Source organism: Erythranthe guttata, chromosome 9 (assembly GCF_056151865.1).
Source record: "Erythranthe guttata isolate IM_541 chromosome 9, IM_541, whole genome shotgun sequence".
Lineage (NCBI taxonomy): Eukaryota > Viridiplantae > Streptophyta > Magnoliopsida > Lamiales > Phrymaceae > Erythranthe > Erythranthe guttata.
This window is the reverse complement of record NC_142541.1, coordinates 13,617,390-13,868,574: the sequence shown is the minus strand read 5'-3', so window position 1 is coordinate 13,868,574 and position 251,185 is coordinate 13,617,390. Positions and strand designations below refer to the sequence as shown.

General features: G+C 34.6%; 34 protein-coding genes, 1 long non-coding RNA gene and 2 other non-coding genes across 55 annotated transcripts; 17 read left to right on the top strand and 20 right to left on the bottom strand.

Annotated features, from left to right (window-relative positions):
• Nucleotides 1-9,466: 9,466 nt before the first annotated feature.
• Nucleotides 9,467-10,003, bottom strand: LOC105975515 (uncharacterized). Its single transcript, XM_013000711.2, has one exon. It carries the CDS (start codon nt 10,001-10,003, stop codon nt 9,467-9,469), a length of 537 nt encoding a protein of 178 aa, XP_012856165.2.
• Nucleotides 10,004-11,492: 1,489 nt separating this feature from the next.
• Nucleotides 11,493-14,507, top strand: LOC105975901 (ubiquitin receptor RAD23b-like). The gene is made up of 9 exons (XM_088822793.1): nt 11,493-12,225; nt 12,723-12,764; nt 12,854-12,918; nt 13,020-13,170; nt 13,212-13,271; nt 13,435-13,482; nt 13,569-13,678; nt 14,072-14,156; nt 14,243-14,507. Exons 1-9 carry the CDS (start codon nt 12,100-12,102, stop codon nt 14,357-14,359), a joined length of 804 nt encoding a protein of 267 aa, XP_088678919.1. The 5' UTR covers nt 11,493-12,099; the 3' UTR covers nt 14,360-14,507.
• A 61-nt stretch (nt 14,508-14,568) lies between these two features.
• LOC105975900 (putative late blight resistance protein homolog R1A-3) lies at nt 14,569-17,558 on the bottom strand. The gene has a single exon (XM_088822977.1). The coding sequence runs from the start codon at nt 17,556-17,558 to the stop codon at nt 14,847-14,849; it is 2,712 nt and encodes a 903-aa protein (XP_088679103.1). The 3' UTR covers nt 14,569-14,846.
• Nucleotides 17,559-27,018: 9,460 nt separating this feature from the next.
• On the bottom strand, nt 27,019-28,344 carry LOC105975610 (uncharacterized). Of its 2 annotated transcripts, XR_001174377.2 has the most exons (3): nt 27,963-28,344; nt 27,662-27,836; nt 27,019-27,505 (listed from the first exon to the last, which is right to left on the bottom strand). It is a non-coding gene; the product is annotated as an uncharacterized LOC105975610 (long non-coding RNA). The 2 variants fall into 2 exon arrangements; XR_016033655.1 differs by having other exon boundaries at nt 27,019-27,836.
• Nucleotides 28,345-37,905: 9,561 nt separating this feature from the next.
• Nucleotides 37,906-42,073, bottom strand: LOC105975854 (Serinc-domain containing serine and sphingolipid biosynthesis protein). 2 transcript variants are annotated; one of them, XM_013001091.2, is made up of 7 exons: nt 41,711-42,073; nt 41,242-41,494; nt 40,226-40,465; nt 39,424-39,535; nt 39,128-39,302; nt 38,762-39,002; nt 37,906-38,237 (listed from the first exon to the last, which is right to left on the bottom strand). In XM_013001091.2, exons 2-7 carry the CDS (start codon nt 41,423-41,425, stop codon nt 37,939-37,941), a joined length of 1,251 nt encoding a protein of 416 aa, XP_012856545.2. In that variant the 5' UTR covers nt 41,426-41,494; nt 41,711-42,073; the 3' UTR covers nt 37,906-37,938. The 2 variants fall into 2 exon arrangements, with proteins under 2 accessions (XP_012856545.2, XP_012856546.2); XM_013001092.2 differs by having other exon boundaries at nt 37,906-38,231; nt 41,711-41,846.
• A 3,378-nt stretch (nt 42,074-45,451) lies between these two features.
• LOC105976028 (ephrin-A3 protein) lies at nt 45,452-46,079 on the top strand. The gene has a single exon (XM_088822976.1). It carries the CDS (start codon nt 45,559-45,561, stop codon nt 45,874-45,876), a length of 318 nt encoding a protein of 105 aa, XP_088679102.1. The 5' UTR covers nt 45,452-45,558; the 3' UTR covers nt 45,877-46,079.
• Nucleotides 45,990-48,827, bottom strand: KOM (Rhomboid-related intramembrane serine protease family protein). The gene is made up of 6 exons (XM_013001307.2): nt 48,363-48,827; nt 47,328-47,491; nt 47,082-47,245; nt 46,730-46,995; nt 46,514-46,640; nt 45,990-46,387 (listed from the first exon to the last, which is right to left on the bottom strand). Exons 1-6 carry the CDS (start codon nt 48,686-48,688, stop codon nt 46,265-46,267), a joined length of 1,170 nt encoding a protein of 389 aa, XP_012856761.1. The 5' UTR covers nt 48,689-48,827; the 3' UTR covers nt 45,990-46,264.
• Nucleotides 48,828-51,057: 2,230 nt separating this feature from the next.
• Nucleotides 51,058-54,485, top strand: LOC105976008 (putative polygalacturonase). Its single transcript, XM_013001283.2, has 5 exons — nt 51,058-51,672; nt 52,522-52,642; nt 52,748-52,996; nt 53,135-53,288; nt 53,664-54,485. Exons 1-5 carry the CDS (start codon nt 51,247-51,249, stop codon nt 54,196-54,198), a joined length of 1,485 nt encoding a protein of 494 aa, XP_012856737.2. The 5' UTR covers nt 51,058-51,246; the 3' UTR covers nt 54,199-54,485.
• Nucleotides 54,486-55,396: 911 nt separating this feature from the next.
• Nucleotides 55,397-58,157, top strand: TLP8 (tubby like protein 8). The gene is made up of 8 exons (XM_013001389.2): nt 55,397-56,024; nt 56,129-56,243; nt 56,907-57,139; nt 57,233-57,329; nt 57,418-57,507; nt 57,619-57,711; nt 57,792-57,859; nt 57,966-58,157. Exons 1-8 carry the CDS (start codon nt 55,531-55,533, stop codon nt 58,039-58,041), a joined length of 1,266 nt encoding a protein of 421 aa, XP_012856843.2. The 5' UTR covers nt 55,397-55,530; the 3' UTR covers nt 58,042-58,157.
• Nucleotides 58,158-58,948: 791 nt separating this feature from the next.
• Nucleotides 58,949-63,065, bottom strand: LOC105976097 (AP2-like ethylene-responsive transcription factor At1g16060). Of its 2 annotated transcripts, XM_088822974.1 has the most exons (7): nt 62,752-63,065; nt 62,539-62,621; nt 61,938-62,026; nt 61,761-61,834; nt 61,608-61,658; nt 60,714-60,790; nt 59,153-59,802 (listed from the first exon to the last, which is right to left on the bottom strand). In XM_088822974.1, exons 1-7 carry the CDS (start codon nt 62,919-62,921, stop codon nt 59,276-59,278), a joined length of 1,071 nt encoding a protein of 356 aa, XP_088679100.1. In that variant the 5' UTR covers nt 62,922-63,065; the 3' UTR covers nt 59,153-59,275. The 2 variants fall into 2 exon arrangements, with proteins under 2 accessions (XP_088679099.1, XP_088679100.1); XM_088822973.1 differs by lacking the exons at nt 62,539-62,621; nt 62,752-63,065 and adding an exon at nt 62,366-62,466 and having other exon boundaries at nt 58,949-59,802.
• A 4,063-nt stretch (nt 63,066-67,128) lies between these two features.
• On the top strand, nt 67,129-74,843 carry LOC105975780 (uncharacterized). 2 transcript variants are annotated; one of them, XM_088822971.1, is made up of 7 exons: nt 67,129-67,980; nt 68,271-68,531; nt 68,633-68,806; nt 68,945-69,051; nt 70,201-70,511; nt 71,069-71,930; nt 74,681-74,843. In XM_088822971.1, exons 1-6 carry the CDS (start codon nt 67,855-67,857, stop codon nt 71,629-71,631), a joined length of 1,542 nt encoding a protein of 513 aa, XP_088679097.1. In that variant the 5' UTR covers nt 67,129-67,854; the 3' UTR covers nt 71,632-71,930; nt 74,681-74,843. The 2 variants fall into 2 exon arrangements, with proteins under 2 accessions (XP_088679097.1, XP_088679098.1); XM_088822972.1 differs by having other exon boundaries at nt 67,667-67,980; nt 68,274-68,531.
• Nucleotides 74,844-75,631: 788 nt separating this feature from the next.
• On the bottom strand, nt 75,632-82,273 carry LOC105975781 (Snf1 kinase interactor-like protein). The gene is made up of 4 exons (XM_088822975.1): nt 81,934-82,273; nt 80,665-81,032; nt 80,325-80,572; nt 75,632-75,804 (listed from the first exon to the last, which is right to left on the bottom strand). The coding sequence occupies exons 1-3, from the start codon at nt 82,025-82,027 to the stop codon at nt 80,363-80,365; spliced, it is 672 nt and encodes a 223-aa protein (XP_088679101.1). The 5' UTR covers nt 82,028-82,273; the 3' UTR covers nt 75,632-75,804; nt 80,325-80,362.
• Nucleotides 82,274-83,765: 1,492 nt separating this feature from the next.
• On the top strand, nt 83,766-86,854 carry LOC105976106 (DNA-directed RNA polymerases II and V subunit 8A). The gene is made up of 5 exons (XM_013001397.2): nt 83,766-83,898; nt 84,795-84,889; nt 85,769-85,926; nt 86,333-86,427; nt 86,522-86,854. The coding sequence occupies exons 2-5, from the start codon at nt 84,817-84,819 to the stop codon at nt 86,631-86,633; spliced, it is 438 nt and encodes a 145-aa protein (XP_012856851.1). The 5' UTR covers nt 83,766-83,898; nt 84,795-84,816; the 3' UTR covers nt 86,634-86,854.
• A 436-nt stretch (nt 86,855-87,290) lies between these two features.
• Nucleotides 87,291-91,915, top strand: LOC105976004 (E3 ubiquitin-protein ligase ORTHRUS 2). The gene is made up of 9 exons (XM_013001276.2): nt 87,291-87,872; nt 88,821-89,353; nt 90,035-90,160; nt 90,277-90,376; nt 90,473-90,534; nt 90,618-90,720; nt 90,897-91,041; nt 91,143-91,360; nt 91,466-91,915. Exons 1-9 carry the CDS (start codon nt 87,411-87,413, stop codon nt 91,742-91,744), a joined length of 2,028 nt encoding a protein of 675 aa, XP_012856730.2. The 5' UTR covers nt 87,291-87,410; the 3' UTR covers nt 91,745-91,915.
• A 925-nt stretch (nt 91,916-92,840) lies between these two features.
• LOC105975585 (mitochondrial import inner membrane translocase subunit PAM16 like 2) lies at nt 92,841-95,521 on the top strand. Of its 2 annotated transcripts, none has more exons than XM_013000783.2 (5): nt 92,841-93,036; nt 93,497-93,572; nt 94,224-94,311; nt 94,934-95,064; nt 95,176-95,521. In XM_013000783.2, exons 2-5 carry the CDS (start codon nt 93,570-93,572, stop codon nt 95,284-95,286), a joined length of 333 nt encoding a protein of 110 aa, XP_012856237.1. In that variant the 5' UTR covers nt 92,841-93,036; nt 93,497-93,569; the 3' UTR covers nt 95,287-95,521. The 2 variants fall into 2 exon arrangements, with proteins under 2 accessions (XP_012856237.1, XP_088679096.1); XM_088822970.1 differs by having other exon boundaries at nt 92,998-93,020.
• A 4,045-nt stretch (nt 95,522-99,566) lies between these two features.
• LOC105975895 (Integrase-type DNA-binding superfamily protein) lies at nt 99,567-100,985 on the bottom strand. Its single transcript, XM_013001135.2, has 2 exons — nt 100,729-100,985; nt 99,567-100,532 (listed from the first exon to the last, which is right to left on the bottom strand). The coding sequence occupies exons 1-2, from the start codon at nt 100,961-100,963 to the stop codon at nt 99,850-99,852; spliced, it is 918 nt and encodes a 305-aa protein (XP_012856589.2). The 5' UTR covers nt 100,964-100,985; the 3' UTR covers nt 99,567-99,849.
• A 2,473-nt stretch (nt 100,986-103,458) lies between these two features.
• On the top strand, nt 103,459-106,336 carry LOC105975896 (N-acetylglucosaminylphosphatidylinositol de-N-acetylase family protein). Of its 2 annotated transcripts, XM_013001136.2 has the most exons (10): nt 103,459-103,806; nt 103,915-103,975; nt 104,565-104,635; nt 104,785-104,849; nt 104,955-104,999; nt 105,099-105,179; nt 105,295-105,362; nt 105,669-105,717; nt 105,822-105,982; nt 106,140-106,336. In XM_013001136.2, the coding sequence occupies exons 1-10, from the start codon at nt 103,698-103,700 to the stop codon at nt 106,204-106,206; spliced, it is 777 nt and encodes a 258-aa protein (XP_012856590.2). In that variant the 5' UTR covers nt 103,459-103,697; the 3' UTR covers nt 106,207-106,336. The 2 variants fall into 2 exon arrangements, with proteins under 2 accessions (XP_012856590.2, XP_088679094.1); XM_088822968.1 differs by lacking the exon at nt 103,459-103,806 and having other exon boundaries at nt 103,920-103,980.
• A 98-nt stretch (nt 106,337-106,434) lies between these two features.
• On the bottom strand, nt 106,435-109,099 carry LOC105975897 (transcription factor IIIB). The gene is made up of 3 exons (XM_013001139.2): nt 108,723-109,099; nt 107,690-107,800; nt 106,435-106,955 (listed from the first exon to the last, which is right to left on the bottom strand). Exons 1-3 carry the CDS (start codon nt 108,837-108,839, stop codon nt 106,716-106,718), a joined length of 468 nt encoding a protein of 155 aa, XP_012856593.1. The 5' UTR covers nt 108,840-109,099; the 3' UTR covers nt 106,435-106,715.
• Nucleotides 109,100-110,617: 1,518 nt separating this feature from the next.
• Nucleotides 110,618-115,561, bottom strand: LOC105976034 (uncharacterized). 4 transcript variants are annotated; one of them, XM_013001313.2, is made up of 5 exons: nt 115,452-115,561; nt 113,195-113,641; nt 112,374-112,487; nt 111,842-112,251; nt 110,618-111,424 (listed from the first exon to the last, which is right to left on the bottom strand). In XM_013001313.2, exons 2-5 carry the CDS (start codon nt 113,630-113,632, stop codon nt 110,848-110,850), a joined length of 1,539 nt encoding a protein of 512 aa, XP_012856767.2. In that variant the 5' UTR covers nt 113,633-113,641; nt 115,452-115,561; the 3' UTR covers nt 110,618-110,847. The 4 variants fall into 4 exon arrangements, with proteins under 4 accessions (XP_012856767.2, XP_088679092.1, XP_012856768.2 ...); XM_088822966.1 differs by having other exon boundaries at nt 110,618-111,418; XM_013001314.2 differs by having other exon boundaries at nt 115,386-115,510.
• A 1,395-nt stretch (nt 115,562-116,956) lies between these two features.
• On the bottom strand, nt 116,957-121,759 carry LOC105975984 (transducin family protein / WD-40 repeat family protein). Its single transcript, XM_013001252.2, has 7 exons — nt 121,327-121,759; nt 119,532-120,006; nt 119,271-119,427; nt 119,022-119,066; nt 118,744-118,909; nt 118,171-118,541; nt 116,957-117,576 (listed from the first exon to the last, which is right to left on the bottom strand). The coding sequence occupies exons 1-7, from the start codon at nt 121,549-121,551 to the stop codon at nt 117,258-117,260; spliced, it is 1,758 nt and encodes a 585-aa protein (XP_012856706.2). The 5' UTR covers nt 121,552-121,759; the 3' UTR covers nt 116,957-117,257.
• Nucleotides 121,760-123,029: 1,270 nt separating this feature from the next.
• On the bottom strand, nt 123,030-124,580 carry LOC148768167 (uncharacterized). The gene has a single exon (XM_088822792.1). The coding sequence runs from the start codon at nt 124,578-124,580 to the stop codon at nt 123,030-123,032; it is 1,551 nt and encodes a 516-aa protein (XP_088678918.1).
• Nucleotides 124,581-126,241: 1,661 nt separating this feature from the next.
• Nucleotides 126,242-133,021, bottom strand: LOC105975870 (signal recognition particle-related / SRP-like protein). Its single transcript, XM_013001110.2, has 13 exons — nt 132,667-133,021; nt 132,518-132,584; nt 132,163-132,273; nt 131,271-131,466; nt 130,354-130,439; nt 129,953-130,148; nt 129,695-129,806; nt 128,470-128,597; nt 128,091-128,297; nt 127,836-127,945; nt 127,193-127,322; nt 126,763-126,912; nt 126,242-126,663 (listed from the first exon to the last, which is right to left on the bottom strand). The coding sequence occupies exons 1-13, from the start codon at nt 132,758-132,760 to the stop codon at nt 126,442-126,444; spliced, it is 1,809 nt and encodes a 602-aa protein (XP_012856564.2). The 5' UTR covers nt 132,761-133,021; the 3' UTR covers nt 126,242-126,441.
• Nucleotides 133,022-135,711: 2,690 nt separating this feature from the next.
• On the top strand, nt 135,712-144,042 carry LOC105975915 (ADP-ribosylation factor GTPase-activating protein AGD1). The gene is made up of 19 exons (XM_013001160.2): nt 135,712-136,167; nt 137,197-137,273; nt 137,885-137,985; nt 138,208-138,278; nt 138,780-138,842; nt 139,071-139,115; nt 139,472-139,537; nt 139,660-139,707; nt 139,827-139,922; nt 140,002-140,043; nt 140,417-140,632; nt 140,725-140,856; nt 140,964-141,197; nt 141,295-141,381; nt 141,475-141,786; nt 141,991-142,136; nt 142,222-142,312; nt 142,547-143,025; nt 143,588-144,042. Exons 1-19 carry the CDS (start codon nt 136,105-136,107, stop codon nt 143,700-143,702), a joined length of 2,484 nt encoding a protein of 827 aa, XP_012856614.1. The 5' UTR covers nt 135,712-136,104; the 3' UTR covers nt 143,703-144,042.
• On the bottom strand, nt 144,034-146,025 carry LOC105975518 (vinorine hydroxylase). The gene is made up of 2 exons (XM_088822964.1): nt 144,956-146,025; nt 144,034-144,766 (listed from the first exon to the last, which is right to left on the bottom strand). Exons 1-2 carry the CDS (start codon nt 145,913-145,915, stop codon nt 144,164-144,166), a joined length of 1,563 nt encoding a protein of 520 aa, XP_088679090.1. The 5' UTR covers nt 145,916-146,025; the 3' UTR covers nt 144,034-144,163.
• Nucleotides 146,026-147,215: 1,190 nt separating this feature from the next.
• On the bottom strand, nt 147,216-151,126 carry LOC105975584 (Pentatricopeptide repeat (PPR) superfamily protein). Its single transcript, XM_088822963.1, has 3 exons — nt 147,803-151,126; nt 147,618-147,704; nt 147,216-147,428 (listed from the first exon to the last, which is right to left on the bottom strand). Exon 1 carries the CDS (start codon nt 151,000-151,002, stop codon nt 147,913-147,915), a length of 3,090 nt encoding a protein of 1,029 aa, XP_088679089.1. The 5' UTR covers nt 151,003-151,126; the 3' UTR covers nt 147,216-147,428; nt 147,618-147,704; nt 147,803-147,912.
• Nucleotides 151,127-169,703: 18,577 nt separating this feature from the next.
• On the top strand, nt 169,704-175,024 carry ARF2 (auxin response factor 2). The gene is made up of 15 exons (XM_013001033.2): nt 169,704-170,359; nt 170,471-170,586; nt 170,936-171,031; nt 171,156-171,212; nt 171,305-171,460; nt 171,557-171,641; nt 171,957-172,047; nt 172,137-172,301; nt 172,436-172,555; nt 172,646-172,721; nt 172,811-172,982; nt 173,101-174,002; nt 174,086-174,276; nt 174,357-174,557; nt 174,657-175,024. Exons 1-14 carry the CDS (start codon nt 170,269-170,271, stop codon nt 174,535-174,537), a joined length of 2,499 nt encoding a protein of 832 aa, XP_012856487.2. The 5' UTR covers nt 169,704-170,268; the 3' UTR covers nt 174,538-174,557; nt 174,657-175,024.
• Nucleotides 175,025-177,930: 2,906 nt separating this feature from the next.
• Nucleotides 177,931-181,664, bottom strand: LOC105975520 (transcription factor ICE1). Its single transcript, XM_088822962.1, has 4 exons — nt 180,086-181,664; nt 179,004-179,243; nt 178,740-178,910; nt 177,931-178,208 (listed from the first exon to the last, which is right to left on the bottom strand). Exons 1-4 carry the CDS (start codon nt 181,289-181,291, stop codon nt 178,125-178,127), a joined length of 1,701 nt encoding a protein of 566 aa, XP_088679088.1. The 5' UTR covers nt 181,292-181,664; the 3' UTR covers nt 177,931-178,124.
• Nucleotides 181,665-185,708: 4,044 nt separating this feature from the next.
• LOC105975662 (ATP-dependent Clp protease ATP-binding subunit ClpA homolog CD4B, chloroplastic) lies at nt 185,709-190,867 on the top strand. Of its 2 annotated transcripts, none has more exons than XM_088822960.1 (10): nt 185,709-185,870; nt 186,255-186,842; nt 186,973-187,088; nt 187,180-187,299; nt 187,380-187,565; nt 187,886-188,101; nt 188,703-188,920; nt 189,006-189,081; nt 189,228-189,317; nt 189,428-190,867. In XM_088822960.1, the coding sequence occupies exons 2-10, from the start codon at nt 186,272-186,274 to the stop codon at nt 190,610-190,612; spliced, it is 2,778 nt and encodes a 925-aa protein (XP_088679086.1). In that variant the 5' UTR covers nt 185,709-185,870; nt 186,255-186,271; the 3' UTR covers nt 190,613-190,867. The 2 variants fall into 2 exon arrangements, with proteins under 2 accessions (XP_088679086.1, XP_012856314.2); XM_013000860.2 differs by having other exon boundaries at nt 185,809-186,076.
• A 101-nt stretch (nt 190,868-190,968) lies between these two features.
• Nucleotides 190,969-196,773, bottom strand: LOC105975663 (dual specificity protein phosphatase family protein). 2 transcript variants are annotated; one of them, XM_013000862.2, is made up of 11 exons: nt 196,280-196,773; nt 195,838-195,915; nt 195,590-195,732; nt 195,205-195,406; nt 194,934-195,110; nt 194,670-194,830; nt 193,264-194,302; nt 192,887-193,033; nt 192,550-192,777; nt 192,261-192,418; nt 190,969-191,553 (listed from the first exon to the last, which is right to left on the bottom strand). In XM_013000862.2, exons 1-11 carry the CDS (start codon nt 196,340-196,342, stop codon nt 191,193-191,195), a joined length of 2,757 nt encoding a protein of 918 aa, XP_012856316.2. In that variant the 5' UTR covers nt 196,343-196,773; the 3' UTR covers nt 190,969-191,192. The 2 variants fall into 2 exon arrangements, with proteins under 2 accessions (XP_012856316.2, XP_088679087.1); XM_088822961.1 differs by having other exon boundaries at nt 192,261-192,421; nt 196,280-196,732.
• A 4,310-nt stretch (nt 196,774-201,083) lies between these two features.
• LOC105975560 (serine carboxypeptidase-like 45) lies at nt 201,084-204,733 on the bottom strand. The gene is made up of 10 exons (XM_013000761.2): nt 204,300-204,733; nt 203,974-204,075; nt 203,767-203,862; nt 203,580-203,672; nt 203,379-203,458; nt 202,994-203,275; nt 202,773-202,897; nt 202,214-202,306; nt 201,958-202,075; nt 201,084-201,852 (listed from the first exon to the last, which is right to left on the bottom strand). The coding sequence occupies exons 1-10, from the start codon at nt 204,538-204,540 to the stop codon at nt 201,703-201,705; spliced, it is 1,380 nt and encodes a 459-aa protein (XP_012856215.2). The 5' UTR covers nt 204,541-204,733; the 3' UTR covers nt 201,084-201,702.
• Nucleotides 204,734-209,147: 4,414 nt separating this feature from the next.
• LOC105975911 (coiled-coil domain-containing protein SCD2) lies at nt 209,148-217,208 on the bottom strand. Of its 2 annotated transcripts, none has more exons than XM_088822959.1 (17): nt 216,476-217,208; nt 215,696-215,867; nt 213,608-213,680; nt 213,394-213,435; nt 213,197-213,259; nt 212,819-212,868; nt 212,722-212,749; nt 212,480-212,554; nt 212,276-212,386; nt 212,115-212,175; nt 211,715-211,828; nt 211,485-211,603; nt 211,254-211,323; nt 210,842-210,883; nt 210,650-210,690; nt 209,771-209,897; nt 209,148-209,573 (listed from the first exon to the last, which is right to left on the bottom strand). In XM_088822959.1, the coding sequence occupies exons 2-17, from the start codon at nt 215,854-215,856 to the stop codon at nt 209,449-209,451; spliced, it is 1,302 nt and encodes a 433-aa protein (XP_088679085.1). In that variant the 5' UTR covers nt 215,857-215,867; nt 216,476-217,208; the 3' UTR covers nt 209,148-209,448. The 2 variants fall into 2 exon arrangements, with proteins under 2 accessions (XP_088679085.1, XP_012856609.1); XM_013001155.2 differs by having other exon boundaries at nt 215,696-215,871; nt 216,476-217,060.
• TRNAD-GUC (transfer RNA aspartic acid (anticodon GUC)) lies at nt 217,119-217,190 on the top strand. The gene has a single exon. It is a non-coding gene; the product is annotated as a tRNA-Asp (tRNA).
• Nucleotides 217,209-218,412: 1,204 nt separating the features above from the next.
• Nucleotides 218,413-219,778, bottom strand: LOC105976029 (acyl carrier protein 4, chloroplastic). The gene is made up of 4 exons (XM_013001309.2): nt 219,515-219,778; nt 219,065-219,157; nt 218,846-218,968; nt 218,413-218,751 (listed from the first exon to the last, which is right to left on the bottom strand). Exons 1-4 carry the CDS (start codon nt 219,584-219,586, stop codon nt 218,626-218,628), a joined length of 414 nt encoding a protein of 137 aa, XP_012856763.1. The 5' UTR covers nt 219,587-219,778; the 3' UTR covers nt 218,413-218,625.
• Nucleotides 219,779-222,569: 2,791 nt separating this feature from the next.
• LOC105975948 (sister chromatid cohesion protein PDS5 homolog D) lies at nt 222,570-231,906 on the top strand. Of its 6 annotated transcripts, XM_013001210.2 has the most exons (17): nt 222,597-222,890; nt 222,976-223,012; nt 223,109-223,197; nt 224,870-225,036; nt 225,237-225,440; nt 226,004-226,185; nt 226,561-226,696; nt 226,796-226,966; nt 227,868-228,125; nt 228,234-228,338; nt 229,350-229,435; nt 229,508-229,559; nt 229,773-229,859; nt 229,949-229,989; nt 230,814-230,865; nt 231,479-231,559; nt 231,655-231,906. In XM_013001210.2, the coding sequence occupies exons 4-16, from the start codon at nt 224,884-224,886 to the stop codon at nt 231,503-231,505; spliced, it is 1,554 nt and encodes a 517-aa protein (XP_012856664.1). In that variant the 5' UTR covers nt 222,597-222,890; nt 222,976-223,012; nt 223,109-223,197; nt 224,870-224,883; the 3' UTR covers nt 231,506-231,559; nt 231,655-231,906. The 6 variants fall into 6 exon arrangements, with proteins under 6 accessions (XP_088679084.1, XP_012856663.1, XP_088679082.1 ...); XM_088822958.1 differs by having other exon boundaries at nt 222,570-223,012; nt 229,955-229,989; XM_013001209.2 differs by having other exon boundaries at nt 222,570-223,012.
• Nucleotides 224,225-224,296, top strand: TRNAH-GUG (transfer RNA histidin (anticodon GUG)). Its single transcript has one exon. It is a non-coding gene; the product is annotated as a tRNA-His (tRNA).
• Nucleotides 231,907-238,612: 6,706 nt separating the features above from the next.
• Nucleotides 238,613-242,587, top strand: LOC105975688 (putative late blight resistance protein homolog R1A-3). Of its 2 annotated transcripts, none has more exons than XM_013000897.2 (2): nt 238,613-241,929; nt 242,189-242,587. In XM_013000897.2, exon 1 carries the CDS (start codon nt 239,137-239,139, stop codon nt 241,897-241,899), a length of 2,763 nt encoding a protein of 920 aa, XP_012856351.1. In that variant the 5' UTR covers nt 238,613-239,136; the 3' UTR covers nt 241,900-241,929; nt 242,189-242,587. The 2 variants fall into 2 exon arrangements, with proteins under 2 accessions (XP_012856351.1, XP_012856350.1); XM_013000896.2 differs by having other exon boundaries at nt 238,863-241,929; nt 242,169-242,587.
• Nucleotides 242,588-246,483: 3,896 nt separating this feature from the next.
• On the top strand, nt 246,484-250,270 carry LOC148768164 (putative late blight resistance protein homolog R1A-3). Its single transcript, XM_088822791.1, has 2 exons — nt 246,484-249,160; nt 249,761-250,270. Exons 1-2 carry the CDS (start codon nt 246,566-246,568, stop codon nt 250,268-250,270), a joined length of 3,105 nt encoding a protein of 1,034 aa, XP_088678917.1. The 5' UTR covers nt 246,484-246,565.
• The last annotated feature ends 915 nt before the right edge of the window (nt 250,271-251,185 follow it).

The following is a 251,185-nucleotide window of genomic DNA, read 5'->3' as shown; positions in this document are numbered from 1 at the left end:
CACTAATTAATACATACAAAAATATGCACATTTATATTGGTATAAATGGACGTAATTATTTACAGGTAATACCACTATGTATAGTACTATATGTTTCCTTTGAAAACACTACTAACTTTAATTTGGTGAGCACACGAGGATTTCACTTTAAACACGAAATCTGAATAAATCAATTATAATTTATAGTCAATGATTCAACTTTGCAACTTACGTCTTCAATTGGAAATAAAAAAAGAATTGGTAAGAATTAATGAGTAATTTACACATATTAGTTACACTAAGCACATTTAAGTGTTGTCTTATGTATAATATCTAAGACAACCACCTTAAAAGTTGTCCCGCAAGGGATGACCTAGCGGTTGGAGTAAGTGAACATGTGTCAATTGATCTCGGTTCGAATCACCTTACCAACGGTCGTTAGGTCGAGTTTGTCACGCATAGTGTGGTTTACGTCTCTAGTATGATTTGTAAACTATTATACGAAAATGTAGGTTTATCCAGTGCATCTATATAGTTAGTTCTAGGTTCATTCGTTACCAGAAAACGAAGACCACCTTAAGAGTTAATAATTCATAGTTGCTTTCATTTTAATATTCATGATTGTCATGGAAACTAGCGGAGTCAGAATTTTGAGTACGGATGACCGAATGTATTAAAAAAACTTTTGTATACAATTTTCTTTTAAAATTCTATATAAAATAATAGCGATTTGAGAAATGTTGAAAGGGCAATGACCACTCTACCCCTATGCTCGGCCCATCGGTATGGTTGGGGAAGCATTTGCATTGGGCCCCCAAATTTGTTGGATCAGCCCTGACGTAATTGATAAAGTAGGAGAGTGCAATATTTGAAAATTCGAATTCGAATTACTTTGCGATTTAAATTGATTGATTGCTTAAATTAAACTTTAGTGCTTCATCGTAATTATTATGTCACTATGGATCACAAAGTGGAAATATTTTTTATGTCCACACAATTACCGAAAAAGTACAAAAAATAAAAGTGCATCACTTTGTACAAAAATAAATTATCATGGTACCATACTATAATAAAAAATAATCAGCTATGATGGCTAGAACAAAAACAAATATTAAATATTGGCAAGATATATGACATTTACTTTTTTAAGATGGAAAAATACATTTTTCGTCCAAGAAAAAAAAATATATATTTGTAGAATGGTAAGATATGTAGCACGAAAACTTTAACTTATTAACGTTTCTGTTTTTCGAACACGTTTTGCGGCGGACACCCGTCGGACCTTTAAATGGGCCATTTTGTTATTTCTGAAAAAATTAGATACTTGAATATCAAATTTGCAAATATTTTTGTTATTTTCCTAATTATTTACACAATTTAATGATAAAAAAATTGATAGTTGATATTAAAATTTATTTTGAATATGTTCTATGAAAATATATAAAGATAATTTATATATAAACTTTTTTTTTTACCTACAGCTAGGACCGGCAATTGAGCCGGGCCTAACTGAAGCCCGATGGCTCGACCCGATTATATTTTAGTTGAGCCGGTCCGAGTTTGAGCCATTTTACTAAACCCAACTAATTTATGAGCTGTGTTTGAGCCTACTATGGTTTAACCCGGATAAGGCCCGACCAATAAATTGCATTTAACCCCCTTGTGGTTTCACAGTTTGGCACTTCACCTCCCTCTGATATCGATTTAGGCACTTAACCCCCCTGTGGTTGTCAGATTGTAGCGGCCGTGTAATAAACTAACAGAAAACGTAAAATATCGAAAATGCCCTTCCATAATTTAATTATAAATAGCCCAAATTGAGAGGACTAAACTACAATTTCCATAACTTCTTAAATCCCTAATTTTCTTCTTCTTTTCCTTCACCTTCAAATTCGCCCCAACTATTCCAATCCCTTAAAAACAAATCCGTCTGAGACGACAAAAGAAAATCATCGGAACAACAAATGCGTCTCAAAATCCATTATTCGCGCTTTTTTGTCTTCTTCGAGGACATCTATGCAACTTAAGGTTCTCCTTGGTCATGGTTCTGTCTCCTTATCGTCATTCCTGTGGTTGAAGGTTTTTTCGATTCTGAAAATTGAAACTAAAAGAGGTACACAATCGAAAAAGAGGTCATGGTGATGGTCGGCGGCGGATTGATATTATGGTCATGACCCACGACGACAACGGTGGCGAAGACGATGACGACGGCGGCGCCGGCAGCGGACTGAACATAGAACTGGAAATCTGCTTTGGCTCCAAAGATCGTAGCTTTGTAATTGAAGTAAGGAAAATAAAAAACGGATGTTCAGAACGGCAACAATTTGGAGAAATTGAATGGATTGACCGATGATTGAAGAACAATTTCTTATTTCTATTTCTCTCTGTTCTCCTGGGTGTTGTATTATTCACGCCTCATTATATTTTTCTTTCAGATTTTGTAATTTATTTTTTATTATTATTATATATATATATATATATATATATATATATATATATATATATATATATATATATATATATATATATATATATATATATATATATATATATATATATATATATATATATATATATATATATATATATATATATATATATATATATATATTGCTTAAAAATAAGAAGGCTGAAGTTCAACTAATCAAACATAAATTTATTTGAAAAATATAAAATAAATTACAAAAGAATTCATATATGTAATTTAAAAAATAATTAATATAAAGGTTTAAATTATGTAATACGGAACTAAAAAAAATGTTTAGAAATTTCTATTTTTGTTTTTTTAATTAAAATAAAAATGAGAGATTGGTCTAGGGTTTTTATTGAAGGCAAAAGGACAACATGGTCATTATCAAAAAATTCAGCTGGAGAAACATTCAACCACTTCAATTTTGGGTGAGTGAGATACACTCACGGTTAACTTTAACGGATTATTAGACGGCCGCTACAATCTGACAACCACAGGGGGGTTAAGTGCCTAAATCGATATCAGAGGGGGGTGAAGTGCCAAACGGTGAAACCACAAGGGGGTTAAATGCAATTTACCCTAAAATATATAATATATTAATTATTTTAAAGCTATGACAGCATACAAGTTACGACCGTATAAGACTATTTTATTTTGCAAAATAAAATAAATTAAGTGGTGGCGGTGACAATAAATAAAATAGGAATCAAATGCAAAATAACCTCGAAATCTTATTGCTGAAATTTATCACCGAGATTTGAGAATATAAAATGTTTACAATTATAAGAGTTACTTATCCTTTTTTTACTTCTTTCGGTCTTGTTTTTAAGTTTTTCTAATAACTTGCAAAAATCGTTTACGGTTTTTTTGGATTGAATTCAATGGAGGTAAATCTTGTTTATCACTTGTTTTTATAAATTTAGGTTACTCATTACAGTTATATATTAGTGGAGCCCGATATAAACCCAAAACCCGAAAAAATACATGAGCTTGAGCCTATTCTAAATGAGGTCCGATGGTACGTGAGCTTGAGCCTATAGTAACCAGGCCCGATGGTATGTGAGCTTGAGCTGACCCAAGCTCGGCTCACATGGCCCGATTTCCACCCCTACCTACAGCATGTTTATAGAGTATATTTATAAATATATCCTTAAAATTTGAAGAGTAAAAATTAATTTGCCCCATAAACTAATGTCCGTTTTGCACTTTGCCCCCCAAACCAGGGCCGGTCCCAGGCCTTTGGAGGCCCGAGGCGAAATTGAAAACCGAGGCCCCCAGCAGCTAATATTTTTTTTGCCTCGACTATGGGTGCAAGTTGGAACGAAATTTCCAATTTCCGCCGATTCCGACCCGAAAAGTTCCAATTTTGGAACAACTTTTTTCATTACGACTTTCAAAATTTCGATTTCCGAATTTTTCCGATTTTTTTGGATTGGAATTGGAATTATATAAAATAAATTTAGAATTTTCGATTTCCGATCCGATTTAATTCCGAAATTAATTCCGAAAAATACACCTATAAATAATATATATTATATAATACTTACTTTCCGAAAAATACACCTATAAGTTTTGTTTTAGGATTTTGACATAATGAATTGTTGTTAGAAGTTTTATTGGATATTATGTTGTGTTTATTTTTATTTATTTTTTTGAACTGAAATTTAGTAGTTATTAGTTTTACTTTTATCGACGTGGATGTTCTTATTTTTGATTATGAACATTTTAGAAAATTTCGGCTAGGTTTCGAAATTTTAAAGCTTATGTGATTTCCGATTTTTTTCTGAAATTCCGAAATTTCCGGGCTTTTTGGAAATAGAATGAATTTTTAGATTCCGAAAATTTTGAAATTGGAATTGGAATTGATTTTATACTTCCGATTTTTTTTGAAAATTTTCCGAAAAGGTTAATTCCGATTCGATCCATCCGACTTTCACCCCTAGCCTCGACTCAAACTTTTCTATGACTCATTGTGTCCGAGGGATACCAAACCAATTAAATTACAAAATAAGCAATATAATACAAAGGAGTCAAATAATTAAATTCAAAATATAAAGACAATCAAGAAAAAGAAAACATGGCATTGAAAAAATTAAAAAAATATATATAGATTATGAGAGACATACATAATTAATTCTCGAGGTTTAAAAAATATAGAAATTATATTTTTTCTTTTGTTGGGTTACCACTTTTTGAAAAAAATATGAAATCCTTTTTTTAATTTTATTATCTTTTTTGGATTTGTTTATCGTCTCATTTTCTTATTTATTATGTTTTGAACTTTTTGGGCTGGCCTTTCAACAAAAATGAAATTAAAAAAAAAAACTTTTTTATCTTGACTCTTAAATTTTAATGATTTTTTTTTTTTTTTAAAAGAAACAACAAAGAAAAATACGAAGAACTCAGACCATGGAAGAAAAAAGACAGAAAAAACCCGAACAAAATACCAAAAAGAGTCCCAAATAGCAATTTTGTCCACTTGGGGGGGTCGAACCCATGACCAACTTACCAGTTAAGTAAACTTGTGGATATCCTTTACCAACTAGGCTAAAGGCAGTTTCGAAAAATTAAAATTACATATATATATATATCAAAATATAGTAAAATCGGAGGCCCTAAAAATTGGGATTTTTCGGATGCCCAAGGCGACGGCCTTGCTCGCCTTGGGCTTGGGCCGGCCCTGCCCCAAACAAATACATTTTGCACGTTCTTACTTGAACTCCGTTTTTTTTGTTGCACGGTGCCTCATATTTGAAATTTTCAGGCCATTTTGACCGGAATCCGGAATCATACGCACATGCTTTTCACGCAAGTTTTACAGGGACAAAATAGTCTATTCGCTTACATTCTCCATAAATTAAAAAATAAACAAGAATGAAAGAAAACAAGGGCTGCTGATCCGCCATTTTGGAAGCAGCTTCTTCTTCATCTATATCAACCACGGTGGTGCCGACGAGACACCCTCTCCACTCGTAATCGATTTCGTCTCCTGTTCGTCGATTCTCTCTCTTCAGGACACCATCGGAGTTGGGTGGCATGGCGTCGATGCTTCCGCTGCACAGTACGGGTGGGCAATAAGAGGATGACATCATGTCTGAGCTCATCATCTCGGAATTGCCGCTCTGCTGCACTTCTCCAGATTTTCCCACCTTGTTCTTCTTTTTCCTTTTTATTTATTTTTTTTATTTTTTGAAGAATGTAAAGAAATAGACGTTTTAGCCCCCCTAAAACTCACAAGAAAAGCACGTGTGTAAGATTCCGGTCAAAATGACATGAAAATTCCTATTTTTGAGACACCCTGCAACAAAAAACAGAGTTCAGGGAAGAACGTGCAAAATGTTTTTGTTTGGGGGGCAAAGCTCAAAACCGCATTAGTTTAGGGGGCACTCTATGTTTTACTCTAATTTTAATATTTACATGTTTCCCCTAAACTTCTGTATCCTTATTTTCGGGATATGCTGTTTTCGTATCCGTGCTAGACGGTACGGAAAAATGAAGAATCAGGGCTAAAATTAGGGCACAAGTTCACTTCATACTTCAAATAATCAATTAAATATTCCCTCCTTAAAAGAATCCCAACATTTGCTTACACAAATTTGTCACTCGCCCCAAACATTTTTAGTATAAATCTCACATTTTTCCACATAAAAAAACCATCGACCCATAGTCTCTTTTCGCAAATGCCGAATTCGCATTTTTGAATATAACTCATCGAACAATAATTCATACCCGACCACGCAAATTTTATAGAGATTTTTTAACATCTCCATTTTTCTTTTGTGTGGGACACTGGTAAGATTTTTTGTATATAAAAGGTACACAGTACACTTACAAAAATGTATATACTCAACAGCAAAATCCATGTAAAACAAAAAAGATGGAGGACCTTATTTTAAATATGGAAAGATATAGAGATCCTACAGTATCAATAATTTGGTGGCATTTTTAACCTATCGATAAGATTAACTGTATGAACTACAATCTGTTTTCAAAAGCTTTCAACGTAGATACGTATAACCATGATATATAATATTTGGGTAATTTGCATCAAACTCCCCTGAACTTTAGTATTTTGCCAAACATACCCCAACGTTTAGCCTTTTGGCATATAACACCTTTTTCATCCATTTTTACCTGAGTGGTCCGTTAGTTTATAGTGGAAAATACGCGTTTACCATAACTTCGAACATAATATAGTAATTTGCATTTACCTCCTCTAACTTTGATATATTTCAGCAACCACAACTTAAATAATAATAATAATTATTATTATTATTTTTTATTTTATTCTTTTGGAATATGCAGCTCTTTCATCTAATTTAATTTTTGGTTAACATATTTTTCACGTACACAATTCAAATTTTATATTCCAATTTATCAGTATTATATATTTTTTTTAATCGATTAATATTACATTAACATATATGGCATGACATTTTTTTTATTAATGCAATAACAAGAAAAACAATTATATTACTAGCAACTGTGAACCTATATTATGAAAAAAAAAACCATTAAGCAGAAGTTCTTTCCATCCACGTGTGGCCTCGTTGCCCTCACCTCTTAATACTTTTTAAGATTCATATATATTTTTCATAAGTATTGAAAAGTATTGAAAAATAATGTCCCAGAAGTTTGAGAAAACGTAAGATCGATAAATTAAATAAAAAGCCCTTTTGTAGCCCACATATTAATTTTACAAGGTAAGTTTTTTCTTTATTTAATTATTTATATGTAATTTTCCTACTCTATCGCTAAAACTAACGGATCACTGACAGAAAATGGATGAAGCGGGTGTATATGGCAAAATGTCAAACATTTGGGATGTATTTGTCAAAAGACTAAAGTTCAGAGGAGGTGGATGCAAATCAGTGACGTATCTACCATAGTCCTAGGGTGTGCAGTTGCACACCCTTGGATTAAAAAAAAAAAAAAAAAATATATATATATATATATATATAATATTTTGGAGTTTTTTTTATATTTATAACTAATGAGGGGTTAAATTGAAATTTAGTAAAAATTAATACAGCCTTACCAGAGTCAGAGACGACCCTAATATGTTGTTTTTTTTTTCTTTCTATTTTTTATGTATATAATCCTTTTTTAATTCCAAATCTTCTGTAAATAAATTGGCTTGTAGTTAATTGGTAGAAAGTTTTTAAAAGGAACAAGATTTAATTTTCATTACATACAATATTTCAATTGTTTTCAATTTTTTGAATATGTGGGTATTTTTGAATATTTTATATAATCTAAATTATTCAAAAATTCTTAATGTTATATATATATATATATTATTTCAATTATTTTCTAAATTTACAACTATGTGGGCATTTTTTTTTTTATTTTAAAAATTCAAAATCTGCTAATGAATTACATATTTTGTTACTTGCAACTTTAATATGTTTACCACTCCTTCAATATTTTCACCAATTTTATGTCTAAATATTTCTTAAATTAGTCCAAAATTTGTAAAATAATCCCTTTAAATTTGAAAATATTACATATTTTTATTAATTAATGTTTATAGTATTAAAAAAAAATCGGGGGCGCTGCCCCCGAACCCCCGTAAACTTTTACCTAACCATCATATTTTCTACTATATTTAATCCGAACACCCTTGGCAAAAATTCTGGATTCGCCACTGATGCAAATTACCCTATAATATTTCCATTTTTAGATTTTCCTCTAAAAGGAAAATGATCATATATAAATGAGCTGCAATCGAATATTACTCACCTATAAATCTTTAAACAAAACAAAAAAAAGAAACACACACACGCGCAAAAATCATTCAATATATTTCACTCGATGTAGCATTTCACTGACCGCCTACCAACCCCGACTTTCCCCTCCGTTTACGTTTCCCTCTCTCTCTCTCTCTCTCTCTCTCTCTCTCTCTCTCTCTCTCTCTTTCTCTCTCTTTCTCTCGCTAACTCCCCTTATTTAAAGCTCCAATCTCTCTTCTGTTGAAACAATAGGGCTAGTTTCATCATTTCATTTTTTTTCTTTTTCTGATAAAAAGTCTTTCTATTTTTCTCATTCCCTAATCTTTTTATTTTATTTTAGCACGTGACCTTATTCTGGTTCAATAAGTGTTCATGTTTCTTGATCCTAATTTTTTTTTGTTCTTTTTTTTTTTTTCCATCTACAAAATTTTATTTATATTTTTCAATTTGCAGTTTCAAAACCATCAAAATATAAGAAACCATCATCAAATGAAGTCACTAAATCAGATACAACCACTGCCTAAAATTAATAATGTTTCTTATTACAGAAAACGAATTAATTATATTTGTGGCAGTGGCTGGATCTGATTTTGTGACTCCATTTAATTTGCTGGTTTAATTTTCAATTAATTATCTTATCCTTAATTATGAAAATTAGAGAATCCTCAAATTTCTCAATGAAAAGAGCATTTAACTTTGTACTTACTGAAATTGTTATTTTGTTTAAATATTGAGGCCCTTGAAAACATTTGGAAGGTGGCATATATATATATATATATATATATATATATATATATATATATATATATATATATATATATATATATATATGTATGTATAAAGTTGTAAAATATAGATCAATATTACGATGAATATTGAAATGTTAAATGTCGTTTTAACTAATTAATATTTTCGGTCACCGTTGTTGAAGAAACTACAAACACAATCACTTAAAAGCAGAAAGAAAGAATTAGGTCGGAAGTGGTGAAAGAATCCCCATCGAAAATAAAACTGAAAGAGCACGCGCGTCTTGAGTTCCATCACAACGAGATAAAACAAGCTATGATTAAACCTATCTCCTTAATTTATTCAAAAACTTATAGATAACTTAGAAGAAGATAATTTTATTAATGATTGCCAAACTAGTTATTACATAAAAAATAATTTTTTTTCCCAATAACCGGATGTTTATTAGATACTACACTTATTGAAATACACTTATTCAAATGTGCGTGTGTGTTCATAAATCAATGGTGCAGAATCACCCGATCGACGACTGCAGCATCTACGAACCCTGGATAAGCCTACCACTAATAAGTGACATCCTAACAAGCACTTTGGTATGCAAATTCTTCGCACCCAAGTTGGCCACTTTTGTGCCCATAACAAGTTGACACGAATTCACGAACCTCTCGCACGGTTCGATATCGGAAATCATGAGTTTGTATTCCTCCTCTGCAAAGTGCAAGCTCGCGTTTTCGAAATTACTTATCAACGACAAGTACTGCGTTATGCAAATCCTATAGAGGTTTTTAACATCTTGTCTCTTTTCATCCGACTGCGCCTTCTGTAGGTATATACGTGTATCGGATGCGCTCTCCAATGTTAGGGCAAGAGCTACCTGGGTTAGCCCTTTAGCATCCATTGAGTCGCTGTACAAATCTCCGTAAAAAGATCTTTGACAATCTTTGGAATCGTCCGTCTGTCCGCAAATATTGTTTATCAATGCTTGAGTTGCAGCATCCGGTTCACTCGATGAACGTGTGATCAAAACCAAGATAATTGCCGTTGAAATCAAGAAAGCACAACGAGTAGAACCCATTTTTTTTTTTTCGGTAAAATTGTTTTTTTGTTGTGTTTCTTGCATGTAGGTTGATCATGTATTTATACTTGAAAACTCGAGTGGTGGATTTTATGAATGATTTACTTGAAATATATTTGTTTAGTGAAGATTTGTCAAATTTAGTGTTGTTTCTCTAAATTTTTTGTTGTAATGTTATGTAAATTATATGATCGGTGTAATTAAATTTCAAAGACATGTTCATCATATGGTGTTATATGTTGAGCATTGAATATACATGGTGATGATAATGTTACCAAAAAAAATTGATAAATTTTCATAATTATATTCAAATTATGAAATTATTATGTTGGTCAACATTGATATAGTATTGTCACGTTTGAATTATGTTTGTACTAAATAATAACACAAATCTAGCATTAATTTTCTTGCATTTCTTCAATTTTGACTTGACTACATTTGTAAATATATATCAATTTAACGCATTAAAAAGAAATCAAATTAGGGGAATTTAATTTATAAAAATTCGTGGAAGTTACTAAGTATTATAAAACTCTTAACATTACTTCAAAACAATTTGCAGGTTTCAAGAACAATTAAAATAAGTAAAATAAAATAAAATAATTGTGAAAGAGAACTACTACTAAATTTATTGTATTTAATTGAGAGTTTCAACTTTTATTGCAGACACGAATAATTTGAATTTTGTCGATCGATAAACATATTGCTACTAATTATATCTAGTTAATTAAATTTAACAATGAATTCCTTGTCTCCAAAATACTATATGATATCTTTCTTTGGGTTTAGTTTATGCTTTAGGTTTCCAAAATGTATTTACGAGAGAACCTCGATAAATTTATAACGTTGTTTAAATAATATTTTTTTTCCAGTCTTGACTCGAGGATAACATGCTAAATTATTATTTCGATAAATTAATATTTTGTTATATTAATAGAGTTGACCGGTCCAGCTATATTAATTTATCCAGGTTTAACTGTATTCTCTAAGCCTCAATCATGAACAAAATTAAATGATTATTTAATTGTTAGTGAAATAAATTCATTAGTAACGAGTAGTCCTAAAATACCAATTCCACCCCCTCCATGGGGGTGCAAAGTGCAATGTTTCAAGTTTTAGGAGGTAAATTGAGAGTGTTTATATAGTTGAGGGGTGAAGTATTAATCACGCAAAATAAATCGAAAACCATGCCTTGCAAGATTTACGATTCACACTTTTTTTTCCCTTCTTCGTGCTCTCTTCTCTCGATCCGTATTCAGTAACGTACTTCTAGGGTTTCAAACTTCTTCTAATTTATTAATTAATTGTTAATTAGGTTTGAAATTGGGCAAAAATTCGCCGGAATGAAGCTCCCCGTGAAAACCCTAAAAGGCAGCCACTTTCAAATCAGTGCCCAACCAAACGACACCGTATGCAATCTTCTTTCTCTCTCTCTCTCTCTCTTTTTTTTTTTTTTTTTTTTTTGGTAGACTTCAGTGATTGCGAATTATTTTTTTTTCTGTAATAATTGGATGTTTCAATTTTTTTATTTTATTTTTTAAATTTTTTTATCTGAAGTATTAATATAAATATCCAATTTACATTTTTACTGCAAGCATTTGGGATGAGTTGGTAGTTTGTATATTGATTATGGCATTTCTCAATTGGATGTGGAGTAGGGCTTCTTAGTTGTGGAAAAACTTAAAAAATAATCAAATTTAGTAATTTAATGATAGTGTTACTTGTTAACAGAATTACCTATTGGGACTCGGGAGGGTTTGATGATTTTACGTACCGGGTATTTTTGTTAATTCTAATTAGATTTTACCGTGTTGAGTTCGAAAAAAAGTTATCGTCTTGGTGCACTTCCCTTAAATTATTGACAGATTACAGCAATCTTGCGTATCTTTTAGCAAATTTTTGTGATTGAGAGTAGGTGTTTTTGAAAACCTTACGAAATTTAAGTATAAAGAAGCTTTTATCTTCGGATTTTTTTGGAAGGATAACATGTTCGGCAGAAATCGACTATTTGATAGGTTTTGAGTTTCGAGTGATACCTTCTTATTGTTTCTTTTTGAAGTGGGAATAATTTGTGCAAAAGATTTTCATATTTAATAATGATGATACTAGATTACAGCGGTCAGCAGTTGTTGATTCAAAACGGGAAAGTATTGAAAGACGAAAGCAACTTAGCGGAAAACAAGGTCTCTGAAGATGGGTTTCTTGTCGTCATGCTAACCAAGGTAATTTCTTTGATCGAGGCCCGTTTTCTTGGATCTCGAAAGTTTGTACAGTATGTGTTTGGCTAAGCTTATTTTAAATTGCTGATAAACTCTTATATTTGATAAGATGTTTTAAGAATTGATAAGTTGTTACGTCTTATTTTTATTATTAATTTTTAGAGTGTTTGGATAATGAGCTTATTTCCTATTTTTACTCATTATAAGATCTTAAATAAAAAGGTGGGGTAGATGTACTTTTGTAATAGATCTTATCTTTAAAAAAAATTACCAAACACTTTGGAATAACTTATAAGCTCTAAAACATCTTATAAGCTCCTTTTAACATCTTATAAGCTTAACCAAACACCCTCTAATTCTTGGATTCGGTCTAAATGTGGTACATCATTGCTACTGCTATATTATTGATATCGAAACCTGAAAGCTGATTTAAAGAGATCTTAGTGAATACCTTTTTTTTTGTTTTCTTTTTTTATATGGTGGTTCTTTGTTGATGTTAGAGTAAACCTATGGGCTCGAGTGGGTCGGCATCTTCTTCCCAGGTATCATTGTAGACATGCTCCATATATTCCTTCTCGTAATAATCTTTTGCTTCTTTTGATGTTTATTAATTATTAATCTCTTGCAACAGCCTGCAGCTACTGCTACACCAGCTGGTAATCCTACTTCAACAGCTGCAGCTTCGCCACTGGAGCCGTAAGTTGTAAATATCAGATTTGTTTTATTTATTTATTTTTTTTTTTTATTTTTATAATTCTGATGTCTGAAGTGAAATGAATTCTGCTTTTTTCTTACAGGGTCCATAATAGCAGCGGATCAGCTTCTGACGCTCCGACAAGAAAGTATGGATTCATTATTGATTCCATGATTCCGTATATTGGAATAATTTTATGGCTCTATAGTCTTATTAAAGGATTTTACAAGAATCGTTGTATCATTGTTGTTGCAGTGACCCTTGTTCTTTATAGTTTGTCGGAAAATGTTTGTAGGAGACTGCTAGTCCTGGCTCTGGTCTTGGTTCCCTCGATTTCCTTAGAAACAGGCAACAGGTGAACTCTCTCTCTCTCTCTCTCTCTCTCTCTCTCTCTCTCTCTCTCTCTCTCTCTCTCTCTCTCTCTCTCTCTCTCTCTCACACACACACACACACACACACACACTATGTCAAATCCTGGCAATGAAAATTATTTTAATAAAATATCTGTTCGAGTCCAGTTTCAAGAATTGCGCTCGATGGTTCAAGCAGATCCGGAAATTCCGCAGGTTGCTTTTGTATAATTAATTGTACGTGTTAGTCGGCAATTTTTATCTTTAAATTAAATCTAAAAAAAATGATTATTTTCTTATAGCCCATGCTTCAGGAGCTTGGTAAACAAAATCCATCACTACTGAGTCTGATACAAGAGAACCAACAGGAGTTCCTTCAATTAATTAATGAACCTATTGATGATTTCGAAGGGTGAGCTGTTACACTTATGATAATCAATATCTCGTATATGATTCTTTTGCCGCCAAAAAAGGGAAGAGAAAAAAAATTCGAAATTTTGAATGAAAAAAATTGTTCCAAAAACGAAAATTATTGGATGGGAATTGGTGGAATTAGGAAATTCGGTCCCAATTTCCACCGCTTCATTAATTAATTATGCCGTGTTCATGTCGTAGATAGATCTCTCGTTCTCTCTCTCTCTCCTCATAATCACATGCACGCACACACCAATTCGATGCATTTTATTTTATTTTAAAAGGGATATATGATTATTTAGATCTCGGAAATAAGGGTTTATATGATTTTTTTTGCGGATTAAATTTCTCGACGCGTGGAGTGACGTCAGCAGCTTTTATTTGTTGGTAGGGATATATTTGACGAGGGTGATAGTGACGAAGACATGCCCCATGCTGTTAGTGTCACGCCAGAAGAGGAGGCCTCCATCGAAAGAGTACGTAAAACATCTTATCTATATTTAATTATAATAATAATAATAATACCCTTTATTCAAAAGAGTTACTTTTATTTGATTTATAGATGGAGGCCATGGGTTTCGAAAGGGCTCTTGTTATCGAGGCATTTTTGGCGTGTGATCGCAACGAAGAATTAGCAGTCAATTATCTATTGGAGAATGCTGCTGATTACGAGGATTGAAACGTTTGACTGTATGATAGACTTTCTCGGTACAAATGTTTGAATGAGTTTTTATATATCATTAAAAAAAAAGAAGAATTTTATTCTCTGATCGTGGTCGGACCAAATTGTAATAGCAATCGAATCGATCAAGTAGAGTTCGGTTTTTTACATTTTAGTCTTCCAAAAAAGTCCCTTTTCTCGATAAATCAATTAAAATGAAGCACAAGTTCAAAATCATTTAAGATTTAAATAAAGGTAAAATAGTTACAATACTCGAGTCTCGACTCAATTTGTTTACATATAATAAATAAAACGAACATTTGAAGAAACTTCAAACTCCTCAGGCGGGCTAAATATTAAATTACAGTACAACCCATAAACTTTTGGGTATTTGCGGAAACGGCCCAAAACCTTTTTTTTTTTTTTTTTTTTTTTTTTCGGTTTCTTAAATTTATCTGCACTCCGAAACGCCGAAACTCTTGTCCCTAAAAGTTGAAAGTTGGGACTAGCCAACTTGAAAGTTGGGACTAGCCAGGCTCTCCAAGTGTTGTTTATCCTCTCGGAGAACTCGAACTTGAACTCGAAGGCCTACATTGCCAAGATCCTCTTGTTCATTCAGCATTTCTTTAGCAGAAATGACAGCTGACTTGCTACAATTAATCAACTCAATCGATCCAAGCGTAGGTATTTCTCCAATACATGAAGGGATCTCTTTCAACTTATACAATCCCAAAAGTTCAAGTTGCTCAAGGCGTGGAAAGTGGGTGCTGTCTGTCGTCCACCATTCCAGATCACTGCACCAGTAGATTAGCAAGAATCTAAGGTTGCGAAATTGCCCTTCAACTGTTTCCCACTCCGCTCCCACAAAGGAGTCGAACTTCAGTTTGAGGACTTCAAGATTAGGTAACCAACCTATCTTCGTCTTCATGTCTTCCCATTTGAGATAGGTCCAACTCAAAGTCAACTTCTTGATGGAATTGGGGATGATGAAATTCTGCAGCATATCATTCCGGTTTGGCTTATACAAGCCACCAAAGTAGCAGTCAAAGGATTCGAGTTTCCCTAGACGGCCAAGATTGTTGAGACAGTAGTAACTTGAAAGATATCCCCCAATTTTCTCACCTTCATAACATATTTTTAATTTAGTGATATTGGGGATTCTCTTAACCACCTCTTCTCCACATTTGAAATTTCTTATTACCGAGAGCGTCTGTAGGTTCCCCAAAACAAACTCGCCATCTTGCCCACCAAGAGGAGGATCGGGCATTTCAAGTCCACCAGGGAACAAAACATGCCTAAGTTGAGTCATCTTCCATATTTCAGAGGGCGCAACAACAGTTATACTCTTTACAATTAGAGTCTGTAGATTCCAAAGGAGATACACTGAAGATGGAAACCTGAAGAACTTATCATTCTGAAAATCTTCAACAACAAGGTACCGCGAGTTAACTAGCTGAAAAACATCTTCTAGGGTATACATACAATGTGTGTTCTCTCCAAAAGAATTCAAATCTGTATCAGCTGCACTCAGCACCCTCAACAATCTACAATGATCAAGTGATGGTAGAACTCCTTCAAATTCAAAACACAAAGAACGGGCAAGGGGCACAAATTGCAATGCATGAAGAGCTTCGGGGAGATATTTCTTCCGCGTTGTGCTTTGATGAATACAAATGCGGCGTTGGGTATTTATAATGCCTTGTGGAGTGTTGAGGTCATGCGGTCTTCTGACATAGAGGAACTTCTCTTTCTCGGCTTCCCTTAAGCATAGTTCCCTCACGAGATCATGGATCGTGCAGAACTTTATCCTCCCATTCGTACCCCTTTGATGAACTCTAATGAGATTTCTGTCACAAAGGTCCTCCAAATACTCTCTCGAAACCACTTCCAAGCTCTTGCCCCTAATTGGTTTCAGAAATCCTTCAGAAACCCATAGTTTTACGAGCCTGGAGACATGAATGATACTGTCTTCAGGAAAAACTCCCATATAAAGAAAGCATGGCTTCAGATGTACCGGCAAATGGTGATAACTCAAATGCAATACTTTTAAGCAACGCTCGTTGTCTTCCAAGTTTACAATTGAGTTTAAGTTTTCTGAAATATATTCCCAGTTTTCTCTTGTGGGATTCAACTTCGCTAGAAGTCCTCCAATCACAACGATTGACAAAGGAAGCCCCTTGCATTTTTTGGCAATCTTCTTTCCTATTTCCTCCAATTCAACAGGGCAATCTTCTTCTTTTCCAAATATATTCCGGCACAGTAGATCCCAACTTTTATCATCATCTAAGAGATCCATCACGAGGCCATGAGAGCCAATCGAAGCAACGTCTGATAGCCTAGTGGTTATCATTACTCTACTTCCTTGGCCATTGTCCGGAAAGAATAGTTGCACTTCATCCCACACATCAACACTCCAAATATCATCCAATACAATCAAATATCTCCTTCCATATAAACTCTTGTGTACTCTCTCACCTAATTCACCTTCACTCTTCCCACTCAAGATTTCCCTGCTCTCATCTTTGCTTGCACAAAGAAGAATTTCTACAAGAATTTCTCGCACATTGTAAGTTTGAGATATTGTAACCCAAGCCCGGATATCGAATTGTTCCGTGATAAGTGGATTCGTGTATGCATTTATAGCAAGAGTAGTCTTACCGATGCCGCCCATGCCAACAATCGGGATTATGCGGAGATTAGATTGTTGTCCGGTGAGCTTATCCATTACTTCAATTAATTGATCATCAAGACCAACCACGGCGGTCTGCTTCGTTGTTAAAGGAGAGCTTGATGAATCACCAAGCATCGACGAATTTATGTGCAGACGATCTTCGATTATACCAATATTCTTCTCCTTAATCTCCATCACATCTTTCTTGATAAAACCCATCTCTTGGATCACCTTCTCTAGATCTTGATAAAAGTCAACGGAATTGATTCTTCCGCCACAGCGAATTTGATCCACAACTCGGGCTTCGATTAGATCTTCTACCGCATGAGCTGCATCTGCAATGCGTCTTTCCAAGACATCTGCTGCTTCCCTGTTGCTGCTGCCGCCGCCGCCGCATGAATAAACTTCAAGAAACTCTTGCAGGAAATTGAGGCTTTTGGTGAGAGAATCAACCTGATTTTGATCAAGAGAAATTGGAGGGCGAGGATGAAGCTGAATCTGTTCGATGGTATACTTGAGAGAAAGTACAGCTGCATAGGCCGCCATCTCTAACTTGCACTCTCTCTCTGGAAATCAAATTCGTTTTCAGAACAAATGCTTCTGGTGGAGGTTCAAGAATACTTTTTTATTCCCAAAAAAGAATTAAAAAAATGGTCAAATTACCAAAACCCCCCTGAGGTAAGTCTGAATAACGGAAATTCCCCCCACGTTCTCGTAATTACGAAAACCCCCCTGAGGTATGCAGACATCTTACAAATCGCTCTAACGGTGTTAAACTCGATAGAATCTTTTTTATTCTCCCGAATATTCCTCCGATAATACCAATTTTGCCCTTGTACACGTGGAACGTTCTGATAGTTCTATTTACAGACGAAATTACCCTTAGAGGGGTAATTTTAAGCATTTTATTTAATAAGGGGTCATATTGTTCATAGTTTGTACTTACTGAAATATAACCGTTGCATTTTACCTGTTACTATCTGAGGGGGTTAACTGTAAGTTTTGAGTTATTTGTTGGAATATGACTATGACCGTTTTTTGCATCCCTATAAATAAGGTGGAATTTTCTCTTCTCTTTCACCTCTCTCTCCACTTCTCTCTATTGCTTCCATGGATTCTTCTAGCACATCATCTCAAATCAGTGGGTTAAAATACAAAAAGGAGAATGCAAGAGTTGTGGAAAGAAAACAGCAATTATGATATCGGAGACAAGAAAAAATCCGGGAAGGCTCTTTTATTGTTGCCCCGAACACGGCTTCTCACATTGGTGTGAGCCATTTGGTTATAGTTGCTCACATGGTGATACAATAGCTACTCCAAAATATGATGACAGTGAGGTGAAAAGTGCATCGACAAATCAAGTTCAATCGAAGAAGAATGCCAAAATTGAAGATGGATTAGTTCGTAGTTTGGTAGTGCTAAACCTAGCAATCCTAGCATTATACATGATATGTAAAATAATTGTACTATTATTTCTGCAATAAAATATTGTACCTTACATATGATACGCGTAAAACCTACGTATGAATAACCGCAAGTGTACAGTATCGCGTTTTGTAGAATAGTGAATTCCAGATATCGATCCACAGGGAATTAAGTTCCTAAATCTACCAAGTACCGTAATTATACTATCCTAAACTTTATCTAGACGGGAAAAAAAGATGGGAGATGACATGAAGCCAAAAGGAAACAAAAATAATAAAAACAACGGTCCGCCAGTATACGCGAGGAATTCCGACGTGTGATGGCTTCTAGGGTAAAATCCACCAGTGTACTATCGATAAAGATCTACAAATCGAAATCTATTGTCAATTCTATGTTCGCTAACCCAGACACTAAAGTACCCTAACCCCCGTCTCCAGTGTAGTTAGAGTCTACCCACAGGTCCGACGTCTCCGTTCAGAACCTGATATTAAGAGAGCATTTAGGTCAAGTCCTTAAGGGCTACCCGAGGTGCATCACGTCTCCGTTTCCACAACCCGAGCTATGTTTTCCTAAAATCAAACGAGAAATCCTCTCTCGAGTTCATTCCCATTTACAATCAATTCAACTGTTGGCCAAACAATCGAAAGCATTTAATACAGGAAAACATAAACAGAATCAAAGAACGACAAATAGATCACAGATCTGGAAATCAAAATCAATATATACAAGGTTTCATTTCCCTAAAAGAAAATGCTTAGTTCATTACAAACATAGCATCAAAATGAAGAACACGAGAAATCATAAACTAAACGTAAAGAAAAGCTTATGAAAAACCCGAGTCGAAACCCTCGTCGAAGCTTCCCGCGAAGAACTGCCGAGAACCGAAGAAAAACCGAAGAAGAAGTCGAGAAGATAATCGAGATATTGTCGAGATATTATCGAGAGATCGAAAAATGAAAAGGAGACCTTCTATTTATAGTGAGATATCAAAGAAAAATATCTAGTCTCGATTTCTGTGCCCAGATCGCGATCTGGGATTCTTGGATCGCGATCTGGCAACCTCGAAAACTGCCCACCGCCTTCCCAGATCGCGATCCAGGAAGTGCGGATCGCGATCTGCCCCAACTTTTCGCTGCTACTGGAATTTGCCACCAGATCGCGATCCGGTGATGCTGGATCGCGATCTGGCCTCTGCATCAACTTCAAACACTGTTTTGACCCTTTTTCAGCCCGAATTCGACAATTGTGCATTTCACAAAAGTTGTAGCCCTTGAAGTTAGCTTTCTAAATCCACTTGAATCAGCTCAATCGGAGGTCGCATGAGAAAGTTATGCTTTAAATACCAAACACTGCCACAATCCGCGAGAATGCACTTTTGCACGTGTTTGGTTTGGTTCTCGGCTTCGCTTCCAAAATCGTCTCGAATCGGCAAAAATAGCTTATCTTTACCTAAAAATATAAATAAAACAAAAACAACATAATATATACAAATAAAGCCGAAAACTCGGACGAATGAAGACCAAAACACGAAGATTAGATAAGTAAAAGTTGTGCAAAACGAACACTTATCACACCCTCAAACTTAGATCTTTACTCGTCCCGAGTAAATCAAAACAAAACAACAACAACCCAAAAACAAAAACGACGAAAGCAAAAAAACTAAACCTAGGCCACTAACGTAGGGAAACACGATTGCATTTAGCGTATGCAACAAGCCGTTGAACCCCTGGGTACCCCCAAAGGACGAGTTGTGTCTCGTGAGGGTTTTCAGACAACACACCCACAAAGTTGCCGGATTGGTCAAAGCATTGCAATTAATTTCAAAGATGAAACGAGCTAGATAACCTAAAATCTTAGAATGGCATACGGCTTAAGGTATTCGACTTTCTTACCGACGCAATTAGTTGTTTCTACACCAAAATGAAAGATAGACTCAAGAATCCGTAATTTAAACAATAAACACAATTATCGAGGGTTTTGAGTAGAAATGTGGGTGAAAAGTAAGTTTTGATTCAGAAATTCAAAAACTCGAGTTGGGCATAAGTAGGTCTATTTATTCGAATAAAAGAAATGACAACTACAATATTTTTGGTGATTTTCATCACAACTTTTTCCTTTTTTCATTTTTTTTGAAACGGGCATAATCGTGACTCGTGCAAGGCCCGACACCACTGTGTTATCTCCCTGACCCATTTATCGAACTTTAGTCCAAGAAACCCCCAAGCTCGACAGCTCGAGAGACTTAGGCGACGAGGTGCACCCAACGGGTTAAGCTCGAGTCAGAAAGGCGGGGAAATCAGAGCGTGAATCACAACAATACCACAAATTAAATTTTTATTTATTTTTTTTTTTTTTAACATCGAACATAAAATAAAAACGTAAAGACCATTGATAGAACTTTTAGCCAACAACTGGAAATCGTGAACACATAATTCAATTCTAACTCGCCCCCCAAACCTCAGGCTATTATACCCCTCAGAAAAGTGCGCTCAAGCTTAATCGGAAAGGATTCGAAAGGCTATCCACACAAGTTGCAAAAACGCAGTCGGAAGATACATCTATAATTAGCCGGTTATCCATAATTTCAATTTTAAAATCAACTAGCCCATCTACTAATTCATTAATTGCTTTGCTTCAATAGAATCCGGAAATGCAACTTACACTCGATCCTAAATGAGATGCATGTGACAAACATAACACAATTACGGAAATCGAAATACATAAACGAGACTAAATTATATGATATGCATGCAAAAGACCAAATCAAAATAAGCTAAACTCCCCCCAAACTTAAATCATGCATTGCCCTCAATGCGAAAATAAAAGAAAGGAGAAAGAAATACGCCCTGAACAGTCGTGCCGCAGATTGATCAGTGTTCTACGGTTGCGAAAGTGTTCTTTGGTTGCATGGGGTGCCGTCAATTTTGGCACCGAGGGCGAATTGCCGGAATTGCCTAGACTTCCCGACTTCTTACTCTTCTTTCCTTGGGGACGAGATACCGGCAAAAATCAAGAAAAATGGGTGAAATCTATCTTTAAATAAAAAAAAATGCAAAATAAAAGAAAAATAACAAAATAAATGACGAAAAATAAATAATGGGTTGCCTCCCATTCAGCGCCTGTTTTACAGTCGACGGCTCGACACAATTTGGACGGATTATGTCCAATCCAAAGCCTTGTAGATTGCGCATCCATCCGTCAGTCTTGATACATACTTTGCAATCATATCGTGGACTAGATTGCAATCTTGTAATGACCATCCCAACCCATGGTACTTTTCGTTTGCTTTGGAAATCAGTCGGTAGGAGACTAGGATGGGTTGCTTGCCTACCGATCTCTCAAACTCGTACACAAGATATTCGAGCTTTGGAGTAAGCTCTACCTCAAATCTGAAACTCGTCTCCTCGCTCACACTCAAATCCGGAGTAGCAATGTGGATAGGATTTCGTTCTTCAAGTTCCTCTACCATCATCTTCATCCCACTCTCATCACACACAAAAGTATCTACAGAACTGGGATGAATAATTCCCTCAAGGTGCTCAACCTCATCGTTCATACGAAAATCTGTAAATACCTTGTTGTCTTCATAAAGGATGGTCGGATGTGGTTTATGAATGTGACATCTCTGAAAATTTTCGAAAATATTTGCCAAAAAGTGGAGTTCTTCTTGTAGATAGCAGAAGTGCTCATTTGTTTGTGCAATTCCATTTTCTGGGTTCAACCTTCGATGTCTTTCAATATCCTCCAACTCATGTTGAATGTAATCAGCTCTGGATTGAATCTTGCAAAGAGAGAGATCATAAATCGAGGCCATCGATGTATACAAATCTGCTATAAAAAAATCAAAAGAAGAAAAAATGTCTAAAGTAAAGTAAGGATAGTTGGTAACGATATTAGTAAATTCAAGATTAACTAATTCCCCGGCAACGGCGCCAAAAACTTGGTACGCGTAAAACCTACGTATGAATAACCGCAAGTGTACAGTATCGCGTTTTGTAGAATAGTGAATTCCAGATATCGATCCACAGGGAATTAAGTTCCTAAATCTACCAAGTACCGTAATTATACTATCCTAAACTTTATCTAGACGGGAAAAAAAGATGGGAGATGACATGAAGCCAAAAGGAAACAAAAATAATAAAAACAACGGTCCGCCAGTATACGCGAGGAATTCCGACGTGTGATGGCTTCTAGGGTAAAATCCACCAGTGTACTATCGATAAAGATCTACAAATCGAAATCTATTGTCAATTCTATGTTCGCTAACCCAGACACTAAAGTACCCTAACCCCCGTCTCCAGTGTAGTTAGAGTCTACCCACAGGTCCGACGTCTCCGTTCAGAACCTGATATTAAGAGAGCATTTAGGTCAAGTCCTTAAGGGCTACCCGAGGTGCATCACGTCTCCGTTTCCACAACCCGAGCTATGTTTTCCTAAAATCAAACGAGAAATCCTCTCTCGAGTTCATTCCCATTTACAATCAATTCAACTGTTGGCCAAACAATCGAAAGCATTTAATACAGGAAAACATAAACAGAATCAAAGAACGACAAATAGATCACAGATCTGGAAATCAAAATCAATATATACAAGGTTTCATTTCCCTAAAAGAAAATGCTTAGTTCATTACAAACATAGCATCAAAATGAAGAACACGAGAAATCATAAACTAAACGTAAAGAAAAGCTTATGAAAAACCCGAGTCGAAACCCTCGTCGAAGCTTCCCGCGAAGAACTGCCGAGAACCGAAGAAAAACCGAAGAAGAAGTCGAGAAGATAATCGAGATATTGTCGAGATATTATCGAGAGATCGAAAAATGAAAAGGAGACCTTCTATTTATAGTGAGATATCAAAGAAAAATATCTAGTCTCGATTTATGTGCCCAGATCGCGATCTGGGATTCTTGGATCGCGATCTGGCAACCTCGAAAACTGCCCACCGCCTTCCCAGATCGCGATCCAGGAAGTGCGGATCGCGATCTGCCCCAACTTTTCGCTGCTACTGGAATTTGCCACCAGATCGCGATCCGGTGATGCTGGATCGCGATCTGGCCTCTGCATCAACTTCAAACACTGTTTTGACCCTTTTTCAGCCCGAATTCGACAATTGTGCATTTCACAAAAGTTGTAGCCCTTGAAGTTAGCTTTCTAAATCCACTTGAATCAGCTCAATCGGAGGTCGCATGAGAAAGTTATGCTTTAAATACCAAACACTGCCACAATCCGCGAGAATGCACTTTTGCACGTGTTTGGTTTGGTTCTCGGCTTCGCTTCCAAAATCGTCTCGAATCGGCAAAAATAGCTTATCTTTACCTAAAAATATAAATAAAACAAAAACAACATAATATATACAAATAAAGCCGAAAACTCGGACGAATGAAGACCAAAACACGAAGATTAGATAAGTAAAAGTTGTGCAAAACGAACACTTATCAACATAATATGGTAGTTTTTCAAACAATTTTGCATGACTTCCTTGTATCTGATCTAGTGCAATACTTTTAGCCCTGTAAAACTGCAAGTATTGTGGTCTGACCCCATATTTTTTCACCTCATGCCTCATTGCCTTCAGGTTTGCATCAGGGTCTGATCTTATTAGATCCATCAGCTTTGAGGCTAACCACTTGGCACTGACCTCATTATCAACAGCCCCTCTGGTACATGTGTGCTCACACGGACAAACCTTAATCACATATGTTACATTATCAGGTAAAGTGGAGGCATGAAGTCTCCAAGCACAGTTTTCACCCCCATAATTAGGGGTGGGCATTCGGGTCGGGTTATTCGGGTATAACCCGACCCGGTCGGATATTACCCGACCGGATCGGGTAATTTTTTACGTAACCGAGTTTTTCCCGGGTTCGGGTACCCGGTGATCCCAAACCGGGTCGGGTCCGGGTAATAGAAATTCTACCCGGGTACCCGATCGGGTACCCGGTTTAAAAAAAAAAAATTTTTTTTTTTTTATATATATAAAGATATATATATATATATATATATATATATATATATATATATATATATATATATATATGTCTGTAATACAGACTGTGTATATATATATGTCTATGTTTGTATGTATATATATGTATATGTCTGTGTATATACATATATATATATATGTATATCAGTATATGTATATGTATATGTCTATATATATATATATATAATATATATATGTATATCAGTATATGTATATGTCTATATATATATTAATATATATAATATATATGTATATCAGTATATGTATATGTATATTTCTATATATATATGTCTGTATATATATGTATATCTTAAGTAAATTTAGTTACTATTTATTTTTCAAAAAAAAAAAAAAAAAAAAAAGGAAAATAGCAAAACCCGAACCCGACCCGAACCCGACCCGAAATAACCGGGTACCCGGTTGCCGGGTACCCGGTTATCTCGGGTCGGGTTCGGGTAATTTTTTTTTTGCAAAAAACCCGAATAACCCGACCCGACCCGAATGCCCACCCCTACCCACAATGTACTCTAACCCTCTGCTTTTCATTCTTATCTCTCACACAGTGAAAGCCTTCTTGAATGATGTAATCTTTCAACACTTGTCTAAATTGATACACATCAGTAAACACTTGACCTTTCTTTAACTTGATATTTTCCCCAGGTTCAGGAGTGAATATAGTATCCCCAAAATCCATGCCTCCTTGTAATGGATCATTATCCAGCTCCTCATCAGACCAATTTGTATGCTCGCAATGATTATCTGACTCATATCCACTCAGTTCATCATCATCATCATTAGCTTCATCACTTGGCACTTCACTTCTGTTATCATCTTCATCAATGTTGGCTTGGAAATCAGAATCAGAGTCATCATCAACTCTCTGATCTTTATCCTCAACTAACACATGGAAGCAATTATCCACACATAAGGCAAACATCGTTTTTACATCGAAGTTACAGTCCATGCTCAACCCTTTAAACCCTTCAATATCCTCATTAATATATGTCATCTTTAACCCTTCAATACCCCCACTAATACTAGGAAATGATCTCCTAATGGCTAGACATAAGTCCTCATAACTATACTTGTCAGGATCAATATTATCAAATTTAACTTCACTTAATCTGTAGTGTAGAATAACATAGCACAAATCTACCATCTGCAGTTCAAATACAAACACAAAAAACATATCAGATTCAAATAGAAACATAAATCCAAACTTTTAGAAAATCCAAAAAAGAAACTAGACACCATTTGCAATAATCCCCAAAATCATAAATTAATTCTTTGGAATCAGAAATTATAAACCAAAAATAAAAAAAAATAAGACCAAAAAATAAAAAAAAAATTAGAAATCCTAATCAGAATACCCTAATTTCCCTAACTTCTGTAATTTATCCTTCCCCTCACGATAAGCAAAATACCCTAATTTCTCTAATTTCCTTAATTCCCCTTCACCAAACTAATCAGAATACCCTAATTTCCCCTTCACGAATCAGATATAGTACCTTCTGAAACTCGAAAAAAATAGAAAACAATGAACCCAAAGATCAGAAAGTAGAAACAAGAAAAAAAAGAAATTTGAAACCAAAAATAAAAAACCCTAATTTTTTACCGAAACTTAAAACCCTAAAAAACTTGAACAAAATATCCATACAAATCTTCCTTTGATTCTGGACGTAAACTTCGCGATTCGAGCAATGATAGGTGATGATAACAATTTCTATCGTGATTACGGCTTGTTCAGCCCTAATCTTCTCTAATCTCTATGCGGTTTCCAAGTGAAGAGGGGAGTGAGGTAAATCGTGACAGATGAAAAAGATGAATGTGAGAAATAAAAGTGAAAAACGTGATTAAAGTGAAAAGATCAGATATTGAAAACGTTGTTATTGTTAGGAACAAAAAGAAACGTGTTTTAACAATGTTAACACGATTTAACAGAGGGTACAATAGACTATACACATTTTCAGCTTTTTTCTTTTATTTTTTACATATTTAACAGAAGGATATAATAGACATTTCACGTTTTCGGTTAAAAAAATTCGGTCAACCGTTAGTCAAGGGGGTTTTCGTAATTACGAGAACGTGGGGGGAATTTTCGTTATTTAGGCTTACCTCATGGGGGTTTTGGTAATTTGCCCTCAAAAAATTTATATAATGGCAAGAAGGTTTGATTTTGGTCCACTCATTTTGGAAAGGGGCTATACAAGGAGATGGTATTTTTTGGGAGAATTACGAAAAAAACCCCGACTAAAAATTATAATATCAAAAAAGTCGGGTTTTTTGCAAAAAACACCCTTGTGTAATTTTGAATTATTGAAAAAGACATTGTGTTAAAACAATTAGCAAATACCCGGCACTAAGGCCCTTGAGAGCTGACCGTGCACTTCACTCGCCATGAATGCGAGTGGGGGTTCGTTTTTTGACACAAAAATACCAAAATGCAACCAGAAATTTCATAAGTACCAAAATGAAGTTTTTAAGATTTTCAATTGAGTGCTTTATATGTTCAATTAAGCCCTTCTATTCAATCTCGAGAGCAGCCCTTTGCTTTTTCACCATTATTTTTTCCAGCAAAAACCATCAGCAAAACCCAGATTTGAGCATGAAGTTCATTTCTATTCCAAATCCAAGAAAATAATAGGGAAGAAAAACGGCGCCTCACATTTTTTCGGCACATCCCTGCCCAAACAAAAAAAAAAATACAAAAATCCATCAAAGCACTTTCTTCCAATTTCCATAGCATTTTCTTCCAATTTGTGAAACTTAATTCGTATCATGAGGAAGAAGAAGAAAAAGAATGTCAAACTCGAAGAATCATTTGCCGTCACTGCACAGTTACTCCGCCAAACTCAAAGCCGACTCTCCGATTCCACCACACTGCCACCACAGTCTTTGAATGCCACCACCGCTACTATAACTTTTGAACCCACAATTTCCATCCACCGAAAATCGCCGTTGCAGCACTTTTTTCTTTCGATCTGAAAGAAAACACAAAAAAAAAAGAATCCCCGCCCACCATTGTCACCAACCATTCGTCTCCTTTTCCTTTAATAAAATCCCGATTAAGCCCATGTTTGTCTCCCTGCAAAAACTCGTCGAGTTTTCAAGTTTCCCAGGAAAACCAATCAAATCTCATAAATCATCCTCTATATTAGTCTTGTTCCAGAAACACACACAAACAAAAAAAAAATATTAATAATAAATAAACATAGAAGAGGAAAAAAATCAAGATTTGAACCTGCTCGTTTCTAAAATCCTTGAAATCTCTGAATTTCGGTGCAAACTTTGTTGTGATGGTGCTTCATCCTCGACATCAATCTCTCTCTAGTCCTCGTCGACTTCTTTGTTTGTGTGGTGGTCATCGCCGATCCGGTGCTCCGCAAGCCTTCAAGGGCTTTTTTTCGTCTTTTTACCTGAAAATATCATAAGGGGTGAAATTGAAAGTTCCAAAAACTCAATTAAACTTAATTTGAAACTTTCACAAATTCGAATTAATTGAAGCTTTGTGGCTTCATCTTCCATGGAATAAAAATACCCACCGCCGCACGCCTGTTTCAACATGGAGCAAAAAAATATCCAATAAAGAGATGAAGAAGAACAACGACATCAATCTGCTGAAATTCGCCATGGATGAGAGAGACGAAGAACCGAACTCCGGAAGCGATTGAATAGGATTTCCGATTCTCACCAGATAGCTTGTGGTACCTCATGTACCACCGTTGTTCCTCGTCGCCGAGGTACCTTTTCACGACCGGCGAACCAATTTCAACGCTTTCCCACGAATTGTCGGGACCCAAATCGAAGTTTAAACCCCTAGAGAGTGACGAATTTGAAGGAAGTGGTGGAATTGAAGTGGGCGTGGGCGTAGATACTTGAATTGGGAAGTGACCCGCTGCTCCAGTAATTCTCATATGTTGTCTCTTTGTTAGCACTTCTGCTCATCAACAACAAGACGTTTGAGGAATTCTCCAAAAAACTTTTGAGGTGAAATGACCAAAAAAACCCTTTCATTAAGCATGTGCATTGCGCATGCGCTGGAAAATTAGAAGATTCACCGGAATGTTACCCATAGGTGGTTATGTGTGTCAAAAACGGCCAAATGTTATTAACCCTAGTTATATCTCCATCATATATATATATATATAGACACGGCCACGGGCCGGTTCGGGCCGGTTCCGGGCCGGTTCATACCGGTTCACGGTTCACTTTTTCCGGAACCGGAACCGGCCCGTAATATGCACGGTTCGACGAGCCGGGTCGGCCCGCCGGTTCCGGGCCTATCCAGGGCGGTTCCGGGTCGGCCCGGAAAATTTGAATTTTTTTTTTTTTTTTGAAATATTTGATGAATAAGTAAATTATAGGAAAAATTGGGGTGTGAGGGTATTTATAGGAAAAATTGGGAGGGGGGGGAAATTAAAAAAAAAAGCTAATAACGGCCGGTTCACTAGCCGTTATTTGCTTTTTTTTTGAATTTTTTTTTTTTTTTAATCCGGGTGAACCGCCGGGCCGGCCCGGCGGTTCACAGTTCACCATTTCATAGAACCGAGCCCGTCCCGGAGACGACGGGCCGGTTCACCGGTCAACGGGTTGGGCCGGGTCGTCAACGGGCCGGTTTGGGCCCAAAACCGGCCCATTGCCGTGTCTATATATATATATATATATATATATATATATATATATCCTAATAACATAATAAAAGTTTAATAATAATAAGATCATAGTACATAAATATAAAACTCTATATCTATATCTATACTCTATACTCTATACTACTTATAAAAGGAGGAATCCTATGGTGGTTTCTTCCATTTTTTGAAGAGACAAAAATACCCTTTGACAAGTTCAAACTTTGAAGGACAATTGAGTAATATAAACTGACTGTTAATTATTATAAATTGATATTAACTTATGAATTAAATAATTATATTATTAACTATTGTCAAATATAACATGGAAAAGTTTAAACTAATCAGGTCAATTTATATAACAAAAACTCTAGATGCACGTACAATAGAATTAACTAAAAAAATAATACTAAAGTGACATTTTAAAAATAGTTTTAATTATCTTAACATATATCATTATCTAAATTATAATTAAAAAAACTCTTCATTCGATTAGTTAGTATCAAATTTCTTCTGTTGAAGAATTTTTACCACTCTCCAAATTTTGAGTATCCATGTTTACTAATATCTTTGTTTACTAATAAAAAAATGGTTTATAAAATTCATATTTTATCTATGCCAATCCGTAATTACTATAATACATAAGATTAATTGTACGAGTAATATAAATAAATAAATAATTAGTTTAATTTATTAATAAAAAAAATTATAATCTTTCATTGAATAATTTTTCCATAATTCAGGAATACTCAATTATTGATGAGAAAAAAACTATTTGATTCCTAATGATTGTTCAATTAATTTCTAATGTATTTATTAATATTTAATTAATAACAACTTTATTGAGCTGGGAATTTGTATAGTCTCAAGTTTTTAATGTACATTCATAATACCCCAAACATTTTTTGTTAAAATAAAACAGCATAGAAAACAAAATAACATATGTTTTTGTAATATATTTCATGCTCTACACATACAAAAAATAAGGTTACACCATGATCCACCACAGCACCACCGCCTACGACCATAAAACATATGCAGAATTAGACAGGAACCGCCGGTAGCTAAATAACATCTTACATCTATTTTTCAAGAGACAGCTCTTTGCATTTTGCGGTTTTAATAATGGCCAGCAATGCCGATATGTATGTTGATGGGAATGGATTTAATAATTATTAGACAAATTACGAAAAAAACACTGAGATAAGGTCTAAGTACAAAAATCCCCCTCATATTTGCGTAATTAAAAAACCCCCCTGAGGTATGTTGTCGTCTTACACAGTCTCCCTACAGGGTTATTTTTAACGGAATCTTTTTTATTCTATGGAATATTCATCTGAAAAGGTCGTTTTGGCCCTTGTTGGGTAATTTTAAGCATATTAATTACTTAGGGGGAAAAATGTAATATATTTAAAAAAAAAAAACCGTAGTTACTTTTAATTTTAAAACTGTAATGTATTTCTTGAGTTTATAATTATTAAAAATATAAATATTTATAAAAGAATTAAACATATCTCGTAATATTAAAAGTTTTTATTTATTTTTTATTTGTTTTGTTTATAATTTTATAATTATTTGTTCAATAAAATCGATTTCATATATTTTGGAAAGATATTCCCGTATTTCTTATTTTAGGTTAAAATTATTTTCATTATTTCTTAATAAATTTCTACAATATTTCAATTTTAAACAAATAAAATGCAAAAAATATATATTAAATATAAATAAATGATAAAAAATATATTATTTTATTCATCAAAAATAACACCATAGGAGGCATGCGTAAGACGGCAACATACCTTGGGCGGGTTTTCGTAAGCAAATATGGGGAGATTTTATTAATTAGACATTTCCTCAGAGGGTTTCTCGTAATTTATCATTTATTGTTTTTTAAATAACAGAAGGGTAAAACGGACAAGATACATTTTCTATGAATTTAAACAGTTAAATGCTTATCAGAAGGGGATTTTTGTAATCACACAAACATGAGGGGAATTTTTCTTAATTAGGCTTTACCTTAGGGGGTTTTCATAATTTGCCCTAATTATTATAAAGAATACATGTAAAAATTATTTATCAATTATTTGGTATTTTACCATTTTATGTTGCTTCTATTTGTTATATATTCATTTCTTGGGTGATTGATTTAACTTCAAATTTTCTAAATTACGTAAGTATTTGTTGACAACAACAAATATAAAATCATCTAAGACTGGACTCAAATTGTAAATTTGGAGACAAGTTCTCGAGATTTCAATACTTACAATTTTAATCGATAAATTTGATAAGTTTCCGTTATATTGTTTCTTCAATAATTCAAGATTTTTTTGATTAATTTTTGAAGGTTTTGTTCCAGTTTGCACCCACGAGATGTAGCATTTTGGCACTTTGCATCGCCCAAAAAGATATAATATCACATTTACCCCAACATAAGTTTTAAGGTTAATGAATGAAGATAATTGCATGTTTTAGTATATTTATAAATGAAAATTTTCTTTTATGTGATAAATATAATTCAAAAATAGAATTTTGATAAATAAATTACAAATTTATTGGATATGTACCAGTTTTTGGAATTGGTAAAAAAAATTGATGATTTTTTTTGTACGAAACGATATTTTTTATGTAATTTGGTGAAAAAATAGTTGAAGGATGGAAAAGTAAAAAAAAAACTAATACTTTGTTCACAGAAAATAAATACTTTTGCATGGGTATAGTCACCTATGGTATTTTGATATTTGCAATAGTATATATATATTTTTGTTGTGGAAAGTGTCAAGTTAAATTGTTTAGTTGTCCCCACCATTCAACCATTTTCTCACTAAATTACTTGAATTTCCACAAATTATATATATATATATATATATATATATATATATATATATATATATATATATATATATATATATATATATATATATATATATATATATATATATATATATTTATTAAAGATCAACCAAATAAATAATTTACTTAGAGAATTTTGCTAAAACAATTGGGTTGCAATGTGAATGATTAGTTACATTTTGAGAGTGCATAGTGCTATTATTTTTTTCCGGGGGTGCAAAGTGCCGAATGCTATATTTTGATTGCCAATGGGAATAATTATGTCATTTGGGAAAGAGAAAAAATGAAATGAAGTTGTAAAATCTTCAAAAAATTTCAATTATTTTGGCTCACATGTTTACGGTTAACATATACCTCACTGCAAATATTGTTAGTTTACTCATTTTCTTGAGTTACAATTTCAATTTTGTCTTTTTGGGTTATGAATATGATCACATGTGGTAGTAATAGATGTTTCCTTGTGTTACATTATATTAAAAAAAATTGAAGAAAGTTTGTATAAAAATTAATCACGTCAGTGAAAAGTATTAGTACAATGATATAATGACCCAAAAAAAATGTTATTTCGCTCACTCGAAATTTAGCAAAAAAAAAATGAGAAGGAAACAAAGGTTTAGGGAAGTGGATCAGTGAAATTCATGTTCTTGCAAACTTTGATAATTTTTCTTGCTGACTATGTGAATGAGAAGTCTTCTTGACCTATAAATAAGGAAAATCAGTGCATTTGACTATGTTTCTATTCCAACTCCACATTATTTTGGTGGAGCAGTTGAAGAACAGACTTTGTTTCACATGTTTAAAAAAAAATCAACTCAGTCTCCAAATTGTAAGGTTATTATTAAAATAAGGAGATATTTAAATAACTTACACGTTCGCCCTTCAATTGAGATTTTCTTCATCATTTCACCATTCCACAATTTTAAAGGGGTTTCTAGGTATTGGTGCAAAATTATTGTGATGTAATTTTTGGAGGTCACTTCAAGATTTGAAAACAAAAATTAAGATTAGACAAAGTTTGACTAATGAATAATATCAATATACTGCAAATAACTTTGATATTTTAATTTGTATAATTATTTTGATCGAATAATATGCCCCCAAAAAAATAAAACCCGATTAAATTGACACAAGACGTGCAACGCACGTCCACCTTCCTAGTACTTATAAAAGTGGGAATGTTAGGCGAGGTTTCTTCCCTTTTTTGTAATGACCAAAATGCCCCTATCAAAATTAAAATAATTAATATTAATTTAGAATTAATCTTTTAATGTATGTTATGAAAATAATTGATATTTTTTAGAGTTCAATGTATAAAGGCACCGGAAAAGATGAACTCATGTATCTATTAAATATTTAAATGTTAGTTATACAATAAATTCAAACAAACTCAATGGTCTCGATAGTTCAATATGAATTTTAATTTTGCATCTGTTACACTAAAGAAAGAAAAGAAAATGATATTAACTTCCATTTTCAAGTTCTCTTTCATCTTTTCTTTTTCTTCTCTATTTGTTTTTCGTCTTCTTCTTTTTCTTTGCTTTTTTGTTTTCAGTTATATGTGCAATAGTTTGAACCCTAAATTTTGAGAAATTGATAAAGTTTTCTAGATTAATGAGGGAATAAATCCTCTATATCAAGACCGAATTGAGCTTCTGTTAATAAAGTTCGTAAGTTATTTTGCATATTTTTCCCACTTCTATGTACTAAGTTAATTTTTTTTATTCCTTTGAATTAATTGACCGAATGAAACATGTATGGGTTATATGAATGGGGATTATTGATTTACAAGGGGATTATTGATTTAAAATTATTTCTACTCTGGTAATTCAAAACACTTGTCAGTTTCATAAAATCAATGATCTATGCATATGGATTGTTGATTTAACTTTTATCTACTAAATTTACTTGCAATTACATTTTATGTTTCCATTCAATTCTTTATTTATGTATTGCCAGGTGAGATTCATTGTGATATAGTTTGTGACTAAGAATGTTATGCGTGAAGTTTATAAGGACTTTCTATTTCAATTGACTTCTTCTTGTCATCTCAAATTCATGTATCTGCATTATCTGGGACTCATACCAAAAGAAAGAAAATGTATTGATCCTACAGCTGATTTATTTTCTTAATCCAAAGGTGATGTTGCATGACTTGAGTTTAGCCAGTGCAGTGATCCAATCTCATCAAAGTTGTTATTCTTTCTCCAACAAGACTAAGCTATACATTTTCTGAAAACCATAAGTTAATTTTGGTTTTCATTCTGTTTATGAAAATAGGAAGTTGAACTGCCATATTATTAATCTTTGTTAATGTTATGAATTGTGAGTGGCTAAATAGCAAATAATCTATTAAATGGGCTTTATATTGCTATTGGTAGTTTTGCATTAGATGGTTATATTGGATTGTCATGTTTTAGTTACACCAAGACTTCACTTTCGGTGGCTTGACTACCTCTATTGGTTAGTGATATAAATTTTAGGGACAATTCCATTCCCTCTTGTACTTTGGCTCGGTATCACGTTACCCCACTTATATTCTCGATTACATTGATTTTCCCACCCACCCCCCCCCCCCCCCCCCCCCCCCCCCCCCGATATTTGAAAAATTATCTCAAGGTGCGATGTTAGTTGTCAGATATTTGACCTTAACACCGTTTGATGTAAGCTCTGAAATTACAAAACCGCCACCCCTCCCAATTAAATAATTATTTAACATTTAAAAAAAATAAAATAATAAAGAATTCAAGACAACGATAAAACATAGTTCACGACGTCTGCCAAAATTTTTTTTTTTTTAAATAATTATTTAAACTAGGAGGGGTGCTTCTTTTTGTAATTTCCAAACATAGATCAAAAGGTGTTAAGGTCAAAGGTCTGAAAACTAATGGCGATGGCCATATTGAGACAATTGTTCAAGTACATGAGGGCAAATCGATGCAATTGAGAGTATAAGAGGGTAAAGTCATATTCAACCAAAGTACAAGGGGGAAAGTGAAATTTACCCTAAATTTTAATCATTTGACTGATGGTTTTATGTTATCTCATGGTACAGAAATATAACTTGGAATTAAAAGTTATTTCTTATGTAATTTATTTCTATAAACTTGTTTCCGTAATTTTTATTTTGACGGCGAAAATTTTAATGCCCCATGTTTGTTTTATCTTCTATATTATTTGAATTTTTAATAATTTTATTTGTTCATGAATTTCTTATATTTTTCAATTCATATTTTTTCCCTCTAAAGGTTAGGGTCCAATGGCTATAGATAGTTTCCTTTTCAATTTAGTGATTTTTGTGTTTTCTCCAAATTAAAAATCACGAGCTAAGCTTTAGGCTCTGATTGAATCATCCATCTCCTTCATGCAGGCAATACCTCTCGCCTTTGTGTAAAACACTTGTATTCGCTGTCGTGCTCTCATAAGAAATTTTAAAGTTATTAGATATTAAATTCCTTTAACACAAATTTGAACTTGGCAAGCATGATGCTTTCTGCAGTTTCTTCGATCTGGTTCCCATTACTATTCAGGAGAGTTTCAGGGATATATTATTATAGAAAATCTACGAGCCATTCAAGGGGATACTAGAGTGAATTATGCCAGTATACTTTATATGTTTTATCACTGTTATTATTGGAGATATTAGTAACAAATGATACACTTCACTAATAGCTTAAGCTTTTGGTTGAGGTAGTCATTTAACATGGTATCAGAGTCAGACCAAATGAAAGGTCATGAGTTCGAATCCCACCGCCATCCATTTCAAATATTTCAAGTGCAAGGCTTCAAATGTAATTTGCTTGAACTTTAGGGGGTGAATTGGAGATATTAGTATTAAATAATAATAGCTTAAGTTTTTGGTTGAGGTGGTCATTCAACATTTATATTTGGTTTCTTTTTCCCTTTATAGCAAGTCGATGTGATCCGTCAAAACTACAAGATAAGGATGTTGGATGTACATCATATTTCTTAGACATAGCAGGCAGGGGAGGTACAACCGTACAGGTGAAGTCAACAACAAATGGATTATCCGATCCATGGTGTAGTCACATGTTGATGATGAAACTGATAGCTGAAGGACAAAATGAAGTCACCCAAAATGCATAGGCAGAAATTTCAGCTCAATCTTGTATTCTCGAATGGTTTTACTAAATAGTTAGTTTAAGGAAACTAAGTAAAGAAATGGTTGTACATGTAGTCCGTTCTTTGTTTTGATATTTCATGACATACCAATGGCTGAAGACAAACTGTTTTAGTTTCCTTAATATATTTCATTGTTTTATTTAGAATTGTAGCAGGTTTTACTGTATAAAGGTCAAGATTATGCACTTGATACGCTCTTTTAGAATGCATTCAAATAGACAATCAACTTAGTGCTCTAGAAGAAAGAAGGCACATGCATTTTACTACCCTTGAGATACAAGTTCACTTGAGATATATCTTTCAATCTTTGTAACATATCAAATATATCATTGTATGGTTCTTCCATGAATTATTTATTCTTTATAATTAGACATAGTTTCACTTTGTGAAATTATTATGTCATTACTTTGACAGGATGATGGCCTGGTACATAATATGTCAAACTCAAAATACCCTGAGGTATGTTATTAAAATATGCAAGTCTCTTTTTTGTTTATGAGAACCTCTCTTCTTCTATGTTTCGAATTTGTCTAAATTCTCTAATTTTTAAACAATCGAGATCATTATAGAGCTACTCTAGACTTGCGTTCATGTGGAGTGATACTCTTTGTAAAGCTTGCACGAACCTAATCTTCTCTTTACACTACTGTGAAGCATATAGACCAATTAAATTTGTGTAGAGTATGTTTGGAACATAATTTATAAGAGTTGTATTAGTTTTCAATGATTTCACGTAGACATCATTAACTTCAACAACTATCATATTACAATAGCAATACTAAACAAAATCTCGTAATTGGCTGCAAATTTGATCATAAATCTCGAAAAATATGTTTTCCTAGGATTCACCTGAATTTCAATGTATATGCAATACAAAGAAGATAAGAGAGGCATTTTAAGTTTGATTTGATGTAGTTTACATTTCTCCAATATTTACAGAAGTAGCAATATGTTTTAGGCCTAAAACCAATTGACTCGTATTTTATAAAAGGCATCTTACAACCTAATATGGATACAGAAAAATTATTTTCACCATATAATAATATTACGACACGTGCAGCGCACGTGCACCTTGCTAGTATAAATAAAAAGGCATTTTTTTTGAATTTACATTTATTCTTGAACATTCCTAACATACATCATTAGTTCTTTAACAATAACAGTTAAACATAAACTCATATTTTTTTTATTAAAATCCCAACTTTTATTTTGAATTATAAAATAAAACCGATTTTTGACCGATTTTTGCCACCGAGTTTGACTCGCCTTAAAGGTTTGACAGCCTCAAACCGCCTCGGACCGCCTCAGTCCGCCTAAAACCGCCTCACATGCAAAAAACCGATTTTTCAAACATTTACACTAAAATCGTAAAGGGTTGGGACCGCCTCCGCCTCGAAGACCGATTAATCGGCCGACTCGGCCGATTTTTAGAACACTGGTTTTATCACATTCGAAGGCCACATTTTGAAGCAAGAAGACCATTATATGTGTTTTTTGCCTTGTATATATAAGATTATGATGCATCACAAACTGTATTTTCACACAAAACTAGAGCACATTCCCCGAAATCCAGATGATTATGTTGAATTTGACATCATAAGGGTGGAGGTAGGGTGGAGGTGTAAAAAAAAATCATAGTTGAGAGGAAGATGAAATTATCCAAACAAGACGAGTTTTTTCGTAAATTGACCAAACCCCAGGGGTGGTTGTAATTTACCCAAAATATTAAAATGACACATGAAGAAGTTATAGCAAACCAAACTTACATTTTATTTACGAGCAACATAGAAAAGCAAAAGTCGACAGGGAATCCTTCAATAACATTAAGAATTCAGCCAGTTTATTTATACCAAAGTCTATCACAACAGCACACATATTAAAATCTGCACATATGAGAAGATCAGAACTCCCTGTCGGGGAATAGGATGGGGGCAACGAGAGACCATATAAACAAAGCAGCAGTTGCCCAACTCGTAATAATACGAACCCAAACAGAAGCCCATCCAACATCCACCAATTTCCCGCTCTCTCCCACTGAAGTTGACCATCCCGTAAGGAGCATTGCAGAGTACATGCTAGCTAGTGAGAATATTAAGTGGAAGAACGAATACGAATATGTAACTGCCCTCGACTTTGACTTTTCTTCCTCTTCGTGGTGCTCATCAGCCTTGTCCAATGGCAGCAACGGCTTTCCTGAACCTTCACACAAAGAAAACTGATATTCAGATCTAGCGCTGAAAATTGGACGGATCGAATCACAATTAGCACTTTCGGCAAACTTCCTTTTTTTTCCGGAAGTGAAAAACTAATTCAAATTGCGTTCAAGAAATAAATTCGGAAAAATCCAAAATCTAAATTTCGGAAATTGGAACGAGAAAACTTGTTCCAAAGTCACATATAATGAATAATACATAATACATATTAATATCGATATTACAAGTGAAAAATAATTCCGAATCTAATATGTATTCCAACATTCGTCACAACACAATCAAAACTTTCGGAATACGAAATGAAAATATTGTTTCCAAAACGGAAATTTTCGGATGGGAATAGACGGAACGTGGAATTTCCGTTCCAATTTCAACTGTCAGGGATGTCTGTAATATAAGATCTCTTATGTGCATTTTTTAGTGGCTAAATTAATGGATGGATTTGCTAACTTATAAATGATTATATTTCTCGAGCATAATTAAAAGAGAAGGAGGAGAGGGGTTAGTGACCTGCTCGGGGTGAGCTTGGAGGGGAAAGCAAAGTGGTGGAAGAACCAGCACGGACAGCAGAGTATACAACTGATAGCACAGTTGTAAGAAGACCAAGACCAAGACTGCTTGTGGAAACTGCTTTAGAATGCTTGTGAAGACCGTTGCATTCATAGTCCCTCGGTTCACTGGCAAGCCCACTGTAGCAGAGGTACATACAATACAGAGATATAACTGAAGCTGGCAAAAGGCTTCCACTTACCTACATTATTATGACAGTCGGTATTAGGATCGAAATCAGCATACACGTGTTACAATATCCTCAAAACTAATGAATAACAACACAGATTAAATTCCTTAAAAAGAATAGGCAATTTAGATACTCACCGATGGATGCAATGTGATAAGAGCAAAAACGAAAACAAAAATCAGAACCATAGTAATGAAGAACGTGTTAAGCCCACAATCATGTCCTGATGGGGTAAAGAGATAGAAGAGAAGCCCAGAGAATGAAAAGGTCGCCACGTAGCATACAAGTGAAACAACAAGCAAAGCCATGTACCTACAAAATCAAGGGGGGAGAGAGAGAGAGATCAATTTCTCAAGATCACTAAAAATATCTACCATCCATTTAAAAAGACAACCTCAAAATAATTAAACCAAAATACAAAATGAATGCTTACCAAAACTGCTCGTCATATCCAACCCATTTGTCATTCCATCCATGAACAAAATCTAAGAGAAGCACAACTTGAACAAGAAGGAACAGTCCTGAGCCAAACTTTGATGTGGCCTCTGCAATTAGAAACCAAAATAAGCTCAAGTCACAGAAAAGCATAATTCACTGAAGAATGAATATTGTAATATAGGCAACATAAAGGTTAACATGTCAATTCATTCTTGTACGCATCCCCATTCAGGGTGTCAAGTATTCCTACAATTTTACTAACTATATCAGGTGTTAAAGCAGTGACTAGGTAGAGTTCCCGTGTTCACAGGAATTGAAAGAAATCAAATTAACATTGAGTACAATAATTAGAATAATCCTAATCTATTTAGATGATTCATGACCAAATAGAACCTCTTTTTCTTAACCTCTTTCCTTCTCACTCTTTCGTTCAAGTAACATTTCAAGTAATAATAGCTTAAAGAGATCACAGTTAATAACAATCCAATAATCCTTAAACAATTCTTAAATAAGAACAAAATAGATATGCTGGAGATTTCTCATTTGGTCCCTAGATCAGTTTAATTGAAACCATTTAAAAAGACGAGTAATTTTGCCACCGACTCTTTTATATGTGGTGTACATTCAGTTGTCTTTATCTCTATTTATAAATCAAACTACTGAACTAGTGGCATTCTTCACTTGTACTTCGGATGTTTTCCGTTGATGTATAGATTTCAAAAAGAAAACAGCAACTGAAAGATGAAAATGACAATGATATAATCCAAATAGTAATAATCTAGAAACATATCTCTTACCGTAAAAGCTGATGATTCCATTTGGAACAAAGAACATCAATATCACCAAAACGCACCAGCAAATAATTTTCATCATCCAACCTCCATGGTGGACACTATCACGAGGGTCCTTCTGGTTCTTGACACCAATCATGAAAATAGCTAGTATTGTGAAAAAGAGGAAGTTACCCAAGCTCACTCGCAGTACCGCATCTGTTTCAAACCACTCCCTATCCGGTGTTTGATGAAAATGATTGATCCCTTTAAAATATCGATAATAAAAAAAGTGTCATATTAGCTATTCATCCAAGCAACATGTATACCAAAAGATACCCTACACATTCCCCAATCCCCATTTACACAGAATCATGAAAGAAATGTTTCTAGTCAATCATCCCTTATTCCTTCAATTCATAGTATATATATCCAAGTTTTTTAAACTCTAAGACTAAACTATTACGTAGCAAGAAACATATAAATCTCATCTGTGACACTAATCACACAATTTTCAATATCAAGAAATATTAAAATGATTGATCCTTCAAAATCAATAAACAAAGCTGTCGTATCAGCTATCATCCAAGCAACTTGTATACCAATAGGTTCCCTACTCTTTCCCCAATTCCCATTTACTCAGAATCTTGAAAGAAATGTTTCTAGTTAATCATCATTTATTCCTTCAATTCAGAGTATATATATCCAAGTTTCATAAACTCTACGACCAAACTATTACCTAGCAAGAAACATAGAACTCTCAACCGTGACACTAATCACACAATTTTCTTTATCAAGGAATAATTTTTTTTTTGGTGTCACCATGAATGTACAGCTGCAAGTCTGCAAACATATCAAAATTGCAAAAATAAGAAGTTTCTTAAGTAGGCATTGTCCCATGAACTCCATAATCTCAGCATAAACATAGGATCATGTATTCAACATATGAAATAATACAACAGTACAAACAAAACAAGTATTTTTTCTGCATATTCTATTTATAAAATTACAGAAAATAATAGCAAAATTACAGAAAAACTTACAGGGAATCTTCTCCATGAGGGGTGCAGCAACTTCTCGAAGAATCCATGACACAATCAACGAAAGTGCAAAAAGACCACAGTACGCAATACGAGCCGACCGCCTGCTGATCCCCGACACAACCGTACGGCAAGCATCGCATGCGCAGGCAGCGCAGCATGATGCTAGGCACGAAGCTGCCCACATCTTTCTCTTACACAAACCTCACCCGATCGAGGATCAATTTGATTTTCCGATGCGATTCGAACAACAGAGCTGCCGAATTAAATTGACTGATTAACTTATAATATTGAATTGAATAAGAAACGATCAAAAAATAAAACCCTAATTCAGAATTTCCAGACCCCCGATGAAGAACAACAAAAGGGTAATTACTAATCAGGAAACGACAAACATCAAATTCATAACGAAGAACAGATAACTCAAGCGTGCAATTTTCAACACAATCGTGAAAAACACACGCACATATACCTTAACTGCGTGAGAGAGAACGAGAGATGGTCAAAAGCGTGTAATCTGCAGATGAGAATAACAATGGGGGTTGGGGATTGGAATAATACAATACAATTAGGCCCACTTTTTTTTTATTATTTCGCGTAATTGGACTTATGCCCCTTAGTTTTTGTAAACTATCAATAAAACCCCAGACATTAAATTTTCAACTCAAAATTCGAAATTTTTAATATTTTATTGTGACAAATTTATCCATATTATTTTTTTTATTTTTCAGATCAAATTCATCCATTTTACCTTTTTTTTTATCGTGTAAAGTGATCCATATTATTTCATTTAATATTTATCTAATTGCTTTTAGTAATTAATAAGTGTGTGATAAAAGATGTGTGGTGGTAGTAGTTGAAAGATCGTTTTCTATAGTTCTATTTACAATTATTAATAATCTGATACAATGGGCAATATTGTATATTAATTTTGCAATAAAATGGTTTCAAATTTCAATTTCCCTGTTCAATATGTCACTAAGGATAGAGTGGTTTCGTTTGTACCTGCCGAATCGAAGACTCAACTTGCGATTAGTTTGTAATTTTAGATACGCGTATGAGAGGATCAGATCGAAATTAGAATTTTCGGAAGAAGAATAATTTGTAAATAAAAAATCAAAACAATAACAAAAATCAAAATTTCGAAAATTGAAATGAAAAGACCTCTTCTAAAATTGGAATTTTTAACAAGAATCGCCAAAATTCATAAATTTTATTTGATTTTCATTTATAATAATAATAATAATAATAATAATAATAATAATAATAATAATAATAATAATAATAATAATGATGATGCTAAAATATAGCTCACCTAGGGTGGTGTAGAAAACGGATCGGGAGAGCAAAGCAGACCAGTAGCTTGACAACTTGATGATCCTGAGGTACCTGCGAAATGAACACACGTGAACTACGCCGGGGGTTGATCCGGCGGAAACCCCTCCGACGCTCAAGTCAGACGTGCTGATAGTGGAAATAGTCCAGAGAATACAGTTGATAGTATTGCTCGGATAATAGGACGTACCTAGGGGTGGAAATCGGAACGAAATTTCCGATTTCCGCCGATTCCGATCCGAAAAATTCCGATTTTGGAACAAGTTTTTTAATTCCGAATTCCGAAAATCCGATTTCCGAAATTTCCGAAAAAAATCGGATCGGAATCGGAATTTGATATAGAATTGCCGGAATTTCCGAATTCCGATCCGAAATTATTCCGAATTATTCCGAAATTTTCCGGTTTTTTTCCGATTTTCCGATTTTTTTTAATATATTTAAAAATTATTATATGTATCTTCATGCTAAAACCAAGAAATACTTTGGGCTGGTATGTAGAATTATTTGTTTGAAGAATATAAAAAAATGTGATCCATATTATATTGGCCCATTTATAAATTACTAGCCCACTTTTTTCAACCCTAATACCTTTTTTCATTTCTTCTCTTTTGCAGCGCCGCTTTGCTCAACTACCCTAATACCTTTTTTCAACCCATTTTCATCTTCTTTGCCTCTTCACTCTTCCTCACAATAAATTCTACTTTTTTACAGCACTGGTTAGAAATTGAAGATGCTTTGATGGAGTTGGAGGCTTCAGATGAAAGTCGGCGTTAGAAACTAAATTTTGTTCTACAATTTCTTCGTTTATGATTTTTTTCTATATTTTTCTGTGCTTTTGTTGGTTGAAACATAGTTTACGATTTTCTGTTCATCGGTTTTTCTCTGTTTTGGGGTGCAAGTTTGCCTTGCAACTTTCAATTTTTTAACATCTTAATTTTTTCTTGAATTTCTTACAGATTTTCGAAAAAAAACTTCAAAATTTACATTATATCCGATTTTTTCCGAAATTCCGAAATTTCCGATTTTTTCGGAATCGGAACGAGTTTCTAAATTCCGAAATTTTCGGAATCGGAATCGGAAGTCATTTTAGACTTCCGAAAAAAAACGGAATTTTTCCAAAACCCCTAAATCCGATCCGATCCGTCCGATTTCCACCCCTAGACGTACCTTATCGAATGAGTTCAAATGTGTATTTATAGCTTAGTTGAGATTGTCGGGCCCAAACCTTGCTTGAAGGTGACTGGGCCTCGGTGATAGTAGTCTTCGATATTGGCTTCGTGGCCCGGTAGATAAATAATTTGTAGGCCCATTGGGTTGGGCCAATTAGGCATATCAAATAATAATAATAATAATAATAATAATAATAATATTCAAACAAAAATCAGAATTTCTGGAATTATTTTTGAAATTTAAAACTAGATCGAAAATCAGAATCCCATAAATAGTCCAATTTTTTTTCAATGGAAAATTAATAAATAGGAATTCTTGCAATCCATAATGGAATATATTGTTCCAAAATAAAAAATTATCGTATCGAAATCGGCGGAAATTAGCATTACAATTCTTACCCCAACCGCTGGTCCGCTACACTTATCTTATAGTAATTTTGTTAGATCCACTAGATTCGTCTAATAATTTTAGAAAAATATTCACAAAAATACTTATAACGAGCAATATATTTTATAAATCCATAACAATAATTTTTTAAAATTTTAATAGATTAAAACAAACCAAGACTTTGTTCAATAAATTAAATACCATCAGAGAAAGTTTCATTAATTAATTAATTGCATAAAATCGTTGTCTCGTTGACGGGTAAATCTCGACCCTACAACGTTAACAAGGGTCAGACTTTGAACCAATAAATAGGTAGCCCCATCAAACAAATTAAACAATCATTTCCATTTCACCCGACCCGACCCGACCCGACTTTTCCCTTTTCGTTTTCCTCTTTTCGAAAGCTCGTGGCTCGTCCACCAAGAAATAACAGAATTTTTTTCTTTAATTTTTTATTTAGTTACAGTTGATTGGTTGTTGAATTTTTTCTGAGGGAAATTGGAAATTCGGTTGAAGAAATTAGCTTTGAAATTGGATTCGAGAAGGAAATTCAATTCTTACTTTCTGTTGGGCGTCGCGTGATTGTCACGAGCTCCTCCTCTCTTCTCCATTTTTTTTTCTTCAATTCGTAAGTTTCTTTCTTGCAGATCTGTTGCAGGCTCCCTTTTTTTTTTTTAATTGAATAATTTAATGATAATGAATTTTGGTTTTTTGAGCTAGGTTTTTGGTCTGGGATAATTTATCCTGTCTGGTTTATATTACTGCTGCATCATTAATTGCATTTGGGGTTTTTTTTTTTAACGGCTAGGATTTAGCAATTAGAAATGGATGAATGTGTTTGTTGGTGATGATAGTTTTGCACAATTAATTCTATTATTATTTTTTGGTTGGAGTAAAGATAGATTTTTTTAAAAGTTTTTGTTTGCTTGATCCGACGAAAATAAGTGAAAATACGCGACGGATGGTTTTTCGGGTACTCCATTTGCACGTGTTTTGGATTTTGGATGACCAATTTTATCTAAATTTGTGAATTTAATTGAATTGGATTCATTTGCAAATGTCTATCTGTGCACCACACAAAAGCACCTAATCAGACATCTCGATTCTCAATTAAATGAATTGGCATAATTGACGAAGCTTTCGGTTTATATATAGAAATTATTGTTATTACATGAAATCTAGTTAGATGATTACCACTTTCGGTTATATCTCACGAGCGAGCTCTAATGCAACGGCGCTTAAACTTGCTGTTCATCTTTCAATATTTCAAACGATTTTTAGTTTCAAGATTGACTAAGTAACCGACTTGCTCATCCAATATCTCGTTTTCTCTTCGTGTACTTTCTTTAACCACCGCTTATTCGGACAAAAATCTGTTCTTAAAGCTGAATGAAAAAAAACATATGCAGGAATCTCTCTTCGTAAATTATGGCTCTCGACACTGTAATAACATCACCTCATAGGAGGACTCAGTCACAGAGTGTATTTGCTCCCGCAACACTAAAGAGACAGTATTCCACACGAGTTGCCGGCGAATTCGGAAGCTTTTCAACGCTCGTTCAGCGGCATAGGTTCCTTCTGACAGCTCTTTCTCTGCTTTCGTTTCTATGCATAATCTATCTCTACTTTGCTGTCACCCTTGGAGGGAGCGACACCTGTTCCGAATTTACGGGCGTCCAACGAGCATCTTGTCAACTCCAGCTGGCTAAAGCATCCATTGCCAAGGGAAAACTAAAGGTCTTCTAGTAACAATTTGTCGACTTTATAGTTGATTCGTTTCTTTGGGCCTACTTTATGAAATATCTTTAGGTTATATTCTTCTTTAACAAGCTCGATTCGTTATCGGGTCTATGTGGAAGTTTTTTTTTTTTTTTTTTTTTTTAATTTTATATTTTGTTCTCCTTTTGAGCAGAACAGATTTATAGCAGCCATGAAAATGAATTAATCAATCTCAAGTGTAGAATATCAGTATATGTAAGTATGAATTCGAGTTCATATTTCTTCCTCAAAGAAGACTATTCAAGAAATGACCTATATAGTACATTGTCTTCCTATATAGCAGAGCACATGTGTGTTTTTCCAAGTGTGTTTACTGTGTGTGCGTGCGTGTGTGTATAGACAGACCACGAATCTTCTACGAGCATATCAGATCACAGAGGTCGTGGATTCTTCCTTGTGAGATGTTAGTGAAGGGCAACACTCTGAAGTTGCCATTATTCGAGCAAGTCAAAGTCAGCTGCTCCAAATTTATCATTGTCTGCACAATCAAGAAAGAAAAAAAAAAAAAGAGCCAGAATCAACTCTAATTGCGCCACTTCTTTATATTTCTAAGAAATAGTACGATTTTAAGAGGCCACTGCGAGAATGATTTTTCGTTTATTACCTCACAAGTGACAGTTTTATCACTGCAGCTCCACCACTTGATGGGAACACAGTCAATATAACGGCACCAGCTACAGTATCGGTTCACATTTACTCCTTCCACAACCGCCACAACAACTCCAGCAAATCTGCATTAATATATTAATCACGAATCAAGAATCACTCTAATTTCACGCTTAAAAAACCGACAAAATTGGCCAAAGAACACAAAACTCACATAAGAGTGAAGATGACAAGAGAGACACTCCTCAAAACCGGTTTGTCGAACTTTTGCTTCAGTTTGAGGGGACGCTTCACATTGTAATCAAATATACCCCCTTTTGCTGGATACCCTAAGCCAACTTGTGGCTTGAATAGCAGCACAAAACCAGCAAGAAACCCCGATATAAATCCCCCGATATTCGAAAAATTGTTCACATATGGCATCAAACCAAGGATAGCATTCAATGTCAAGATGGTAAGAAGGACCATAATAGCTGCCAACTGAAATAAAACACGAAAAGTAATGTTGAATATAAGTAAAGATACCTAAGGCAAAGAACTATCAAAGTTATAACGAATATAAGTACTTTTTTCGTGTAAAATTTCCAATTCCAGATAAGCCCAGAAATCATTGCCCCAAGCAAGCCAAATAGTGCACCAGAGGAAGCAACTGATGACCTATCTTGAACGAATAGAACAGCCACAGAACTGCCGGTGAAAGCCGAAAGTATGTAGATAACTCCGGTTCTCACTGCAAATTATAAAACAGAAAGGAGCAATTAGATAACGCTTTTTTTCGGAGAGTAATGCGAGTTAAGAAGATGATACTTTACGTGGTCCAAACTCTTGCTCCATGTGAAGTCCGACGAAAACTACGCTAATGATATTGACGAGAAGATGGAAAACCCCTGCATGCAAGCATGGGCTTGTGAAAATACGCCACAGTTGATGATCTTTTACCAAATATCTTAGACGAAGAGCCCCCACTGTATCAAGCCTACACAAAGAAAACAATTTCCTCAATTAATGTAATCTTCCAATAAACGAAAAATCGGAAATTAATCAATATTCTGCTGAAGTTACTATTTAGATAATTCGGGAGCAATTTGGCCCATTAAAGCAACGAAATCAACCGAACTTAAGATTCGAAGTCTTACACACTGATTTTCATGACTAAGCATCAAAATATCTAACTCACCAAGAAGTGTACTTTCGATTGACCATAATACGAGAACAATGAAATACTATTACGTGTACATCACTTTTTGCATCACGTGAGCATTTTCTTACTAGCCAGCAACAAAATAAACTATTAGACTCATTGTTTGTTGAGAAAATTATCTTCTTGTGGATGTGCATAGAACAGCCAAAACATCACGAAAGTCTAATCCAGATTCTACATAACTTCAAATCCCGAGCCCATATAACGGGCGATTACAAATAATTTCAGTGAACAAATCTGATTTTTAAGTGCAAGTAGTATACATGACTTGAAATCCAAATTTTCGAAAAAACCCCGAATCACTCACAAACCCAACTTCTAACTAAGATAGACCGAAACAGGGAATCACCAAGTGAAATATAACACGTGAGCGACGACACATTGTTATAAGAGATTAAAATCAACAGTTCATCATCAAATTGGTACACAGAAAATAAAATATAGCATCAAACAAATATCAGGTGCAAAATCCTCAATTGAATCTACTCAAAACTAAAACATTTATCCGAGAAAGTCGAAACTAATCAGGGAAACACAAAATTGAATCACGCAAAACGAAAATTAACCCAATTGCAACAAAATTTGGATTCTGTAAATTGACCACAAATTACAGATCTCGGAAAAAAAGGAAGAAAAAGAGACTCACGCGGAAGACGAGGGGCCGAGCAATGGATTCTCGGAAAGCGGCTGAAAGGAGAACCTTCCGAGCTGTTTCAACGCGCACTGCGCGTGAGAATTACCCCAGCAATCGTTGACGATCATCGTGGCGGCAAAGGCAATCAAATGGAGGATGACGAACAGAGAGATTACCCAGGTGTTCTCCTTTCTCTGCGACAGCGGCCTGAAAAAGGGGAAGGGGATTCTCTGCTCTCTGAGCAGTTCTTCCGCCGTGAGCTCGGCCGAGAATCGCGGGTGCGGCGGCTGGACATGCTTCATTTCTATGTGCGTCTGGAGTTTCGGGGTTTCCGCCATTGGAGAGCTAGATTCGAAGAGAAGAAAACTGAGTTCTTGGGAAATTGAGAGAGAGGGTTTTTTGATTGAGAAACGGTTTACTTGATTTTGAAGAAGAGAGAGAGAGAGAGCTGATTTCTGGCTGTTGGTTTGGTTGATTGGATACAGCTGGCTGTGGCTTTGGCGGGAAACTGATTTTAAGGGGTGGCTTTGACATTATTTTGAGTTTAAAGGGGTGGCTTTGAAATTACTTTGATTTTATGGGGTGGTTTCGCAAATTACCAAGTTATGAGATTGAGTTGGATTTCTTTCTTTCTTTTAATATGTTTAGGCCTCGTTTGGTTGGCAATATAAGATTAGCCAAGATAAGATTAAATAATCCAATGAGACCCAATTATTTTATTGGAGCTTGAAAGGTGCAACAAAAAAAACTCATTAAAAGGCAAGATAAGCCAAGATAAGCAAGATAAGCCATGATTATATAATTTTGGCGGGTCGACCCGGCAAGTTATTGAGGATACCAAACATCAAATTAAGTCCAACTATTTAATTAATCATGGCTTATCTTGGCAACCAAACGGGGCCTTATAATATAACTCTTAACTTTACCCCTTCAATGCACGGAATTTTTTATATTTTTAAAAGATTATTATTATTATTATTTATTATTAATATTTTTTATTAGTATTAGAAATGGTTACACACTTGCACTTTATAAATAATTAAGTTGTTAAATTTAGGAGTTTCTAGGTAAATAAGATTTGTATCCTTGGAACTAATAATACTCTATTTCTCTAAGGGTGCATTTGGATGGAGGGACTTGGGGGAGTGATTTCAAATCCATAATAACAAATCCCTACTTGTTTGGATTGAGAGATTTGGAGATGGATTTCAAATCCTCACCCCTCCTTTTTAGTTGATTTTGGAGTAATAGTGATGGATTTCAAATGACTCCAAAATTGGAGTCATTTCAAATATATTCCCCAAATCAAATCCCTCCATCCAAATGGACCCTAAAGATGTTCATCCGCTCAGTTAGTTGATCGAACCGTGCCAAATCGAAAATTTGACACATGTTGAACACTGAACTGTTTATTTAGTTCGATATTCGGTGTTTTTAATTCCAAAATTTCAATAATGAGGTCTTACAAAATAATATATTTTATATGTTGTCTTATATATTATTTTATATGTATAATATTAATATTCGAGAAAATGTAATTTTCGTCCTTTAAGTTTGCACTAATTTCACATTTGGTCCTCCATTTTCACAAAATACACATATGGTCCCTCAAGTTTCAAAAATTAACACTTTTAATCATTTCCGTCAATTTTCCGTTGAAACTAACTGAATCAAGCGTTTGCCCATCGCTGCCTTAATTGGCGAACTAATTGTATTAACGGGAATGGCCAAAAGTGTTAAATTATTAAAAAGGGAGGGACCAAATGTGATTTTTGTGAAATATAAGGAACCAAATGTGAAACCGGTGCAAACTTAAGGGATGAAAGCTGTAATTTTCCCATTAATATTCAAACTATAATTTATTGTTTTTATACTAAAAATTATAGAAATAAATAAATATTCGACTTTCAATTAAATTTTAAATATTTATAATAATTTTGTTTGGTAATTCAGTAATTTATCAAACCGAACCATATATTTCAGTAAGATAAGTAGTATAAATTTTTGGTGTACCGAATAACCGATATGAAGTTTCAGTGCAATCTTTTAGAATTTTGTAATGAGTTAAATACAATTTACACCCATAAATATACATTTAGTAACATTTATCTCCCTAAAGTATCATTTATAACACTTATCCTTCAAGCATAATTTAATTTGTATTTTAAATTATAATGTCTTAAAAATTTCTCTTTTATTGAAAGGAAGAACTAAAAGAACAATTAAATTATAGAATTAAAAGTATCTGTTGAAAAATACAATATTTTAAAATTTAAAGATATTATGATGTGATGCGTACATATTTTATAAATAAGATTTAACCAATTAATCGAATATATTCATATCGATAAATTTTATGAAATCAATACATAACTAATATTAATCTTAAGTATTTAAATTTATTTTAGTTCATTGATTTCTTAAAATATATTTTCATTCATTATTATATAATATATATTAACTTTTAATTTTTTTCTCCAATAATTTAATTTTAGTTATGTTTCTACGTTTTATGATCCAATAATTAGATTGTCATGGTTTAAATTTTAATATAAAATAATTGATGTCGAGGGGGAAATGTTATAAATAATACTTGGGAAATGTTACAAATAATACTTTATAAACGATAAATGCTACGTATGTTATACTTCAGGGGTGCAAAGTGTATTTAACTCTTCTATAACCAATATTAGATAATAAAAATAATAAATAAATATTAAAAAAAAAAACGAAAAGCGAAAAACGAATACTGAGTGAAAAAAAGAGTGAAGTGAAATTTCCATTTCCGTTCCCCAAAGAACTCAGAATTCAAGAAATTTCGATTCATCATCAAATCGTTTTTCACCTCAGAATTTTCTCTCTATCTTCTGTTATTTAAATTCAAAGGTGTTTAACAATGGTGGAATCTTCAAGGCTTCTACCTGGCAGCAGCAGTTTCAGAATCAGACCCGAATCAAGGGGTCTGCTCCAATCGATCCCTGCAATTCTCTCATCCCACCGTATCCTACTCGCCGTAATCTGGGCCGTCGGATTCATCCTCATAATCTCCTGGCAGAAGTTAGCCGTCGATAGCTTCTGGGCCCCACCTCCCCGGCCGATTCCCAGGCTCCGGCCGATCGTCTTCAATCTCACCGATTTCGGAGGGGTGGGCGACGGCGTCACTCTGAATACCAAGGCTTTCGAGACGGCGGTTTCCGAGATCCGCCGCCGTGGTGGTGGGCAGCTCAATGTTGAGTCCGGCCGCTGGCTAACGGCGCCGTTTAACCTCACTAGCCACATGACTTTGTTTCTGGCCCAAAACGCCGTCGTTCTCGGAATTGATGTGAGTGACCATTATTACTTAATTTATTGTTTCTTCATAGCATTGGATAATTCATTTGTGTTGCAGAAGCTCGACAAATTAATACTCAATACACTAATAAACTCGTTTAATTAATAATTTCTTTCGGTCCTGACTCGTTAAAACTTGTGAAATTATTAGTTCGATAATATAATATTTCGATAAATTAATAGAATTTTTTTAGTCCAAACTGTATCAATTTATAGAGTTTAATTGTATCTTAGTTATTGTTTATTTTGTTTGCTTGCAAATTAGCTTCCTCGAAGTTGTGCAGAAATTTCGGAAAAAAAAACTTTGCTATATATGAATATTCTAGGGTAAATTACGGCCACCTCAGCTCAAATTATGAAAAAAACTTTTTTTATTTGGATAATTACAACCACCATTAACTATGAATCCTATTAAACTTACCTCACGGGTGTCAAATTTAGTGGAAGCTTCTAGATTATGTGAAATATTGTCCAGCTTGTACCTGTTTTACCCCATTCCAGCTCCACATTTTGAAACACGATGATCATAAGATGTGTCTCTTAGCTTGTACATATCAGATCGTGGTGCATCAGAAACTGCATTTTTGTACAAAATGAGCACAAAATAGAGAACATTCACGAAATCTAGAAGATTATGTTGAATTTGACACCATAAGGGTGGACGTGTAAGAAGATTCATAGTTTAGGGGTGGTTATAATTACCCAAACATGAGGGGTATTTTCGTCATTTGACCTTATCTCAGTGAAGTGGCCGTAATTTACCCATTAAAAAAAAGGTTAGTGAACAATGAGGAGAGACATCTGATATTAGAACCCTTTTTTGTCATATTGCATTCGACAGGATGAAAGGTACTGGCCACTGATGCCTCCTTTACCTTCTTACGGTTACGGAAGAGAACGAGCTGGACCGCGTTACGGAAGTTTGATCCACGGTCAGAATCTGAGAGATGTTGTAATAACAGGTCAGACTATATTTTTCTTGGTGTTGTTCGTCTGGTTGTTTTTTAAATTTCTTTTTTCTTCCTTTTGGTCGTTTAATAATACTCACCGGAGTAGACTTAAAACAGGGCATAACGGTACAATAAACGGACAAGGTCAGACATGGTGGACCAAATATCGAAAGAATCAACTGAACCACACACGGGGCCCACTCGTGCAGCTAATGTGGTCGAGAGATATTCATATATCTGATGTCACTCTTCGCGATTCTCCGTTCTGGACCCTTCATCCTTACGACTGTCAGAATGTTACTATCAGAAACGTCACGATATTGGCTCCACTCTCTGGTGCACCAAATACCGACGGAATTGATCCCGGTAAATTCTTAGGCTCTTAATTGACTTCTCGAATTATATCTCATTATGTGAGCTTCTTTCTTGATGTATTTTTCGCATTTTATATTGGTGATTTTGGGATTGGGATTACATGTCCAAATGTTTGATTCGTTTTTGCAGACTCGTGTGAGAATATGTTGATAGAGGATTGTTACATAAGTGTGGGTGATGATGGAATTGCAATCAAAAGCGGATGGGATCAGTATGGAATCGCTTACGGGCGCCCTTCTTCCAACATTCTCATACGTAATGTCATTGTTCGCTCTATGATAAGGTGTGTATGCTTATGCTAGTCTTTTGTACTCAATTCTTGCATTATTCTTTTATTGTTTATCAATTAAGGCCTCGTTTGGTTTCCAAGATAGGGTAAGCGAAGATAAAGATTAAATAATCTAATGAAAACCCAATTTTGTTATCGGACAATGGGAGGTCCAATAAATTATCTCTAGTAAATCAAGATAGGCTAATGATAAAAATAATATTTTGGGGTCGACCCGGAAAATTATTGGGTTTAAAAAACATCCAACAAAGTCCAACTATTTCATTAATGCAACCAAACAAGGCTAAAATGTGTGTGTGTGTGTGTGTGTGTGTATGTGTGAAGAAATTGCTGTTATTTCTTTGTATTGATGCCTTAAAAATACAACAGTGCAGGAGTATCGATAGGCAGTGAAATGTCAGGTGGAGTCTCGAATATAACAATCGAAAATCTCCTCGTTTGGAACTCGAAAAGGGGCATTAGAATCAAGACGAGCGCAGGTAGGGGCGGATATGTCCGAAAAGTAAATTACCGAAATCTGACACTGGATAATGTGAGGGTGGGTATTGTGATCAAGACCGATTACAACGAGCATCCAGACGAAGGGTTCGATCCAAAAGCCCTCCCAATTATCGAAGACATAAGCTTTGATGGGGTCCGCGGAAACGGGGTTCGAATTCCCGTTCGAATCTACGGAAGCCCGGAAATTCCGGTGAGGAACGTCACTTTCCGAGACGTGTTGATCGGAATTACTTACAAGAAGAAAAGAATATTCCAGTGTTCTTTCGTACAGGGGCGTGTGATTGGTAGGATTTTTCCTGCCCCGTGCGATGATCTTGATTTGTACGATGAAGAAGGGAATCTTGTGAGGCAGTCGAAGGTGACGTCTCGGAATAATGTTACGGAGGTGGATTATGATTCGTGAGGGAGTGGAAGGTTCTAGAAGTTTCCGGAGAAGATTGTTGAATGGCGGATTTGTTTGAGGTTTGGTTCAGTGTGGACCGGGGAAGAAGATGTTAGAACCTCCTCAAAAAGCGTCGTGTTTCTGTCGTAATATCGGACGAGGTGGTACTATGCGACTCTTTGACAGTGTTCAAGAAAGTGGAAAGTTATGAACTTTGTCCAAATTGGAAAGTAAACAATTGAAGATGTGGAGTTTCAGAAATGCTTACAATTGAAAAGAAAAATGTATAGATGTATGTATTTGTGTATTAGTATTAGTATTAGTGTTAGATATTGTTAGTGGTTTGATATGCCAATATGAGGATAGAGTTAATGGAGGAATGATTGATGTGGCGGAGAAAGTGGCGGCGATGGGCCGTGGTTCCGCGGCGGCGGCAGTTATGGAAACTTTAGAAGTAGAAAACTTGACTTAAGAGACTTCAAATTTCTTATGAAAACATAAACCTTTGTTTCATAGATGTGCACTGGCTAACATAAACTTTGTTTAATATATGATGTAAGGTCAAATTAAAAATAAAAATAAAAAATCTTTTTATTTGGGTAATTCAATTCCCACTAATTGTGAATCTTCTTACACGTTCATCTTTATGGTGTCAAATTCATCAAACTTCTAGGTTTTGTGAAGTATTCTTTAGTTTGAACTCACTCGTTTTGTGAAAACTACATTTTTTTATGAACCACAATCTGATATTTACAAGTCAAGAAACATGTTTATATAATCATCTTGTTTCAAAATGTGGAGCCCAAATTGGGTAAAATATGTACAAACTGGATAATATTCCACATAATCTAAAAGATTACACTAAATTTGACACCACATGAGTGGATGTGTAAGAAGATTCATAGTTAATGAGTGATTATAATTACACAAACGAGAGCGAGTTTTCGTAATTTGACATTACTTCAGATGCGACCGTAATTTACCCTTATTTAAGAATATTTATAGGATTCGTATAGTTTTCATAATAGTTTTTCCAAAGTATGTGATACATTTCAAATTTACTGGCTCTTATTTCCACCCAACAACAATATAAAGACAACATAGAAAACACACACAACACACACTCCCCCACTAGTCAAAAGTCCCACCCAAACTCATTTAAAAAGTTACCGTTTAAAGTTTAAACTTTTTAAACACCACCCAAATTCCACAACACACTAATTCAAAATTTTCAAATTCAAATAGCCGTTGCTTGCTTTCCATTAATGGCACCAAGAAAAAACATAAATCTTTTTTTCTTGTTCAACTAAAACAAAATTCTCTTTCTCTCTCCACAAACCCATTACGAAACCCATGGCCGGTGGTTGCAAGAAAACCGCCACCATCTCACGGCAGTCTTCCTGCACCTCCACCCACCGCAACCCCCTCATCCAGCAGAACCACCACCACCACCGCACCTCCAGCGACGGCGGCGGCGGAAATGGTGTTTCTCTTGGATCCCACATACGCCGCAACGATAACAACAATAAAGAGAATATTGCCGCTGCCCCAAATGCCAAGCCCGGAAAATTGCATTACGACGACGACAAGGAAAACACAAACCCTAACGATGATGGGAAGAATCTAATCTTGAAAGATTTCTCCGATTGGAAGTCCCAGATGAAGGAAAATCTATTGAAGCCTTCTTCACTCCAGGTGTGCATAAAAAAGAACGAGCCCGATTCGGTTATCGGGCTGAAGAAATGGGAATCTCTCGATTCGGAGAAACCGAACGCAGCCGCCGATGTGTGGGACTATTCGGATTCGGAAGCTGCACCTGTTTCTTCTTGGTCCACTTTGCCTAATAGGTCTGAAATTTGAATTTATTTTTTTATTGAAAAAATAACAAAAAGTTTTTTTTTTTTTTTTAATTGAAGTTGGAGAAATAAAGATTGAATTTTTGTTTTTGCAGGGCATTGTTGTGCAGGCCGTTGCCGCTGGATGTCGGGAGGTGTTCGTGTATCATAGTGAAGGAATCGTCGCCTGATGGATTCGATGGTGGAACTTTGTACACATTGTATACTAATGTAAGATTTTTTTATTTTTTTTTTCAAGTTTGTTTTGCTATGTTTCTTGAATTTCGTGATTAGTATGTTTCGGCCTCGTTTGGGAATGTTGATAAGATTGAATTGATTATGATTACTAATGTAAGATTTTTTTATTTTTTTTTTCAAGTTTGTTTTGCTATGTTTCTTGAATTTCGTGATTAGTATGTTTCGGCCTCGTTTGGGAATGTTGATAAGATTGAATTGATTATGATTACATTGTTCTATCTTAATGTAATTTGTGATTATCTTGTATTTGGTATTTATGATTATACAAGGATTGTATTAGGTAATGTGTAAGAGACTCAATATCATTCATATTCATATGTATGATTGAATATCGGGCCCGTTTTTAATCACCGCCTTCAAAACTATACTCCCAAACGAGGGCCCCGTTTTTTGATACACCTTGATTATATTGTCTATCTAGTCCTATCCTTTGTTCCCAAACGAGGCGTTTTTTTTTTCAAACTTGATGTTTTTTTTTTCCTATATCGGAAACAAATTCAACTATTCGTGTGTGCATTTTCACCCGCATTTGCTTCTTGTAGACGATTTACGAACTGAAAAATTGATGTCAAACTATGTAATATTCTCTCACGACTTGTGATGATGTAATTCTGATTTTCGATTACGGCACCGTAGGAGGGTAAGGGGAGGCAAAATCGGAAACTAGCGGTGGCTCATCACAGAAGGCGAAGAGGAAGATCGGAATTCACGATCGCTCAAAATACTAAAGGCATCGCGTCTCACTCGGACGATAGTTTAATCGGGACCGTCACTTCCAATATTATCGGATCGAAATATCGTATATGGGATCAGGGCCATTGTCTAAAATCCTCGAGCAAGAAAAACCCGAAGCTATTGGCTTCTGTGAAGTAAGATATTCGTTGCATATATATATTCTTAGATGGTTACGATTTTCGATTTTCGGATATTGATCGTTTTCTTTTGTCGCGTCAAATGAATAGTTTTACGGCTACTGTATCGACGTGGACCGGAAACTATCGAAGTATGAAGGCATGGATACCGAAGCACCAATCCATGCAGCTAAAGAATACAAATCAGGTTTACAAAATAAAATTAATAAAGTTTCTTGATTTTCTTTTTTCTTATTTTTTTTTTTACAATATTTAATTATCTAATTTTATTATAGATACAACATATCAATGGATTACCGACTGAATGGGAGGCGAACAAGGATAAAGTTCATCAGCTATTCTCAAAGATCCCTTCTTACAACAAGGCAAGATTTTTTTCTCGATTAAATCGTAATTTTGGTACTTCTTACAATGAATAATGCCGCCTCTCGAAAATTTAGTCTTGACCGATTTTTTTCTGCGTTGTGTTTCGTTAGTTTACGAAACAGTACGAGTTGGATTTCAGAGATAGAGGAAGGGCAGGTCTTAAAATCCAGAGCTCGGTAAAGAACTTCCAATTAACTTTGGAGGTGAGTTTTTAACTTTTCGAATAATATTTTTTTTTTATTTTAAATATACAATTCTAAATGCTTTATTCGATGATCGATAGAGAAACGGGAAGCAAACGATACTTCAACTCGGGAGGCTGGGGAAGTCTAAATATGTGATGGATTACAGGTAATTTTCGTTTAACTGTTCGCTATTTTTCTTTTTACCGGTTTTTTTCTTTTTTTTTGAAATACGAAGAAACTAATTGCAGCTAAAAAAACAAATTGTAATGCAGATATCCATTGACTGGCTATCAAGCATTCTGCATGTGTTTGGCTTCCATTGATTCAAAACTCTGCTGCTCAGTTTAAGTAAAAAAAAAAGTAAAATGTTTTCACCTTTGTAATTTAGTTTAACTGTGTTGATCAAAATGTATTGATCATATTAGAAGATGTAATTTTGTGGTTGATGGTTTGATGATTCTTCATTGCTTTTTCGAGTTTTCCTTATATATTTAGGCCCCGTTTGGTTGCCAAGATAAGCCATGATTAACTAAATAGTTGGACTTAATTTGATGTTTGGTATCCTCAATAACTTGCCGGGTCGACCCGCCAAAATTATATAATCATGGCTTATCTTGCCTTTTAATGAGTTTTTTTTGTTGGACCTTTCAAGCTCCAATAAAATAATTCGGTCTCATTAGATTATTTAGTCTTATCTTGGCTAATCTTATCTTGTCAACCAAACGGGGCCTTAGAAAATGACTAACATAATACCTTGCCAGCAGAGAGGTGTTTATATTAATATTAGACTAATTGAAAAAAAAAATATTTTATATTTAAAATAGGGTAAATTATGGTCACGCGTAAAATTACGAAAAAACTCCTCATGTTAAGCTAATTACAACCACACACTCAACTATGAATCTTCTTACACATCCACTCTTGCGGTGTCAAATTTAGTAGAATCTTCTTGATTATGTGGAATATTTCTCCAATTTAGTGTTTTACCCCATTCGAGCTCAACATTTTGAAACAAGATGATTATAAGATGCGTCTCTTGGCTTGTAAATATCGTATTGTAGTGCATCAGAAACTGCATTTTTGCACAAAACGAGTACAAACTAGATAAGATTTAGAAGATTCATACTCGAGAGGATGATTGTAATTACCCAAACATGGAAGATTTGTTTTTATAATTTAACATTACTCTAGAGATGGCCGTAATTTACCCTATAAAATAGAATATAAAATATTGTATTAAATACATTAGGGAAAAGGGAAAAAAAGAAAGGACTAGGGGCCAATAAAATTATAATTTATAAGTTTGCTCAAACTTTACACACAAAAATGAAAATTTTGAAAATATTATTGTAACAAAAAGAATACTTTTATTAGAACATCTAAGATCTCAAAATGAATATATAATTATTCATCTTTGTTTATCCATCCTAACTTCTTCCTCCAAGTAAATTTCTAAGTATCATCCAAGAATTGATCTTTTGATCTTTCTAATAAATAATAAATATGAATTTCAAATTCTATATTTTCATTTTTTTTTTTATATTTTCAAATAAATATGAATCATTGCTTAATTTCCGTCGTCCTAAGTGTCAAGCTCACAGTGGAACATTGACGACGCGAATGAATCATAGTCTCCAAAGACAATGTCATGCTCCTCAACGAAGCTGCTCGAATCTTGAATATCGAACGATGTCTGAATATGATCGGGAAAACTGCTCTTGGGTGGGTCCGGCTCCGAGTTGCTAGATGAGTTGCTACATGTTGCGGTTTGCTTCAACATTTCCTTGAACTTGGAAGATTGCAACAAAATCCCTAGGGCTGATGTGGCATTGGCCCCACTAGGGTACGCCGAGATTCCGGTGGTTTCAGTAGGGCTAGGGCTTTCCCGGTGGTGGTCCAGCAAGTCCAACCCTAATTGTTGACCGGGATTCTGCATGGTCGTACTAACTTCAGTGTCACCGTTAGGGGTATTTTCGGAATTGTCAGGATTGTTCTCAAGAGGTCGAAGCCATTTGACGTAACGGCTGAGGTCGAAGTTGGTGACGGCGTTAAGCCCACGATACTCTATCGCTGCCATATCGTACGCAGTCGCCGCTTCTTCCTGAGTGGCTAAAAAAAATGACAAGCCAAAAAGGTTAGAGGGGTAATATGGGAAATTCAAGTAGCTACTACTTACACAATTAAATGCTACATTGAATTATGATTTGCATGAGAAATTTGGTGAGATTTGGGTGAGGAAACATTGTATTGGATGTTGAAAGTACTATATATTATAACAATTGACCACCACTAACTAATTTGAATTTTATTTGTAGGGTAGTTGAATGTTGATGATCTATGCATATAATTTGGCCAACCACATTTTCTTGCTTTAATTCCCACTTACTAACCATTTGCAATTATATGCCTTTGGCCATATGCACATTTACTTTACACCTTAGTGGATCTTAGATGTGGACCTCAAATTTTAATATTGTCATATATATATATATATATATATATATATATATATATATATATATATATATATATATATATATATATATATATATATATATATATATATATATATATATATATATATATATATATATATATATATATAACTAATTTAACTATACATATTTGGTCTTATCAAGAATTACAAATAGTTTGGAAATACTTGTAAATCCATCAAATGACAAGTGGCAAGAACAAGGGTTGCCCTACTTTGTTTATTTGATTGGATTGTGATGTTTATGTTTGGTTGTTAATGTAGGTAACCAATTTTTTTGTTTTATAATTGTAGTCCACATTTTTATTCAAATATTTAAAACTTTATTTTGTCCTAGAGTTACATCTCCACGTTTGAAAGTTTATCCCTATCAATCAAGCATATCACAAATGAGACTATAACATAATATATTAAATCGATAATTTAATATTTCGCTGAACTAATAGAATTTTGCTGACCTCAATTGTATTAATTTATAGAGGTTTAACTGTAAATAAATAAGAATAGAATCTTCAAGTGAACTTACCGTATGTACCAAGGTAGAGATATTTGTTGCCAAAGACTCTCCCAATACGAGCTTCCCATCTTCCATTGTGATGATGTCTGCATTTACAAAATACTATCAATATTTACTATATAAAACTACACCAAAATTAAAAAATGTCCTTGTAATGTCATTTTTTGCCATTTTGAATGCCAAAATTGAATAAAAATATTAAAAATAGACATCAAACTCCATACCTACTACAACTTAAATTCAAAATAATAAGGAGGATTCATTAAATTTTGGGCATTTTTTGGTGTTAGAAGTTAGATGAGAAAAAGTAGCATTACATTCTCACTATAAGTGAGAAGTCAAAAAGAATGGGGCCACTTTGTTATTTATGAAAAGTAGCATTTTAATGTAGTTGGCAAATTGTACACTTTTTTTAGAGCAATTAATCAGTTCCATGCCTAGTAGCTCTCTATGTTAACTTGCCTTTCTTTCTTTATCATTAATTTTTTTTCTTAATTAACTTGATCATCTTTAAAAATTACTTAAAATTCAAGTGTGTACTTAGAAGAAGATATGTGTTTACAGCTTGTTCGGTTACCGCTATAAGGTTCCACTGACTAGATAGTATCAGCTAATAATACGTTCCCTTGGCAAGATTCATATTTTTTCAAACAAGCTACTAAAATCAAAGTTCGCTATCAAATTAGTAGCACCCCTGCGATTAATTTAATATGGAGTGACTAAACAAGTAATAGATTGTTCTATCATTCAAACTTCATGTTAATTAACAGATTTAATACAAGATCGAATCCAACGAACAGAACGTCTTACTAACTAAATAATTAATCAGTCAGTAGAGAATTAATCCAATATAGGTAACCGAACGAGCTCTTAGTATTTTATATGTTGTTTATTAGTACGTACCTTGCCACGCCTCTATATTTCGACACTCCTCGAGAAAATCCACTGCTTTTCCTGGAATTTAGTTTTGCAAAAGAACATTTTGAATATATATATATATATATATATATATATACTATTGAAATTTATAATAACTATATATTATATATAATATACCTTCTTAATGAACCAATGTACTCTTCCTTAGATTGGCCTTCCATTTCCATAATCTCTTTTTGATAGGTTAAGAGCTATATTTTTATACCAAACAATTAATATGATCATAAATTTATGTTAATTAATTAATTAATAAGAAAAATAAATAAAAATTTAAATAAAATAGAAATAATTTACAGGAAAATTAAGGATGGTATCTTGTCCCCAATACTTCAATGCAGCCAAGTCATACGCATGTGCAGCTGCTGCTTCGTCATCGTAGGCCCCTAAATTAAAATTATAAATAAATAAATAATAAATTAAAAATTAAATTAAAAAAAAAAAAAGAAAAAGAAAAAAAAAGGATAAGATCAATTGAACAAAGCCAAAAGTAATCAAATCAAAAAGCCGATCATCACTAAAAAAAAAAAAGTCTGACTTTTATTACTGCTTCTTTTATTTCTTTTTTTTTTTTTTTTTGTTTTCCGGATTTAGATTTTGTGAAGTAAGATTTTGTTTTTTACCTTTTTATTTATTTTATTGTTGATGAAATAATGAGAATAATCAGATAATAAAATAATAATAGTAATAATAATTAATAATAATAATACGGTCAAAGTACGTACCTAAATATACTGCATTCACGTAGGATCCACCATAACCACCATTTATGTACGTAGAGCAAAATCAAGAAAAAGGGCAAAATCGGTAAACCGTATTATTATTACGTATAATTTTTAAATCCAAAAAAAAAAAAAAAAAAAAAAAATTGGAAAATGAGTGATGAGAGAAATGAAACCTTGTCTTCCTTTCTTGTTCTGAGACTCATTCCAGCAATTTTTATCCCACAAATGAGCTTCATACCTCCCCGTCCATCGGTGCCTGTGAAATGACCATTTTGCCCCTCTCAAATATTCATCATACATAAATTAAAAAAAAAATAATAAAAATTAATAGTAATGAATCAACATGTTTGCATGCATAAAAAATATATACGAAGCGAAAAAATTACCGAGTAACGCCCCGGTGAATCGAGCTACGTTGCTGTGGAGACTGTCGGGGGGAGCTTTTTCGTGTTCGTTTAGCTTTGGCAGCGTTCTTGTTATTGTTATTGTTATTGTTCTTGACAGTGATGTCAGCAACGACGTCACTGTTCTTCTTCGGCCTCGAAGATCTCACCATGAAATCTCACTTCTAGAGAGAGAAAATATATCCCCTCAATTCTCAAATATTGCGCACGTGACTTTTATATATAGTTTTGATGAGAAGGTGTGTGTATATATATAATTTGCTAACTGAAAACTATAAGACCAATTCCTCCAATGAGAAAGGAGAGCCCAAATATAAGTGTGTGTGAAGATTTGGGGGTGGGGGTGGGGGTGGGGGTAGGGTGGGGGTGAGGGGGTGGCCGGGTGGGGTAGGGGTAGGGGTGGCAAAACTAGAGAGAGGAGAGCCGGCTGAAAAAAATGGTGGTTTTTTTGTAATTAGTGGCCGTCTTTGAAAGGGCTAAGTAGTGTGTAATGGTGTATATATGTGTGTTGTCCTCACTCGATGATTTATTTAGGGCTCGTTCGGTTACGTACGTCGAATTAATTTGGATTAGGGATTGAATTAATATCTTACTGGTTGATTAATTAATTAGTTAGTTAACAATAATTATATTCTGATTTATATTATTTTCGGTATAAATCGTACTTTTTTTTGTTTTCGGGCTAGGTAGGCTAAATATCACTTATAGTCCCTTATATTATAATTTAGTTTCGTTTTAGTTCATCGTGTTTTTATTGTCTCATTTTCATCTCTTGATGCTACAATACAGTTTATTACAGTCCTCCAGTGTATAATTTGGGTTAACTTAACGAATTTTTTTTATTTCATGGATGGAATATTCCGTTATTGTGATTATATTTAATAAACTATGAATAAAAGAGTAGCAATACAAAAACATAGATAATTTTATTAGTTTTGTAAATATTAACATAGATTAATGGGTAAATTCCAATTTACCCCCTTGTACTCTGCCCAAGAACCACTTTACCCCCTCGTACTCTTAATTTCGTCGATTTACCCCCTTGTACTTGTATAATTTCCCAATACAACCCTCTTCGTCAACTTTTTTCTATTTTGACTCTGACGCCATTTGGTCAAGAGTCAAAATATTGACGTAAATATTGATTTTTTTCGATTTTGACTCTCGAGATTAGAAAAGAGAAAGTTTCACACATTCATATATTGTTTTCTTTGCACTGGGTGGAATCGATCAATTTTTTGGTCTTAATTTTTACTAAGTTAGGGGTTCAATTTGGGGATATCTTGGAAGGGGAAATGGTGGGAGAAGAAGAAATGACAATGTTGACGGAGGAGAAACGACGCGTTATAGGCCGTGGCAATTTTGTAATTTACAGAGTTGACCAAATGGCGTTAGAGTCAAAATTGACAAAAATTGAAGGAAAGGGTTGTATTGGGAAATTAGTACAAGTACAAGGGGGTAAATCGATAAAATTGAGAGTACGAGGGGGTAAAGTGACTCTCAGGCAGAGTACGAGGGGGTAAAGTGGAATTTACCCTAGATTAATCATAAAAAAATAAAATCAATTGAAAAAAAAAATACGTAGATGATATATTGTAATTATATATGTTCCTAGATTCAACTCATATCAACAAAGTGAATCTAAATGATTATTTGTATATTAATGTAAATCAACATGTTGCATAAATTTCTAAGTTATATTTTTTAATACATATTTTTTTTGGTTGCAAATATTATTTTTAAAATTATAAAATTAATTAATTATTATTATTTTCACAATTTATAAAAAAATATTAATAATGGAATATTCCATCCAATCTTAAAAAAATTACGTTAAAATTAACAAATTTATGCACCAATAGATTATAATAAGATGAACTATAAAGATGCATCATGCATGATGAAAAATAGACTATCGAGACATAGGAACTAAAATAAAACTAAATATCAAGATGATGAACCATTAGTGAGATTTAGCTGAACTAGATACTAATTTTATTAAATAGTATTTAATTGCGAATTTCAAATTTATCGCGGACCTGAATTAGTTTGAATTATTACATTTAAATGCGTTAATAGTTGGTTACTTGGCTTGTCTCTTTAATTAGTAGGTCATATAATCTACATGAAAAAATAGTACATGTTGACTATTTCACATTTTCTATCATTTGCTTTTTACTTTACAAAATAAAATAAAATAAAATACATTGCTTTCTTTATTTTATTTACTTTAAAGCAATGGGGTGATGTATGGGAGAAGCACTAGTAGGTATAAACTATAAACACACACAAGAGATGAGGTAAAAACCACCTAAAAGGCCAAAGCCTAATCATGTCAGTCCAATAATAAAGGTTAATTTCAATTTTAATATAATTTAAAACAATTATAATATATAAGAAAAATACAATTTTAATATAATTTAAAACAATTATAATATATAAGAAAAATAAAATTAGAATGATTAGGGTTGGGACTGAGTTGGTTTTAGCCAAGTAATCGTTACCAACCTATATTTTCAGGCTGATACTAACTTTTTAATCGACACATTAGATTGGGTCAAAAGTCGGTTAATCTTACTAAAAATACAATTGTAATTTCTAAATATATGGTGTGGTGGGATGCTCCTAGTTTTTTTTTTTTTTTTTTTTTTTTTTTTTTGTTTTTTTTTTCCCTTTCTATAATGTTGATAGTAAACTAAAGTTTGAATTTTGAACTTGAAATATTTTTTGTTGATTTACTTTTAATTGTGATGAACTTGTGAGTGACGATGGCAATAGAATGTGCATGTTTGGAATTAGTTTGAATTTTGAAATTTTGTTATTTCACGAGTTGATATTTATATTTTTTTTTTATTATTATTATTATTATTAATTCGATTCAGAAATTTGGAATAAATAACTTGTTATGTAAAAAAATAAATCAAGAATCGGATCGTAATTGTCGGAATTCGAAAAATTCTGGTTTTCAGTAACCTAAAATGTAAAATAGATAATAACTTTTATACTATGAGTATAGGAATAAATGAATATCGGAATTTATAGAATTAAAATCAGATCCAAAATCGAAATCTCATGTATATTCCAATTTCAGAAAAAAAAAAAAACGGAATTGAAAATTCCTTCCAAATTACAATCATTGAAGCATCTAGTCCGTTCCATCTGGTCCAAGCCCAATTCCAATATGGCCTTCGGTTTAATCTATATCTGAGTTGGGCCTTAATTTTGTTTCTCGGGCCGGGTTGGCCCACTACGTTTTAGTTTTTGTTTCATTAGAAATAGCTATTACTTTCATAACTAATTAAATATTTTTATTCAACAAAAAATTTATTCAAAGGTACTTGTAGCCCAATTTTTTTAAATATAATTAATTTAATTTAGTAAATCAATTAAACATATTAATGAGATAATTAATAAATAAAGCTAAATACTCAATAATTAACAAAATGCCAACATCGGATACCCAATATTGAGATTTTATTAATATAAAATATTTTCGTAATTTAAATAATTCAAATACCTCGCAAATTACATAAAATAAAAATACATTTAAGATTATATTAATAAAAAAAACTCGTTCTGGTCTCTTACAAAATTACAAGCAAATAAAATTCGTAATACTTTTTTATAAATTTTTATTTCACTAATTGTTGGACAATTATCAATTTTGTGAATTTAATTACCATAATTGAATATTCGACATCACAAGTTGTCAAAATATCTTCTTTTACATGCGCAAGTTGACTACTTGCACAAAAATGCACTGTTTAAAATATTTGGATTTCTTAATTTGGAGATTTTTTAAACTTAGGCCGTGTGCTCGCTCTCCTTTGAATTCGATTAAAAGTCATTTATACGGCAATTTATGAATAACAAATGTCATGGTTATTAAAATTTTACGATTTACAATTTATGTCAGTTCGATCCATTCAATTTTTTGTACAATTATAAAATTTATTACTTGTACATTTACTCAAAATGAAGAACTACTTATTGTAAATTATAACATTAGCATTGATGAAAAATATTAATTTTTTGAATAAATAGTAATATGAAGAAGAAAAATGTAGTGATAAATTGAGTTTTATTTATTTATTAAGTTAATATGAAGAAAATGGTAAAAATGCGCCAGATTCGTCCACGTGTCCGCCCGCCAATCACGACCGTTGACGAGTGACACCAGAGCGGAAGCTTCAAGAAATAGTGGGACCCACACTTTATCCAAAAACAATGGTTCGCACCATGTGACCCAACTAAAAAGCTGACCCAGAATTTTATGGAGTTACTAAATTACCCCTGAAGGGGGTTTCAAGTATATAACCACCACAAATTAATTAGAGGTGGAAATCGGACGTAATTTGCTCGTAATCAGTCATTTCGAAAAAATATATATTAATTTTTTCACGTGAAAAAACAAATTCAATCCCTTTCCAAATATTTGTTTTTGAAGAATTGAAAATTTGGATATCGAAAATTAGAAAGAATAATCTTGTTCCAAAATTAAAATTTTATAGATTGAAATCGGCTGAATGAAAATATATTTTACTAAAATAAAATACATAATAATATTGATATAACAACTTCGTAAATTGTATGTAATTAAAATTGGATCGGGAATGAGAATTTCACATGTATTCCAATTTCGTTAGAATTTCTTTTTCAGGAAATTTAGAAATCCAATTTTTTGAAATTTAGAATAAAAAATATTATTGATGTTCGAAAATTTCGTTCCGACTTCCGATATGGATTAACCAACAAACAACTATATATACAAGATTACAAGCAATATTTCAACAAGTAGGCTAGGCACGTGCGAGGGGCAACGACGTCAGGAATGCGCGTAAAGTTGCCACGTGTGAGTCGCCGTCTCAATAGTACATGTCAAATCTCGTTCTAACTCATTTCCTTGGATCATTCGTCTTCTCTCTCTGAAAGCAAAAGCAAAAGCAAACTCAAACTCAAACTCAAAACTCGCTCGAGTCGACTCGCATCGCAGCGCCGAAGCTAATCTCTCGTTTTCTAGCCCTAGGGTTTTGATCGCAAGCTGCGGAAGCCGGTAAAGTAGAAGAAGCATTTCACAGCCTCCGAATGGTGCAGTTGATGAAAAACGGCAAACCGGAATCGCCGGCCGGAAAGGCGGCCCCCGCCGCCGTGAAGATGGAGCTGGAGGATCCTCTGTACGAGGAACACGGTCCGCTTCAGAAGAGGCCCAAGGTATTTACTCTTCTCTTTCTGTTTTCTGATTTGTTTTTACATGCGTTTATGATTTAGCAGCTGATTTCGAGTTTTTCACCGGTCAATTTTACAATTGGGGATTTTTCCTTGGGTAGCAGCTCTCTGTTTTATTGCAATTGACGTTGTTGCTATTCTAATATCTGCATCGAGCTGGGTGTTTTATTTTTGTGATAATTATGTTCTAATTGTATGAACTGCAGATTTTTAGGGCAATTGATTAGAATTTGGGCGTGTGTGCATTTATTTTAATTTTAAAACCTATATTACAGCAGCAGAGTTTTGGAATGGGAGGTTTTACAGCGCCAGCTTCCGGTTATAACCCTCTGGATGAGCCTAGTCCGTTGGGTTTGCGATTGAGGAAAAGCCCGTCGCTTTTAGATTTAATCCAAATGAAACTTTCCCAATCAAGCACTCCAAAAGACGGAAGTAAAAAACACGGTAAATTGCAGTCGATTGCTTGTGCTTCTCCTGCTGATAAGCTGAAGGCCTCCAATTTTCCTGCTTCAGTTCTTAGAATTGGGACCTGGGAGGTATATATATTTATATATTTATATATATGCGCATGCTTGAAAAAGATTTGTTGCAAATGAAATTTGCTTGAAAATCGCTGAGAGCTTAATTGATTATGCAGTACAAATCGAGGCATGAAGGAGACTTGGTGGCTAAATGTTATTTTGCAAAGCATAAGTTGGTCTGGGAAGTTCTTGATGGTGGTCTTAAGAATAAAATTGAAATTCTGTGGTCTGATATTATGGCTCTGAAGGCAAATTACCCAGATGATGGTCCCGGGACATTAGATATTGTGGTAATATATTTCTTACCATTTTGTTGATGTGTAATACCTAGTTTTCCTTAATTTAAGCGGCAATGTTCTAATGCATGTTAATAACTGTTGCGTTATCTTTAACATATTTTTTAATATTTTTATCGGTTTTGTTTGCAGCTTGCTCGGCAACCTCTGTTCTTTAGGGAGACTAATCCACAACCTCGGAAGCACACCCTCTGGCAGGCAACTTCAGATTTTACTGATGGACAAGCTAGTTTGCACAAGTAAGATAAATATTTATGCAAGCTTGCTTTCATATGTTTACCCTTGTTTTGCTTTTGGCTGGATAAGCGGCCATCCGTAATAAGCTTTCCCAGTTCATTCATGTTCAATTTGTCCATTTATGTGTTTCTGGTTCCTTGCCAAACACATCCCTCGTTTTTAGCTCGCATTTCCTCTCCTGTGTAAGATTAGGAAGTAATATTGTTAGGCCTAGTTTGGTTGCCAAGATAAAATTAGCCAAGATAAGATTAAATAATCTAATGAAACCCAATTGTATTTTTGGGCCTTGAAAGATCCAATAAAAAACATGCCTAATAGGCAAGATAAGGTCTGATAACATAATATTTGCGAGTCGACCCGGCAAGTTATTGGGGATACCTAACATCAAACAAAGTTCCATTATTTAGTTAATCATCCCATTATTTAGTTAATCATGACTAATCTCCCCAACCAAACGAGGCCTTAGTCTACCTAGGATGAGTTCTTTTATTTGAAAATGAAGCTTTGTGGTTTTCTTTTGAGTGATCGATAATGGGTGGTAGAATGTGCTTTGCCTGCATGCAATTTTTCTTTTTATATGCTATAGATTGCCTCTGGTTCTCTTTCTGCATATAGTTTCGTAGTTTCAGGAATTTTCTGAGGAAGGGAGTACCCACAGGCCACAAGATGAAAATTTTATTACTCGTCAGATGCTGTGCCTTTTTTTTCCCTGCAAGAATATTTTAGGATTATATTATTCAAGTAATACTTCTTGTCTAAGTTGGTAAAGCATATTGTGTCGTGTACTCCTTGATCAATAGATTCTTGAGATGATCTGATATGGATACTATTCCGTGTGCTGGATATAAATCATAATCCGGAGTCATCCATTAGGACCTGTTTGAGCATGGTCCCCATCCTCTGGTGGAACTTCTCTAAATTGAAGTGTTGTTTGTTGCTTACTGTGCAGTTCATCTGTGTTTTATGCATATGTTTTGTTATTCGATTACATCACATAATGTATTTTATTTCATACATGTCTGCGTTTGGCTTTCCTCTGTCTGTCATTCAAGTAATTTTTTTTTTATTTTTTTATTTTTTTTTTTATTTTTTTTTTTTGCAACTTATTGTCTTATCTTACATGTGTGAACTGGAGTAAATCTTTGTTGCAGGCGGCATTATCTAGAATGCCCACAGGGCATGTTAGGAAAGCATTTTGAAAGACTTGCTCAATGTGATCCACGCTTGCTTTTCCTTAGTCAACAAGGCGAGATAACATTAGATTCTCCATATTTTGAACCCAGAATCGCTGTGTTTGATGATCAAAATGAAGATCTGAATAGGGAGGGAAGTCCTTCCATTTTTAGCATAAATGATGGGACTTCTCAATCAGGGGCTCAATCTTCTTCCTCAAAGAATGATCAAGATAGTCTGAGTCGATATACAGAATCCCACCGTCATGAAACACCATCACCATGCTCAGGTAAAATATTATCATGAAATTAAATATCATACTTAGTTTTGAAATTTATTCTGGCACTTGAGTATACTGTAATTATACTTAAATGATGCCCTCGGTATTTGTTTTCACGCATACATAATGTTTGTTTACATAGAAAAAAAGCATAAAGTCATCTGAAGTCTATAAATCTGATGATATTGTTTGTTTTCGATTGTGGATGTCTCACAATATCTCCTTTTGAAAACGAATAGCCTTCTTCCCTTTTGTCGTTTTAATGAAATGTCATTATCAGTTATGTATTCGCTTTTCGAAAAATTACATATTGCAAGGGTTACCCAATTGAAACAATAGTTAGTTCCTGATTAGTGATTCTTTTTTTTAATCATCATATTAAATAAATGATAAAGACCTTATGTTAAAGTAGAGATTTAAATTTAAGTAGATAAACGGAAGAATCTAGACTATTAGATTATCGAATGCAATGAATCATCGTCTCCCACAATATCGACATTTTTCCTTACTTAAAGAACGAAACTTAGATGGAATATTGATTTCAGAATTTGTCCCTTTTCTCTCAGGTAGGAACCCGTTGACGGTTGAAGAAATCAAAGGCTGCGAAATCGAGCAACTGAACGCACTTAGCGGGTGGGGTATGATTAAGGTACCTGGACTAAGCTCCTCTATGTCTGTATCTGACTTAGTCAGCCACCTCGAAAATCGAATATCAAAGCACGGATCGTCCGATAATAAGACACCGCTCTCCACTGAAGAATGGCAGAGCTTCCAAGTTTTAGAAGACATTAACCGCTGCTTATTCAGCGATATCCAAAACATGCCAGGCTCGGACGAGAAACTGCTCATGTCTAGGGTCAATTCCCTTTGCTGCCTTTTGCAGAAAGACTCTAAAAATGACAGCTTTGCAAATGCATCTCTTCTTCAAAATGGAGCAAATGAATCGAACAATGCTGGTGCTTCGACTAGTGGAGATAAGTTCGAAGATATCTACGGCTACGATCAATCGACATCATCTATGGCTAGGAATGACTCGGTGGGAGATTTGCTGCTCAACCTTCCCAGGATAGCTTCTCTACCTCAGTTCTTGTTCAATATTTCGGAAGACTTTGGAAACCAAGCTAGATAAAAGAATAAATAACCACTTCTCAACAACCTAGTATTTTAAATTAAAGATTTGTTATTTCTTCGAGTATTGTAATATTGTTATTAGCTCACCCGCCTATAGAAATTAGCCTTTAAGAAAGGCGACTACATTTTAGCCTTGTGTAGTTCATTTCGTCACACACGGGTGCCTACGGATCCAAGTACTGGTTTCGAATTCCGATCGACGCATCAAGTCTGTACAAGTATGAAGAAGCTTTCAGCTAGAGTGGCCGTTTATAAGTAGTAAAAAGTGTCTTTTTGTGTACAAAGTGTATTTAGAGTGTATGATAAGGAACGTCAAATTGGATTCGTGTTGCAAAATAACTATTTAATTCGGAGAAGAGTTATTAATGGACATGGGTGGAAATATCGAAAGAAATTATGGAAAAATAAGGGTTTTCGACGAACTCAAATCGTAGTTGAGTACGAAACGAACTCTATCTCAAGTGAAACGGCGCAAGGAACAAAACTCATGAGCTTTGCTCATGAATCACGTCCAATTTCAGCAATCCAACGTCGTTTAGACTCCCAAAAGTTCGTTTTTGCTATTTTAGGTAAGTTTTAGAAAATTAATATCAAATCATAGAAAATCGGATTAGGATTCCGTAAATTGGGTTGTTCCCAAAATTACGAGATCTACTAGAATCAGACTCTAACTCGTTTTTGCCGTTTTTGGTAATTTTTATTATTTTCTTAGTTTAATTAGGGTTTTCAGTTTTTTAGTATAAATAGGTGCCTTAGGACTTTATTTTAAGGAGAATTTTTCGAATTTTAATAAAATTATTTAGAGTTTTCTCTATTTTTCTGGTGGATTCCAGAGTTTTCGGTGGATTCCGAATGTTATTTTGTTCTATAGGATTAATTCGTAGAAATTAATTCTTTACCGTGCTTCCGTTCTGCGTCAGTTGGCATCAGTAGCGAGGTTTTTCCTGGTTAGATGGCGAAAGGTGCAAGATATGGAGACAAAAACTACGTTGGCGATGACCGCGGGGTTGAGAAACTGCAAAATCTGAGGTTGGTACGCGAGGGATTTGCCCTTGACAACAACAACAGAATAACTGGATCTAGCATGGGTATTGCCGACGGTGTAGCCCGAGGTGCATATGTTAGACACAATTATCATGGATCTGCTCAACTTCAATCAAGGTATGACGATTATTCAAAGGTGAGCGGCAACTCTGATTTTGAAGAAAATCCGCCTATAAAGAGGCAAAAAGATCGTGATAAATATCGGGTAAGAGCTGAAATTCCTTCTTTTAGTGGAAATTTTCTTGAAGTTGAGGATTTTATCGATTGGGTGTCAGAAGTTGAAAATTATTTTGAATTGATGGGTATTTTGCCGAATAAGATGGTAAAATTGGTTAGGTGTGAGTTAAAGGGTTGTGCAGCCGCATGGTGGGATGAAATACAGATGAAGAGAGCTAGACAAGAAAAATTTCCAATCCAATCATGGAGTAGGATGAGAAAAATGTTGATGGATCGTTTTTTACCCCTAGGTTATGAGCAACGTCTATTTCAACTATATCGTAATTGTTCGCAAGGGAGTAGATCTGTTAACAAGTATACTGCTGAGTTTATGAGACTAGCAAACTTAAATAACCTGCAAGAATCCGAAAGTATGGAAATTTCAAGGTACTTGCAAGGATTGAATATTTCAATCCGTCTTAGGATGGGGTGGCGCGCATTCGACTCCCTTGAAGAGGCTGAAGAGTTTGCATGGAGCGAGGAATATTATCAGAAGCGAAATAGTTCTTCTAGAAAAATCAAAGATGTTCCACCCGTTGCCAAAGTTAAGGAGGTACAAGATACTTCATTCGTTATTCAAGCACCCAGTTTGGTGGAGGATCATGGCGTACGAGTTAACGAAGTTGAAGACGAAATTGTTGATGCAAAAGTTAAAATTAGCGTAGCTATGATTAACGATGACATTAACGAAATCAAGGTGAAAGTCGGTGAAGTTGAAGGGAGAGTCAACGAGGTTGAAGAGAGCATCAATAAAGTCGAAGAGAGCGTCAACGGGATAGAAGAGAACTTTAGCAAGGTTGAAGAGAGAGTCGATGAGTTTAAAGAGGGTGTTAAAAACAAATTTGAGGAAGAATTTGAAGTTGTAAAATTTGTTCAAGAGGAGGAAGTTGCACGTGAAGAGAAGGAACAAGTGGATTGCGTTGAGGTATGTGATCTAATTGTAGATAGTGTTTGCTGTGAAGTTCATGTATCGGAGAAATTGGTGGAGCCATTGGGATTTTCGATTAAGAAGCCAATTTTTCCAACGCCTCGTTTGGAGGAAGATTTTGTAAGCGAGATTTCTATGCGGGGAATATTGGTGGAGCACTTGAAGTTGTTTGCAAAGAAATATGCATCGCTATATTTTGATCATAGCTCGAGGTCGAGCTCTTTTGAAGAAGAGGAGATTGATAAGGAACGTCAAATTGGATTCGTGTTGCAAAATAACTATTTAATTCGGAGAAGAGTTATTAATGGACATGGGTGGAAATATCGAAAGAAATTATGGAAAAATAAGGGTTTTCGACGAACTCAAATCGTAGTTGAGTACGAAACGAACTCTATCTCAAGTGAAACGGCGCAAGGAACAAAACTCATGAGCTTTGCTCATGAATCACGTCCAATTTCAGCAATCCAACGTCGTTTAGACTCCCAAAAGTTCGTTTTTGCTATTTTAGGTAAGTTTTAGAAAATTAATATCAAATCATAGAAAATCGGATTAGGATTCCGTAAATTGGGTTGTTCCCAAAATTACGAGATCTACTAGAATCAGACTCTAACTCGTTTTTGCCGTTTTTGGTAATTTTTATTATTTTCTTAGTTTAATTAGGGTTTTCAGTTTTTTAGTATAAATAGGTGCCTTAGGACTTTATTTTAAGGAGAATTTTTCGAATTTTAATAAAATTATTTAGAGTTTTCTCTATTTTTCTGGTGGATTCCAGAGTTTTCGGTGGATTCCGAATGTTATTTTGTTCTATAGGATTAATTCGTAGAAATTAATTCTTTACCGTGCTTCCGTTCTGCGTCAGTGTATATATGTTGTTTGTTTGTGGTTTTACTTGTTATAGATCTTGTTAACAGATGACATAGAGTGGTTCGACATTCTGGGTGTCGTATTTATTTCGTGTTCATGTGGTAATTAAGAGAACTCTCAAGGGCCCTTGTGTAAATGAATGTTTTATCGCTCTCTTCGATTGGTTTCGTATTTTATTCATATTCCTCCGTTTCGATATCTTCTAAAACATCATTTCTTTTGCTTCATTTGTAACATGATCTGGTTTATAAGCAATATTTCGGTTCGATTATTCGCATGCGTGGTATATTAGATAGTAAGAAAATGCTATTTGCGGTCACAAAATTGCTATTCGCGGTTTCTAACAAAACCCCCCAAAACTTTTAAAAATATCAAAAACCCCCCCAAAACTGCAAATAGCAAAAAAAAAGAAAAAAAAAATTCGAAAATTCGAAATCAAGCTTGAAGAAGGGTTGGGCTTCGATTTTTTGATGTAATTTCGACTCTTATATGTGTAATATGCATTGGGTAGGTCGATTACAGGACCAATTTCATGTTAAAAAGCCCTACAAATCGATTTGTAGGGCTTTTTTTTTTCGCAAAAAAATGGTCGAACGCCCAAGATGGGCGCCCAAGACGTGTACGAACGCCCGTTCCGGGCGTTCGTACACGCCTTGGGCGCCCATCTTGGGCGTTCGACCATTTAAAAAAAAAAAAAAAAAAATTAATTTTTTTTTTTTGCACTGGACGCCCAACTCGGGCGCCCAAATGCAGCTTGCACGCCCAACTTGGGCGTGCACTGCATAAATGGGCGCCCAAGTTGGGCTTTTACGCGTTTTGGGGGGGTTTTTGGATTGTTTTGGAAAGTTTTGGGGGTTTTAGTGTAATAAAATATTTTTTTGGGGGGTTTTGTTGAAAACCGCAAATAGCAATTTTCAAACCGCAAAAAGCAATTCCCTAGATAGTATTATATACGGACCAAGAAATCAATACTGTTTTAAATATTTAATCACATCATCCAACGGTCAACAAAACACATTACAATTACAACAAAAGAACACCCATACTTTCTATATATTGCTGCACATACAAAAAAGAATAAACCACATAATGAAAAAAATAAAAAAAATACACACACATCTTATATATAAAAAGAAGATATTTTGACCTATAACCCTAAACCTAACTTTGGGGGCAATTTTGTCATTCCAAATTTTGGCAGGTTTTTTTCTTTTCTTTTTTGCCGTTCCACACGATTAAAAAGAAGAAAAGTAAAACAACCCCACGTATTACTATTTTCTTGATTTCAATGACAACGCACGATCCGACGGAAAAACTGTAAAAGATGGTGGTAACTGGCAACCCTAAAATCTCCTTCAAATCCGAATTTCTTATGTCATTCTCTTCATTCTACTTCCATATCACTCAAATATTCAATTACAAACCCAATTTTATCGTGGTTTTTACAGTCGCATCTATTATTGAAGTGACACCTGCAACAACTACTAGCAGGCGCAGCACAAGGTGTGTTTTCATTGGAGACAAGGGAAGTACATATTCCATATTATTTGAGTTAATGCATGAATAAATGTTTCCTGCAAGCTGCATGAGGATAACAGTTTTTATATGTGTTTGCACATGGACTTTTGAGATTATTGACTAAATGAACATTTAAAACATTTAGTTTCCGGTTTTAAAAATTTCCACGTAATTATTTTTGTTTTTGCCCTTTATAAACAAACTCTATGCTATTTTTATGTTCATATTTTACCAAGTATTGGTAATCTTTATTTCGTCCAATGCCAAATCTACAGAAGAATATATGATTCCGGTTTTTGAGATTCGAGGAGTTGACTAAACGGAATACTTTTCAAGGTAATTGCTATATTTTACAAGGTTGCCTTAATCTTAGTAATGCAAGTTCAATTATCGGGCTTGAGAGTAGCACGCTTCACTTTGTTATTGGCTTTGAAATAATCATATGCATTGTCCTGGATTGTGCTTATTTTTATAGTATACATCATTTTCTTTATAATTCTTTTAGAAAAAATATTTTTCTTGATTTTGTGGGTTCTATTGTCCCCATCTTAATTTATAATTTCTGATATCATAACAATGAATACATGTTTTCCCTTTGAAGCACTGACTATGTTGTTTTATTAATATTTTACATCTATCATTGGTTGAATATAAACTTCAGTTTCCAATAGTTGTCATTTTCAGATGAAAGTAGTTTTGAGATCATTGGTAGATTGAATGAAACATAATTTGGTCCCTACGTTGAAAAGCCGCGTAATATACTGGACACGATATGATTTTTGACATTCAAATTTATCCATGTCCATATGCAGGTGAAATATTTGCATATTGCTCTCTTCGTAAATGAAATTCCAGTGAGATAGACGAATGATTATTTGTGCCTTTGGATTTTTGGGCATCCTATGAGCAATTCATTTTCATACCTATGGTCGTTTTATCTCATATTGTTACGTGGTAATTTGAGCAAATAAACATAATTTCAAGAATTAAAAAGAATATTTTGTGAGATATGACTTATGAAAGAACAAAGAGGAGAATTAAGAGAAGACAAAGGGAGATTAATTGATTCTTATCTTAAACTTCATATCATGCACGTAACATTATAATCACGATCTATTTAGAATACTCATAAATAATAACTAAACTACCATCCCACTAACCCCTTAATTACACTATCCCACTAATTTAATTCATACCAACTAATAAAAAACTACACACTAACATATGATTTGACTAATTCTAATTGACTTAAATAATAACACATACCACATGTACATGAAACTCTTATCAAAAGTTAGTTGAGACCGAGCTTTTACATTCTTGATTCCTTGACAGAAATTATTCGTGGAGACTGTGGTCTTGATGAATCCTATGCAATTTACATGCATTGTTTTTTTCATTTCTTTTAATAATTTGTATGATGTGATTTTTGTGGTTTTTTTAGGTGAAATTATTTAGAACAGTTTGCTTTCTTTGTTGATTTACGTAAAGATGTGCTGCCATCTTTCAAGAGAGATAATGATAGAGAATGCCTGCCGTGGTTTTATTTTTGATTGACGAGTAGTTAAGGTTTTGCTGGAATTTTTGTTTAAGTGTTTTTTTATAGGGTTACTTTGCATCCTTGAAAATAGTATATGTAACAATCGCCGCTTAAAGTATTATTTGTAACATTTACCTCTCAACATTAATTATTTAAAATTTTACACATAATATATAATATAACAATCTAATAATTATTGGATCATATAAAATTGAAAAATAACAAAAATTAAATTTTGAACAATAATTAAAGGACTCTTTGATATACCCCTCAATACTTCTTTTGATACGAACATGCCAAAACTATTTTGCAATATTTGAGAAAAACCCACTTCAAATTTCAACCACCATTTTTTTCATTTATGTCTCTCTACCTTACACACTATCTCATGACCCATTTGTCGTGTCTTTCTCTCTTTCTTCTTTTTTATTTTATTTTTTTTATTTTATATTATTATTATTATTATTATTTATTATTATTATTAATTTATTATTATTATTATTATTATTATTATTCATTTAAAAAAAATTAATTTTTAATTTTTTTTTTCATTTTTTAACTTTTTTTCTCTATCAGGTATATTAATCGACTATGAAGCATATTAAATCGACTATGATGAACTATAGTCGATTAAGGAACCGACTACTAAAAATAACAAATCAAAACTACAAAAATGCAAACTCAACTATATTTTACAAAAACAAACAATATAAAAACATTATAATTGATTTATACAATTGGAATCAATAAACAAAAAATCCAGAAACAAATTAAAAATTGGAGTCAATGAAGCATATTAATCGACTATGATGTGAACCGTAGTCGATTAAGAATCTGCCACTAAAAATAACAAATCACAATTGCGAAGAATGCAAAATCAACTATATATTACAAAAACAAAAAATATACAAATATTATAAATAATTTATACAATTGGAATCAATAAACAAAAATTCGAAAAATAAAATAAAAAAATTGGAGTCGATCAACCTTAATCGATTGCCAGAGCATAGTCGATTAGCTTAATCGACTATGAACATGTACATACTCGATTAAGGTTTCAGCATGCGCGAAATTCTCAATACGCGCAGTCCTCCGCCAAATCCAACAAAAACCACAAATCTGCACCCCACCCCCCCACCCCAACCCAATCGTCACCACACCGCCGCCACAACACACCATCACCACATTACTTTGATATTATGATGGTTTTTTTTATTACAAATAAATAAATAAAATCACAACTCGCACCACCAATCAAAGCAGAACCACCACCCATCAAAATCCGATTCCGGCGACAAATCGACAATTTTACCTATTTTTGCCTCCAATGTAGCAATCGTGGCATTCAAACTCAGAATCGCTATCAAAATCATCACCATCTTTATGGATTTTGTTAAGATCTGCAACGACGATGACCCCGACGGCGATGGGGACGACAACGACGACGACGACTTCAACGGAATTGACATCGTTGTTCTGGCGGTGATGTCGGTGGTTGGTTCTTCATCTTTCGATCAAGAGAGAATAACCTAAAGAATTGAGAGAGAAAAATATAATATAGAGAAAAAAAAAAAGCAGAGAAGAGACGGGAGAAGAGAAAATAAGATTCGGGTTTTGAAAGAGTATAGTAGACAATTAAGGGTAATTTTGGAATTATAAAAATATCACTTATGTGGAAGATAGCTAAGGGGGTTTTCTCTAATTATTTTTGGGAGGAGGTGTTTCCTTAACTATATTTCCTAGATGGGGGGTTTTCTCTAATTTTCCCATAATTAAAAGGTGATACAATGAATGAAAATATATTTTAAGAAATTAATGAACTAAAATAAATTAAATACTTAAAATTACTATTAATTATGTATTGATTTGTTAAAATTTACGGATATAAATATATTCGGTTAATTGGTCCAATAAAAATGAGATGTTATTTATTAAATATCTACCCAACACAAGATAATATTTTTAAATTTTAAAATATTGCATTTTTCAACAGATATTTTTAGTTGTATAATTTAATTGTTCTTTTACTTATTCCTTTCAATAAAAAATAACATTTTAAGATATTAGAATATAAAATACAAATTAAATTGTGCGTGAGAGGTATAAGTGTTACAAATAATAGTTTAAGTGCGTAAGTGATACAAAGGATATACTTTAATGGTGCAAATGTATTTAACCCTTTTTATTATAACTGTAATTAATAGTTTACTGTCGGAGTTTTCTTTTATGTTTCATCATTTTGATAGCTTATATTTCTTAATTAATTTGTTCTTTATCAAATGCTTCATACTTTGTAGAACAATTAAAAAATTTCATTCTCACGATATCCATACACAATACTTCACCATCTCAAAATTTGTTAATGCACGTAGTGAAGTCTTTAGGACACTAAACGTTAAAATATCTTGGATTCACTGGATTTGAATTATCAAATATTTAGGAACATTGATGGTAGTGAAATTTAAATTTCACAATTAAATATTTTAATATTTCATCTTACAATTTTATGTGTCATGTAATTAAATATTCTTTTTTTCCTTTTTGGAATGATGTCCGTGCAACGCACGGGCATGGTTACTAGTATATATAGATATAACAACAATAATAAATAGAAGCTTACAACCCTTGATCAGTTCCTTCTTCTTCATCCATCACTTCATTTTCCTGCAACATATCCATAAGCATATTAATCTGGTTTTGCAGCATATTATTCTGCCTCTCCACATCAGCACGTTTGCTCCGTTCTTCGAGTAACTGCAGCTGAATGTGCTCCAAACATCGAGCATCCTCTTCCAACTGCTCGTTCAGCCCATCTATTTCTCTATCCTGCAAAAAAAAAAAAAAACCGTTTATTTCGTGTTCAACACAATGTAAGCAAAAAAAAAAAAAAAAAAACAAGGGAGTCATGATTTCGAAACCTTTCGATTCATTTCTTGAACGGCGATTCTTCGCATGCTCTCGACAACATCCACATTTACGAGCTTCCGTTTTTTTCCGATTAGCCATCCACGCGGATATGTGGCGGACTCGAAATCGGGAGGCGGAAGCAGTGTTTCTGCAGAGGGGCGTTTCCCGTTTATGTTGATCGGTGGTTCGAGGGGTTCGAAAAGAGCCTTTCGTTTTTCGGAGAGAACTGAGGAAGGGTTCGGTTCCTGATTCTTGTTCTCTTCAGAAGGTTCTAGAACTTTCTCTGGGGATTTATCGGTGTCCGAAACTGTTTCAAGTGTGGAAGATTCTTGCGGTTTGTCGTCTGGTACTGTCTTGTCTGGATTCTTCTTCGTGCCTACTGCTCCAAGATTTTTTTATAAATTATAAATTATAGCAGCAGTTTTGAAAGTATATATATATATATATATATATATATATATATATATATTTATTTATTTCAAACTGTCTCCTAATTCTAGAGGTGCAAAGTGGAACATAATTTATGAATTCGGCTCATTCCAATCCGAAAGTTTCCGAATTTGGAACAAAAAAATTTCATTCCCAATTCAGAAAGTTATGATTTCCGATTTTTTTTTCTCGATTTTTTTGGAACCGAATTGGAATACATGTTAGATTCCGATTTCCGATCCAATTTTAATTTCCGAAAACATTTCCATAAAATTCGACTTTCTTTTTCTTTCGAAATGTGTACTCATAATAAGATAACATGAAAAAACTTAAATTCCGATTCGAAAATTTCCAATTGTGGAACAAATATTTTCATTCCAAAATTCGAAATTCCGATTTATGATTTTACCCAAAAAAACTGGATTTTTTTTTTCTTCTGAAAGAGCTAATTCTAAAAACTGGATTTAACTTGAGGATTATAAAAAAATTCGAGAAAGGCTAATATTATAAATATTATAAATCTTCAACTAATTAATGAAAGGGAAGACTAATCGGAACAGTAATTAACTTAAAAAACAAAATTAAATCAACAAGTTGAAAGAAAACGATGGGAAAATTAAAAAAATTAACAGTATCCACAAAGAACTGGTAAACCATTGCTAGATGAAGTAACGTCTCAGCAAAGCCAAAAAAACCCTAGTTTTTGCCAGTTGCCACCCACCCACCCCACCCCACCCCACCCCACCCCACCTTCACCCACCCACCCACATGTGACAGAGAAGGTTCATCAAAACAATAAACACATAGTTAGAATAATTAAAAAAAAAAAAAAAAAAAAAAAAAAAAAAAACCTGATCTTTTTCTGGATTTCCAGAGAACAGGAGAGGAAGAAACAGGAGAGAAGCCATTAATACTGAGAGATCCAAACCTCTTTGCTTCATCCATCGAACAAACGCACTATATCATAATCCAATTAAATATTAATTCTTCGTTTTTTACAGTAATTTTGTTCTTCTTACAAGCAGCTCCACAAACGCTGGAGAGAATATAGAGAGAGAGAGAGAGAGAAGAAGAAGAGAGAAGGAAGAAATGAGGGGAATTTAAGAAAAATGGGGATATATATATATTAATTTATAATTTAATTGGTGACGGAATAATCAAAGGTTTTTTTTTTTTTTTGTTTTTTTAAATTTTTATGGAGGGGTGAGATTTGTCTGTTTTGGTAGTTTGCCTTGTTATGTGTGATTGATTTCTCTGCCTTTTGTTGTGGGTCCCACTCCCAGGTTGTTGTGGTTTCTCATTATTCGCCTCTTGTTTTCTCTCTATTTACCGGATATGCCATGCAGTTGATTCAACACGAGAAATGAATATACGGATATTACTTATTTACAAAACAACACGTTGAAAAGGTTGAGAACAAAGATATTAATTAAGATAATAATTTGCACCATGTAAAACATTAAGGGCAACCTTTTAATGACACTCAAATCTTATTCGGTAAGAGATAACATTGTTCAGCATGTTTGATAAGAAGTTCTTAATGAATCAGTTTCTTGCTTACCGATGGGAATTTTTGACTTATTCATTCAGAGGTACATTAAATGAATATTAGACCAATTTATCTGTATACCAAATTTTGATTATTCCAATTACTCTTTTTTTTTTCTATCATCAAACACAAAAACAAAGGACTGTCTGGTGTGTAATTAATTTTAAAATATAATACAAAGATATATTCTTCTCTTTTGTTTAGATATGTTTATGTGAGAAATAAATTTATGCTAATTTTTTTTATTTTTATATATGTTTATTAAAAAAAATTAGATTATATTTATCTTAGGCAATATTTATTTTTATTAAGAGAATATAATAATCAGGTAATTACATGTGACGATTGTTATTTTTCATTAACTTTTATTGATAATTTAATTAGTAATGAAATTTATTTGTTTATAGTTTTGAGGGTTAATATAGTAAAATTACGTCATTCGGTTATAATAGGATTTGAGTTACCAAACATACTTATGCATTCAGCATTCATTATTCAGACAATGCTCTTAACAATTCAGATGTTTTTTCAGCATTCAGCAATCAACACTTAATTTTATCAAACGTAGCCTAAGATACACTTATTAACTATTGAAAAATCAGTTTGGAATATGTTTGTGAATGATTTGTTGTATTCAGAGAGTGTAATATGTCAAAATTCTGCTTTTAAAAATAGGAAATAATAATTAGAAGAAAAAAATCGTCTGTTTATTTTGTAGTGAATTAGGATTTCATAATTAGCTACGTGTTATCCGATTTGCTATGAAAGTAAAATATAGACCAAAAATTTCATTGCAAAATCATTAAAGTGAAATAACTTGAAATTTTTGATTTTTTTCACGAAATATAATTTAATTTCAAAAAAATTAGTAGGAAAAAAATGAAAAAAATATTTTTTCAAAAATACCATTAGGGTTGCCGGCGTTGCCTAACATATATAAAAATTGCATATAGACCAATCAAAATTTAAGACACAAATTACTAATTTTTCGACATCAATATTCCAAATTATAATATTTGTTTTAATTTTTCGATTTTATATTCACCCTTTGCAATATACACGTGTTGATTCAAATTTTCAATAAAAATAAATAAATAAATAAAAATAGTGCGAGTATCACATTCTAGTTTCCATAATTAACCAGACCGATGTCCGGTCCAACCGGGTCTAGTTGAGAGCATCAAATTCAATTCCAATTTTTATTTGCCCTCTTTGTTCAGTCGCAGTTCTCCTTCTCCGGCAACTGCAGAGCAGAAGCTTGATACAGGTATCTCTCCGACTAACAAATATACTCTCTCTCTCACGCACACGCACACACACACACACACACACACATAGATTTCTTTTTTTTTTTTTTTTTTTAATTTGCTACGATTCTTATTTTGTTTGTGATGTACTTGGGGATTGATTGATCTAGGGTTTTGTTTGGTTTTTCTGTTTCTCTCTCCGCCTTTTTCTGCATTCGCTGCTGTTTTTTACTCATCTACTTTGCTTTCATAATTGACATCTCTCTCTATATATGTGTGTGTGTGTGTGTGTGTGTGTGTGTGTGTGTGTGTGTGTGTGTGTGTGTGTGTGTGTGTGTGTGTGTGTGTGTTGCCAATTTCATCATTGGCTGCGAATTGGACTGAGCCCTGTTTGGAATCGATTAGGTGCAGCTAAATCAGCAAGAGTTTCGTATGAAAAAAGCGGCTTGTGGTTCAAATTCATTAATGCTTGTGCTTGTGATAATTTCCAGTTTCTGTAGGATAATATTTTTGTGTTCCTGAGAAATTAGAAAATCAGGAGGTTGAAGTTAGTTTAGTTATATTATTATTTATCACCGTTTTATACATGTTACAATATGTGTTTAGCCAGTGATACTTAATCCAGCTTTGAAACGAGCCTTGTGGTTTTAACTTTCAATTTTCTGACATCTAATATGCTTCTGTTATCTCCCGAAATATTCTTTTTTCTGGCATGTTAAAAAAATATTTCTAGCATTGTAAAATTCCCATTCAATTTGAGACGATCAGGATGAAATTGTCCATTTTCAGTAGTTAATCAGTACAGATTTGCAATATAATAAACGCAGATAAATACTTAACCGATTTGAAATTCGACACCATCTTAAATGTGTAATTTGATGGGCCAGGACTTATCGTGTTTTGTTTTCGGATTTAGGTTCCGACACAGTGTTGTAACTATGGTGGAAACACTTTTTGAAGATATATTTCGAGTCGACGAGCTAGATCCTGATGGCAAAAAGTTTGATAGGGGTATGATTTCTTGAATTTTATTATTCCCCCCTCATTGCACTTTCTCTTTGTTCGTGGTGTGTATCTTTGTTTCTGGCAGGAATTCTTACAGTCTTTGGATTATTGAATAATGTAGATGCAGAAAATGTATGACAAACCGGATACATAAAAGAGGACATTAAAATATTAAAAATAAAAAATAAGTTAAGATAAGAAGAAGAAAGTGGTCAAACATCATTTTAGACAAGTTTCTCGTAAAGTTGCACAACAATTGTGGGAAAAGCAATGAATTATTATGCTAATTAACTTATATTAATGACTGAAAAGAGGGAATTTTCTGTATATGCGATGTAGAGTATCAATATCCAATGCTTTAATCATTAACGAACATGGCTTTAGACATTTTATAAAATACATCTGTAAACATTTATTATGCTAATTAACTTATATTAATGTTCATTTGTTAGTGTATTTTGGTTTATCTTACTTGATTTGCGTGAATTATTGCCATATGAAAGTGATCTATGAAGATTGAAGAATGTGCTATTTTTTTCCGAGTAACTTTAGACCCGCCGGAAACTTTAATGGAGTTTCAGAGTTTCACTTGGTCAAGACAAATAAATGCACTTGCGGGATTAGGAGCATTACCTAAAATAACCGTGGTGCAATAACTACTAGTGATGGTAATCCCGATATTCAGGGCTGATGTATCAAACGTAATTGAATGAGGCTTTTTAGATATATAAACTTCTAAATATTTCATACCCGTGTCGAAATTCTTGTTGAATCACTATCCAGTGATATGTGTATTCTCATCGTTGGGTTTCTATTGTATCTTTTGCAATTTTCGTGCAGTCTGAAACATTTTCTAACTTCGATTAATTCTTGGTCTTTTTTCAGTGTCTCGAATTTCTGCTAGGAGCGAGCAGTTCGACATGCTCATGTTTCTTGATATCAACACCGAGATATATCCAATGCGTACTGGAGACAAGTTCATGATGGTGTTAGCATCTACGTTGAACTTGGATGGGACACCCGACAGTGGTTATTTCGCACCGGTAAAATATGATCCTATTTTATCTTGAAATCCTGATATTCTGCTATTCGCAATTCAGTTTATGATTATTTTAGGTTTCTTCGTAAATCTTTTAGCCATAGCAATACAAACTTGCCTTACCAATTCGTCGACATAATCTAGCAAATTTTCCAATTCGTCGATTCTCTCATTATTATCATTTAAAGAGTCTACCACTGTCCAGATTTTTATCGTCTTTCTTCTTATTTGTCACTCTTCTTCTTTTTCTCCTTCTATTTCAATTTATGTCGCTCGAAGGTATCCATCACGATCGTTTCGTATATACGATCAACTAGAAGTAACATTACATTATCGTACAATCTCAGCGCTCTGGGAATATATGTGAGATGCTGATGGTTGTCAACTTTTATCGGTAATTCCAATTTCAGGGTAACAAGAAATCACTCGCAGACAAGTTCGACTACGTCATGCAAGGAAAACTGTACAGAATCTCGGAGGAATCCAGAGAGAAACAAGTGAAAGCGTACGTTTTTACGCGCAATATATATATATATATATATATATATTATTTTTTTCTAATTACATCGAGTGTGATCTTTTTTTTCGGTTGGCTGCAGGGACATATTCGTTTCGTTCGGAGGGCTTCTGATGCAGCTTAAGGGGGACCCGTCGATTGCAGCTAGGTTTGAGCTCGACCAGAAGCTGTTCATTCTCATAAGGAAGGTCTGAAGTGCAAATGCTGTCTGTACCGTAACAAAATATATCTATTACCTATGCTTTGCTACTTATATTCGGTAACTTTTTATTACTAAAACGACATCATCTTCACGGTCGAAAACCTAAGAACGAATCGTGTAAATTCTATCTTTGGAGAGCACAATACGATGAAAGTTGTAAGTCGTGTTCGCGGGAGTCGTGATATAAACTTTTTACCAGTTTTTCCGCCTTAAGTTTTGTCTATGTGCTTAATGCTTAGTCACTACAAAGCTTCTTTCAAGAAAATAAATAAATAAACCAAAGATTAAATGCAATATTATTTGGTTTAAATAAAAATATGAGTAAGCCTAAACTGGAATTTCCACGTTTTTTTTACTTATTTAATTAATTTTAAATTACAAAAAAATGATTTTCCCATTATCTTAAAATCACGATTTTTTTTGTTTTGTTTTTCATACAGTAGAATATTATTATAACCAAGTTATTATTATTTTTAATTAATTATTTAATTTTAACCTATTGGATAAACAAAATAGAGATATACTGTAACCATGTCATGACTACTGAAACGTTGCGTGCACCCGGCCGCATCTGATTAAAGCCTGTAATCCCATTCAAAATTCGACGCTTCAAATCCCGCCTAATTTCTCACTAATTTTTTCTCAATAAAAAGCACACACACTCTCATTCAGACACGCACGCTCACATAATCTCACACTCTTTCTCTCTCACACACACACACACTGCCTCTCCCCGAAACCCTTCCCCGAACGAGTGCAATTTCGGACAATGGCGCAAGTTAGCCCTCAGCTCCCCGTCGACGCCGACGGCGTCTGTATGGTGTGCAAGGTCAATCCGCCGGAGGAGGCGACCCTCACCTGCGTATCGTGCGCCACGCCGTGGCACGTCGGCTGCCTCTCCGTCGTCCCCGATTCCATGGCTTCCGCCTTGAAATTCGAGTGCCCCGACTGCTCCGGCGACGGGATCGCCGGAGGCGCGGCGCCGACGGATCCGGCCAGGAGAGATCTCTTCGCGAGGATCCGGGAGATCGAGGCGGATGGTTCGCTGTCGGAGAAGGAGAAGGCGATGAAAAGGCAACAGCTTTTGAGCGGAAAGGTTGAAAGTGATGATGATGGAAAAGGAAAGGGAGTTGCAGGCAAGGAGAAAGACGAATCGAACGATATATTGAGCGTGCTTGGTTCGACTTTTAAATGTTCCTATTGCATGGAGCTTCCGGAAAGGCCCGTTACGGTATGAAATCTTGCGCATCGTTTCTAATTATTAATGTTTTATGTATTTGATAGTTAGTGTTTGTGATCTATATGTATAAATGTCGAACTACTTGTGCTCGATCGAAAGATTCGCACCACGTGGCTATATCCGAGATGTTTGTTTTTGTTTTGAAACTAGTTTTTTCGAGTGCGATGCGCGCGAAATTGAGATCGAAATTCAGTATTATAAAAACATAATCCGACAAAAAATATTGATGATTAATTGATGTAGTACGGTATAAGATATCGAAAATAAATGTCGGATCAGTTTTAATTATTAGTGTTTTATGTATTTGATAGTTAGTGTTTGTGATCTATGTATGTAAATGTCGAACTACTTGCGCCTCAATTGAAAAATTCGCACCACGTGGCTATCTTCGATATGTTTGTTTTTGTTTTAAAACTAGTTTTTTCGCTCGTGCGATGCACGCGGATCCCTTTCGAGATCGAAATTCTGTTTTATAAAAACATAATCCGACAAAAAATATTGATAATTGATAAAGTACGGTATAAGATATCGAAAATAAATGTCGGATCAGTTTTACTTAACGATCGTCTAGATAACGCATACATAAACATGCTTTATATGTCGAACTACTTACGCCCCAATCGAAAGATTCGTATCTGGTGGTTATCTTTGAGATGTTTTTCTTTGTTTTAAAAATAGTTTTTCGCGCGTGCGGTGCACAAGAATCCCTTTCAAGATCCAAATTCAGTATTATAAAAACATGATCCGACATAAAATATCGATAATTGATATAACCAATATAAGATATCGGAAAAAAAAATGTCGGATCAATTGTACTTAACAATCATCTAAATACATGCATAAACGTGCTTTAAATGTCGAACTACTTGCGCCTCAATTGAAGGATTCGTATCATGTGCTATCTTTGAGATGTTTGTTTCGTGTTTTCATATTATTCAGACACCATGTGGGCACAACTTTTGCTTGAAATGCTTCGAGAAGTGGATCAAGCAAGGAAAGCGCACATGTATAAAGTGCCGTGGCGGCATTCCCCACAGAATGGCAGCTCAGCCGCGCATCAACTCCACCCTCGTAGCTGCTATACGTATGGCGAGATTGTCAAGATCAATAATTTCTGGTGGGCCCCCAGCTGTTTATCGCTTCTTGCATAATCAAGACCGTCCAGATAAGGCGTTTATTTCTGAAAGGGCACAGAAAGCTGGAATGGCAAATGCGTCCAGTGGGAGAGTTTTCGTCACTGCCCCTAGGGACCACTTTGGACCAATCGCAGCTGAGAATGATCCGGAAAGGAATCAGGGAGTTTTGGTTGGAGAGAGTTGGGAAAACCGTATGGAAGTTAGACAGTGGGGTGTGCACTACCCACCTCTATCTGGAATTCAAGGGAAGGCGCATTACGGTTCTGTGTCTGTAGTGATTTCAGGAGGTTACGAGGATGACGAAGACCATGGCGAATGGTTTATCTACACTGGATGGTATTACGATGATCTTTTCGTCTTTTTTTTTTTCAGTTTCTTTTCTCATTATTTCGTTTAATGTTTTGACAGGAAATCTTTATTGTGATCTCATACCGAATTATCGACTTAGAATTCTGTTACGTGTCGGATGAGACTGTGCCATACTTTCTTCTTACAATCTACTTTCTTGTTACAAACATGTGCAACATTTGAGTAGATTGTGTTCATAATTGTCGTGATATGATAAGATCCTCGGCGGACTTAAATCCGAACTCCATTAACTACTAGTTCACGTGGATTGTTTCTCATGTGCTTACTCAGTGTCTTTTAAAATTGTTTTATGAATTTTTGTACTCCGTCGCAAAGCATATGGACCGTTATTCTTTTATGGGTATTATTAATCCAAAATTAATTAACCTCTTGTTCACATGGATTGTTCGTGCTTACCTCAGTGTTTTTCCACCTGCTTTATAAATTTCTGTGCTCTGCCGTAGAGTAAGAGAACTTCGATGTTTCTACTGCTTCTTTTTCCCCAGTTCACTATAATGTAACTTTCCCACTGCGCATACATTTTTCCGACATTTGCTTCTATTTTTTTTTCTCTCTGTTGTTTTAGTTATTATCCGTCAGAGTGACCGTATAAGTATATTTGTATGATGAATATAATAATTGTTTTCTTTCCCTTTTCTGATATTGCAGTGGTGGAAGAGATTTAAGCGGAAATAAACGCACCTCCAAGGAACAGTCATTTGATCAGAAGTTTAAGGATCAAAATCAGGCTTTGCGAGTCAGCTGCTACAAAGGCTACCCAGTTCGTGTTGTCAGGTAAGAATGACTTAATGCGTCTATTTATAATTATTTTTAAATGCATATTGATTTGATTTGAAAATTCCATGTCGGAACTACTTGAATGAAAATCCCGTTATTTTTCCGTCGAACAGATCAGAGAAAGACAAGCGTTCTCCATATGCCCCGGAGAAGGGGTACAGGTACGATGGGGTATACAGAGTCGAGCAGTGTTGGATAAAAGACGGTATACAGGTAATTAGTTACATGCTAATGCAGATTTTCTTTCTTAGGATCCCGTTGTTTGCTACTTATGTTATTGGTGTAATTCGACTCCTCTTTGTATCTCAGGGGTTCAAGGTCTGTAGGTTTTTATTCGTACGATGTGACAACGACCCTGCACCCTGGACAAGGTTTGCTTACATACCATTGTCGTAAATTACAAGTTCATTTAACATGCTTATTTGCTTCAACAGTTTTTACCGTTCTGTTTCAGCGACGAGTATGGTGATCGTCCAAGACCTTTGCCGGTCGTTCGCGAGCTTAAAAATGCAATTGAATTTTCTGAAAGGACGGAAAGTCCGTCGTGGGATTACGATGTGAGTTGACCTCGTCCCTTTTATATCTTTGCATATTCAGATTGTAAATACGAACTCTTTTAATTTCTTGCTGGTTAGAATTTGATTCATTAGAGGAATACGCTTTTGTTTGCGACTTGAATGTAGAACTCTGTTTTATCTATTAGCGGTTCTTTAATTGTTTGCGCTACGATTAGGAGGTCGAATGTTGCTGGATATGGAAAAAGCCGCCACCTGCTAGTGAAGAGGATGTAGTTTATGTTAATCCGGAAGACCGGGCGGAAGCAAGGAAGAAGATACGGAAAGCGCAATCCATTTCAGTGAGAGAGAAACTGCTACAAGGTTTGAATCCATAAACCTCGAACCTACCGTTTTCCGGTTCTGTAATTTACCATTTTGCCCCCATGAATTGAAATAAATCGTTAATTCTTTTTAACCTACAGCGTTCTGCTGCCTCATTTGTAAGAAAGTAATGAGTCTGCCCATCACAACACCCTGCGGCCATAACTTTTGCAAGCCATGTCTGGAAAACGCGTTTGACGGTCAAACGTTTCTGAAAGAGAGGGTGTGCTGGAACGGAAGAAAACTTCGTTCGCAGAAGAATGTACTGAAATGCCCTTTTTGCCCAACGGATTTATCAGAGTTCCTCCAAAATCTCCAGGTACATCAGCTTCATATACACACAAGTTCCCATTATTATGCTTGCATGTATATTCGAAAAAAATGGATTCTTGATTTATTTAATATTTTTTTTCCTTTTATTTAGGTGAACCATGAACTGATGGAGGTGATAGAGAAGCTACAAGCGGGACTCGCAGAGGAAAAAAAGGAACTTGGTGAGGAAGGCAGTTCCAGCAAGGAGAACGACGATTCTCTGCCAGGTGGCGATGCAGCCGACTTATCAAACGAAGAAGCAGAAGCTGAAAACGAAAGTACTTTGAAGAGAAAAAGTTGCTCGCCTAGCCTCTCGGACGAGCAGGAGAATATCGAGATTTCTAAGAAGCGAAAAGTCGAGCCAATATGTGAAGAAAATACCAAGTGTTAGGTGCTTATATAAATATAAGTATGCCTGCAACTATTTTACAGATTTTCTTTTTTTTTGGCTCTTTTATTTAGCTTTTAAAGATGACAATGTTCATGTATACATACATACATGTAGAACTACAGTGTTGAATTATATGCACTTCAAAGTTTAAAGACAGTATTTTTGACATTACTTCTGTGTTTTTTTTTTTTTGCTTATATTTGACAAAAATGGATTTGCTATTTGTGCATTATTATTGCATATATTTCGAAGAGAAATTAGTAAATTAGAGTAATTTTTCCTTCAAATTTGATTCTCTTTTGTGTTGAAACCCTAGTTCTTGAAATGCACTACAACTTCGATGTTTTAAATTTCTAATACATAACTGATTTTTTTTTATTTCATCATTGTGTGGAGAGAGAGAAAAGAGCAATTTTGAAATTTTCTTCCAAAAATGTAAAAACTAATCAGTGAGATTGTATATATATTAACGATGAGATATTTTTCTTTACTTGAAAAGGAATAAAGGGTCTTACAAATCAAGAAGTGCTTTAAATTAGTAATTTATGTTGCTAAAATAATTTTATATAAAATAAGAATAGGATTTTTTTTTTTTAAAAAGTATACATATAATTAGGGGTGGAAATATAAATGAAAATTTTGAATTCCGCTGATTCCGATCCAAAATTTTCCGATTTTGGAACACTTTTTGTCAGTCTGAATTCAGAAATTCCGACTTCCGATTTTTCCGACATTATTTGGATCGGAATTGGAATATATATGAGATTTCGATTTCCGATCCGATTTAAATTACGAAAATAATCCCAAAAGTTCCGATTTTTCTTTTCCCTAATGTTACACAAAATACCAAAATTATTATGTATTTTATATTTTAGGTAACAGAAAATTGAAACCCGAAGTCCGTCGATTATGAATCTGAAATTTTCCAATTTAGGAACAAGTTTTTTTCGTTCCAATCTCCGATATTTTTGGAACGCAATTGGATACTAATTTTTCACTTCACATAAAAAAAATCACTTTTTTTCGGAAATTACTAATTTCGATCCAATCCGTTCGATTTACACGAGTACATATACTGTTTTAGTCTTTAGAAGAAGGGTACAACTACAACTACAAAGACTAGACAACATTGTCAGCGTTTCTTGTTTCTCAAGCCAAACGAACTGAAAAAAAAAAAAAAAAAAATAACAACAAATTGTTGTTTTAATAATCATTACCAGTTCTTCTTCACCCTTTCAACAATCTTATATTTATTTTATTGCATATTTCTTCCGAGGTGATAATATCTCACGGTAAGTACCCTTTTCTGTATAACGTTGTTCTTCAGGATTATTGATTCATTCGCTTGTTTCGTACTTTTGTTTTTCCTGCGCTGCTAATTAAAATTGATTAATTGTTGGATTGCTACTTTAATTTTCATTCAAAGAAATTGGGTATAAAGTCTCGATTTTTATCGACGCAGGCGTTTGTTAAACCCTAATTTGAATTCAATTTCAGTTACTTCAATGCAATTTGGGAATCTTTACTCGTTCCTCTTCTTTTTGTTGTGGGTTATTGGGAGTTGGAACTCAATTCGATTTTTATTTAGTTTTAGCATGATATCAATTGACCTAATTTTTGCCCCAATTTCTGTCGCATGACAATTTATGTCAAATTTAAGTTATTAAACCCTAATTTAAGTTCAATTTTCAGTTGCTATAAAAATATATCTACTGAGAATCTTTATTCATTCCTCTTCTTTTTTAATTGCAGGTTCTTTCGGAGTTGGAAGTTACTATACTACCCTGTTTTTTCAGATCTGCAATCGTATTTTCCGACTCCCGCGATGGTATTGTATCGTTACCCTTGAATTGATTATAGCATTAGTTGATTTGATAATAGAATATACGGCGGCACGAGTAATGAAACCTACATATATAAAGTAACACAAATTAATGTAATCGTGAAATGAAGATTTCGTTTCTTGCTTGTAATTCTTGGCGGTACATTATAGCTCATGCCTTCTTATAAGTAGCTTCTTTTTCGAGATCTTCTTCCTCTATTCCTTACGATCGATTGATTATCAATCAAAGCATCGGCAAAGTTTTTCAATGAAAGATTCGAAGATAGAGTTTGAAATAATTGGTTTAATGGAATTTCTTTAAATGAATCGAGTATAAGAACCGAAGTGCATTCCACTAAAATTTCCCGGTTCTTGAACTTTTCGTAGTGGTAGCCTCCTAGCCTTATGAGTACATGCTCGTCTTCCGATACCCGCAAATTTTTAATACCCAAAACGTCCTCCATGTTACTGCGTTATGGATTAATTAAATCTTAAGGTGTTAAAAATGTTGCTGGAAATAATACTAAACTACGTTGAACTCCACGAGAATTTGTGGATAGAATATGTAGAAGAATCGAGATATATGCTTTTTTTTTTTTTTTTTAGCGAGATATATTTCGCGTACAGCTTAATTAACCAAGTCGTGTTTCTTGCTAGGCGTCGAGATTTGTCGCCAACTTGATTCTGATGGGATCTACAGTAGTGGGAAGGGCTCTCGTACAAGCATATCGTCAGGCACTTGCGAGTATGTTTTCTTCTCTCTGCTATATTTTAGAATTTATTTTATTTATTTAATTTTTTTTTCGATTAGTATGTAATTCTGCGTCAATATATATTAGGGTAAATTCCACTTCCCCTTGTACTTTGGCTCGGTATCACTTTACTCCCATCTACTTTCGATTACATCGATTTGCCCCCTTGTACTTGAAAAATTGTCTCAATGTGGCCCTCTCAGACATTTGTCCTTAACACCGAAATTACAAAAACGCCACCTCTCCCAGTTTAAATAATTATTAAAAAAAATAAATAATAATAATAATTAAAGATTCAAGACAACGAGAAAACATAGTCCACGATTTTTTATTTTTATTTTTTAATAATTATTTAAACTGGGAGGGGTGGCTTTTTTGTAATTTTGAGACTTAGATCAAACGGTGTTAAGGTCAAAGATCTTCAAACTAACGGCGAGGGCCACATTGAGAAAAAATTTCAAGCACATGGGGCAAATCGATGCAATCGAGTGTAGAAGCGGGTAAAGTTATATCGAGCCAAAGTACAAGGGGGAAAATGAAATTTACCATATATATATATATATATATATATATATATATATATTTCTGAAACAAATATTCGATGGTATGTATCAGATGCAGCAAAGAACGGAGTTGCTGAAGAAGCAGTAAACAACATCAGAAGAGGTAGTAAAATAATGACCGATGTGGAGGCGAGGCAAATCCTAGGTGTCACAGAGCGTTCTTCATGGGAAGAGATTTTGAAGGTCTCTCTCTCTCTCTCTAGAAAGTTGTTTATCTATCTATTACATTTATATTGTTGCGATAATTGCATTTCGTTGAATTGAGATATCCCTTTTTTTTGTTTTGTTTTGCAGAGGTACGATAACTTGTTCGAAAAGAATGCGAAGAGTGGGAGTTTTTATCTGCAATCGAAGGTTCATAGAGCTAAAGAATGTCTGCAAACATTTCACCAAACGCAAGCATAAAAATCAGTTGTCTAAAGAGAATTAGCAGAGCAAGGATTTTAAGTTCGAGGGGGCCGAATGCATTAAAAAATATCTGGGGGGGGCGTTAATGCTATTGTCACAAATTTTTTATATTTATTATATAAATTAGTAGAAATTTGAGAAATGTTGGGGGCTAAAGAGTGAGAGTCCCTTGTTTGGGGAGTAAATTGTGAAAAAGAAAAAAAACCGGTGCGTTGTTTTGAATTGCGAAAAACTCGCCGTGTTTATTAATATTAGCAAAAATTCCCCAAGATGCAATTTTTTATAACACAACCCTCCCAAACGGTGAGTTTTTTCTTTTTTTTTGCCAAAAAACAGGACAAATAAAATAGTGGGTTGTTTGTGCTAATAAAAATAACACGGTATGGGGGTGTCGAATGCAATAAATTCGTTTGTTTTACTTTTTGTTTTTATTTTTTCTTACAATTTAATCACAAAAAATCGAGCTACCTTCCAGAATATCAGACAATACAATGTTGATCCTAGTTTTAATTAATTTCGATGTTGTATAACTAAATTCATACTCTGAAGTGACAAATCATTCATTTTTTAGAATATTAGCTGTCGTTTTTAGCTTTGCACAAATATTAAAAATGTCAATAAATGTATCTTGATTTTAGTTAAAAACAATATTCAAGTTCTCTAAACCCTCATAGATCTAGGAGTAATATTTTCTTTCAATTATCTGAAATGCAGCCAGAGTTTTATTGAAATTGGCTTATTTTGTAACTTAATATATTTTTCAAATAATGAATAGTTCCTCTCCAAACGATTATTATATTAAAAAGAAAAAAAAAACTTGTCGTTATCAAATTGCTGTGTACATTTTTGTAAGTATTCAAATAAATAAATAAATAAAATAAATATGTCAGAGTAGAAAGAGATTGATCAAATTCCGAAAAGCTTGACCTAAGAATTGGAAGAAACCAAGACCATAATGGCTGCATCTCACCAAGGTTATTTTAGTCATTTTTATATATTTTTTTTCTAAAATCAAGCCGCAAGTATTGAGTTTCTTAATATTTATGCGAAAATGAGAAACGATGTATATTTAGGAATAAATGGAGTCACGTCTTGACGCATTTTTTTTTTACAAGGGATCCCCCAAGCCATAAATGTGCATCTGATCAATTTTGCTCGGGTGCAATAATTTGTAATTAAATATTTGACAAAGTTTGTGCAACAAACTCAACCTAGAAAATGCTGGTAGAAAAATCGAATTCGTATCGTTAGATGTTGCACTCTTCTGCTCCACCCGATAGGTCATTTTTGTGTGCAACAATTTCATTTTACATATACATAGGCAAATGAGAGTCGTTTTTTTTTTTTTTTTTTTTTTTTTTTTTTTTTTTTTTTAATTTAAAAAAAAAGGGTGGAAAAACATAAATTTGACGTAATATATTTTTAATATATTATATGTAAATTAAAGTATACATAATATATTGACTTAAATTGTAATATTCTTTTTCGAACACCCCCAAATTTCTTTTTTTTTTTTGTATTTACCTATCCACAACATATAATAAATCATGTACAGAGTTTGACTTTGATCAAGTGTCCTTATTATAGTAGACTTAGTCAAGTCAAACCCTAAAAAACATCAAAGAAAACAAGAAAACTTTTCACACATCATTTTCAACAAAGAATCGTATTACTGCCCGCATAGATATATCTTAACTAGTTTCGGGATGCTAAGTATCTTTACCAGGTCCGGATCCGTTATCTTAACGGGCCATCTAATCACCATAATTTACAATCCTCCAAATATTTATCGGATCAAGGGATGGGGGGTCCTGAAGACAAGTGATTTCGCCTTTTGTACAAGAAACCGTATTATATATATATATATATATATATATATATATATATATATATATATATATATATATATATATGAGATGAGAAACGTGTTTCACAAAAATAACACAAATTAAAATATTTATAGAATGATATGACAACGACGACTTCAAATATATATATAGAGAATCGTTGTTTGTTCTTTCATTTCGTCTGCAAAAAGTTAAGAATGAACTTATAATTAAGTCGGCCGAATTCGAAGACCATTTAATTTCTTGATTTTCACATTTGGATGTCATCTCTAAATACTTATTTTGCAGACAAATTAAAGCAACCAATTTCTCTCTACTCCGAATCCTCTTTTTTCTTCTTCTTCTTCTTCTTCATCATCATCTCGCTTTCTTATATATATATATATATATATATATATATATATATATATATATATATATATATATATATATATATATCCAGAAAACATCTTTTCAGACTTTTAGTACATTTTCTTTCTTTCTTCCCCTCTTTTCAAACTTTGGAACTGCTGCATGCCGAAAGAGTATCATCTCAGTTACCTTCACAGGGAAGTCTCCTCTCTCTCTCTCTAGAAATCCCTCTCTCTCTCTCTCTCTCTCTCTCTCTCTCTCTCTCTCTCTCTCTCTCTCTCTCTAAATATAGATATATTATATATACATTGCTTCGTGTTAGAGAAACATGGAATAAGTAGGTTTAACTTGACTACATATATTCAAACTTAGGTGGGAAATGGTTTAGAGGGTATATATTTGGTTGGATTTGAAGTGTAGCTATAGCTATCATAATTAATTAAGCTCCTTTACGCCTCGTTTGGTTGGGAGATTAGTCATTATTAACTAAATAATTTAACTTTGTTTAATGTTTGGTACATCCAATAATTTGTCGCGTCGTCGACCTGGAAATATTATGCTATCATGTTTATCTAGTGCATGCAACTTCCCAAGGTCCAATAATATACTTGTGTTTCATTAGATAATTTAATCTTATCTTGGCAACCAAACGAGCTTAGAAATAGAAATTGTTAACTTATTTAAAAAAATACTAGTTAAGCTCACCACCTGTATATATTTTTTTTAATAAAAATTATTCTTTGCCTTTTCCCACACTTTATTATGAACTAATTAATAATAATCAACCCTAATTAATCCTCAAATGTAAACAGAACGTGCACGCTTGCAAGATACTTTTTTTAATAGTTATTAAAGGCTGGTAGGGTATATGTTATATATATATAAAGTGAGCCCTTTAAGTAATTAATTAGGAGGGAATTAATGTTCGAATTAAGTCATATATATGTATTTATATTACTCAAAAGATAGTCATATATCACAGTCTTGTTCACATTGTGAAAAGCCATGATCCTTTGTTTCTAGTTTAAACGAGTCGAGCTCGAATCCATTTTTATAAGCTCGAGCTCTTCGACCATTTTTTCTTTTGGGCTCGAGCTCAAGCCTGAGCCATTTTGTGTGTTTTTATTAATATTATTATAAACTATAATAATAAAAAAATCGAAATAGAAAAAAATGACCTGTGATTTATTTTTTTAATTACGTACTTTGATGAATTTTTTATTTATTTTATATTAATTAAATTTCTAAAAATTAAAATAATAATAAAAAAAAAAACTCGCGAGTCGGCTAGTGAGCTCAGGAACAATTAGAAATGAGCTCGATCTCGAGGTCGAAAAATTCGAGTTCAAATTCGATCTTTTGTCGAGCCGGCTCACCGAGCTCACGAGCCGCCTCAGCTCATTTACATCCCTAGTTTCTACGATGAACCTCTTTCGACATATATACTTTTACTGTGTATTGGATTTCAATCCAAAATTTGTTTGAACTCTCTCTCTCTCTCTCTCTCTCTCTCTCTCTCTCTCTCTCTCTCTCTCTCTCTCTCTCTCTCTCTCTCTCTCTCACACACACACACACACACACACACACACACACACACACACACACACACACACACACACACACACACACACACACACACACACACCACACACACATTCAACAATTAGTTTGGATATTATCTGTTGATAACATTGATATTTTTATTTAAATTTATTTCATGCATACATAAGTTAGTCTCTGTGAGGTGTATTAGTAGGGCAGCTCATCTCAAGAGAGTGAAACTTTGATTAATTGATAAGCCTCAAATAATGTAGCAATTAGTGAATAATGAACTCCAACTTATCAAAACTAATTAATTTCTAAGTAATATAATTAATGAAATGGGATTGATTAATTATGTGAATGTAGGTTATTAAACACACCTAATTAGTAAATGTGACCTCAATAAAGCTTGATTTATTAATTAATAATCGCGGCCTTAATTAATGGAGATCCTAAAAACCACTTGGTTGTATAGGTGTACTGAGTAAACTTACACTCTCGTATATATAATAGCTGGCAAACCATACGAGATACGTAAAATTGAAGAAACCAATGTATATATTAATGTAGTCCATGAATCACAAACAACTCATAGATATGTCATACATTATGGATTATGAAATACATAATCATATATGCATAACCCTTAAAAATCGACTCAAACGCGCGATGACGAAGTACGTTTCGAGTCTTTGAAAAAACTTCGATAAAAAAAGAAAAAAAAAACCTTACAATAAATCGACAAACTTCAAGACAACAAACCTTAATTAATACATGCATAAATGAAATATATAGTTTTACCAAATCTCGATCATATTCCTCAATAGAAATACCTTCTTGTGTTACCATCAAATTGATCTCCCAAATTCTCCATAGAACCGGATCCCGAAGAAGAACCTCCGTAATTACCCGACTGAAACCTCTGATCATACTCTTGTTGTTGTTGTTGTTGTTGTTGTTGTTCTTGTTGTTGTTGTTGTTGCTGCTGATAAAAAAACGGTAACGAAGAAGACATGATCGTAGTAGCCGTATTATCCGACAAACCTTGAGAACTAACAAAAGACGAACCTCCACCGTAGTTAATATTCCCTTGCGACGAATTTCCATAGCTCAAACTATTATTATAAGTACTATTATATTGGCCACTACCCATAATTAGCTCCGTATTTTGACGACGAACAACGTTATCGAGGGTATAATTGTCTTGGCGAGTAGAGTTCGAAGTCGAGGCGTTATAACTAGGCCTACGGTATTCGGAATTAAAAGAGGGCATATTTTGAGGATCTGATTTGGGTTGAACCCTTTCGGGGAAATTGAGCTTGGCCTTGTTGCCTTTGAATCGAAGGGCGGCTTCGTCGTAGGCTAGGGCTGCACCCTCCGCGGAATCGAACGTGCCTAGCCATACACGAGCCGCCTTCTTCGGGTCTCGTATTTCTGCTGCCCATTTGCCCCACGGCCTCTGCCGCACCCCTCTGTAGTGTCTCCTTTTCGGGCTTGTACTTGCTTTATTTCAAAAATTAATCAGTTAGAGAGAGAGAGAGAGAGAGAGAGAGAGAGAGAGAGAGAGAGAGAGAGAGAGAGAGAGAGAGAGAGAGAGAGAGAGAGAGAGAGAGAGAGAGAGAGAGAGAGAGAGAGAGAGAGAGAGAGAGAGAGAGAGAGAGAGAGAGAGAGAGAGAGAGAGAGAGAGATGATAATATACCTTGTTGTTGTGGGAGTTGGGGTAGGGTTTGCGGTGGTGCAGTTGGTGGTGGTGGTAGGTATTGAGAATATTCCGATGAGGGGGGGTGGGGAGGGGGCGGGGGGTTATCTCCGGTGTAGCCGAGAACTCGAGAGAGGACGGAGACCATGGCAGACATGTCTTGCTGGGATCTAGCTGATGAGTAACCTGGGAACAAGCTGCTGCCTTCATCATATTCACCATCATCATCATCCATATCTATATCTATATCTATATCTATATATATATATATATATATAGATATATATATATGTATATGTATATATATATTTAGATGTAGAAGAACTTAATTAAGAGGAGGAGGAGTAGTGGAGCTATATATAACAGCTCAAAGTTTCTAGGGTTTTGTTAGGCGCCTTTGAATAACTTTTTTTTTTTCTTTCTCTCTCTGGATAATATTTTGAAGTGTAGAAAAAAAACACGATTTACGAGTAGAAATCAGAAGGGTCGAATCGAAATTAGCACTTTCTAAACAAAGTGGTTTTTCGGAAGTGGAAACTTTGTACTAAAAAGAACGGACAATATACACGAAAAATCAAATTTTCGAAAATTGGAAGGAAATAATGTGTTGAAGAATCGGTACGTGTTTGGATCGAAATGGCGAAATTCAGAAATTCCAATGTTTGGTTCACTTTTAATACATATTAATATTGATATTATAGGGAAAAAGAGGTCGGAATTTTCAGAAATATTTTCGAAAATTAAAATTGGACCGAAAGTTGGAATCTAATATGCATTTGAATTCGGTTAAAATAAGATCTAAAAATCGGAAATCGGAACTTTTGGAATTCGGAATGGAAACCTGCAGTGTTCCTATTTCGGAAGTTTTTTGGATCATAATTGGTATAATTCAATTTTTTCGTTTCAATTTCCACCTATATATATTGATAATGTTATTAATATACGTTTCGCACATTTCACATATCCAAAATTTTAACTAAGAGTGATCGATATTTTGTATAGTATAATATAAAATACAAACAAGAAAATTTGAAAAAACAAAAAAAAAATTCTAGTTTATTTACGAGTATGATGAAAAATTAAAGATAAAATTTGAATGATCACGACTTTTATGGTTCATATAGGTTTGTTCGTTGCAACCAAGTCCAATTGACTAAATACTAAGAATTAGTAACACATTCGATTGACAAACTGAAACTATTTCGGGATCACAAAATATCCAATAAAACTAGTATTTGTTCTATATATAATTAATTTTGTAGGTAGTGATTAAAATATTTATAAAAAAAAAAACTAAAATACTACAAATAGAATATTATTATTGTTAATTATGGATGTTATTGAAAAAAAAATCATATTTATACCATATTTTAATAATTTTAATAGTAAATTTAATACTAAAAGATTCTCTCAACTTTTATGTATACATCCTCCTATTAGTTTAGTGAGCCTTGTATTATACATGTTGGAAATATATGTTGACTTTTTACTCATAAAATTATAGAAATTTTGTATAGTCAACATTCGCTGCGTCAAGTCTTCTACTTGGTGGTCAATTATTTTGGCCTCTTTCAAATTTCAACTCTATGAATCAAGTCAATAATCGTATAGATGATGTAAATAAACTAGTGGACAATCCAATAGGACGATTTTGATCGAAATTAATACTTCATAAGAAATTAATTTCTTTTTTCGCAAGTGAAAAACTTAATTCTCAATTCGTTCTAAAAAAATTAGGAATCGAGAAATCCGGAAATTGAAACGAAAACACTTTTTACAAAATCTCATTTTTTCGAATCATGATCGTACTAATATAAAATAGATGCCATTATTTTTTATTGGTAATGAAGAAATATGCCACCAGCTATATAGGTGCATTGTATAAACCTACAATCACGTATAATAGTTTGCAAAGAGACTAGCGACTGTTGGTAATGTGATTCGAACTTTGATCAACTGACACAAACTTACTTGATCTAATCGCTAGACCACCCCTAACGGGACAAATGAATACTATTATTGATACTACAAGTGTAATCTCATAAAATATTGGAGTTTCTGGGCTTAATTTAAAAAAGAAATTGAATTGAAAATCAGAATTGTCGGAATTTGGAATGAAAAATAATATTGCAATATCGAAAATGTTGAATCGAAAATTGAAATGAAAATGCTTGTTACAAAATCGCAATTTTCCGAATAAGAATGGTAATAATATAAAATAGATACTATTATTAGTTTTTCTTTTGGTAATGAAAGAACCAGCAACCAACCATATAAGTGTACTAGGTAAATCTACAATTTCGTCTGATAGCTTGCAAAGAGACGTAAACCACACGCTAACCATACGTGACAAGCTCGATCTAACAATCGTTTGTGATTCAAACTTGGGTCAATTAACACAAGTCCATTTATTCCAACCGCTAGACCATCCATTATGGGACAAATATATACTATTATTGATATTCTAGTGTAATCTCAAAAAAAAAAAATTGAAGTTTTCGGGCTTATTTTCAAAAACTAAATTTGGATCGAAAATTCGGAATTTGGAGTGAAAAATATTATTGCAAAATAGAAAAAATGTTGGAAGAAAAATTTAGAACAAAATCAACCAACATGACATCAACTACGACGGGCCTCAATAATCAATTTAGAAAGAAAAAAAATAAAATAAAAATTCAAGTTTTCCCCAATTTGTTTGCTCTTAGAACCCTAACTACAATTTTGAATTTCAACAAACAATTTTTGATAATTAAGAGCCGGTCCTTCTACCACGTCTCAAATCAGACACCGTCGTCCACCCACCACTCGCCGCCGTCTGCCGCCCAACCACAATTGAGTCTCTCTCTCTCTCTCTCTCTCTCTCTCTCTCTCTCTCTCTCTCTCTCTCTCTCTCTCTCTCTCTCTCTCCGGTTACCGTATTAGGCTAATTTCCCATCAATTACAGTCACAATTGATCAAAATAGTTGATTATGGCGTGGGTAGCATTAGTCTTATCAGTGATTGCGATCTGGTTTGCTTCTCTTCTCAAAATTCTTCATGGATCTTCTTCCTCCTCGAAAGCAGCATTCCTGGATGATGGTAATTCGTGATTTCTATATCCACAATCATAATTACATCTATAATGCTGCGTTTGTGTGGGTAAAACTTTTGTAAATTCCTCATTGGTTTTTCTTTGATGCATGCTAGGTGGGAATTCTCGAAGGCGAAACGTCTTGCTGGTCATCGCGCATCCCGACGACGAGTCTATGTAAGGTTTGAATTTGCAGTAGTGCAATTTGATTACAAGTAAATATTGCAGGCTTACGAATTACTACATTAAACGCATCGATTGTGATAACTTATTCTCATGAATTTAATTTGTGTTTTCTGTTAGTTATGGTGGCTTGATAGTCCTTTGATTTGGTGGAAATTATTATCAATAGTTGATCCCAGTTTCGTATTCTTACCAAAAATCACGTGTCTTGATTAAGATTGCTCGCTGAGCTACAGCGACGCTAGGACAATTAATGCATTCCGTAATTTTTGTTGGAAATATATCTTTGAGGTCAATAGTTACGAAAATGTGGTTTATTTTTTGACAAGCATGTACGGGTGAAATACTCTGTAATTTTTTTTTCCGATAATGCTTAAAACTGTGTTTTACTTTGTGTCTGAAAGTGTACTTCTGAACTCAAAATTGATAGAATAGCATAAAAGTATGTGCTGAACTGAATTGAACTAATATAAACTATCTTTCCAAAATCATCTTCGATTAAGTTGTGTTTTATTCAATCTAGTTTTTCAACAATTTTTCAAGGTTGCAAACCTTCTTTATACGTTTTATTTTGCTTGTGCAGGTTCTTTGCTCCAGTTATCAATTACTTAATTTCAAGGGGTCATAATATGCATGTACTATGCATGTCAACTGGTAATCTTACATTCATTCGTGATGATCATTTCACAGACAAACGATATGTTTAGAACTCAAAACCTTCAGAAAAGTAGATGTAAGAAAGTGCTTTAGAACATCTTTCTTTTAGATTATGTCAAAATTCTTGACACTCGTCGTTATTGTAGGCAATGCAGATGGCATGGGAAATATTAGAAAAGAAGAGCTTTACCTGGCTTCTGCCGTTTTGAAGGTCACGCCTTTTCAATTTTAGCTTTATTATCAGTACTCGAAGCATTTTCCATATTCTTTTGTTTTACTGTTGCAGAAAATCAATTTCGATTTGTAATATATGCAGATTCCAACCAAGCAAGTGAAGGTTCTAGACCATCCCGATTTTCAGGTTCTTTCTGAGTTGTCTCACTAGTCATAGGTTGACACGTGTTGGTTGTATACTATATATGTGGAGGTGCTGATATGATGATGTGGATGTTGTGATTAGGATGGTTTTGGCAAAGTATGGGATTCTAACTTATTGGCAAGCATTATTGATAAGGAAACACGTCTCCATTCTATTGATTTGGTAAAGTTTGTTCTTATTGCCAATTATCTCTTTAGCTACTTTATTCAACGGGGCATTTTTTGATAAGGAAACAAGTCTCCATGAATATTGTTTTTTTTTCTTATTTCTTTTCTAGGTCATTACTTTTGATGATTATGGTATCTCTGGACATTGTAACCACCGCGACGTGCATCGAGGAGTAAGGTAAGTTTGAGTCGAACTCATAAATCTTGTTCTGTATGCCATTGCAAACTTATCATTTTTGTTTTAAGTCCCTATGTCAAAAATGGTTCTTAATGTTTACTTAGGAATACAATTAAACCTCTATAAATTAATACAGTCGGGACCGACAAAATTCTATTATTTTGGTGAAATATTAAATTATCGAGCTAATAATTAGTACGTTTTTACTGAGTAGGGACCGTAAGAAATTATTATTTAAGCGAGGTTATTAATTTATTGAGTTTCTACTGTATAGTGATTATGTTATTTTCTTTGTACATTTCTCAGAAAGCTATTGCACGATTCTTCAAGAAAACATCTAGAAGCATGGGAACTTGTAAGTTGCCCCTTTCTCACCGTTTGTTATAAGTTCCATCTCTTGTTAAGGATCTATAAGGATCTAAGACAACATATTAATGGTAATAAACTCGTGATTTTCAGGTAAGCACGAACATAGTGCGCAAGTACATTGGACCAGTCGATATTTGGCTATCTATATTATTCGCCAGACACCAGAAAAGCGGAGAATCACATTGCTTGCTCAACTTAGATCCCCGTAAAAGTTATTCCGCAATGGCTCAGCATTCTAGCCAATGGGTTTGGTCTGTTTCCCCCCCGGCTCTTCTAACATTTACTGATTTTTTTTGACACCTTAAAAGAGTTGTAGTAAAAAGAAGCACAATAACAATTTGATTTAGTTGCTGAGATATAATAAGTAGAATATGACTAATTTTGAGTGGCGGTTTCTACTTATTGCAGGTACCGGAAACTTTTTGTTGCGTTTTCAAGCTGTTCATATGTTAATACGCTGAAGAAAATTGAGTAATATTGGAACGTGTTTCGAAACGATTACTTTTGATGTTGTTGTTGCATAAGAGTTGAACAGTCAAAATTGTAGAGTTTCTTTGATCTGAATTATGTATAACTTTTATTGATAATTAGAGAGAAATTAGCAAGGTGGTATCATTCTTTTCATGCCATTTATTTGCAGTCTATTTAGACTTAGTGGTGTATTGTGACATCTGGAGTGGAAAATAATAAACTATACAAAAAATAACGAGAAACCCGATTTTATTAAAAAAAATTAAATAAAAAATCCACACGAAATCACTTATTTATTTCGATGAACACTCAATAAGAAACTATAATCGCAAGTCGAAGACTACATATAGAGGATATCTTTTTTCGAACAGTCAAAACTGTCTGCAGCACAATGTATACCAATCGATGTGCTAAAAGATTCGTCTACAATCTTAAAAGTCACACTACACAACTCAAAAATTCATGTGATGTTTTGCCGATACTGTTTTGTAAGAAAGTGCAGACGGGTTTTATTTATCCGACTTGTGCACGCTTGTCTGGGGCTGATGACGACGACGACTCTTCGATTTGGTGGTCGGTTTTAGAATTTTGCAGAGCTGCAGTTTTTTCAGCTTCGGCTTTCTCAAGTAAAGCCTGTGTTTGCATGGCCTTCATCATATCCTTCATCGTCTTTTCTTCTCCTTCGAGCTGCATTTTCATTATGAACTCTGCTTCTTTGTCGACTGGCTTGAAGTACTCTTCTATGGCTGCCTCCTGTGCACATAATAACCTATATAGTTCAACCAATCCGACAATACAAGCAGATAAAGAAAAAAACTGATGCGGAACAAATTCATTGTCTTCCATTCGGATATATCTATACTTTTTATTTCCTTCGAAAATTGAACAAACAGCAAAAACATGCTACTCGAGACGGATGGTAAGCAGCTAATCTTATCTGCTGCCACAATCCAGTTCATTACTCTAATCTTGGTCCAGCTAGTTTAATTAATTTATAACGAAAAAAAAAAAAAAAAGTTTCTCTTTGTGGAGTGAAGGAAAAAAAAGATTAAAGAAAAACACGCACCCTTTTCATTTCATGGGCAAGTGTACGTAAATATTTCCAAAGTATACTAATATTTGTCAAACAATTTCAGCAGTTACAAATTAAACACCGATTCCTGAGTCAATACCTATTTCGACCAAGTTCTACAATCCAAATTCGGAAAAAATCATGTTCAGAGCCAAATTTCCTTATCTCTGAGTTTGAATAACAAGAAGTTGGAGTAAAAGTAAAATGTTCGCTCTTAATTTTATACGCAGTACAGTACATGTTAAAACTTCATGGTCAAAACCCTTGACGTAGTTAAGGTCATTGGACAATGGCCAGTTGGCACAAGTTAAGAGTTATGTAATAAAATTACGAACCCCAAAAGAAAGAAAAAAAAAAAAAGACAGTTTTTTAGCAAAGGGAGTTTTTTTCGGGGGGAAAGAAAAAACAAACTCACAGTATCTTCTAACTTCTTATTCAAGGATTGCATTTCCTCCACCATCCGTCGGACCTCTGATATAATAATTTGTTCCGGAACCTGCTTCAGAGCAGCTTTTTTCTCTTGCGCCTTGTAAACACACAATGAATTACAAAGTAAGCATGCATACAGAATTTCCGAGACTACATAATCATGCATCAATACCACAAACAATGTGCAATAGTCTAACTAGAACTATGAACGAATGTTTAGCTTTTAAATTACACATTTCTTACTTTCTTCAGTCGTACCAAGTCGAACACTTTGTTTCGTGGACGAATTTTGATATGTATACCTGCTTCGATTTTGAAACTACGAGCTTGGGACCACCAAGAAGGGCAGTTTTGAGCTCAAGAACTTGCAACTAGTATAAAGCAACACTAAAAGAGGACCCCTAAATTTTTTATTTTATTTGTCAGGTGATCGACAATTCTAACGGAACCTGTGAAAACATCTTGAAGAAACTAAGGATTTCAAAATTAACGAGAACCACGGGTCAGATGCAAGTACACCTATTTTCTTCAAAATCTTTGATAAAATCTGCATTGCATACATCTTCCTAAAATCAAAACTAACTGATTCTCAAGAATCTAGAAAGAGCCGTGTTTTCGAAAACCGGACACGTTCGTATTCAGTATCGTTCAGCCCCATTTACCGAAATACTAAACACAGTTGCTTTTTTTCCCCCCTTCGGCACACATCTTCTTGCTTATCGATTAAACCGAATACATACCGAGGTCAAAAACCCATATATCAGAAGAACCAAAACGAAACCTGTTACCTCAAATTTAGTGTTGGCTGCAACAAATTAAGCATTTTTTTTGTTTTTTGGGTCAAATCCTCTGTTCATATCCCGAAATGAAATCAAAGGTTTTTTATTTATTTCATTTAAATTCAATACGAAGGAAATTCACTATCGAAAGAGAAGATTAAACCCCATCTCGTCACATATTAACAATTCATCAACACAAAAAAAAATTAATTTAATTAAATTAAATAAAATTGAAGAAACCTGTTGGAGGCGTTGCTGAAGCTGCAATCTGTACGATCGAATCCTCCGCTCTTCGTAACCGGAAAGAACCCTAACATAGAACATCGCCTTTCTGCCGAAATCCAGTATTTTATTCATAATTATTATTACTGATGTTTTCTTCTTCTTCGTCTTCTTCCGCTGTTGCTATATCCAAATCAAAATCGATAAAGCTGCTACTGTGACGAAATCAATTTTGTGTAGAATGTAAAGCAAAATGGGGTTTTTGTTTGCATCTTTTGGTTTGATTTCTTTTTTTATTTATTTTGTGGGGTTTTATTTATTTATTTATTTATTTCATTATTAATTAAGAAGGTTTTGCAGAGCCATTTTTGAAAGTGATAATTCTCCTTCAAAACAATCCAATTATTCTTTATTATTTATTTTTTAATAGGGTAAATTACATCCACCCTGATGTATGGTCAAATTACGAAGAAAAAAAAAACCATTTTGATTGGATAATTACAACCACCTTTTAGCTATAATTCTTCTTACACTTCGACTCATGCGGTGTCAAATTTAGTGGAATCATCTAGATTACGTGGAATATTCCCCAGTTTGTACATGTTTTATCTCATTCGAGCTACACATTTTGAAACAAGATGATCGTAGGATGTGTCTCTTGACTTGTAAATATTAGATTGCGGTGCATCAAAAAACTGCATTTTTGCACAAAACGAGTACAAACTAGAGAACATTGCATGGAATCTAGAAGATTATGTTGAATTTGACACCATAAGGGTGGATGTGTAAGAAAATTCACAGTTGATGGGTAGTTATAATTATCCAAACATGAGGTTTTTTTTCGTAATTTGACCATAAATCAGGGAATTGTTTTAATTTACCATTTTTAATAACTAATGGGTTTTCACATGTGTAGCACTATAAATTCAACTTCTTAATGTTTTTGCGTTTCGGAGGTGTTTTGTATCTGATATTTGAGGACACATGTAGGACACTTTATGGATCATTTTGTAATTTCTAAAAATTTATAAACATGTTTTAGTAGCAAATTTCCAAATACTTTTGTTGTTTCCCTAGTTAATTACATGATTTAGTTATCAACTTGCAAATTGATAGTTGATAATAATATTTATGTTTATATTTGTGTGGAAAAAAAATATATATATATATATATATATATATATATATATATATATATATATATATATATATATATATATATATATATATATATATATATATATATATAAAGAATTATATATTAATAAATTTATATATATTTACATGGCATATTTTTATAAATATATCCCTATATTTTTAATATTTGTACGTTTCCCCAAGCTTTCATATCCTTATTTTTGAGAAATATTGTTTCTTCGTGTCCGTTTCTCTGTAACGTCTTTCCGTGTCCGTGCTATATATGTATTCCCAAGTTTAATTTATTTATTTAGTTATTCCTTCCATTCCTTTATAACTGTCGTTTTTAGCGTTGCACAAGAATCAAATATCTCAATAAATGTTGCTTAATTTTAGAAAAAAATGTATATATACTAAAACGCCCTTTGTCAATAATTAGTATGAGAGAATAAGAGTAAAATTGATAAGTATGCAACTAATACAGTATGGAAATCTTAAGCGACATATACTATGTAACAAATAAAATTCTTAAAAGTGACAGATATAATAAAATTCTTAAAAGAGACATAAATTGTGGAAGAAATGGACTGTATGATAACTTTGTTTAAAATTACATGGTAAATATTTGGAAACCTATTTGGAATTTCAAAGAAACAATCATAATTTATGATTTAATTTTAATAAAAAGACTTAGATGGATTCAAGTCACCACTTATTATTAATTAGTATTATTATTATTATTATTATTATTTATTTTTTATTTTGTTTTCAAAGAATCAACAACTATAAATGTGCATTGAGTAAACAATTAACATCTCTCTTTAAAACATACAAACTATTTTCCATTTTCTGATAAATAATAATAAAGCACGGCCTAAGGGTAATTTGGTATTTTCAGTAGGAGGCAACAGAGTTATGATACTCAACACTCAGAAAAACTACAGAACACAGATCAACAAAGACCAAACTTCTTTTCTATCAAACTCTCCGGCAGAGCGGTACCCGATCAACGGGTTGGCCAATTCGGGGCATTATACGAATAGTAAGCAGATATGGGAGCACTCGCCTGAGAGGATGAATATACAGGAGGAGCCGCCGCCACCACCTGTGGCAGCATTGCAGCTACTGATGAAGCATACTGTGCCGACCCCGCCGCCACATAGGAGCTACTACTATAGGGGCCCACATTTTCTCCCTGTGATGGCAATTGGTAATAAGCAGGCGCCGAAGCATATTGGGCCGAAGCTGGTGCACTGTACTGGGCTGCAGCTGCCGACAAATTGGAACTGTACGCAGCTGCCGACAAATTGGAACTGTACGCAGCTGCCGACAAATTGGAACTGTAAGCAGCTGCAGCACTGCCTTGATACTGCGAGCTTGTCTGTAAAGGCAGCTGGTAATAAGGAGAGTTTACGTTTGGCTGTGAAACAGATGAAGTATACAGGGGCTTGTTGTATGCAGCAGCTATGTTATTATCTTGATACAGTGATTCTCTCTGTGGAGGCAATTGATAGTGATGATTGTATTGCTTTTCCGAAACAGGGACTTGTTCACGAGGCGGCCTCTCGTCTGTAACCCTGTACCTGATCAAAGCGGTATTTTGAGAATCGGTGAAATCATCTCTGTTGATTAAATAACAAAAGGATTAAACGAAAAAGATGGGTGCGGGTGCAAATGTAATACAAAATGAAAAACCATCACTTGTTTCGAAAATTTTATCGCCGTTTAAAAATCCCAACCAGAACGGCTTAATTGTCCCAGTTACCCAAATTCAAATAGCACATAGAAGTATATACTATATCAAAATTTGATGCCCAAATTCATTTTGGTGGCATCCAGTCTCGGGAATAAGACAGTATAATATAATCAGTTAAAACCGATAAAACAGAAATCACAGCCCACTAGTTTTGCCCCACAAAAGTAAAAACACTAACTACATCTAAACCCTCTTCCGAATCTCCGACAAAAGAAAATACGGGAGTTAAAGAGAGAGAAAGCACCTTGAATAGGGTGGCTCCTCGACCCCGTAGGCAGTGAAGGACGATCTTTGAGGATCGGCAACATAGTAACTACTTGTTCCGGGTAAACTTTGATGACCTAAATTTGGATTCATGTGTTGCTGAGGTTCCATGTAAGCTGCTGCTGTTCTATTATGATACCGATGCTGCAAATAGTTTGCTTTTGGAACAACAGGTTGAGGTTGTACTAATGTCGGAACGCTGCTATATTGCCTCCCATATATATATGGAACCTCCATTGCAGGCGGCGGTACTGTATGCTTAAACTGATGCACCATTGCTGAATGAGGCATTGCCCTTGATACTGATACATGAGCTTGGGGTGTAGGTTGAGAAAACGATGATGATGATGATCCAGTAAGCGGACGAAATGATGATATTAATTTTCTCACCTGCTCCGAAAAAAAAAATAATATCGTTTAGTATATGTTGTGAAAAGTTTCGAGATGGCACAATATCCAGCCACAACATACATTAAACTCGACACCTTGACTGAGGAAAAAAAGGGTCTTACCTGTTTTGCACTGAGTTCTTGCTTGAATTTCGAGCCTGCATAATTCTCTTGTATAACGTGCCTGAGAGAACTCTCGGGTAGGGGAAGGCATTCCTTGAAGATTTTAAATTTTACCTGCAAGTGAAAAAACCAGCACCCTCGTATCACAAGAACGAAAAGATCCCTCACTCTCAATGAAAAGCAACGAAAGCTGAGGTGTCATTAACAGCAACCTTTACCCCCAACCTAAATCAAGATTGTGAGTTCCTTTGGACAATTAGGGAAAAAAAAGTTATTTAGGCTGAACAATCCATTTTTTTCCAAATAAAATCCCGAGGTCTATTGTTCCAGATGGGGAACGAAAAACCCTTGCACCCCCAAGTGTTTATTTTCTGCAAACTTCTCACCAAATATAAAATCTAATTATATTAAAAACTCATGGATTCATTACTTAAGGAAAAATTCATTCTTGAAAGAATCTCACATGACATGCATTTGCCAAATACGTCTAATATTTTGCAGTTAGTTATAGCTTAAAACTTGAGAAAAGCTATTACGGGTGTACTAAATAGACCAATTATGATTTATGGAAACAAAACATAAAGCCAGATAAAAATCAATTAGCGAAGCAAACACTTGTAATTCGCCATTAAATGATTCTTCAATAGGTTGCCGTCCATGTAAGCATAAGACGGTAAACCAAGTTCAGAAAAGCTAAATGATAAAAGAATCCAACGTATTACCATGTTTATATAATGCATCGTAAATGTCATTTTTATTTCTTGCATCGGAGATAGTTATATTCAATGCTTCGGAACAGTAGAAAACAGTGTAAATTATACCTGAGCAGGAAATTTCCCTCTAAAAGCCGTCGGTTCCAAGTTCAGCTTTCCAGTAGATGTTGCCTCATATATGCCATATAGAAGCTTTAACTCGAAATCAAACAAGAACAGCTTAGTGCCAGGCTTTATCTCCTCCACCACTTCCTTCTTTCCGGAAGGAAGCCCAAAGACACGGTATCGATAACATTCCAACTTTGTATTTGGATTACACATGAATATAAAACCGGCAAGGCGCTTCGTTTTTTCCATTTCCTTCTCTTTATCCTGTGCCGCACCTCTGTCGATTTTTGTTTCATCTGCCTCGGTAGAAGGAGCGGGAGGAACAGGATTTGTTGGTGCTGTACTGAATGCGGGACCCTTCATCTTTTTTATTGCAGCATTTGGCGGACCGGTCGTTCTGCGTTTTGTTTTGACTTTTTTACCGTTTTCTTTTCCCATAAGCAAATTCTACAAGAGAAAAGGATAAGTCATTAATTACATGTATGCAATAAGACACATAAACTTTAGCATTTTCAAGAAATTGAAGGAATATAACATCACAATAAATATAATGCAACCTCGTTCGCAAGAAAATCAACAAGTTGCTAGAACAGTAAAAATAATATCCTATATCATAAACATATACCGTCAGAATGGTATAAGTTTTACGTAATTTTCATGCATTTCTCATCTGGAAACACAGGCCACGTGACAAACTTATATGTCGGAAAAACGGTCAACCTGCATTTAAGTCCCAATTGAACATGTGGCAGAACTAGACCGAGTGACACTAATAATTTATAATTCAACACACATCGAAAAAAATTACCAATATTCTCGTGTAGAGAGTAAGATTGAGTAAGTGACTCTTGAAAGCTTGAGCTTTATGCATGATCATAAAATCCATTCATGAATATTTTTGTAACTTTGTACAACAAGGAAACAATTTCATGTTTTTAAACTAAATAATGCCAAACGACTCAAAAAATCGGTTTGATAAACCGTCAATCGAACTATTTTTATTAAAAGGTAATTTATAAATACCATCTTAAGGTATTTCAAGTAACATTTGAGGTTTGTCGATTAAAGCCACAACTATTTAAAAAGTTCAAAACATTAAACTCACTACAATCCAAATTATAAATGTCGGCAATAATCAAAGAACTTACCTTCTATCTCTGATTAAAATGCTGGTTCACTTTCTTAAATAAAACGCAATTTCCTATTTTTAAGCAACCGACGTATACCTATTCATAAAACTAATTCCACCAGAGAAAAACCTAGCCACATGCTCCAACCATCGACCCCATCCCAAGACAACAAAAACAGAAGAGGAAAAAGGATTGCAAAAAAGAAATCGGACTGGAGTTCATAAAGAATATGTTGTTAGGTTTTCAAAGTTTTTTTTATAGGCAAAAGCTTAAATTGATAAAAAAAAAAATAATAAATAAATAAATAAATAAAAATTAAATCGGTAAAGATTAACCGGTGACAGCTAGAATTGATTTCCGCTGCCAAAATCAGAGATATACACGCGCATTCCAAGAAATCGGGGATATTCGCTAGACCTAACCGTTATTACCTAATAAGTCCAACAAACAACAACGGTAACAGAAGATCGTAACACGACTAACTCTAATGATTGTTAAACTCTCTCCCACTTAAAATTATATTGGTAAAGATTAACCAGTGACAGCTAGAATTGATTTCCGCCGCAAAAATGGGAGATACACGTGCGCATTCCAAGAAATCGGGGGTATTCGCTAGACCTAACAAGTCCAACAAACAACAACGGTAATAGAAGATCGCAACACGACTAACCCTAATGATTGTTAAACTCTCTCACACTCAACCAAATCCCAAAAAACTCAACCCCCCACCAAAATAGGAAAATCCTGTAAAATCACATTGTTTAGGAATAAAAGCAAACCCTAATAAAATTCCAACACAAACAAACAAACAAACAAGCCCAAATTCTTGCTTAATTAGTGAAATCATCAACGAGAAAATTAAATATATATATCACATGCACATTGTTTGATATGACCACAATTTTTTTTCCTTTTTTGTAATTCAGAAACATGAACAGATAACTGCATCACATGCATCATGAATCAACAAATGAAAAAAAAACTGAAAAAAAAAAACTAAGAATCAAACAAGGCAATTGGTATACGAGCGTACGAACACATATGTGTGTTTATACACATACATTTCCGACGATATACAGAAACCCTAAATCGCCGATCACTGGGGAAGAAAGGTTAATCGTTCATACCGATGGTGATTGTAGCGGTGGAATTACAGTGGACTGAAACCCGGGGTTTTGATGCGAGAGAGAGAATTACAGGAATTTAAAAAGCAAGCGGATTTTGCTATAAAATTGACGGTCCAGATTTCGCAATAAGATTGACGGTTCAGATTTAGCAATTTTACCACGTGTTTAAGTCCAGGATTGCACGTACACGTCAGATTTTTTGGTGTGCCCACCGTATTTCACATTTAATTTAGGGCAAATTGCATGCCACCCCCTATAAATTTCTAACTTTCGCACTTTACCCCCTCAAAATTTGGAAATGTGAATGTCCGCCCCCCTTCAAAATGTTTTCTCGTTGCACATTGCCCCGATAGCAAAATTGCAATGGATTATTCACTGGAATTGAGTGTTTCTAGTTGCACGTTGCCCCTTTGAATGTTATTTTTATTGTACATTGTCCCTTAAAAATATTAATTTTCTGCACGTTGTCCCTTTAAAAAGTTATTTTTGTTACACAATAACCAGCAAAAATTGGCTTTTGGGTAAAGTGCAAACAAAATAATATTTTGAGAGAGGGTTATCCATTTTTTTTTAGGGTGGAAAGTGAGAAAATGGAAAATTTGTAGGGAGTGAAGTGCATTTTGTCATTTAATTTATACGCAATCTACACATTAAAATGCCAGTAAATATTTATGAATCTATATTATATATATTTATTAATCTATATTAAATATTTATAAATCACCTATATATCGGTGAAATTCATAAATTGTTAGACATTTTGCGATTTTGAAATGTACGTCGAATAGGAAAATTTTACGCTTACGAAACTTTGGATATGAAGTTTATAAGTTGTTTCCAGGGCTCTTCCATCAAATGAGAAAAAAGTTTTCCATTTATAAATAGTTTAAATATTTTATAGCGTAATTTGTAAACTATAATAATAATGGTAGTTTATAATCTGTATAATGTTTTATAACTTTTCAAAATAAATTTGATTACATATGCTTCTTTTTATTTTTACTTTTGAAAGAATATATATTTTTGAGGTAAAAAAATTACAGTACAGCCACCCCTGAGGGAAGGTTAAATTACGAAAAAAACTCCACATGTTTGAGTAGTTACTACCACCCCTCAACCTAAATCCTCTTACATGTTCATTATTACGGTGTCAAATTCAATAATATTTTATTGGTTATGTGAAATGTTCTTGAGTTTGTACTCGTTTTGTGCAAAAATGTAGTTTCTGATGCACAATAGTCTGTTATTTACATGTTAAGAGATACTTCTTATGATCATCTTGTTTCAAAACTTGAATGGGACAAAACGAAAGTACAAACTGGAGAATATTTCACATAATGTAGAAGATTCTACAAAATTTGACAACCACAAGAATTCGTATGAAAGAAGATTTATGAGGAAAGTGATTGTAATAAGCCGAATATGAAGGATTTTTTATAATTTGATCTTAACTCAGGGGTGGCAGTAAATGACCCAGTTTTTTTATGGCTTTTAAGTACATCAAATTGCTTAAATGAATAATAATACCAATAACCTCTTGAAAAGCTGTATTAATTTCTTACATGATGAATTAATACTCTACTTAATCAAAACTGAAAGTCGATGCAATCGACAATCGAAAATGCATTCTTTGCACCTGTCCAAAAGCACGACATCCGTGAATTTCCGATCAACTATCGACGAGTATACTTCCTCATTAACACAACAAAACTTCCCACAGGGCAAAAAATGAGGAAGACATATATATCAAAAATAAAAATAAAATAAAAAAACATTAAATAATATTCTCTTCTTCGTCGGAGCAAATCAGTTGACTTTGTGCAGTCCGATGTTCAAGTCGGAAGAAATGGAGATGAGGAGAGGCAGAGCATGGTGCCATGCAGCTTTAAAGACTCGTTTCTGATGAGCTCTAATCGACTGCGATGGTTTGTGAGCGTTGTATCTAATATCGAAGATGTGAATAACGGGGTCCGCCGAACCGGACGTCATGTACAGACCATCTGGGGACCACGCCTGGTTTATTAGAGCCGATTGCGACTCGCTGCTCTCTTGTTTAAAACCGAACGCGTGAATCTCCATCTGTCTTAATCTCAGATCGTACAGTCTTAGCTGTCGCTCTGGCGTCCTACAACAGTCAAATACCGTAAAACATATACTCAGCATGCGAACATATACACGAGCGTCGATTTTACTTCATAGCTAAGAATTTATCAAGAATCGGAATATTAAAATCGGATTTTTTTTTAGGGTAAATTACAACCACCCTAGAGGTATGGTCAAATTACGAAAACCCCCCTCCTGTTTGGGTAATTACAACCACCCCCTCAATTATAAATTTTCTTACACGTCCACCCTTGCGGTTTCAAATTTAGTGGAATCTTCTAGAGTAAATGAAATATTATCATTTTTGTACCTGTTTTATCCGATTCGAACTCCACATTTTGAAGCAAGATGATCATAATATGTGTTCTTTAGCTTGTATATCATATTGTGGTGCATCAGAAACTGTATTTTTACAGAAAACAAGTACAAACTAGAGCACATTCCACGAAATCTAGATGATTATGTTGAATTCGACACCATAAGGGTAGAGATGTAAGACAAAATCATAGTTGAGGGGTAGATGTAATTATCCAAACAATAGGGGCTTTTTCATAAATTCACCATACCTCAGGGGGGTGGTCGTAATTTACCATTTTTTTTCGATGTAAACACTTACCCTGTTTGAACCATAAAGAGGTTGAAGTCACGCGGATTAGGCAGAACGCTCATGCATTTGCTATCGATCTGATGCTTGTAATCTGCTCTGCCAGTTGTCGCATCGAACCCGATTATCCGTTTATCCGCACCGGCAGACATAACGATGTTCTTGTGCTGCATGCCAGCTATCCCCATTACAGCAGACGAGTGATGGTTTCTGTGCAGCGATTTCGGCTTCCACACATCTTCTCCGTCTTTCTGGTTCCATAGGATTACCGCATGGTCACTTCCTCCAGTCACGAACGATTTCTCGTCCCACGGCATAAACATTATGCTGTTTATGATTCCTTTCGTGTGAGGCTTGTCTTCGAGAAAGCTCACACGTGTCTTCTGCAAATTATTCGAAAAAAAATCGTTACGATTAGTTGACACAATTGGAAAACGTTTCAAGCTGAGAAATCATAAGCTAGTTCACTTAGGCCTCGTTTGGTTCCTATAATCTCCCAATTACACAAATACAAACGGTACATAAATACAGCGAATCTCGAGAAAAAATATACCAGCAATAACAACTTTGGATTAGGAAGATTACCTCTTTACCATTGTTTAGATTCAGAATCGATATCTGGGAATCGCCACCATCGGCACTATAAACGGAAAAGAGTTTGTCTCCACGCGGATGCCAAGCTATATCTTCGGGCCATCTCCTCTGCTTATCGGATTGACAATCAGTAGCACTAAGAAGAGTCGCACCAGAACTGCAATCGTACATAAACGAAGATCGAAGAAGTTTTAAGTCGTATAATAAAAATCTACGTATCGAAATAATATTGAAGCAAGTGAATTTTCAGCATAGGGGCGCGTGCGTACCCTCTCCCTTGAACTTGCCATAGGTTGACTATTCCATCCAAAGCACTGCAAAACCATTCATATATAAATAAATATACATACACACACACACACACACACACACACACACACACACACACATATATATATATATATATATATATATATATATATATATATATATATATAGCGAACCTAGGCCCCAAAATAATATCAACGTAATTAGCATCGTCTTAGCTCGACCATTAGGAAAGACAAATAATAAGTTACCTGGTCACGAATAATTGATCATTTGTTGGACACAAAACGAGACTTCTAAGCTTTCGTTTGTGCTGACTAGACAAAAGACAGCCCGTCTGACACCGGATTGTGACTGCCGACGAGCTTTTGCCAATCGACTTAATCAAATCGCTATGTTCTCTCTGCTCTGTAATTAAAGATAAGGCAACACATAAATCATTTTCGATACGCTAAGAAACTCATGCAAAAGCACGAGAACAATGCATGAAGGATTAAGGAAAGAAGTCGAACCGAGCTTCACTGTTGTTCCTTTATTAGGTTGAGTTTCCACATTCTCCGGCTCGGGTGATTTTTTACGAGCTTTTTCCCCCTTTGACTTTGCAACGCTACTGGTGATTTTATTTCCAGATTCCTTTGTCGTTGCAGGTTGAGCATTCTTTGTAGCAGCCACAGAAGGTATCAAAAGTTGCGGTCTTGACTGAGTTTGGTTTTGAGAAGAATCCCCGTTTTTATTTAACGGGCTAGGCGGTTTTTTCGTAGCAATCGAAGAATCACCAGAGGGTTTCACTGTGGCCTGAGTTTGATGGGATTGAGAATTTCTTTGAGAAGAAACGTCGTCTTTCGTAATTGGGCTTGCAGATCTTTTTTTAGTGTTTACATTTTCCCTTCCATTGGATAAGTTTTTAGAAGCTTTTACGGCGTTTCGACCTCGAAGACGAGCCAATTTACTTTGGGTGTCCTCCAATCTCTTCTCTGCTTCTTCAAGCTGCGGACGACGTAAACAGAGATTAAAGAAAGATAAATAAAAAAATGAATCTTGCACGTAACTTATAAATAGAATATGCACATTTTGGAATACGTAAAACCCTTATTTTTCAATAAATAATCTACACGTGCAAGTTAACGGAATCGACCGATTTAAGAAACTAAGTATTGAAAGCAATCGGAGCACGGCAAACAAATATGAAGTTGATTGGCCATAATAACCCACGGGGTGCAACTAAGTGCTAGTTCCAAATAACCCCACGATACCAAGCATAAATAGTCGAATAAGGTTACGATATGCGACAACTTCATTAGATTTCTGAATACATAATTTACTAATCTCGAAATGCATAAACACTAAAAGATTTATTTCCCCGTTATCTTATGGTATAGAAACAACTAACGGCAGATGTTTACTAATAGTTCGTCCGAAGCAACACCATCTAATTACAACCTAACAATTAAAGAGAACAAATCAATAATTGAGTGAAACCGACGATCATGGTCAAATAACCATCGCTTATGAGAAAGACCAAAAATAACACCTTCGCGTTTCAAACTTCGCAACGAATTCATCTCGCAAATCAAGAATTAGATTTTTTCCCCTCAAATTGAGAGATAAAGACAAGAAAACACTGTATCGCTAATTAAATTATCCATGCATGAGAACTTCTTCGGAGGGATATCCATATCGATTTGATAAAATCAAGAAAGAAAAAAAAAATATGTTCTTTTTTGCACCACATTTTAAAATTAAAAAAATTATTGGCCTGTTCAATGCGTAAAACAGTTTCCGTACAAGTCGACAAAAGAATCTACAGCGCCGAAGCCATAGTATTACACTACCTGCTAACCTTTTTTATACCAGCATTAAATGCAAAAACATCCAAAACCCCTCAAAAAATTGCAACGAAAAATGCCGGTACAGCTCACAATTTAACCCAACAAAATCCAAAATTAGCTCATATCCACCGAAAATAAAAACACCGAAACTCCAAGACACTTGTAATAAAAATAATAAATCAGTGAACTAATCATATTCATTACAAAAAACACCAGAAAAATACACTGAACTGAACTCTTCATTACACATTTATACAAAACAGTCAAGAAAATACAAAACATTCGAAAAATCACAAATAAAACGCAGAAAAAAAACCCCTAAAAACATTAATCATCATAAAATAAATACAAAAAAAAAAAAAAAAAAAATTGAAGCTTTTTTTCAAAAAAAAAAAAATTCTAATAAACATTAATCATAAAATAAATACAAAAAAAAAATTGAAGCTCTTTTTTTCAAAAAAAAAAAAAAAAAAAAAACCTGGGTCCTGTAGTACATAATACGCTGGCTAAGATGGCCGACTTCTTTTGTGCGATGGTCGACTAGGGCTAAAAGTGCTTCTTCCTGCTCTTTCATAAACTGCTCGTCAATTTCACCATCCTTTTTTTCCTCTTCCGCCTCTTCTTCTTCTTCTTCTTCTTCTTCTTCTTCTTCTTCTTCTACAATTTCAATTTTGGGCTTTTTTAAAGGAGGATACCCGCTCATTTTTATTGATTCAAATATCCAATTGATTTCTCGCTCTGTATTAGTATTGATTCAAAAATCCAATTGCGCAGCGGAATTGATTGTAAATTGAAACTATGAGCGGGATTTGGGGGAAAAATTATTAGTGTGTGAAATGTGTGTTTTGTTCTGATAAAAAAGGGTTTACCTTTGTGATTTGCCCGAAAAGGAAAAGCGGTATTTTATATTTAAAATAAATATTTCACACATTATTTCCGAAGTATCAAGTAAGCTTGATAATAAGAATGACTTAATCCCATTTTGCACCCTACAAATTATTTTGTTACACTTTGGACCCTCAAAGAGAATTAACAGCGCTTTATATCCTCAAAACACCATAAATCATGCAATCCTTGATGAATTTTTTAATCGGTAATTTTGTAGAATGTCAAATGTATCGAATGTTTTTATTTAAATTCATCGGTGCTTTCAAAACTAAAAAGTGAAAAAATAAAAGGTTAAATTACGGTCACTCCCTTGAGTTAAAGTCAAATTACGAAGAAAAAAAAAAACTCTTCATGTTTGTGTAGTTACAACTTACAACCACCCCTTCAACTATGATTTTTTTTGTACGTCGACCCTTGCAGTGCCAAATTCAAAAGAATTGTCGTCTAGATCTAGATTATGTGGAATATATATATATATGTTGCAACTATAAATTGTGAATAATAATTAAATTTAACTATAAAGCAGAATAATAGACACGCGGCATTTAATATGGTTCGGACACAAATATAACCTCTATACATTCACGAACTTGCAAACAAGATTTCCACTAATTCAGTATTGTGGAAAAATATTATAACTTTATTGCAGAAAACAATAAAAACACTATCTTTAGGTAATACGCCGTTCACCATTAATTCAGTTTTATAGAAAAATATTAGGATGAAAACAATAAAAACTCTATAATTCAGTTTTATGGAAAAATATTACGATGAAAACAATAAAAACTCTATTTTTATGTAATACGCCCGTTATTGAATGCTACTCGAACTTCTTATCTTCTTCACTGCAGCTCCCTTAATCTGCATTTCTTGGACTCCTTCCAAGATTGAACTCCATTTATCTTTAATTATGTAACACGCCTGTTATTGAATGCTACTCGAACTTCTTGTCTTCTTCACTGCAGCTCCCTCAATCTGCACTTATTGGACTCCTTCTAAGGCTGAACTCCCTTTAGATTCGGTAGTAGAAACCTGGATGGCACAACACTGATTCGTTCTCAATTCCGATTTCCGATTTTCCTTTTTGGAATTAGTTTTTTGTTTTTGGCGTAAACAAGGACTACAAAACAAATAAAAGATTATATATATCAAGGGTCTTAAGAAAGAGGCAAAATTGATCTTTTTCTTTATAACTTTCAAGAAGTATAATGTATAGTAGAATCTTTGAAATAGAGAAGAATCTTATAATACAGTGTGAAAGAATGAATATTCTAATAATATCCAGATATATGATTAAAAGTCAGATTCTAGTACAATGTGAGCAACGACAACAGTGACGTCATCATATTTCCCTCCGAATTGGTACCTCATAGAATTAAGCTTGGATTTGGATTTAGCAGATTTAAGCACGTGCTTAATCTCACGATCATATTTCTTAATCTCGTGTTTAACCCTACGACTGAATTCCTTTTCAGCTTTCTTCATAACATAGTCTTCTTCCTTCTTATTACCTTCTTTCTTCTTCTTCTTCTTCTTCTTCCCGCTGCTTTTTTCTCCGGCGGCCTCGCCGTGTTTCCTCCCTGCTGACCGCTTTTTAGCCGCCGCTGAATGGCTGCCGGACCCCGCGGTGGAAGGGGTGGCTGAGGAGGTGTTCGCTGATAAGGAATTAGATTCATCAAGCGTCGCCAGAGATTCTGTTGCCTCCCGGGAAGGGGTGGCTGCGGTGGTCACTGGCGGAGATTTTTTACGCGCCGCCGCTGGGGAAGAGGTGGATGCGGTGGTCGTTGCAGAAGATTCTTGAAGCGCCGCCACCTTGGAAGGGGTGGCTGCGGTGGTCGCCGGCGTTGCTTTCTTTGATTTCTTTGCTTTTTCTCCTTGGCCGCGTTCCCTCCGTGACCGCTTTTTAACCGCCGGTGAAGGGCTGACGGCGGCGTTCTTGGAGGAACATCTTTCAACCGACGGCCCCACAGTAGATTCCTCAAGCGCCGCCGTCGTCGTCGAAGATTCTTGAAGCGCCGCCCCCACCCTCTGAGAAGAGGGGGCCGATGTGCTCGTCAGAGAAGATTCTTGAAGCGCCGCCGTTACAACCTTCACCCCCGCAGCATCCGTCAGCGGAGATTCTTGAAGCGCCGCCACACTGGCCGGCGGCCGATTTCTTCGACTCGCCACCAAACCCGCCACAAGAAAAGGGCAGCCGGCGGTTTTATTCATCGGAGAAGACTTCCAAAGCGCCGCCCTAGCCAAATCCTCCGGCAGATAACTCCAATCCACACTACCATTCACGATCGTCTCAATCTCCTCCGGGAACAAATTATCAAACAGCCCATCGCTACCAACAACCACCACCTCGCCGCCATGAAGTTCCCTCACTACCAACTCCTCCGCCGCCTCCGGTCCAGTCTTGGACCGCCGGCCCAACTGATACGGATAGTTAAACCGGTGCTGCTGAACCGGAGACCTGTAAAACACCTTCCCATCCCTCATCACCAAGAACCCGGAGTCGCCAATATTCGCCGCCGCCAGAGAATCTCCGGCGAGTGACACTATGCAGGCGGTGGAAGAACCCAACGCCTCCGTCCTGTAGAAAGCCTCGGTGAGGATCTTCTTGGGGTCCACCTCGCCGGGCCGTCGCCGGAGCCTGTCGACGGCGAACTCGGCGTTTCTCATCAACTCTCTAGCGTACTCGCCGGCGTCGATGCCGTTCTTGGAGCTGCCGCCGACGCCGTCAGCAACTCCGATGACCTGAGCCTCCTTGTGGAAGAAATGGGCATCCTCGCCGTAGGGTTTGAAAGGGTTATCCTTTGGAATGTAGAAACAATCCACCACCATCTTCAGATTCTTCATAATCATCAATTTTTATTTATTTAATTTAATTATTTTTTAATAATGATTTATTTTATTCACCATGCTAAAAAGTAAATAGTTTTTCATGAATTAAGGTTTATAGAAATACGTATGTATGGACTATGGTTCGACTTTTAGGGTTTTTATAGTGAAATACAAAATTTGGTTTTGAATCGTAGATCTATACTTATAGATACATGTGTATGTGTGCTTAGTGAATAATTATTTATATAGATGTACGGTTTACAATTACATGGTGTATTGGTGTATTTTTATTTATTTCCTTATATTTGTATAAGATTAAGAAATATATTGTAAAAAAAAATTCCTGTCAAATTTAGGTTGTAGAGATCATGAAAGATTCTATTTCCTTAAAATTGATTTCTTAGCACTTAAGTTAGTGAAGAATTAAATATAAGGTGTTGAGATTGAATTCCTTAAACTAGGCTTAAGATTGATTTCCTTAGATTCTATTTTCCAATTAATGGATGAAGATTCATGATGTACAGTTCTAATAGGTGGACGAGACAAGTGGCCAAAACCAAACAAGGTGTTAAGTACGAAGAATACGAAGAGAACTGGAGCAAGAAATAACATAATGTGGCCAATATCAGTTCAAAGGCTTTAGATGATATATTAATGCAGTTGACACAAACCAATTTAAATTGATATCTCGTCGTGAATGTCTAAAAATTGTTAGGACAATTTTTGGACTGTATATGAAGGAACAACATCAGTAAGACCTTTCAAACCCCGTATGCTTGCCACTCGCTTCGAAGATGTTCAAGTGAAAGAAGATGAGACCATAACTGGCTTCAATTCGAAATTGTGGGGCATTGCTAATGAAGCTTGTGGCATTGGAGAAACATATCCAAAAGTAAAACTTGAGCGTAAAGTTTTAAAATTTCTTTTGAATCGATTGCATACAAGATAACTGTAATTGAAGAAGCTAATAATATGAATAACTAAAATACACCGAATGATTGTGCATTGTTGATCTACACGTAATAACATACATCCATATGTATTTATGTTTAGTGGATAGTTATTTGTATAGATTTATGGTGAAAAATCACCTGATACTTTTCAACGAGTATAGCATCTCATAGACCGAAAATCATTAATAATCTCAAACTAATTAAGGAACGAAAGAACAAGAATACATCCTCAAGAAGTTTTGCAAATCTTTAAACAAAGTTACATTAAAAAAAAAACCCTCGTTACTACCAATTTGTTTTGTATAATATAATATAATACCCTCGAATCGATCGCGTGTAGATTCTGATTGTCGCAACGATTGGTTCTAAGGTCTTTTATCTCACTATTTCTCCCCACGGAATACCGAAAACGATGCGTTTTAGTCATGTGTTTTAATTGTTGTCTACATATATGTATATATCTTTCGTTCTGAGTTGCATTCACCCTAAAAAAAATGTGTATCCAGCCATGTGCACAAACGTACACGCAAACGTTGATTTACACTAGGTGAAATTAAACTGTAGATCTACACATTATCACACATACAACTATGTGTATGTGCACTTGGTGAGTGGTTATTTAATCGGATCTATAGTCGAAATCCACTGTGTAAATAACCAGGTGTAGCACCTAACTCCCCGTTCATATCTCACTGAAATAAAGGACGAACATCAGTTCCAATAGACAGTTAAAACAGATATCTCACTTCACATGTTTTGTAGTTCTACAATGTCAAAAAATTCAAAATTTTTGCAGATTTTAAAATAAAATTTTGTATCCTATTTAGCAAACAAAAAAAAAATACTAAAATTCAGTAAATTACGAAAACCACGAAATGTGCCAGCAAAATATCTTAAGTTCAGAACCATGTATAATAACTCTCTTATCTCCAAAGCCTACTTATGAATCCCTTCACTTCTTTCTTCATCCTATTGTCAAGTGATGGGAACTCAATTAAGTTGTAGGCAAGATCAAGAACAATTGGATTACGCGCAACTGCTTGAAATGCAGGTGGGAATGCTTCTATACGAGGGGTTGACTTTGTGGTGGGGTCACCCATAGCCGATTCGTAACTGTCCAATTTCTCCATAAGCAGTTTCTCGAGCTGAAGAGAAGACCGACGTGTTAAAAACAACCGTTTTACACGAATTCGATTTTTACAGAGAAAAAAAAAATAGAATTAAGTATAAGGTGCATGAGTTACCTTCTTATCATTTCCTGATAATGATATGCTCGATATCTTCTTTGACAGATTCTCTGGAGCTTTCTCCTCCTCCATAATCCCGGTTGCATGCTCTATACAAATATTGGACCGGCAGTCGTTGTAAAGCTTGTTCAACTCCTGTATAGTGACCTGCTAGAGCAATAACAAGAAAATAGGGACTGAGATGGAAGTCCAAAAGTAATAGTTTTTCACTATACATGAAGGTCGTCGAAATGAAATAAACTCGTAGGTCTCACATGAGAGGAAGTTTAAGAAATTGCGGTGAACTGAAAGAACATCTACAATTCCGTAAACTGGTTATAATATAATCCTTATGCAGCTCTGGCTGCTTATCTTTTTTCTCTCGTTTTTTTTTTTTTTTTTTTTTTTTGCATTTAAAATCGTAATCGTAATCATAATCATTAACCACCTGATCAGCATTGTTAAAACTCTGAAGTTTCTTAAGAGCGCTATCAGCCAAAGAGCGTGCTCGGCTGAATAAAACATATGCTTCAGCCCTTTTTCCAGCCAAACTGTACGATTTGGCCAAGTAAAAGCACCTGCAGAAAATTTACAAAGTGGTCCATCATATCTTGTGACTTGAGCTCACCTCCACAACATTAAGAAATCTGTTATCCGTGAAAATCATAGCCATGCATGCATGGCTAAATTAACAGCACAGAAAAATGAAATATTTTGGTTTCCTATAAAACAGTTACAAAGATACTAGGCTATTATAAGCGCATACAAAGAATCGAATAATAAGCGCATACAAAGAAATGCGATTTATGAATCTATCAGAAGACATATCAATTACACATGTGGTGAATAACCTACACATTTTTTTTCATTTCTTCACGGATAATGACATGAAAAGGAGCCTACTAATATAATGACATTAAAATTGGCCTATTTTTGTATAAATAAAAGAATTGATGAATGACATTACACTGTACAAGCTGCACTTGTAAATTTCAGTTACGCGTCACACCTTAACAATTCAAGGTTTGGAATCAAAGGAAAGACAGAGGAGATAAATAAAAGGCTTGGTAAGACACAATAAAATTGCAAACCTCTCTGCACGGAAACCAAAACTTTTGAGTTCACATTCCTCAGCAAAGGTCTCTTCCTCTGGCTTTCTATTTCTTCCCGAACTAACCAGATCAGAAAGATCAGCAGTATTCTGTATAGAAAGCGCAAACATTACTTTTGGTTAAACTATCTCCGTAGAACAAAATTTCTATGGTTAGAAAGCTTCAACTTATGTATATTGAATTAAATATTCACGAGAAAATGAAACTGTTAGAACAATAGAACAGTTTACTCACTTGTAGCAAGAGATCATATAACCGAACAAGCTCCTCGGGCTTCGTGACTTTTTCGTTTTTATCATCACGACCCCTACTGAGCTTACTTTTTGCCATGGCCACCAATAACTGGTTCCGTTCAATTGTTCTCCTTCCCAAGACAGCACCAATAGCTTTGTCAAGGCCATTAAGTTCATCTTTCATGCCTTCAGAATTACCTGCAGTAGCCTATACCAAATAGATTGCCAGAATTAGATACACGAATACAAGATATCTGGAAGGCATCCCCTAGATTATTTACAAATTTTAACTGTCAGGTTCCCGACAATCTTCAAACATATGCATAAACTGTTACAAGGAAATGCAAAAAGAAAACCTCATTGCTGAAAGCAATACTTACCAAGTCATTTCGTATGGAGCTCCGGGCTTCATTATACGCAGCAAAAATTTTGTCAAATATGACCAGTTTTTTCTCTGTAGGGAGTGAATCTGCAGCTGGACCATTAATATCGTTCTCCAGTTCTTGAGCTGAAAAAAATTCACAACAAATAGAGATTTAGACAGTCTTCTAGAATACACGGCAGCACATCTCTACTGATATGTATAATGGAAAGGACCCCTACAATAGTTTCTTGTCTAACCTATTTGCCCCTCAAAACTATGGAATTTACCAATTTTATGCACAAATTTCCTATCAATGTTCTATCAGTCCTTGACTTCTATACTTATTCTTCCAACTATAAGAGTTTAGGGTGTAATTCAAATCACACAATCAACACAATTTTTGGCACTAAAACATACGTGCAAATGCTGGCACGCCAATGAAACATAAGGGCAGTACGCAGCAAACGAACAAGGTAAACTTTCTTAAAATATAATTAGCCTTGATCACTGAGAAATAGAAGAGACCCTGAAATTGGAAAATTGCAAAATAGTAGGTAAAATTTCAAGCTAAAACTTGTATAAATGAAGTTTCTTAAATTGCAATATGTTTGCATCACATATACGAAGATATATAAGATTTAGAAACACATAATATACGTTGATGTATCAGCATATTTCTTGTTTTTTTTTCTTTTTGACAGTATTCCAGACCAAAATAAATGTGGACTCCCCAGTCAGAGAGAAATATGCACTTCCTAGCCATAAACGGTACAAGGTGATCTATCAGAATATAACAGAGATTTGTTGAATGTAACAGAGATGGATTACAAAAAAGTAAGATAAGCCTTCACGGGAATTATTTTAAATCTTCACTATTAGCTAAATGATCGTGTTTAGGGTTGTTTTAATATAATGGTTATAGAACTTTAAAATCAGGAGAGCACGGTCAGCACCAAAGTACCCACGAGAATGAAGCTGATTCCTAAGCATACAAGATATGACTTGTTTACATTGATTTTTTGCGCGCATACACACACAGAGACCCTCAAACCCCAATGCACTTCACAAAAGAATGGGAAAACGTACTTAGCCCTGGTGATGGGCCAATTTTCCAGTGCTAGTTTTCAATTAGAAACAGACAGGAAATGAAGGAAAACAGCAAGCCAATGAAACACCTTTCAAATCCCAATTCGCCAACTGTACTTTGAGACATGTTACTAAGGTTTAGGGGAGAATCTAACCTTTAAGTATGGAAACTCGAGTCTTAGGATTTGAGACAGGAAAAACTTCACCAAGCCAATGAAATGCAGTCATAGATGCAGCCTGCTGAGAACGAGCCTCAGCCATGACAGCCTGCCAATAAAGAGAAGCGAAGACATAAAAACCAATGAGATCCCTGAAGAGAGCCATAATGTCAAGATACCTAACCTTGGACAAAAAGCAACACTCTGATTGACAACGTAGGATATCACAAACTGCCTATGTTATGACAAACTCACCTCCAGTTTAGCTTTGAAAAGGTCCAAAGCAGGCCCTTCCATTTCTCCTATATGGGCTAGTTCCGAAGTCTGTATATTTGACTCCCCAGCTTTATGAAGGCAATATCGTATACTAGGCTCAAGTTCCTCAACTCGCTCCCGGCATAAAACTTGGTTCTCTAAGTCTCCATATTTCCCAAGTTCCTCGTAAACAGCCCTATCAGAATAATAAAGTTAAATAGATTGAAAAAAGAATTCAGGACAGCCCTCTCGAAATGGTCAAAAATAAGGAAGATAGTAGCTTAAGATAACAAAATCAAAAGCACATATGCAATTAAGTTTAATTTAGATTCTTAATAAGAAGAAATGTCATCCGATTTTAGGTACTAATGAAAGATACTACTTTTGAAATACGTATGTACCTGGCACTTTTGAAACACTTCAAGGCAACGTCCCAGTGCTGATCTTGTTCAAATAACAAAGAACCTTTCATATACGAAGCATAAGCCTGTGGGTTTAACACAAAATCGACAATCAATTATCTTTGTAAAGTTTAAGCAACCAAGATGAACCAAAGTTCCAATTAACAGCAATGAAATTAATCATTAGATGAATTGAAACTATGAATATTTTCTAAGAATCATCTAAGAGATGATTTCAGAATTCCGAAAAATTAGTGAACGTCAAGGTCTCCCAACTGTCGTACCTATCAAGACGCATTAGGGGGAGCGTTATTTAACTCATTTCTTATAAATGAAAAATGAAAAGATATTCTAAAATTTTTTACTAAAGGGATATAACCCCGCTATATCCTAATGTGAAGATTTTCAAGGAAGGTGGTGACCAAGTAGACCTCATTGCAGCATTACTCTAAAAATTGATGAAAAAAGACACTCTGCTTCATTTAGCATACAACTGCAAATTATTTGAACTACTTCAGAGCATTCATAGTTGAATAATCTTGAAAAAACTTCACCAGGATAGCATCATTTTAGCTCCAAGACTTCATTTAACTTTCATCGAGAGATCATGATTCAAAAAGAAAAAAGAAATTAAAAACGAAAGTAACTTTTCTTCATTGCATGTTCTTTCAAAAAAACTGTTTCACCACTTCTATAGCTTCTAAGAATGCTGAAACTTTTATGATATCAGAAACTAAAGATATAACTAAAAGTGATAGATTCATTAACAAGCTATAATAAGTAAAATAATCCTAGAGCACTAAACAAGCAAAGTAAAAATGTATATGAATTAAATGATATAACAAGATTGTCTAAAAATTAAAAATAAAGTGCCAAAACGTAATTCTATTAGCCATTAGAAAACCAATGATCGATACCTCTGCTTCTAGAGATGTTCTTGAATCTCCTTTGGTGGCACACAGCTCCTGCAGAACAGAAGCCCATCTTACTGCCTTCCTCAACCTGCCAATGAGGTAGCTCCGCTGGCGTGCATTTGGACCATCAGGTAGTGTTTTCTTTTCCATGGCATGGCTCCATGCTCTTTCAGCAGTATATAGAACCACATGGAGAAATCTAAAGAAGATTCAGGGACATTCATTAATTAAAATCAAAATTCCACATCCTAAGTACTCAAACTAAGACAACGGTGAACATGCACAACTCCATTATCCTTAAAACAAATTTAAAAGCATATAGAAAAAATAAAAAAAATAAAAAAAAATGATTGAAGGAATGGCTGAGGTAAAATGATGCATAATTCATTTCCCCCACACCAGTGGGTAAATGAAGAATTTGATAGCCACGTTTGTGAGTTAACTTGGCAGTAGACTCACAAAATTTCTTGTATAGATTATAGAACATTGATTTCGTTGTAGGGTTGAAATTATGTGAAATAAAAAGAAACTAAATGAGAACTACTCCACACATAGATTGGAATTGGCAAGGTGATTGATTTTCACAATTACTTCAATATTGTTCAAAGAACAGAAGTACTGCATCAAAAAGAGTAAATAATCACACAATGGAAAGAATAACAAATATTAAAACAATCATCTAAATAACAAGGACTGAGCCAAAAGAATAGGTTCGTTTTTGGGAATCAATTCATTAATGACGGTCGAATGATAACTCAAATGGAATTTCCATCTTAAGATAGACAAAGTAATGCCCGGACAGTTTCTTAGAATGCGAAAAGAAGCAAGGTCCCGAAAGAATGGAAAGCCCGTCAACTAATAAACACGAAACATTCAAATGCAGCAAAAACTATACCTGACTTCAGTGACAGTATTTGCAGTAATGGCTCTCTTGGTATACTTTCCACGGCCATGTGTGAACTTCAGCGACTTGTACAGTCTTCTCAACCGTGCAGTGCAGTACCTCCTATAAAAATTCGACATGGACAAACTCCAAAGTCAGAATCATGCTATTTCATAAATCATGAATGGCAAAAATTAATACATTCTTACACTCTTCAACCCTAATCCACCCCCCATCCCCTTAAAAGACACTTCAATTTTTTTTAAAAGAAAATTTAGATTTAGCATAAAACAATGTATACATTCATGCATATAAACGGAGACACTCCAACAGGAACAGAAAACACAAAAATAGAACCGAATTATACCGGTAACGGGCATAATCACCAAAGCGCAATCCGTGCTGCATTTGAGCCGATTTCAGGAGCTGCAACACTGCAAATTCCGCCGCAAAAAGACTGTAAAAAAATCTATTGGATACGCAATTACAAACAAATTCATTCACAGAAAAAAGTACCGTTGACGGAGAATTTAGGGTTATTGATCTGATCAGATTCTGTGGAATTCTGTTCGTCGATTTCCATAGCGGCAACATCCTTCCCCTTCGCCATTAAAGGTGAGTTAAATTAGAGATCTAAAAAAGCGACGGCGTATGGTCGAATAAAAAACCCAACGTTGGTGGCGGAATATTCCGGCCAGTTCAACAATGTGCCCGATTTGCCCACGGCGGCTGCTTTTGTAGTGAGACGTGAGACTCGGGTCGGGAAACGTCAATCTGATGTGGTTGGGCTTTTCAGCTTTCAACGGGTCGGATTGTTTGGGCCCGATTCACCACAAGGTCGTGTTTGGGAATAAGTGAAAATTCGTTGGTTAACTTCCATAAATAAATAACTTCTTTTAAATAATATTTTTTTGTGTCCGCGCTAAAAACCAACTCCTTGAAAAATATTTTGCTAATTTAATAGATTTTGATTAGTTTCGATTGTATTAATTTATAACAATTTAACTATATAAATTCAAATTTAAAATAAGGTAATTCGAATTACAACCGGTTTACAGGAAGTTGAAATTTTGAAGCAAATTATATTCATTCCTTAGGTATTTGAAAAGGTTTTGAAAAAAAATACGAGTTTTTCAAATTTTTAGCATTTGTAAGTATAGTTTTCGTTTTTGTTTTTCTTAAATAAGCCGTTTCAAGTCATAATTATCTAAGAAATATATATCCAACAATCCTTTTTGGGCTTAGGGATATTTGGAGAAGCTTGTGTAAAAACTTAAGTTGTTAATTGTAAGTGAAGCTATAAATATTGTTTATTTCTACAAGTTTTGGATGTTCGCAAATGTCATTAAAAATCAATTTGCTTGTTCTTTTCGAAATAATAGTGTATGTGTTAATTTGTAATCTTTGGATCTAGTGGATTAGAGTGCACTGCTTCCGGGGAAGTAGGACTCTCATTGAGTCTGAACCTCGAAAAACTTTTTGTGTTGTTCATCTTCGTCGTTTTTAGTGTATGTATTTTGCTAAGCCTCTTGTGTGTGCAATATCATTGTCTCTGAGCTTGATTATCTATAGTATAACCACGATAAATTCATAACAAGTGGTCTTGGGTTGGTAACCATGTTTATAGAGAGGCGAATCGTATTGCCGGTGAATTAGCTAAACTGGCATATGAGCACAAGGGGATGAAACGGTATTTAGCAATTGAATTTCCTTGTCGGATACGAGCCTCCATAATCCTAGACCGCGTCAGAATACCTCATTTTCGTAAATTAAATTTTAAATGAAGATGGTGTTAAAGAGTGGTAGTTGCTGGGTATAAGTGTGGTGATTATCACCAGATTCATTCAAGAGTGGGATCCTAGTGGAAGCATTCTTGTTTAATTTTTTGCATTAGTACCCCAATTTGGGGACCTTTAGATAATTTTCGTAAATTAGTTAGCTATTGGGCTGATAGTTTTAGACTTTCCTTTTTTCGCCACTTATTGGGCCGTTTTGTAATTAGAAAAGTTAGGGGAGTCTCGATTTGTTCGACCCTACACCCGGTGAAAAACACCGGGTGGGTTTTCTGCTGCCACGTGTCTCTTTTTTGTATTTTATAATAGATTATCCGCTAGGGTTTACCTTTAGGGGTTTTAGAAAAAAAAAAAAAAAACACGTGGCAGTAGAAGACCCACCCGGTGTTTTTCACCGGGTGTAGGGTCGAAGGAACCGGGAGTCTCTGACTTTTTATTGCCATTGTAGGGATACTCAAATATTTTCCCTGTGTAGGCCCACAAGATTTTAACGGGGCCCCAAATATTTTTAAAATAATGGAACAATAAATCATTTTTTGGCAAAAAAAAAAAAAAATTCATAACAAGTATTGCGGTGAGCGTAGATCTATTAGTGGTGATTACTTGATCAAACCCCATTGAAGAAAACTCAGATTTACAATCAATTGGAAGTCAGTTAATTCAGATTTGAATGAGATGAATTTTTCTAAGTTTGAATTTGAGAAATTGAAGGGGATAATGACTTGACATTATAGAGAATTAAGACGAGACATGTAAAAAACAAATTATGATTTTACAAACACCTGAAAATAAATTATGAACTAAAAAAGCTTAGAACTTGTTTATAGAAACTTTTGCAAGCACCACTATTGTTGTGTACAAAATTTATTTTTTATTTGCAAAAAAATATTTAAAAGTAAAAATTAGTGATTGCAAGTAAAATTGAAAGTAATAATTTATATATTTTTAAAAGTTGATGGTGTATGCAAATTGCATTAAAATTGAAGTTCAAATAGTTAATTTATAGTTTATCTTAATCTAGAGGAGTAAATGTTGCATTTGCAAAAAGCTATATGCAATGTTTGGAATGATCTTGGGAGTTATTTTTATTTTATTTTGAAAAAATTAAACAAACACGAATTCGTTTCAAAAAAGAATAATCGCGAAACATAATTGCGAGTTGATTTATCAAATAATATTAGAGTAAATTATGTCCATCCACGAGTTATGTCAAATTAAAAAAAAATAAAAAAATTGACAATTACAACCATCCCTCAACTGTGAATCGTCTTACACTTCCACCCTTGCGATGTCAAATTTAGAGGAATCTTCTAGATTATTTGGAATATTCTCCAATTTGTACCCGTTTTACCACATTCAAGCTTCATACTTTGAAACAAGATGATCATAAGATGTGTCTCTCTACTTGTAAATATCAGATTGTGGTGCATCATAAACTGTATTTTTGCACAAAACAAGCACAAACTAGAGAAACATCCCACATAATCTAGAAGATTATGTTGAATTTGACACCATAAGGATGGACGTATAAGAAGACTCATAGTTGAGGGATGTAATTGTAATTACTCAAATAGAAAGGGGTTTATTCATAATTTAACCATACCTCAGGGGGTGATCGGTAATTTACCCAATAATATTATTTAAATCATGAATCGTGGCACGAGCTTGGCACCACAAGAGATTGGCGCGCATTTTTCTGCTAATAAGACCAAATGATTAAAAAAATAAAAAAATAATAATGTAGATTTGTAATTGTAATTGACAAAACGACGTCGCACACAGAAATAAAGACTATATTTTGTTTTGTTTTTTTGTGACAGCCATGAAATACCGCATACTCTGGTCCTCTATCCGCCCATTCTCCATTCTTCCTCCATTTTCGCTCCATCGAGCAACTCATTTATTTAATTTTCTCTCTCTCTATTTTTCCCCAATTTATCTTATTCGTGCTACATTTTCCCCCATACAATTTTGACTTCAGAGATTTTTGCATGGAGTTTTGATCTATTTGATCTCGATTTTTTTTTCTCCTGATTTTCGTTCTGGAATTAATGTATAATGTGTTTTTTTAATTTCTATAGATTAAGGGTTTGTTTGGTACTCGAAATGGGGGAATGAGATCCGGTGATCAAATGAAAAGGGTGTGAAATTTTTGGATTATATGCAGCAGGAGGGAAAGATGTATTTCACAAGGCTAGATGATTCGCCGATGTTTCGGCAACAGGTTCGTTAAATTTTCATTTATTTTATTTAATGCTGCGACGAAGTTTGCAAATCGGCAATGTGTTTCAACAGCATTTGGATGTATTCGTCATTTGATAATTTCACTTTTCAATTCTGGGGAATTTTGTGTTTTGAAGGTGTAACTGGAAACCTTGTAATTAGAGTTATGATCAGAGAAAATATCCATCATGAAAGAATTTTGAACACTCAATAGTTACTAATTACAATGTACTGGATATATTTGAACTGAAAAATGTCATATAGCAATTCCCAGAAGTCTTTCTGAATTTTTGGATTTAACCGAAAAATGGCAATACTTATACTGAGATTTATTTTCTGGAAGCACCATGATCACAGACTAAGAACTAAGAAGAGAGGGGAAAATATAAGATGCTCGAGAAGCACTATTTTTCTTATTATTATTTTGAGTAGGCATAGAGCTTCATGGGAATTTACGAACTAATAGAAATTAGGAGCTTAGTGTCAAACGTTGAAGCATGCCTCACATTATAATTGAAACTATGTCATCGTTATCACTAAAATGAATGAAGATGAGATGTATGTCCTTTCTGTGAAAAAAATAGTTTAGCATATTGGAGGTATATGACGTTATGTTCATGAGACACGAGTAAATTGGGGATGTTTGATACTTATCTGCAGTTAGCCTATAATTGAAGAGGAAGGGGTGGTAGGTGATGTGAGAGCGCCTATGGAGGGGGTTATTAATTGGTTGGAGAAGGAACAAAAAAAAAATTGAAATATAGAATATAGAATTTAAAGTTAGAATTGAATGGTGTGTTTCTGTATTCAAAATAGAAGTTAAAGTTAGAATGAAGTACAAGTGAAAGCATCTCTGACATGAGATGTGAGTAATCACGTAATTATAATGGCGTGTTTCTGTATTCTCACCCTTTTTGAGGGAGAAACCTCTTATATTTTGTCATGGAAATCTCCAAACTCGGTACAAGCAAATCACACTTATAATTAATGTCAACTTGATTAACGCGCATTATATTGGCTGACAAAACAGATCCAGTTGATGGAAGAAACTGCCGAGACATTAAGAGACAGAAGTCTTAAGTTTAATAAAGGATGTCGGAAGTACATGTAAGTCCTATGCCATGATTTATTTAATGCATCATATATATTTATTTCAATATCTAGATATCAAATTTATTCAATAAAATCTTAATGTATCATGAGTGTTCTTTTGTTAGTTTTTGTAGTTACGAATGTACAACAGACTTTTAGTTTTTAAAATAAATCCATGTTTTTAAAATAAGTCCATGATCATTTTCATCTCTTCGTCAGTTTTATGTCTTCGGCTATTTAACTGCACTCTGCAAATTTAGAGGTTGTAGCTATTAAGGATCCGATTATTCTCTGTTATATAGTTTCATATTTGTCTATTCTGGTTCTCATTTAAATTCTTTGTCTGTCTCATTGACAGTATATAAGTAAAACAACTAGTTAACATAATAACTGTTGCTTAGCCGTGAATTTTTGCTGACTACCAAGAAGTGGTTTATTAATTCACAACTTTATTCTCCTTGCTTTTATATTTTATCCCAATGAGATATGAAGCTATTTTTAAACACTAAATTTTCTTGGAATTCCGAATTGTTACTTAAACGTTAATGATGTAAGTATTTTAACAGCAGCTGCTTCTCTGCAAGCCTTGCCTGTAACACTCTTTTTTATTTGGTTTGGATTCACAGTGATGGGCTTGGAGAAGCATATGATAGAGACATTGCTTTTGCAACTGCTCTCGAGACTTTTGCAGGAGGGCATCATGATCCTATATCTGTAGCATTTGGAGGTATAAATGATAAATGATAAATGATCCTATATCTGTAACATTGTTCAAGTCTTCAAGATCCTAACTTTACAATCATAAGCTAAGAAAGAAGTTACCTGCCACCTGTATTTGGACCGGGAAATAAAAATAAACAGAAGTGGTTATCCTACAAGACTCTTAATTTTGAATTGTTAAAGTAAGTTTTTTGTTGTAGATGCTTATTAAATTTGCTTTTGTCTTTAGGTCCTGATATGGCCAAATTTGCAATTGCACTGAGAGAAAGTGGAACTCACAAGGAGGTTCTCCGGACACAGGTTGAAACTTTGCTCTCTGTCAGTATAATGCTCATACCGTTTCATCCAGTAATGCATAATAGCTTGATCATTTATTCTTTTATTTAACACTATTTTTAGAAATATATTATGTGTTTCATTAGTGTAATACATGGGTTGCTTTTGGATTGAAGGATTTGGTATTAAGAATTTGAAATGCATAATAACAAATCTATTAAACTTGTTGGGTTAGTTTAAAGTTACAATGGATTTAAATCTTTCAAACCCATTCCGAACTAAATTTTTCAATCATTGTGGTGTATCTCAATTCTAATTAACTGAAATAAAAAAAAATAATAAACATTGCACATTATTAAGTTATGGGGCCTTCATATAAAAATAGTTGCTTGAAACCATAGAGCCTCTGTTTATGTTTCTTCTGAAACCATTTTGAAATGATTTGAACTCTGTTAACATGAAAATTGTACATCATTAATTGCTTCTTTATACTGACATTCTTCTCTTGTATTTAATTTCCCTTAGGTGGAGCACATGCTGAATGACAAACTTGTACACTTTGCTAATGTTGATCTTCAAGATGTCAAGGTATTTCGGATGGCCTTTATGTTCGATGGCCATGTTTTTAGTGTAGTGTTAATGAATAAGTGTTTAACATTTTCACAGCACTTGTTGACAAATAAGCAAATATTTACTAGTTCACATTTAACAACATGCTCTATTTTACGCAATTTCATCCAGTTTTGCTTTGTTTCCACTTCTTTCTATGTTAAAGGACTTCGTATCTCACGTTTTTCAATTTTTCATAACATGCAGGAAGCCCGAAAGCGCTTTGATAAAGCCAGTGTTATTTATGACCAGGTACGGGTTATATATTGACGAAGTGATGAATAACTAAGATATATAGAGTAAGAGAAAGTGTATTGGAGCAATCTTCTGCTGTAGAAATTTCAGAATGAACTACCCTCAAATATTGATGTCATAATTATAATATTTGCAAAAGCATGCATCACTGGAATTGATCTTTAGACGAAAAGGCCATATTTTGTTTTTCTTAATAGCAGTTATTGCAAGAGATATTCATATGCATATTCTTGCCTTAAAGTAAATAACTGCATGCATTCAAGCATGTTTCCATCTTTCAAAAGAAATAATTAATCAAGTGCGACAAAATGCGCTTATTGATAATAACACACGTCCACATCAACACATTCCAGGTTCGTGAGAAGTTTCTATCGTTGAGGAAAAGTGCAAGAATGGACATAGCTAGTGCCCTCGAGGAGGTATATAACCACTTTTACTTCATAAATCGAATATACTTATCTCAATCTGCTCTGGCTATTCATGTAGTTGTTATGGGTAACCATCAATTATTGAACTCTAATTTGGTAGAGAGACGTTCCAGGAACTTTACAATGCAAGATCAACTTTTGAGCAAACACGCTTCAATCTGGTTTGTCGATCTCTTTATATCCATTGGGTTCAAATTATCTTATAACATAATAAAAAGTTTAAGGTATTGTTTAGGGAAAAGACAATCTGTTTTATACTTGGACATGTTTGATATTTTAGGTCAGCGCTCTCTCTGCTGTTGAAGCAAAGAAGAGGTTCGAGTTTTTAGAAGCTGTTGGCAACACAATGAATGCTCATCTTCGGTATTTCAAACAGGTCTGTTGTTCGATCTCGCATTTTATCACGTTTACTATTGCTGTTTATATGGTGATTTTGAAGTTCGTCATTATGACAGGGATACGAGCTATTGCATCAAATGGAACCATATATTAACCAGGTTAGTTTTTTGTATTATAGTTTACTTTGAGTTGCACCATAATTCGTTGAAGAAATACCTTCATGTTTATAATACATATATGTTTACTTCATGAATACAAGTGATGCTTGCCTTTGCAACATGATTAATGTGATTTTAGTGAATTATTTATATACTGTTTATTAATTTAATTGATTAAAATTAGCATAACGAGCTATATTGCAAACAGTTTGATAAGGGGGTATATTAGATATCAAGTTAAGAATTCATACTTTTAAAGGTATGTACTAGGTAGGATAGATTAATATTACTCAAAGTAAATTAATAAATGAGATGATCTTGTTTTGACTCAAAATATATAGATACATCTTTAATCTGTTCTGATCTACCATAGGTCTTGGCTTATGCTCAACAAGCAAGACAAAATTCGAACTATGAGCAATCATCTCTCAATGAACGGATGCAAGAGTACATGAGGCAGGTTGATCAAGAGAGCCGGCGCTCTTTCAATGGACCGCAGAGTTCCACAAATGGTGATGCCATACAATCTTACCCCAGAAGTTCTCATAAATTGATAGAGGCAGTGATGCATTCTGCTGCCGAGGGAAAGGTACATTACGTTTGATTTACGTTTCATACATACTCTCAGGCATTATAACTCTTAGGTTTATTTGGACTGTAAATAAGACTTCAATAGTTTAGGTGCAAACCATTAAACAAGGATATCTCTCTAAACGTTCGTCCAATTTGAGAGGTGACTGGAAGAGAAGATTTTTTGTTCTTGATAGCCGGGGAATGCTTTACTATTATCGCAAACAATGGAGCAGGCCAACTGTAAGTCACGCAAAAGAAACAAATTGATTGCCACATTTACTGTAGGCTAAATAAATGCCTTTTCTTTCATATGACCTTGTTTACTAACTGAATCATTGGGCTCTCAGTTCCATGGAAGTAGCAGCCAGATGCCCATACACAGAAATACTCCTTCCGAACCAGGTTCTGGATTGTTGAGTCGCTGGCTTTCATCTCATTACCATGGTGGCGTGCACGATGAAAAATCTGTTGCACGTCACACAGTTAACCTGCTTACATCCACCATAAAAGTTGATGCAGAGCAGTCTGATCTGAGATTTTGTTTCCGAATTATTTCACCTACAAAAAACTACACTTTACAGGTAAAATTTCTGTGCATCAGATGTCTAGAATATTGACTTCTTCTTAGCAGCAGTGCAATCTGTATTGACATACTTCAAATATTTTGTACTGATGTAGGCGGAGAATGCAACAGACCAGATGGACTGGATTGAAAAAATAACAGGAGTTATTACTTCTTTGCTGAGTTCACAAGCACCTGAGAGGGTAAACATGAGAAATATGTTGGATTCATAAAATTTTTATTGTTTCTTTTTCCCTCTCATTGTTTATTATCATGATTCATTTGTATATTGGCAGTTCTGTTTTAGTCCGGTTAGTGAAAGTAGTTCCTTTGGAAGTCCTGATCATGATCTCAAGACCATTCATGAATACACATCAGAGAAAGATCATTCGACTAGAAATATAATCCGATCAACCAGAAGTTCCCTACAAATTCACTGCAGCTTGAAAAATGAGAAGCCAATTGATGCTCTGAGGAAGTTACCCGGAAATGATAAATGTGCTGACTGTGGCGCTCCCGAACCAGATTGGGCTTCCTTGAATCTTGGTATTCTTATATGTATTGAATGCTCTGGCGTTCATCGTAATCTTGGCGTGCATATATCCAAGGCAAGTCCTTACAAGTTTCCTAGTTGCTCCTGATTTTGTTGATATGATCAAGTATTGGTTCCATTTCTGTCCTATAGTCGTTCCAGGCTATTGATTTTATGCTTGTATAGTTGGAACTATCTAATGAAATATTTGTATAAGTCTGTGATATTAGATTTACTGGATTCTGATCTCAAAGCTTTTGCGTGTTAACTCTCAATGCAGGTAAGATCCTTAACACTTGATGTGAAAGTGTGGGAACCTTCCGTCATTACTTTGTTTCAGGCACTGGGTAATGTCTTTGTCAACTCAATATGGGAAGGGTTGTTACGATCAAGTAGAACTGTTCAGGCAGATGAAATACCAATGCGGTAGAGATTACAGCAATCAAGATTACTGTACTGCACTTTCATATTTAATAATGTGTTTATGACAAATATAACTTTTATCTCGTAGGTCATTCGAATCTGATAAATACAAACAGTTTTTAACCAAACCACATCACAGTAATCATATATCAGTAAAGGAGAAGTTCATTCAAGCAAAGGTATTGCTCAATAAATGATTCTTTAGTTTATTTTTCCCACAGTTTACAACTCTTTCCAGAATTGGGAATATTGATGCACAAGTGATTAGAGATAGGTGTGACTGGCTATATATTTATAATTCTTTACGGATATCAATATAGTATTCCACGTGATTCTTATATTCCACCTGAACATATTTATGATTTGTCTTCTCACGTTTATATGTAACTAAGGTAATGTTCTTTCTACTGCAGTATGTAGAAAAACGCTTTCTTCACAAATTAAAGGATAGCCAGCATTTCCTTTCAGTTGCTGAACAGTTATGGGAAAGTGTTCGTGTAAATGACAAGAAATCCGTGTACCGCCTTATCGTCACGTGGGAAGCAGATGTTAATGCAGTCCGGGGTCAATCTTCGCCTGTTACATCCTTATCTTTAGCCAATGTTATGAGATTGCATGAACAAGAAAATTCTGAAGAGACCTTTCATGATGTAGAAGAAACTACTTCAAAATCCTTGGACCTACAAGAAGAAAATGAGAATCCACTTGTTGATAAGCTTTTTGATGGATGTTCCTTACTTCACCTCGCCTCTCAAACTGCTGATATTGGCATGGTGGAGCTTCTCCTTCAGCATGGGGCAAACGTGAACACTTGTGATTCAGGGGGTCATACACCGCTGCATCATTGCGTTATGAGGGGTAGAATCGGAATTGCTAAACTGTTGCTACTCAGGTAATATGTTGACAAAACTTTGACTGGCTCTTTATATCCTTCTCTCTTGCTTTTCCATCAAAATCATGCAGTGTCCTGTATTTGTTAATAACAAAAAGTTTGCTTCTCAGACTATTCTGCTAAATTTGATGTAGTATATGTAGGGGGGAAAATGAATCGAGTAGAGCCTTAGGCATGGTTGTTCAAGCTTGTTTGAGTTTTTGTCGAGCTTGGTTCGATAAGCATTCAAGTTGAGCTCGAATGAGCTTTAATCGAGCCGAACACGAATCGAGCTCTAGTAGCTTGATATTTTAGACATATTTTATTATTATTTTTTCTGATCGAGCTTGAACCAAGCTTCATAGCTTATCGAACGATTATATGTGTTCAAGGTTGTCTGGTTAGTCGTAATGTCAATGAATCAAGCTCAAACGAGCTTTTAAAAGAAATCGAGAAATCTAGGCAAGTGTTTTGGTTCAAATAAGAGACTTAAAATTCCGGGATTTATATGTCTATTCCTTGGCTAAGACAATATCTCAGTGTATTATTCAGTTTCTTGCACTAATTGTTATAATTTATACAGGGGGGCCAATCCAGAAGCCGTTGACAAGGAAGGTAGAACTCCTTATCAGCTCCTTTCAGAATCAGATATTGATGATGTCGAGCTCCTTGCTCTCATGAAGAATGCAAATAGATAGTATTATGTACAAACAAATTCCAAAATTAGCTTGGTTCGTGATGCCGCTGTCCTTTACACCAAGAGGAGACAATTTTCTTTATCTTTTTCTCCCGATGCCGTCTTTTTAAGATGTTGAGAAACTTATTTTATTTCTTTTTTGAATTGACATGAGAGATTAGTCTGCGTGCTGATCATGATTGTCAACCGTAGATATAGAAGAATACTGGTTTTACGATCAAGAGACTGAGGCCATACTTCAATTGTCCCTTGTTTAAATATACTGTATAGTAGACATGATTTTTTGTGTATATAATTGCTAAGTTGTTTGAGCATTGAGAAGGAACACGAAGTTTTTCAAATAGTAGCTTACAGTTTTTGTGTTGAATTATTCTCCCAGGTTACTATCTGATTTACGCCTTAAATTTCTCGGAAAAGAGAAAAGATACCACTCTCCGTTTGCAGGTTTTTTTGGTGAAAATTTCACAACTGCTCATACAGCTGTGAAGATAACCGCGGATTGACCATCATTTCGACTGGATTTGCCTTTGCCGTGGTAATGTCAAACAGTCCTTCATCCATACACACAGGTGCAGCGAAATCGAAACCATGAAGCAATCGAGCCATTGCAAATCCAACCACTCGCAAAGCGAATGTGGCTCCAGGGCACGATCTCCTTCCACAGCCAAACGGGATGAAATCCACACCATCTTCGTTATGGCCTTTCAAGAATCTCTCCGGCATAAACTTTTCGGGCTCCGGCCAGAACTGTGGGTCCCGGTGAAGCTTCCACAGGTTTACAAACAGCTGAGTGCCTTTGGGGATGAGATAGCCGCTGAGCTGGCAGTTTTCCGACGCCTCGTGCGGTAAGGTTAAGGGGAGAGGCGGATAGAGGCGCAGAGTTTCTTTGATGACCGCGTAGAGGTAAGGTAAGTCGTTCAGGTCAGATTCTTGCACCCATCTTTGCTTGCCTACTTTCATGTCTATCTCTTCTTGTGCTAGTTTCATTACTTCCTTGTTGCTTATAACCGCTGACAACAACCTTGTCAGGTACACAGATGTTGTGTCCAATCCTAGTATGACATTCTGCATGCATGATTGAACCAGAGACATCATACTCTATTATACATACATATATATGTGTGTGTGTGTGTGTGTGTGTGTGTGTGTGTGTGTGTGTGTGTGTGTGTGTGTGTGTGTGTGTGTGTGTGTGTGTGTGATGTTTTATATACCTAAGAAAGATGCTGAATTAATAGGGTGAGGAGAAGTGATTACCACTACAAAGGTTTTGATGATAGTTTCCTGTGGTGCAATAAACTTGAACCTGTCATCGACTGAGGAAAGCATCACATCTAAGAAGCACCAATCCTCTGTACCTTCACCTCTCGTGAGTCTTTTCTCGAAGAAATCGTGACCGTCGATCCAGTCCTCGATTAAGCATTCCAGTTCTTTCGACACTCGTTTCATGTCCTTGATCTTCCCTCCGAAATCCATCCATCTCAAAAGCGGAATCGGGATCACATCAGACGGCACAAATTGCCCCGATAACTCAGCAACTTCTCTGATTAATCTTCTGAAACTCTCTTCTTCACTTGCTCGATCTCCAATTTCGTATCTTTTTCCAACAATCAACCTCACAACTATGTCTGAAGTCATTTCTTCAACCCAATGCCTGATTATTACTTTAACCGGCCTCGCACTTTTTGCTCCAAAGTACAATCTTCCGATGCTTGTGTTAATAACGTCATAAACTCCGATTTTGTTCGAGTGTTTTGAGATAGCTTCTAAAGAAAGGAGCTTTCTCATTTCACTCCAATACGGACCATCTTTGAAACCAAAGTCTGCTTCATGATTATTATAATTATTATTATAAACTAGGTGTTCTCCTGCACTAGATTTCGGTCTATGTGCGAACAACTTATCTTTGACCGTGAACCATTCTTTGATAGCTTCGTGACTGCTCACGAAAACCGCTCTTTGCATGCCGAGCTGGAGAGTGAAGGTGGGCCCGTATTTATCGGCAAGTGCCGCTAGAGCTTGAGCTATGTGGTTTTGGCAATTTAGAAGATGAAGGTGGCCTACAATAGGCCACGCACCTATTGGTTGAGGTGGAGAAGAGGTTTTCTTGACATTGTTCGATTTAGTGCGAGGATGTTTCCTCCATAGATTGCAGAGCAAGGCTAAGAAGAGAAGAGTAGAAACCATGGCTCCAACATGGATTAAAACGAAGTCCATCTCGTAAAACTCGAAGAGAAGAAATTCTTTTAGAGATGTTTTGGTTTCAAACCGAGAACACCTAGCATCGCGAATATTACTCGTATGTACGAATCGAAAGGAGCATTGTGGATATTACTGTTGGAAATTTTTATTTATTTATTTATTTGAATTAATGTTCATATTTACCAGTCTTCTTTTACCTAACTTTCAATCTGTATGGTATTGGTGGGGTATAAATGCAGTGATGGAGTAAAAGGTAAAAGTGATGTACAAGAGGGAATTGATTGAATAACCTAGGAATAGAAACTGCCAGTTATTGCAGGCAGAAACAGAAGATTTTATGTTTGGCAACTGTCCTAATTATTTCTACTCCATACTGAGAATTTTTTTGGCTAAAAATCAATATACTCCGAGCCCGTTTGGCTTTGAACAGCCGATAAACTCTTAAGTATGATAAGTTGTTTTAATAGCTTATAGCGGTTACGTCTTGTTATAATTAATTTTTAATGTGTTTGAATAATAAACTTATAAGTTAGTTTTACTCATTATAAAATTTTAAATAAAAATATGGGATAGAGGTATTTTTATTTTATTTATTAAGATCCCTTTAAAAAAATTAACAAACACTTTGAAAGAGCTTATAAGCTCTTAAACATCTTATAAACTCCTTTTAAGAGTCTTATAAGCTTAGCCAAACACCCTCTCAATTTAATATGCACTCTCAAATAGGGGTGTAAACGAGCCGAGCTCGCCTCTTTTGGCTGGCTCGAGCTCGAGCTCGAGTTAATTTTGTCGAGCTCGAGCTCGTCGAGCTCCTCTTTTTTTGGCTCGAGCTCGAGCTCGTGTCAATTTTGTCGAGCTCGAGCCCATTGTCTTTATTTTTTTTTTTTTTAATATTTTTTTAATTATTATTTTATTATTAAAAATTATTTAAAAAAATAAAAAATAAAAACTAAATTGTAATTATATATATTTTTAATATTTGTATTTATTTCTATAATATTTTACATTATTATACATTATTTAAATAAAAATAACATATAAAAAATAAAAAATAAAATAAAAAATAATAATAAATCCGGCTCGCGAGCTCATGAACAACTGAAAACCGGCTCGAGCTCGGCTCGTCAGAAAGCTCGAGCTCGCGAGCTCGAGCTCGAGCTCGAGCTCGAAAATCTCGAGTCCGAGTTCGAGCTTTTTACGAGCCGGCTCTTCGAACTCACGAGTCGGCTCGGCTCGTTTACACCCCTACTCTCAAATTAATATTCACTGTTGGCCTTTATTCTGAATGCTCTCAATTCTGTACATTACAAACTTCTTTCTAAGGGAAGTTTCATTGATCAGAGTAAGTGAAAAAAAAAAAGTTGATTATTCACAAAAAGTACTTCCCAGTCAATAAATTAAAAAAATTACAAATTAACCATATATATTACAAGACAAATTATTTTATGTTACACTCACTGCACATCACAGTGTAGAGTTTCGTCATCATCAAAACAAAATATAATTAGAGGATCTTTTTGCTCTTCACCTGCAACATTACAAAAAATAAGAATTAAGAATTACATAGTTAAGGAACGAAAAAATCGAAGCACAAGACCAAGAAGTTTCGTTGCTAAGTTCTAAAATACGAGTAAAAAACAGGATTGAACAAGAAACAAGCAGCAAAAATATTCAAACTTCTCGACTAAGAGCAAGTTAGAGGATATTTTTTACTTACAATAAAGATTTAACTCATTTACGCGTGTCGACCAAATCCGAGCATGCTTATGGTGACAGCCAATCGAATACCTCACCACCAAGGCACCTATAGTAGACAAACGAGAATAAGTCGTATTGAAATCTTAGATAAATTCCCAGCAATACAACGGCATAGCGAAAAAGTTAAAAAACGAATATTTATACCGAAATTTCCGAAGCATGGGCATATTCTCTCTCGATTTTGGTGCACAAAAAGTGACCGTTCTTGGATCGATCACTAACAAAGAATAGCAAATCCTCAATCAATTTCAAGATTAAATCTGACAAGCAATTTCATTCGCTGCCAGCCCAGAAACCTCGTTTTTGCTGTCGAGATTCCCTCGTTGATATTGTCCAATCAAATCATTCAAACTCATGGATGGCGGGACCCACCCGAATCTCACCATAACATCAAGAACCTTATCTACTTCTTTGTATCCTACTCTTTTCAGACCATAAGCCAAGGTACCACACGTGGCAACACTCGGCTTGTACCCTTCTACTCCCGTTTTCTCAATCAACGACAATACCTCGGAAATATCTCCGTTTCCGCACCATACAGTTACGAGTATTTCACTAACTTTTCCTCTCAGCACACCCTTGTCCAAAAGCTCGTTCCATTTCTTAAACCCTTCCTCCAAATTCCCATCTTCATGCAGTGCATCGATCATCAATCTGTATATAACTTCGTCTGGTTCGATACCCTTATCCACCAAATCCTCAAATAAAGCTAACATTTTGGATTTATTCCCGACTTTGTTATAACCTTGCAAGAGCGAAGTGTAAGTTATATTAGTCGGCAATATATCCCGCTTTCGCATCTCCGAAAGAAGCTTCTCCGCTTCTCCCATCTCTCCAATCTTGCTGTAGTGATTGATTACGATCGTGAACGTCACGTGATTTGGCATGATTTGCCTATCGACCATTTCCTTGACCAAGTCAACCGCCCTGCTCAAATTCCCCGACTTGCAAAACCCGTCAATCATTGTGTTGAACGTGTGTATCGAAGCAATACCCTTCTCCACCATACCGTCGAATAAAGACAAAGCCCTCTCCATATCTCCTTTCTTACAGCATCCATTGACAAGTGAATTGTAGACAAAAACATCGGGCGGGACCCCCTTAGATGACATCTCTTCCAACAAACCAAACGCTTCTTCCAAATTTTCCGCCTTGCAAAACCCGTCTATCATAGTGGCGTACGTAACCTTATTTGGCATCAAACCTTTGTCAGATAATCCACCAAACAACTCCTTAGCTCTCTCTATCTCGCCCGATTTAAAGAATCCACCAATCAAGGCATTATAAGTTACGATATTTGGATTTATACCCTTTTTGGACATTTCATCGTGAATCCTAAAAGCCTCTACCATACTACCTTGCTTACAAAAACCAGAAACGAGCGAAGTGTAAGTATAAACATCGGCCACCAAACCCGTGTCGGAGAATTTCGAGAAAATTCTCATTGCTTCGACCAATTTCCCGTTCTTGGAAAGGCTGATTATAAGTACACTATAGATATGCACATTCGGGAGTAAATTCTGTTCTAGCATGCGGTTGAATATCGAAAACGCCTCTGTCAAGTTCCCGTTTTTGCAGAGGCCGTCAATTATAGACGTATAATTGTATAAATCGGGAGCTATACCTTGATCGAGCATCTCCATGAAATAACTTTCAGCAAACTCCATATTACCGATCTCAATGTATCCGTTTATCAATCCTCCAAATGTGTAGGAATTTGGTATTAATCCCTTCTTTCGCATTTCAACGAAACAAGTTCTTGCCTCTTCCATTCTTCTTAACTTGCTAAGACCCATAATTACAGAGTTATAGCAGAAAACGTCGGGCGAAATGCCTTTCTCCCACATACCGTCCAAAATCGCCATAGCCTCTTCGAATTTAGCTTCTTTCACGTAACCTTTTACGATCGTCGTGTAGATAGCAACACTTGGTGCGATACCTCTTGCAGACATATTCTCCAATAAAAGATTGGATTTTTCGAGATCTCCGGTTCGGCTCAACTCGTTAATTATAGCACTAAATGTGTACGCCGAAGGTGGCAAGTTTCTTTCATTCATCCAAACGAGCACCTCAGAAACCTTGTCCACAGTACCCTCTTTACTATAAGCCTCGATCAAATAATTGTAAGTCTGGATTTCGGGTTTTATCCCCATTTCGATCATTTCATTTATTAAGTTCACTGCCCTCTCCATTTCACCAGCTTTGCAGAGACCGTGTAAAATAGCATTATACGTCACCAAATTCAACTTAATTCCACGAGCAACCATCGTATTCTTGATTTCGAAAGCTCCATCCACATCTCCCTCTTTCATGAACCCATTAATCAACGCGGTGTAAATATTATGATCCGGGTTCAAGCCTCTTTCACACATCTGTTCCAAAATCAACTTCGCCTCAGAAGTTCTCTTGTGCTGGCAAAACCCGTCAATGAATATCGCGTAAGTGTAATTATCGGGAACCAAGCCCTTCTCAGCCATTGTCGTTTTCAGCTCCAACGCCTCATCGAAATCTCCAATCCCACACAACCCTCTAACAACAACATTATAAGCAATCACGTTCGGTTCGCAGCCGCGCTCTCCCATTTCCGAAAGAACCCTTTTCGCCTCCTTCACATTCCCAGCCCTACAATGAGCTGTGATAACACTCACGTAAGTATACGCATCGGACTCGATTTTCTTGGCCGACATTTCCCCATAAACCTTCCAAAACAACTCCATCCGGTTGCACCTCAACAAGTCCTTCAACAGAGAGTTGCAGCACAGCAAACTGATCCTAAAGTCGCAATCTTTAACACCCAAAAACACACAAACGCACTCATTCCACATTGCCCTCTTCCTATACACATCAATCAAAAGCTCAAACGCAACGGGCCTCGATCGAAACCTCGGGCCCCCGCTGTAAACAATCGAATTCATCGAGTTCAAAACATCGGAAACCGAAACACGGGCATCAACCATTCTGCCCAACACATTGATTGCGGGCGCGTAGAGATTGGAGCCGCACAGAACAAAAGCGAGAATCGAAAAGGAATCGAGGGTTTGAGGGGTACCCAGATGCTGATTCGACCAGTTGAAGAAATCGAGGAGGCGCATTGGGTGCGTGGAGAAATGGGATCTTTGAAGAACTGATTGGACCACATCGGAGCTGAGTTTCGTCGGAATATGCGAAGATTCCAATAGGAATTGCCAGTTGTTGTGCTTCGACAAAACTCTGATGATTTCTTCAGCTGTAGCTTCGGTGTGTGGTGGTGGGGTGTGGCAATATTGCTGGGATTTAATGGAGGCGAAAAGGAGCCTGGATTTCTTGATTGTAGTGCGGATTCTGGGTGAGAACAATTGCACCATTTTTTTCGTGCATCTGAATCTCTGGGTTTTTTTTCTTTTTTAATTTCTCAGAGAGTTGTTTTTGCAGAGAAGATGTAATCAAGAAATATTGGTTTTAAAATTTTTTAGTGGGCTGAAATTGAAATATTGGCCCAATTTTGCTTTCCTTTGATTAAATAGTCTTCTCTTATTTAAAATCTCTAGCCTTTTTTTAAGGATTTTTTTTTTTTTTTTTTTTTTTGTGATTAATATTTTCTTTTTATAAATACCTTATTAAAAACTATAAAAAATTTACTAAAGTATTGAAGAAAAATAAACTTGTGACAAATTTCAATAACACAAGAAGAAAGTTAAAGTAGTAATCAACAAAATATTATTTATATTTTAGCATTTTTCGATGTAGATTCTTTAACCAACAAGATATTGATTCGAAAACCATGAGTAAATCGCCATCCCTGCTTGTTTTGTGATTACTGATGAGTGGCTGTTCAATAATTATTATTGAGTGATAGTTCTGTAATTACTTGTTGAGTGGCAATTATATAATTACTTATGAGTCCAGTTCTGTAACTACCGATAAATGGAAGCTCATTAATTATTTGTTGAGTGACAGTTATGTAATTACTTGGTGAGTAACACTTCTATAACTAATGACAGTTCTATAATTTCTTGTTGAGCAACAGTTCTATAATTACGATAATGAGTGGAATTTATGAGAATACTTGGTGGATGAAAATTCTATAATTACTTGATACGTAGTGATTCTAAAATAACTTTTGAGTGGTAATGTTGTTTTATTCGGTGAGTGGCAATTTGGTAATTATTACTTCATGTCAGTTATGTAAATCATGTTGAGTGATAGTTCTGTAAGTACTCAGTGATCGAGGAAGTTTTGTAATTACTTGGTGAGTGACATTTCTGTAATTAATGTCAAACGATAGTTCTGTAATTTTATGTTAAGTAGCAGTTCTATAATTACTTGTTGATTGCCAGTTCTATAATCACGATGTTGAGTGACATTTCTGTAATTACTAGATGAATGGCAATTGTGTAATTACCTCGTGCATGGTAGTTCCATAGTTACCCTTCTTTTATCAAATGAAATGAATTATCTTTACTTAGTATGGACCATCAAACCATAAAATCATCAATCCCTTCGCATGGCTTCACAAATTATATCTTCCTTTTCCAATCCCAAATACTAAAAAAAGGACCAAAATTTGTGGGCACTTTTTGTGCTATTACCAAATCATACTTTATGCTTTAATACTTACGGTATAAATCAGATGTATCGGATCGTAATTATCACTTTCCAAAAAATCGAAACATTTTTTTCTTGAAAATAAATAATTATAAAAATATGTGAAAATTTTGAAAATTAGAATTAAAAAAAAAAAAAACATAGTTCCAAAATCAGAAAATTTCCGGATCGAAACCGTGGAATTCGGAAATTTCATATGAAATTCTTATATTTTTTCCAATTCTGAAAATAATTCCGAAAATTCTCAAAAATTACAATTATGATATGAGTATTATTATATATTTTATATTTTAGATGACTAAAAATTGGAATCCTTTATGAAACGTACTCAAAGTAGCTCTCAATAGTGGAGGCATAATAAAGAGCCCAAGCCCACATACTAATGATTAAGTACAAAACTCGAAATGGGCCTATTAATTGACAACAAATCAGCCAATAATAATAATAAATAAATAAAAATTAATAATTAATAATTAATAATTAATAATAAAAAAAAATAGTGGGGGGTTGGGGGTGGGGGTTGTGTTCATCTGACGCACCTGGTCTACTTCCCTTTGTTACATAAGATTTAGTGAGGGAAAATAGGGTAGCATAAAATCTTTGAATAAAATAGTACAATTGCAACATATCTTTAATTATTCACATGTTATGGTCCCCATCCCATTTTGGTATATATAATTTATTTAATTTTTATTTAAAAGTATATAATTAATATAATATATAATCCAAAAGTTTAATACATGATGATGCCATGCCAATGCAAAACAAATACCATCATCCTCATAATTAATGCCAACAATTTTTAGTGCCAATGTGTATATTTATTTTCCTACATTGTGTTTTCTTTTCATTTATTTGTTGGGAGGATGACAATATTTTTTTATAATGAGTCGATTTTAATTGCATTTAAATGGTATCTACTAACTTGGAAAATATTGGTTTTTTTACAAATGGTAGGCGTAATTCGGAAAGGCTAAAAAAATGAAAAAGAAACGGAGTCATCGCATCAACATTTGTGCAAAGAACAGTGATGCGGCGCCGTTTGGTGATTGAAAGTGGGGCAGGAAAAAAGAAACAGGGGGTCGAATTGGTGCAGTCCGCTAATAAAAGGGGCGAAATAAAAGGCAGAAAGTATAGAGACGAAAAAACGCGCAAACGCACACACAAACGGTGGGCGTAATTCGGAACTAATTAGGGGCGAAAAAATAAGTTCCAATTTCGTTCCAGAAAAAAAAAAATCGGAATTTCGGAAATTGGATGAAAAAACTTGTTTCAAAATTGCAAAATTTCGGATCGGATTCGGCCGAATTCGGAAATTTCCAACTTTTTGTCACCTAAAATGTAGAATACATAATAACATTGTTATTTGAAAGTGTAATATTTGGAAGAAAAAAAATTAGAATTTCCAGATTATTTTCGGAACTTAAAATCAGAATCTCATATATATATTTCAAGTCCGATCTAAATAATTTCAAAAAAGTCGTAACTTGAATGATCAATTTAAAAAAATTGATTGATGTACTATAAATTTGGGGGACACAAATTAAAATCCTATACCTATATCTATATCTATAGCTATGGCTAATTCATTGGTTGGATTGATTATATTGTTGTGTCTCTTTTGTAAGTTTGTGAGAATCATGAATAATGTGGTGCCTCAAGATTGGACTTGTGCGTGTGTGTGTGTGTGGGATCTCAATTTTGATTCTAATGATATTATTGCATGCTTTGAATTACATATTTTGTGGCAAATTGAATTTATTTAATTGGAAAATAAATCAAAATCGAGAAATTTTATCAAATAGAATAATAAATTTGTTGTCAACATTTATTTTTATTTTTATGTACGAACTGTAGTTGCATTCGAACTTATTTGGACGATGAATTGCACGAAAAAATTATTTGAAGCAGTGCACGTGAAATTTTGTAAATATTTAGTTCAACTTCTTTATAAATTATGGTTAGATCATTGCATCAATGATTTAACCTAATGATATTTGGTCATTATTAAAAAAAAAAAAACATATCTATGGCATGGACAGTTAAATCGTGATTAACAAAATACTATCTATTTAGCGAATTATTATTATTATTATTATTATTATTATTATTATTATTATTATTATTATTATTATTATTATTATTATTATTATTATTATTATTATTATTATTATCTAATAAAAGTATTATTTTATTATAATATTTTCTTAATCTATTTAAAGTCATTTAGAGCAACATTTTGAAACCTCCATAATCTCTATTTTGCTTCATGAAACCCCATATATTCTTTATTTTTATATTAAATAGAGACTTTATAGTAGTCATATTTTATAGTTTATACTATAGAAAAGGGGACAAAGTTGTTTCATAAAGTGAATAAGAGAACTTACAAAAGTTTTCCTAGTTTTCTAAAAAATGTCTATATATTTATATACACATATAATTTAAGCTCTTATTGTGTATCCGGTGTATGCTTCTACTTGAATATACCGTTTCGGCGAAATTACAGTAGAGATTAAAGTTGAACTTTGTATCTCATAGACGATACGACCAGAACATTTATGCATCTCATTTGAGAACGAGGTCATGAAATTCGTTTTGAGACAGCGAACCGATTTTTTGTGTTTTCTAACTTACAACCAATAGATTTAACTCATTATAACTTGCACCAAAAGGCGAAATCCCTCGCCCCCAGGGCCCCCATCCCTTGGCCCGATAATGATTGATGGAGGAATGTATATCATGGTAACTCAACGGCCCGTTAAGGTAGCGGACCCGGACCTGGTGCCCACAATGAACCAACCCTCATTGGAGTTGAAATTCTCACACTGCGGATGCGCGAATCCTAGGACCTTGCACCAACTTACCACCTCCGGAACCAGTTGAGCTACACCCATGCGGGCATTTAACTCATTATAACTTAATATAGTGACTTGTCGATAACTACCGATTTCTTTACTCGAAAAAATGGTGGAAATTTTAATAGTTATTAATTATTCAATCTCTATTGTGATTAGTTCATATGTAACATGTCCCTTTTGACATAAACCCCTTGTGACATAAACAGTGCCAACACACCTTTTTGAAGTCTAATACATTGGTTCCCATCATTAAATTAAAATAAATAATTAGGTCTTGTAGGAGAAAAATATTTTTTATATATATATTTATATGTATATATATTTATTTTAATTTAATTTTTTTATTTCTAACAGTACAGTTGCTTAAACAGGATGGCACGAAGAAGTCATGGGTTGGCCAATTTGGACCCATACCATACCACAAAAAATTCGACACGTAAACATGGGCAACTATATTAAATTATTTTTTTGAGGTAACTTTTTTAATTTTTATAATATATATTTTAGATTATCTTGCAAGAGTTAATTAATATTATATAGTGGGTCATGTAGGGTTTGTGATTTAATTTTGTGTTGTACAAGAATTATATTATTCCAAACAATCTGTATTTATCAATTGTCATCTTTGAATAGGGTTTTATAATAATAATAGATTAAACTATATATTTAAAGAAGTGTGACATGTGGAAAATGTGACACTTGGGTACTTTTGTTAGGAGAATATTTATTTATTTATTTTTAATTCTGCATTATTGGAGATGGACTTTAATTAGTGTTGGACAATTTTTTTAACCCAAATAAAATGAAGTACAAGGAAATAGGATATATTATTTATACATACTTTTCCTTAACTTGCTAATGATTCTTTTTTTTTTTTTTACTTAAATATTCAAAGTTTGTCAATTAAATTATTATGTCAATTACAGATCGGTTGTCTTCTTTTTTTTTTTTAACAAGAGATTACGATGCCAAATGATTTGAGTTCGAATTTCGACATTTTATAGGTTCAGATTGTCACATATGACTTATGCTAATATATAGAGGAAATTACAGCCATCTCCTTGAGGTAACGTCAATTTACGAAAAAAACTCTTCATGTTAGAGTAATTGCAAAATCACCTCTCAACTATGAATCTTCTTACACGTCTATCCTTGCGGTGTTAAATTTAGTGGAATTTTCTAGATTGTGTGAATATTCTCCAGTTTGTACCCGTTTTAGCCAATTCGAGCTCCATATTTTGACATAATATGATCGTAAGATGTGTCTCTTGACTTGTAAATATCAGATTGTGGTGTATCAGAAACTGCATTTTTGCACAAAACAAGTACAAACTAGAGACGTTCCACGGAATCTACAAGATTATGTAGAATTTGACACTGTAAGGATGGACGTGTAAGAAGATTTATAAAGGGTGGTTGTAATTACCCAAATATTGGGAATTTTTCGTAATTTGACTTTGTTTCAGGGGATGGCCGTAATTTAGCCCTAATATATATATATATATATATATATATATATATATATATATATATATATATATATATATATATATATATATATATTCAAAATAATTTATTGATAAATTAATCTTAACAATTGCACTTCATTAATTGTAAATTGAAATATATAAATTTTATTTTTTATATAAATTGGAACACATTTTTTACTTAAAAAAATTTAGAAATTTTTTGAAAAGGTATTTTCGATCCATTCCGTTCAATTTTTACCCATAGTATATTATATATATATATATATATATATATATATATATATATATATATATATGAATGACATCGAATCATTCCATGCGAGAGTTTAAGATTTTTCTATAAATGATTCTTGATCTTGATTATAATTATTAATATTAAAAAAAATAGAATTAAGAACTAAAAAACCAATCATTTTTTTTATTCTCATTGTTTCAAGATTTGAACATATCGTCAATGGTGCTTTAGTTACAGCTGACTTGATAACGTTGTTTATACCAAACAAATATTGAAAAATAATAATAAGTAAATAAATAAATAAATCATAGATGCTAATTAATCCTATATATAATAAAAAAAAATTAAATAAAAGGTCCAATAGTGGACTCCCATTACGTTAAATTATTATAGGTGGCATGTATATTAGGATGCCCATTTCCGAAATTACTTTCTCTTTTTTTTTTTTCCTTTTTTAATAAAGGGGTTATTTTACATACCCCCTAGCCACCAAATAAACTAGAGATAAACCCAAGCCCAAATCATCCTTTGACATACCCCTGGAGAAGCGAAAGTACTATACTGCCCTTATGTGCAATTTTCGGCAAAACTGCATTCAGCATTTATGGTCCTGCATTTATTATTTTCGCTGATTTATTTATTATCATTTTTTTTTTTTATAAATCTGTTTTTTATATATATATATATATATATATATATATATATATATATATATATATATATATATATATATATATATATATATATATATATATATATATATATATATATTTATTTTTTAATTTTTTAATTTTTTTAAATTTTTTTAATTTTCTTTTATTATTTTTTTTTAATTTTCAAAACCATATGTTTACAGTATTGAAAATAACTACATGTAACTATAGTACCTATAGTAATTCATAGTTATGTTTGTTTTTTTCCCCCATATTTTTAGTCGATCAATTATATACACACACGAATATTGACTTATACAAAATAAATTCATAAAACCCCAACAAAAATTTACAAATTTAAATATTTTTATTATAAATCACATCAGAACCAATAAAATACAAAACGAAAATACACAAATATACGCATATGTAACTACATGTTACTATAGTAATGTATAGTAATTTATACAGTCTGTTAAACAGATCAGCAAAAAAAAATAAAAATTGACACCTTCAAGGAAAGGATCAATGGCCTTCATTAAGCTGCAATTGCAAAATCAAAACAAAAAGAAATTACTTTAGTGCAAATCAACAAATTTGAAGAAAAACATCAAAACACTCAAAAATCACCAAACATTAAGAGATCGAGAGATGGAGAGAGAGGTTATTGATGGGAAATGCTACATATTTTAAATCAAACAGATAGTGACTCCTTACCCCCCTCGCCTCCTACCAAAACCCTAGACGCCGCTAATAACCACCAACGGTTCCGCGCACCCACAATTGCAAAAAATATAGAAATAAATCTGAAAACATAAAAATAAACGAAATTACCATCAAAATATAGATCCCGACGAGAGGAATCCAACGGTGGGTGACCCGTCAAATTTCGACGGGTGGAACACAAAATAAAACTCCGGCAAGACCACCGTCCTCAAATGAAAAAAAAATTGCAGAAACAGATCAGCGTTCGAAACTGAATGAAATCACCACCAAAAGAAAGAGCTCGGCGAGAGGAATCCAACGGTAGTTAAACCATCGAATTCCGACCACCGGAGAGAGAGTTATGGCTCCGGGAAGCAATTTCGCCGGTGGGAGGTTTGTGGAGGCGGGATTTTGAATTTGGGAGAGAAGAAGAGAGAGACCGTGAGTGGCTAGGGTTTAAAACTGATTTTAGAAGGGTATTATAGGAACTTCAGGGTAGCCCAGGGGGTATGTCAATTTTTTTTGAAATGAGGGGGGTTTCCCCTAGAGTGTAATTCACTTGGTAGTTAGTTCTATATAATTTGGAAATGAGGGGTCTACAAAATAATCCCTTTAATAAAAGAGGGTTTTTCTAGTTTTAATATTTACAGATTAATATAATTATTTTCAAACAAATACACGTGTTCTTGTCGATATTCCACTTTTTTTAATTAGTTATTTTATACCTATTTAATTATAACAATTTTAAATTTCAAAGATTAATTTAACATACAATAGATTTAAAACATAGAACCCATTTCCGCAATGAGTGTGATTTGACCCCAATTAAGAAAACTCCTTGCCAATATTTCGTATATCGAGAAATTTGTTACACGAGGGACCTAATTTTTCGAGGGTCCGAAGGCAATGTTCCCCGATTTTTTTATTTGTTTTTTCTTTGACCAAATCAGAAAATAGAAAAGGAAAAAAAAACTTGATTGATTATATTTTTCTCTTATTTACGATTAATCAGTCCATTTTTGTCTAAGGGTGAACTCGCCACTGCTTGTCACACGTGATTGATTAGATTAGTCAAGTGCAGTTTAATTTATATTTATCGTGTAATTTACGGGTTATTGAGTGAGAGCTTGATTTAATCAATATACTTCCAATTGTTGCATATTCATTTTGTCAATAAAATAAATCGAGAAATCGCAACCTAATGCATTGGTCACAAACCAATTATAATAATATTAAAAGAAAAAATTATCATAATTGTAAGGAATAATAAAATGGTTTGAAATGGTTGTCTTAACGGGAAACACACGTGAGGCACGAGTTGTTGGTCAAAGGGTATTGAACCAAAATCTAAACATGAAATATACATTCATGTATACTTATGCATAGCCAAATTCTATTAATTTAGTGAAAATTTGATTTAACGTATAATGTTTAACACATTTGTTCTCAAGGTAGGGACCGAGAAAAAATATTAGTTAAACGAGATTATTAATTGATCGAGTCTTAACTTATCGATGTTCTAGTGTATATAATACATACATGAATACACATTTTTGCCCATTTATCATTTCTATAGTCCCTATTATGCTTAATCCCTCATGCCTCCTATATTGTTACGTTTTTACGTCTGATAAACTCTTATGTCTGATAAGTTGTTTTAAGAGCTGATAAACTGTTACATATTATTATTAAAATTAAATTTTAAAGTGTTTTGTATACTGAGCTTATAAACTATTTTTACTCATAATAAGATTTTAAATAAAGTCTCGGATCGGAGCAACTCATTTTTTGAATTTTAAAGATTCTTTTTTTATTTTATTTAAATTACCAAACAATTTGAAAAAAATTATAAACGCTTTAACATCTTAAGTTCTTTTTAACAATTTATAAGCTTAGTCAAACAATAATAAATAATATAAATATGTAATAATCACAACATTATAAATATGTTTTGAAAAAAATCACATATTTTCGGAAATTAAATAGAATAAAAAAAATCATATTTTTCAATATTTTTTTTATACGTACTTCCAATTTCAGTTAATTTTTTTTAGAAAAATAACGAAATTCATAATTTTATAAAGGGTAAATTACAACCACCCATTATGTATGGTCAAATTAAGAAAACCATTCTCCTATTTGGGTAATTACAAGCTCCCCTCAACTATAAATCTTCTTACACGTCCATCTTTGCAGTTTCAAATTTAGTAGAATCTCCTAAATTAAATGGAATATTCTCAATTTTGGACCCGTTTTATCCCATTCGAGGTCCACATTTTGAAGCTAGATGATCATAAGATGTGTTTTTTGGCTTGTATATATCAGATTGTGGTGCATCAAAAACTGTTTTTTTGTACAAAACAAGTACAAAAAACATTCCACGGAATCTAGATGATTATGTTGAATTTGACACCAAAATGATGAAGATGTAAGAAGATTCATAGTTCAGGGGTAGATATAATTATGCAAACAATAGGTGTTTTTTCGTAATTTGACTATACATCAGGGGCGATTGTAATTTACATTTCATAAATTGAATTAAAAAAATTTAATTTCAAAATAAGATATTTCCACGCCTGCCAAATATACAGGAATAAAGTCCACCAAGAAACAAATGTGACATCATCCACGCGGAGGATGACGCCATCTTGGAGGTTGCAACTTCTCACCAAACCGTGGGTTCATGCGAGCCCCCGTGACATCGATGTAACAGAATTTCCCCAGTACCTTATCCAGAGCAACGTGGCCCAATGAAAGCTCGCCACGTATCTTATAGAAACAAACAACTCGGACGTCTTTCCTATAAAATCATATTTTAATTATGGTTTCGAATCCGCATACCGTAATACCAACTCCCCCGTTAGAAAACACAAAACGGAGTAATGACGTGGCAAAGTTGAGTAATGGAAAGGAATTATTAAAATTTATTTTTTTATACAACAAAGCTAACTTTATTATTATATACACATGCGATAAAATGGATTTCGCCCTATATAAATTTTCAATTTTCTCATTTTCCACCTTGGAAATTTAAAAAAATATATTCTTCCCTTTCCAAATATTATTTTGGTTGTAATTTGCCTCAAAAACTAATTTATGGAGGGCATTGTGCAACAGAAATAACATTTTAAAGGGGCAATATGCAAAAAATAGTGGTTTTAAGCGGACGTGCAACAAAAATAACATTCAAAAGACAACGTCCAACAAAAATACTCAATTTATGATGAATAATCCGTCGAGTTTTGTTATTGAGGAAGTATGCAACAAGAATAATATTTTGAAGGGGGTCATTCACTTTTAAAATTTTTGAGGGCTAAAGTACGAAAACTATAAATTTACAAGGGGTGACGTGCAATTTTTCCTATATTCAAATATGCATACTTATGTAATTACCAACAGTTCATGGTTTACTAATTTTAACCTAGACTTTTGTGTTAGATACACTAAATATGAAATAATTAAATAAATTAACAAATAATAATAAAACTAAGGGTAAATTATGAAACCCCAAACTTAGGCTAAATAATGAAAAATACCCCCGTCTATCCGTAATAACCAAAATTTTCCTATGATTTAACTGTTGATAGAGTTTTTTAACAGAAAATGTGTACAATCTATAATACCTTATCTTAAATAGGTGAGAAATAAGAGAAAATATTAGAAATTGTGCAAAGCCAATTCCCCGGATTAAAAAAAATCCGTGACAAGTCACACTGTAATGGGACTGGTGTAGGACGGAACAAACCTCTAGGTGATTTTGGTAATTTCGAATACGTTGGGGTGTTTTTTATTATTTATCCTAAGTTTAGGGGGATCTTAATAATTTATCCTAAAATTAAAGAGAAAGGTGGGAATCTGGTCCGGGGCTAAGGGGTCAAAGGGAGAATATTACGGAGTTGTGTTAATGCTAAGTATGGGGGAGGCAGCTTAAATGTGGGCCCCATACAACCCGCCCGAATTAGTGTCTACTAATTAGGAAGCCTGTGGGCCCCGCTTAGTAATTATTGACGGTTGAAATTCACTATCCATCGCCAACCGTTGATGCTAAACAATCGACGGTGTTGATCCTCCTTTAGCGTCTACGTGTTATTCAATTTAGGGTTAAATACACTTTGCACCCCTAATGTATTTGTTATATATCATTTACCCCATCAATTATTATTTATAACACTTATCCCCTCAAACACCGTTTAATATGTATCTTAAATTTTAAATATTAATTGAGTTGATAATATAAATAATACAAAGTAACATAACATAAAATTAACGTTTAGAATCGAGCTAATATTTAATGAAGTAAATACAAAAACTATTTAATATTTAATTGAAGAATAGTTATTAATGTGGAAGCTATATCGTTGGTGTATATTATTTTAATTGATAATATATATATAAAATAATGAAAAAATAGCAGTAATCTTACATATTTAAAAAAATATATTATTAATTGATTTGTTTAAATAAATATAGATATATTATTTTTTAGTTATTTTGTCAATAATTTGATTTTTAGTAACTTCAATTTTATATAATATATATTGTCAAATAAAAACACAGATTGTTATGTTATTTATGAGAAAAATAAGCAAAAGTCTATTTAATAAGGAATTAATTAAAATAATTTAGCTAAAATACAAAATATATTATCCCCAAGCGTCCAAAAACTTTATTCGGTACCTTGCTTGCGCTTTGGCCAAAACAAGAGAGATTTCTCATTCGTAACTTTTGCCTTTTAGGCCACACAATATTTACCATTTCATAATTTGCCCTTTAAGAGTCAAAAAAACTGTGGCCAATTGATAAAGGTTTAATTCCACTTTGCGCCCATGAAATTCACTGTTCTAGCACTTTGCACCCACAAAAACAATTTGTTGGCACTTTGCACCCTCAAAACACATTTAATTGTTCAAAATTAGTCAACGCCGGAAAAGATGACAGGAAGCTAGAGCGGAGTGCATTTTGAACGATTAAATATATTTTAAGGGTGCAAAGTGCCATAAAAAAAATTCGGGGGTACAAAGTGTCAAAATGGTGCATTTCTATGATGCAAAGTAGAATTAAGCCTTGATGAATGTGTTAATTTTACTTACCTCACATCTACTAATGCCCAACCTTCGCGTACTTCTTTTGTACCATAATTAACAATAAGTAACAAATAAAGTTATTCCATATTTAATTCGATCCTAACCGACAACTTTGTAATAATGAACAACTTGAATGCATGTAATATAGATTCGGTTATTTCTATGACACACTCGGTGAAATTTATATTGGGTAATTTTTTACTGTTGATCCGCACACACCAATTTATGTGTGTGTGTTGTATTTATATGAATGGGAAAATCTATCCGATGTATTTCACCCACTATAGCATAGAATAGAACTACAGTTTCAATATGTTTCATATTTCCTGATTTCCATATAAAAAAAAGGGTAAATTACAAATACCCCCTGAGGTATGGTCAAATTACAAAAACCCCCCTCTTGTTTGGATAATTACATCTACCCCCCTCAACTATGATTTTTTCTTACACCTCCACCCTTATGGTGCCAAATTCAACATAATCATCTAGATTCCGTGGAATGTGCTCTAGTTTGTACTCGTTTTGTGTAAAAATACAGTTTCCGATGCACCGCAAACTGATATATACAAGCTAAAAAACACATATTATGATCATCTTGTTTCATAATGTAGGGTTCGAATGAGATAAAACGGGTACAAAAGTGATAATATTCCATATAATCTCGAAGATTCGACTAAATTTGAGGAGTTGAGGGGGTCGTTGTAATTATCCAAACAAGAGGGGTATTTTTGTAATTTAACCATACCTCAAGGGGGTATTTGTAATTTACCCTAAAAAAATTATTAATGACCGTATAAATAACTTACAATCGAACTCAAAGGGAAGTATTAACCTAATTACGTTTTTTATACGACAAAGTCGGTAGACAACCATTTTCCGCCTCATAATGGTCGGACTCGTAATGATTTTCAATATTCTGTACAATCGGCTGGTTGGGACGGGTAAGTAATTGACCGATAATTACCCGATCCGACCCATGCCTAGCTGTAACTGAAACCGATAATATGAGTTGTAGTGGACCTGAAAATTGATTGTCTAATAGGTGTAGAACCTCAGGTGCTACCAGTTGTCCTAAAATTAATTGGTGTCAGGAAAAGCGCAAAACCTAGTCTTATAGTGTGTTCAACGCACACAAGCGCCCACGACATTCGATTGTGGGTCGTCCATACCCGAACCTCCATCACGTGGACAATTGCTGTCAAACCCATGCTAGCAATCGGTTCATGAACCACTATTCTCACAATTGGCGTTATTTTATTTATTTTCTTTTTAATAAATGAAATAGAAAAAAAAAATTATTTTCAAAATTAACAGTTTGAATTACCGGTTTAGTATTTTAAAAAAATATTGCAATTTAACCGCTCAAATTATTGGTTCGACCTACATTTTAAACCTGTTGTTTATTCTATGATTTGAGTTTCATTTTCGAAGAATCACACATATCGATTCACGGTTCGTGTCAAATATTGGTCGTCATTAATTAGTTCATAGACGAGTAGCGATTATATATGGGCCGATTCATTAGTCAAACCGGGTCATGATCATATCAGACCCATTGCCACTCAACACAAAATAAAATAAAATAAAATAAAAAAATAAATCAATATACGCATAATTAAAAAATAAACCTCCAAAATTCTTTTATTTGGTTTGTGGTCCTTTTTGATTAATATATAAGAAGAAAAAAAATCCCACTTGAAATTAAATCAGCCTAGAAAGTAGAGCTTAACCAAACCTAGGATTGATGGGACCCACCATCAGTAATTGTCGCGTACAACTACTCCACAGGGACTTTAATTGTGATTATCAAGTAATTAATGTGCTTAATCCTTTTTTTGTAGCCTACTAACCACATTTTAATTGCGCTGAACAAGAAACTCAATGCAGGTCGAGCTTTTCAAAGTCTAACAGTTTAGGCACGTGATATAAATACAAATTAAAAAAACTAATCGAATTAAATAGATAAGTAGTTAGCAGCTACAATATTTGAAATTAAAAATTCAATTTAAAATATTCTACAAAGGCATCTTTTATGCGATTTACGAGCTAGTACAAAAAAACGATATTTACGCAGTGCAATTGGAGTGGCTGCAGATAATCTTGTTAAAACAAGCATTATATAGTTCAACTTTCAGGATATACTATATAAAATTTATATTCTTAAATATTATCTTAGTATCGTATTAAGTTGTGTAACTAGTTCATGTTTAAAATAATATTTATTTTCTAAGAAATTTGATAAATGTCCCTCTTTAATAAAATTATACGGACAAAATTATATAGTGATTAGACCGTAGTTTTTTTGAAAGTCCGTAAAGTTAAAAGTAAAGTCACCGATTTTGGTTGCACAATTTGGATTTCACACGTTCTAATTAAATTCTTGTTCGAGAGCTAATTGAAGAGCATAAAATATCATCTGCGATCTAGTGATAGTTTCGTTAGTGGATCACAATCCACAAAATTTGCAGACGCCCACTCGTTTTTTGGTTGAGATCTTTATAAATATTCCCTCAGTGGCGAAATATTTTCACTTTGTTAATGTACATGTATAGGGAAAATTAATGAATATGCATAAATTTTAAGAAAAAAATCACATAAAGTAGGTAAAGTTCTTTGTATAATTAATTATCACACCGTTAATCGTCCTTGATCTAATTAAGAATAAGGACATGAGCTCGAATCCGATTATCAATGTTTTTTAGGCCAAACTTGCATACTAATATACTATGACTATTATGGGTTACATTTATAGTTTGATTTACGAGTTATTGTACAAGAATAGATATTTATCCAGTACACTTATATAATTTGTTGCGTGTTCATAAATAAAGAGTTATACAAACTAAATTGAGAGAAAAAATGCAACTCGCAGATTATGAAAAATCTAAAGTGTTAAATAATTTGTTGCGGAGAAGTAATTAAGTTCACGGTTCTCAAAATTCGAAGTTTGCGAATCGTGCTTTTGGAAGATATATTTAAAAAAAAAAAAAAAAAACAATTGTACGGAACAATTTTATTAGTGAGAAATATTTGGAAAAATTACTCACCCTTTATACTTAACTAGCATTTTTTTCCCGTGCGATGCACGGGATTTTATTTCAAAAGTGAAAAAAATAATCAATTTAATACAAAATAAGAAAATATAGTACACTAACATGGTAAAATCTAATAATGTAGTATTATTCATATTTTATATAACATTAGTTTTTTTTTTTAATTTTACATATTGAGATTTATAATCCAAATATATAGATTAAGATTTAACCATCAGAGTAGGATTCTTCAAGGTTTAGTTTTAATTTTGATAATTGTTAAAAATTATAGTTAGAAATTGGTAGAGAAAAAATATTAAAACTAAATATTTACAGAAATGCCATTAGAGTTTTGTTAGGGTTGTCCAGCGTTTCTTTCTTTTATATATAAGATTCACAATTTAATTCTTAATAAAACATAAAATATAAAAAAATAGAGGAAATGTAAGTAACCATGGTTAGAGGTAGCGCCTACTTTGGTTAGCAACTATACCCATCCTACTATGCCCGTATATAGCACGACAAGCCCACTTCCCCATAAAAACCGAACAACTTTCCACTTAACGCCGTCAACTTGCCAAGCCAATCGAATCTTGACACACCCTAACAGTTTTGGCTAACGCCGTTAAGACGTCGTCACTGATATTGTCCCCCCAGACACAATCTCATCCACCAGGTATTCCCGGTCAACTGAACAAGGCATTGTTTGGCTTTCACTTTTCTCTTATGTGTCATAATTATTGTGCTACTCATAACAAATTTTAGTTTTTTTATTTTTTATTTTATTTATTTATTAACTAATTTATTTCTCTTTCCAAATGCAAAGTACAGTAGAAATACATGATGCCTTTTGAAATATCTTCCTCTATTTCAGCTAATTGTCGTGGGGCAATTTTTTTTTTGGGGTTGTTTTAATATCGAGTTTTTAAAATGGGGTTGTTTTTCGGGTAGTAATTAAATTGGGGTTGGCCGCCACCGGCAACGGCGGCACCGGCCGGAGACGCCACCGCCAACGGCGGCACTGGTTGGAGACGCCGCCACCGGTGGCGTCTTCTACTTTTTTTTTAATTTTTAATAATTTAATAATTTAATATTTTAATATTATAATATTTTAATATTTTAATATATTTTAATATTTTATTAATTTATTATTTTTTAATATTTTTATTAATTTTTAATATTTTAATATTTTAATATTTTCTATTTTTTTAATATTTTTTGATTTTTAATTTTTATTACAAATAAAACAATTCTAACTACATTCATTAGTTTGATGTTAGTATTAAATTTACTGCCGGTACATCATCAACAAACTGGGTGTCATCCGGTCATTGCATATATTTATCTAATCAACACAATAAAATATGGTACAATCTTAAAAACATGTAGACAAAAACAAAAGGAGTTCTAGAAAATAAAAGAGTTATATAAAATAAATAGGTCCAATAAAAGAGTTATATAAAATAAATAGGTCCAAAATGAGTACAAGAAAATAAAATTGGAACTATGAAGTCAGTGCCTATGTGAACTAGTGCCACATGCAGGTGCCCGTCTAGTCCTACGCGGCCTACCATCTCGACGAATGTCAGGATCTGCCGGTACATCATCAACAAACTGGGTGTCATCCGGTTGATTAATTTAATACTAATTGATAAAATGTAATAAATTTAATACTAACATCAAACTAATGAATGTAGTTAGAATTATTTTATTTGTAAAAAAAATTAAAAATCAAAAAATATTAAAAAAATAGAAAATATTAAAATATTAAAATATTAAAAATTAATAAAAATATTAAAAAATATTAAAATAATAAAATATTAGAAAATAATAAAATATTAAATTATTAAATTATTAAAATATTATAATATTAAAATATTAAATTATTAAAATATTAAAAATTTTAAAAAAAGTAGAAGACGCCACCGGTGGCGGCGTCTCCAGCCGGTGCCGCCATTGGCAGTGGCGTCTCCGGCAGATGCCGCCGTTGCCGGTGGCGGCCAACCCCAATTTAATTACTACCCCAAAAACAACCCCATTTTAAAAACTCTGTATTAAAACAACCCCAAAAAAAAAATTGCCCCAATTGTCGTTGTCACCCACATCTCTCTCTCTCTCTCTCTCTCTCTCTCTCTCTCTCTCTCTCTCTATAAATATATATAAAATTATAGTGAGAGAAACTAGTTTTTATTTTAGTTAGAGATTGTTTGGTTAAGTTTGAGTTCTATTTTAATAGTTTATTTTTGTATTATTGAAAATTGTTTATATTACTTCTTCTTTAATAAAAATCTAAAAGTTTATTTTGATCATTTGTGTGTTCACTACTAATTCTATATGTTGCAAATGAAACTACAATTTATGTAAATGAAAAATAATATACCTAAAAGGGACTTGAGTAATTATTGGTAGATTTATAGATGGAATTTGATAAATAATAAATTTGTATTAATGATATGAAATAAAATAAATATGTTTTTAAAGTTTCAAAATATTAAAAACAAAACTAAATGACAAGTATACTCTATAGTTTATGTGAGATAAAAGTGACAGAGTCGACACTGATGATACGTAGTGCCATAATTGGCCTAACTTTACGCTATGATTTTGAAATCAAACATCGCGAGTTTATATAAAACTCAATGGCAATATGCATGGGCGGCCCCAATTGAGGGCTTGGAGGGCCGTCGCACCTATTTTGGCCCCCGGTTTTATCTATCCTACACCCGGTGAAGGTAACACCGGGTGATTTTTAACCGTTGATCTACACATATCAATGTGGGTGTGTGTGTGTGTGTGTTTGTGTGTATATAAATGGTAAAGATCTACCCGGTGTATTTCACCCGGTGTAGGATCTCAAAAGCCTTTGGCCCCCTTCAAAGTAAAACATTCACGCACTCTCCTCGGCCCATAAAAACCCTACTTCATTATTTTTGTGTTCGATAGATCCTCTCTTGTGAGATAAAATATAATATGCGATTTCACACACCATAATGTACACACATTACAAATCGGCATGTGGTAGGGAGTTAATAATCAATGTGTATGGTGAAATTCACCAGATATAGATTCGAATAAACCTTATTCTCGAGTTTGCCGCCCTCAATAAAAAGATTATGATTTTGTCCACGTCATTAGACAATTCAGGCCGCCCTCATTTAAACACTTCAATTTCATTAAATTAGTAACACCCAACAACCACTATTTATTTGCAGTACATAACTGAAAAGAAAAATTACAAATTTCTCCTTTGTACAATAACTTAATTTTATTAAACAAGATACTTGGTGCACAACTCACATAATACCATAATCCAACAAATTTAGAAAATATATTTTACTGAACCAATCATAGTTAAATAATTAATCAGTAGGGACCTATAAGTAAGCAAATGAGTATAAATAGAAAGAAAAATATGAAAATAAAAGAAATATATAATAATAATAATTAATATTCCTACAAGTTATTAAAATTAAAAAAAAGAAAAAAAGAAATAAGATTCCCAAACTCGGCCTAGACAATTTACCGGGTGTAACCAGTTTCTCAGCGGTCGAGTTATCATTACCAACTCACCCCCGTTATCAACTCATCTCTCTACTTTCTCTCTCTACTTTCTCTCTCATCACTTCACCCTATTACCTCTACCAAATTCTCTCTCTTCCATACCATTTTAGCTTCGAGATATATACTTACTATATACTTGCGGACACACGATAAATTCGTCGGGAAAAAAAAAAATCTCGCAGGATTTTCTGCCTGTTAACCCACCTAAAATTCCTCTCCGAATTTATGAGCCACGCGCCCACTCGCCTCTAATCCTTGCTTTTTTCCGCTTGTTTTTCGGTCCGGCTGTCCGGATTTTTGTCTGGGGTTTTTGGTTTGTTTTTTACTTTTCGGCTTTTGTTAAATTACCTTTTAGGGCTGGGAAATGAGAGATCTGTGCTTGAATTAGTGTGTGTGTGGAGAAAAATGGCTGCTTCCGAGGTTTCGATCAAGGGTTACAGTGACGCAAACGATTGTAATTCCGGTACGGATAAAGCGAACTCCGGCGCCGGGAAAGGTGAATTCGACCGGAATTTTTTAGTTCCCTAAAATAATTGTTTTATAATTAATTAATTAATTAATTTTATTTATTTGTTTATTTAATTTATATATCTCTTTTGTTGCTTAGTGGATGCTGAGACGGCGTTGTACACGGAGCTATGGCGGGCTTGCGCCGGCCCGTTGGTGACTGTGCCTCGTGAAAACGAGCTTGTTTTCTATTTTCCTCAGGGTCACATGGAACAGGTTACGTTTTTATTTATTTATTTATTTGAAAAAAAATATTTGGTAATTTTTTAAATTGAAAAAGGGGGATTTTCAAAGCTCTCTGTCTGATCTAAGTTATTACCAGTTTTCTTGATTTTATTTCCATTTTGTTCTTGGTGACATAAATTAAGTGCAATTTAATGTTTTGCCAAGTGGCCCATAAAATTGAAATTTAATTCTTGCAAACAATTCTTTGGACACCATTAAAGACAACTTTGTTTCACAGTTTTTTTTTTTTTTTTTGTGGTGATTTTTTTGTTGCTTGATTATGGGTTTTGTAATTTATCTTGTGCTCATAGTTTGTGGGTGTTTTGTTTTTGTTGTATAGGTGGAGGCATCTACTAATCAGAGTGCAGACCAGCAGATGCCCGTGTATAATCTTCCTCCCAAGATTCTTTGCCGAGTGGTTAATGTCAATTTGAAGGTAGTTATGAATTTTGATTTGTAAATTGTAATTTCATTTTTTTCTGAGATTTTTTGCAGGAGTTGTTATTTATTCTAAGAGGGTTTCATGATCTTTGTTTTCATTGTTATTTTCTGCGCGATAGGCTGAACCCGATACCGATGAGGTCTTTGCGCAAGTTACTTTGATGCCCGAACCAAATGTAAGTCAAACCCTCGGAGTGCTTTGGCAAATATATATTTTGGTTCGAGATTTCTTGTACTAAATTTCTAATGAGGGGTTTTGCTTTGCCAGCAAGACGAGAATGCAGCAAAAAAGGAACCTCTTCCTTCACCGCCACCTTGTTTTCATGTCCATTCCTTTTGCAAGACTCTAACTGCTTCCGATACAAGCACTCATGGCGGGTTTTCGGTGTTGCGGCGGCATGCTGATGAGTGTCTTCCCCCACTGGTTAGGATTAATCTAGTTGAAATTCATTGAGTTCTTTGGTGTTTATTTATTACATGGTGATAGTAAGTGTGTAAAAAAAATTGTATTTTATGACAGGATATGTCGAGGCAACCTCCCACGCAGGAATTAGTGGCTAAAGATTTGCATGGAAATGAGTGGCGTTTCAGGCATATTTTTCGTGGTAAATTTCTGATAGATCTTTATTCAAGATTTGGCCGCAAGTTGCCTCTGTTTTCCGAACAGAACGTATGCTGTTTTGATTTGATCAGTTTGATTGAATCAAAATGAAAAGGACATGTTATGAAGATTTACAAACTCATTAGGCGAATGTGATGTGCTTATCAAGGTTGAATTATGGCGACTTAAAGAACGAGATATTTTTATAGGAAAAAACAAGTTTCTGAGCTTTGCAGATGGTTTCTATATGCATTCAAAACAGAAAAATAAAAATAAAAAAAGAAATGGCTGCTAATATTGGTTGACTATTGAATTTCAGGTCAACCAAGGCGGCACCTCCTCCAGAGTGGTTGGAGTGTCTTTGTTAGTTCAAAGAGACTTGTTGCTGGCGATGCCTTTATATTTTTGAGGTTTAATACGAAACCTTAAACGCCTTCAGCTATCTATGCAATAATAATAATATTCAATTATGTCTTAATGAATTTTACCTTACTTTCAGGGGGGAGAATGGGGAGCTGCGAGTTGGGGTTAGGCGTGCCATGAGACAACAGGGCAATGCTCCGTCATCAGTTATATCGAGCCACAGCATGCATCTTGGTGTTCTTGCCACAGCTTGGCATGCCATTCAGACCAAGACCATGTTCACTGTTTATTACAAACCTAGGTATGTGACTCATTAAACTTCCATAACTACAATTTATGCAGTACCGATAAATGAAGTGGTTGCACCTAATACATGGATGACCTAGTGATCTAATAATTCTATATTTTATCTTCTTGTCTGTAAATCTGTTGCAGGACCAGCCCAGCAGAGTTTATTGTCTCGTATGATCAGTACATGGAGTCGGTTAAAAACAATTATTCGATAGGCATGAGATTCAAAATGAGGTTTGAAGGTGAAGAAGCTCCAGAACAGAGGTGCGGATTATCCTAGCTACCATTCTAAAGAATGATCTGTAATTTTTATTACGATTTCAGTTACAGTTATTTATGTATTATTTTCTGCAGGTTTACTGGAACTATTGTTGGTACCGAAGATGCGGATTCGAAAAGGTGGCCAGAGTCGAAATGGAGATGCTTAAAGGTAACCATCATCTGCACCTGCCCTTTTCTTTTCTTAAATAATTTCAACGTCTCATTTTCAAAATTCGCCTCCTCATTTTTCGTTCAAAGGTACGCTGGGACGAGACTTCAACAATTCCTCGTCCCGAGAGAGTTTCGCCATGGAAAATCGAACCTGCCCTTTCCCCTCCTGCCCTGAATCCACTTCCAGTGCCCAGACCAAAAAGGCCTCGTTCAAGTGTATTGCCCTCGTCGCCCGACTCTTCTGTTCTTACTAGAGAAGGTTGATCCTAATTCCAATTTGTTTTGAGTTTCCTCTGCTTTTATGTGTTGTTATTGTCTTATGGAAAACTGTTGCTCGAATTTCTATCTGATAAATAATAATTTACTATGTAATGTAGGTCCATCTAAGATGACAGTTGACCCTTCACCTGCCAATGGGTTTCAAAGGGTCTTGCAAGGTCAAGAATTATCGACCTTGAGAGGCACTTTTGCAGAGAGCAACGAGTCAGAAGCCTCTGAAAAGCCATTACTGTGGAACCCTTCACTGGACGAAGACAAGATTGATGCCCTTTCCGCTTCAAAGAGATACATGCCCGATAAGTGGTTGCCTATTGGAAGACCCGAATCTTCGTTCACGGATCTTTTATCGGGTTTCGGGTCACAAATCAGTGGATCCCGTGATTTCTGTATGCCACCTGGAGATGAAGCAGTTTCAAAGAGACAGAGACAAGATCAGCAGCACGAGGCGAAGTTTAGCTTCATTGGAAATAATAACAACTGGTCGATAATGCCCTCCGGTCTATCTCTTAATCTGATGGATTCTTCTCAAGGGCAAGGTACCACCGATGTTAGGTATGGTGGTGGTTTCAGAGAATATTCCTTGATGCCAGATTCTAGAGGAGGAGACAATCAGCAAAGGAATTGGTTAATGCCTCCGCCTATTTCACCATACCTTCAAATGGGACCCGCTCAGCCGAGAGAGCTGATGCCGAAGTCTGCGTTTATGCAACAACAACCGTCACATGATAGTATGAAGCCAAAGGAAGGGAACTGCAAGCTCTTTGGTATTCCCCTCAGGAGTAGTAGTAACTCTGCATCGTTGGATCAAACGCTGTCGCAACGAACGGCTATGATTGAGCGAGCCAGTCATATGCAGCTTGGGCTACATTCTCACCAATCCCCTGCTATCGAGTCGGACCAATCAAAGGGCTCGAAAATGGTGGACAGTCCAGTTGCCACAAGTGAACAGGACAAGCCTGTAACGAAGGTTCATTCTGGTTCAACAAGGAGTTGCACTAAGGTTCTCGTCTTTAGGATATATCGTCTTATTTTTCTCCGATAAATAATTATTTTTTTTAATTAAAAAAAAATTATCGATTGCAGGTTCATAAGCAGGGAACTGCACTCGGTAGGTCTGTGGATCTTGCAAAGTTCGACAACTACGATGAACTGATAGCCGAACTGGATAATCTCTTTGAATTTAACGGTGAATTGAAGGCAAAAACCAAGAATTGGCTCGTCGTGTATACTGATGACGAGGATGATATGATGCTCGTTGGAGATGACCCTTGGGAGTAAGATATTCTTATACGTTTCAAATACGGATGCACTGGCTCTGTTAATTTATATGTTGATTTAATTTTTTTTTGAGCAGCGAATTTTGTGGCATGGTTCGTAAGATCTTAATACTTACGAAAGAGGAGGTTCAGCGTATGAGCCCGGGTACCTTCAATTCGAAAGGTGAAGAAATGTCGTCAGTTGCAGAAGGATTGGATGCTAAGGAAGTGAAGAATTTGCCGGCGACTACTTCCTCGTCTAGCCCAGATAATTGCTAATTTTCCCGCCTCAAATCCCGGTAAATTACTGTCCGTTACCAAACATCTTCTATGCCTTAGTTTGTATTTTATGGTTCTAAAGATGATATATATAAATATATATAATAATAATAATGCAGGCAAAGGAGGAATCTTTGGAAAGATCGAACGGGTGGAATCTTGCAAAGTCCCTTCCGCTTCGGGATCGTGGGACTCTCTTATATATATATATATAGACGCAGTTTAGTATTGTTCGCAATTTTGAACCCCTTTTTTTTTTTTTGCGTTTTTGGGGGGTCGACGTATGGTCGGTCCCGCGTTATTTCGTTTTATACATAATATGCTACAGTTTATGAGCATTGCTACCTCAAACCCTCTGTAAATAGCAACCTCCCATGTAATTAAGCAAGCATTTATTACCTAGCTTAGTAGTATGTTTTAAAAAAGTCTTTGTTACTTAAGCAAGCATTTATTACCTCGAATGTAATGCAGTGTATTTTTGTTCTAAGCTTTTAATTTGTCTGGCTGAAAGTTTCAACTTTTTAGATGGCTTATTTTTTTTCTTGTGGTGTAAGAAAATGGTGAACTCTAGGTGTGTTCATTTACCTGATCGAACTGTAACTGAAATTTTGGTACGCCAAAAATTTGGTTCGGTAAATAACTGAATTATCAAGATTTTGTTAAAAATATTTGAAAATTTGATTTTTTATTTATTTATTTTTATAGAAATAATATATGTTGTAGTATAAGGGGTCATTAGCAATAAACCCTCATATAGATAATAAATGGTGATATGTCCACCCCTTAAATCTTTCTTTGTGATAACCTCCTAGAATTTGTATTCCCGATTCTACCCTGATGTCAATTTTATTCATTTTTTCTCTCTTTCCATAACAATAATCTAATTCCTAAATATTTGCTTCCAAATTCCTAAAAATTTGCTACCAAATCAAAAAAATGATTTTTTTATTATTTTCGGATTTTTTAGCCATTTTTTATTTATTTTTATTTTTTAATATTTTTTTAATAAAAATATTTTTTTTAATTCCTAAAAATCTCAATTATTCCTTTTTTTCTCTCTTTCCATAACAATAATCTAATTCCTACAAATCTACTTCCAAATTCCTAAAAAATTGCTACCAAATCAAAAAAATGATTTTATTATTTTTATTTTTTTTATTATTTTCAGATTTTTTAGCCATTTTTTATTTATTTTTATTTTTTAATATTTTTTCTAATAATTTTTTTTTAATTCCTAAAAATCTCAATTATTCCTTTTTTCTCTCTTTCCATAACAATAATCTAATACCTAATAATCTGCTTCCAAATTCCTAAAAATTTGCTACCAAATCAAAAAAATGATTTTTTTTATTATTTTTTTTTATTTTTTATTATTTTCGGATTTTTAGCCATTTTTAATTTATTTTTATTTTTTAATATTTTTTAAACAAAAAATTGAATATTTTTCTCGACATATTTACAACTCCGAATATGACTATAGTTGAATATGACTATATGTGACTATGTTGACATATTCTTTCTTTATATTGCAATTTTTTACATTTTCAACTTAAAAAGTTCCGATTATATAGTGTGGTATAGTCATGTTTACCAAATTATATAAAACAACGAAGATTCCCTATTGTTTACGAAAACAATCCAATCAAAACCCATACAAAAAATAACAATTTTGAATCTAGTTTTAGAAGTCAACTTGAGAACGAGAAGATAGAATATATTCGAATATGACTACAGTCATATTCAACAATAGTCATATTCGAATATGACTTCAGCCATATTCGAAGAATACATAAACATGACTATAGTCATATTCGAACATGACTGTAGTCCTGTTACTGCTGTTGTTCAGATCTGAAAAAAAAATCGAAAAATACATAAATATAGATAGAAAAATAACGAAGGAGAGTCATGGGGAGTCGACGACAGCGGCGATGGTGGCTGTGGTGAAAGAAAGAGAGTGAGAGAGGCGGCGACGGCGGTGGTGGTGGTGGTGGACAAATGTGGAAAAAAAATAAAAAAATGAGAAAGATAACGAAAAAGAGAGAAAGAGCCTTACGTGGAAACGAAGGAGGAGGCGGCGGCAACGAGCGACGACGGTAATGGTTGTGTACAAATCTTTTTGGAGACGATGGCGATGTAAAGAGAGAGAAATCGAGAGAAACAACGAACACGAGAAGATAATAAATCACTAATCGAGTGAATCAACAATAGTCATATTCGAACCAGAGTAGTCACGTTGATGCTGCTGTTTCAGATCTGGAGAGAGAAAAAAAGAAAAAAATCGAAAATAACGAAAGGGAGGGAGGGGGAGGCGACGAAAACGACGGTGAATGACAAAGAGAGTGGGGATGTGGCTACGGTGGTGGTGGTGAACAAATCTGGAAAAAAAAAAGAAAAAAAAACCCTGAGAAATCGAGAGAAAACGAAAAAGAGAAATCTCCATGTAATGCATCCGACGAAGGGCGGCGACGAGGTGGGGGAGGCACCGCTGCCACCACTTGTACGAAGGAGGGCCTCCTGCATTAGGTTTTGGCCGACCGGCGGTTGTAAGGTATTTTTGGCTCCGACGGTGACGAGTGCACGAACAACGGTAACTATGATGAGTGGACTACGGCGGTGGTGTACAAATCTGCAGAAAGTCGGAAAAAGAGAAAAAAAAAAAAAAAGAAAGAAGAAGAGGCGAGATTGAGAACGATAGAGAGAAAAAAAGAGAGAGAGAGGGGAGAGTGAAAGAGTGAAATAAATTATATCACGTTAAAAACCTAATCACATAAGGGCACTTTAGTCTTATCATGATTGGTTATGGGGGTCTCACTAATTAAGAATGAAACTTGGGTGTAGGCAAAAGTCTCTAATAGTCAATTGGGTTTAGCTCAAAATATTTTTCATTTGAGGGGGTATTGCATATTTCCCCTTAATATGTAAATATTAGTTATGTATGTAAATATATAAATAGAATTTCGGTTTTAGGTAAAATTGAATTACCGGAATTTCCGAAAAAAAAAAATCGAATACCGAATTGAATTATCGGCTCGGTATCCCACCCCTACTTATATGATACATAATTGGCTTTAATTTATTTCTTTTTCTTACCTTTTTCCAAATTGAGGGATATTATTATTATTACATTTAAAGAAGGAATATAGTATTTTACTTTATTGGTGTAATGATTTAATAAATCAGTTACCACATTTTGGAGCCATTAGCTAAGAGATGACGTCATTTGTTTTACTTTTTCATCGCTACTTTATATTCTAACCGCCTTATTACAAAAGCTTAAACTCCCGCCAAAAATGGGAGGATAAATAATTACTCAGATGAATTTATTTTTTTATTTTTTATTTTTATGTGAAAATGAAAATGCATAAATTGTTTTACAACAAGCGTAAATTATGTCGCCGGAAATGGCAAAAGCAATTAATTATATGAATCGAACTTTCAGAAATCGAAAAAAATCAAAGCATTCTAGTCTCGGTTGATCTTCGGATCATTCCCCATAAAATAAATAGCCAAAATAAAAAAAATATTGAATTAAAAAAAAAACCGAAACAAGTTTAATTAGGTTTTTCTTCTTCAGACATATGAACTCACAGCATCCCATGAAAGCCAGCCGAATCCAAGAGCAATGCCTTGATTTGTTCCGTGTTCAGTTCTTGCCCTTCTCCCCATTGCTGACATCATCGAAACAAAAAAAAAACGAAAAAGAAAAAAAAAAACGAGTTATGTCAACAAATTCACAGGACAGTGAGTTGTTCGTGCGTGTTTCGTACATATTATAGACAGCAACATAAGTTCGACTTCCTAATTAGAAATAGGAATAAACAGTTAAAATGCGTAACAAAATATATATTATATATACATTATATATTATTAATGAAAAATAAGAATTATTTCACTAAATTCACAGGAAAAGCGCACACAAGTTCTTCGTGCACATTATAGACAGTAACATAAGTTCGACTTCCTAATTAGAAATACGGATTCAACATTTAAAATGCGTACGACATTATATTATATATACATCATATATTATTAAAAAAAAATTATTTCACTAAATTCGTAGGAAAAGCGCACACAAGTTCTTCGTGCATGTTTCGTGCATATCTATAGTGATAAATGTTCAATTTCCTAATTATAAACTACTAATTAAACTATGTAGCAAAATATAAACAAAAGTACGATAATATATTATATATAAATACCTCGGCTCGAAAAATATCCATGGCGAAGCCGTTGAAGCAGCTAATAACGGCTTGCTGTACATCTAGTCCGAGGTTGTCCAAAGCCCTCAAAGTAGACAACAAAAGGCCCTGTCTTTTCCCGCAGAACATGTGTATGTTTACTGCTCTCCCTTCTCTTAGTTTCACCTCAACCTGTCGATTTTGATTATTATTACCGATTTATTTTTACGTTAAGTGGTAAAATATTAAAGATTCAATTTTTTTTTTTTTTAAAATATTTCTTACTCGTGGGGGTTGACCGGTTGGGCTTGAAAGAGGGCTAGCAAAAGCACTGGGGCAAAGCTCCTCTTTGATACGGGCGGATAGTCCGGGAGTTGTTGGGGTTAACGGGTAGAAGCTCGTACTTGGAGTGGCTGAAGAGCTGCCACCTGGCGTTGACTCGAGTTCGTTGTGTAGGTTGTTGATCTTCTGCAGAAGCTCTTTCAAGTAATCAATTGCATCCCCTAGTATCGAAGCTCTGTCCATCTACAATACGAGAGAGAGGTAAAAAAAACGTAATTTATAATGTAATAAATCTTTAAGGAACTACAGATACATATATGATATACAAGAATCTTGATTTTTTTATTATTTTTTTTATGAATCCAAAAGATAAATGAAATTCATTTTCTGTGACGCATGCGTGCGCATTCAGTGCGCGTTTTTCTGAGAAATTATTACAAAAAAAAGAAAGGATCTTGCACCAGCAAGAAAATGTTTCCTTAGGGGAATCAAAAACATGTTTTTAAGGAAACGTAGGCATAGTTTCCAACTTTTGTCGTCGTAAATAAACGTTAACCAGTGAATTCTTTATTCGTGTTAAGCACGAGCGATGCACGTGCACGATACTATACATACAAGAAAAAAAAAGAAACATATAACAGCTAGCAATATAAATGACAAAATGCTGATTCGATATAAAAAATCAGTAAATTTTCGGGCTCGATACTAGTGAAAAAAATTCAATTATATCTCATTTCAGTATGTCAGACAAGAAATAAATTCCAGAGTACACAAATATCTTAAATTTTCCTGTCTGTGGTCCAAAAATGCAATGAAAAATAAATAAAATAAAATAAATAAAAATAAATAAATCACTTCATAGTTTACATGTGATTCAAATAAATGCTATTGCAAGTCCCTCAATCAATATCATGCCCAATCGAAAGTTGCATCTCATTAAATTATCGCAAATCTGCTACTCAACGGCCACAAAAAAATTAAATTAAATCGAAATTAAATTAACGAGAACGACAAGAAAAAATAAAAAATAAAACATGTCGAAAAAAAAATAAAAAATTCACGGGCATAAGGAATTTTAAGTTTACCTTGCTGATCTTGGGGACGACGGACCTCAATGTGTACAATCGATCGTTGAGCTTCTTCCTCCGCCGCCTCTCCGCCATCAGATTCTTTGCCGGAAGGCCCTTCTTCTTGCCCTTTTGATCACCGCCGCCGTTGATCGCGGTGGTGGCATTCGAACTGTTTCCATTTCCGACGTTGTTTTTATTTTCCAAGAATTGGTCGTCAGAATCGTAGTTCATGAAACTAGAGCATCCGTCGATGCTGACGTCTTCGAGAAAATCATCGACGCTGATTGTTTTCCTTTTCTTCGCATTGTCATCGCTCGAAAGCTCCACATGAACTGCACTAGCAATTGGGGGTTTCGAGATAATCTGATTTTCTTGAACCCCTAAATCCAAACACCCCAAATTGGCAAGATTCTTTCTTGCAGCCCTTTTTTGGAATAGAGTGGGCTGTGCTGCAGCACCCCCATTTGTGGTGAAATTATCGAGTGGTTTGAGAATCTTGGATCTATTTAACAACAGTTGATTCTCATTATTCAAATTCACATTCTCAAATTGGAATCCACTATTCCCAAATTGGGGAAAATTGGTTGAGACGAATTGGGGATTAGGGCTCAAATTGAGGGAGCCCAATTGGGAATTGGAATTGGAATTGGAACCCAAATCAGTGAAACCAAAGGGTTGATAGCCACTCTCGCAACCCAAATCGAAGGTTTGATCCAAAGGGTGGTGGTTGTTGATTAGGGTTTTTGTTGGGTGGTGGTGGAAGTAGTTTACCTGGTGGTGGTGATCGAGGTTGTTGAAAATCGACGCCGGCGATGGAGAGCATGAGGCGGAGGAATCCACCGCCTGTAGGAGGAGGTGGTTGTGGTTGTCGGCGGCGGCGGTTTCTGTGAAGGTCGGCGAGAATGGGATTTCGTGGTGGCCGTGCATGGCGGCGACGGCGGCGGCGGCGGAGTTGGCGGCGGTGGTGGTTAAGTACCAGTCGTGTTGGTCTGCTTGTGCTTCTTCGAGCATGGACTTGAATGTGGAGAGTGCTCCGATTTCGATTTCTTGTTTGTTGTCTAACCCTGCTGCACCACCGCCGCCGCCGCCACCACCACCACCACCGCCGCCGCCGCCGCCGTTGTTGATGATGGTGTTCTGAGGCCAAGAAGAGGTTTGGTCGTCGTCCCCTCTGCCGCCAGCTTCCATATTCCAGAGCATGCTGTTAACTCTCGACAACATTCTTTCAACTAACTTCCTTTTCCTCTTAAAAATGGAATCTTTAATTTTTTTTTTCTTTTGTCTTAATTAGTGTGTTTCAAGAAAAGGAAAATCTTGATCATGAAAAACACACACTCAGAGAGAGAGAGAGAGAGAGAGAGATGGTTTTCTCAGAAAAGGGAACTGTCTTTGTTCGAGTGAGGCAGTGTGAAAAGCTTCCAACGTTCAATTTTGCAGGGAATATAAATTTATTTATATATATATATATATATATATATAGAGAGAGAGAGAGAGAGAGAGAGAGAGAGAGAGAGAGAGGATGTTTGTCACAGTGTAGTGTAAAAGTTCAACATATATGGAACCTTGTACATAGGTTTTTGTGGCTTTTTTACATATATATATATATATATATATATATATATATATATATATATATATATATATATATATATATATATATATATATATATATATATAAATAAATAATATGTATGTATATATCTCACGTGAGATGTTAAGGGAAGTAAGGCCTGATTTCTGGTTTGTGTTGTGTGTGTATATTATTTGTGTACAAAAATGAGGATGTAAGCAAATGATTACAATACAGCTAATTTCAGTGGCAACAATACAAAGGAGGGCTTATTGTATATCTTTCTCAATTAAATCAGCACCATTTTTTGCTTTCTTTCAGCATAACTTGTCAATAATACCCCTTCTTATTCACTTTATACGTATATATTATATTTAAGTTGATAATTAAGTTAATAATCAAGCAGAATAATTGATAAATCAGTTTAGAATATGTGAATTTTCCATTCCATTTTTAACTTGATAATTAAGTATACATGTTTATTTATGTGTAAATTATATATAATATATTTTTAATTTATTTTATTTTATTATGATAGTGGGGGTCTATATTACAACTTTAAATTGGGTTATTTATGAATGATTTTTTTTAAGTGCTACTATACTCTGTGTATTTCACCAAGTGTAGAATTCAGAAGATTGTTTAAGATAGGAAAATATTTATGTTAGTTCTTACAAAAAGGTGGTTGTCGTTCGATGAGAAATAACGTGGTATTACCATCTTAATCACGTGAGTTTTGAAAAAGTAATGACAGGTCGGAAACTGCGTGGAGCATGATTTTGAGACAATTATACAGATAAGAACTGACATAAGAGCGTTATTATCCATGGATTTTGCATTAATGATAATAATATAGGTAAATTACATTCACACCCCTGTAGTATCGGTAATTACAATCACCATCCTGAAACATTGTTAGAAACCCTAACATAATAATGCATTGGATAGGTCATTCCATTAGAGGTCTAACGGACTGTTAGTTTCATGTAGTGGTGGGGACAACATAGAGCTAGATGGTGACATGACTCTCATAATATTTCATAAATTCTTATATAAAAATTATTTTATATAAGATTTATAAATTTTCGTATGTGGTAGCATTAACGGCCCCGCAGAAAAAAATATATAGTGCATATCGGTCCCCAGGACATGAAATCTTGGGTCCGATAATTGTTTCAAGGGTGTAGTTGTAATTACCAATACCACAATGACCTTAAAGTTATTTTAGCTTACCTCAGAGGTGTATGTGTAATAATAATAATAATAATAATAATAATAATAATAATAATAATAATAATAATAATAATAATAATAATAATAATAATAATAATAATGTAATAGTTTGTATAAACATGTATTATCGAATTTAATAAACATCATTTAATTGGGTAACTAAATCATTATAGCAAAGCATATACAAGCCACAAAGGCATCTACCAACTTGGTGAATAATATATATATCAAAATATAGGTAATATAAATGAGTGTGTTGTCTATCAACCAATTCAAAGTAAGGATGATAAATAAAAGATAGATATCTAGTTAAAAACTATAATTTGCAGTTGGTCCATTTTAGGCTATAGTAATAATAAATACCTTTTTTTTTTATTTTTTTATTTTCCCTCAAGTAGTACAAATGTACAATTTATCACTTCTCCATTTCCTTGTGAACTATTTAATGTTGCTTTTCCATATGTAGGAACCCCCATCTAAGAACAAGCGCGCGTAGAAGTCTTTTTATATGTAAGAGTAATAAACGCTAGGTAAAAAATGTTATGGTAATTTAAGAAACTCTAGTTGCATTTTTGTAAAAAAAATTTCATCTCCTATTTTCCACTATTTTTTTACTTTTATAGTAAATCAGATTTACAAATCGGGTAGCAAAACTTAACTTTTTTAGTGCAATTTTAGTAATTTAAATTTCACAACTAATTATTTTAATACAATTTAATTATCATATATTTAAATCTCATTTAATGCTAACCGTGCATCGCACGGAGAGAATTGCTAGTATAAAGATATAAACAATGCCAAAAACTAGGTTTTTTTATATATTATATAATATATATATATATAAAAGTAATGTATATTATATATTCTTTATAAGTGTATATTTCGTAGAAAAAAAAAGGAATCTTCATAATTAATTTTTGGAAATTAAATTGGATAGAAAACTGGAAATTTCAATTTTATTTTATATAATTCCAATTCAAATAAAAAAATATCGAATATTTTTGGAAATAGAAATTTTAGAAATCGAAATGAAAAAAATTATTCCAAAGTCAGAATTTTTCAGATTGAAACCGTCGAAAATTGGAAATTCGGTTCCGACTATCACCCATAATACAAACTTTACACAAGGACATGTTAAGCAAGTTCAATGGTTTGAATTTTTAAATACAAAATATTGTAGCAAATTAACCAATGCATCTCCTTTCTTATCAACTATATTTTTATTTTATTATTTTAAAACATAATTATTATTTTGGTTGTGACGTGGAAAACTAGGTTTTGCCAATCTATAAAGACAACAAAATTATGTTGGGCCCAACATTCTTCCGTATTTTCATTTCCCACCCATTTCTTTTCCCTCAAGCCTTAAACATGGCCCTACTTATTCAAAGTTTTCCAACTATATGGTCCATATAAGAGAATCTTATTTCTATTTTCCTTCTTGTCATTATTTGTAATTAAATATTCAAATGACAAAATAGGAATCCTTTGTAATAAAAGAGTCGTGTCTTATTTAAAAATCATCTAAAAACAAAAAGAGAGAAATTCAATTGTAACTTTACTTTGTTTTTTTAGCTTGTTAAGTATTTATTTGTGTATTCTCTAGATTCTTGTATTTAGATTGATGTCATAGTTACATACATCTCTTAAAACCCTTTGTTAGTAATTGGTCAAAGTCTAAAGAGTCAATTCGTCAATTATACTTTACCAATTGCCTTGAGTAGATTAAACAAAAATTAGACAGAAAACACATGGATAGGTTACTGCACGAGAGTTAGATGATCCATACACGTGGAGTGTGCACCCGAATCACAAACTTGCAAAATTGAATTACGTGAACTAAGTCGGATGCTGATTCGGCGGAAACGCCTCTGAAACTCAAGCCAGATGCTAAATAAAAGTAGGTAAGAGTTGAGAGCAAGTACTGGATAGAGTTATTAGAACATGCCTATGACAATGAGTTTGTGGTCTTATTTACATTGAATTAGTGCTAATCATAGTGTAACTCTATTTAAATCTAGAGTATAATTCTAATTAGATCTTAACAGTGTAATGATTGAAACTCTTTTAGTAATAATTCCTTTAAATTTTGGGCCCTTAGCTGTCGATGGAATATAGACAAATATTTAATGGGCCCATTGTAGGCCCAATTAGACGTATTTATATATATATATATATATATATATATATATATATATTTAGTTTAATGAAATATCAAATTTATCGAATTAATAATTTAACACGTTATCATCATGCCAACATCGAAAAAATATATTATTTAGGTGGTGTTATTAATTTATCGAGATTTTACTGTTATATTAGTAAGACATTTGCTTGACAATGTTTTTCACTTACTCAAACTTGTTACAAAAGTTATAGTTTGTAATTAAATGCTATTATTTCATTAAATTAATGTACCTTCCATTAGGGGTAAATAAAAAAAAACTATTTTATTTTTATTCTTATTGTTATATCTTAATTATGTTAAATAAAAGATTTATTATAAATACAAATAACATTTAATCTAAAAAAATCAATATATTTAAATACGAGATTTAATAAAATCAACCCAACATCATACATTTTTTTTTCATTAAAAAAAAATAATAATGACAATACATGTACTTACTTAAACTCGCTATAAAAGTCAAAGCCCACATCTAAATGATATTATTTCATGAAATTGCTATACCCTTTCCCACTAAAGAAAACAATTTTATTCTTGAAATTTGAAACCATATCTTAATTACATTAATTTTTTTTATAATATATATAATACAATAGTGTAACAAAATTTTATAGAAATTTTAATTAGAGAAACGAACATTATTATTTGTTGGTAATGAGAAAATCAATTCAATTTAATCTAACAAACAACAAACTTCTACAAGTTTGGTAGGGATATTTATATCCTGTATGGCGGTGCACCGTAGTCAATGAAGGTAGCGTATAAGAAAAAACAGTAGAAAGGTAAAGCGTGAAGATAAATAAATCCAGGTAAAAGAGCAATTCGTTCATCCACATTCATCTATATATCTGTATAATTTGCCCCTCCGTTTTGGAAAATTCCGCCCGAAAGTTTTTAGGGGCCTCTCTCTCTCTCTAAAACTACGCAGATACCCTATTTCTCCGTTTTTCTCTCTCTAAAATTTGTTTCTGGCTTGATTTTAATTTCGATTAATCCTGGTCTGTTATTCATTCAGGTGAGATATATTTATGTTCTGCGCTCGATTTACGTATATGTGCTGCATTTATAGTAATGGGGGTTCTCAATTAGGGTTCAATTTAGGGTTTTTGTTGGAAAAAAATTGGGTCTTGTTATAGTTTCGCAGAAGTATTTTTTTTTTTGTTTTCTAATTCTCTATAACATATAATACGCAGGACTAATTGGGGGAGATATGACGCATGCTTTAATTCGACCGACCAATTTGCCTTCTTCAGTAGTTTTGGGAAACAATGGGCAGTTGAATGGATCTAATAAAGCAAGAAAGGCACCGACTATGTTGTGCAGCACACAATCGACTGCCATTCGGTTGCAGAGTTTCTCGGGATTGCGTCGAGCTAATTCGTTAGATATAATGGTGTGGCAACCTCGCCACACTCTCCAATCGAAGGTGGCAGCTGCGATAGCACCTGTGAGGCAAGGTAGAAAGTCGCGGATGGCTCCACGAGCCATGTTCGAGCGCTTCACGGAGAAAGCGATAAAAGTGATTATGCTCGCGCAGGAAGAGGCGAGGCGGCTCGGCCATAATTTCGTCGGAACCGAGCAGATCTTGTTGGGCCTTATCGGTGAGGGCAGTGGAATTGCTGCAAAGGTCATCAAGTCGATGGGGATAAATTTGAAAGATGCGCGTGTAGAGGTGGAGAAAATTATTGGAAGGGGCAGTGGATTTGTTGCTGTGGAGATTCCTTTCACACCTCGTGCGAAGCGTGTTCTTGAACTCGCTCTCGAAGAAGCCCGCCAGCTCGGTAACTAGTTCGAATGACTGTTTTAAGATTTTTTGATTTCCGGGATTTTTCATTAGGGTGGTTTACTTTAAAGTAGTTGTCAATATGCACTGGTTTTGGATTTAGAGATTTGCATTTGTTTCTTGTTCAGGTCACAATTACATTGGATCAGAGCACGTGCTTCTTGGATTACTGCGCGAGGGTGAAGGTGTGGCTGCACGTGTACTCGAGAACTTAGGGGCTGACCCTAACAATATTCGAACTCAGGCAAGTTTAGTTTGCTACTTTCGGTTTATCCACGTTCTGAGTGTTCTGTGATTACACTGAAAACTGAATTATGATGCATTTGAGTAAGCAGGTTATTAGAATGGTGGGTGAAAGCGTAGAGGCTGTTGCTGTTAAGGGAGACGGAAACTCGAACGGCAAAATGCCTACTTTGGAGGAGTATGGTACTAATTTGACGAAGCTCGCTGAGGAGGTTGGTTTTTATAGCTTCTCAATTGTCTGAGGTGGTTACGTATGGACAATAACGAAAGCTGGTGATATTGTTTTTTTTAGGGTAAACTAGACCCTGTTGTTGGAAGGGCGGCTCAAATCGAACGTGTCACTCAAATATTGGGACGGCGCACAAAAAATAATCCTTGCCTTATTGGAGAACCTGGTGTTGGAAAAACAGCTATTGCAGAAGGCCTTGCCCAGAGAATAGCCAATGGTGATGTTCCAGAGACTATCGAGGGTAAAAAGGTAAACTAGTCTTGATAACCTTTGTTATATGAAATACTGGAAAATGGCATCTTTCTTATTCTTGAAGAATAATAATAAGGCTCTGTGATTGAATACTGGTTGGTGATTATTATCCATCTTGATTCAGTGAGGTTACATACTAGATAGTCGAGCCAATATTATTTGGCATTATACTTTCAGAAGTTAGCATTTTTTGGGTTTCGGTTGAAAATTAATTCTGTCGCGCTGGAATATATTTTCACTCGGGAATCGTTTTTATTTACCTTTCTCTCATATTTTTCGTTTTCAAAATGATAATGGTTTCGTTTGTATCATTACAGGTTATTACCCTGGATATGGGTCTTCTTGTTGCCGGGACCAAGTACCGTGGTGAATTTGAGGAAAGGTTAAAGAAGCTGATGGAGGAGATTAAGCAAAGCGATGACATCATCCTCTTTATTGATGAGGTGCACACATTGATTGGAGCAGGAGCTGCTGAAGGGGCAATTGACGCTGCAAACATCTTGAAGCCTGCATTAGCTCGTGGCGAACTTCAGGTTAGCTAAGAACATCATAATTGCACCCCTTAGATGAATAATACGGCATAAAAAGGACTTCATTACCAAATAGTTGCAGAACTAAGGTTGTCTTTAAAATGATCAAGAGTTGATTGGTTCAAGTTGTGAATAACTTCTACATATAGCCAAAGAAGGGCACACCCCCCTTCCCCCGTTAAAAAAATAATAAATTAAAAAAAACACGTTATTGATGTGCAAGCAAGATTGCACTCCTACTTTGTCCATTACACAATGCATTTATATTTTCATTTTAATGGTTAAACGAAGTATTTGGTAGGTAAACGGTTATGTCATGCAGATAAAAAATATATGGAAGCATGTGTCTACCAATTTTTCATAGATAGTTCGATACACTAAAATGAAAGAAACTACGCCTGCGGGCTTAACTGTTAATTTTACTGCTGGCTAAATGCACCGTGACAGTGGCTTGGTCTCTACTTAAGTACATGAAGATCCTGGTGAAAAAATAATGAAGAAATTCCAATAGTTTAGCCTTGTTGTTTGTACTTTTTGGTTCTTATTGTTTTCTCATATGCAGTCATTATTAGTTGTGCTTAAGCTGAACTTTTATCATTTTCAGTGTATCGGCGCGACTACCCTGGATGAATATCGTAAGCATATTGAAAAGGACCCTGCACTAGAAAGAAGGTTCCAGCCTGTCAAGGTACCTGAACCCACAGTAGATGAAGCTATTCAGATTCTTAAAGGTCTTCGAGAACGTTACGAGATTCACCACAAGCTCCGCTACACTGATGAATCTTTAGTTGCTGCAGCGCAGTTGGCTCATCAGTATATCAGGTATGTAGTAGGAAGATTGACAAGACCATCTGTTTGATGACATCATGATTAATTACGTTTTATAAAACCTATGCATTTTTTACAGTGACCGGTTTTTGCCTGACAAAGCAATTGACTTGATTGATGAAGCTGGTTCACGAGTCCGACTTCGTCATGCACAGGTACACACTCCTTGCTTGGAACTGCCGTTTTCCTTTTTCATTAGGCTCTGTTTGGTTTGTGGGATTTTCTTTACCCAAGCATACGTGTTTGTTGAGGTTTTGCCATGAAACCTTATATTTTATATTCACGCTTTTGTTTTTTACAGCTCCCTGAGGAAGCCAGAGAACTCGAGAAAGAGCTCAGGCAGATTACCAAGGAGAAGAACGAAGCTGTTCGAGGTCAAGACTTTGAGAAGGTAGTTACATATTCTGTTATTCATGATACCATTGCAACTCTCTGTTATAGTTAAGGTTTAGGGATTATAAATACATATTGTTAACTTTTAGATGGTCTTAATCTTTGTAGGCTGGTGAACTACGAGATAGAGAAATGGATTTCAAGGCACAGATATCCGCCCTCATAGACAAAAACAAAGAGATGACAAAGGCAGAAAACGAGACAGGTGACGGAGGCGCAATAGTAACTGAAGTAGACATCCAGCACATTGTAGCCTCGTGGACCGGCATCCCGGTGGATAAAGTCTCCACCGACGAATCCGACCGCCTCCTCAAGATGGAGGACACCCTCCACACCCGTGTCATCGGTCAAGACGAGGCGGTCAAAGCCATAAGCCGGGCCATCCGCCGGGCCCGTGTGGGCCTCAAGAACCCCAACCGCCCCATCGCCAGCTTCATCTTCTCGGGCCCCACAGGTGTCGGAAAATCCGAGCTGGCGAAATCTCTTGCCACCTACTACTTCGGGTCCGAAGAAGCCATGATCAGGCTCGACATGTCCGAGTTCATGGAGAGGCACACCGTATCGAAACTCATAGGATCGCCACCCGGTTACGTGGGGTACACCGAGGGCGGGCAGCTGACCGAAGCCGTTCGCCGCCGCCCGTACACGGTTGTGCTTTTTGACGAGATCGAAAAAGCCCACCCCGATGTATTCAACATGATGCTTCAAATTCTTGAAGACGGGCGTTTGACCGATAGTAAAGGTCGGACGGTCGACTTCAAGAATACCCTTTTGATCATGACTTCGAACGTTGGCTCTAGCGTGATCGAAAAGGGTGGCCGTAGGATCGGTTTCGATCTCGATTACGACGAGAAGGATAGCAGTTACAACAGGATCAAGAGCCTTGTGACTGAGGAGCTGAAGCAGTATTTCAGGCCAGAGTTTTTGAATAGGCTTGACGAAATGATTGTGTTTAGGCAGCTAACAAAGCTTGAAGTGAAGGAAATAGCTGATATTATGCTGAAAGAGGTGTTTGTGAGATTGAAGGATAAGGATATCGAGCTTCAAGTGACTGAGAGGTTTAGGGATAGGGTGGTTGACGAAGGGTACGACCCCAGCTATGGGGCTAGGCCGCTTAGACGAGCTATTATGAGGCTTTTGGAGGATAGCATGGCGGAGAAAATGCTTGGCGGTGAAATTAAGGAAGGTGATTCGGTTATTGTTGACGTTGATTCTGATGGGAAGGTGGTTGTTCTCAATGGTAGTAACGGTGCTCCGTCGGAAATGGCTGAGGAGCCGGTTGTGTTTGTCTAGATGTGGGCCCCATTGGTCTTTTTTTCTGCACTGTTTCTGCTGATTTTTCTAGCTTCGTAAAGTGATTGGTTCGAAGCCAGTCCAAGAAAATGATAGTTTTGAGGCATTTAACTTAAAAATTAGCCTAGATGGTAGACTCTTATTTATTTATACTGAACAATGTGCAGATTTGTAGTCTTATTGGTTAAGTATTATTTCTTATTTTATGTTTGGTAGAAACAGTTTGAATTTATTATTATTTTTTTTTTTCTTCAAGTCTGCAGTGATCTATGCAGTCCTACATTTGAAATGTGTGAAGAATTATGTAGTTAATAATAATAATTAAAAAAAAAAATTAATTACAACTCTAACTCAGATTTTCGCAAACCGAAACAATTTACAAAAAATTCTTTTAAACAATCAAATTCGATCACAAATGGGGAAGTAAACCTCACCCCTAGGTACCAATTCTCTTAGCAAGAGTCGTGATTCACACGTATCTCGGATTTCATGCGTATTTATACCAACAGAACTTATAAACAAAAAAAAAAAGAGCAAATGATTCGTTGCCACTGAAATACAAAGAAACGGCATCGAGTAGTTACTCATCAATCATAGAATGAGATTGTCTTTGTGTAGGACTAACGCTCCCACCTCGACTTATTTTGAGTGCATCCAACGCCTTTTGTATCTCCATAGTCATAGCACTATCCACACTGCCCGAAGAAAGCTTCTTGTGAGCTTTCTGCAAATGGAGTTTCAAAGAGCTGCTGCTCAATCCAGCGTTCTTACCGCATATCGGGCATACCTTCATAACGGGTCTTCTCTGTTGCCATTCCATCGAAACTTTACCGTGCAGCTTTTGATCCAACTCCAATAGGATCCTTGCGAATCCGTCGTTCGGCTGGGCCCTACGGTGAGCTTGTTTCAGAGCATTCCAAGCTCGCAATAGACTGTAGTTTCTGCATCACAAGGAAAAAATTATCCTCAGAAATGAACTCTTTTTTTCGCCTCGTAATTATGGAAAAAGAAAATGATTTGGTGGCTAAAATCATTAGTCATTTTATTTTTATAGTTCCGGGGCCGTTATTAGGGGTGGAAATCGAACGGATCAGAGCAGAAATAGCACTTTCGGAAAATATATAAAAAGAACTCGGAAGTAGAAAACTATTACAATTCTGTTCCAAAAAGAATCGGAAACAAGAATTTCAGAAATTGGAATGCATGTACTTGTTCCAAAATCGGAAATTTTCGTGTTGGAATTGGTGGATTTCGGAAATTCCAATTTTTTAGCCAGCTATAATACAAAATGCACAATTATATTAATATTACGTCAATTTTTGAAAAATAATCGGAATTTCGGAATAAATTTGAAAAACAAAAACCAGATCGAAAATTGGAATCTAATATGTATCACAATTTAGTTCCAAAAAGAATCAGAAAAAAATGAAAACCGGAACTTTCACTATTCAAAATGAAAATTTTGCTCCACAATCGGAAATTTTCGGATTGGAATCAGTGGAATTCGGAACTTTCATTCCAACATAGCTTCAATATCACATGAAAAATAAATATCGAGGAAGGTAAAAGTTGACATGGGACCGACATTTCTATTTTAATGCTGTTAATGTGAAAAAAAAAATAATAATTTCAATTTTTCGGGACTTACTTTCTGAGCATCAAATAAGCAAGAACTAGTGTGGCGCTCCGACTCTTCCCCTCGAAGCAATGAACCAAAACTTTACCACCAATGTCTTCCACATGTTTGATAAAGTCATGAGCTTCTTGGAAAATAGCACTTATGTTACTGTCTTCATTGTCGCATATCTGCTTCCGTAAATAAATTCAATAATCAAGAAACAATTCAGAATCAATACAGCAAAATGATATAAAAAGGGCACCAATTTGCAAACACGAAAAACGTTCCAACTTTTTAATAAGTATCGAGCATCACTTACTGAGAAATTTTTGTATTCGAATAACTCAGGAAACTGAGAATCGGACTGTCCGATTTCATTCGAGCACAGGCATAAAATATGCGTAATTCCTAAAAGCTGTAGTGTATATACAGAACTAGCGGCAAGGGCCCCACCGATAAACAGAGTGCTCGATATCGGTGATGGCTTCTCTGTGTTTGCTGCATCAGAAATCAATCCTATTCTCTCGAGAATATGCTCTAGCCTGACCTGATAATTAAGACAATAAGAAATTAATATTAGGTTATTTTCAAGGCAACGACGAAAGAGTGTACTATCGAGATTGTGAGAATATTGCAAAAATGAAGAAAAAAATTACCTTCAACTCGTAAGCATCGACCACGTAATTGCTATCACTACCTTCGAAAAAGCCGGTTGTGAAATTATTTTCCTGACACAGTTTTATTGCGTCGTTTTTAAGCATATCGTTCCATTGTTCTAACTCTTTGCTTGAATCTGCATCCACCTGAAAAAAAGCAAACAGTGGAGAATCTATTCATATAATAGAAACGAAACCTTTGCAAAGATGAACTGAAATCTAGTTAATACAAAACCATTCCCGACGAACAAAGATGGCTAATATAGCATTAAATAAGTTCAGCCATAAGATATGAGAAATATCACACCGAACGAAACTAATCTAATCAAACTCTCATGTGCAAATATTAATCTTGAAATAGAAATGTCACAACAAACCTTTGCATATCTATGGAAGTCGCGGAGCTTCGAGGTCAACCGCAAGCTACGTAAAGGTTCGCCATTCCCTTTACTGTACTTTCCATGCCAACTGTCACGCGACATCGGAGAGCAACTATCCGAACTTTCCCTCAATGCCCTTGTACCCGTTCTCACTAGATCCGAATCATTTGAATCCGAAGCACCATCACTAATGGCCCGATGATCCCTATTGGGCGAGGGAGAATCAACAGCCATGAGATCCTCTTTCTCGAGATCCGAACAAGAAGATTTATTTATGATAGTCAGAAAAGCCCTCAAAAGCACGTCCAATTTCTGGTGAAGCGTCAGAAGAAAAATATGAAATGACTGCAAATCCCTGAGCGCCGCTCGAAACCCGCTTCGAAATGCGTGCACAGCCGAAGTAAATTCATTTTCTCGAACTTCTCGAATGTCATCGACATTCGATCTCCCTAATTTTCCTCCGGTTATTTCATGCAAGAGCTGCGACGCATATTCGGAACTGTTTATGAGTAGCTCAACCACCTTAGGATAATTCGCATGATCGTTCGCTCGTTTGCCAGCTGGCGGTCTACGTGGCACCCCTGAATCTATAGCTACAATATGTATATCGGGACCCACAGACTCGTTCAAGTTGAGACTCCTGACACTCATATTGCTCGATTTGGGAGAATCTGCAATTTCGGAAACATCGGAACTTTGTGAGACCAATCCTTGTTGAGGAGGACTTAGTCTACTGTCTACAGAATTTGCTCTTCGTTCCTTTTGAAGCGCACGGATTACTTTCGGTCTGTATCTATTGATTGCGGAATCAAAGGCCACTTCGAGTGGGTCGATATTTGAATTGGCTACTTTTTCGGCCAAGAGTAGATTTGCGAAATTGCCACGCCATCTGAGGTGGCGGCACGGGAGGCGGTCTTCGTTTCTTATGACGAGGTCTAGCATTAAGATTCTGCCAAGTGCCGCTGCTGTCTTTTCCGCAACTTCTCGCGATTCAAAGGCGTTCGAGCTTTCCAATAATGGAGATCCGTGCACGTAACTGTTGATATAATTGAATTACCAATCACTTCATAAATATAGGAGAATTATATCTAACATCATTCACATCTACTAACTGTTTGCAAGTGAGATTTAGATTTTTGAAAGTCTATTTTTTTCTCATTGAGTAGCTATGTACTATGCTAGTAAACAAATCGCAACCAGATCAAAGTACCCTTTTCCTTGTAAAATAAGCTCGATATTTATGCTAGTTTAGTAAGAAGCAGAGCAAATTAAATACACTAGATAAAAACATTGCACCATATCAATTGACAAATTGAAATACGTACTTCATCACAACCAATCCTTACTTTCCCAATTTATAACCGGATTCGAAACTAAATGAAAACAAAAAACAAAAATCGTACTTCATCACTAGGAGGCATCGGCTGAGCTCGAGAGCTTCTAGAAGTTCCGAACATGTTATTTCACCGAGTTCATCGCCTTCTGCAATAGCGGCTTCTTTTGCAGTTTCTGCAGCTTCCTTGATCTGCAGCCACTCGGGACTGGCTATGTGAATAACTCTAGCCTGTGATTTTCATTTTCATTGTTTAGGAAATGTAATTTATTATTATTACTATTTTTTATTATAATTATTATTATTATTATTATTTGAAGTAAGAAGGTACAACTTGTGGAGTTTGGACACCTAGCCACTTGGCAAATTCATAGCCGAGCCGTTCTGACTGAGTAGCCATCCTTGAAGACGAGAATTTTATCACAGCAGCAGATTCCTTAGGACAAGATTCGTCACTTTCTGGTTGGCTAAATAGAGCAAAGAAAACAACACCACCTGAATTAACAGTGACCTGAACCAGAAAAATCAAACGTAAATTAATTTACTTAAGAATCAACAATAAAAAATAAAAAAAAGAACCCAATGTTTTGTCTGTCGGAACAAACCTCGAGTGGTTTGTTCATGTCATCCTCAGACTGGTCAGTACTACTGCCGTGCTCCGTGTGGTGAAGAGAAGAAAGCGTGTTCCACGAGAATGAGTTCGATTCAATGTCCAACATGTCGGCTTTGCCGAGCCTCTCCCATAAGCTGATATCGGTAGCTTGCTCGGGCGGGGTAGTTTTTATGTCCACGTTATATTCTTCCAGACTGAACCAAATATGTATTAGCAATCTCGAACTTCCTAATCAACGTTACACGAACACTTAAGCTTCGATTAAGACACAACTCGTCATTCGTAATCGTACGAACTACTTTTTTTTTTTTTTCAGTGGATTGATTACGTCGATTAATAAATTAATCAGCGAAGAGAGAGAGGAATAAAGCAACAACCTCAAGAGCATACTCTCGGCGTGGTGAGGGCGGTGAGGGAAACCCGAGGCCCGATACTTGCTGCTGCGTTTGCGGACAAGCTCAAGCCATTGCGCAAACCTGTAAGCGGGCCCTGCTGTAATATCCCCTAACATATACAACACCTGCATTTTGTTTTTCCTCAAATCAAATTTTCTTAAACCTAACAAATTGTAAGAACACACACACACACACACACACACACACAAATTGGTGAAATTATTAAATACCCTTGAAGTGACGGTGAGGGGTAGAGGGGCGTCTGATTCGCCGTGTGCCAGATCGAAATCTCTGTATTCTTCCTCTTTCTGCATATACATTTTCTGATTTATGATTAATATATATATATTTCCCCAATTCACCCAAAAAATCCGTACACATTTCTATAAATTCTAAACACATATAGTAGCAAATGCCAGATCTAAAGGATACCTAACTTTAGGCACAAATACCCATAATTATGTGTGTGTGTGTGTGTGTGTGATATATACATACACACCGCACTCTCTCTCTCTCTCTCTCTAAATATATATATAAACGTAAGCTTTTCTGTTTTCGTGGATGGGGGTAATGATTAGAATACTGAAAAATGACGTGTAAAAAAGGCAGAGAGAGAGAGAGAGAGAGAGAGAGAGAGAGAGAGAGAGAGAGAGAGAGAGAGAGAGAGAGTACATGAAAAGTGCAGGGGTCTTCTTCTCTAAGATCACCACCGGCCGTTTCTTTATCTTTTTTCATTTTCCTGATTTGAATTAACGATGGGAAAATTATTTGTGTTTGAAATAAAATGCGGATCTCGCGGCTAATTTGAGGGTAGTCGGCGTACGGCGGCGACGGGCGGAGAGATAAACGGAAAAGAGAAGCAAAGAGTCAAAAGTGAAGCAGCAATGAGTGCCGGGATTGGATTTAGTCGGTGAGTCGGTGGTTATTCGAAACCCGCCCAAAATTATTAGAAAATATAAACGTTAATGATTGTTTAGTATTTAATTTGTATAGAATAATTTATAATAATACTATGATCTGACATTAATTAATTTCTGTCAACTTTAAAAAAACAAAAAAAAACTACAGAGATAATTATATTTAATTAATGTATTGAATTGAATTGAATTGAATTGAATAGGTAATATTTATATTGATTCTTTGTTCAGTGGTTATCATCTTCTCTCACGGCATAATATATTTATTGTTCATCGTACCAAAATCTATGCAGCCTCATTCTGGAAAATAATAAATCAAAGATTAAATTAATAATTTGTGATCATCAAATTGTATAGAATCAGTTACGCCTACATTTAGCTCATTACTTGCTCTGTAACGTCTGAAATGTCCTTCACTTTATATTACAATTACAACTACGTTACAGTTTTCACTTTAAAACTGCCATTAGTCAAAAAAAAAAAAATGTGCTCTAATGAAACATTTTGCAATACTTATTTATTGATTTCCCTCGAAACGTTTTCCAATGATTTTTTAGACCAAACAACGTATTCCAAAGACGTGTTCCAACAAACATTTTCGGACATCGGCAACTTTATATTTATATTTGTTTGCTTTGAAACCACTGTAAGTCACAAAGTTCTGTATTTCCACAAACGAAACCGAGACGAAAAAGACATGAAGATCAAGCAGGAGATTTCGATAAACACTCAATCACACAGAGAATTGACATGGTTTGCATTGTTGGAATAAATTGAATAAATGTGAATTCAATATTGGAATTAGTGGCAATTCAATATTGGAAGAAGTGGGCATTCATGTTGGAATAAGTGGAGGATTGAATGTTGGAATAAATGGATATTTGAAGCACCATTGTCTAGATGTATAGACAATTGTCTTTTGATTTTCCTAAGTATTAAATTTGAATTAAAAGAGTTGTTAGTCTAAGAGTTATCTTGTAATTTATTAGTAGATTAATGTACTCCTCACTATAAATATGGAGTGCTAGAGATGATTGTAAGCAAGACAAGAAAAAACAAAAAGAGAAGTAATTTTTTCATCCACAAAACACTTGTATTTTACTTTCTCTACTCAAAAATATTATTTTTTCAAGTCTTCACAAAATCACTAAAATCCAAATTCGGGATTAATCATTTTTATCCTATCCTGGTGCCTACAAATTGGCATCAGAGCCATCTTAAAAATGTCCACCAACCTTGCTTCTCTAATACCTCATTTCAATGGAGAAAAATTCGATTGTTGGAGTAATCTTATGAAGCTTTGTCTTGAATCTCAAGACATTTGGAGCGTTGTTGAAGACGGTGTTCAGACTCCCGAAAATGAGGATCAATTGACGAATGCACAAAGGCAATCTTTGAGAACCTAAAGGCAAAAAGATCGAAAAGCTATTTTCCAAATGTATCAAGCCATCGAAGTTCCCGTCTATGAAAGACTAACCAAGGCGAGTAGTTCCATGGAGGCATGGGAAATTCTACAAACAACCTATGCCGGGAAAAATGAAGTAAAGAAGGTTCATTTGCAATCTTTAAGGGCTGAATTCGAAAAATTGGAGATGAAAGAAAACGAAAAAATTGTTGAATATTTTACAAGAATCACCTCTCTTGTAAATCAAATGGCGACAAATGGCGAAGTCATGGAAATCCAAAGGGATGTCGAAAAAATTATGCGAAGCTTGCCGGTGAAATTTGATCATGTTGTTGTGGCTATCGAAGAGTCACAAGATCTCTCATCAATGGCGTTGGAGAGTCTACAAGGACGATTGGAGGCACACGAAGCAAGGATCCTTCAAAGAAATCCTCAAATTTCTTCTCCGGATCAAGCATTAAAATCCAAAGTTACATTCACGGGAGGCCGTGGCTCGTTCCGTGGTCGTGGCCGAGGTCGTGGCCAAATAAGAGGAGGAAGAAACTCTTACAACAATTACCGTGGACAAGCCAAATCAAATGATGAGGCGAAAGGGGAGGAGAAATATTTTCCGAACAATTCAAAGAGGAAGAGGCCGAGGCCGAGGATCATATAAAGGTACAATGCCTTACGTTGAGTGTCATTATTATCATAAACCGGGACACAAAATCAATGATTGTTGGGAAAAATATCCAAAAAAAGGCAAGAAGTTGGTTATTTGCATGAAATTAAAGTCGAAAATATGGAGACTTTATTAATTGCATCTAACGGTAGAGTTGAAAATACTTGGTATTTGGATAGTGGTGCGAGCAAGCACATGACGGGGAATAAAAAATTATTCTCAAATCTCGTTGAAGCTAGCCATGGGACAGTTACGCTTGGAGATGGATACACCTACGCATTAGAAGGTGTTGGAGAAATTGTCTTCAACACAAAATCCGAAAAAGTCGAAACAATGTCCGAGGTTTACTATGTACCTAACTTGGCAAGTAATTTGCTAAGTGTTGGTCACTTGATGAGGAAAGGTTTCAACATGGTTTTTCGACGACTTCACTTGCGTTTTGAAAAAGAAGGATCAACACATTGCAAATATCGGTATGACCGGAAATAATATTTTTCCGATCAAACTTGATAATTTTGAAGCCTCTTGTCATTTAACTATGAAGGACGACGTTTCAAAGTTGTGGCATGACCGGTTCGGGCATATTAATTTCCAAAGTTTGAAGGAGTTATCAAACAAGGAAATTGTTCAAGGATTGCCGAACATTAAAGCCATGGACGAAATTTGTGAAGAATGCCAATTGGGGAAGCAACACCGAGAGCCATTTCCTTCCAAATCAAATTGGAAATCAAAGTCACCATTGGAACTCATTCATAGTGATCTTTGTGGACCATTTCACGTTCCCTCTATCGGTGGTAATCGCTATTTCTTGTTATTTATTGATGATTTTACAAGAAAAGTGTGGGCTTATTTTGTGAAAGAAAAATCCGAAACTCTTTCATGTTTCAAAGATTTTAAAATTCAAGTTGAGAAATTTTCCGGTTTCAAAATAAAAAATTTGAGGAGTGATCGTGGTGGAGAATATTTATCTTCTTTATTTGAAGAATTTTTTCGAATCCATGGGATTAAACATGAATTGACGGCCCGGTATACACCGCAACAAAATGGCGTGGCGGAGCGAAAAAATCTAACAACCATGGATATGGTTCGGTGTATGTTGAAAAAGAAGAATATTCCATCGGAATTTTGGGCTGAAGCGGTCGCTTGTGCCGTTTATTTGATCAACCGATCACCGACGAAGAGCTTGGAGAATTCTACTCAGAATGAGGTGTGGTATGGTAAGAAGCCAAATGTTAGTCATCTTAAAACATTTGGTTGTCTTGCATATTCACATATTCCAAATGCTATGAGGACCAAGCTTGCCGATAAAGCCGAAAAATGCATTTTCATTGGGTATAGCGAGAGCTCAAAAGCTTACAAGCTTTACAATCCTCAAACGAAAAAAATTGTGATAAGTCGGGATGTTCGTTTTGATGAAAAATCCTCTTATGATTTTCAAAAAATTCAGAATCATTAACTTGGCTGACCCTTGGAGACGAAGAAGGCTATTCTCAAGCAATGCAACCAAATGATGGTGAAAATGAATCTCCACAAAATTCACCATCACCCCCGCCAAGAAAAATGAGGAGTTTGAGAGAACTCTATGATGAAATGGAGGAGGTGAATGCAACAAATCCTATTTTCTTTGCATTCTTTGCCGGGGAAGATCCAATCTCTTTTGAAGAAGCCTCAAAAGAAGAAAAGTGGAATCAAGCGGAAAGAAGAGATCAAGGCGATTGAAAAAAATGAAACTTGGGAGCTCACACCTTTACCTTCACACAAATCTCCTATTTGTGTGAAATGGGTGTTCAAAACAAAAACCAATCTTGATGGTTCCATCAACAAATACAAGACGAGGCTTGTTGCAAAAGGATACAAGCAAAAAGAAGGAGGAGACTTCAATGAGGTATTTGCTCCCGTTTCAAGACTTGATACAATTCGCTTAATCATCTCTCTTGCGGAAATTTTCATGAAGCCACTTGGAGGTCCCGTTTTTTCGAAAAATGTGGAAGGTTTGGGTGTCAAAAGCAAATTCAATTTACGGGAGGCAATGTTGGAATAAATTGAATAAATGTGAATTCAATGTTGGAATTAGTGGCAATTCAATATTGGAAGAAGTGGGCATTCATGTTGGAATAAGTGGAGGATTGAATGTTGGAATAAATGGATATTTGAAGCACCATTGTCTAGATATATAGACAATTATCTTTTGATTTTCCTAAGTATTAAATTAGAATTAAAAGAATTGTTAGTCTAAGAGTTATCTTGTAATTTATTAGTAGATTAATGTACTCCTCACTATAAATATGGAGTGCTAGAGATGATTGTAAGCAAGATAAGAAAAATAAAAAGAGAAGTAATTTTTCCATCCACAAAACACTTGTATTTTACTTTCTCTACTCAAAAATATTATTTTTTCAAGTCTTCACAAAATCACTAAAATCCAAAATCGGGATTAATCATTTTTATCCTATCATGGTGCCTACATGCATTGAGAAGCAACCCTATATCCACGGGGACAACAAACTGGACCTTTATTGATGAATCAATGTATGGATTACAAGCTCTCACACTCGTATTAATTAACTCTCAGAAAAGCTTCATAAAACCTAACAATGGTAGCTAGAGCTTTTTCTCTCTCTTAGTATTCAGTTACAAAATTAGTGTATTTCATCTCTTCTCTCTCTCTCTGCGCAAGAGAGATATTTTCCATCAACCAACTTGCACATGAGAATATACTGCATTCCAGACATTTCGGGTGGATAGAAAGTTAGCTGTAAGCGAAACTTAAAAAGAGAGAGTGCAGTGCTCAAAGTATAGTAGTACGAGGTACTAACTGATACATAAAATTAGCCAAAACAGATTTACGAGCTAGAACAAGCAAAACAAACAAACAAACAAAAATCACTTTTCATCAATTTTCAACAAGTAAATTGTAGATATTGTTTCATAAATTTTTTTATGGATTTTGAAACCTCAACCAACATCACCCCCACCCAACACACACACACAACCAAAAAAGAAAGAAAATATTGAGAAAAAAAATTGGACAAAAGAACCCCTATAAAATGCTCAAAACTATTTACAACCTTTAACATATTTACTTTCACCACCAAAAATAAAAAAATGAAGTTCAAAACTCAAGTGGCAAAGGCTTTCCACTAAGAAATGACTTGAACAGCACAAATGATCTCTCTGGCTGCGAAAATGGAGCTTCATGTGAAGCGCCTCTTACGGTTCCAAACGATAGAATATTCCCGTAAACTTGCGTCCAACCACCAACCTACACACACACAAACGTAAAAATAACCGCCAAAATAATGAATTTTATTTATACATGCTTTTATTATATCCTCTCTAAACTAATTAAATACTCGTTCTTTCTTACCTGCTGTCCTTCGAACCAAACTCGATAAGGTACAGTTGTGTTTAGTCCGAGTTGTTTTGCCAGTTTGTGAACCAATGTTCGAGTTCCGGTCAATGGGATTACGGAATCTTGATCCCCACTGTTAAAAAGATAATAGTATTTAGTTTCTCAAAGAATAAAGAAAATATAAGTGTAGATATATATATATATATATATATATATATATATATATATATATATATATATACACACACGCGATTACTATCTAATTTTGTACCTGTAGATTAATACTGGAATTCCTTCTTTGACAAGCGATCCTATGATTGAGATTGTCGGTATCTCTAAATCGAGCATGTCGTAGTCAAGTATGCTGCAGCAGATAAAAATTTTCGTTTTAATGTCGTAAAAACAAGATCAGAAGTTGCTCGTGCACTTGCAAACTAAATCATAACCCGGAGAAATATTTTTTGTCTATTGAAAAAAATTTGGAGCTTGCCCAAAGAGAAATTGAAAATCTCGTAAATCAATGTTTTACCATTACCTACGACTTCTGCGTGAATTAGAGTGAATTAGTACTACAGTTAAACCTCTATAAATTAATAGAGTCGGAACCAACAAAATTCTATTAAATTTAGCGAAATATTAAATTATCGAACTAATAATTTAGTACGTTTTTACTGAGTCGGGATCGAAAGAAATTATTATTTAAGCGAGGTTCTAAAATTTACCGAGTATTATTTTATCGACGTTCTACTGTATTTACTATTTAGTATACGTTAACTACGTTGGCCTAATTTTATTTTTTGGACGATAATTAACGAGATTTTAGAATTTACTTGCTGCAAACATCCCATTTGCGCACCCCAACGAGCCTAGCATGGAGAGCCATCTGTACATCCCTCCGGTTTAAATATTTCGTAATCTCATCTTCGACACATACATCTATCCTCTCGGAATTTTGCTGCAAATTTTGGAACGAAAAATTATCGACATATAAATGAAAGAAGTCAAAAAAGTAAAAACCAAACGAAAATGCTCGGTTTTTAATATAACTTACATGAGGAGCAATGATCTTGGATTGTGAAAGGACAGACGGTATACATACATCTAACGTTACATCGTATTTGTCCACAAATCTGCTGCTTTCTCTGTTTACGAGGCTCATAACCCTCGAACAAAGAACCGAAACGGAATCTCTGTAATATTCACTCACATATGTCGAATAATTGCAACCGGAAGTGAACACGTTGTACGTAGAGTCCGATATTAGCCCATGTGACCAAAAGTATTCTGCTCGTGAATTATAGTCCGTGCTAAATTCCAATAGTGGGTTCCCGAGCTGCACGAGAACAAAGCCCACTTCACAAAATCATCAAATTTTATTTTTTTATTTTATTTTATTTTTTAATATACGACATTTTTTTACTGCAAGAAATGCTTACTGCGATCCCGGTGAGATTGATTATCTTTTTCTTCTTGTTGAGTTGAATTATGAGGTTAGCAAGTTGAGGTACGTAATGGCCTAATCCACAAAAACCGAAAGAAATGAAAATCGGAAAGAGAATTACCGTTCACATTCGTGTAACAAAATAAACAAATTCGAAGCAACTTATATATTTACACTCGAGTATGTGTTATATTACCTGCGTAACTTTCCCCGGTTATAAAGAGACTGCTGTTCCTATACTGGGGAAAATCGAGGAACCACTTTTGCAAGAACACGAGATTGTCTTTGGCTGAACAAAATTCAAACGAAAGCATCGTAAATTTCCGTATGCGAAAAAAACTAAAGAATTTCGAAAATCGGGCATTGCAGCCAGAATTGCTTGCCTGTTATTTCGTCGTTCACTGTTTCGTACGAGGATGCTCCAGTCGAGTACGAGAATCCTACGCCAACCGGTGTATCCAGATACAGCATATTTGCCTCTACAAACATGACAACACATGAAATTAACAAAAAAATAATAAAAATTGCATCTTTCCTTAATGGATCAAAAACAAGAAAGAAAATCAAGAAAATATGTGTATGAAGTTTACCTCTGTTCCAACTATACTCATTTCTGAGGAGAACCTCTACATTTGGTCTGAATGGTCCATTCTCCGAAAATGCTCCGACACCAATCGAAGAACAACCAGGCCCTTCAAGAAACAAATCAAAGGTTCAACCTTTTTGTCAATTGCAATTAAATTATGATGACCCTTCTGGTAATTAATAAAATCTCTCTCTCTCTCTCTCTCTCTCTCTCTCTCTCTCTCTCTCTCTCTCTCTCTCTCTCTCTCTCTCTCTCTCTCTCTCTCACACACACACACACACACACACACACACACATGTAGACCAAATAGCAATGCAGCAAGTGCCATACCTCCATTCAACCACAAAACCAGAGGTTTTGAAGGTGGATCAATTTCTGCCTCAACGAAATAGTAAAACAGAGCCTTTTCTCTCTTCTCATCCACAGAAACATAACCGGAGAACTGCTGAAAATCAACCGGCGGTTGTCCCGGCAAACGGGCGATCCTATCGGGGTGGTGATGAGTCGGCAAACAAGAAGCAATGCAAATGAAACAGCTGAAAACAAGAAATAAAGCTGCAGACATTTTCATTCACTCAGTCAAATAAGCAAACAGTTGGTAGGGGTGAAGTAGAAGTGAATGATAAAGCACCTGTTGAGAGAGAGAGAGAGAGATGGTGTATGTATATATATATGTATATATATATCGTTATTGAAGCAGAAAAGCGTGCAGTTGTTGGAGTTATTAGTGGGGGCACAAGAAAAGGTTGCAGCAAATAAGCATTGCACTTTCTCGGCTTGTCTTTTTTTAATGTTTATACCCAAAAAGGTTGGCTTCTTTGAAAGAGAAGCCAAAACATTGAAAATAGTGTTCTTTAGTTTCTCAATCTATTCATACACACACACATGAGAGAGAGACACTCAAGTATGGTTTGTGTGTAATAATAGTTGAGGAATTATTGGATGTGTTTCACTATGTGTAGCATCTGCTAGGAGTGAGCAAAAAAAAACCGAAAAACCGATTCGAAAATCGAAAAAATCGAGCCGATATGTACCGTCCCGACTTAAAACCGCATATACGGTTTTTTTTTTTTTTTTTTTGAAAAACCGAAAATATCGGTTTGTGTATGGAGAATAAAAAAATTACCGAACCGATTTATACAAAATGATGTTTTTTTTTTGACATATAGTATAAATACTTACCCTAGCGTGCCTCTATCTTTCGAGCGCATCCATGTGACATGTTTTTCTGTTAATTAATTTTGGTTGTGACGTGTTTTTTATTAGTTAATTTTCGGTTGTTATTTGTTAATTTTCTCAAATAAATATAATGAAAGTCCAAATATATTGGTTTTATGCCGAACCGATTCGAACAAATAGGCGAAATCGAAACCGAAAATAAACCGAATTGATACCGAAACCGTTAGCCGAAAAACCAAAAAACCGATTAACACCAAACCGAAAAAAACCGACATACTCGGTTTTTAAAATATGAAAAACCGATATTATCGGTACGTGTTTGGTTTATTGGAAAAACCGAGCCGTACCGACCCGTGCACACCCCTAGCATCTACATTACCCTCAAATATAAATATGATGTTCTTTTTACTTGTTTTTCGCTAATTTGTTTGTTTTTTTCTTCACATCAAAAGTTAGAGGTTAGGTAAAGAGTCGGATGGTATACTTAAGGGTGTTTGTTATTCAAAAGATATGTATATGATCGAGATTGTGGACTTTGGACTTTGGTCAATAGTTGAATTTGAACTACTTCACCACATCTCCGTGATTTTATAAGTAATTAACAGAGTGTATGTCAATAGTGGACGTCACATATCTGCAACACGTATATAATATCAATTTATGGAGTCAAATAAATGACCACGACGCAAAAGGGACCTATTCGGGAAGAAAAAAAATATTCTAGCAAGAAAAAAAAAAGTGTAGTACTAAATATTTGGTTTTGAACAAGTGAGTTTTAAGGTAAAAGACTACTATACTAGACAAAGCATATACAAGTACCATGATTCTCTTGGTTTTATTGCTACAACATAAACCAAAATAGGTGAAATATGTTCCTTAGAAATTGGCTTTTATATTCCAAGATTTGCTTTTTTTCTATGATGGTTTGTTGTCTCCCTTATAGACATGCTACATCAAATTTGTGCAATCTTTATGTAAGCATACATAATTGAGTGGTTTTTTATATTTTTATTATAGGATAATGACATGCTTGTTGTATTATAAAAATTACTTCATTTCCCAAGGGTTGTGATGATTCATTTGTTGGAAATTCGGATATGCTTGTTTTACTTTTAATCATGACTTAGGTTTAATTACTAAGAAAGCGTTTGATTATGCTTATAAGCTGTTAAGAAGAGTTTATAAGTTCTTTCAAAATGTTTAGTAATTTTTCTTAAAAGATTAAAAAAAAAAAAAGCTAATGAGCAAATAAGATATATCGTTTAAGAAGTATATTATCCCATCTTTTTATACGAGATCATTATCAAAACACTTTTTTCTGAAAAAATAAGACATAACAGCTTATCAGCTCTTAAAACAATTTATCAGATATAAGAGTTTGCCAGTTATTTAAAATAAGCTTAGTAAAACAGGCTCTACGTATGTTGAAAAATGAACATTATATTTATTTTTAATAATGATGATTGAGGAGTGAGAATAGTGTATGCAAAAATTGAATCAAAACACCAAAGTAACATAAAGTGATAAAACCTAGTCTACATTGAAATCAAGATGTTCAACTTCAACCAATTTTTTTTTTTTTTTTGGTTATAAATAATATAAACCAATTTATGTGATAGTAAGTATGTGCATAATTATTTAATAAATTATAAGCACTAGTCCATAAATCCAAAAGTGGAAAACAGCATTAAAGCCAGAAAATACTTTTTTTTTTTAAATTCAAAATGTTCAAAAATCTTCTTTATGCACTTATGTAAGCAAATCTTATTAATATAGATTGACATTTTGAGGAAAAAAAGGCATCTTAAAAATATACCCACAAGGTATCTACAACTATATCACCATCCATTCACATTTTCACTTTTTTCACATACCCCATTATTAATATTATTCCTCCCCCCCAAACAGATGACCCCCACCCCCACCCCTACCCCACCCCCACCTGCTCAAATAAAAAAAATGTCCCTACAAATCACCCTACACAAATTGCACCTTTTAACAATGCAAGAAAATATTTTAGATTTTCTCTTTTTTTTTTTTTTTTTTTTCTGGGATTTCCCACTTATAAGGACTGGAATTCGGATCCGATCGAAGTTAGTTAACTAACTTCGATCCCGAAAAAAAATTCATTGGAGAAATTTCAACAGTTCGAAATTCTCGTGCGGTAATCACTGGATTCAAAAGTTTTGTTCCGACTTTCACCGCTAATATACAATATGCATAACAATAATAATAAAAATATAATAATATTTAACTTCTCTAAAAAAAATTAATGATAATAATATTTAAACTAGTTTAAAGTTTTAAAATCATATCAAAAATTGAAAATTCCACCCCAAGCCACTAGCACTAGTGCCAAAGGCAGGAAGACAAAGATGGGTATTTATTATATAGGGCAAATTACGGCAACCACCGAAAGTATGGTCGAATTACGAAAATATTGTATCCCTCTTATTTGTTAGACACTGCACACACCCTTCATTTTAAATATTTTTACATAAAAATTATGTAATTTGATTATTTATCGAACCAAATTGTATATTTAGTTCGGTTAACAATATGAAATGTTGGCGTACCGAAATTTCGGTTCGGTTTTACCGAATTAACATCCTTAAATTTACTTCTTAAGTGATCTTTTCATAAGATAATACATAGTGAGGGGTGACTGTAATTACCCAAACTAGAGGAGATTTTCGTACTTTAACAATAACTCAGAGGCGGCCGTAATTTGGCCTAATATATATTTACAATAATAAATTGAAGGCGTTGGCACTTAGCACCAAAATCAAGGCTTCTATGTAGGGCTGTTACATCAGATGCAAATAAACACGAAACAGTGTCTCCATTTGCTTATCTTATTCCAATGGTTGGGCTTCGATTTTTTGATGTAATTTCGACTCTTTTATGTGTAATATGCATTGGGTAGGTCGATTACGGAACCAATTTCATGTTAAAAAGCCCTACAAATCGATTGGTAGGGTTTTTTTTTTCGCAAAAATGGGCGTTTGTACACGCCTTGGGCGCCCATCTTGGGCGTTCGAACATTTTTTAAAAAAAAAAAAAAAAAATTTGCACTGGACGCCCACCTCGGGCGCCCAAATGCAGTTTGCACGCCCAACTTGGGTGTGCACTGCATGAATGGACGCCCAAGTTGGGCTTTTACGCGTTTTGGGGGGGTTTTTTTGACTTTTTTGGGATGTTTTGGGGTTTTAGTGAAATAAAGTATTTTTTTGGGGGGTTTTATTATAAATCGCAAATAGCAATTTTCAAACCGCAAAAAGGAATTCCCTAAAAATGTCAATAAATGTATTTTGATTTTATAAAAAACACATTAAAATGACTAAAATAACTTTCATTTAATGACGTATGAAAAGAGAGGTAATGCTTAGAGTTAGAGTTGAACTAATAATGTTAAAACACAAACAAAATACAGTATTGAAAATCTAAATGGCAGATAATATGGAATACAAATATTTTAAAAAAAAATTCAGTTATTAAGGAACAAAAAAAAGTAACTTGCACCATAAATTAATGGATTTGCACGAGTATATAATTATTTGAGATATTAATTTTACCAACTAAACGAGACCTTAATTTCTCTACCATGCTGCATGCCAAAAAGGTCAAACCATATTTGGTCACGCCCAAAAGATGGAGCTCTTTTTTTGATGAATTACATGGTCAACTTTTGGTTATCTTAATTACTGGAATTTTTATTTTTATTCTTGAAAAAAATGATTAATGGAATTGTTTAATGAAACTTTTATTAGTCTTTTTTGCTGAAAGGCAGACTCCATTGATGTTCCTAAAAGAGGTTTTTGCTTTGCATGGATTTTAAACAACCTTGTACATCTTGTCTATTTCTTGGGACACAACAGAAACATAAATCGAAACCGAAACTTAGGCTATAAATTATGAAAATGGAGTTTGAAAATAAAACCACAGGCTCCTATTTTTGTGTCATATGCAGATGAGAAAATTTGCACGAAAAACTGCAACTGAACGAAGTTAAAAGCATATATAAATTGTAAGAACAGTTAAAAAATCGAAGACTCTATCAATAGTTCAAATACAACGCTCGCGTGTACTCTACAGTACATATATGGGGCTTTACATTTTCTCGACTTCAAAGAACCTTTGGTTCGGATTAAAAAGGAAAAGGAAAAATAAATAAAAAATAAAAAAGACCAATCGAAGAAAATAACACAAAACTTGCATCTGGGAAACCCCGTAAATACACAAATAATTTTCGGTGAAAAAAAAATATTTATAGCAGGAATTATAAACGATTGTGTATTCACTAGTATTCTGATTCGGTAACATGTTTGCCGTTAGCAAATGAAGGGTGGCCGATCTCCTTCCTTGATGCATCCCACAGCTGCTGTTCGATTCCCAATTTCCTCAGCTCTGTTAAACCTCTTTCAACTGTGATATTCAAAACCCGATATCAAATATTACGTAGCGTTGATTTATGAGGGCGGCTATTTAGTTCAATATTCAATATTCAGAAGTCTCGAACAAAAAAATTAAATAAATAAATAAAAGCTTGTGTCTATAGATGATAATCTAGCATGTGCCGGATGAGAATTTTCCGTTTGGCGTTAAGAGTAAATAATATTTACCGTCAACAGCATCATGTGAAGTTGGGGATTGTCCACTGCGGCTTTTCCATAGTTGAAGTCTCTCGTCTGCAATATCTTCCTCGACACTATGAACTTTTGCCCTTCTCCAGAAATATGTAAGCCATGCCTATCAACATGGAATCAAACTTTAGACACACACACACACACCGACACACAGATAAGACCGATTTTGCATCTAAATATAGAATTGAGACCCATGTTACCTTTGCTCAAGTTCAAATCTAATGACTCTTTGTCTCATAGGTTAAAGGACATTAGACAAACTTAAGAATACGAGGATAAGACGCTTGACAATTTAAGTCCAAATTTTCTATAAAAAGAAAAAGAAACGGAATACATTTTCTGACAGTAACCCAGTAACAGAACATCCCATGAATCGTGATCATCGTCATAGTACTTGTACCAAGGCTTAAGAAGTGATCATAAAAAGTACTTATTTCAAAAACCCGAATTATCAACTCAATAATAATTGATTACTGAATAATGATATCTAATTCAATTAAAATACAGTTATAAAAATTAATTCTAAATTAAGCTTCCTTCATCGCGTAGCAATTGACCCTCAAATGTATGAGACTATAAGTTTCCTAAAACTCCCAGTAACCCTGATTTAGAGACTATAAAGCCAATCACACAGCATTGACTCTCGGAGATAATAGCACGCACTTGGGAGACTATATCCCAATGGGCAATTACTTGTTTAGGGAAAATTTATGCCTAACCCTAGAGACCAAATTCAGCTACGTGTTCAAGCACTCCTGTTCTACAGGCACATCTTTCCATCCTCCCATAAATATAAATGTGTATGCAAGGATATCAAAATATACGAAGTTAAGAATTAACAACTAGAAAACATACCTCCTTAAACAGAACATCCTCAGACTCCTCTTGACTCAATTCTGCAAAAAAATATAGAGATGTCGAACATTTTGTGAACAATATATCAAAGTGTGTACTAGAGAAGTAAATAGATCTTTGTTCTACAGGTGCATCTTTCCATACTCTATCTCTTAGGGAGGTGAAGAAAAAGAAAAAGAGCAAGTTTCTTACCAAATGCCTCAGTGTACTTGGGATCAACAGACGACTTAGGATCTACAATATAATAGGAAAAAGAATAAGTTTTGGTGGTTATTAATTTAATTTTCATTAACACATTATATCTACTTAAAAATAATTATAAAACGTAATACAAGGTAAAATTTGATTGCAAAATATTTTCAAAAGCAGACATATTTAAGTATATTGTAACCATATATTAAGAGAAGTTCAGAACATCTTAAATATGTAAGGAATCACAATCTGAAGAATTACTACATGTTAAGATTGGTTCATCTAGACAGTTTACAATAACGTCTGAAAGATAAAATTACTTGAGACCACCGATGTTCTTATGATGTCAATCAACTGGGGAATGCAACAATAAAAATATTTCGGATAATTAGATAGATATTGTGGACCATGCCTGAAAAGGAATGCCGAACTATGGTTGAGCGTCGGTTCTGAGCCAGCGCGAGCACAACAGCATCCTCGACCTTCAGATAATTAGATAGATAAGTGAGAAAAAATCAACTAGCAGGCTTCTATCCTCGTAAAATTGGAATCTAGAACTGATTGAGGATAGTATACATACAGCAAAACTGGAAATAGGAAAAAAGGCAAACTTTATATGATTGACAAGATAAAAAGTAAACACCTTCAAGGAAGCTAATTCCCTTAAACCCATCTCAACTGAAAGCATACTCTCGATATTTCCTTCCCCAGTTAAATCATTCAAATCACGAGTGTTTTTGCTCCGTTCCGAATCATCTCCACCTGCTCAATGCCAGAGGGAAGAAAACCTGCTTAGCTGTGGATGAAAAGAACAGAGACGATGTCCAAGAATAATTCTAACTTCACACGTGTTGCCATGAAAGAAAACCGTACCATCCCAGGTTTCTTCTCTGGCCTTCTGTCCAGCAGAGATGACTACCTCATAGGGAAGAGGAGCAAAAGATGACCAGTGCTCATACTTGGGAACTGCTATATCTGCGCATATAGCTGTCGGCAAAGAATTTTTGAGAAACGCATCAAGAGCCAATTTGCTTTTATAAATATAAAAGTAAATAAGAGATTATATGAAGTAGGTATCGCTCTGACGTAAAAAATATTTAGTTTCTATAGTTAAATGCTATACATAATAAATTTTCGCAAATATGGCAAGTCAATTTGAAAGAGAAATTTTGGACATATGTTTATCTTTAGTGCATAGAGAAAACAAAAAAATGCCAGATATTGCTGCATGAGTGTCTTTTTCCTTCAATTGGATTTTTTTAATGTACATTACCATAACGTGCAGCTAAACCCCAATAACGAGCAAGCCAACATCTCTTCAGAACAACCTCTTCCTGAAACAGAAAACCCGAAATCAATAACGTAAGTTAGGATCCGAAAAATCTATTGGTCAGAGTATCCTTCACAATGTTCTATTAAGAATTGAAAGAGCACCATCTCTTCATGCGTCAAGATCATCCTCTGTGTCATTGTTCGAAGAGCTTTTGCTTCAGATTCAGCTTCGTGAAGCTGTTCGGCAGCAGTCGTAGTCTCATCTTTTAGGTTCTGACATAATATTCATAATGAACTTCATGAGAACGCATGGTGATGCACATTAGTCGACAGAAAACATGGTGCAACTGAAAAATATATGACAACCTCAAGTTCTGCACGAAGAGCTGCAAGTTCTTCATCTCTCCCATCCTTTGTCAGCTTTGCCGCTTTGAAAGCAGCCTGTATTACAAACAAAAATACAGGATCAATTTAGCGTACTCTTCATAGATATTTACCCACAAAACATACATCTCCATAACAATAAAAGCAAAATGTTTTAGTATATATACATTTTGTATGTATGTGTGAAATGTATGTATGCGTCATTATGTATAGACAGAGGTTACCTCTCTTTGTCGCAGAGCTGCTTCCTTCCTGCAAATCATATAACCCATCAGACACAATGTACGTAGCTCACAGCACAGTTACGCAATAAAAATTTACCGGCTCAACAATTTAGCTTCCAAGGATACACCTTCTCCCAGGGAAGCAACCTGTAAAATTGTAGTTTAAGAGTTAAGAAGAATATTGAACCAGCAAGGATTCACTACAAAAGGTGGCAGAATCATCATTTCAATGCAACAGCTCAACAAGGAAATCATAATGGTAACAATGTCGGGATTGAGTGATAATTAAACTTAGAAAAAGAAATAAACATATCATTCACAAGTCTATATCCAAATAACTGGTAGTTAAGGAAACTTGTTCTGCATCATCAGAAGAGAGCACATTAATCTGATAAAAGACAATTTATGACCTATAAGTTAACAAAATGATCGAACTAATTCAAACTGAATGAATAAGGACTGATCCAACTCTAACCTGTTTCTCTAGCTCCCGGGCTCTTGCATCTGCTTCCTCACGCTTTTCCTCTGCATGACGAAGCTGTGGTGCAAATTAGCCATTATGTTCCAGAAAAGATCATATATAAACAGATTGCTTTTCAAAGACTTTCTTTACTGATTTACGTTTGGATTTTTAATAGATTTCTGTACAGAGGGGCAAGCACAAAAACTCACCTTATCTAAGATTATTTCATTCTCTTCTTGTAGCATATCAAGCTGCAAATTTAGTTGACTTAGTCAGCTCGCATATAAATGGATGGTTCCAGTTTTTGCAATTTATGAAACAAACATCAATAAAAGAACCAATAGTCGAAGCTTAATGGAAAGCAACAGCCTTAGTATTGCGGAAGTTAGCTTAGAATTATTGAAGTAGGTTGAAAAGGCATACTTCATCACGAAGTGCAGAGGCTTCATGCTGATTTCCTGAATCTTTCCTGGACCGTCCCACATCAGATGCAAACCTGCATTATTTGCCAACAATGAAGGATGCAAAATGTGTCTATCATGCTCTTTGTTACTAACTAAAATGTGGATGTCTACCAATATCCTCGAAAGGGTGGCATAATACCAGTCAAAACTTTATCTTCATGAAAATCTTAGAACAATTGTAACTGGCTCAAATTAATCATTTATTGGCAAAGTAGGAGGCAGTAAGGAGTGGGCTGGCTACAATTCTGGATTTCTAATGCCAACTGAAAGATCGGAGTAGCCCGATATCAAGGTGGCGGAGGATGGATGAAGGAATAAAATAAAGGGATAAAAACAGAACATACCCAATTGTTTGGTCTAAGTACATGCAGACTCCTTCATAATTTTGAAAACACCCACCTCCATAACACTAGCGACTATTAGAAAAGTATACCATTAGGACACCCTCAATGAAGTCTCTAAACTCTAAACTCCATGAGGCTCTATGTATTGAAGACTTCGGTAAAAAAACCCAACACCAATGGAGGTCCTAAAAGGGCTCCAAAATAGAGATTATACCCAAAAGTCTTCTAAATATTTTCCTAAATTTAGGCTTGTATGTAGTGACTGTAAACTAAAGTGGGCCCAGATAAATTAATAAAAAATAAGATAAGTTTATTATTTTTATTTATGTGTTTGAAATAATTATTTCCGTTGCTTTAAATATTTATTTTTGTTGTTGATATACATTTAAATTTAAGATAATGCAAATAAAAATAAATACAGAAAAATTCATACAGAAAATTAAGCTATAATCATATCATAACACGAAACAGTTCATAAATTAGTACAGAAAATTAATATAGAAAATAATTATATAGAGTCTCTCGCTGGAGATGAATTTTCTTTTAGAAACCTCGAGTCTCTAAGTGGGTTTCAAAATGAAATTTAGAGCCCTTTATAGATACTCCATTGAGAATGCCCTTATAATTGACTTACATTATTCGAAATTTTTCTTTATTTCCTAATAAAAATATCCTAAACATTTAAGAGAAAAAATTCTAAATCAAACATATGTTCAAATTCAAAATTTGCAATATACTTATATCTAGATATAGATCTGATGGATTGTCTCTTCTCCTCATTCAAATCACCATACTCGCCTTCAGGCTTAAAAAGTTTTAAGTTAACATCTAATTCCTAAAACTAAAGTTATCGAAACAAAGAGTTAATTGTTTTTATGATGGTGTCAACAACTGATATTAGTTGAAATAGAAGATGAGGTGATCTATGAATAAAGTGCGAGAGATGCATGCAATGAACTTTTTTAAATACTAATAATTTAATTAGTAATTCGAAATGTACTTATTAATATTTACAATGTAATTTCAAAATTTCATCACTTCAGGAGAATTTATTATAAAATGGATAAAACCTCAGAAACATTAGGGTAAATTTGGACAGCTTTTTCTTTTTTAAATTTGTACAAACCAAAAGAAGTTAAACATTGTCACTTTCAAAAAAAAAATAAACACTGATGCTGAGAATATAAAGCTGGGTTACATGAACAATGATCATAAATTTAGCAGAAATGGATGCAATTACATAAAACAGGCCGTACTCTATCTAGAACAAATTTTGACGGAGATTTTTGTGTACCTCTAAGGGTAATTTGGTCTAAAATTTATCAAATCCCTAAGTTAGTAAATGCTTGGTAAAATTAAGTTTCAATTATTTTTCTATGGCATCTTTATCCTTCACAAAGATCCTTCACAAACAATTAATTAAACAATAAATTCTACTTCATCTCTCACTCTAAAGATTCTTACTGTAGGATTCATCAATCCTCTCACTCCAACGGAATGCCCCCTTAATGACTTTAATATAGTTCAGGTCCATAGAAATATTTGCCACTTAGTATGAGCCAGTAAGAAGGGTAATTTTGTCAACTGAACCTTGATGCTCAATTGGTGATAGAATTAGCTACACAGTTGATGTACTGTACCCAATAATAGTTCAAATGGGTTGTTAAATTGCAATAAGAAACTAAAAAAAATTGCCATCTTACCTATTGTCTCTCAGTCTGTTAATAGGAGGTTCAATTGGAGGGATGATAGCTGGAGTTTTCAAAGAGGGTTTACTTGGTGGTGCCACCGTAGTTGTTGCTGTACGAACAGAAGCTGAAGGTCTTCCAGCTGATGTGGAACGAACCGTAGGAGTGACATCCATAAAGTTCCGACCTAACTACAGACAACAGCATCCAGTTTGAAATATAATCCACGAGCAAGAGAAAAATCGTAATTACAAATTATCGTTCCACTCTAATTTACACTAAACATGCTGACCTAAATGCACAAAATTCTCAAGCACGTGATAGCATTTCACAGCATTACAAATCGCATTTGAGCAAATGTAACAATCAATGTCTCAATCAAAGTGTGTTCATGTGCCAACTAATTTCGGCCCAGACTTAGATGGAACCAATTAACATAATATATGTTACAAAAAAGTCCATTCTTGTTTAATTTGCAATCCTATAACCAAAATGCAAAATTATAATATTTCATCTCTGAGTTCCGACTTTTTTTCTATTATGAGAGAGCAGACGAATTAATCTATCAAGCTAGCAACCATTAACAGCGATCTCAACACTGATCCCAACATAATTCTGAAATGTATAGCAGAAATCAAATAATCCTTAATTGATCCACACATAATAGACCAAAATCAAAAAAAAAAAAAATTAAAGTAAGATAAACAGCGAATAACAACAAATCAACAAAGAGTCAACTAAAATCAAGTTAAATTCAACTCAAAATCGGCGAGGAAGATATATAAAAAAAATTACCGCAGGTGATGGAGATCTATTCGGCTTGGAGAGCGAAACCCCGGACAAACCACCGATGCTGTTGCTACTGTCACTCCTATTAATATTCATCGGCGGCGGAGGGCCGAACCGGAACCCTAGATCATCGTCCTCATCGTCCTCGTCATCATCGGGAGTCTTGGACGCCATGACACGAGCCAGGCGGTGAGCTGCCGCTTTGGCTGCCGCGTTCTGCGTCCTCTTGATAGTCGACATCCCGGCGACGGCCGGGGGAGGCCTTGATCGAGGGTGAGCCGGCGAACCGACCGGAGAAGACGAACCAGTGCTGCTGGATCCGCCGCTCCACTGACGGGCGTAGACCGGGCTCTCGGTCCTCTTCCGATTCATGAACTTCGCCGATACTATATAATTGTATCTCTGTGTGTGTGTGTGTATTCTGTATGTATCTGTGTATGTATATATGCCGAGCTAGATTTTGGGGAATTGATAGATTTTACGGAGGGAGGGGTAAACGGAAAATAGAATTCCGTTGACGGTGGAAATGGAGACGAAATCGGAAGGAAATTTTTTATATTCAGACAAATTGATTTTCACAAAAACACTAAATACTATTTGGATGTATAATTTTTATATATAATTTAACATGAATTATTGTATCAACCAAGTCGTTGTAGTATAGTGGTAAGTATTCCCGCCTGTCACGCGGGTGACCCGGGTTCGATCCCCGGCAACGGCGATTTTAATTTTTGTTCATATTTTCGAGGGTTTTGGGTCTTTTGGCCCATTAATAGATCCAATAAATCGTCAAATGAAATACCTTGTCAAACTTCATTTATTATTATTTGATTAGAAAACCAAAACTTTTTTTTTAATAAGGTTACACCTGGGGGTGAAAATTGGAATGAGAATTCCGATTTCCGCCGAACCCGATCCAAAATATTCCGATTTTGGAACGACTTTTTCAATTCCGAAATTCCGGTTTCCGAAAATTCCGAAAAAAATCGGATCGGAATCGGAAATACATAACATAATTTCGGAATTTTCGATTTCCGATCCAAAATTATTCCGATTATTTCCGATTTTTCCAATTATTATTAATATTACTATATATACTATATCTATCCGCAGTTATGTACTAATTAGTAATTACTAACTATGTATATTAGTATATTACTAATATTTTTTTCGATTATATATTTTGTCATTTGCGTGAGTCTCTTGTATTTGTGAAGATTACTTGTTTGATTTTTCTTTTTGCAATTTTAGCTACTGTGTCGGTGAACAATTTATCCCTTTTTTCTTTTCTTTTTTTTTTTTGGGAAAATTCCAAAAATATTCCGAAAATGAAAATTTCCGAAAATTTTCGATTTTCCGAAAATTCCAAAAAAATCGGAATTGGAATTGGAAGGCGTTCTGGACTTCCGAAAAAAATCAGAAAATTTCCGAAACACCTAAATCCGATCCGATCTGCCCGATTTCCACCCCTACTTACACCTGATGTAAGGTCAAATTATGAAATACCCCTCATGTTTGGTTATCACAAACACCCCTCAAATATTAATCTTCTTACACGTCCACATTTATGGGGTCAAATTAAACAAAATTTTCTAAATTCCGCGAAATGTTTTCTAGTTTGTACTCGTTTTGTGGAAAAATGCAGTTTCTAATGCACCACAATCTGATATTTACAAGTCAAGAGACACATCTCATGATCATCTTGTTTCAAAATGTGGAACTCGAATTGGATAAAACGGGTACAAACTGAAGAATATTGCACTAAATTTGACACCACAATGGTGGACGTGTAAGAAGATTCATAGTTGATAGGTGGTTGTAATTACCCAAACATGAGGGGTTTTTTTTCGTAATTTGACCTTACCGTAGGGGTTGAAAATAATTTACCCTAATAATTAATTAGCAAAAAATGAACACAAACATGCAATAATTGAAGACACATAAAAGAAGCAACCAAATCTCTTACACAGCAAAAAACCACACACAAAACATCATGAGTCCCATGTTCTTTTGTACTAATTAAATGAACTAGCAAAATAATCATTCATAAAAATAAATCCTAATTCCAAATTTTCCAAGAAAATCTCCACTCTAGAAGCTCACAATGAATACTAGAAATTCCTCAATAATATAAGTCGTCTCTGTTTTTTCGCCATTTAAGCTTTCTTCTCGACAAGTTTATCGATCAAATCAGCAGCTTCTTGAATTGTGGTTATAATCTCAGAGTTCTCTTCTTCGACGCTGATGTCGAATTCTTCCTCTAACCCCATAACTATTTCCACCTGCCAAATGATCAACACGTAACGATTATTTATATAAGAAATCAAATATGGTTGTGCTAATCAAGAATTGGAGGATAAAAAGGGATTTTATTACGGTGTCGAGAGAATCAGCACCGAGTTCGGTGAATTTAGTCTGAGGGGTGAGTTCTGTTTCGGGGGTTAACGCGAGTTGCTTCCTTACAATGGCACTCACTTTCTCCAATGTCTCCGGTTTCGCCTGTTAATATTATATTTTTTTAAACAACGTATATTTATTAAAATGTACTCAAATGTCCGAACACGAGTACTATTAAATGTTGTATGTAAAACTTACGGCGCAAATTTGGAGGCGAGACGTTCTGATAGAAGGAAATCCACCGGTTCTTGGCAAACCGAACGACACCAAACTCGAACTTTTTCCAATAATCTGAAAATGAAAAAAAAAAAAAAAAAACGAAGATACATCATAATTCATAGAACAAATGCTTAATTCAAATCATCATGTTCCGAAATGAATATAAATATAATGAATTCGATTTCGGGAAGTACGAACATTTGGTCACGCCGGCATTGTGTTTAAAAACGTGACTAGTTTGAAGTACCGACTCGAAACTCGTAGCGTAACTTAAATGAATTCACCCAAGCAATTTTTATTCGATTAGTTATCATAAATATTATAGAATTCTTAAAAGGCATAGATAGAAAATGCAGGATTATATTATCCAATAATCAAAACATATAATCAAGAAAATGCTGACAGACAGCAAAACATATGCATGCTAACCTGGTTATCAGTTCTAACAGACAAGTTAACTGAAGCCCCAAATCCGACAAATGTAGCTGAAATGGAAGCCATTTTGGAATCTCAAGAAGAAGAAAAAAAAAACAGAGTGTAGAGAGAGAGAGAGTTGCTAATGAACCCTATCTAGAGTTTTAGATAACAAGAAACGGTAAAGAGGGGCAAAATGGGAATAAGTGTTCTTGGAAGTATTAGGTCAAAAAAACATGCAGTATGAGAAATAGTGACCCCTAATAAAATTATGAGTGGTGAATATTCACTCTTATCGCTAGGCCTATCCCTTTGTTTTTCTTGTTTTTTAGTTCATCAACTTTTGTTTTGTCCATCTTTGCCCTTTATTTATTTCTTTTATTTTTTATTTTCCCTTTTCGAGCGGAAGAAAGGCAAATTACGACCATCCATAAGAGGAGTTAGATGCTGCACGTGGTTATTTACATCGGATGAATTTGAACTGTAGATTTGTTTAAATAACTATCTACTAAGCACACATAACATATAGGTGTGTGTGATTATGTGTAGATTTGCGGTTCGAATCCACCTAGTGTAAATAATTTGATTGAGTCAAAATCAAATTACAAACATCCCCACCACTATATGTTTTCTTTACAAAAAAACCCTTCTCGGTAGGTGAAATTGAGACTGTAACAGTGGACGTGTGACGTGTAAGATAATATATCGTTGAAAAATAACTAAATACATATAACATAAAATACCAGTGTAAAAATATTATAATTGTTATATAAATAATGTTAGGTAAATTATTAATTGTTATATTCATATTATTAAATAATTTTAATTAAATTATTAACAAATGTAATATAATAAATTTTGAAAAATATAAAGAACCGTTATTCGATAATCCCGTACAATAATGTATTTATAACAAAATTATAGATGATGTTTATTTTAATAAGAATAGATTATAACTCATTATAATTATTTTTTCTAGTTTAAAATAAAACTATAATGATGAGTAGAATCAAAGTATTGTTTTGTGATTTTTCTTTTAATACTTGGTTTAATAATATTTTAAAGAGAAAAGGGGTTGACAAGAATATATTAATCAAATTAACGATTTATAATTAAAGTATACCATCTTTTTAACTAAATTTTATCATAAATATAAAAATTATAAAATATAAATTCATAACAATCGTAAAAATAAAATTGTTAATAGTAAGATTTGCATCGATTAAACTGAAGTTCTTTCAATTCGTAAACTTTACTCAAAGATTTTAATTGATTAAACTCAACTATTGACAATGACGTAGTAATCAAATTAACTATTTATAACTAAAGTGATATCTTTCAATTGAGGCGGCCGTTATATGCAAGCCCATTTTTTTAGTAGTTCAAAACCACATAAAGGAGTTGATTAGTTTAAGCCCGCAAATTAATCTAATTTTATTACATCAAGACCAAAGATGACAAATATACCCTTATCCACAAATAATACTCAAATACAAATAAATCTTATTTTTGATTTGTTCAAGACCAAAAATCAAAAAAAAAAATAAAATATCACGACTGTCAACCAACGAGACTTTCATCGCACCGACGATGACCAGCGACCCACCCACTGCACCATTACCACCACCAACAAGTAAGTTCATTTTACTAAACTTTTGTTTGTAAATTCGAAAACATTAATCGAGCATCGATGTCCTTTTTACTAAATTTCTATTTGTAAATTCGAAAACATTAATCGAACATGGATTCATGATAAATATATATGAATGAACATTAATCAATGCTTATTTCTTGTTGGGTTGCAATGATTTGGCCGATTTTGGAAAAAAATTAAGATTGAAATTGGTTTTTTTATTTTTTTTCGTTGGTTTCCGAAATCGGTTTATCCAGATCGATTTTGTACAATAAAATCGGCGTCATAATACCGATTTTTGTTAACCAAATCGGCGACACAACGTCGACTTTACAAGTCAAAATTGGCGTTCTAATGTCGATTATTGAGTACAAAATCGGTTTTCGAATACCGATATTTTTTGATTTTTTTTTTTTTAACTAACACATTATATATTTGGTTAATTGATATTTTTTAAATATTTGGAACGAAAATGTTTATCACCATTCGGTGGCGTCTACCACGCCTTTAACCCAATCGAGTAGAACTTTCTGTATCTCAAATATTTATTCGTTAGATAATTTATTTGAATAATCCTCCATCAATCCCCTAGGCTGATGCACGAAAGTATGAGAAAACGGTCTTAAAAAAACACAGATAATAAAATCGGCATTTAAAAACCGATTTCTGTAGTACAAGTCGGCATGACAATACCGATAATACAAAAACAAATCGGTGTTGTCATGCCGATTTTTACTACAAAAATCGGTGTTTAACTACCGATTTTTATTAAAATAATCGGAATGTGGTTACCGACTTTAGTAACAAAAATCGGTATTCGCAGACCGATTTTTTGTATCGTCGAATTTTTTTCCAACAAAAAAAACGACTCAAAAGCAAAAATAAAGGGTTAAAACATATTTCATTGTGTTCTCTACCCTCGTAAACCACCATATCATTGTTTTCTGGTTCCATCGTGAATGTTTGGTATGTATTTGATTATTTTGGTGTGTGGGATTTCTTTGTGGGTTTGTGAAGAAGAAGGAGAGTTTTAAGTCGTGAAATAAGGAAGATGGGTTTCTGGATTTATGTATTTTATTTGGTCTTGCACAAAGGAAATGATTTCTTTTTATTTTTTTAATGTTTTGTGTGTTTTATTTGATTTTAAATTTCATTAAGGGTAAATTAGTATTTTTATATTGAAGGTCTTGAATTAATAAAAAAATGGGCTTGCATATAACCGCCGCCTTCAATTGAATTTTATCTTAAAAAAATAATAATATTTAATTTGTAAAAATTTTATGAACCAAATGTTAGTCCATTAGTCAAGGCAGTGATGGACACACACTTATTCCGTTAGTTTTAAACATAAGGGATCAAATGTGTTTTTTATGAACATAGGGGGTCAAATGTTAAATCGATTCAAACTTGAGGTCAAAAAACCGTATTTTTCCCTTTTACTAAGTTGCAACATACACCATCGCTAATCCACGATCACCATTCACCACCACAACCACCACAACCACCACCACCGCCACAACCACCCTCTTCTCCCAATTCCCTGCCGATGGCGACCCAAAATAGACCATCATCTCTATCTCTCCGTAGCCGCCGCTTCCACCGCCTTGTACCCGCCGCCTATTTTGCCGATCAGAATTGGGAATGGTGCCCTATTTTTCCCTGAGATTATTGCGTTCTCCTTGGTCGAATAAATGGCGTCGCCGGAGTAGTTTTCAGAAATATTCCGAAAATGCGTCCGCCGGCCGGTCAATAATCAACGTGACACTCTCTCTCTTCATGTGTAAGGTAGAAAAATATGGTATTTTTGGCTTTATATTTGACGGATTTAATTTCGTATTTGCAGACTGCTTCGAGTAATGTAGCTCCGCCTTGCACTTCATGTAATTTTTTACTCATCAATTTGTTGGATATGAAGCCCTTTATATACTGTTGGAACTTGGCTTGTTTTGAGTTTTTCCTTATTTTCTTTCCCATAGATTAATTGACAAATCAATCACCAGGAGCTCATGTAATTCACTTGGGAGATACTTTTCGATCAACGCGGGATCCTCTTGCAGCTACAATGGTAATACTTGTAAATAATGTAAAATTTGTCCGATCATTTGATTTAATCTAAATTAAATTTTATTTTTCGATGATAGCGTTTTAATAATTATATGGAAAACTGGATATATAATTTTCTAACTGGTACGGAAGATTTTTTCTCCTCGACATATTGAAATGTTCATGATTCCCCGGATATTGGCTTTTGCGTAAAGTTTATCAAGAGTTTCTTCAGTACTTCTATACGAATTTTTGTAGTTTGTAGTATTGTCGGCTTCCATGAGAATCTTCACCAAGCCTCATAGAATTCATTAGTAAAAGTACACGTGGCAGATTGCATTTTCCATTTTTACCTTCTCGACTTTCTTCTTGATCTTTTTTGATTTTTATTTTTTTGCTCGAATTTATTCTTAAAGGAGGATGTGGAATCTTTTCGATTTGTTTGACCTTGGTAAGTTCTAAGTACAATCAATTTCTGAAGATTTACCTTAAAGAGAGGAGAAATTAACAGATACTTCGGACTAGACGATATTCCTTCCCCTTGTCGTGTCGTTTTTCACTTATATCAAATGATGTTAGGGAAGATGCCAGTTGGATAAGTTTAATTGCGATATGACGACTTCAAGTTAGGAGTTCGAATTTGGAGGGGGGAATTAGAAAAATAGTACAAAGATAGATTGCTAAAGAGGATCGAAACACCTAATGTTATGTGTTCCATAGAACGTAATTTGTAGGCTAAGAATATCGATGAGAAGCACAACATATTTAGAACCTTTACCTGACATGAAGGATGTTATGATCGAAGGGGTACAAAACAATAAACTTTTTCGTTGTGGTTGTAATATTTGAATATGTTTCACACTTGTCGGTAGCAGTGCCCTATATTTGAAATTAATTTATAGGTAATAAGTTATAAGAGTTTAACCATATGGACTAGTTTGGAAAGAAATCCGAAGGCCATTATGACATAAGAGTGTCATTCTTATGAAGAAGGAAAAAAATAAATGGGAGCAAGTAAAAGGATTAAATATTGACAAATTGTCAACAAAGTGGCTGTAGTTTAGTGGTAAGAATTCCACGTTGTGGCCGTGGAGACCTGGGCTCGAATCCCAGCAGCCACAAATTATATATTTTTGTGAATTCTCAGCTAATGCAGTAAAGTTCTTTTGGACCAAAACATATTTTTTTCCAAATACTTGATTATTGCAACATATGTGAATTACAGGAATTGCTTATACATCCTATACCTGATTACAACAATGGCAAAATAATTAAAATAATTTTAATGTACAGTCCAACAGTCGATTATGCACTGTGTAATACCTTCACATTAATTATATATGTATGATCCCCGATGGCAAAATTGCACCCCTGGATTTCACTTACCATAGTGACAGGTTTGAATTTTCACTAATGGTATATGACTTTCTCTCTCTCATTAAATAGCATTCTTCCAAATATTGCAACAACTTTTGTTTGACAGATAGGCGTTTCACCAAACAAGCCTACTCACCGGATAAACATTGTTTTTAAAATTTGCAAGCATTGCACAAAGTCTCGGTTTTTAGGGCCTGCTGCATGCTTCCCATCTTGCACAAAAATACAATTCTTGATTTGTGTGTCCCGCATAAAGCAAGGGCGCTTTACCTTTCCTTCATTTTCATTTTGCAAAGATCCGTTTTCTTGAATTTTAGGCTTCTAGAAGAGAATGGCTGCCGCAAACTCACAAGAGAGAAACACGAGCAATGCTGATTCGCCAGGTTCAAATATGGTGGAGACGTTGAAACAATTACTTGTTAGGTATGGAACTCAGCTTCTTAAACCGTGTGATTCTACAGAAGAGCTTCTGGAATTACTTCATGTAAGCTTCACCCTCGATTTTACAAATTAACAAGGAATTTTTCCTTACACATGCTTTTATGTTGACGCAGAGTAATTTTCTCTGCATGCTTGATTCTGCCTGTAAATCTGGCTGTTGATTTGTGTTGTCGTAACTTAAAATCATTTTTCATTTATAGGACTACGATGTTTTTGATCTTTGATTTTTTTTTTGGCTCTCAGAATTTACATTGTGTTTTAATACACACACGTCATGATCACAAGGACCGGGTACAATTGGCACTTCAATCATCAAAAGAAGCGCTAATTGCCAATGAGCTTATAAGACATACTGAAAGGGATGTAAGAATTTCAGTGGCCTCATGTATCTCTGAGATCGTACGAATAACTGCACCTGATGAACCATACAAGGAAGACCAGATGAAGGTAACTCTAAATATGTTTAGATGGCAATCTTTTTTTTTTTTTTTTTTTAAATTATTTTATTTAGGGTAAATTACAACCACTCCCTGAGGTATGGTCAAATTACGAAACCCCCTCCTGTTTGGGTAATTACAACCACCCTTTCAACTATAAATCTTCTTACACGTCCACCCTTGCGGTTTCAAATTTAGTAGAACCTTCTAGGTTATATGGAATATTCTCAATTTTGTACCCGTTTTATCCCATTCGAGCTCCACATTTTGAAGCCAGATGATCATAAGATGCGTTTTTTGGCTTGTAAATATCAGATTTTGGTGCATCAGAAACTGTATTTTTGCACAAAACGAGTACAAACTAGAGAACATTCCATGGAATCTAGATGATTGTGTTGAATTTGACACCATAAGGGTGGAGATGTAGGAAGATTCATAGTTGAGGGGTTAGATGTAATTATCCAAACATGAGATTTTTTTTTTGTAATTTGACCATACCTCCGGGGAGTGGTTGTAATTTGCCCTTTTATTTAAATAATGATGCATAAAGTTTTGTCAATGTATCGTGTGCAGGAGTATTTTGGGCTTCTTAATACTGCTCTTGAGAACTTGTCTTTCATGTCTGGCGGAGCCTATTTAAAAGCTGTGTCGATCGTCAGGTCTATTTCATTATGTCAGTCATGCGTGCTGATGTTGGATCATCAGTTGTACAACAGTATCCATCAAATGTTTCACCTGTTCTTCAATATCATAAGGTTAGAGATCCATCAATTTTGCATTCCGTTTTCCTCTACTTCTACATGCTTTTGCACATATATATATATATATATATATATATATATATATATATATATATATATATATATATATATATATATATATATATATATATTCTGATCTCAGTTGATTTTTAACTTAATCGTTGTGATCTTTGCATTTTCTCTGACACGCGAGTAAATTTGTCCTCGATGTGAAGGTTTTCTGACGTGGTATATGCTCTTTTAATTTATGCTTACCATGAAAATTGTTGTTGGTTGGCAAATAGTTTATTCTCTTCTACACGTTTGTGTGTGTGTGCGTGTGTTATGCTTAAGTATGAACTACGTATATTTTATTCTTGCCAACTTTAGAAGCAGCCACCATCCGGCTATATTCTCAAACATGGTGAATATCATGGCGGGGATCGTTCGTGCCAATGATGACAATGATGAATTTTCCGTGAAACTTGCAAAAATCCTTCTTGCTAGGTTAAAGAAGGAAGATCAAGTAACTTCTCCTATTTTTTTCAGTGTTTTTTGTTCTATATCGTTCGTGCCGTATCACACTGTTTTTTGGTCTTATTAAAGCATTTTTTTTCTACTTCAGAATGTTACACCAGCTTCATTCCAGCTGGCGGAGGGCACATTTAAGAATTGCTCCAGTGCACTCAAGGAGCATCTTCCTAAAGCTGCAAAAAGTTTGGGAATTCCCGTCGAGGATTATGCTGAAGTAGTTGCATCGTTATTACAGGGTGCAACTCAAGGGGAAAAAACCATGGTGTGTTTTTCAAGAAAAGAAAAAAAAATAAAGCTAGAATAAGAAGATGCATTACGTGTTTTGGTTAGGTTGGAGATAATGTATTTGTTGCTACGGTTGTGTTTGGTATAACTTTGAAGTTGCATTTGGATGGAAGGGTTTGAGCAAAAGAGTTTTAAAAATTTAAAATAACAAATTCATGCGTTTGTTTGGATTGATTTATTTGACAATGGATTTTAAAACCCTTAGTTCTCATTTAAGTTATTTTTTGAGTCGTGACGTCGAATTTCAAATCCTTCTGTATGAGTCATTTTAAATCCATTCCTCTCGAATCAATTTAATCCATATGTTCAATTACTTTATATATCTTTCTACCTTGGCTTTAACCACGTAACGTTAAAACCTTTGGTGTTTTTTTCATGCATATTTGATATTAGATTCGATCACCAGAATTAAGATAATATACGACACATTAAATGCTAATGTTTAAGGGAGAGGAAATAACTAAAGTACATTTCTCCAATCTAACGCGCGTATCAGTTTTATGTCTAAGATATTTATTTTTTCATACTAAGCCTTTCGTTGAGTTACTTTAATTGAACTCGTCAGAAATTTAGAGCATGTTTGCATGAGCTTCTAGAATAAAAGTCCATTTTTCAATTGTACTTCTTATTAAGTTTTCTTTATTAAGTTCGGTGATTATATTACGAGATGTTTGGTGAAATATACTTTAAAGGAACTATAAATTTATTAAGTTTTGGAAATGGATTTCAGAAGTAACAATGTCTAACGTATCGAGAGTGAACTTTCCGGAAGGGATTTATCCCGAATGACTTAATTTGTTTCGTGACAGCCAATGTGATGAATTAATATTGTTGCTTCCAATTATATTGACTTCAGTTTTTTTTTGTTTATTTTCCAGGACGTTGAACATATAGGAGTAAATGCCACGTGTCAGGTGGAAGGTGGTCTAGCAGTAACTCCACCTGGCTTAACGGTAAGCGATGATGTTCTTATTCGGAAAAAAAGGAGTCGGAAACCGAACTCCTTACTTAAACCAGAGGAGGGCTACGATCCTTTGTGGACGTTGCAAGGGTCTCGGACGAGGGAAGCTCCCGCAAAGAAAGGCAAGAGAAAGACTATTCTTTCTGAAGACCCAATCGGTGCCATCCTTAACAAGGTAATAAGTGAATTGTGTAGATCTTTTGCAATTAATTGAACGCCAGATGGCGACTTCTCTCGACTTTTAGTCGTTAACTGTTAGATAACTCTCTTTTGCATAATGCAGAGATTGCCTTCTCAATCCACATCTACATCATCGAAAGGGGAAGCCTTATCTGGGGAAGTCTCTAACTTCCAAAATACGAAGAAGAGTACCGCGTCTGGCGACAAGGTCTGGCCTTGTTATCCGTCTTACCTTTGTAATTGTGAATGTTACATTATTATTCTTGCGGGGCCGTCTTTTGAAAGAGTTTTAATTTCTCTGTTCATTTTCTTTTCGATTTCCTTTTCAGTTGGACTTAGTTTTACTTTGGTTAATCTTTTTACTGCGTTAAATTGCCAAATATAACCAGTGCCGAGTCCAGGAACTGACTCCAGGGTGGGCTTAAATTTTCGGGGGTTCGGGGGAAGAGCCCTCAAAAAAAAAAATTGGACCTTTTTTTCTTGATAAATTAGGAAGAGAAAAAAATTAGTTTTTTTTTGGCGTAATTTGAGTTTTGGATGAGCTAAATAATAAAAATTGAGTTGGCTAAATAATAATATATATGTATAATATGCTAGAATAATTTTTAATTGAGGCGGGGCTTGAGTCCACCCTAGCTGGACTCCCCCCTGAAAATAACTAAAACGTTGCAAATTATTTTGGCATTCCCATAAATTCACACCAAATCTTTTAGTATTGAATTGACTTGTATATAATCACACCTCCGGAAATAAAGTGCGCAAACAGGTTTACGCATATCTATTCTATGCTATGTGCAAGCATACATTGCTAACCTTCTACAATGTCGTGGTAAGTTTAAACTGTTCTCGGTACAAATTTAGGGAAAGAAGTAATTTCGAAAATGCCAAAAGAGAATACGTAGTCCCACTATAAAGGGAATTATGTTCTTAGTTCTTTGATTACGTTTTTCTTTTCAAATATGGGGTATATTTCGATATTTACACGTGTCAAAAGGAATTATGCTTAAGGGAAGTTCAAATAAATGAAATCCGCCATACAGAATAATTCTCCGGGGCTGTGATTTTTTTGTTTGTTTTAAGGCGACATTTTTTTAATGCGTCACATTTTGGATAATTCCCACGCACTAATAATACATGTTTGTGTATATATTTTATGTGTATTCCATATTTCATTTGTGTATCTATTAAATCATATTAAGCTTTAACTCGTATTATTTAGGGTTCCGAGGTAAAGGATGCCAGCACTTGTGTTGGTGAAGAGGTGGTTGGCCGCAGGATAAAGGTTTTGTGGCCACTGGATCAGATGTAAGTATTCCCGATTATAACCATCTGATGCAAGGAACTAACTGATACCACACTGACATCACTCTTTTGCAGATTTTACGAAGGGAAAATTACATCTTTCGACAATTCGAACAAAACACACCAGGTAAAATTTCAAACTTCTATATATATGAAGTTTGTTAGCTATAACAACTTTGTTTGATGGATCATTCTTCGTATTCACAAATGCAGTTGCCCTTTATTACTAGCAATAACTGGATCTTTAATTTGAATATGTATTTTTTACATTTTCGGATTGCACGTGTGTTGTGAATCAGTTCTTCAAATTCTAATTGTTACTGTATCATTACATCATTAGGTTGACTACGATGACGGTGACCATGAAAAATTAGACCTTAGTAAGGAATGCTGGCTACTGATAGGTGACGGCGGTTTGTCCACTCAGGTCGGAGTTGCATTACTATTAATATTTTTATAATTTTTAGAATTGGTTGAAATATTTAACGCGTCTATTTGTGTTTCCGTATTTAATAGGATCAGAAGATTGATGCAAATCCAGGTTCCTCAGCAGAGATGTGAGCTTCTCTTTGGGCTTTATTATTTCGTGTACACAATCTTGTACTGTTTATTATCGTAACGCCCTTAATCACATGTTTAGTTCTTCATTATTTAATTTATATCGAAATCGACTTTGGGATGATAGAAAAAATAATTCTCTTATTTTTAATGTTCTAGTTTTTGTTGTACTTGTTAATCTAATATCCGTAGGGTAAATTACGGTTACTCCCGGAAGTATGGTCAAATTACGAAAAAAACCCCTCATGTTTGGATAATTACAACCACCCCTCAGCTATGAATCTTCTTACACGTCCACCCTTTATGGTGTCAAATTCAACATAATCTTCTAGATTCCGCAAAATATTCTCTAGTTTGTACTCGTTTTGTGCAAGAATGCAGTTTCTGATGCACCACAATCCGATATTTACAAGTCAAGAGACACATCGTATGGCCATTTTGTTTCAAAATGTGGAGCTCGAATGGGATAAAACGGGTACAAACTGGAGAATATCGACACAATCTAGAATATTCCACTAAATTTGACAATGTAAGGGTGGACGTGTAAGAAGATTCATAGTTGAGGGGTAATTGTAATTACCCAAATATAAGGTGTGTTTTTTTTCTTTTGTTCTTTTTTTAATCATACCTCAAGGGTGGTCGTAATTTATCCAATATCCCTATAGTAGTATTAAGTTGCCACTTCGGTCGTGCTTTTTGTATCTTAATCCTCCTTTATTCTGATTTCTTGTGTTATTACTTTGCCCCAAAAGTATGTATGTTGCAATCGTGTTAAATTTAGTGATGCTAATAGCTTAAATTATACTATATTATGCACATGCAGATTGACTGATCATGGAACAAAGTCTTCTCGTATGTTGAAAGGGAAAGAGAAGGTGAGTTCCTAGTGTAAATAGTTTGATTGTAAATTCAATAATTCAAATTGTTTGCTGGAACTTTTCTGCTCATGGCTTTTTTATATGGAACAAGAACAACTGCGATGATATAGAGTTTTCTTGAAAGACCATATCGTCCTTTTGATTTGTAGCCATGCGGCAGAAGTTTTGTTCCTTTGAGTCGAAAAATCATGAACTTGAAAACGAAAAGATAGATATAAGTATGGGCAAATTACAGTTTTCATCCTTCAAGTTTGTACCGATTTCACATTTAGTCTCTCGTGTTCACAAAAAACACATCTGGTTCCTCATATTCCAATGATTTAACACTTTTGATCATTTCCGTCAATTTACTGTTAGTCTGTTAGTTAAGGCAGTGATGGACACACGCTTGATTCCGTTAGTTTAAATGGAAATGACTAAAACTGTTGAATTTTTGAAACATAAGGGACCAAATGTGTTTTTTGTGAACATGGGGACCAAATGTGAAATCGGTGCAAACTTGAGGGATGCAATTGGTGCAAGTCTTTGATGAGACAAAGTATGTATGATTTACAAAGGGAAACTAAATTGTGCTTACTGCTATACGAATAATGTTGTACCATTGTATCAGGAAATTCGGATCGAGGTTCTGGACTGATGCTTTGGCTTTCATGCTAACCTAAAGAAGCAATTCTACACGTTTCGAGTAAAGGTGATTTTAACATATTTTTCTGCTAAAAGAAGTCTCTTTAATCTGATTTGGTTTTCATTCTGGTATTCTTCTTAATTGGTATGTTTTTATTGCAGGTTTCTCGTGGACGAAAGAGATAATATTTGATGCTGCTATGTTAAGAGCTTAATCGATTTCTTTGTTTCCTAATCGCAATTAAGGAGTTGTCCGGATTTTCATAAATAGGGGTGTAAACAAATCGGGTCGAACCGAACATATGGTTTGAATGTTTATCAAGCTTTCACAGTTGTGTTTAAGCTTGGTTCCATAGAGAAATTCAGCTGAACTCGAACGAGCTTTAATCTTACAATAAATTAATCTTTTAATTATTCAGCCGAGCTCAAAAAGAGAAGCTTTTTACATCTTTACCGGGGCACTAAATCTGAAAATTGATAGAAATTTCAATAGAACCAATCGACGACATTAAATTTCCCCGAAACAATGTTGGACAGTTGGACGAAATAATGTGAATACCGAAAAGTTAAGAAGAAGAAAAATGGTTGTTTGATATTAATTAAGAAAATAGTTACTATAAAAATGCTTATTTCATTCGTCAAATAAAAATAATAATTTGTTGGTATATTTTATTTCCCTCCAAAATCGTCCAACTCTTCAGCAACATCATCTAGTTTATTTTTAATTTATTTATTTTTATAAATCAAATACCAACTCACTCAACCAACCATTGCCTAACATGTTATAGCAGGTCATATCACTAAAATTCTCAACTTTTGAACTTACAGGACTAAAATTCTGATTTTGAAACATGATGGACTAAAACTCCCTACTAGCAAACTCAGAATAAAAAACTCATTTTGCCATTATTTAGTCCTATGTAGAAAAGCTTTATGTAATAATACTAAGTCAAAATCAAAATCTAGTGTTAAAATATGGACTCGAAAAAGGAAATTAATCTTTCACCTAACAATTCTTTTACCCTTTTTTTGATGCTATATCCGATGAAATACATCGAATGTGTTGTAAATAATATGGAAAAGTGGGTCTTCCTATCCTAACACATGAGAGGTTGTAACCTCCATATTCCACTATAGATTCTCAACTTCCCACTACCCCATTATCCCCACACATTGTAGTGGTTGTAACTCCTATGTAACTCCTTTGTAACTTCCGGTGGATTACACCTATATAAATGAGAATCTCCCCTCCCCTAAATACCCACAATTTTCTCTCTACGGATTGTTGTTCTTTGCATTCTCTCATTCTCTCTCTATTATCGTTATTATGTTCTTATGTATTTCCACAATCACAAACCAAATAGCTACATAAATAGGCCATTTTACAACACGTTATCAGCACGAAATGCTCGTCGTGATCGTGGAAAGACAATCGTTCGTGGGACTAGGATACTTGAAGAATTTGTGATTCAGGTGCTCATGAAAAATGAACCATTTTTGGTACGTGGATGCTTGAAGAACTTGTGATTCGAGTTCGTTCGTGAAATGGTAATCTTGTTCGAAGAATACAGTATATTCTTCAACAGTTGGGTTTAAGCGTTTCAAGTAAGCCGTAATCCCTTGCAATTTCGATTTCATTAGAGATGCACTAGATCTATTTAATGGCATGAAATGCATGAAGTACATATTTATCTTCAAGTCATTACTTCATTTATACTGTGGATAATTTCAAAATATGATGTGATTCGTAATTATTGGAAGCATGCTTAATTATGTTATAGTATGGTATAAATATCACAATGGTTGTTTTTGGTATGTGGTGTAGCAAATTATTTTATCATTTGCATTCATTCCGGATTCAATGAATAGCGACGATAAATGTTTGATTGTATATTGTCAAAGGATTATAATACCTTGCTGGTTTATTTCATGTTTCGAGGATTTGATATGAAATTGTATTATGAATGTTTTATCATAATATTTAGAATACAGTGGCACTAAGAAGTTTATGAATAAATATGCACTGTCGAATGAGGGGTGGATATATTTGATTATGAATGTGAAATTATTTATGTTTCTTACTGAACGTGATTGTAGCAATATTAATAGAATTTTTTTTTTCTCGGTTGAATTTGTATTGCATGAATTGTTAGAAAATTTTGCTACAATAACTTGGTCATTTCATTTTGAGATGATCTAATGCACTGCTGATACTTGATAGATTATGGATCTATTTAGTTAATTCATGATTATCTACCGGAATAATTTCAGAATTAGTTCGTGGAATTTATATGAGATTGTACATGCTATATATTGTTTATATTATTTAGCATGTTATATTTTATATATTTGACAATTTACAAAGTCTTAATTGCATGAAGACTTTGGTCAATCTCTAATGGAGAATTCTATTCAATTGATCCATATCTGCCATATGTAATTTTGTGATATGAAATGGTAAACAATATTTCGTTCGTCGTTATGGTTTATCGTATGTAATCCATGAATGTGTATGAACATGTGGTGTATGAATTATTAGACCGGAAGTTCTAATATGTGCAAAAAATTCATGAAATTGTTTATGGAGGTTACATTCCCATAAAACAATAATACTCCTTATTTTATTTGATTTGAGATGAAACACATGAGCAAACTCGAGTTTACCCAACTTAATGTATGGTGAAAGTTTTGTTGGTTGGAGAATGGATGTTAAGATCCATACGCTTAGTGAGCAATTGAGAATGGTCGTTTTCGAGGATAATTTATTAGGTAAAGCCCAGAAGGTTGAGACCATGTTTCTGATTACGAGATAATTAGATGAAGTCCTTCGTCTGGACTATTCATCAAACGAGGATCCTCATAAAGAATGGGATACTCTGACTAGTCGTTTTGATTGCCAAAAGACAATACGCTTGCCTGAAGCAAGGAGCAAGTGTTCATAAACGATTTGTATATGAACTTTAAAATTCGAATAGAGCTCCAAATCAGAACATAGATATATATTTTTATGTGCTGCATGTGAGCATTGGTCACGCACCTGAAGTGCGAGGAACGTTGGGGCTGGAGATGCAAATAATAATACACCAGCATAGACTGAGTTGGTAGAGGCAAATATTTTCTATGTATAGCCCGTCACTCAGCTTCCATACTTGGGCACATCTGACCAAATAACCCTTGTTGGGATATGATTGAATTGTTGATTTCATGCATTAGGTTTATTTTATTACTAGGGTTTATTATTTTATTGAATTTCAATCATCTTACTTCATATGCTCATGTTATGAACCATATTCGTATTTTGATTATGTTTAGTTTATGCTCTGGATCATATATTTATGTTACTATATGTTCTAAGTTAATTATTATGTTATTCATTGGTGTTTGCTTGATGAATTTATCTAGTACCTGAAGTACTTAATATATGTGATTAAATTTATATAACTATCTAGACATGACATGTGTGGGTAAATGTCTGGTAGATAGTGCGGCAACACATACTATCCTGAGAGATAAGTCGTACTTTATTAATTACATGTCTATTTGTAGCAAGACCTCTTTGATAACTAAATGAGGCACATGTACTTTTGATAGATGGTTATGATAATGTCCAAATTATGTTTCTCATGGCACAATTTTGCCCATTAAAGTAGCTCATTTTTCTCCACGTTCCAGTAGAACGTTGTTAAACTTTAAAGATATTTGAGCTAAATTGTTGAAACCATTGAACACAAGAAATTGATATGTGCATCATCTCTAACATGTACGGCCAGAAGCGTACATTGGGAAAATTAGAGGAATTTTCGACACGGTTATATAGAACAACAATTTGTATGCCAGAAGCATAAGTTGTCGATTGCTCGAAATTAAGTAATTTGATTATATGTTAGCATACGCACATACATGTAATGATTCAATTCATTTCTTGGAGGTAATCCAAGGAGATATATGTGGACTATGTATCACCATCTTCAACTAAAATTTAGAACCTTAGATAGGCGATCTCTTACCCGCTCAAATTGCGGACTGTCACTTTGATGAGACTGTCTTCCGGCCGTTAGGGGGAGGAAAGAACGTCCACACTACTTGAAAATCGTTCATGAAATCGTGTGGGATGAAAATCGTTCCTGAAATCGTCCACACTAACGTTCCTGAAGAACGACGTGAAGTCGTGTGGGATGACAATATATATTTTCAAGTAATGTCCATAGTAACGTTCCTGAAGAACGGCGTGAAGTCGTATGGGACGACTACTAAATCTGCAAATAATGTCAACACTAATGTTCCTGAAGAACACCGTGAAGTCGTGTATGGAGAATAATGCCAGACTCATTCAATAATTTGAAAAAGTGACGAGATCTCAAATAAGCCTGCAAGGATAGATGTCCTAGAAGGACAATTACGGGTAGGCCATCAATCCATGCTAACTAGTCTTGCCTCCCTTCTAGGAGAGGGGGAGCGCAATGGGACCAAATGATTCTCAACCCCGGAAGTGGGTGAATGCCCAACAATTGAATCCGGTTAGCACTAGTATAAATGGGATCCCACCTGATCCATCTCATAAAATAATTTCGGACTATGGATTCGTCCTGCAGACGAAGTCGGGGGACGCCTCTACATTAATATCCATTCCCGTGAATAGTAAAAACTCGATTAGTTATTCATGCATGAACGAGATGTGGTATTGGGATGAAATGATCATCGATGATAAACTTCCCTACACAGTAGCTACTGAATGTTTTAACGAGTGATGATAAAACCTCGATCAATTGATAAGTGTAAACAAAGAGATGATGGCCGAAATGAAAACAAAAAGAATTCAAGTTGACTTTGATTCCTTGATAAAATGAAGAGTGTAGAGACCAGTAGTTCTTACAACTCATTGAATTTCACCATGGGATATAAGTGAGTACTCACAAATAAAAGAAATGAGATTGGGAACCAGAAGATTCATCTCATAGCTTTAACGAGATTAGGAGCCAGGAGACTCATCTCATAGCTCAAGGAATGAAATGAGATTGTGAACCAGAAGATTCATCTCATAGCTCAAATGAGATTGGGAACTAGAAGATTCATCTCATAGCTTAAACGAGATTGGGAGCCGGGAGACTCATCTCATAGCTCAATCAATGAAATGAGATTGGGAACCAGAAGATTCATCTCATATCTCATATGAGATTGGGAACCAGAAGATTCATCTCATAGCTTAAACGAGATTGGGGGCCAGAAGACTCATCTCATAGCTCGAACAAGATTTGGAGCCAGAAGACTCATCTCACAGTACAATGATTTATGGGCAAATGAGATTGGGAGCTCGAAGACTCATCTCATAATTCAAAGATTCCTCATAATACTGAGATTGATTTTAAAGAGGTATACTCTTTCATGGTGAATGTTATTAAATACGTGGTCACAAAGTATCTAATGAGAATCTAGATACAAGTATTTATATGAAAGTTCCAGAAGGACTTCGATTTCCCGAAGCAATTAGTTCCAGATCACGGAACATAAACTCAGTTGGGCTGAGACGTTCACTTTAATTATGACTAGAAATATTCCAGAAGAATATAGGACAATTGCCTAAGTGAACAATTGCTCGGAAGAAAATAGAACAATAAATGGTTTTGATTGTTCCTATTACTATAATTTATATAAAGGACATAAACTTGATTTAGACTAGAAGTCAAGTAAGAAAAACTCAATTGTTGAAAATTTGAGTTCAAGATCAAAGATCTAAATGAGACTAATTTGTTGTCTCTACCAACTTAAAATTTATCATGTCATTTATATTTATGTCCATCATTCGAATTACATCCAGAAGATGTTATGGATAAAGATAAATTATCGAGTAACACCTATGGGAGTGGGAAAGTGGAATAGGTCCAATGATTCATTCCGTCCCATGGAGAAGGACGAGGAAGTGTTAGCACCAGAAGTGCCATATGTAAATGCAATATATGCATTATTATGCTTAACTCCATGTACTCGATATGATTTAGCTTTTTCGGTAAATTTATTAGGTAGACTTATCTCACCTTACCGACACGCCCAATACATCAATGAATGATGGAAAACTTGTGGTTTATATTGGCATTGACTAGAAGTCATATCCACACAAAGCTCGTTCCCAGTCCATGGTTTAGTATTGGGAAAACAACTATGTCTTGGGGTTCTATGAAATGTACCTTAGTTGTCACTAGGTCAAATCATGCATGATGTTTGTTTCACGAGATAGTAAGTGAATGCACATGGCCTGAAGCCATGATTAGGCATGTTCGAGATTCCTGTGAATTGACTAACACAGAAGATCCTACGGGATTTTATTTTACTGTAATACAGTATGCATTGAGCAAATGAAGACGGGCTTCATTAAAGTGACAACTCCATGTACATAGCTTTGAAGCTTTCTTCAATCAGCAACAACAATAGCCGAGTAGATAACATGTTTTCTTCAATCAGCAACAACTCCATGTTAATGAAGCTTTCTTCATTAACATGTTTTCAAAAGTTGACTTTAGGCAAAACTTATTCTTAAAGTTGGAGCAGTTATCTCAAATTTTTGATCTGCGGGATCATTATTTGTTTAGGCTATTGATTGAGTAGATTATCCGAGTTCACTCCCTTGTACATATCAGGGGGAGTTAATTTGAGGGGGAGTATCTTGTAGGTACTCAGTATCCAGAAGATATCCGGGTGCCCTGTTGTACTATTTTTCCTGTGTGCGAGGTTTATTTTTCCTACGGGGTTTTCGTTACTCGTCAAGGTTTTAACGAGGCAACACATGCTGATTGGAAAGATTGTGCGTTGTACTCTTTTTCCTAACCGAGACTGTTTTTTTTCCCACTGGGTTTTTATCACTCGGAAGGTTTTAACGAGGCAACATGAAAAGCACAGTAGTGTTTTGATAGGAATCCCCAAGGGGGAGTGTTGTAAATAATATGGAAAAGTGGGTCTTCCTATCCTAACACATGAGAGGTTGTAACCTCCATATTCCACTATAGATTCTCAACTTCCCACTACCCCATTATCCCCACACATTGTAGTGGTTGTAACTCCTATGTAACTCCTTTGTAACTTCCGGTGGATTACACCTATATAAATGAGAATCTCCCCTCCCCTAAATACCCACAATTTTCTCTCTACGGATTGTTGTTCTTTGCATTCTCTCATTCTCTCTCTATTATCGTTATTATGTTCTTATGTATTTCCACAATCACAAACCAAATAGCTACATAAATAGGCCATTTTACAACAGAATGATTATTAATCGTTGATCTGCACTCAATCACACAAACACCCACGTATATGCAATACCCATGTATATGCGTGGTTCACCTAATAATACTTCTCCACCCATGTGATTATCACGTTACAATTGAAGGGCAAAATTGTAGTTTGAGTTAAACATGACATTAACCCACCATCTTCTCCTTTCATCAGGCATGAATAGTCAACCATCGCTGCCTCCATTTCTCTACACCATTTCTTTTTCTTTCTTTCAGACTCCATTCATTTTCTCTCTCTGCATTTTTTTATTGTCCTTGAGCAAAGATGGAGTGATTCTTGATTCTTGATTCTTCTTGATTCTCAACCTCAAGAATTGTTCTGAAAACCAATTCGATTTTCGGGAGAGAGAGAGAGAGAGAGATGGCAGCTTACGCAGCTCTACTTTCTCTCAGGCATATCATCGAACAGCTTCAGCATCACCCTTCCCCTCCAATTTCTCTTGACCAAAACCAGGTCCAATCTCTCACCAACAACCTCAATTTCTTGCAAGAGTTTCTTGAGCAGGGATATCCTTGTGTTGGCATCAGCAAAGAAGCAATTGATGTTTTTGAAAGTCGAATTGCAGATGCAGCTCATGCAGCCGAAGATATAATCGAAACCCGAATTGTGGATCAAATTCTTACTGAATCGACTGCTCAAGCGTCGAAAGATATAACCGAAACCTGGGTTAGTGATCAAATTCTTGGTGGTGCTGGTTCATCAAGATCTCCTTCAACGAGGCAGAATGTCAATATCGTAGCTGGTTTAGATGTCGTGGAAAAAATCAGTTCAGTCGACTTGTACCGAGATCTCGATAAGGTGATCCAAGACATGGGTTTAATCAAGAAAGATGTGATGGAGATTAAAGATATTAATATTGGAAGAATCGAAGATCATGATCTGCACATAAATTCTTCAACTCTTGCTGGTGCTGCTTCATCAAGGTCTCATTTAACAACGAGGCGGGATGCCGTGGTTGGTCTTGACGAGCTCTTGATTGAAGTAATGGATAAGCTCACTGGCCAACAATCTAATCTCCACATAATCCCGATTGTTGGCATGGGCGGCATTGGTAAGACTACTCTTGCTAGAAATGTTTATGCTAAGCCGCTTATTATGCAACACTTTGATATTCGAGCTTGGGTTACGGTATCTCAAAACTATAATGTGCAAGAAATTCTTTTAGAAATTCTACTTTGCATTAGCAAAGAAAAGAACCTGGAAAGCTTGAGTTGGATGAGCGAAGGTGAATTAGGTGAAACAGTACACAAAACTTTATGGGGCAGGAGATATTTGATTGTATTGGATGATATTTGGAGTGTTGAGGCATGGGATAAAGTGAATCTCTTCTTTCCAGAAAATGGTCAAGGAAGTCGAATAATGATAACCACTAGGCTATCAGACGTTGCTTCGATTGGCTCTCATGGCGTTGTGATGGATTTCTTAAATGAGGATAAGAGTTGGGATCTACTGTGCAAATCTGTATTTGAAGAAGAAGACGATTGCCCTCCTGAATTGGAGGAAATAGGAAAGAAGATAGCCAAAAATTGCGAAGGACTTCCTTTGTCAATAGTTGTGATTGGAGGACACCTAGCGAAGTCTAAGCGCACAAGAGAACATTGGGAATATATTTCAGAAAACACAAACACAATTGTAAATTTGGAAGACAACGAGCGTTGCTTAAAAGTATTACAATTGAGTTATAACCATTTGCCGGTACATCTAAAGCCATGTTTTCTTTATATGGGAGTTTTTCCGGAGGACAACAAGATCCGTGTCTCATGTCTCGTAAAATTATGGGTTTCTGAAGGATTTGTGAAACCAATTAACGGCAAAAGCTTGGAAGTGGTTTCGAGAGAGTACTTGCAGGAGCTCTGTGATAGAAACCTGATTTTAGTTCATAAAAGGGGGTCTAATGGAAATATCAAGTTTTGCAACATCCATGATCTCTTGAGGGAACTATGCTTGCGAGAAGCTCAGAGAGAGAAGTTCCTTTATGTCACAAGACCGCATGAACTTGCCATTCCACATGGCATAAATACCCAACGCCGCATTGGTATTCATCAAAGCATGTCAAAGAAGGGTTATCTCCCTGATCAAGTCCTTCATATGTTGCAATATGTGCCTCTTGTTCGGTCTTTGATTGGCAAATTTGGAAAATATTTACCATTACATGATTTTAGATTGTTGAGGGTGCTGAAAGCCGATGATAAAAAGTCATATTTCGATTACAACAGACAATACGAATATTCCGTTAAAGTTGTCTCTCGGCTAGTTAACCTGAGGTTCATTGCTATCCGATCTAATGGGCGTAGAAGTTCCGGATTTCCTTCTTCACTCAATCTCTTTTGGAATCTACAGACTTTAATTGTAAGTTGTAACTGGGGCGTTGTTGCACCATGTGAAATTTGGAACATGACTCAACTTAAGCATGTTCATTTCGATGGACTTGAGCTGCCTGATCCTCCTATCGGTGGGAAAGATGACGAGTTTATTTTGGGGAACCTACAGACGCTCACTGATATACTCAAATTCAAATGTGGAGAAGAGGTGGTCAAGAGAATCCCCAATATCAATAAATTACAAATATCTTACTTTGAGGAACCTCAGGAATTTTTGAGTTACTGTCTCGACAATCTTGGCCATCTACATAAACTCGAGTCCTTGCGTTTCATACTTTATCCCAGAAATAAGGCATCCCTGAATGATTTGGTGCAGAATTTCATCCTCCCCAATTCCCTCAAGAAGTTGACTTTGATGGGGACCAAGCTCAAATGGGAAGACATGAACACAAAGATAGGTTTGTTACCCAATCTTCAAGTCCTCAAACTGAAGGAATATTCTTTTGTGGGGACCGAGTGGGAAACAGTTGAAGGGCAATTCTGCAACCTTAAATTCTTGCTAATCCACATGTGTAGTGAGCTGGAATGGTGGACGACAGATAGCTCCCACTTTCCGCGCCTCGAGCATCTTCAACTTCAGTTCTTGGATAAGTTGAAGGAGATCCCTTCATGTATTGGAGAAATATCAACGCTTCAATCGATTCAGTTGCTTCGTTGTAGCAACGAAGCTGTCATTTCTGCTAAAGAAATATTGAAGGAACAAGAGGATTTTGGCAATGTAGACTTTCGACTCGTAGAGTAAGAATAGTCCCAACTTTCAAGTTGAATCTTGGTGAGAACTCAATCTTCATAACATGATCCTTCTGCTATATATATATATATATATATATATATATATATATATATATATATATATATATATATATATATATATATATATATGTGTGTGTGTGTGTGTGTGTGTGTGTGTGTGTGTGTGTGTGTGTGTGTGTGTGTGTGTTTGAGTGATAATTTTATTTTTAGGATTAAATTCTTTTAAACAAATTTGCGATCTTCTCTGTCTACATCTAGTCCATGCACTGTCCTTACAGCAATGAACCTACATGGAGCATAAATCGAAGAATTGAGGCCTGGGAGCGGATCGCTTGTCGACAAGTTGTCGTGTTATTAAACTTAGATTAACAATTTGGTATGTTGGAATTTACAATTCATTGTTTCTTCATGTCATTCGTTTCGCGTGAAATTTAGCCTCCGGTTAATTTATTGGAAGCATTTGTGTGAGCTTGTAAACAATTTCTACTTTGGTTTTCTTTCATGTAATTTCTTTTTGAGGCTTTGTGTAATAGTTGGTTTTTCAACATTTGAACTGGATTTTATTCTTCGTTATAGGGGTACTCTTTTCCTTGTGTTAGGCCCACAAGGTTTTTAACGAGGTCCCTTTGTACTTTTTTTCTATATGGAATAAAATCTTTTTTGGCCAAGAAAAAAAAGAGACTCAAGGATTGTACTATTGTGTCTTTATTTAAATCTTAAATCATTTTGATGTTGTGCTTCAGTTTAATTGATTTCGTTGAGATCCAACTGCTCGATTCTACAAATCATGAAAAGCTCGTAAATGGTGAAACATCACGAATTTATGATTTGTTTGACGAAATCGATTTTTGTTGTGAAATATTCCTTTGAACCAAAGAGACTCCGTCAAAATTCACACCGTAAGGGGACTGCGTAAGACGGCTACAAACTTCAGGGGAGTTTTGATCATTATGGATACGTGAGGGTTTTTTTTTCTTTCGTAAATTGACCTAAGTTCAGAGGGTTTCTAGTAATTTACCCTTATTTTTTTCATCTAATAAGTAGTCAGTTAAGCATTCATACAGAGATATAAAATCTAATTATCATCTGTATTAGTGACAGACAGAACAATGCCATGTGTGGTAGTATTGCAATTTTACAATATTAAATTGATGAAAGAAAAGTTTTGAAAGTAGCACGAAAAAAATTATTTTTCGTTAATTCATTTTTCGTTTGTATCGATTATGTTTGATTGAAGCGTAAAGTAATTCACCTAGCATCGTTTATTATATTTCGGACGGGTTTCCTCTGTTTCGTTAAGATAATCTAATTGAAATACTGGATTGTGTCAGCCTTTAATGTATCTGTTTATTCGTTGCTGTACAATCAAAATCAATTTGAACACTCAGTTACCGCAAATAGATCACGTATTCGTGATCGTTCATCATTTGCAAACTTTTCAAGATTTGTAGAATTAATCCAGCAGTTGGGTCTCAACAACCTTGGCCGTCTATGTAAACTCGAATTCTTGCGTTTCTCGTTATATTCCCTAATAAAGAAGGCAAACTAGAATGATTTGATGCAGAACTTGATCCTCCCGAATTCGCTCAAGAAGTTGACCTTGTACGGGACCAATCAGTAATGGGAAGACATGAAGGCGAAGATAGGCTTGTTACCCAATCTTCAAGTCCTCAAACTGAAGGAAAATTCTTTTGTAGGGCCCGAGTGGGAAACAGTCGAAGGGCAGTTCTGCAGCCTAAGATTCTTGCAAATATTCGGGTGTCGGGATCTAGAATGTTGGACGATAGACAGCACCCACTTTCCACGCCTTGAGCATCTGGATCTTCAATACTTGGATAAGTTATGGAAATCCGTTGTGTGAAAGTTATGGAAATCCGTTGATGCCATAGGAAAAGCTAAGGCTGATGAGCACCACGAAGAGGAAGAAAAGTCAAAGTCGATGGCAGTTACGTATTCTTATTCATTCTTCCACATTATATTCTCTCTAGCTAGCAGCATGTACTCTGCAATGATCCTTACAGGATGATCAACTTCATGTGTTTTAAATTTTTACGTTTCAAAGTATTACAGAGCTATTATTTTAACGTTAGTATTTAACTAGATAAATTGTTAAATATTTTTTAACGAAAACAAATAAATGGGAGCATCAATGCCGAAACAGAAGCCATTCTGGCAACGGATTCCGAATTTTGTACTTCGGCTTTGGGCATTGAAGCCCCAAATAATTATTACTTTTATCTTTTTAGGAGGATGTATATAATTATTACTTTTATCTTTTGGGCAAACTTGAAAAGTTTTGAAAGTGAGGACCTCACTGTCTGATTTTTTTGATATATGAATTTTTGGGTTTTCTGCAAAAACCACCCCTGTGTAATCTCGAGTTGCTAAAAATTACCTGTGTTAAAAAATTTAGCAAACCCTCCTGGAAATTAATCAAAGACAATAAGGTCCTTAACAGCTTATCGTGTGCTGCACGCGCGGATTGTGTGACTGAGAGTGCGTTTTTGACCCAAATAGACCAAAATACCTGTTAAATTATAAATTTCCAAAATTACAAATTCACACCAAAACTCTATATGAAGTTTTCAAAAAAAAAACAAAATTAAAGTTTTCAAAATTTGCAATTCAATCCTTCCCATTTCCAAAAAGGCCATCTTCCCAAATCAAACGACAAACGTCACTCCAACCGGCAACCATCTTCACACCATCTCTGGTGTCTTCCTCACCGAAAAAGGTCACATGAAGAGTGGGTGGTGTGTTGGTTTGACGGGGAAAATGAAGCAATTGTACATTATCTCCTCTTTTTTCTTTTCTTTTTTTTCCGGGATTTTGTTTTCAATTTTTTTTTTTTTTTGAGGGATTCATTTTTTTATTTTTTGCGTAGAATATTTTATTTTGCATTATTTTGAATTCACGATAGTTTTGTCATTTCATCTAAGTCAAGAGGAAAAAACTAAAAAAGGGCACTCTGTAAAATATAACATAGGGGGGTTTTTGCTAATTTTTTTAACATAGAGTTTTTCACACTAGGTTATATGCAATTAACTCATGATTTTTTAGTCGGGACTTTTTGGTATTTTCCATAAAAATATCATCTGCAGGTACTGATGTAGGGAAAATTACATTTTTGTCCTCATACTTTACCCACTTTTTCAAAACTGTCCCTAAACATTTTGGAGTTACAATAGTAGTGCTTAATCATGCCATTTTTTGACAGAATTGGTCCGCCGTTAATTTTAGCAGTTAAGTTGGATGAAAAATGGCATGTGCCTCTCACATGCCTTCAATTTATAACACTACATGAAAATGGACATTCAACAAGACGCCTTGCGTCTTATTAAAACATATTTTTTATAATTATTATTTTTAATAAAAATTTAATATAAAATCGAAATCACGTAAATTCCCAAAAAATCAACTCGTTTTGGAAATATTGTTTAAAAAATTAAAATATAGTTTAAAAATTTATAATATTGTTCCAAAATCTGCATTTTTGGAATTCAATTAAAATATATCGTTTCAAACAAAAAAAAAAAAAACCCGAATTGGGGAATTAGAAATCTCCATTCCATTTTTCACCTCTAGTCAATTCCAAAAATCCCAATTGTGAGACAATATGTCGAGTTTTAAATCATTCAATATGGGTGGAAATTGGAAAGGAGTTTTCTTATGCGCTGCCTAGTTTGATCGAATTTTTATTTTATTTTAAAATAATATTTTCATTCAATTTCCAAAAATTCCGATTTTAAAACACAATATTATTTTTTAGACAATATTATGATTTTTTAAACAATATTTCTGAATTTATTTTGAAAAAAATATATCAAGTTTTAGATTATTAAATAAGGGTGAAAATTGGAACGGAGAAACTCCGCCTATCACGATCAGATTTTTATTTTATTTCAAACAATAATTTTCATTTGGATTCAAGAAATTCCGGTTTTAAAACATTATATTATTATCTTAGACAAAACTTCTAACAATATTTTGAAACAATTTATCAAGTTTTACATTATTAAAATTAGGGTAAAGATTCAAATGGAGGTTTCTTATCCCGCCTATTCGGATTGAATTTTTATTTTATTTTGAAACAATGTTTTCGTTTGAATTCCGAAAATCTTGATTTTGAAAGCAATATTTCACTTTTTTAAAACAATGTTTCAATTGTTTAAAGAATATTTCTCAAAATATTTTAAAACAATATATATCGATTTTGTTTTTTTAGAATTTATATAATTTTGAATTTCAATCAAGTTTTAATTATGAAAAATCTGTTTTAACAAGACGCAATGCGTGTAGTTAAAAGTTCATTTTCATGTACTGTTGTAAATTGAAGGCATGTGAGAGGCACATGTCATTTTCCATCCAACTTAACTACAAAAATTAACGGCCGACCAATTCTGTCAAAAAAATGGCATAATTAAGTACTACTATTATAACTCTAAAATGTTTAGCGACAATTTTGAAAGAGTGGATAAAGTATGAGGACGAAAAATGTAATTTTCCCTACTGATGTACAATCACTAAATGAGTGGACCCAAATCAAACCTTTAGATCTCAGTATATATGAAAAGATTTTTCTTCTCTTATTTGTTTTTGTTTGGAATGAAAAATTATTCTTGCTTGTTGACTCCAGAGAGAAGAGCAAGTTAGAGATGGCGGCCTATGCAGCTCTACTCTCTCTCAAGCATATCATCGAACAGATTCAGCTTCATCCTCGCCCTCCAATTTCTCTTCACCAAAACCAGGTGCATTCTCTCACCGACAACCTCATTTTCCTGCAAGATTTTCTTGAAGTTTATTCATGCGGCGGCAGCAGCAGCAGCAGAGAAGCAGCATATGTTTTGGAAAGCCGCATTGCAGATGCAGCTCATGCGGCGGAAGATATAATCGAAACCCGAATTGTTGATCAAATTCGCGGTGGCGAAAGAATCAGTTCCGTTGACTTTTATAGAGATCTAGAGAAGGTGATCCAAGACATGGGGTTAATCAAGAAAGAATTGATGGAGAATAAAGAGAAGAATATTGGAATAATCGAAGATCATCTGCACATAAATTCTCCCACGCTTGGTGGTTCATCAAGTTCTCCTTCAAAGAGGCGGGACGCCGTGGTTGGTCTTGATGAACTCTTGATTGAAGTAATGGATAAGCTCACGGGACAACAATCTAATCTCCGCATAATCCCGATTGTTGGCATGGGCGGCATTGGTAAGACTACTCTTGCTAGAAATGCTTACCTTAAGTTTATGAAGCACTTTGATATTCGAGCTTGGGTTACAGTATCTCAAAACTACAATGTGCGAGAAATTCTTGTAGAAATTCTTCTTTGTATAAACAAAGATGTAAGCCGAGAAACCCTGAGTGGGAAGAGTGAAGGTGAATTAGGTGTAAGGATACACCAAAGTTTATGGGGAAGAAGATATTTGATTGTAATGGATGATATTTGGAGTGTTGAGGTATGGGATAAAGTGAATCTCTTCTTTCCAGACAATGGTGAAAGAAGCAGAATAATGATAACCACTAGGCTATCAAACGTTGCTTCGATTGGCTCTGGTGGCGTTGTGATGGATTTCTTAAATGAGGATAAGAGTTGGGATCTACTGTGCAGATATGTATTTGAAGAAGAAGACGATTGCTCTCCTGAATTGGAGGAAATAGGAAAGAAGATTGCCACAAATTGCAAAGGACTTCCTTTGTCACTCGTTGTGATTGGAGGACACCTAGCGAAGTCTAAGCGCACAAGAGAACATTGGGAATATATTTCAGAAAACACAAACACAATTGTAAATTTGGAAGACAACGAGCGTTGCTTAAAAGTATTACAATTGAGTTATAACCATTTGCCGGTACATCTAAAGCCATGTTTTCTTTATATGGGAGTTTTTCCTGAGGACAACAAGATCCGTGTCTCGTGGCTCGTAAAACTATGGGTTTCTGAAGGATTTGTGAAACCAATGAACGGCAAAAGCTTGGAATTGGTTTCGAGAGAGTACTTGCAGGAGCTCTGTGATAGGAACCTGATTTTAGTACATAAAAGGGGGTCTTATGGAAATATCAAGTTTTGCAACATCCATGATCTCTTGAGGGAACTATGCTTGAGAGAAGCTGAGAGAGAGAAGTTCCTTTATGTCAGAAGACCGCATGAACTTACCATTCCACAGGTCATAAATACCCAACGCCGCATTGGTATTCATCAAAGCATGTCGGAGGAGGATTATCACCCTGATCCAGTCCTTCATACGTTGCGATATGTGCCTTTTGTTCGTTCTTTGATCAGCAATTTTGAAGAACGTTTACCATTACATTATTTTAGATTGTTGAGGGTACTGAAAGCCGATGATAAAAAGTCATATTTCGATAACAACGGACAATACGAGTATTCCGTAGAAGTTGTTTTTCGGCTAGTTAACCTGAGGTTCATTGCTATCCGATCTGATGTGCTTAAAAATTGCAGATTTCCTTCTTCAGTCAATCTCCTTTGGAATCTACAAACTTTAATTGTAAATGGTAACTGGGGCGTTGTTGCACCATGTGAAATTTGGAACATGACTCAACTTAAGCATGTTCATTTCAATGAACTTGAGCTGCCTGATCCTCCTATCGGTGTGGAAGATGACGAGTTTGTATTGGGGAACCTACAGACACTCGCTGATATAATAAATTTCAAATGTGGAGAAGAGGTGGTTAAGAGAATCCCCAATATCAATAAATTACAAATACTTTACTTTGAGCAACGTCAGGGATTTTTAAGATACTGTCTCGACAATCTTGGCCATCTACATAAACTCGAGTCCTTGCGTTTCTCCCTTTATCCCATAAATAAGCCATCCCTGAATGATTTGGTGCAGAATTTCATCCTCCCGAATTCCCTCAAGAAGTTGACTTTGTGGGGGACCGAGCTCAAATGGGAAGACATGAAGACAAAGATAGGTTTGTTACCCAATCTTCAAGTCCTTAAACTGAAACGAAATTCATTTGTAGGGACCGAGTGGGAAACGGTTGAAGGGCAGTTCTCGAACCTTAGATACTTGCTAATCAACACGTGCGTTGACCTGGAGTGGTGGACAACAAACAACAACCACTTTCCACGCCTTGAGCATCTTCATCTTCAGTACTTGCTTAAGTTGAAGGAGATCCCTTCATGTATTGGAGAAATATCAACGCTTCAATCGATTCAGTTGCTTTTTTGTAGCAAGTCAGCTGTCAGTTCTGCTAAAGAAATATTGAAGGAACAAGAGGATTTTGGCAATGTAGGCCTTCAACTCGTAGAGCAAGGTTAGTCCCAACTCTCAAGTCGGGACTAACCTTGTTGCATTATTGAACTTAGATTGACAATTTGGTATGTTGGAATTTACAATTCATTGTTTCTTCTTGAGAGTCGTTTTAATGTTGAAGATACCTTCTTCCTGTCATTTGTTTGGCGTGAAATTTAGCTTTCGGTTAATTTATTGGAAGCATTTGTGTGAGCTTGTAAACCATTTCTACTTCGGTTTTCTTATTTTTTTGTTAATTCATTTTTCGCTTGTATCAATTATGTTTGATTGAAGCGTAAAGTAATTCACCTAGCATCGTTTATTATATTTCGGATGGGTTTCCTCTGTTTCGTTAAGATAATCTAATTGAAAATACTGGATTGTGTCAGCCTTTTATGTATCTGTTTATTCGTTGCTGTACAATCAAAATCAATTTGAACACTCATTTACCGCAAATAGATCACGTATTCATGATCGTTCATCATTTGCAAACTTTTCAAGATTTGTAGAATTAATCCAGCAGTTGGGTCTCAACAACCTTGGCTGTCTATGTAAACTCGAATCCTTGCGTTTCTCGTTATAAAGAAGGCAAACTAGAATGATTTGATGCAGAACTTGATCCTTCCGAATTCGCTCAAGAAGTTGACCTTGTACGGGACCAATCAGTACTGGGAAGACATGAAGACGAAGATAGGCTTGTTACCCAATCTTCAAGTCCTCAAACTGAAGGAAAATTCTTTTGTAGGGCCCGAGTGGGAAACAGTTGAAGGGCAGTTCTGCAGCCTAAGATTCTTGCAAATATTCGGGTGTCGGGATCTAGAATGTTGGACGACAGACAGCACCCACTTTCCATGCCTTGAGCATCTTGATCTTCAGTACTTGGATAAGTTGAAGGAGATCCCTTCGTGTATTGGAGAAATATCGTCGCTTGAATCAACCTATTTGGAGATTTGTAGCGACACATCCGTCATTTCTGCTAAAAGAATATTGGATGAACAAGAGGATCTTGGCAATTTCGGCCTTCGAGTTCGAGCTCAAGTTTTCCAAGAGAGTAAAGAACAATTGGAGAGCTTGGTTGGTCCCAACTTTCTAGTTGAAACTTGGTGAGAAACGAATCTTCGTTGATAAATCGTGAAAATTGAAATAACATGTTTGTTTTGCCACTGATCAAGCTCAGCAGCATTTCACTTATTTATGTTATATTTTTATTTTTAGGATTAAATCCTTAGAAACAAAATTTGAAACTTCTAAGTCTGTATCAAGTGTATGCATATATTTATTGTGGTTTCTTTTGTTGTAAACTCTTCTTTTTTGTTTTGTTTAACATGTAAGAACGAGACGAAGGAATGAAAAAGGGGACGGCGCTTCTGTATAAAGAGAAAATGGCAAACTCTGTTGTAAGTTATCCGAAATCCCCCCCTTTTTTTAAGATAAACACCGTCTGCTTTTGTATTCCCCTAAATCTCTCTCTTATTTTCTTTTCATTTTCTTATTTTTATTTGTTTTTGTAAATATATATATATACATTGATAGAAGTGGTGGTGCACGAGATGATACTTAGTAACTTTTCTTTCATTATATGTTTCTGATGAAATTCTATATTGCATAAACGAACAAGATACAGAGAAATGGAATGGGTAAAAAGAAAAAAAGAAGAAGATAAGTTTGGGTCGCATTTAGAATTATAACCGAAGACTGGAATTGATATTGGGGATCACTATTTCAAATCCCAACTTTTGCTTACTTGAATACCAAAAAAATAAAAAATAAATAATTAATTGTAAATTACTTTAATACCCTTAATGAAATTAAAACTAAAAAAATATTACAAATACTATTTTTCTTTCTTAAATACCAAATAATCAAAAACTCAAAAAACCATTTCCCTCCTTCTCCACCTCCTTCTTCTCCCTCCCCAAAAACCCTTCTAAAAAATCTTCCTCACAACAAACCCTTCTAAAAAATCTCACAACAAACCCTTCTAAAAAATATCAAAACTAAAGAAATTAAAACCTCACAAAA

Coding starts and splice junctions, on each gene's coding strand:
- LOC105975900 (XM_088822977.1), bottom strand. CDS start 17,558: ATGGCGGCCTATGCAGCTGTACTTTCTCTCAAGTATACCATCGAACAG.
- LOC105975662 (XM_088822960.1), top strand. CDS start 186,272: ATGACGCATGCTTTAATTCGACCGACCAATTTGCCTTCTTCAGTAGTT. Junction 187,566..187,885: donor AGACTATCGAGGGTAAAAAG/GTAAACTAGTCT, acceptor GTATCATTACAG/GTTATTACCCTGGATATGGG. Junction 188,921..189,005: donor TTGGCTCATCAGTATATCAG/GTATGTAGTAGG, acceptor CATTTTTTACAG/TGACCGGTTTTTGCCTGACA.
- LOC105975781 (XM_088822975.1), bottom strand. CDS start 82,027: ATGGATGAAGCAAAGAGGTTTGGATCTCTCAGTATTAATGGCTTCTCT. Junction 81,033..81,933: donor GAAATCCAGAAAAAGATCAG/GTTTTTTTTTTT, acceptor ATCTTGGAGCAG/TAGGCACGAAGAAGAATCCA. Junction 80,573..80,664: donor TTCAAGAAATGAATCGAAAG/GTTTCGAAATCA, acceptor TTTTTTTTGCAG/GATAGAGAAATAGATGGGCT.
- LOC105975897 (XM_013001139.2), bottom strand. CDS start 108,839: ATGAATAAAATACTGGATTTCGGCAGAAAGGCGATGTTCTATGTTAGG. Junction 107,801..108,722: donor TTCAGCAACGCCTCCAACAG/GTTTCTTCAATT, acceptor TGTGTTTACAAG/GCGCAAGAGAAAAAAGCTGC. Junction 106,956..107,689: donor ATAAGAAGTTAGAAGATACT/GTGAGTTTGTTT, acceptor TTATGTGCACAG/GAGGCAGCCATAGAAGAGTA.
- LOC105975915 (XM_013001160.2), top strand. CDS start 136,105: ATGCAGCAGGAGGGAAAGATGTATTTCACAAGGCTAGATGATTCGCCG. Junction 139,538..139,659: donor TAGCTAGTGCCCTCGAGGAG/GTATATAACCAC, acceptor GAGACGTTCCAG/GAACTTTACAATGCAAGATC. Junction 139,708..139,826: donor AGCAAACACGCTTCAATCTG/GTTTGTCGATCT, acceptor TTGATATTTTAG/GTCAGCGCTCTCTCTGCTGT.
- LOC105976097 (XM_088822974.1), bottom strand. CDS start 62,921: ATGGTGAGATCTTCGAGGCCGAAGAAGAACAGTGACGTCGTTGCTGAC. Junction 62,027..62,538: donor GAACAAGAAAGGAAGACAAG/GTTTCATTTCTC, acceptor ATTTTAATTTAG/GGGCCTACGATGACGAAGCA. Junction 61,659..61,760: donor TACATTGGTTCATTAAGAAG/GTATATTATATA, acceptor ACTAAATTCCAG/GAAAAGCAGTGGATTTTCTC.
- LOC105975911 (XM_013001155.2), bottom strand. CDS start 216,841: ATGAATCGGAAGAGGACCGAGAGCCCGGTCTACGCCCGTCAGTGGAGC. Junction 215,872..216,475: donor ATAGATCTCCATCACCTGCG/GTAATTTTTTTT, acceptor TGTTGTCTGTAG/TTAGGTCGGAACTTTATGGA. Junction 211,829..212,114: donor GGGTTTAGCTGCACGTTATG/GTAATGTACATT, acceptor CTTTGCCGACAG/CTATATGCGCAGATATAGCA.
- LOC105975518 (XM_088822964.1), bottom strand. CDS start 145,915: ATGGACTTCGTTTTAATCCATGTTGGAGCCATGGTTTCTACTCTTCTC. Junction 144,767..144,955: donor TCATCAAAACCTTTGTAGTG/GTAATCACTTCT, acceptor TCATGCATGCAG/AATGTCATACTAGGATTGGA.
- LOC105975901 (XM_088822793.1), top strand. CDS start 12,100: ATGATGATACTAGATTACAGCGGTCAGCAGTTGTTGATTCAAAACGGG. Junction 12,226..12,722: donor TTGTCGTCATGCTAACCAAG/GTAATTTCTTTG, acceptor TGTTGATGTTAG/AGTAAACCTATGGGCTCGAG. Junction 12,765..12,853: donor GGTCGGCATCTTCTTCCCAG/GTATCATTGTAG, acceptor CTCTTGCAACAG/CCTGCAGCTACTGCTACACC.
- LOC105975948 (XM_013001209.2), top strand. CDS start 224,884: ATGGCTGCCGCAAACTCACAAGAGAGAAACACGAGCAATGCTGATTCG. Junction 225,037..225,236: donor AGCTTCTGGAATTACTTCAT/GTAAGCTTCACC, acceptor TTTGGCTCTCAG/AATTTACATTGTGTTTTAAT. Junction 226,967..227,867: donor CTCAAGGGGAAAAAACCATG/GTGTGTTTTTCA, acceptor TTTATTTTCCAG/GACGTTGAACATATAGGAGT.
- LOC105975585 (XM_013000783.2), top strand. Junction 94,312..94,933: donor ATATCGTCAGGCACTTGCGA/GTATGTTTTCTT, acceptor GGTATGTATCAG/ATGCAGCAAAGAACGGAGTT. Junction 95,065..95,175: donor CATGGGAAGAGATTTTGAAG/GTCTCTCTCTCT, acceptor TTTGTTTTGCAG/AGGTACGATAACTTGTTCGA.
- LOC105975584 (XM_088822963.1), bottom strand. CDS start 151,002: ATGGTGCAATTGTTCTCACCCAGAATCCGCACTACAATCAAGAAATCC.
- LOC105975896 (XM_013001136.2), top strand. CDS start 103,698: ATGGCGTGGGTAGCATTAGTCTTATCAGTGATTGCGATCTGGTTTGCT. Junction 103,976..104,564: donor CATCCCGACGACGAGTCTAT/GTAAGGTTTGAA, acceptor TTGCTTGTGCAG/GTTCTTTGCTCCAGTTATCA. Junction 105,000..105,098: donor TAGACCATCCCGATTTTCAG/GTTCTTTCTGAG, acceptor TGTTGTGATTAG/GATGGTTTTGGCAAAGTATG.
- LOC148768164 (XM_088822791.1), top strand. CDS start 246,566: ATGGCGGCCTATGCAGCTCTACTCTCTCTCAAGCATATCATCGAACAG. Junction 249,161..249,760: donor AACAAGAGGATTTTGGCAAT/GTAGGCCTTCAA, acceptor AAGGCAAACTAG/AATGATTTGATGCAGAACTT.
- LOC105976028 (XM_088822976.1), top strand. CDS start 45,559: ATGGCTCTCGACACTGTAATAACATCACCTCATAGGAGGACTCAGTCA.
- LOC105976004 (XM_013001276.2), top strand. CDS start 87,411: ATGGCGCAAGTTAGCCCTCAGCTCCCCGTCGACGCCGACGGCGTCTGT. Junction 90,721..90,896: donor GTCCGTCGTGGGATTACGAT/GTGAGTTGACCT, acceptor CGCTACGATTAG/GAGGTCGAATGTTGCTGGAT. Junction 91,361..91,465: donor AGTTCCTCCAAAATCTCCAG/GTACATCAGCTT, acceptor CCTTTTATTTAG/GTGAACCATGAACTGATGGA.
- LOC105976029 (XM_013001309.2), bottom strand. CDS start 219,586: ATGGCTTCCATTTCAGCTACATTTGTCGGATTTGGGGCTTCAGTTAAC. Junction 219,158..219,514: donor CTGTTAGAACTGATAACCAG/GTTAGCATGCAT, acceptor TTTCATTTTCAG/ATTATTGGAAAAAGTTCGAG. Junction 218,752..218,845: donor GTGCTGATTCTCTCGACACC/GTAATAAAATCC, acceptor ATCATTTGGCAG/GTGGAAATAGTTATGGGGTT.
- LOC105975515 (XM_013000711.2), bottom strand. CDS start 10,003: ATGGGTTCTACTCGTTGTGCTTTCTTGATTTCAACGGCAATTATCTTG.
- LOC105975663 (XM_088822961.1), bottom strand. CDS start 196,342: ATGAAAAAAGATAAAGAAACGGCCGGTGGTGATCTTAGAGAAGAAGAC. Junction 193,034..193,263: donor ACTTCCATAGATATGCAAAG/GTTTGTTGTGAC, acceptor GCTTTTTTTCAG/GTGGATGCAGATTCAAGCAA. Junction 192,422..192,549: donor TCGAATACAAAAATTTCTCA/GTAAGTGATGCT, acceptor TATTTACGGAAG/CAGATATGCGACAATGAAGA.
- LOC105976106 (XM_013001397.2), top strand. CDS start 84,817: ATGGTGGAAACACTTTTTGAAGATATATTTCGAGTCGACGAGCTAGAT. Junction 84,890..85,768: donor TGGCAAAAAGTTTGATAGGG/GTATGATTTCTT, acceptor GTCTTTTTTCAG/TGTCTCGAATTTCTGCTAGG. Junction 86,428..86,521: donor AGAGAGAAACAAGTGAAAGC/GTACGTTTTTAC, acceptor GGTTGGCTGCAG/GGACATATTCGTTTCGTTCG.
- LOC105975984 (XM_013001252.2), bottom strand. CDS start 121,551: ATGAGCGGGTATCCTCCTTTAAAAAAGCCCAAAATTGAAATTGTAGAA. Junction 120,007..121,326: donor TTATGTACTACAGGACCCAG/GTTTTTTTTTTT, acceptor CGTCGTCCGCAG/CTTGAAGAAGCAGAGAAGAG. Junction 119,428..119,531: donor AGGAACAACAGTGAAGCTCG/GTTCGACTTCTT, acceptor CTTTAATTACAG/AGCAGAGAGAACATAGCGAT.
- LOC105976034 (XM_013001313.2), bottom strand. CDS start 113,632: ATGGGAAAAGAAAACGGTAAAAAAGTCAAAACAAAACGCAGAACGACC. Junction 112,488..113,194: donor GAGGGAAATTTCCTGCTCAG/GTATAATTTACA, acceptor TTTCACTTGCAG/GTAAAATTTAAAATCTTCAA. Junction 112,252..112,373: donor AAGAACTCAGTGCAAAACAG/GTAAGACCCTTT, acceptor TTTTCGGAGCAG/GTGAGAAAATTAATATCATC.
- TLP8 (XM_013001389.2), top strand. CDS start 55,531: ATGGCCGGTGGTTGCAAGAAAACCGCCACCATCTCACGGCAGTCTTCC. Junction 56,244..56,906: donor TGTACACATTGTATACTAAT/GTAAGATTTTTT, acceptor ACGGCACCGTAG/GAGGGTAAGGGGAGGCAAAA. Junction 57,712..57,791: donor ACTTCCAATTAACTTTGGAG/GTGAGTTTTTAA, acceptor GATGATCGATAG/AGAAACGGGAAGCAAACGAT.
- LOC105975688 (XM_013000897.2), top strand. CDS start 239,137: ATGGCAGCTTACGCAGCTCTACTTTCTCTCAGGCATATCATCGAACAG.
- LOC105975870 (XM_013001110.2), bottom strand. CDS start 132,760: ATGGCGAAGGGGAAGGATGTTGCCGCTATGGAAATCGACGAACAGAAT. Junction 132,585..132,666: donor CCCTAAATTCTCCGTCAACG/GTACTTTTTTCT, acceptor CGGAATTTGCAG/TGTTGCAGCTCCTGAAATCG. Junction 126,913..127,192: donor GTTTTAACAATGCTGATCAG/GTGGTTAATGAT, acceptor TTGCTCTAGCAG/GTCACTATACAGGAGTTGAA.
- LOC148768167 (XM_088822792.1), bottom strand. CDS start 124,580: ATGAAGAATCTGAAGATGGTGGTGGATTGTTTCTACATTCCAAAGGAT.
- LOC105975895 (XM_013001135.2), bottom strand. CDS start 100,963: ATGGATGATGATGATGGTGAATATGATGAAGGCAGCAGCTTGTTCCCA. Junction 100,533..100,728: donor CCAACTCCCACAACAACAAG/GTATATTATCAT, acceptor TTTGAAATAAAG/CAAGTACAAGCCCGAAAAGG.
- LOC105975520 (XM_088822962.1), bottom strand. CDS start 181,291: ATGTTGTCGAGAGTTAACAGCATGCTCTGGAATATGGAAGCTGGCGGC. Junction 178,911..179,003: donor CAACCGGTCAACCCCCACGA/GTAAGAAATATT, acceptor CAAAATCGACAG/GTTGAGGTGAAACTAAGAGA. Junction 178,209..178,739: donor TGGATATTTTTCGAGCCGAG/GTATTTATATAT, acceptor CGATGATGTCAG/CAATGGGGAGAAGGGCAAGA.
- LOC105976008 (XM_013001283.2), top strand. CDS start 51,247: ATGGTGGAATCTTCAAGGCTTCTACCTGGCAGCAGCAGTTTCAGAATC. Junction 51,673..52,521: donor CCGTCGTTCTCGGAATTGAT/GTGAGTGACCAT, acceptor TGCATTCGACAG/GATGAAAGGTACTGGCCACT. Junction 52,997..53,134: donor TACCGACGGAATTGATCCCG/GTAAATTCTTAG, acceptor TCGTTTTTGCAG/ACTCGTGTGAGAATATGTTG.
- LOC105975560 (XM_013000761.2), bottom strand. CDS start 204,540: ATGAAAATGTCTGCAGCTTTATTTCTTGTTTTCAGCTGTTTCATTTGC. Junction 203,863..203,973: donor TGAGTATAGTTGGAACAGAG/GTAAACTTCATA, acceptor TCATGTTTGTAG/AGGCAAATATGCTGTATCTG. Junction 203,276..203,378: donor TCAATCTCACCGGGATCGCA/GTAAGCATTTCT, acceptor GTTCTCGTGCAG/CTCGGGAACCCACTATTGGA.
- KOM (XM_013001307.2), bottom strand. CDS start 48,688: ATGGCGGAAACCCCGAAACTCCAGACGCACATAGAAATGAAGCATGTC. Junction 46,641..46,729: donor CTTGTCATCTTCACTCTTAT/GTGAGTTTTGTG, acceptor ATATTAATGCAG/ATTTGCTGGAGTTGTTGTGG. Junction 46,388..46,513: donor ATAAAACTGTCACTTGTGAG/GTAATAAACGAA, acceptor TTGATTGTGCAG/ACAATGATAAATTTGGAGCA.
- ARF2 (XM_013001033.2), top strand. CDS start 170,269: ATGGCTGCTTCCGAGGTTTCGATCAAGGGTTACAGTGACGCAAACGAT. Junction 171,032..171,155: donor TGGTTAATGTCAATTTGAAG/GTAGTTATGAAT, acceptor TCTGCGCGATAG/GCTGAACCCGATACCGATGA. Junction 171,461..171,556: donor ATGAGTGTCTTCCCCCACTG/GTTAGGATTAAT, acceptor ATTTTATGACAG/GATATGTCGAGGCAACCTCC.
- LOC105975780 (XM_088822971.1), top strand. CDS start 67,855: ATGGTGCAGTTGATGAAAAACGGCAAACCGGAATCGCCGGCCGGAAAG. Junction 68,807..68,944: donor CCGGGACATTAGATATTGTG/GTAATATATTTC, acceptor TTTTGTTTGCAG/CTTGCTCGGCAACCTCTGTT. Junction 70,512..71,068: donor AACACCATCACCATGCTCAG/GTAAAATATTAT, acceptor CTTTTCTCTCAG/GTAGGAACCCGTTGACGGTT.
- LOC105975854 (XM_013001091.2), bottom strand. CDS start 41,425: ATGTGGGCAGCTTCGTGCCTAGCATCATGCTGCGCTGCCTGCGCATGC. Junction 40,466..41,241: donor CCTCATGGAGAAGATTCCCT/GTAAGTTTTTCT, acceptor GATATTTTAAAG/GGATCAATCATTTTCATCAA. Junction 39,303..39,423: donor GGATATGACGAGCAGTTTTG/GTAAGCATTCAT, acceptor TTGATTTTGTAG/GTACATGGCTTTGCTTGTTG.